The sequence below is a fragment of the Ursus americanus genome, chromosome 20 (genome assembly GCF_024610735.1).
Source record: "Ursus americanus isolate L20-20 chromosome 20, mUrsAme1.1.p, whole genome shotgun sequence".
Lineage (NCBI taxonomy): Eukaryota > Metazoa > Chordata > Mammalia > Carnivora > Ursidae > Ursus > Ursus americanus.
In genome coordinates this window covers 2,815,964-3,104,321 of record NC_142146.1, presented here as the reverse complement: position 1 = coordinate 3,104,321, position 288,358 = coordinate 2,815,964, and the positions used below count along the sequence as shown (strand labels likewise).

Here is a 288,358-nt window from a genome sequence, read left to right as displayed (position 1 = left end):
TCATTCAAAGCTCTTGTTTCTTTGTTGATTTTCTGCTTAGATGATCTGTCTATTGCTGAGAACGGAGTGTTGAGGTCCCCTACTATTAACGTATTTTTATCTATATGTCTCTTTATTCTGGTTAAGAGTTGGCTTGTCTATCTAGCTGCTCCCCTCTTGGGGGCATATTTATAATTATCATATGCACTTGTTGGATACATCCTTTAAGAATAATATAATGTTCTTCTGTATCTCTGACTACAGTCTTTAGTTTAAAATCTAATCTGTCTGATATGAGAATTGCTACCCCAGCTTTCTTTTGAGGTTCATTGGCATGAAAAATGGTTTTCCATCCCTTCACTTTCAGTCTGGATGTATCTTTAGGTTCAAAATGAGTCTCTTATAGACAGCAAATGGAAGGGTCATGTCCTTTTATCCAATCTGCAACCCTGTGGCATTTATGGGAACATTTAGGCCATTCACATTGAGAGTGATTATTGAGAGATATGATTTTAATGATGTCATGTTGTCTGTGAAGTCTATTTCTATAGATTGTAAATTTCTGTTCTGTATTACTCTTGGGGCCTTTTTACTTTTATAGAACGCCCTTTAATATCTTATGTAGAGCTGGCTTGGTGGTTACAAATTCCTTCAGTTCCTGCCGATCCTGGAATGTCCTTATCTCTCCATCAATTCTGAATGACAGCCTTGCTGGATAAAGGATCCTTGGCTGCATGTTCTTCTCAGTTAGAGCTTTGAAAATACCTTGCCAACCCTTCCTGGCCTGCCAAGTCTCTGTAGACAGGTCTGACGTTATTCTGATATTTTTCCCTCTGTACGTAAGGATTTTCTTCCCCCTGGCTGCTTTCAATACTATATCCTTGGATCTAATATTTGCGAATTGCACTATGATGTGACGTGGTGTTGGTCTGTTCTCATGGATCTTGGGAGGGGTCCTCTCTGCCTCTTGGACACAAATGCTTATTTCCTTTGCCAGATTAGGGAAGTTCTCAGCTACAATTTGTTCAAATATCTCTTCTAGACCTCTGTCTTTCTCCACCCCCTCAGGGATGCTGATGATTTTTACATTAGAACATTTCATTGAGTTAGTAATCTCCCATAATCTATATTCTTGAGTTTTGATTTTTTGAGCCAAGTTTCCGTTTTTACTTTCTCTTCTTCCATCACATCTTCCAATTCACTAATTCGTTCTTCTGCCTCATTTACCCTGGCCATCAGAATGTCTAGTTTAGACTGCATTTGATTTATAGCATTTTTAATTTCTGCCAGATTCGCTCTTATTTCCACCCTTAGAGATTCTATATTCTCGTTACTATTTTCTTTAATATTTTTTTTCAAGCCTACACATCATCTTGACCATTGTTACTCTGAACTCCATTTCTGACAATTTGGTTATATCCATATCCATCTGTTCTGTGGCAGAGGCCACAGTCTCTGTGTTCTTTCTTTGCTGAGGGTTTCTTCTTCTCGTCATTCTGATGAGGAGAGGTTGCAGGGATGCTCAGAGCCCAAATTATTGATCAGGACCCTGGAAGTGTGCACTTGTTTTATAGGGACCTTAGGGATGTGGGCTTCTTGATTTTTCAGCCTGCCTTCTAGGGGAGGGGCCTGCCACGCTGATACTCAGGCAACCCTGTTGGGGTAGAGTTGCCCCATCCCCTGCGAGAGGGTTGGGGATGTGCGCAACGTGAACTGGTATTTCCGGGCTTTTGTTCTTTGTGGCTTTCCATGGCGGTTTTCTGTGACTCTTCTGAGAGTCAGAGCAGCAGTGGCCATATCCTAGCCTCTGTCAGAACAGGGAGATCGCAGTCCACTCTCCACTGAGCTCTCTTGGCCACCTTAACTCTGTTTCTGTTGGTGCTGTCAAAAACCCCACAGCATCCCGGGATGTGTGCCCCACAGCCACTGTCTCAGCCCTCGCTTTCAGGGCTGGCACATCTCTGTCCTTTGTGCTTCTAACACTGCCAGCCACCCAGGTTTTCCTCTGCGCTCTGGAGCTCCCTGTTTCAGTGTGGTTTGAGCGTGCTCCGGAGCTCTGATTTTCAGTCTGGTCGCGCGCATTCCCAGGCTCACGGTCTCAGTCTGCTTTCTCGGGGGTGCCAATTCTTGAGTCCGGCCTGCTCCCCAGTGCAGGTGGCTACTGCTTCCCGGTGCCTGAGCACGGTGGCTCCCCCCCTTCCGTTTATCTTCCTGTATCTGTGTGCAGATTCACGACTTCCCGCTTTGTACCTCGATACTCAGTGCCAGAGATGTTCGTTTGTAGAGATGCAGATGTATCTTCCTGCGTCTCAGGCTGATTTTATGGGTGTTCAGGATGCTCTGGTAGATATCCAGGTCGATTCAGGGGACCAGCTGAATAAAGAGGTCCCCTACTCCTCTACCATCTTTTTCCCAGTTCCTTATCTCACGTAATTTATCTCTGCCTGAAGAGCTACACTTAACATATTTTTGTAATGCAAGTTTGCTGGTGACAAATTATCTTCTTTGTTTTCGTTGTCTGAAAAAGTCTGTTTTGCATTAATTTTTGAAAGATTGTGGGGTATAAAATTCTAGGTTGATGGATTTTTTTCCTTTCAGCACTTTAATGAGATCACTATTGTTTTTTTGTTTGCATAGCTTCTGAGCTTAAGTTTGTGAGAGTCATAGCTTTGTTCTTCCCTATGTAATGCGTATTTTTTCTTTCGTTTATTTTAAGATTTTTATTTTAATCATGGGTTTTCAGAAATTTGAATGTAATGTGTCTTGATGTGGTTTTCTTTGTATTTATCCTGCTTGGCATTTATTGAATTTCTGGATTTTTGGGTTTATAATATTAATCAAATTTGAAAAATTTTTGTTGTTTTTCAAATATTTTTTTCCGTCCATCCCATCTCTTTCTGGAACTCCCATACACATATGTTAGATTGTTTGATATTGTCCTAGAAGCCACAGTTCTATTTTTTTATTTTTATTTTTTCCTTTTGTGCTTCATCTTGGATAGCTTCCATCCCTATGTCTTCAGGATCAGTGGACATTTTTCTTCAATGTCTAATCTACTAATAATCCTTTCTGGTGAATTTTTCATTTTAGATATTTTATTTTTGATCTCTACAAGTTTTGTATGATTAATTTTTATCTTTTATTTCTATGCTTATTGAGTTTCTGCCTTCCTTTGAAACTTTGAAAACATTTATGATGGTTGTTTTAAAGATCTTGTTTGTTAATTCCATCATCTCTATCTGTTAATTTCCCATACCTGTTTCAACTGTCTGAAATTTTTTCAGGCTTTGGGTCCATGTCTTGTTTCTTCATATATCTCATAAGTTTTGATACGATGCTATACATGGTGCTGGCTTTTGTGTACCTTTAAAGGGTGTTGGACTTTTTTATGGCAGGCAGTTAAGTGACTTGCAGATAAGCTTGACCCTTCTGAGGTTTGTTTTCAAGCTTTTAAATTTTCTTAGGGTGGTCCTGAGTAGGTTTTACTCTAAGACTAGATTAAGCTCTACTGCTAAGATGTGACTCACCTGGATCTCCATCGAAGGCCTGAGCATCTGAGGAGTCTCTATTCCATTTGATGAGATTTGATTTCCTCTCAGCCTTATGTGAGATCTGTGAATTGTTTTGTTGAGAGCTCCCTGGTTTTTCTTAGCTTCATGGATCTTCACCCTATGCTTATTTACTAATCAGACTCAGGGGATCCCTGTGCACTCTTTTGGAGCCATTTACTTAAACAGCTTTTCCCTCTCTAGTGCTATGCTTCAAAAAATTCACTCCTTCATTTTTTTTTCTGAATGACAACCTGCCTCTTCAACGCAGAAAGAGCAATGCTCTGCTTGGATCCCCTTCCTTGCAGAAAGCACCTTCCAACAGAAAGCCAAGGTTACAGTATGCTCATCATATTTGATCTTTTTCTCAGAAAGCAGGGTTGCCCAATGTCTGACAACTGTTGCTTTGTATATTTTGTTCATTTTGTAGATCTTAACAGTGAGAAGAGAAGTCTGGTCCCAGTTATTCCATTATGGCTAAAAATAGAACTTCCTAATATCTTTTAACACGCATGTCAATTAACATAATTCTAGCTCCACACAGTTACAAGTTTCAAATAAAAAATTAAAACATTAATTTACTGAATAATTACTCATAAAAATTGCATGCATTTGTGCTTCCCTGACATTGTACTAGGCACCATGGAAGTCTACAGTTTATGGAATAATCTATTTCTAAGAATTCTGTCTCATTAAAATTTAAGATAGTTTAAAATGTATTCATAAGAAGCACAAAATAAGATTAACTGTGCATAAAAGTGTGGTTTGGAATGCATTTAAAACAAGTCACACTTTCACAGGCATTTAAGTAAGTCTGGTTAATGTCCCACAGGGGGTGAGAGAAAGGGATGGAAGCAAGTCATGGTGGCATAGGCAAAAGTGTAGTCAAGAACTATTGCTCATTTCCATAGATGGTCACCTAGGGGAATTTGGAAGAAAACTGATCCAGAAAAAGTCAATCTACTGTATGAAATATTTCTTCACAGATTCTTTCAAGGCGTAGCTTTATCTGCTCAGAGAGAACTACCAAGAATACTGCATTAGCTGCTTCACAAAGGAAATTTGTTCACATGTTCTTGGAACATTTGGAAAGTTTTTAGTTTTTGCTTTGTCTAAAAGTAAACAGATACTATGTGAGTTTTTTTTTTTTTAAACCGTTTCAAAACCTCTTTTCTATTGAAGGTAATTGGCCATGAATTTTTCCTTCTCTGAAACCCCAAACAACTTCTTAATATCACCTGTCCCAACCACATCTCCACTTTCAGCTTGCTACACTCTTCCTCTCATTCTATGTACAGGCTGGCTGCAGTGCCTTTGCACATGCCTAGAAAGTTCTTTCTCTCCTGGCCACTTCCTGCTGCTTAGACAGCTTCTTGTCCTCCTTTATGTTTCAACCTAACAGCCTCAAAGAGGCTTTTAAACTGGATAATCATCCAGTTTAATAACACTATTCCTTTAATTCCCCCTCATAAGTCTGTTCTTTTCCTTTAGAAAGTGAGTGCTGCTTCTTCCTGGCCCGTTTGCTCTCAAATCTATCTCCCTATCCTTACCCAGTTCACTTTGTACCTCTCGGGGACTGACTCCTGTGGACTGTGTTTCCTAGATGACTTTGCTTCCTGACTTCTGCAGAGGCTCAACTGTTGGCAGGTACTGATGGGTGTCACGAAAGCAGGAAGAGGGGACAAGGTGGTGTTTTCTGCCTTCTCTTTTGCCTTCTATTTTACCTGCACAAAAGCTGAGGTTCTCTTGCATCTTCCATTCATACTAGACATCTATTCATTCCACCGTCCCAATTCTCCTTGGGCAGTTTCTATCTTGGTTCCTATCTCCCAGATGGCCTCAGGTCCTGGACTCTGATAACATCACCTCCTCTCTTTGTCCCTTTGTTGAGAAGCTTCCTGCTGCTAACAATCTTTGAGTTACTTCATTGTCCCAGACTGTGTTAACGGCATGTAAGTAACAGATCCCCTGCATTCCATTCTCTCTGCGAGATATACTCAGAGTAGTTCTAGCTTCCTGGTTGGATCCTGACTGTTATAGCACATATTTCAAATTGTAGACATAAATTTATCATCTGCTATGATTCTTAATCTAATATCTGAAAACCTCCCTCTTCTCTCAACACTCCATGACAAAAGAACAACTATTTTCTTCACTACAGAATCTTTAACACCCAGCACACTGCTTGGCTTTCGGGAGTTGCCCAACTGGTATTTGTAGAATAGTGCTTGAAAGGGAAGGTGGCAGTGATGAGATCAGATTTACTCTTGATCCCAGGCGGCCCAAATGTTCTCCTGCCTCAGCTGGAGTTCTATAAACTGCAGAGAGCAAACCCACGTACACTGTCCTGCATGGTTATGCAGAGAAAAGGCTTTACTGTGGGGAGACCAGAATGCTAAGCTTTGCTGCTATTACTGCTTTCCCTTTTCTTTTTCTTTTGTTCCAGACTCCACTGTAGTGGAGAGAAAACTTCCTCATTTCCCATTTCAGCTTGCTGAATTATTCATCAAAAATGTTCTGCTGGTATTTCCTCCTCGGTCAGAGTTCTGCAGTTCCAGAAACACTGCCCTGGAGTCGTAATCAGAGCAATTAGCAGCCCCTTATGGGACCCAGCCCGTCCAAGCCCTCAGGTTCCCAGCCCGGGGCTGCAAGGATGAGAGCCAGCCGTAGCCAGGGTGATTTTTCTGCAGGGGCGGGGCCAGCCTAAATCTGTAACCCCACCGAACCCCTGCGGGCTTTCCTTCCTCCTTTACCTGGACCAGCTGATCAAGGAACTATTATACTAAGAGCTCAGTAGTTCTGCTCACCCCACCCCTTGTCTGACTGGCTGATTCCTTCCTGAGATCTAGAATGGGAAGGACAGTGCTCCCGGCTGCTTTGCAGTGTCCTTGTGGCTCTATGGGGCCCACCTTGGCCTCAAGCAATGTCTGCTGCTGGGATTCCAATGGGCTTTGTCAATTGGTGGAAGTTTCTTCAGAAATTAATTTGCCTCAAAGGATGATTTCTCTCTAGAAGGCGTTCTGTTCTGTTACAAGTTTATTCCTGTTGCGTGACCTCTGTCTCCTGACGGGAGGATGAATTCTGCATCCCCCCCCCCCCCGCCCCGCCCCGCTGTTTCTCTTTCGCATCTGTCCTCAAACCCATCCTTGGGGACCCATATCTGAGTTCTGGTCAGAGCAGCGAAAGATGAGAACCACCCAGCAGCTCTTTGCACAAAATAGGAGAAAGCATGCTTATAGATCTCTCTGGGCTTTGTCGCCTTGGGAGTCCTGCATGGTGCTGTCAGCAAGCCCACACCTGGACTGCCAGCGTGAAGCCAGGCTTCCGTGATGCTGGGCCCCCCATTGCTCATTTACCAGCGTACATGTTAGATTCACCGCCAGGGGGCGCCCGAGAGACTACAAGGCTGGAGGACGAAGCGGCTCCTCTCCCTCTGCCTTCTGCTCCTGTGAGCACCTCACAGAGCTTCCCCCCCCACCCCCCCACAGCAGCTCCTTCGGAAAGCAGCCACTGGATCCACGTTGCATTTTTTCCAGTTTCCATTCTGCAGAATTAGCTGTACTGCCCACTCTTCGGCCAGAGACACTGCATCCCCGCCTCAGAGTCTGGATCTCAGCCCCAGGGCCATCCTCCGAGCTCAGAGACCCCAGCACCGGCTGGCTACCTCCTCCACCTCACCTCTAGATTTGCAGGTCCCAGCTATGCCAGGTCTCTGGCCAGCTCTCCCAGCTCTCCAAGCTTCTAAGCGTTTCCGTAATTCGTCTCTTCCCTTAGTGCTCCCAGCGCAACGGGAGGTGGCTGCTTCCCATAGTTGCTACCTGGGATAACTTAGAATACTCTTTACCGTCTCATTTTCAGTTAACACTTCTTCAATACAATGTTATGTGTCAATTATAGCTCAATAAAAATTTTTATTGGGAAAAATAAAGATTTCCATTAAGTCAAAAAATTCTTCATGTTAAATTCTCTCTGTTCAAATACCTGGGGGTTACTGTCTCCTTATGGGACCCTAACTGATCCAGAAATGGGAGCCAGGAGTGGAGGCAGGGATGGTGGGCGTCAGGAGGTGAGGGAGGCCAGCAGAGCCCGTGCTGCACCGCAGGTGCGGGTCAGGGTGGGAGAGCAACTGCAGACTGCCAGGCAGCTGTGCGTGAGCCCTGACTGAGACCCCTTTAGGGACTTCCAGAAGCACCTGCATGCACTGACTCTTCAGGGAGTCTGGGTCTTGAAAGCAGAGCACCAGCTTGGGGGCTAGGCTCAGAGAGCCGGTCATACTTGGCCAAAGGGGCTCTGTACCCAGGAAGCCCTTCACAGAGCAGTCTGAGCAAGCGAGGAGGCAAATGAATGAGTCTTCTGCTAGCTGGCCTGTGGAGAGAAGAGACTTTCCCTGAGGGGGCCCTGGTTGGACCAGTGTCTCCCACGACCTTCGACGTACTGTATCGGCTTCCAGTCCCAGAGTTGGGCAGGACAGATGGTCTGGTGATACACTGTGGCCCGACCATAAGCTCATGATTCTTTCGAGGTCAAGCTTAGGGGCTGCTGCATCCATAGGGCTTCTGTCATAAAACCCACCTCACAATCATTTCTCCTCTCTCAGCATTTATAGCGGTGATGGTCAGTTCCACTCACGGGGTCTTGGGAAGAGGTCCTGGGGGAATACACATGTTCCCTGCCCTCAATGGGGTGTCACTGGGGAAAAAAGGAAACTCAGTAGCGGCTATCTATCTTTCCATCTATCATCATCATCTATCTACCTCATCAATCTATCTAAAGTAACAGTACCGAGCAGGTGTTTGGTAAGTAATTACTGAGTGGATGGTGGGCTTGATGGATGGATGGATGTCTCCCCTAAGATGGTGAGACTGGCAGACTGGAGCAAGGCCATCTCCTGCTGATTCCTCCTTGCATTCGTCTGACGTATCCTTGGGGGAGTTTGTGGCCTGGTTATGACAGTAAGGAAGGGTATGGAGAAGGAAAAGCTAGAACACATACATACATGATCAGGAGATGTGAATCCCAAACCAGCACGGCTTCTCTGCTTCCCAGTCCCCAGGCCTGGTGTCTGCCGTTCTGTCCTGGAACACGTTCCCGTGGTTCGGCACCACAGACTCTCTGGCCCCGCTTCACCAGGAGCTGTGACATGTAGGCAGCTTCTGGACCAAGCAGTTGGTCCAGAGTTTTCTCCCCTGGTGGGAGGAACCTCGGACCAGGAAAGTTCTGAGGCTCCTGAAGGTCAGAAAACAGAGGAGGACGTGGGGTTGATGAAGAAGACAGTCTACCTTGGGCCACCTTTGCCTGGTCAGGGCCCCACCAGGTAGGGCTGATCTCCTTAACCTCCCAGCAGCACTTGGAATGCAAATCACCGTGGAGACAGGCCTTGTTACAGAAATCCCAGTGCTGTCGTCTAGAGGCAGCGGCAGCCCGCACAGGCAAGGCTCAGCACAGACGCCCTGGAAGCACGCCCTGCCAGACTGCTGTTAGGGTGTGCACCTGGGCTTGACACCTGTGGAGGGAGCGGCAGGAAGCAGGGCACTGCTCCCTCTACTTTTCGGGGCTCTGGAGTTGGGGTGGCCCTGGAGAAAGTTCCACGCTGGGGGGAGTTGAATGCCTGTGTTGCTCAGTCATGGGATGACTGTCCCTTACTAGCTGCATGGACCTGGGATGGGGCAGTTTTCTTCATCAGAGACGTCTCTGGGAAGGCTGACACCTGAGGGCATCTCCAGACAGCACTTCTAGGGACAGGGGAGTAAGTCATCATGTCTGGAGGGGAATTTGGGGACCGCCTTGTGGAAATGCTCATTACATTTCCGAAGCATGCTGACCTGTGCTCCCTGCTATGATACCTCAGGCCTGTGGGGAAGCCTCCCTTTCCTCTCCCGCCCCAGGGTAGTCCTCCCCTGGCTTCCCAGCCAGTCTCCTTCCCAGGGCCCCCGCCCGCCTGCAGCCCTGCATTGCATTAGCCGCTGGCCGCTGCTGTCAGTCTCCGGGAAGAGAATCTGGCCGGCAAAGTGCGTGCGAATGACTAAATCAATAAACACTGCTAACCTCTCGATTCACTGCCTCTGTGCAAAGATCGCCTCAGCTCTGCAGCTTCGTGCTGAATATGGGAGAAGCAGAATGTGCTTCATGGGCAGGACTCACAGGCCGGAAGGGAGGGGGCAGCCGCACTCCCCAGGACCCCTCCTCCACCTTTGTCTTCCAAGTTTTTGCATTGACTGATGTTAAGCAGTAAGAAAGCACAGGTCCTTCCTGCTGTGTGCTCTAGGCTCACCTTCAAAACTTCAGCGCAACCCAGAGGTCACCTCAGAAGGCCTGTGCAAAAATCTTCCGATGTGATGTCTTTTCCTCACCAGTTCAAGGGAGAGGGTACAGACTTTCATTTGTTTGAGGCAGGAAGTTTTGTCTGCTCATCCAAAACCATTTTAAAGAGGAAGAAAGCGATTTAAAACACACAAAGTCAAAATTAAAAGAGCCTACTTATTTTAATGATTAATACTAACGACCATTAGAACTGACGCGGGGCTGTTGCATATCCCACGCAGAGCATGGTTCCGGTGCTCTGCAGATGTTAGCCCAATACAACTGCCCTACAGAGTGGTGGTTATTACTGTTATCCGTGCGGCCGTCCTCGTTTTACAGCTGCTACAGTGGCACAGGGAGCTCAGATAGCCAGCCCGCGTTCACAGCCAGAACGCGGGAGAGCGGGGACGTGACCCCAGGGCCCGTGCTCTAATAGGTCACTTCAGTTCAACACACATTTGTGTCAGGATAACTTAGAGGTCTGAGTTTTTTCCTCCATCTCCCTTGGCCCCCGTCCCCCACTTCGAGAAGGCAACAGAGCACTTGGTATTTCCTCTCCTGGGCTTTTTCCAGTGCAGAAAGAAGGTGTTGCCCCAGGAGAACCATTGCTGCAGCTTTCTGTGCTAGCTGCATTCCCCGGGAAACTGAAGCCATGCTTTCTCACTGCTTACCTCTGTGAATGCTAAGCCTTGGACAACAAAAGGTGGAGGAGGGGTGTCCTTAAGTGTGGGGATCCCAGTGAGTTCAGCTCTGCAGCCGGCATCTGTGTCTCCTCTGCCCCGACACCCAGCTTCGCCAGTGCCTGGGAACCCCTAGAAGTGCCCCCTGGGGCAGCTCTTGACCAAAGACTGATACTGGGTTCCAGAACCTTGTCTCTGCTGGGGACACTCCAGGAGTGACTGCTCACCCAGCCCATTCAGCCCTCACACCCCTGCCGGGCTGCCTCCCCTTCCTGGCCCCATTTACCCCTCCCCTCCTAGATTTTCCAGGGAACACTTGCTAATAAAGCTCATTCACACAAATCCCCATCTCTCCCTCCTCTTTCAGGGAATGCTGCCTCAGACATCACCTTCCAGGCTATGGGCCAGAGAGGGAAGAGCGTTTTGAGTGCCCTGGGAGCTGGGGCTTGGGGAGCGGCTGCCAGGGCAGGCAGGGAGGTGAGGAAGCCCCCGTCTCTCTTCTCCTGCACCAGGTCTCCTGCTGTGGGCAAGGGTTCACGTCGCCCACATGGCCAAAGCGAGTCACAAGGCCCATCCAGAGTGCAGGAGTGGGGAAACAGACTGCAGGGACAGGGCAAAGCTGGGACATTTTTCTGATCTATCACACTAGCCATGCCAATGTACTCCCTTGGAAAGGCTTTCTGTTCCCCAGTTTTGAGATTTCTGAGTTAACCAGCATAAGCCACCCAAGAACACCTGGCTAGTGAGTGGGATACTGGGAAATGGATGCCAAGCCATCTGGCTCCGTGGGGTTGTGAAGCCATCTCTCACTGCTGTTTTTCGGGCCTGGAGCATGTAGCGTGCAATAAAGGTGCGGTGCTCTTAAATCTGCCACCCCAGAGACGCAAGAAACACCTATTTCTTCTTTGTAAGGAAGACATGAAACCAGACTTTGCACTCCCATGGAGATGAAGGGACATTCGAGTCCCTCCCAAAAGGCATGACAAGATCCTGATAGTGAGAGTGCAGCTTTCTGGGAGGACGCTTTCCATCTTCGCTCATGCTAGTCCCTGCTGAGATGCCCAGTGAACAAGCCTGCTGGGCTGCCGGGGCCTGGCCTGGGGCTTCCCAACCTTGTGGGTGGGACACCCCTCCCTGCACACCCCAAAGTTCTCCCTCCAGAGAACTGGGGGTCCCGAACCCCACACGCCCACCAGCCCCCAGCCCCTTTCCAGATTGTGGGCTCTCTTTCTTTCTTTGCAAACATTTTGCAATATAGGACCTAAAAACAACGGAATTTACATATTTATTTTGTATACTCTCTGATTTTATAACATTATTCTTCCCAGACTTGGAGGCATTTGTTAGGATATCTTGGGGGAGGGCATATGTTAATATGGGAAAGGGACAGAGAACATATACCCCTCAAAGCCATGCTTAGGTCCCTTCCCAGTGACCTGGATAAAGGGGGTGGGTAAGAAGAAACATGTCGTCTTGCCTAACGTCTGACCCTCTCATCCCTGCCTCCTGTTGTTCACTGGAGAATTGCCTAGTAGATAAATGCCTGTTGTTTGTCAACTGGTTAAGGAGGTTAAGGGGGTTAAGGGTTAACTGGCTCTCCTTTACAAAGGGACAATTCCTGAGGAGGGGGCAGACTCACACTAAGTTTAGCCTTTCCTGGACTCCAGCAGAACCACACACCCCCTTCCTCCTCACCTGCAGTGATCCAAATTGGGACAAATGTCAGGTGTCCTGGGGCCAAGAGCTCTGCTTCTCCTTTCTGCAGCCTATGTGGCCTGGGACCAGCCGCACTACCCTGTGAGCCTCAGTTTCTCTCCAAGTCTCTCTCACGGATGTAGTCCACAGGAGAGGTGACCTGATGGGTTCTAAGGAAACATTTCCAGGTGCCACAGGATGGATTGGACAGGACCAGGCCAGACAGGCCCGCAGGGGACCGGCAGAGTCCAGCAGCAGGACTCAGACGTTGGGGACTTCCTCAGGGCAGGCACTGAGCACTGGTTGAAGATGCGATGGGTGTTGGGCATCGCAGCAGGGGTGAAGGGTCTTGGGGGGCCACAGTTCAGTATGAATGGATCCCAACCCCCCCCCCCCCCGCCACCGCCACTCTGTCAGCTGACGGCCATGCCCGGAGGTGAACACTACGGCAGCTGCAGGTACAAGGGCTTGGTGGCTCAATGGAAACAATCCCAGAGAGGGCAACCTTTAAGCAGAGCCTTTTCACTTTGAGCTGAGAAGCTGGGGAGGCCATTCCAGGCAGATGGACTGTGTTGAAAAGCCCAGGGGGCAGGGAGGGTGTATGTGTGTGTGTGTACGTGTGTGTGTGTGTGTGTGTGTGTGTGTGTGTGTGTGTGTGTGTAAAGCAGCACAACAGATTACAAGAAGGCAGGCCATTCAGAGAGGCTGGAATATTGGTGGTGCTGGGTGGGTGGGAGGAACGACATTGGGGTTGCACCGTCTCTTAGGTTGGATTCCCCAAAATTGAGCCTGAGACTTGGACCTTTGAGCATATGATTTATTGAGGGAGTGCTCTCTGGTGAAGGGCAGCCAGGGAAGCAGGAGGCGTGGGGTGGAGGGGAACCAGGATGTGGCCTCAGCCAGGGTCTAGCATGAGCTGCATCCCACCAGGAACTCTGGGGCATAAGGTGGTCTGGACTTGAGGCAAAGCTCTGTGAGCTGCAGGGTCCACGGGGTAGGCAAAATGCCCAGGTCAGGTGATTCCTGTCCAGCCCGAGGCAATTCTCCGGGCCCCTGTGCAGCAGCCACACTCCCAGCACCTAGCTTTGCACTGCGGAGCAAAGGGTCTGGGCTGGGCGTGGGCGGCCTTTGCCCTCTGCCTGTCTCACTGGGTCCTCCCACGTTCCCTCTGGAGCTCTCCCAAGGGAACAGGGCTAGTCTGATCTTCCAGTCTGTAGGGCCCAGGCTCCTGAAGCCCCTGTGAGCATTCTAGACAGTCAAGAGATGCTCTTCTCAGACTGGGGCTGTTGCAAGAGGTAAGTGTGGCCCACAGGGAGGAAGGTGAGGGGAGATTGTCTCAGACACACCTGTCAGCACAGCCCTCTTGGGAAGTATAAGAAGTCTGGTGTAGGCCAGTTGTAAGCACACGCTGACCACAGGCTTTCTGGATGACCTGGATGCCCCTGCCCATCCTGGTGGGGTACCGGGCTGCCTGTCCTCCCTCTGCCTTCTTGGAAAGTTGACACTCCATGATATTAGGTAACATGTTGGGGAAGAGGCACAAAGCAGGACTCCTTGCATTTGGCCTCTGACCTGACATTACCTTGAAATCACAAATGCTTAGACTGGAAGTCAGCGCAGTTCACCTAGGAAGAAGCAGAAGGAACCTCTCCACCCCTACGCCCTGTCACCTTCACGTATCAGCTCGACAGCATCCCCCACTGGGCTCCCAGGAGAGCGTCCGGGCCAGTCAGGAGATGGCTGAGAGGAAAGAGCTGGGGTGCTGAAGTTCACAGGGCTGGGATTCACACCCGGGGGGTGCCCTTGTACAGGCACTGTTCTCGTTTACAGACTGGGTCTGGTCATGGCCTTTGTGGAGCACTTGCCATGGTCCCAGGACTTTCTGCGAATCCTTAGGGCATCCACATGTACCACATCATAGATGAAGAGACTTGGCCCTGAGAGAGCCGAATCATCCAACTAAAGAGTGATGGTTCTGGGATTGGGACCCAAGTGGAGTTGTGAGTCACTGCCCTCACCCAGCTGGCTCTGTGGGCTCCGGGGCTGGTTGGAGCATTGAACAGAATGTCATGTTTGGAATGTCCTTAGTCTAAGCGCACAGCACTGTGCATGGGTTCTTATCTCTACCCTTTCATGCATCTGTGCACCTTTGATCACTCCCTGCTACAGAGCCTTCAACGCTATCGCTTCCCACGTAAAACCAGCAGCTGCAGGCCCTGGCTCTTGCTTATCTGTCCAGCACCATTTCTCACCATTCCTGACTTCCCTCCCTGCTCTCCAGACCCAGCCGTGGTCTCTCAGGCCTCCAGGCTTTTGCTCACGTGGAACATCCCTTGCGATGCCGCCAGTCCCTGCTTGGCTGACTACCTTCCACTGAGAGTTCCTATTCAGAGCCCAACCCCCTCCCTGCTCTCTAGAGTATCTTGGGTTAACTTTTGACAACACAGCTCTCTTAATGATGCCATTCCTAAGCTTTCCTTGTTGACATCTGAGCTTTGCAGAAGTGCTTTTTAAAGAGATTTTTGTTGCTTGGTGGTTTTTTAAAGGTATTTTTTGTCCCTGTCAGTGCATCTGGAGAATTTTGGTCAAGACTTTGCAAGAATAAAATTGTTTTGGAAAGAAGGGGGTGGGGAGTGGGATGAGGAAGGGAGAGGTGGGTAAGGGGGGAGAGGGAGAGGAGAGGGAGAAGGAGGTGAGGAAGCTGGAGGAGGGGGAATGGAAGAGGTAAGAGAAGAGGAGAAAGAAAGGGAGAGAAAGAAAGGGGGAGGGAAGAGTGAAGGCGGGGAGGGACAGGGGAAGAGTCATAAACTGCCGGATCTTCAAGGCTTTAAGAAATTGTCCAGTCTTTTATTTTTATTGGGTCTTTTTTGCGGGTTTTTTTGGGGAGGATGCAAATGAAAAACTGAGGTCCCCACACAGGAAAAACTGAGTTTCCCCCAATGAGCTAGTGACACAGACAAAGCTCCAGCCCAGTCCTTAGGATACACGGGTTGCTATACCAGCCAGCCAGATGCTTGGGGTGGTGACAGCGGGCAGGTTAGAGTCAGCGACCTTCGAATCCATCCCTCCCTCTGGGGTTTGCTGCAGGTGAGGGCAGGAGGCACAGTCATCAGGTGTCCCCCACCCAATAACTAGGTGAGAGTCAACAGTGCTTCACACAAGTATGCAGTGAAATCTTGTTCTTTTCTCTCTGTCCTGCCTCCCAACTTTACGAGTGTCCCCCCATCACAAAGAAGGGCCCACCCTGTGGCACTGAGCCTAAAAGGTTAAGACAGAGAGCTCTCGAATTTCAGCCAAGGTGTGGGCTGTAATGAGAGCTGTCTTTTGCCAGGAGGTAATGACTGTAAATCAGACTGTGCTGGATGGAAATTCTGCTACGTTTTGAAGTCCATTTGGTCTTATTGCTTGTTCAGCTTCTTAATGCATTAATGATAAAACATCAGGGTGAATATGTATTCCAAAAAAAAATTACAATTAATCAATACTGCACTTATTCCATTTGGCTGCGACTAATGGTAAACAGGAGTTAGGCAGGGTCCACGAGCATGAGGCCTTTCCCAGCAGAGGCAGGGTCTGAGGGGCGTCAGTTCCCAGGAAGGAAGCAGCCAGCCGCAGGCCCTGTGGCCAAGTGGCCAGGCGCACACTCAGCTCCTCCAGGGAGAACAAGCACTGTGGCTGGCACTGCCTCAACCCTGTGCCCTCTACGTCCTCCAGCCTTAGTGAATGCCCTCCCCCACCTCCAATTCTCTCGCCTGTGGAATGGGGGTATGACACTAGCCTCACACCCCCGATGGAGGTGTCCACAAACACTCTGCAGTTCGGCACGTGGTTGATTAATATGGGTGTCGCTGTGAGAATTAGGCGGGTTAATGGGTGTGCAGTACTCACGCCGTACTGACTATGGTGCATGGTCCATGCACGTGAATGCTGGTGGTTGTTATTTTCATTCTACCCACCCCCCAGCCTCTTGGGCTCCCAAAGCATTGTCCTCAGCAAACGTGGCTTGCCTGGCTTCAGCAAGGGCTTCTAGTCCAAACCTTAGCTAGTCCTTTTACAGATAAGGAAAATTAAAGCCCGGAGAGGGTAAGTGACTTGCTCAGAGTCACACAGCTGGCTAGAGGCAGAGTTCGGGCTTGTCACCACTGAACTCTACCATCTGACCATGCCTGACCTAAGGGATCTGGGGTGGCAAAGAGTGCGATCTCCATGAATAGGATAGTCTGTAAATATTTGTTCCACATTGATTCAGGGGAGGGGCTGAGCTCTGTGGCGGGGAAGGAGTCCGTAGCAGGAACCCAGGTGGCACAGCCCACTCACCTGACGGAGAGCCCTTCATTTCAGGAGGCCCACCCCGCCTTGAGAGGCAGTCGTGAGACCCTTTGGTGTTTCTCAAGCATTTCTTCAACAAATTCTTAAGAGTGACGACTGGTGTCAGCCACCAGGGCATTGCTCCATGTCCTTCCAGAGCATTCCTTTCTTCCATGCCGCTTATCCAAAGGTCCCTTTCAAACATGTGCTGCTTGGAGTCTTTGCTCCCCGAAAATCCTATAAATACCATTTACTCCGTTCCTTCCACAGCCTGGCTCCTGGTGCTGGCATGAGTGGCCTCTTTGCCTGGCTTGACCCCCAGGCACCTGCTCCCTGCTGTACAAACAAAAGTGTGTTGTACAAAGACACTTTCATTGGCCAGGCTGTTCCCAGGTCAATACTAGGTGTTCTGGAAAATTCAGTGAGGTCAGCAGCCCCAGGGAGTGTGCCGATTGCAGTGGTAGACACTTGATAGCTGCTCAATAAAACCCTCTGCTAAATGTCCTTCAAACCGTGAAGGCTGGAGCCACATCTTCTCCAGGCCAGGTGATCCTTGTTTCTTCTCATTTCATCCTCCCTTCTTCACATGATGCACTGTATTAAGTTAGTTCTCTTTTCAGGACAATTCACAGTTGGTCCATCTCCAAGCAAGAGGCCTGTGTCTCCATCCCTACTGTTGTCCACAATGGGGGTGGGGGTGGGAGGGTGTACAGCATCAAATTCCCCAGTGCCAGCAGCCAAGGGCCAGAGGAGGGATGGGTGGGCCACCAGTCACATTGGTGGGCATGCCACACCAAGTGCTGCTGGGCCCACTGTATTGGCTTCTTCCCTGTGTGCCTACCAAGACCTGGCTCCTCACAGGGCCTGATGGGATGGACCTGAGGCACAGCCAAGAGGGGGATTGGGTCCCCGCCATCCCAGAGCTGGTCGCGAAACCAGGATGGAGTTTAATTGCCCACGGGCCTCTTAAGAAAAGTCAGTGCTCAGTGCCTGGGTGCTGCCAGCAGGCCTCAGCAGAGTTTTCTCGTCCTGGGTGTGGCCGTCCCCCAACAAAAGCAAGCCACACAGCTCAGCAGCAGGGCCCACGCTGCAGGGCCCAGCGTGAGGCAGCCAAGTCCATTTGCAGAGGCGGGGCTGTCAGATCCCTGTTTGTCTTCGTGCCGCCACACAGCATCCTGCATTACAGCCTTGGCACATTTCCAGCAGACTTTTGCTTTTAACTTTATTATGGTGGTTGGGCAACTTGGGACATCTGAATTCCACCGACACATTTACGACCCTCTTGTCTTCAGCCCATGGAGAAAAATCTACCTCATAGACACAGGGTCCTTCTGAGCTCTAGGTTCTACAAAGGCAAAGACTGCATCTTGTTGGATGGGGTCTGTAAGGCTCACTGGGCAAAATGGTGCTGATGGTGAGTGCCTTTGTCTTTGGGCTTCTTTCTCCTTGGCTTCTTACTGAGACAGTGACTCCAGAGGGCAGGCCCTGCGGTTGCTCTTTGGGACACTTTGTTCCCTTCAGTCACCACCGTCAGACCCATTTTCTCCACAGGGCCCATGAGCTTTCCAAGGGCTGCAAAAATGTTCCAAGGTCTGGAAAAAAAATGTTGGCTACACAATGCCAAAAATGAAAATTTTATTTGAAATTAAAATTAAACAGCTACAAAATTTTACAGTTTGTTGGCAGGTCAACCGCAACTCAACTTGTGTGATATTTTCACATGTGAAATCTATTTCTGTGAGGTGTGGACATGGTGTGGGATGAGACCCTAAAGGTCAGGAGGCTGTATTAGCCAGTGTCTGTGGAGGAAACAGAACCCAGGCCAAGAAGTTGAAGTGAGGGGATGGATATGAGGAGACGCTACTTACAAAGGCCATAAGCACCGCAAGGGAACTGGGAAAGGGTCAGGCAACCCAGAGACCAGCCGCAGCTAAAACCCACCACCATCCCTCGGACTGGAGAATCCCAGAACTGGAACCACCTGAGAGGGGCCTGAAACGGTAGGAGGGCCCATAGCAGGGTGGGCCTGGAACCATGAAGGAGCCACAGCCGTTTTCTGGGACACCACCCAAAACAAGGGCGGTGGGAAGAAATGCCCTGGCTTCTGCCTTCCTCTCCTCCTCCAGTCTCTCCCCCAGGGCCTTCCACTTAGCTATACCTCGCTGGAAGCCAAAGAGGAAGAGCTCCCAGCTGTTTGCAAGGATCTTCCTCCTATGGCCCAGAGAAGAATGGGCAAAGCAGGGACTGGAGAGCAAATAGGCAAATGGCCCTGCTGTTATTTCAGAAGGACATTGACAAGCAGCAGTATGCTTGCTTACAGTGATGAAGGTCATGGGGTGCTAATCATATAGGGATGTGCCGATCTACAAAGGGAGAGGGAAGGAACTATGGATGTTAGCTGAACACAGATCCTCAGGGCTCGACCTAAGGAAGACCTCCTTCGAGAATGTTCATCGGGGGAGTGGGCTGCCCTCAGAGGCAGTGACAGATGGAGACTGGAGGGCCAGACTGGATGATCCCACAGCTGCACTCCCGTTCTGAGATCATGACCCTGCACTCTCCCAACACAATGCTGAGAGCAGGGCCATGCAGCACTGGCCAGGCTAGAACTCTGTCAATGCAACAGTGAGAGCCTTCTGCTGGGATCACAGTACATAACAGAGAGCCCCAACAGCTCTGTGGCTTATTACAACAACCACTGAGTTTGTGCCCACAGTGTGCTGGTTGGCTGCAATTGGGCTGATCTTGGCTGGGCTCAGCTGCATCTGGACGAATCGGCCTGAATGTGAGGCTGCAGGTTGGGATCAGGTCTTTTCCTCCACAGGCCTTTATGCTGAGGCTCAAGCTGAGAGTCAATGGCTTCATGGCAGAGAGCGGAAATTCCAGGAGGGCTTGCGGAAATGTGCCATGCCGCCTATGGCCTCGGCTCAGGGTTGCACACTTCCACCTCCATCCTCATTCCACTGGCCAGAGCAAGTCACATGGCCAAGGCCGAAGTCAAGGGTAGAAGATCTGCCTGTAGAAAAGTCCTATCAAGGGAAGGGGAGGAAGGAAGGAACTTCAGGACAAATAGTATAATCTACCATAGACAATGAGACTCTTCTCACAGTAATGTGACGGCATAGCAGAGTAGCTCAAGACACAAGCCGATAAGGGTTTGAGTCCCACCGCTGCTATGTCTCGGCAAAATGATCCTGGGCAACCTGTCCAGGCCTCAGTTTCCACACCCAGAAAATGGAAACATTAACACGCAGACCTTCCAGTGTGGTTGTGAGGGTGAGTTGAGAAGACAGACGTAAACTGCTGAGCTGGGTGCCTGACATCTAGTAAGAACCTAATAGATGCTGGCCGGTGTGTTGTTAGGAAGAATCTATTGAAAATTGTGCCTTCTGGGGACAAGGCATGCAGCAAGGTGAGGGGAGAAACATTTCAGGGAAATAATTTGAAAATCCCTGCCTGGTAGGCTCGTGAAAAAAGGAAATAGCTCAGTAACTGAGTCATTCACTGAGCTCTGGGAACAGAAAGCCTGCAGGCTGGCACTGTTCTCCACTGCAGGGCTGACAGCTTGTTGGAGGAGGGATGGCACAAGGTGGGGGTGGGGGGCGAGTTCCTCTCCCGATCGCTTGCTCTGGCTCACCCACAGCCATGTGCACACAAGGGTCCAATTTCTGGAACAGCCTCACTGGCTTGTAGGAGTGCTGGGTCCCGGGAACTGCCATTCTGCAATTTGAGGAGCTAAATATATGTAGATGTTTTGTCTATACTTTTAAAGAAAGATACAGATCCCTCCCAAAATGTATCGTCCTACATCATTTGCTGCCCAAATCCAGCCCTAAGCTGATGGAAGGGAGAACATAAATAATAAGAAAAGGGAAACCAGCAATACCCAGATGACCAGTTCGGAAGTTACACCAGTTATGGGGATCCCCAGTGGGGAGCTGAGATGGCAGTTGTGGGCGTGCAGGTGTCCATGCCACATGGTGGTTAGGGCGTATCTTTTAGAGTCACATTGCCGAGTTCAAATCCCATCTCTCCGTGTCCCAGATATGTGACCGTGAGTAAACAAGGCCCTGATGATTCAGAATCCTTACCAGTTGAAAGGGGTGATGATAACTCACAGGTTATTGCAAGATTTGCATGAAATACTGTGGCTTTGAAGCCCTCGCTGTGCTGTAGCCACATGCATTGTTTTTCTTTGTGGCTGCTCAACACAGTCGATCAGGACTCCATTAGCCAAGGTCAAGAGTTTTATCCCCGTGTGGAAAACAGTGTTTGCTTTGCAGGGGGACCAGGAGGGTTAAGGCGGCATGCAGAACCAAACCCCAGTGCAGGCCACATTCAGCCCAGTGGCCCCAGCCTGCCGGTTCGCAGCACTGTGGGCTCAGCACCCCAATTCGTTCCTTTATCTGTCTTAGGTCGTGCCCCCCAAAAGCAGACCCTGAGATGAGGATTCATGTGGAAGCGATTTATGAGGGAAGGAGTTTTTAGCACATGCCTCCTGGAGACACTGATGGGCGAGTGCAGAGGTGAGATGGAGCAGCAAATGCGAGACACCAAGCCGAGAGGGTAAGTTTGGCTCCATCCTGCCACAGACGGTGCGCGTCACATCAGAGCATCTCCGTTGGGGACAAAGTTGTGGAGGCTTCAGCAGTCCTTGGTCAAGGCTGGCCCCAAGAGGAGGCAAATTTCCAGGCATTTCCAGCTCTTCCTGCACACAGGCAAAGTGGGTTTGGCAACCCCAGACACGCCCTCAGGTGCCAGCTGCTGGGGAGAAGGCATGAGGGGTGCCAGTGCGCACGGACAGGCCGAGGGCTACCGAGGGGTGGAGCCCCAGCAGCAGCTGGTACAACATCCAAAGGTGACTGGGTGCCAGCAGCTGGATCCACGTGAAGCAAACTCCCAACAGATGGCACTTCTCCAGGGAAAACCAGAACCAGCAGGCACAGGTTCCAGTGCCCAAGGATCAACCCATGCTCTCCAGGGAGGAGGGCCTGTCATACACAGACCACAGGGTGAGGGCGCACTCAGCCGGAGGGCTGGCTGGATTTTGCCACGTCCGAGGCCCAGAGCTCCCATGGTGGTCAGGCGAGGAGGGGGTGTTTATGGGTCAGGATCCCACCTGGTTTTGACAGTGCAGCAAACAAGCTCTCCTGGCCTTGCCTGCAGGAGTGGGGGGCTGTAAGAAGCCTTCTGTACTCCCAAGTCAGAAGCCACGTTCAAATCCCAACTCTTTACACACCAGCTATGCAACCCTGGGCAAAGTTCCTGGCCTCTCGGAGCCTCACCACCTAAGATCTGGCTGGAATGATGGTCATCCTAGTCCCTGCAGGGTGGTTTCAGAACCAGTGTCCCAGACCACCTCCTTAGAGAGCTAAGGGACTACTGCTTGATCCACAGGGACTGTCCCTCAGAAAAGAATGCGTGACAAGCATTATGGCCTGTGTCTTCCCCAGGGCTAGCCTCCCCTGTTTTGAGGCTCATGTTCCCCTTCTTTCTGAGGAAAGGGGGTTTTTCTCAAGCCACTCCTAAACGAGTGCTCCTTAAAGCCTCTCCCCATTGCCCCCAGCCAGGCCACTGCCCCCTCTCCTCGGCCAACCCGCTCTCTCGAAGCTGCCAGCATTCTGCCTTCCTTTCCCCAAGTGCCACCAACAGGGTGCTGCTGTGGGACATGACATTTTACTCAAGGGAATGGACAGGGATTATGATGCAGCACGTAACAGGAAACAACGCTCAATGCAGTGCTGGGGATCCCCTGTTTGAAAGCCACCGGCCCTTCCCACCTGGGGAGTTCTGGCTGACCCTGGATCTCCCCAGGTTTCTCCTCAACCTCCTGCTGAGCCTCTCTTCTGAGCACTACCCTCTCTCTGCTGCCACCTCACAGGCCGTCCTAGGGCAGGTCTCAGGGCCTGGGACCCCCCATCCTGTCACCATGCAGCTCCCTGCTGCACTGTCTTCACCTCTGTCCTGCTGGTCCAGGCACAGGGGCGTCATGTTTCTCAACCATAAGTAAGCAAAAATTGAAATCTCCTCCAATTTTTCATTTTGTTTGAGTTTTGTTTTTAAACAAAGATGCAGCATAGCCCAAGGGGCTAACAGGGACTTTTTCCCAAGAAGACTGGCTCAAATGGCACCTTGGTTGTAGGAAGAGCATTCCTTCCTGTCCCCTGATAGCTGCCACTATTCCCGCCTGCTCCATGGCCCCCTCTTCTCAAGTCCCCAGGGCTCTCCCTGCCCTCTCTCGCCTTCCTCGAGTTCTTCAGATTCTCCAATCAAATCAAGTGTGGGCTGGAGCCCTCCTGCCTCTTTAAGGTGACTTGGCATTTCTCTGTGTGGATCCATTTTGCTGGCTTTATGGTTTAACTGGCAGAGGGACGCCTCACTTCCTTATTTCTGAATTCTTCCAGGCACGGCTCTATGGCCTCTCCTCCACCTCACCCCTGCCCCCACGGGTGCCCACAGAGCTTAGCCACGGTGATCAGCCCCCATGCACCCCACTCCCACTGCCCTCCTGTTTTCAGATGCAGCCTCTGCGCTTTACCCCATCACCTGCAAATCTCTGGGATGCTCTGAGGTATTCTAAAATATTTTTATTACAATAAGAATGCATGTTCATTGCAGAAGAAAAAGGAAATACAGATAAGCAAATCTAAAAGTCAGTCTTAATCCGCCATGAGAAAAAGCCTCTGCTAACATTGTTTCCCAGGTTTTATTTTCCACGAACACTCATGCACCTTAGTCAGGACTCTCTAGTTTGCAGGCGACAGAAACTCAACCTGAACCCTTGGTAGGAGCTGGATTGTGTCTCTAATGGCGCCCGACCCCCACCTCCCCCAGTGCAAATGTTGGAGTTCTAGCCCCCAGGACCTGAGAACATGCCTCATGTGGAGATAGGGCCATTAAAGAGGTAATTAAGGTTAAACGATGTGATTGGAGTGGGCCCTAATCTGAGATGGTTGGTGTCCTTCTAAGAAGAGGTGAGGCCATGGAAAGGAGAGAGCAGAGAGGGCTCAGAAGAGACCAGCCCTGCTGACGCCTTGTCCTCAGACTTCTGGCCCCTGCAACAGTGGGAAAGTACATTTCTGTTGTATAAGCCACTCGGCCTGTGGCGCTTTGTTGTGGCGGCCCGAGTAGACTAATGCACCCCTCAAAGTGGCTGCAGCCCAGAGGGGAAGTCTGCAGGGAGAGCAGGGTGAAGCTGGGCCACAGGTGGCCCACAGGGGACAACTGAGTCAGGGACTTGAAAACCACCCAGAGCCCACATTCTATCTTCTCCCGCTGCTTCTCTCTGGCTTTGTGCTCCCAGAACCAGCTTTCCGGACCCGGGAAGAAACAGCTTCCCCACCAAAGAGGGATGGGCCTTTCGTCTCCCTGTTTGCTGGCTTACAGAATGTCAAGGATGGCTTTTGACTGGCCTGGCTTAGGTCACTGCCCACTCCAAGCCCAATAGCAGGGACACAGCAGCTAATTTGTTGAGCAAGAATTCTGCCTCGGGTGCTCTGCTAAACTCCTCATTCATTCCACCCTTTAACTTGCTATACTTATGGGCTTACTACTATTATTACTGCTTTCAGTTGAGGACCCTTCGTCAGGGAGCAGTCAGGGAACTTGACGGTCACTGCCACGTTGCTGGGTCTGGGGTGGGGGTGGTCAGTGAGGATAGCTAGAAGGCCCTGTCTAAGCCAAGTGAGCCCCTGCAGCCCCCTCCCCCCGTCCCTGTATCTGGCCCTTCAAGCATTGTTCACCGTGCCCCCACCGCGCCCAGCAAAGTGTGCCTTCCAAGGTCCTGAGGAAAGGTCACAATGAATTCTGTCTGGGCTGCTCCACCATGCTTTTTACTCAAAGGTTGCGGAGGCCACCACAAACCGAGGCCAGCAGGGTGGCACCCAGCCCTAAATAGAGAACGTGGGAACTCCAACAGGAGCCCAATCCCCCGCCATCCTGGGCTGGCCTGCCGTGAGCTGCCGCATAGCTGGGGCCTTGAGTCCCCCTTGGGCTTTCCAGGCAGGAGTCTACAGGGCACGTGGTGGGCTTGTTTTCGACCTCTCCTTGCTCCTCTTCTTTCTTCTGCTGCAGCTCTGGAACGGGGCACAGGCGCAGAGGCAGCTGCCTGTTCTCACCAAGCCGAAGACGTTGGCGCCCTCTGGGGCCGCTCAGCACTGGCACTGCCTAGAAGGCCACCCGGGCTTCCTTTGTTGGGCTGGCTGGGTGGAGCAAGGGGCATGGGTCTAGCCATGGAAAACTGCACAGTGACCCAGCATCTCAGGGATTAACCTCTAGGATGGCGCCCAGTGAAAATGGCTATGTTCATGTTTTCTTAACAGCATCCAGCTTGAGCCCAAGGGCTTTTGACAGCCATTCAAGGCTGTACAGGAGAGCAGGACCATCTTCCCAGCATGTCTACGCCACTGCCTGGTCCTGCTGGTGCAAATCTGTCCTGGTGCTGAGGAGTCAGGCTGAGACTAGGGTGAGGCAAGTGAGGCATTCACCTTAAGTGTAAAATTTGTGAGGTGCCAAAAAAAAACTCAGAAACCAAGAGAAATAATATTCTCATGCAATATTTAAAAAAATCAAATCAGCAAAGTATGGCCTCAAGGCTCTTTGCCTGATTTAATAAATACAGTTTTATTAGGACACTGTGGGCTCACCCATCCTGCAGTACTTTGCTGCTATCATATTAGAGTCTGCCAAAGAGTGAACATCCCTGAGACACCTCTGACTTTGGTACCATATAAATCAGGATTCTGCAGGGAAAAAGAACCAATAGGATGTATGGAGAGAGAGAGAAGAGGTTTTTTGTAAATAATTGGCTCACACAATCATGGGGGCTTGACAAGTCCAGAATCTGCAAGGTAGGCTGGCAGGCTGGAGGCTCAGGGGAGAGTTGCAGTTCAAGTCCAAAGGTGGTCTGCTGGGAGAACTCCCCTTTCTTCTGGGGAAGTCAGCCTTTTTCTAGCAAGGCCTTCAGCTGATCGGGTGAGGCCCACCCACATTCTAGAGGGTGGTGTGCTTAACACAAGGTCCACTAATTTAAATGTTAATTTCATCTGCACCTAGAATAATGTTTCACCAAATATCTGGGTACTATGATCTTGCCAAATTGACACATACCGTTAACAATTACAGTTGCCTTTTATTATTATTGAATCCATGATGGTCACTTTATTTTCTCTATGCATACTTTCTTTTTCTCCACAGCAAGGGATGAAAAACCTCCGTTTGCAGAGAAGCAACTGTGTTTTATATCTCTTTGCATGTTCTGGCATTTTCTAGGATACTACTTTGCACAAAGTAGCACACGTTTGTTATTTGACAAGTGGCTATTAATTTGGCTACTTTTTGGCCTCAATTCAATTTTTCCCCCTATGGTCAAAACTTTGCAGGACCTTAGGAAGAAACTGGTTACTTTTCAAAATCCAAGTATAAAATAGTCCAGGTACAAATATCTGAAAAATATTCCTTTCAAGAATAGGTTCACCTGTTCGTCCAGCTCATGACTTAAAATCTGTTTCTAGCGCTTGGCCTTTGAGAAAACTCTGTCCACAGGGAATCGAAGGCCCAGGCAGTCTTCTCTGTGGAATGCAAGAACTATTCCTCTTACAATTTCTTTCTCAAAATCTTAATCCTAATAATACTGAAAATGATTTATCAGATGAAGACAAATTAATCCTGCCTAAACAACTTGATGTTATCATATTTAATTTCGAATTTAATTATTTTGGTATTTAATTACAAAACAGTTAATTACTTTATTGTAATTATGTGTCTTTTTAAAGTAGAAAGAGGCCAAAAATCCCTGATAAGGGGCTACCCTCCAGCGTGGCCATTTGCTGGTTTATCTCGAACACGCATCAGCCCTGCTTCTTGATTTTCCTATTGCTCAAGCTTCTCCGTCATGGCCTTTAAATTTCTCAATTCCTATCTGTTCTTGGTCTCTTCTTACACTTCTAGAACCAACATCCAAAGCCACCTTCTGCCGCTCCATTGATTTCTACAAGCAGGCCTTTCAGAGCCTTGTTGTTGGACAAGATCACTTGAAACAGCACTACTCCCCCACCTCAGAGCCAGGAGCCTGTGTGGTGCTTTGAAGTCAGGGGTTGTAAGCCTCGGGATCGTAAGTGTCACCGTGTCGTAAGCACCTAATGCCGGAACAGGGCAGGCATCATCTGGTCAAGGTGGGTGCTGGTCCCACTCTGCTGCCAGGCTGGGGGTTTGCAACTTCATCCCTTTGGAATGAGGGGTTCTTGGGAAGATACCAACACGGCTGGTGTGGTGAGGGTTGTCTGGGGGCTTAAGGAACCGGCCATTTGCCTACTGGCACAGAAGCATTTTGATGTTTTTCACAACTTGTTCGATGTTAGCAGTACATCGGGGCTCAGTCTCCTCCCTGACCCCTAGGACAAGGAGGGTAAAAGAGTGCATGAAGCAGGCTGAGTGTCACACGTGTACCAGGGATAGCAGGGAACTGAAGAACTATGTCCCACATTAAGGAAGCAGCCTGGTAATGATCACAGAGGGCAGTTTTTTCCAATAGAAGCCCAAAGCCAGATTTTTATGAGAAAATGTCAGATTTGAAAATGTTGGAAGCAACCTCAAGTTTTTTTGTTTTTGTTTTTTTCAAATGCCTGTGGGTCAACTACAAAATAATTGAAGGCTGGAGCTGACCCATGGGAGGCCCCCTCCTCTGCCTGAAGTCATTGCCTCTCCATCCAACATGGGGTTCTATTTTCCATCTTCTGTTTAAAAGTGAGGCTGGACTTCTGGTGTCCACGTAAGATATAGAAAGCTGGGGAAACATCACTCCCACCCTTACAAGAAAAACAAACTGAACATTGTACAAATTAACAACTTTTCCAGAGCCCCTAGGAGAGCTGAGGTCACCAGCTAAACAACTAAGACAGGCACCCCCAAGGAGCTTGCTAGACATCACCAGATGCCACACTAGTGAGTAAGAAAAAGCCCTCCAACTTGTAATGATTTGCTAAAGACCAAGCGTGGGTGGTGTGAGAACATGGAGCCCCTGAGAGCCACAGACACGGGGACTTTGGCCCACCTGCAGGCTCCCCTGCACGGACCCAGGAGGCACCCATAAGAAGATTAGGAGCACAGCAAGAGTCCTGAGCTGCTGCAGGAAAGGCAAGCAGTCCTTCTGCCCTATGGAACAGCATTAAGCTGATGTGGCAAGAGCCACACACTCCTCCGCCTTCAGAGCATCCTCTGCAGCTGGGAGGAGAGCAGAAAACATCTCCACCCTTGAAGACGAGGCAGAAGTGCACCCTGGGCCCAGACTATGAAAGGTCTCCTCCAGCTGGGGGCGGTCTGGAGCACTGAGAAGGCCTCCCTCCTTGGCACAGGGACACCACGCCTGCCCAAGACTGAGTCTGAATCAGAACAAAGCCATGCCCTGGACAACAAGTGGCAGCGGCCATCGCTAGAGAGGGGCCAGTGCACTGAGAGAGTCTTCTCGGACGGGCAACTGCCAGGGGGACCCCTGAAGCTGAGGGTGGAGCAGACACAGGACAAAAACCTCCGGAAACAGCTCGAAGGTCCAAGTGGGGGAGGGATAAACCAAATGTGGTACACCATATAATAGGCTGCTGAACACCGCAAAGGGCTGGAGGCAGGCTTACCGGTACCCTCTGTACCGATGAATCTCGCAGGTGCTGTGCTAATCCCTAGGCACCGAAGCATTCCACTCATAGGATGTTCCTGCAGAGGCAGACATCCAGGGTCAGAAGTCAGACTGGCGGCTCCCAGAAGCTGGTGGTAGGCTGGAGATTAAATAAGGGAGAACAGGACAATTCTGGGGGTGGGGGGGCAACAGGACTGGTCTTTATTTTCACCTGTGCCAGTGGTTCCATGACCCTACTCTTCTCAAGACTTGCAAGACTATGCACTAAAAAGGGAGACTTTTACCCTGTGTAAAATATGGCTTAATAAAATAAATGGGAAAAAAATGAGGAACACGATATTATCAGATCAAGCATCTATCCATTTCTTTTGACCATCTTTTTTTTTCTATTTAAGTTTTTATTTTAATCCCAGTGAGTTAACATACAGTGTTATATTAGTTTCAGGCGTATAATTTAGTGATTCAGCACTTCCATACATCACCCTGTGCTCATCACAAAGCACGCTCCTTAATCCCCGTCACCCGTTTACCCATCCCCCACCCACCTCCCCTCTGGTCACCATCAGTTTGTTCTCTATAGTTAAGAGTCTTTTTCTTGGTTTGTTCCCCCCCCCCGCCCTTGCTCATTTGTTTTGTTTCTTAAACTCCACATATGCGTGAAATCATATGGTATTTGTCTTTCTTTGACTTACTTCACTTAGCGTTATATTCTCTAGCACCATCTTTTATTTTAAGTTGGCCATGCTGTCTTAAGAAAAGTAAAACTTAGTAGTAAAGGACAAGCCCATCAATGGGTCAGGCTGCTTTTCTACTCAATCTAGCTGGGATCTGAGGGGTCATTTGATGAGGGGACTGCGTCTCTCTCAGACCGGCAGCCTGGGTGCAGGGGCTCACTTCTGTCCCTCATCTCCCTCTCTCCCTGAGTACATTCTCTCTCACTGCACGCTGACATCTGAACATGGCTGGCAGTAGCTCCCAGCCTTACATTTTACAACTTTACGAACAAAGAGGACCTACATCCCTTATTCTAATTCCAGTTCAAAAGACCCCAGGAAGCACTCTGATTGGCCCCCCTGAGGACAGCCAACAGTGGCCAAGGGAAAGACATCCTGTGATTGTTACCTTCCATTCCACATGGTTGGAGTGGAGAACAGATGCTCCCCCCAGAAGGTAGAATGCAAGCAGACAAAATACTGTCTCTTGCAACTCCTTATCATCTTACGCACTGAATTTTCTTTTTTGTTCTCCAACAGAGGTTGGAGTTCCCCTTCCGGCTTTAGTTCATTTCAGTTTTGTGAGCCTGCTCTCGGCCGAGAGGTCAAGCAATGATGATGAGTAAGGAAGGTCCTTCCCCTCAAAAACCCGCACCCCAGTCTTGTGGGGGAGACAGACACATAAACGGCTCATTACAAAATCCAGCTAGCACAATGGCAGGGAGCCACCTAACCAAGCCCAGGGGCTCAGACAAGGTTTCCATAAGAAGTGATTCCAGGACAATTTGAAGGTCATGTAAGAAGGGGAAGGGCATTTCAAATAGAAGTGTAAGACCCCGATGAGTTCAAAGGAATTACTCTCACAACTGATGGATTGTGAATCCCTCAATGGGAGATGTCAGGTCTTTTATTATAAAGATGCAATTCTTAGCTTTTTAAAAAAGCGCTTTATAGTTTTCAGAGCACTTACAAATCCTTCCCCCCGGCCCTCTGCTGCAGCCTTATCTAACAGAAACAGTACCAAAAATAGGGAAATAAGAACAAAACAAACTCCGGAGAAAAGGATGGGTAGATGTGCTTCCACAGTGCTCAGTTCCACATACCCCCTCTCACCCCAGGCCCAGGTATGGGATTGGCCTGCAGATAGATTGATTGCTCCAATGTTGGGGGTTTGCAAGATGGGTGTGGCAGAAACAGAAAGTGGCCAGGACCTTCCAAGTTGCTAAGTAATGCCTTGTGGGGTCTAGACTGGGCGGGGAAGGTGGATGAGGAACTGTAGTAAAGTGGGTGCGGGGGGACAAAGAATTAGAGTCCTAATGAAGTTGAAGAAGCAGAACACTGGGAATAAGGGCACAAAGGGTTAGGAGGGAGAGAGTGAAGTCCGCGATTAAAAGATTTCTGAGATCGCGTCATTGTAGGAGGGGGTGTGCTCCACAGTCTGCGGCCCTGTCAGTGGTTTGCCGAAGGGCGGAGGTGGCGAAGTCATTATTGGAGTGATTGGAAGAGGTCAAGGATGAACTGGAAAGCTGAAGCCACGAGCTGTATGGAGGAGCTTGCAGTGGAGAAGAAAAACAAGCAGTAGGTGCCAAAATTTTTAGGGCAAGGGAGGAAGTGATCAGAAGGCTGGTGGAAGGTGGCCACTGGCAGGGGAGAGGGAGGTAGAGATCCATGACAGGAATTTCAAGGCAGAGGTGTCTGCTTGGGAAGGGAAGAGGAGTATCCACGAGCAGCTGCAGAGTCAGTGGGAGACAGGGGTTGCTCCACCAGCTGCAAGGCAAGACAGGAAGCTGGAGACGAGATGAGCAGCGCACACTGAGGAAGTACACGGCACAGCCAAGGCTGGGACTGGAGAAGCCAGAGAGCACTTACTGAACACCAGATCCTGCCCGAACATGCAGACCAGCTCCGTGTCCATCCAGGCATAGCCCTGTACCACTTTCCATAGTTGGGACGGCGTCAGGTAGTCCACGATGATCATTTTCTCGATTTCGGACTAACATGCTCATTCTAACATGTATTACGAATATGTGTATAACTCGCATATCATCCTGCAGAATTCACAGATATTTTTGCTTAGAGTAAGGCTAAAGTTTAAAATGGAGTCAATTTGAAGAAAGATATCAACTAAATATGGTACACAGGTAAGGGGCAAAGTGTGAAGGTAGTACAGATGCCCCAAATGTGGGAAAGCCTGGATTATGTCATGCACTCTGTACAACTCCATGAGTTAGACATAACTGTCATTCCCACCTGTGTATCACGACAGCCCTGGTGTCTAAGCACTGGGGCACACCGCAGCTCCAACTCCCAATCCGGAAAGCCATCCCGGGTCTCGGCGCTGCAAAGGGTTACCACGGTTCTTGGGCACAGGTGTCTCCACAGCCTGGAATGGAGCAGACAGACCCTGGGCATGCTAAGGGAAGCTTCTTCCCCAAATTACCCATCATGTATCTTTTATATTGAGACATTTCAGATGTCATTTTAGCCTGATTGCAGCCCAATTTCTTTTAGAAAATGTAAAAAAGAAAAATCTCCCTCACTGTATCAGACACCCCATGTGCTGCCTTGTTTTCTGAAGTGACCAGCACCATGCCCGGCCTCTGCCGCGATGGCCTCCAGGAAGCACCTAAGTTCTACCCACCTGAGGCCTCTGTGCAAATCTCTGGCCGCTCCCATGACTTTAAAACTCACGTGATCTGCCACATGCTGGGTATTTCCTGGAATCTGGCTTCTCCAGTGGCTCCTGAAGGACTCAGGCCATACAGCCCAGAAGCACAGGGAACTTAACTCCCTGTGGGGATAACTTGACCAGTGAGGGGCACGAGGTGGGAGATGAGCCAGAAGACCAATTCCTTCTCCATTCCGCCATAATGGACTCTTTCAAGGCACAGTGTTTCTGAAAAATCTGTTCAAAGACATCCCACGTGGGGGCGCCTGGGTGGCACAGCGGTTAAGCGTCTGCCTTCGGCTCAGGGCGTGATCCCGGTGTTATGGGATCGAGCCCCACATCAGGCTCCTCCGCTATGAGCCTGCTTCTTCCTCTCCCACTCCCCCTGCTTGTGTTCCCTCTCTTGCTGGCTGTCTCTATCTCTGTTGAATAAATAAATAAAATCTTTAAAAAAAAAAATGACATCCCACGTGGCAAAATGACAAGTTGTGTCTCTTCTTGAAACAGGGCCTGCTTGGCAAAGCCCCACCTTGTTTGTTCTCCCCATTTCTGCCTGTGCCACTTCCTTCCCCCTCCCCCTTGCTGCCCCGGGATTGCAACTTCTGATAAAGCACTAGCCAAAGCACTCATGCCATCTATTTAAGGGAGCTCAGGCTATCTGAAACCAAATAGGGATTGTTTCCCCCAATTCTCATCCATAACAATTTAAAAAGTCAGTTTCAAAAGTATAGTGGGCTACTCTCCTCACCTTAAAAGACGGGCCAGAGGAAAAGAGTGATTTGCCGTCAGAAGCTGGGGGTGGACAGCCTGCTTGGATAAAGGGAGTAGTAGCAGCCACACGCTTCTGCAGATTTTCAGCGCTTGGGTGGAAAGAGGCCACCCGCTAGATAGCCCAGAGCCATCAAATGTGCACAGAGATGGCAGCTGAACGAGATGGAGCCCAGGTGAGAACAGCAGCTGTGAATGCCAAGGCTTTGCCACAGCTGCATTCTGGCTGGCCTGTCCCTGCTCGCCAGGCTGTGGGCTTGCCGGAAGTCCCTGAGATACTCCCATCCGGTGGAGGAGGGCAGCACCTTTCAGAATGAGAACTTTGAACTGGACTGTGATTGAATTCTTGGATTAGACTAACATTTTTATTGGATTAGACTGGCCTTTGCTGGAGTGGACTGAATTTAGCGTTCCTGCTGCCAAGTGGGAATGAGAGCTCATTAAAGAAAGTACATGCAATTATTATTATTTTTTAAGTGCATTTGTACTCTCCCAGGCCCCACTTTAATTTGGCCAGGAGCCGTGTCCTTGAGTGTGAGCCCTAAGGAGAGCCAGCCAGACTCCGGCACTTGGACAAATAGGGTTTATGTTTCTGTGGCTGGAATAACAAGGCCTGGGGTAAATTACCAAGATGGGGCAATGGTTGAGTGGCAGCGCCTGTCTACAGGAGAGGCCAGCTGTATGCTCCTGGCCACAGAGGTCCTGGGAAGGAAAGAAACGTCAGCCCTTTGACTATGTTTTTCATATGCTTTACTATGTATAGCCACTGTGAACACGGTCGCAGTATCCCAGCTTGCTGGTTGCTGTTGTAGAAGTGGTGTGTGTGTGTGTGTGTGTGTGTGTGTGTGTGTGTGTTTGTGTACGTGTGTGCAGAAAGGGATGGCGAAGAGCTCAGGCTCTATGATGGGACAGATCTGGATTGAGACCCAGTGTTATCCTCTACAGAGTGAAGACCCACTCACCAGCAGCGTAAGCTTGGGAATTCTTAACCTTTCTAAGGCATGGCTTTCTTGTCTGGAAAGTGAGGGCGATCCCAGCAACCTCACTGGACTGCTGTGAGAACCCAAACTGAGGCCAGGACGCATCCCCGTCATGATTCCTGCCGCACTGCAACCCGCCCCATGCTAGTTGTTCTCTGCTTCCACGCTACCCATCCTACACCCAGCCTCTGCCCAGACCCACGCCCCGGGGAGGCTGACCCTGGGGGCTGCTGCCAGGCTCCCTCCCCAGGGAAGGCTGTGGCCGGAGAAGAGAGCTCCAGGGCATAAAGGCCTGGGTGTCACTTCCTGTTCCTCCTCCCTTCAGTGCCTTGACTCTATCTGTAGCTGGCCCCTTGCTGCCTCAGCTCCCTTCTTTAACCTTTTGGGCCTCAGTGGTAACAGCTGCTCCTGGGGCTACTCTGGGGGGCTTCAGCATTTTTTAGGGCTCCATTTACCCTGTTCTGGAGATCTGCGAGTGGTCCCTCATCAAGTCTTGCCATGGGGACCATCAGGGAGGATTCTTTTTCCTACCTAACGCAGGATGATACACTCCTGGATTGTTTAACTGGTGTTTTCTTAAACAAACACATTTTAAAAATCTAAATTATTTGTTTTATGGGAACTTTATGTCTCCATGTCATTGTGGATCTGATATGCTGGTTTTAACCTTTCTGATACACATTAAAATAAAACACTTTTAAAATAAAAGTGCTCGCCATGTGCCACCTAAAATCGCCTCTGGTGCCTCTGTGGCCTGTCACGCCCCCTTTGGGAAGGGCTGAGTTGCTCTGTGGTGAAGCTCTCAGCTCAGAACACACACTTCTTGTCTGAATGCCGTCCTTAAAATTAGGACCCACGCTGTCACATGGCGGCCACTCCAGACATGTGGCCAATGCACACCGTGCAGGAACATGTTTCTTCTGAAACTATCTATACTTTTCTCATAAAATATGGCATATTATCCTGTTGCTAATAAAGAATGAATGCCCCCTGTTGTGACCGCTCTCTTCATAGAGACATCTTCTCTCCCCTGCAGAAAGGGCAAGGAGTTCATTTCGAAAAAGAAATTATCTGCACTCCCCCCCAGTGCAAACATAAAGTCTTTCTGAAGTCCATCTTCAAATTACAAGTATTTTAAAAATAAATTTGGTGGAATCTTGCTGGGATTTTCATACCAAGAAGCTGAATAGTTAAGACGGAATGTATCACTCTTTGTTAAAAAAACAGAATATGACCCGAGAGCTGGGTTCAACCTCTTAAGCACCCTTTCTGTTCCTTCTGTTCCAGCTCTACCCACTATACCTTCCAGCCACACACACACAGCCCTGCACACTCACACATGTGGACGCACACACGCATGCGCGCTGGCACCCCCACACCCCAGGCCCCACCTGTGGCTCCCAGCAGCAGCGGCCGGGTGGCGGTCCAGCTCCCTGCCCTCTAGCATGGGGGAACTCGCTGCTTTCTGTACAAATTGCCTCCGGAACAAAGCAAGTTGGCCTGTGAGGGGATTTTGCCACATCTGCTGGACTGTGCTGCTCAGGATCAAGCAAGACTGATGATAAAACTTACTTTTTAAAAATTCTTTTTGCTTTTTCAGTCGCTGCAGACGAGGAGCTCAACTGAGATGTGTAGAGGGGTGCGCTGTTGGGTGCCCTATAACTTCAGCTTGGTTGTGGGAACGGAGGGAGAGAAAATGACTTTAAGAAACACACTCTGGAGGCGCCTGGGTGGCACAGCGGTTAAGCATCTGCCTCCGGCTCAGGGCATGATCCCGGCGTTACCGGATCGAGCCCCACGTCAGGCTCCTCCGCTATGAGCCTGCTTCTTCCTCTCCCACTCCCCCTGCCTGTGTTCCCTCTCTCGCTGGCTGTCTCTATCTCAGTCAAATAAATAAATAAAATCTAAAAAAAAAAAAAAAAAAAAAAAAGAAACACACTCTGGTCATTGAGAGGTGTTTTTTTGTTTTTTGTTTTTTTTGGAGGCAAGCCTGTCTTGTGTCCCAGTGCCAGTACGTCCTATTCTCTGCAGAGGTGAAGACCGCCGTGTGGATGTGTTAAAGTAACAGAGAACCACGGGAAACTCCTATCAGCCCCATGTCAGAAGGGTTCCCCTGGCCCTGCCAGATGGTGGTATGAGGACTGCAGACCCACAAGTCCACATTGAGAAGCCAGGTCCTATGTCCTCCACAGATCTCTGCAAATTCTCAGCACTTACTACCAGACCGTCTGCCTGCCCCCAGACTCCTCTGTCTCTGGAATCCAAGGGGGTGCTCCATTCACCCCTAGGCAGCCCAGATGAAAAATATCAGCCCATTCACTGATTTCCATAACATAATCCACTCCTACAGGTGCAACTCTCCACCACATAACACCCTCAGCGCACACTCCTCTTCCCTCCAACGGGCCAGCATAAGGTAGAGGTATTTTGCAGAAAGGCCCCAACTACTTATTTCAATGCGGAACCTTTAATCTGTCCACGCCAATGCTCCAGAAGACATACTGAGTTTTCACACACATAAAATCCTCATATGTAAGAGAAATCCCCAGTTATACATAAGGTGAAAAGTATAGATTTCTTATTTAAAACACCAGTCATTTATTCCAATAACTAAAGCAGCACCAAAAGCACTCTCAAAGGTTCCTGCACACTGAGTTTCTCCAGCAAAGAACAGTGAGGGCAAAACGAAGCAAAAGAGCAAAAATAAACCGGCACAACAACAACGCCACGGACCGAATGTCTGTGTCCTCCTAAATTCGTACGTTGAAGCCCAAATGTGAACGTATTGGGAGTATTGGGAGGTAACGAGGTTGTGAGGGTGGGGCCCTCAGGATGGGGGAAGTGTTCTTATGAGACGGGGAAGAAGGCTTGCCTGCTGGCTCTCCACCATGTGGGGACATACCGCGGACTGGGAAGCGGTTCCTCACCAAGGACCAGAACAGCCGGCACCTTGATCCTGGACTTAGAATCCAGAAGCGTGAGAAATAAATGTTTGTTGCTTACACCCCTCGGCCTACTTGTTAGAGTTGCGTAAGCTGCTAAGACAAGCAGCAACAAAACTGGATGCTACAGCAGGGTCTTTCGAATGTGAGAGTGAGCGATGAAGTTACAGAAACCAGAGTGGCCATCTTTTGTAACCCACCCCTCAGGGTTGCTGAGAAAAGTCAAGGGGCTGGAGACAAAAATGGGAAGAGGAGCTTCCCCACACTGCCCAACACTTACTGTGGGCCAGGCATGGGGCTCAGCCTCGTTTTAAAATTTAATTCTATTTCTACCAAAGATTACTTAACATATTAACATACATATGTTTTTAAAAGCCAAATAGCACTATAACGGTAGTGAGAAAAAGAGCTTTTCCCTTTCCATGCTTCCTACCCCAAGATGCAACTCTTTGGCAAATAGATTTTGTATTTACTTCCATTTGTCTGAGCAAAAGGCTTATACTATTGTGTTGATTTTTCCATTTTAGATATAATCCCCTACCTTCCTGCTTTGGGGGATGAGGGTTTTAGCACATACACCTTCCCTCCTACGTCCTCCCCATGCAATCATATCACAGTTTTTGTTAAATAAATATTCCATGAATATGTTATTTTTACTAAGTAAACATTGGTCAAGCTGCTCCAAGAAAGTATTACATTTCCTTTCACATATGACTTTTTGTTTTCCCTGGACTTAATAATTGGCTTTTTTCCCACTAGCATAATTTCAGGTATCCATCACTAATTCTCCCCACAAGCTCCCCAGAAGAGATGTAAAATTCTCCTCAGTATATTCAGATGCATTGGTTCCATCTGTATTTTGAAGCTGTCCTTCCTCCTGTTCCAGTCTGGTCGGGTGGCTTCCATCCTTGCACCCTGGTGGTCATCCTCGGGCTTCACATACCAAACCTTGAATTCCCTCTGCCTTTCTTCTGTGTTGAATCCATTTTCTGGATCCTAGGCTTCCTCTTTCTTTGCTAATTCCCTTATTTTGGTGTCTGTCTTCTGCTATCCAGAGACTACCCATGGTTGCTTGACTGGGTACAGCGGTCTCCCTCTATCCACAGTTTTGCCTTCTGTGGTTGCAGTTACCCACGGTCAACTGCAGCCCAGAAGCAGATGACCCTCCTGACGTATTCTCAGGTCCACAGAAGCCTGATGCTAGATGACCGTGCCTACGTCAGTCACGTCCCCTCATCTCACCACGTAGGCATTTGTTTTATCATCTCACATCATTACAAGAAGAAGGGTGAGTAAAATACAATAAGATATTTTGAGAGAGAGAGACCACTTTCACATAACTTTTATTACAATAGGTTGTTATAATTGTCCTATTTTATTATTGTTGTTGTCATTCTCTTACTGTCAGAGCCTCCTCATAGGGATGTTTGTATCGGAAAAAAACAGCACATATAGGGTTGGTGTGTATTATCCACAATTTCAGGCATCCACTGGGGGGGGGGTCTTAGAATGCACCCCCTGTGGATCAGGGGGAACTACCGTGTAGAGTTCTAGACCAGAACTATGTTTCCCTCAACATTTTGTAAGTCTTGTTTCCTTACCTGCTAGAGTCCAACGTTGCTGAAATGATTGATGCCACTCTGACCCCTAAACCTTTGCATGTGATCTGTTTTACTTGCCCCGACTGTGCCCTGACTGTCCCAGAGGGGTTTTTTAGGATCTGCTCTTAATCCCTGAAATATTTAAATTTCATGAAAACGTAGTTTAGCTGGGCCCCTTTTCCCCTTCTAAAAAAATTCAGTGTTCTGGGCACTTTCTGGGCCTGTTCAGTGTGAAAAGTCATATTCGTTAGTTCTGGATATTTTAAAATATTGTTTCTCCTGATAATTTTCTCTTTTTTTGTGGGTTTTTGTTGTTGTTATTGTTGCTCTCCATGGAATACCTTTTATTTTCTATTGGACCTCTTATTTTACCTAGTATTCTTTATCATACTTTCTGAGAGATGACCTTGGCCTTAGCCCCATCCTCTTTATTTCATTTTATTTGTGGTGTGTTTTTTTCAATACCCCTATTGTCGTCTGAACACTTTGGTCTTATCAATGGTGTGACTTCTCTTGCCTCCAGAGTGGGGCATTATCTCCCTTTATTCCGTTCCTTCTCTTGTTTATTTTGATATCTACTTTCCATGTTGACGGTATTTCTTGTGATCTTTGCCTATTCCTTTAGGACGGTGACATCAAAGGTTGGCTGGAAACTCTTTAAGTGGGGATGGGCTTGGCACCTGGGGCTCCACTGGTGAGCAAGCAGCCCTGCTGTTCGTTTAGAGATTATCCCCAATTCAGCATTTTTGTTTTGTCCTCTGGTTTCTGGCGGGGGAATGTATGCTGGCAACCAGCATTCTGGGAGCCTACTTGGGATAGAGGACCGAAGCAGGGGTAAGAGCTCACAATTTCACTCCCTCTCATTTCTGTCCGGGCCTCACCTCCTCCCCAGCTGTGCCTGGCCTCTCTGAACCGGGAGCTGCCCTGGGTCGGTTTCTCCAGAGGGAAAACTCCAGGCTTCTGCTGGGGCAGGGAAGGGACCAGGCTCAGGCTGTGTGGGGCAGGGACTGTACAGCCCTTCAGACAGATGTATCGATTCTCTTCCTCAACCTTACCACTTACCCTTACTTTCAGAGATATCTACTCCTTCGATTCCTGAGTTTTCCTAGGTGTCTGCGGCATGAATGGGCATGTTGCTGGTTGGCATCCCCCTGTGCATGCTTTTAACAGCAGAGAAAGCTGAGCACTAATTAGGTTTTCCTTCTCTTAGTCATGCTGGGTGTATGTCCTATTTATTGCTTGAATGGGAGTCCTGGTACCTGGTTTCTGTGCATTATCTCTCAGACCCATCCTCACTATCCTGTGAGCTAGGTACCACTACCAACACCACTTAGAGAGGGGAATGCAGTCTTTGAGCGGGTAGGTGATCTGTTAGGGCCCACGGCTGTGGTGTGGACCCAGGCCATCTGACCCCAGAGCCCTTGCCCTGAGCCACCACATTAGGCAGCCTTGTGGTGGGGGGGAGGCAGAAGCAGAAGATGGGGGACAAGGTGTGAGAGAAGAGTGACCCTGTAATGGGGTCCCAGCTCCTTCTGGTTCCTGCATGATGGGCCAGTAAGTCGAGAGGCAAGATGCTGGGACAAGGAAAGCGACTTTATTTAGAAAGCAAGCAAGCCCAGGAGATGGCAGACTGCTGTCCCGGTGGTCGATCTTCCCTGCTTGAGGTTTGAGCTTCTTCTATGTTAGCAAGAGGGGGCAACGGGGCAGGGGAGGGGATGGGAAGTCAAAGGGTGATTGCCATCTGTAGACATCCCAGGAAGGTCTCGTAACCTCTTTGTGCTTAGTCAGTTGATCTTTGTGTATAGGGATCTGGTCATGTGGTTCCTGTAAATCCTAAACATGGTACAGTCATTTCTGTATGTGCTTCCTTATCTCCTCAGGTGAGGTAGGTTTCAGGTAGAAAGCAGTTTCTGCAAATCTTAGCTGTAACATGCCTACGTGCCGGGCTAAGCAGGAGTTTCTCATCTATAGGTCACAGCAGCAAGAGTGATGGAAGCAATATGGAGTCAGACACGTGAAGTTTCTCCCTGTTACAATCCCGGAAACTCCTCTGAATGTCTGCCATTAGCTAGTGTTCCACTGAGTCTTGTGGTAAGGATCTATTACACAGAAGTTTTAGATGGTGGGAGCAGTGCCTCTGGGGAAGAGCTGTGGTTGGTGAAGGCAGCAAACTTTGTGTCCAGCCCAGGCACTTCACAAGGTGTCAGGGTTTAAACATGATTTGAAAAAGGAAGTGTTCTGGGGCGCCTGGGTGGCACAGCTGTTAAGCACCTGCCTTCGGCTCAGGGCGCGATCCCGGCGTTATGGGATCGAGCCCCACGTCAGGCTCTTCTGCTATGAGCCTGCTTCTTCCTCTCCCACTCCCCCTGCTTGTGTTCCCTCTCTCGCTGGCTATCTCTGTCAAATAAATTAAAAAAAAAAAAAAAGTCTAGAACTAACTGAGGATTACAGGTCTGCCTATTTAGAGTGTAAAAAAAAAAAAGAAAGAAAAAGAAAAAAGAAAAAGGAAGCGTTCTGAGATTGCTTTGTTCTGAGGGGTTTTCAAACATTCTTTTAATCAAACAGCATTATTATCATCTGAGAGACTTTAAAAATCCAGAGACTCGGGGTCCTCTGTCCCCAGAGCAATTAAATCAGAATCCCTAGGAGTGTGACTCAGGACTGTAGTGTGTGAAGGTCTCCAGGGATTCCAATGTGCAGTGAGTTTAGAACCAGTGTTGTAGACCAGAGCTTCGCAAACTGTAAAGTGCACCTGAATCACCCGGGGATCTTGTTAAAAAGCCGATTCTGATTCCCTAGGTCTCTCCAGCTCCCATGGCATGCTGCTGGTCCTGGGACCACAGTGCATGTGTTGAGGTCCTTGATGATGCCCAGCAGGAAGTACTAGCCTGGGAGGCAGCATCTAAGGTTGGCATTAAGGTATAAATTTCAACTTAATGATTAACTTCTTTTTCATAATTACCATAAAAACTTATGGGGGCACTTGGGTGGCTCAGTTGGTCAAATGTCCAACTCTTAATTTTGGCTCAGGTCACCATCTCAGGGTTGTGATATCCAGCCCCGCATCGGGCTCATTGGGCTCTGCGTTGGGCCTGGAGCCTGTTTAAGATTCTCTCTCTCCCTGTCCTTCTGCCCCTCCTCCCTCTCTAAAAAGACTTATGCATTGCAGAAAGGGATATGAATTCTGAAACACAGTCCTAAACAATGTAAGGAGAGTATTGATTAGCAAAGGCTTTTATGCTTTTAGAAAGTGCAGATGTTACTGAAGACGTCATCTTTATGAGGGGAGGCAGTTTACATGTCACATTAGGTGTGTCACCCAAACAACCAGTTGAGCACCCAGGTCTCCCCGATCTCAGAACACCCAGGGGTTACCCACACCTCTCTGTGACTTCATGTTCATTCAACTCCTCCCGCAGTTTTCCTGCTGACTCTCCTTCAAGATTAACACAAAAATCCCTCCCCTTGAATGAAAAAGAATAATCTACTCTCTCCCCTGACAGCACCTACCTGAATGCTTCAAACACAGATGTTCCCAAAGACGGTACTGCTTCTTATACGAGTTTTGATGTGTTAAATATTCCTACTTTATTAGACTATGAGGAGACATCTAGATTTATAAAATAATTATGTTTTTGTGCATTTTCATATGATAGTTAAAAAATTTCAAATGCTCCCCAAGGGGTCCAAGCATTCTGGGAATTTCTGAGGTGCTAAAATGGCCTTTATTTACTTGTACCTCCTTCCTCCCATCCCCACCTGGCCTCTCATAGTCTCTCTGCTTTTCTCCACCAGCAGACATGGGTATCACATATCAAAGAGAAAGAATAGTTCAAGAGGAAATCTGTACTGTCCTTATTTTATAAATCAGGTTTAATAATTCATCTAAAAGAGAATTTTTAGCAACAAGGTTTGCATATAAAAAGGGAACATGCCCTCCCTAAATAGGCATCTGTTACTTTTGCCGCAATGCTGAGTGGGGAGGAAAAAGACCAGTCAGGTCCAAGTGCCTCTCTCAAATTTGCTAAGGACACATGGTCTCCAGCCCATCAGGAAGAAGTGATTTGAGAGCAAGCTTTGCAAGGAAAGGCATTTAAACCAAACCCTAAAAGCCTCCTCTTTGTCACTGTAGAAATCCACCTAGAGGTCATTGCAACAAACACGTATATTCCAAAAACGTCTGCAGACTGTAGACGTTCATTTCCTGGTCATAAAACACCACCTGCCCAGACCCCCACTATTGCTTCAAATACCAAACCCATGGCGTCTTGTAAGTCAGATGGTGTCGGGTTTGAGGGTCTGCAGGTCTCCACACGGACACGCAAAGCTGTTCAGAATGTCAAGAAAATCAGTCATTCACACAGCTGTGCTGCTCATGCGTGACAAGCTGACTTTAAATATTTGTCACTCCAACTTGCTGATATGGGGGGAGGAGAGCTGCTAGAATGAAAGGGGAGGAAAATGAACAGAAACCTCTAATTGCCCAGGTTTGCTGCCTTGAATAGTTCTGCAGCAGCTCTGCGGCAGGCAGCACCTTCAATGTTTCCAGACCTGACAATGCGTAAGTTGCCAGGGAGCGAAGGCCCAGCAACAGAAGCAATTAATACTTCCTTTTTCAGTTTATGGACAGCATCTGTCTCCCTGCCTTGGAAAAATTGTTTGAGAATTAACTTTCCTAGTTTCTTTTTCTAAAATATCCCTATCTTACCATATCCTTTGCAGAGACCCATTCAGTCAGGGGAGCATCTGAATAAACTTAATTTCCCAAATGTTTAAAAAATCTGCAATAGGGGCCCCTGGGGGGCTCAGTTGTAAAGCGTCTGCCTTCGGCTCAGGGCCTGATCCCAGGGTCCTGGGATCGAGCCCCGCATCGGGCTCCCCGCCCGCTGGGAGCCCGCTTCTTCCTCTCCCACTCCCCCCGCTTGTGTTCCCTCTCTCCCTGGCTCTCTCTCTCTCTGCCAAGTAAATAAATAAAATCTTGAAAAAAAAAATCTGCAATAATATAAATTCTTTTCTTGAAACCCAGCATATTCCAACAACATCACATAAATATTTTTTTAAGGATGTCATTTGTTTGTTAATAAAGATTCTCTTGAGCAACGACACCCAGAATGGGATTAAAAATGGACACATTCATTCTACCTAGAGGTGTAGGTAGAGTGGGAGTCCACCTTTCCGGCAAGCATGTGACCCCTTTGGAAACTTGATGTTCTTTGACCTGGCAACTTCATTGCTGGCCATTTGTCCTAAGGGAATAGTCAAGGTGTTCAAAGAGTACTGCACTCTGATGTTCACCATTTATCATAGCAAAACTAAATGTCAAAAAAATAAGGCTAGCAATTAAATTATGACAAAAATCATACAATGAAAAACTGTGCAGTCATTAACACGAGTTGTAGAAGAATATTTGATGGGGAAATGTTCATGATGTATTATTAAATTTTAAAACGTATAAAACAGAATGCACATTATGATACTCTTTTAAACTTTTTAATATATCAATTTTAATTTATTATAACATATATACATAGAAAAATGTAAGGATTTTCAACAATATATGGTATAAGGGGCGCTGAGATCATGGGGGACTTTTTGTTTCTTCTTTGTGTTTTCCTTTATTTTCCCGATATAGTGCATCACTAAGAGGAAAATAATAAATCAAGAACCGAGAATCAAACGTGTTAAACCATACGTATTATTACAATTAGAATAAAAGATGCTACCAATTGGTATAAAATGATGGTGACCTTTACTGATAAAGTGTTGAGAGATTCCACTTTGCCAAGCCAAAGCCAATTACTTCGAAGCTTTCTGTGCCTTAGTGCGCAGCCCCTGGGTTTTAGATGAACTGAAATGGTGTTTTACATGGAGGGAAGTGAAAAGGGTCCCCTACCCTATGACTTTCCAACAGAAGTCTAAGGGCTCCTGCGGTTAAGAAGGAAGGATTAGTGGTTAAGATGAAGATTCCGAAGCCACGCTGAGTTCACAGCTCGTTGGCTTAACCTCTTTGTGGCTCCCTTCCTCCTCTGGAAACTGAAGGTGACAAGAGCACCTATTTTCCCGGGTCGCCGCTGAGGATAACCTGAGTGGATCCGAGCGAAGGGCGAGAGCGGCGCCCTGACACCGAGGAAGCACTCGGGGAACGTTAGCCGAAAACCACGCCTTCCGTCTGGCAGCGCCCCCCAGAAACCCCGCGCGCTTTGCGAGCCAAGGCACCCACACCCTAACAAAGGCAACCCTGCTTGCACCCACATGTCCGCTGGGGCCCCGTCTGAAGCGGAGACAATGCGCGCGCGCACGCACGCACCCGCTCCCCGAGCGCGACCGCCCTCACGACGGCGCGTGCCCGCCCCCGCGCGCGTGCGCGCAGCTCTGGCCCGGCCGCCCCCGCGACCTGCTCGGCGGACCTGCGCGGGCTCCTCGCCCGGCTTTAGTACTTCTCGCTGTCACCAAACGGCCGGCAGCGGGTAGAATGAAGAGGGAAAAATAAATTAACCGTAAGGAAGTAACACAGACCTTTCCACATTCTGCCGCCTCAAACGGCTCTCTCAGGGTCACCGCCGGGCCTGGAAGAAAGCCGGAAAAGATGGATAAGAGCAAGGTGCGCAACGAGCCGGATGCGTTAACGAAGGGGGAGGGGAGACGAAAGCGTCCTCCTCGAATTGCCCACCCCCCCGGCCCCGCGGGAGGCCCGCAGAACCAGCCAGGCCGGTGCGGGGCGGTCCCTGCGCGGCCAAGGTCAGGGCGTCCGGCTGGGGCTTGCACTAGGGCGACACACCGGCCCGCGACCTGCCGGAGCCACTGTCTCTACGGACAAGGCTCCGCTCCCTTTAGCGGTACCCCGGGGCTCCACCTCCTGCCTCGCGGGGCGGCAGAGTCAGCCCAGGGGCCACATCCTCGGGCCAGGTCCCTCCCACGTGATTCAGGAAGGCATTTTTGAAAGAAAACCGAATTCACTTTCGAGAACACTTACATGGCTAACTGATAATCATTTTGTTTTTATAAGGCACAAAAATCACAAAAATTCTATATGGGCTCAGGATTGCCTTCTCTCAGCAACCCAGAGCTCTTCAACGTGAAAATAAACTAATCTCTAAAGTTTTCTCTCATATATCCTGTGGAATGTATATTAAAATCCTGAATGCAAAAATTCCATTGGAATTTTTAATTGTCAGGTGAACTTGACCAACTGGACAAACTTCGAAGGACATAAAGACAAAAGTAAAATGATCAAATAAGAATATTTTGTAGCTATTGGTCCTGTATTTGAAATCAATTTTTTACCCTTTTTTTTCTTTTTCTTCTTTTTTTTTAATCTGTACATTATTGTTTTACAGATAGTGTGGTCTCCCTTTGGAGCCGATTTGACCCAACTCGCCTTTTGGCAAAGCTTTTATTTGCATTTCCGTTGTGCACCCAACAGGTCTGTATATTAACAACATGCTTCATTTTTGGCACAACAGCCTCGTTAATTATGTCAGCAGAGAGCTGGCATCAGGACTCCTGATAATTCCCCTTTCCTCACTGCTGGCATTGTTGCTTCTGAACCACCAGCCTACCATCAGCAGTCTTCATTTTCCCTCTGCCTTCCCACCCCACTCCCCACTCCCCACTCCTGTGTTCCAGTCTGCCCACCTCCCAATTCTACAAAGAACAGAACATGAGGTCCTGGAAGAATGAACTCTATCTAATAGTTTGGTCATTATTTGGCTTGAAAGAGATTTTCTGGGCCCACATCCCAGATCCTTCTGGCCTCTTGGATAAACTGTTGATGATGATGATGATGGTGATGATGATGATGGTGGTGGTGGTGCTGCTGATAACAGTGGTTACCACTTATTGAGTACTTACTATGTATCCAGTGCTTTTTTTAAAAAAAGGTAACTTATGTCATTTAATTCCTAAAATACCCTAGAGGCAGCTATCATAATTAATACCCATTTAACAAATGAGAAAGTTGAGGCTCACTGAGGTAAGGTCACAGGGCCAGGACTGGCAGGGCCAAGGCTAGACTTTGATATGTCTGCTGTTGCCATGCCATGAGGCAGTCCCCTCTCTCACAACACACAACAATGTTGGCAAAATGTAGCTGGGGGCTCATTGGTGTGAAAATCGGAAAATCACTTCAAAAAGTTGAATAGAAGATAACGCGGCCTAACAAAAGGTCAGGAAAGCCATCTCTCAGAGTGTGGATTTGGCTGATAGAGCCCAGCAAACACCATTGTCAAAAACACAAAACTCTGTTGTTGTTGTTGTTTTTTTGGGGGGGGTTGTTCTGTTTTTTGTGTTTTTTTTGTTTGTTTGTTTGTTTGTTTGTTTTTAGTTTCTGAAATTTCCATAGATGTCTGAGATTCTGGCCAGTAATTTCCCCTTGAAGCCTTGCCCAGTGACTGGGTAAGTAGGGTATAAGCGGTTATTTTCATAGATATTACTCCTGATTTTAGTATTATACCATTCAGGCCATTACATTCCCTTTCCAACCACATCTGTCATCTTGGTTGACATCCCAGGTAAAGTCCGTAGAGGATTGATGGTTTGTATCCCCCATTCCCAGGCCCTGCAGTGGCTGCTGCCTTATTAAAACAACTCCGTGGTCATGAGGAGTTCCTTGAATATGAGGGTTCAGCAATTTTTCAAAAATATTTATAAAGGATCAACTTTATACCAGGCACTAGGCTGAGGCACTGCAGATAAGTAAGTGTGGTCTCTGTTCTAATTTCACTTAAAATTAGGGTTTTAAATAAATAGAACAGTTGACTCACGGGGCAGGTAGAAACCAGGGCTGAGGGACAGTTCACATTATGTTGGAGAAGGCAGACAGCAGGAAGGGTCCAAATGCATTCCTGAAAGAGAAGGAGGCTCTAAGGATTGGCTTTGTCATCAGTTACCAGAGATGACGAGACCCTCTCAAGAGTAGATAGGACAGATGTCTGGTCCATACCACAGGGTAAGGCAAATGGCTTATCATAAACTACATTATTTTTTAAAGTTATCAAAATATGATATGCTTGATATGAAAACTTCCAACTATAGAAATAAAATACCTTGGCATTGCCCTTTCACTGTCCTCTGCCTTACGAGCTCACTCTCTAGAGATAAGTACTATAAACAGTTCAGTGTTGAATCAAAGGAACCTAGTGCTTCTTTCCGGAATGTGACAGAGAAAAGGATTGCACAAAACATGGCCCAAAGGAAAACAGACCACAGAGCTTATGGAGTCCCAGCTTGCTGGGTTACAAGATCCTTCTGTGGGGTGACTCATTTATGCCTTATCCTTGACTTCCTCTAACTGCTTTGGAAGAAAAGCCTAAGATAGGTAATATTTGTCTGTCACATGGAATCTAGGACTCAGTGGCAGTCATCAGGCAAATGACCATTCCATCCTGTGGATGAGGCGTTAACAGGTTCTGGTTAAGCGCCAAATGGGTCCATCTGGTTGCTGCCGCAGTTAAGCCTTAGCCAACATTAATGTCTGTATGTTAAATTAACTTACCACATTATTAGCGCACAGAGCCTTGGGGAATGGAACAGGTGTTTTAAGGCAAGGAGGAGAAACTTGGGTTGGTGAATCAGTGCCTGGGGTGGGGCATTGTAATAGGGGCTCTGGGCAGCTGGAACTCTGGAGGGAATTTGAAAGGGAAAGAAGGAGCTGTGGCTCCAGGGGTGGGCTACGTCCAGGGGATAAGCTTTATACACTTTACAATTTTGCCTTGGAGCAGACAGTAAACTGTATAGTATAAAGTTAGATTTGGGTTGATTTTGATTCATTTATACCAGCACAGACTTATCAAAGGACTCTACCTCTATACACCCTGTTCCGAACCTTGGCCTCGAAGGAAGTTGAACAGATCTTGAAGGCTGGGTAAGGAGGAATAGCCACACAGCCAGCAGGCCGCCTAATACCCATTCTTTCTTGCATGGCCCATCACAGAAGACTGCCTGGCCCAGCCTCCCTTGTTCAGGGAGGCCATGTGACTCGATTCTGCTCCAGGGTGATGAGTGGGAGTGGCATGTGCAGTGTCTCCGCAGTGCCCTCTGTTTTAGGCTGGCTTCCTCGGAAATACATGCTGACCACAAGGTTTCAGAGCACATTGTTTATTTGAGAAGGTGATTCTAGGAAGCATAAACAGGGGAGTGGGGGAAGTGTGTCAATCTGGATTTTCTGAGAAAAAGTTGCCAAGGTTGGATGAAACATACAAGATTTTATTAGGGGAAACATGTATGTGAGGGACAATGGGGACGGAGCCAGATGAGGCCAGGAGGGCTGGCAGACCACCCGGCAAAGGTGAATCCGACCCTAAGTGAAGAAGAGAGGGAAAGCCTTCAACTGCCTCCCAGTCTAAGGAAGGGTAGCAAAGCCAGCATCAGGAGAGTCCCAGTTCTCCTGGGAATGACCTGTTTTGGAGTCCTTGTAACAGTCATTGACCAGAGCAGCCCCTGGGAAGCAGGCTTTGCACAAACACAGCTGGTGGCTTCACAGCACAGCAGCCAGCCTTAATAACCATACCGTCTGGTTGGAGGCAAATCAGCTAGATGTATTCTCCTGCCACCGCAGGAAATGAGGCAGGGAGGGAAGGGGCGTTAAGAGTGCACTGGTGAGGGCGCCTGGGTGGCTCAGTCCTTAAGCATCTGCCTTTGGCTCAGGTCATGATCACATTACGGGATCGGGATCAGGATCGGAACCCCGCATCCGGGCTCCCTTCTCAGCGGGAAGCCTGCTTCTCTCTCTCCCACTCTCCCTGCTTGTGTTCCCTCTCTCACTGCCTCTCTCTCTCTCTCTGTCAAATAAATAAATAAAATCTTAAAAAAAAAAAAAGAGAGAGAGTGCACTGGTGAGCAACTGGGGCCAACTGAAGCACAACCTTCTGGCACCCCCTGGGAGGCTAGGTAGCCACCCCCCAACCTGAGGGGCATGGAGTAGGAATAAGCCACCAGCCTCTTGCAGCTGCTGATTGGCTGGCCCTCACTGCAGGAGCAAACTAGCATGGCAACCAGCACAGGTCCAACACCAAGCATGAATGTGCTGGAGACACTTTTTAAACTTCACTTTGAGAAAGCATTTCCATTTGCTCCTGCATGGAATCTTTCCACTAGAGTTGCTAACAAACTGAACATATAACTGATTGGGGTTATGCTTCTTCTTTTTTCACACTCCTCACCTCCCTCCCCACTCATTTCTGCTGGAGAATTAGAAAAGTGTGAAATGCCCCCAGAGTGAGGAACACAGGGGATTCTGGGAAAAACCAGATAGAACAATCCACCCCTCCCCACCCCTCCACACTACCTACCAAGTTCCTGATTATAACCATTTCTCTTCTTTACAACTCTGTGTGGAAACTTATGGTCAAGAAAACAAAACAAAAAAGACTGGAAAGAAATATACTGTACTAAGCTGGTGGAATTATGGATATTTTTCTTTTATTCCACAATGAAATGTGATTTTACCTCTTTAATTTAAAAGTTTATAGTAGGCTATTTTTCAACTTTTCTGTGTGCTTAAATGCTTCCATAATAGAAATTATACCTTAAATTTCAAAACAATTATTCCTCTTACCCTTCCCATTTTTCCTACCTTAATATCTTCTGCTTCCTAGTCTTCCCTTCACTGCCCCACTTTCCCTGCCATCAAAAAACAAAAGATACCATTAGTTCCAGATCCTTGGTGGTTCATTAGGGCCCATGTGATCTTGGGTGGGTGGCAAGCTTTCATTATACGTGGCTGAGAAGTTCACTGAATCTTAGGGATGATGGTGGTGGGGTCTCACCTGAGGGGGAGGTGGCAGATGAAATTTGGTCTGAGTTTACAGTCAGTCTTCTGAAGAAATGTCATCTCCTGCAGCAAAGCCAACTAGCTAGTCATCGAATCTGTGTCCTCTTCTCCCTGTGAAAAATAGCGGGACTATATTTCCCAGATTCCCTTGCAGTTCATAAATATCCGTGTGAGGGCTGCAGCCCATGGAACAGGCATAGAAGTGATGGCACCATTTCCAGAGCTCAAGATGGTAGGACCTTGGGTCCCTCCCTAATCACCACTTGGAGGGGAGCTTCCCACCTACCAAGGATACACATTCCGGACTTCACTTGGCAGAGAAATAACTGTCAACTGTATTAAGCCATGGAAATGTTTGTTTGTTGTAGCAGTGAGCCTACCACAACTAATACACTGTTAATCTCTCATGTCTGCCAAGCTGGCTCTAAATCCACAGTCCAAGGTGAATTTGACTGCAGAGAGCAGTGGAGCTCCACTTTTCTAAAGACCTGCAACCTGGACTCTTTTGCAGTCACAATACAATAGGGAGGTAGTACCTTTTTTGTCCCCAATCTCACGATGTCCTCTAGATTACAGTAACTTTCCCCAGTGGAAAGTTTCCCCTAGGTATTTCCCTAGTAAATATCAAATTTAAACACAGGCGATCTAATTCCAGGGCCAGAAACGAAATTCTTGGGATTCCAAAATGCTGAGATTTGCACCAGAATGAAATCTTCTGTGACTGCAGTGCTTTAGATACTGGCCTTGTGATGGCCTGTACTTGGTCATTCCCTCCTCCCCCTCACTGTGCTCCCATCCTGCTGTTGACATCCAAACTCCTCCTATGATGGCTCCAGCTCTGGAAATGTACAGCCTTGCAAGGGGCGACATGATCTCCCTCTTCCTTGATCTGCTTAATCTGATTAGACACAAATTATAATATGCCTTGATTCGGGGAACTTCCCTTTGCCAAATTAAGTCCCCTGAGATCTCTCACACAGAGACCTTGATTTATGAACACCAGACTCTTTCAGTCCTCTGTGATTTTCTTTATTGAAACCATGCAATGCCAGCTCTCAAGCAAAAGAGAGCTGGTGATAAAATCTTGGTTTCCTATGAATTCAGAGAATTCAGGGAACATCAGAGGTCATGTGTTTCAAATACAGAGTAAATCACTCTGACCCTACTCACCAGGATAACAATTAGAATAACAACCAGACAAACCCTGGGCTTTGATAGGACACTTGGTTCAATACTGAACTACTAATAAAATGATCTGTTATGACTATTTTCAGTAATTCAACATTTCTCTTAAAAAATGCCTCATATACTCTGAATTTCTCCAGCTGCAGTACACGGTGCACCTTCCTGGACCATAATGAGGATAAAAACATATACCATTTATTAAGCACCCACTATGTACAAACATCATCTGCTTACCGTTTCATCCCCATTTTAGAGATAAGGAAACTGACACTCAGAGAGGTTACCTTATCTGGCCAAGGTGTGGCAGGCAGAATAAGGGGTACCCAAGGATCTTCATGTCCTAATCCCCAGAACCTGTGAATGGTTACCCTGCAAGGCAAAAGGGACATGGCAGGTATGATTCAGTTAAGGACCTTGAGATGGGGAGTTTATCCTGGATTATCGCAAGAGTCCTTATGAAGAAGAGAGTTAGGCAGGTGAGTCAGAAAAGGAGGTGTGACAAGTGAAGCAGAGGCCAGAGTGATGTAGGGCCATGAGTCAAGGAGTATGGGCAGCCTTTCGAAGCTAGAAAGGCAAGAAAATGGATTCTTCCCTAGAGCCTCCAGGAGGAACACCGCCCTGTCAACCAGTTTTAGATTTATGACCTCCAGGACTGTAAGATAATAAATTTGTGTTGCTTTAAACTACTACGTTTGTGGTGATTTGTTACAGCTGCGATAGGAAACTGCCGAACAATGTCCCAGGGATGTCGAGTGGGAGAGACGAGATTTGAACCGTGGTTGTATGACTGCAGAGACCGCGCTCTTTATTTATAAGTTAAATGGCCTTACCACTTAAATATGGCCTTTAAAATATGATTTTTATGTTACAGAAAATATTATATTAAGAAACAGAATATGCAACTCCAAGGATTTTTTTAAAGTTAAAATATGGGAGGTCAAAAAAATAAAATAGACCAGGGCGCCTGGGTGGCACAGCGGTTAAGCGTGTGCCTTCGGCTCAGGGCGTGATCCCGGCGTTCTGGGTTCGAGCCCCCATCAGGCTCCTTGGCTGGTAGCCTGCTTCTTCCTCTCCCACTCCCCCTGCTTGTGTTCCCTCTCTCGCTGGCTGTCCCTATCTCTGTCAAATAAATAAAATATTAAAAAAATATTAAAAAAAGAATAAAAAAATAAAATAAAATAAAATAGACCAAAAGAACAAATAGAGGGCATACAACTGGAGTCATCTTTTTTTTTTTAACACTTGATTTATTTGAGAGAGAGAGACCATGAGCAGGGGAGAGGCAGAGAGAGAGGGAGAAGCAGACTCCCCGCCGAGCAGGGAGCTAGACACGGGGCTCAATCTCAAGACCCTAAGATCATGACTCGAGCCAAAGGCAGACACTTAAATGACTGAGCCACCTCGGTGCCCCTAGGGTCATCGTTACATGGTAAATTGGTACAACGATGAAGGTGCTATCACAAAGCCATGGTGTAAGGATGGATTGTTTAGTTGATTGTGATAAGAAACTGCAGTTTAAAAACCAGTAATAAAGTATGTGCAATGCAGTCAGACCTCAGCCTTTCCTCATACCCTGAAAGGGAAGACTCCAGACTTATTAAAGTTTTAAATGCAAAAGGAAGGAGGATAAAACTAATAGAGGAAAATGTATGAGAATATCATAACCAAGAGATGGGCAACTGTAAGGGAAACAACAATAGATCTGATTGTGTTAAGTGAAAAGATTTCTGTTTGATAAACAAATATAAACAGGTATCAATCTGGAAAAAATGTAGTCACAATGACTGAAAAAGGGAAAGAATTAATTTTTATATTCTATAAAGAACTCCTGCAAATTAACAAGAAAAACACAGGAAACTTAATAGAGAACGGGCAAAGGATATGTGTCATCTATTCACAGGTGGGATTCTCAAACTCATATTAATGCAATCAGATAAATGCAATTAAAACAGTGGACACAACAACATATTACGCCCATAAGAACAGAGGAAAAATAGAAAGGTAATTAACATGAGGGTTGATGATGTTGTGAGGAAATGGGAAATTGTGTGCACTGCTGGTGGAAGGGGAGACTGAGACAGTCATGCGGGAAACCTATCTGGCATATGCCCTAGGACCTATGGCTCCTCTCCCAGATAATATCCTAAAGACCTGCTCATATGGGATTGCAAGTGGGCATTGATAAGGGTATTCCCATCTGTGTTATTGGGCGGCAAAGAGTTGGAGGCAATCCAGGGGCCTGTCCTTGGACACACAATGGATAACGTGGTGCAGACACGCCACAGGGCACGCTCTGCAGCAGTGAGCAGCACACTAGCTGGACAGCCATGTGGACATATCTGAAAAGACAGTGTTGAGTGAAGAAAGAAAGAACCAGAGCAAGTTCCAATGCCATATACACAAATTAAAACACAAAATAACACTATGTTCTACAAGGAAATGTAACTTATCCAAGGGCTTTTATCAAGCACATTGAAGTGGATGCCTAGGGGAAGAAGGGAATAGAAGGAGAGATCAGGGATAAAAAGGAAAATAAATCAAGAGAACAGGAGTGATGATTCCTACAGAGCAATGATACTAATATGCTGTAACTTCAGATCTTTCTACACCTAAAATATTAGAAATAATAGTTCAAGGAGGAGGAGGGGCTCTTCTCTCTAAGCCACGCCGTACTACAGAAGCAAGTCCCCAAGGGAAGCCACTTTTCCTGTCATGTTGGTTAGAAAACGTGAAGTGTTGACAGGTACCTAATGTCATCTGATTCTGTAAAACACTCAGAGTTAGAAAGAACAGAAGCAGGGTAACCTGCATCTTGAAAAGGCCTCTTAAAGTAAATCCACTTAAAATGGGAGCCAAAATGTCATTTCAAGTACTGAAAAAAAATTAGAACAGCTTCTTTTTAAGCTTCAAAAGTGAAACAAAATGTTTCAAAGATATGTTTTATCTCATGCTTTACAAAATCGTATTTTTAATGTCACACTGGTCCGCTGTATTGCCCGGAGCTGGCAACCACGCAATAAATATTTGTTGGATGAGCGAATGAACAAATGATGACCAGCTCTTAGAGAGAACAAAGGATGAATCAAGTGTTACTTTTTTTCTCCAGAGCTTGCCATCATTCATTCTCTCAATTTTTAACTGGTTTAATTGACTCTGCAAGATGTTTTGGTTTTGCTGAGCTTGCCTGTGACTCTAGCGATTCCCCAACTTCACATTTATCAACTCCGTAAAAACCTGCATATTCACAGGTAGCGTGCTTTCTCTTTGCAGTTGATCTGCATTGTATTTGCATTGGAACCACTTTCATAACTGATTATTGAGAAGTGATTTGTTGATCCTTATGTTCACTTCTGCTCACCATGCAACCCTGTCCCTTTGAGAACTCAACGAATGCTCAGGTTACAGAGACACTCTCTATAAGCTCCACTTTGCAGGTGAGAAAACTGAGGCTCATAGACGTTAGATGCTTGCCCCAAGTCTCATGGCTTGAAAGTGGCAAACCACAGAAACACAGTGGGAGGCAGCCTATTCACTCGTATGACCCTCAAGTAACTCTATCGGGGGTGCGGGGGAGGTCTCTGTCATTGGTCCCACTTTACAGACGCGGTGCAATTGAGGCTCAGAGAGATTAACTGCCCATGAGGAATCTTAGTAAGTAGAATGCAATTTGAACCCAGGCCAATTTGGGATTTTCACTTCTTCTGCCTCCTCTGGTTTCTCAACCCTTAATTTTTTTCCTTTTTTTTTTTTGTTATGGCAAAATAAACACAACATAAACTTTGCCATCTTAATAATTCAAAAGTTACAAGTTCAGTAGTATTAAATATTGTTGTGTAACCACCACCACATCCTTCTCCATAACTTTTTTCGTCTTATGAAATCGAAACTCTGTACCCATTAACCAATAACTCCCCATTCCCCTCCCCTCCCAGCCCCTTGCAACCACCGTTCTGTTTTCTGTCTCTGTGATTTTGACTACTCTAAGCACTTTATAAAATGGAACCATATATATTTGTCTTCTTATGACTGGCTTATTTCACTTAGCCTAATGTCCTTAAGCTTCATCCATATTGTAGCATATTCTCTTTTTAGAATATGGAATAATATTCCATTGTATGTATATACCACATTTTGCTTATTTGTTCTTCCATCAGTGGACATTGGGTTGTTTCTACCTTTTGGCTGTTGTGAATAATGCTGCTATGAACATGGGTATACGAGTATCTCTTTGAGACCCTGCTTTCAATTTTTTTGGTTACATGCCCAAAAGTGGGATTGTTGGGTCATAGGGTAGTTCTATTTTGAATTTTCCACAACAGCTGTGCCATTACCTTCCCCCCAGCAGTGTCTAAGGATCCCCTTTTCTCCACATCCTGGCCAACACTTGTTGTTCTCTAATATCTTGATAGTAGCCGTCCTGATGGTGTCAGGGGGTATCTCATTATAGTTTTGATTGGCATTTCCCTAATGATCAGTAATGTTGAGGATCTTTTCATGTACTTGATGGCCATTCATACAACTTCTTTAGAGAACTGACTGAATAAGTCCTTTGCTCACCTTTAATTGGTTTCTTTGGTTTTGTTGTTGTTAAGTTTGAGGAATTCTCTCTATATTCGGGATATTACTCCTTTATCAGATGTATGATTGACAAGTATCTCTGCCCATTCTGTGCATTGCCTTTTTGCTTTGTTGAACATGTCTTCGGTGCACACAATTTAAAAATATTCATGAACTCCAATTTGTCTTCAACTTTTACTTTTTAAAAAAGATTTTATTTATTTGAGGGAGAGAGAACACGAGCAGGGGGAAGGGGCAGAGCAGGGACCCCAATGCGGGGCTTAATCCCACAACCCTGGGATCATGACCTGAGCTGAAGGTGGACACTTAATTGACTGAGCCACCCTGGAGCCCCTCAACTTTTGATTCTTGTTCACAATCTCATTCCTGCCTTCTTCTCACCACCATTTCCTTTTTAGCCTTTTGGAAAGTTTGGAGAAACAGCATGATTGATAATCATCTCTCGGATAACAGATCCCAGCTTGGCATTTTCACAAAGTCATACACTGTAAGCACCATTATTGCTAAATCTTTATTGACATCATCCTGCACATGCATTATACCTTGTCCTCCCCACTCCAAAAGTGGACTCTGAAATGAGGACTTGGGTGCAGTTGATTTATCTGAGAGGTGACTCCAAAAAGTAGGAATGAGGGCAGTGGGACAGGGTAAAAGGAAAAGCCACTAGAAAATTGTCATTTTGAAGTCATCACTACGAGCAACTAGAGTTAAAGACCCGAGTAGACACTCTTGGCAGTTTATGATGCTTCTCAGAACTGTCTCCTGTGGGTCTCTACTTACCCATTAGTTCCTACCCTCCATGGATTGACACTCTCCTGAATGTTTGGGCTGTGCATGGTGGGTGCTAAGGTGACCTTGGATTCCCCTGCAGAGAGGAAAACTTATTCCCCTGGCCCTGATAATGCTGCCTAAAGATGGCCATCAGCTATCAGCCTTCCTGGGGATGACTCAGGGGCGGAAAACTGCCTCATCCAAGGACACGTTTCCTTCCAGGGGAGCCCACAGTCTGTCAATGCTGGGATATAGAGGCCTGAGCCAGCCTCCTAAGTTGGGCAATTCTGCAAGGCCATCACAGCTCCAGAGCATGCTGAAGGCTCAGCTCAAGGTCTCCTTGGGACTGCATCATAGCTGACTTCTTCCTCTGCCCAAACCTGCCTTCATAACCTTCCTTCCTCAGGGGTTGATGCCCAGAACACTCCCCAGCAAGCCAGACCTGGCACAGCCTGTCTCTACACCACGTGTGGGAGCTCCTCTTGGGGCAAGGGAGGCTCCAGAGAAGGAAGTAGAGAGCACACAGCTTATGGAGGGATGCCGCAGGCCAAAGGGGTAAGGAGACTCACAGCTCACCATGGCTATACTGCACATGAGGCAGGGCCCAAGGGGCATCTACTACCACATGAGTCAGAGCTGATTCCCAAACTGTCAAACAAACCTGAATCTTGCCCTACTGAAGTTTAATGATACTAATAATTCATTGCCATTATTTTTGAGCACATCAATGTGTCCAGGTAAAATGATGTTAATGGGAAGGAGAAGTGGAAAGTTATGACATCAAGAATAGTCATGATAAGAACAGACAAAGGCTAAGAACATATGGCCACCAAACCAAAAGCAAAAGTCCTGTTCCTCTCCTAAGCCCAGCAGTTGACTTCCAGTCTAGTGCCTTCAGCCTTGCAAGCCAGCCCCCTGCAGTGATGCTGGTAGGAGCTGGAATCATCACCATTCCACTGCTACCTTCCAAGCGCTGCATGGAGAGGGCCTCATCACCAAGGAGAGCCTGCATCCAGCTCTTTTCCACCCATGTCCCTGAGAGGAGCTGAGACCCATAATCAGAGGAATAAAAATGCTTCTGTCCATACTGTCAAGGGAATCCTAGAGGATGCAAAGTGGTCCCAGAAGGAAGGTTGTGGGGAGCTGAGACATGAGCAAGGAAGAAGGGCTAACAGCATTACTGATCTCAATTATGTGCTCGCCTGGACCTTTGCCTATCCACAATGCTCTGTTTTGTTCTGTTTTAATTCTGTTTTCAGGGTATTCAACAATTCATTTAAAGGAACTCTCCAAAAGGGAAACCAGAAGGGAAGAAGACAGCAGGGTTGAAACTCTAATAGAGGATATAGGGATTTTCTTTTATTTTCCTAAGAACAAAATACAAGAAAAGATCAGAATAGTGAAGAAAATAATTGCAGCAAAGATGGTGGAAACACTGGCTGGACTGAAAAGATGCTGAAGGAACTTCAGAATAACTGAATTGTACTCAAGGTACTTAGTCCCCTGACTGGGGCTGGTGGCTCCTTCCTAATGAATAGTTATGAAGTCTGGGGGTCTGAGAGTCCAGAGATGTTCCAAATTACATCTGGGGAAAGAGGGAGTCACTTAATAAGACAACAAAGGTGAATAATTGTGGAAGGGCATGCAAAATATCTAGTGGCATCTCTAGTCCCGTTCTTTTGGCATAGAGCCAAGCAGAGTGGCATGTTCAACCTTTTCTTCGCTCCCAAATGGAAATTAACATAACAGTATTCAGGAGAAGGAATTTATGCCAACCCCTGAGTATCTGACTTGGCAAAAGTGAGACTCAGAATTTCCCACAGCAAAGTGAGTGGTGATGGAAACTTCTGGCAGGGTAGGTGCTGGGTTTGACAAAGTCAGTTACCCACGGCTAAGGAAAGCATCGTTGAGAATTCTCTAGATCTTCCAGAAGAAAAAGTCAAAATTATGTGGTTGTCATGTCACTGCCAATTACCTTTAACCTATTCTCCTAATTTACCCAACTGGGAGAGGCTTTGATTGGATTAGTCAGACAATATCATCACTACCAGATTCTTCTTCATTGAAGTCAATTAATCTGCCACGAATTCCTGTGAGACTGTGAGTTTCTGGAGGGCGAGGACTATGTCCTCTTCTCTTGTGGCTATGCTGTGCTTAGCATATAACATATGCTCAGGGTCTGTTGGCTGAATGGGTAAAGCGAGTTATTAGAGGTTGCTGATGTGCATACCCAACCTTCATAATTCTCCCTCTTGGCCATCTGTCCTTCCTACTCCCTACCCATAAATGACTCAGGGGCTTGTTTCTTAAGACTATATTAGCTACCCTTGGGATTTGCTTTTGGCCTGGATTTTCCAGATAATCATATCCAAGAGATCTCCAAAATAAGAGGTTAGTGGGAACTAAAGAACAGAAATGAATGGCACTGATATTCCAACAGAAGAATCCTAAGCAATTAGAATAAAAATGCAGGAGGCAAGGCAGGGGGAGTGTGGAGCAGAGGGGGATCCAGTAACACTGGTTTTGTAAAATTTAATAAAACGTATAATTGACCCTCATTAGATTTATTCACATTACAAAGAGAAAGCTGTTTGCTAATGAGAAAAGCTTTATTCCCCAAATTTCAGATCACGAATTCATTTCCCCTTTTCCTTGCTGGTTTGGCACATTTTTAAATGGCTTGGTTAAAACAATTATTAATCCTAAATTAAATATCCATGACAATTAATCCCCCAAGAGCCAAGGGAAGTTGCTATTACTTCCTACCTCATTTTCTCTGTGACCAAGTTGTTACTTGCTCTCTCTAATGCTACTTGTGAGCTTTATTAAAGCAGAAGAAATATACTCTAGGTTAAAGGGGAGAAAATAAATAAAAATAAAATAGAGACAGTGAAAATATTTGTTAATTAGGCCACAGGCGGGCATTTTTAGCTTTGTATTACTGTGTACTTCTTATTAAGGATTACATTGAAAATTGAAAGGGCAAAATGTTTATTATTAGCTGTATACCTCATCTTAAAATACGAATAATAATTGTACCTCATAAACTGTTGAGAGGTTTTAATGAGTTAACCCACGTAAATTGCTTAGAACTGTGCAGAGCGTCCCACAAGGGTTGGTCCATGCCAGTTGTTATCATTATTCCTCCCTGTGTGTTCTTTCCAGGCACTTTGGCTATTATTTTGGCATTATCTCAAATAGTATTTTTAAAAATATCCATTCAACATTTAATTTGGAGAGACTCTGAAAAACTAATTTTCTATCTCTCTATCTCTTTAAGATTTACTTGGACGTAGTGAAGAGAAGGGCCATATGCACCCCAATGTTCATAGTAACATTGTCCACAATAGCTAAATTGAGGAAGGAGCCGAGATACCCTTCAACAGATGACTGGATTAAGAAGATGTAGGCCATATATACAATGGAATATTACTCAGCCATCAAAAAGAGTGATTTCACAATATTTGCAGCAACATGGATGGGACTGGAGGAGATAATGCTAAGCGAAATAAGTCAAGCAGAGAAAGACAATTATCATATGGTTTCACTCACTTATGGAACATAAGAAGTAGGAAGATCAGTAGGAGAAGAAAGGGAAGAAGGAAGGGGGGGTAAACAGAAGGGGGAATGAACCATGAGAGACTATGGACTCTGAGAAACAAACTGAGGTCTTCAGAGGGGAGGGGGGTGGGGGATTGGGATAGGCCAGTGATGGGTATTAAGGAGGGCACATACTGCATGGTGCACTGGGTATATGCAAGTAATGAATCATGGAACTTTACATCAAAAACTAGGGATGTACTGTATGGTGACTAATATAACATAATAAAAAATTATTATAAAAAATAGAAAAAGAGAGAGAGACTGAGTGAGCCGGAGGAGGGGCAGAGGGAGAGGAAGAGAGAGAATCCTCAAGTGGACTCCCCACTGAGCATGGAGCCCAATGCAGGGCTCAATCCCAGGACCCTGAGATCATGACCTGAGCCAAAATGAAGAGTTGGCTATTCAACCAGCTGAGCCACCCAGGTGCCCAAAACTAATTTTCTCTTAAAAAACATATTTTCTTCTGTTTGAAATAAAAGTAATTACAGACTTACTTACAAGGGGGTTACATCCCAGTAAACTGATCATAAGTTAAAAATATCATTAGGTTGAAAATGCATTTAATACCCCAAAGCTACCAAACATCATAGCTTAGCCTAACTCACCTTAAATGGGCTCAGAATACTTACATTAGCTATGGTTGTGGAAAATCATCTAACACAAAGCCTGTTTTATAATAAAGTGTTGACTATCTCATGTAATTTACTGAATACTGTACTGAAAGTGACAAACCGAATGGCTGTAACTGTGATATATTGAAAGAATTTCATCCTAAAGCAACAGATACACATTCTTCTCTATTGCCCATGGAACATTCTCCAGAATAGATCACATACTGGGTCACAAATCAGGTCTCAACTGGTAACAAAAGATTGGGATCATTCCCTGCATATTTTTGGACCACAATGCTTTGAAACTAGAACTCAATCACAAGAGGAAATTTGGAAAAAACTCAAATACATGGAGGCTAAAGAACATCCTACTAAAGAATGCATGGGTCAACTAGGAAATTAAAGAAGAATTTTTAAAAATTCATGGAAACAAATGAAAATGAAAACACAACTGTTCAAAACATTTGGGATGCAAAAAAGTGGTCCTAAGAGGGAAGTATATAGCAATACAAGCCTTTCTCAAGAAACAAGAAAGGTCTCAAATAAACAACCTAACCTTGCATCAAAAGGAGCTAGAGAAAGAACAGCAAAGAAAGCCTAAACCCAGCAGGAGAAGAGAATTAATAAACATTAGAGCAGAAATCAATGAAATAGAAACCAAAAGAACAATAGAACAGATCAACGAAACTAGGAGCTGGTTCTTTGAAAGAATTAATAATGTTGATAAACCCCTGGCCAGACTTATCAAAAGAGAAGAACCCAAATAAATAAAATCATGAATGAAAGAGGAGAGATCACAACCAACACTGAAGAAATACAATTATAAGACATATTATGAACAACAGTATGCCAACAATTTAGGCAATCTGGAAGAAATGGATGCATTCCTAGAAACATATAAACTACCAAAACTGAACCAGGAAGAAATAAAAAACCTGAATAGACCCATACCCAACAAAGAAATTGAATCAGTAATCAAAAATCTCCCAACAAGCAACAGTCCAGGGCTGGATGGCTTCCCAGGGGAATTCTACCAAATATTTAAAGAAGTATTAATACCTATTTGTCTGAAGCTGTTTCAAAAAACAGAAATGGAAGGAAAACTTCCAAACTCTTTCTATGAGGCCTGCATTACTTTGATCCCAAAACCAGACAAAGACCCCACCAAAAAGGAGAATTGCAGACCAATATCCATGATGAACATGGATGCCAAAGTCTCACCAAGATCCTAGCCAATGAGATCCAACAATACATTCAAAGGATTATTCACCATGACCAAGTGGGATTTATTCCCAGTCTACAGGGGTGGTTCAACATCCACTAATCAATCAATGTGATACACTGCATTAATAAAAGAAAGGACAAGAATCATATGATCCTCTCAATAAATGCAGAAAAATCATTTGACAGGGGCGCCTGGGTGGCACAGCGGTTAGGCGTCTGTCTTTGGCTCAGGGCGTGATCCCGGTGTTATGGGATCGAGCCCCACATCAGGCTCCTCCGCTATGAGCCTGCTTCTTCCTTTCCCACTCCCCCTGCTTGTGTTCCCTCACTCGCTGGCTGTCTCTATCTCTATCGAATAAATAAATAAAATCTTTAAAAAAAAAAAAGAAAAATCATTTGACAAAATACAGCATCCTTTCTTGATTAAAACTCTTCACAGTGTAGGGGTAGAGGGACATACCTCAATATCATAAAAGCCATCTATGAAAAGCCCATGGCAAATATGATTCTCAATGGGGGAAAACTGAGAGCTTTTCCCCTGAGGTCAGGAACACACAAGTGTTGTCCACTATCACCACTGTTGTTCAACATAGTACTAGAAGTCCTAGCCTCAGCAATCAGACAACCAAAAGAAACAAAAGGCATCCCAGCAAAGAAGAAGTCAAGCTCTCACTCTTTGCAGATGACATGATACTCTATGTGGAAAACCCTAAAGACTCCACCTCTAAATTGCTAGAACTCATACAGGAATTCAACAAAGTGGCAGGATATAAAATCAATGCACAGAAATCAGTTGCATTTCTATATACTAATAATGAGACAGAAGAAAGAGAAATCCCATTTACAATTGCACCAAAAACCATAAGAGACCTTTGTCTAAAGAGGCAAAGGACCTGTACTCAGAAAACTATAGAACCCTCATGAAAGAAGTTTGAGGAAGATGCAAAGAAATGGAAAAACGTTCCATGCTCATGGATTGGAAGAACAAATATTGCTAAAATGTCAATGCTACATCTGAAACTAATGGTGTACTATGTGTTGGCTAGTTCAATTTAAATTTAAAAAATATGGTACCTAGAGCAATCTATACATTCAATGTAATCCTTATCAAAATACCATCAACTTTTTTCACAGAGCTGGAACAAATAATCCTAAAATTTGTATGGAACCAGAAAAGACCCTGAATAGCCAAAGTAATGCTGAATAAGAAAACCAAAGCTGGTGGCATCAGAATGCCAGACTTCAAGCTCTATTACAAAACTGTAATCATAAAGTCAGTAAGTATGGTATTGGCACAAAAACAGACACATAGATCAATGGAGCAGAAGAGAGAACCCAGGAATGGACCCTCAACTCTTCGGTCAACTAATCTTCAATAAAGCAGGAAAGAATATCCAATGGAAAAAGACAGTCTCTTCAACAAACGGTGTTGGGAAAATTGGACAGCCACATGTCGAAGAATGAAACTGGACCATTTCTTTGACACCATACACAAAAATAGACTCAAAATGGACGAAAGACATAAATGTGAGACAGGAATCCATCAAAATCCTAGAGGAGAACACAGGCAACAACCTCTTCAACCTGAGCTGCAGCAACTTCTTGCTAGACACATCTCCAAAGTCAAGGGAAACAAAGGCAAAAATGAACTATTGGGGCTTCAAGATAAAAAACTTTTGCACAGTGAAGGAAATAGTCAACAAAACCAAAAGACAACCGACAGAATGGGAGAAGATATTTGCAAATGACTTATCAGATAAAGGGCTAGTATCCAAAACCTATACAGAACTATCAACACTCAAGGAACAAATCATCCAATTAAGAAATGGGCAGAAAGGTGAATCCGAGCAAAATTAAAGAAAACGTTGTTCTAAAAAAAAAAAAAAAAGAAATGGGCAGAAGACATAAACAGACATCTCTGCAAAGAAGACATCCAGATGGCCAACAGACACATGAAAAAATGCTCAACATCACTCAGCATCAGGGAAATGCAAATCAAAACCACAATGTGATACCCCCTCACACCAGTCAGAATGGCTAAAATTAACAAGTCAGGAAACGACAGATGTTGGTGAGGATGCAGGGAAAGGGGAACCCTCCTACACTGTTGGTAGGAATGCAAGCTGGTGCAGCCACTCTGGAAAAGAGTATGGAGGTTCCTCAAAAAGTTGAAAATAGAGCTACCCTACAACCCAGCTATTGCACTACTGGGTATTTACCCCAAAGTATAAATGTACTGATCTGAAGGGGCACCTACACCCCAATGGTTACAGCAGCAATGTCCACAATAGCCAAACATGGAAAGAGCCCTGATGTCCATAGGCAGATGAATGGATAAAGAAGATGTGATATATATGCCACATCTTTGTGTGTGTGTGTGTGTGTATATATATATATACACACACACACACACACACACATATACATACACACACAATGGAATATTACTCATCCAAAAAATGAAATCTTGCCATTTGTAATGATGTGGATGGAACTAGAGGGTATTATGCTAAGTGAAATAAGTCAATCAGAGAAAGTCAATTATCATATGATCTCACTCATATGTGGAATTTAAGAAACAAAACAGAGGATCATAGGGGAAGAGAGGAAAAAATAAAACAAGACAAAACCAGAGAGGGAGACAAACCATAAGAGACTCTTAATCATAGGAAGCAAACTGAGGGTTGCTGGCGGGGAGAGGGGTGGAAGGATGGGATAACTGGATGATGGACATTAAGGAGGGCACGTGTGATGTAGTGAGCATTCGGTGTTATATAAGACTGATGAATAACTGACCTGTACCTCTGAAATCAATATTATATTATATGTTAATTAATTGAATTTAAATTTAAAAAAAAAGAATGGTTGTCAGCGTATGGGTTGTTGACCCTCCTGACGGTGTGGGTGACTCCAGAGCTGCGCTCACTGCTGCTGTTCAGCATCACGCGAGAGGATCATGCATATCACTAACCTGTGGATAGGTCCAAGTTCAAAATTCAGAGTACAGTTTCTTTGGAATGCATATCACTTTCACAGCATCATAAAGTTGAAAAATTGTAAGTTGAACCATCATAAATCAGAGGCTGTGGTACACGTATTTGTCATATGCAATTTTCTGGACCAGAAAAACTGGGCAGCATTTTAAATGTTTTAACTATTCAGATCATAAACCATTCCTTCTATTATACATTTTTCTGTTTCAAAATTTCAGCAACATTAGCTGCTAAATTCAGCGATGGCCAGCTGACTAGGCTTGCCCCTGTTGTGTCCACCTCTCACAAGTCAATGACAGAGATACACAACAGAGTACAGCCGGTCTTGGTCAGGTTTTTCTCTCCAGGTCCAACCCTCCTTGGTAGGAATGGGGCCAAATCCTCGTTGATTGTAACAAACCTCGACAGAGTTAGACTGGAGTTAAGGTATCTTATTTCCATTTGAGGACATCTATCTTTTCCCTCAGAAGGAAGCCTAATTTGCATTTTTGTAGTCACACACAGGATGCCGTGTGGAGAAGCCTGAGTTAATGGACAGCACACTCTCTAGGGTGCATTTAAGCACTCCTTACCAACTGCACCTCTGATCGGGTGCCCTCACAGACCACACTTTAACCTCAGATGACCCCCAAACCAATTCCTACCTCATTCACACTTTTCCAAGTTCTCCCTCTAGTTGTCTTATTATTTCAGAACCCTCAAGTTATTTCAATGTAGGGCCAGTGCAGCCTGTGGGAAAGCAAGGAGAGGAAGTGAGAGGTTCAGAGGGCCTGCAAGTAGGAGATCAGGGTTTCCCAATGCAGATTTTACTCTGATCTGGAAATGAGTTGCCCTTTGGGTTCCTGTACAATCTGTGCCATTTATCTGCCAGTCTCTCAAAGGTAAACTAGAACATGTCCCTGCAGGTAGTCTCCTTAAGAGTGAAACGGGCAATTACTATCCTTGTCCCATTTTTGTCTTCACAGCCACTTTGTGAGGTAGGTATCTGTACAGCTCAAAGACACCCAAGCAGAGTGGTTTTGCCAAATAAGGTTTTATTTCCCTCATGTGACATGAAGTCCAGACAAGTAGCAGCCCAAGGCTGGTACAGCTGCTTGAGGAGTTAATTGTCAGGAACCCAAGACCCTGCTCCACCACTGTTCCTGAGCATGTGCCTTCCATCCTCATTGTCACAAGATGTCTGCCTCTCCTTTGAGAACAGCATTTGTGTCTCAGGCAAGAAGAAAGGGAAGGGCAGAGAGTAAAAGTCATGTACCAGCTGAGTCTGGCCCTATTTATAAGGAAAGCAGTAGTTCTTCTTGAAGCCACCCCAGCAGGCTTCTGGCCACCTCTCATTGGCAGGGACTGGCCATTTGGTTACCACTGGGTGAAGGGAGCCTGGGCAGAGGAGCACTTATCTGGGACATTGCCTCCCCAAATAAGACCAGGGTTCCATTGGTAAGAATGGAGAGAGAATGGAAGTAGAGGAGAGCAGTGTCTGCCTTAGTACTATGATTCCCGTTTTACTGATGAGGAAACAGCTTTGGAGAAGCTACAAGACCTACTCAAGGCCATGCACCTGGTCAGTGAAAGAGCCAGACCTCCCCTCCAGATCCTCCATCTGTGCACAGGCCTGTGTGTGGTGGTACCCTGACCAGGAGCACAGGAGAACCAGGTCAGTGTGCCTCCTGCACCATGATATAGACAGTTGGAATTCAGATGTAAGACATGATTTATTTTTTGTGTTCCTGGGTAATATCTTTCATTTATTTGCCAGTGATGTGGTATAATTTGTGCTTCACCTGTTTTACTGACAGGAAAAAGTTCAAGCGACTTAATCCAGCTACTTACTTAGTCAGTGGTGGAACTGGGAACAGTGCCAGATTCATGATGAGCTGAAGGGAGATGAGCATTCCACCCTGTTGGATACACTACCCTGCTCTAGGAAAGAAATCCTAGAAAAACCAAAGAGATAGAATACCTCTGGGATTGATAAACAACATCTCCATCATGCTTCTTTAATGAGGTTAACTCGAGAATTAAAAATTTCGGGGCGGGGGCGCCTGGGTGGCACAGCGGTTAAGCGTCTGCCTTCGGCTCAGGGCGTGATCCCGGCGTTATGGGATCGAGCCCCACATCAGGCTCTTCAGCTATGAGCCTGCTTCTTCCTCTCCCGTTCCCCTTGCTTGTGTTCCCTCTCTCGCTGGCTGTCTCTATCTCTGTCAAATAAATAAATAAAATCTTTAAAAAAAAATAATTTAAAAAAAAAATTTCGGGGCGCCTGGGTGGTGCAGTCGTTAAGCATCTGCCTTCGGCTCAGGGCGTGATCCCGGCGTTATGGGATCAAGCCCCACATCAGGCTCCTCCACTGGGAGCCTGCTTCTTCCTCTCCCACTCCCTCTGCCTGTATTCCCTCTCTCCCTGGCTGTCTCTCTCTCTCTGTCAAATAAATAAATAAAATCTTTAAAAAAAATAAAAATAAATTAAAAAAAAAAAGAATTTTAAATTTCTTCCAGGGCTGCTGGACGTGGGTCTGTGACCATTCAGAAAACTGAGAGATGCCCTGGCAGACGGGCAGGAGTATTATCTGGTTCTCTCTTCAGGGGCATTGTACAATACACTGGCTGGAATGAGGTTGCTGCCAGCCTTGTGAGCCATCTATACTTACCAGTTCATTGCAGTGTCTCCTTCGCTGTGTACTATGTATATGAATAACCTTGGATGCTACTTAGGTCAGAAGAGTCATAAAATTCAAATGCAAACCTACATAGATTAGTATGTAAAGGTGGACCCATGGCCAAAAATACTGTTCTACTCTAACTTAGTCACTCCTACTGCATGCCTCAGTCCCTGGGTATCTCAGCCACCTCTAGGCCTTTGCCTGGGTAAGCCTTCCACTGGACCTGACCCTTCTCCTTACCTCCACCGCCCCCAGAGTAGCCCTTTCACAGCCTTCCAGCCCCAGGTTAGCCATCCCTTGTCCTATAGGACAGGATTAGGATTCCTTCCAAAGGGCTCCCATAGTCCAAAGTCAGAAACAGCCAGGAGATAAGTAGGGTGATCATATTATTTACCACCTAAACTAGAACCCTTAGGAAGGAATGGCAGCACTGCTGGTAATTACACAAGAACAACCAGCATAGACAAGGCCATGTGCTCAACCCCACTGATTTCAGAGATGTTAAATATGAACATAAAAGGATACATCTTTATTTTTTTAATGTTTTTTATTATATTATGTTATTCACCATACAGTACATCCCTGGTTTCTGATGTAAAGTTCGATGATTCATTAGTTGCATATAACACCCAGTGCACCATGCAATATGTGCCTTCCTTACTACCCATCACCAGCCTATCCCAGTCCCCCACCCCCCCTCCCCTTTGAAGCCCTCAGTTTGTTTCTCAGAGTCCATAGTCTCTCATTGTTCATTCCCCCTTCTGATTACCCCCCCTTTCTTTACCCCCTTCTTCCCCTACTGATCTTCCTAGTTCTTAGTTCCATAGATGAGAGAAATCATATGATAATTGTCTTTCTCTGCTTGACTTATTTCACTTAGCATTATCTCCTCCAGTGCCATCCATGTTGCAGCAAATGTTGAGAACTCATTCTTTCTGATAGCTGAGTAATATTCCTTTGTATATATGGACCACAACTTCTTAATCCAGTCATCTGTTGAAGGGCATCTCGGCTCCTTCCACGATTTGGCTATTGTGGACAATGCTGCTATGAACATTGGGGTGCCTATGGCCCTTCTCTTCACTACGTCTGTATCTTTGGGGTAAATACCCAGTAGTGCAATGGCTGGGTCATAGGGTAGCTCAATTTTTAACTTTTTAAGGGACCTCCACACTGTTTTCCAGAGTGGCTGTGCCAACTTGCATTCCCACCAATGATGTAGGAGGGATCCCCTTTCTCCACATCCTCTCCAGCAATTGTTTCTTGCCTTGTCAATTTTTGCCATTCTAACTGGTGTAAGGTGGTATCTTAGTGTGGTTTTGATTTAAATTTCCCTGATTGATAATGATTTTGAACATTTTTTCATGTGTCTGTTAGCCATTTGTATGTCATCATTGGAAAAGTGTCTATTCATATCTTCTGCCCATTTTATGATTCGTTTATTTGTTTCTCGTGTATTGAGTTTGAGAAGTTCTTTGTAGATCTTGGATACCAGTCTTTTATCTGTAGCATCATTTGCAAATATCTTCTCCCATTCCATGGGCTGCTCTTAGTTTTTTTGACTGTTTCCTTGGCTGTGCAGAAGCTTTTTATTTTGATGAAGTCCCACAAGTTCATTTTATCTTTTGTTTCTCTTGCCTTTGGAGATGTGTCATGAAAAAGGGTGCTGTGGCCAATGTTGTAGAGGTTGCTGCCTATATTCCCCTCTAGGATTTTGATGGATTCCTGTCTCACATCGAGGTCTTTCATCCATTTGGAGTTTATCTTTGTGTATGGTGTGAGAGAGAGGTCAAGTTTCATTCTTTTGCATGTAGCTGTCCAATTTTCCCAGCACCATTTATTGAAGAGATTGTCTTTTTTCCACCAGATGTTTTTTCCTGCTTTCTCAAAGATTAGTTGCCCAAAGAGCCGAGGGTCCATTTCTGGGGTCTCCGTTCTGTTCCATTGATGTATGTGTCTGTTTTTGTGCCAGTACCATGCTGTCTTTGTGATCACAGCTTTGTAGTGCAGCTCAAAATCCAGCATTGTGATGCCCCCAGCTTTGTTTTTCCAAAAAGGATACATCTTTAAATCAGTGAAATATAGAATTTAACTTTTCAGATTGTGAACACCATGTCTTCCATAGCCTTTGTGCATATTCTATTGTTATTGGCTGTTTGTTTTGCTTTTTTTCTTAAGTGATAGAACCTCACATAGGGTGAGTGCTTGAGGAAGCAACTACTTTTGGCATTGCCTGTAGGAGTGGAACTTGGTCAACATATGTGGAAGATTCCTGACACCATGTGTCAAATGCCTTAAAATCATTCATACCCTTTGACTCAGCATTTCTATCTCTGGGAATCTATCCTATAAAAATATTCAACATTTTGCAAAAAAAATTGCTCATATTCATCATAGCATTAGTAAAATCAGGAAATAATTTAAATATTCAGCCTACAAAGTAGGTTAAGTAATTTATGGTACGAATTGATAGAAGTTGTAGATAGACTACATGAGCCATTGAAAATTGTTGTAGAAGTTGATTTAATGACATTTTGTTAAGCAGAAAAAGATTTACAAAATAATTCAGGCAATTTATTTTAATTTGTAAAATATTTGTAAAAAGAGACCTATAGATGTTTTTTCTATGTCAGAAAAAGATGGAAGTATATCCTTCCACCAAAAATTGTTTATGGTAACTTGTTTTTCCCTGTATGCTTTTTAATATTTTCCAGATGTAAATATAAACACAACTATAAAAAATGGACCAAATGTGTACTTTTAAAAAAAAATTTTAGGTAGTGTTTCTGTGTTTCTGTACTTCATCAGACTCTAGGAAAAGAGACATATTTTTGAAACACATTCTCCCCAAAACTGGAAGCTGGTTTGGGGTAACAAAGCCAAGCATCTTGTCTGGCTAAACATATTTTCTTTTTGGCATACAAAGAGCCAATTTTGTGCATAAGATCATACTTTTATACTGTTCTTCTAAAGAATGTTTTTAAAGAGAGAATGCTACATCAAAAACTAATGATGTAATGTATGGTGAGTAACATAACATAATACAAAATAAATAAACAAATAAATAAAAATTTAAAAAATAAAGCAAAAAATATAAAGAGAAAGAATAGGTTTTCTATTCTTTTTCATGCAGCTGTACTGAACTAGACTCAAAGAGACATTGGCTGGAGATCAGGTAGGAGGAAGAAGACAGAAGCTGTCTGCTCTGGTTCCTGTACAGGTGACATAATATCAATTGGAAAGGATGACTCTAGATTCAGCAGTGAAGGCCTCAACAGCCCTTTTCTGCAGTTCCAGCCCTGGCCTAGGGATGCTCAGCATCTTCCCAGCACAGCAGCCGGTGCAAGCTCATGGGCTCTGGCCCAAAGGCACAAGTGGTTTCTGATCTCAGGGTATTACTCCTTTCCCCCTTGTTCTTCTAGCCCTTCCGATGCTTCTGCAACCAATTTTCCTTAAAAACAACAACAACAACAACAACAACAACAACAACAAAACTTTAGTTAACATTTGTCCCCACACTTGGTTACAAAGAAGAGATCTACTCTCTTAGTAACTTTCAAATGTGCAATACAATAGTATTAACTGTAGTCACCATGCTGCACATTGCATCACCATGACTTATTTATTTTACAACTGAAATTTTGTACCTTTTGACGCTCTTTTTTTTTTAAAGATTTTATTTGTCTATTTGACAGAGAGAGGCAGTGAGAGAGGGAACACAAGCAGGAGGAGTGGGAGAGGGAGAAGCAGGCTTCCCGCCGAGCAGGGAGCCCGATGCGGGGCTCGATGCAGGGCTTGATTCCAGAACGCTGGGATCATGACCTGAGCAGAAGGCAGACGCCCAATGACTAAGCCACCCAGGCACCCCACCTTTTGACCCTCTTAACCCATTTCACCCCCCCCCCCCACAACCTCCCCATCTCTGGCAAAGATCTTGGTTCTCTGGATCTATGATCTTGGTTTTTGTTTGTTTGTTTTAGATTCCACATATAAATTAAATCATATTATATTTGTCTTTCTCTGACTTATTTCACTTAGTATAATCCCCATCCATGTTGTCTTCAATGGCAAAATTTTATTCTTTTTTATGGCTGAATAGTATTCTATTTCTACCTTCTTTATCCATTCATCCATCAATGTACACTTAGGTTGTTTCCATATCTTGGCTATTGTAAATACTGATTCCATAAACATGCAGGTACAGATATCTTGTCAAATTAGTTTTCATTTACTTTGGATAAATACCTAGAAGTGGAATTGCTGGAGCATATGACATTTCTATTTTTAATTTTTTGAGGAACTTCCATACCATTTTCCATCTTGGCTCCTACCAGCAGTGTATAAGTGTTCCCTTTTATCCACATTCTCATCAACACTTATTATTCCCTGTCTTTTTGATAATAGCCATTCTAACAGGTACGAGATGATATTTCATTGTGGTTTCGCTTTGCATTTCCTTGATGGTTAGTGATGTTGAACACCTTTTCATGTACCTCTTGGCCATCTGTATGTCTTCTTTGGAAAAATGTCTATTCAGATCTTCTGCACATTTTTAATTGAATTTTTTTGCCATTGTATGAGTTGTATGAGTTCTTTATATATTTTGGTTATAAACTCCTTATCAGATATATGATTTGTAAATATTCTCTCGTATCAGTAGGTTGCCTTTTCATTTTGTTGATGATTACCTTTGCTGTGCAAATTTTCTGTACTAAGTTTTTCATATTCTTGATTGGATCACGAATAATATACCATTAAAGCTCAGATGACCAGATGGGAAACTGATACGTCAGCACCTTCTAAGAAATTGGAAAGCCTACTCGGAAAATCTCCCACCTCCCCCATGTTTTAAATGCTCTTTGCCTTTGAGATGGGAGCAAAACCTTGCTGTGGCAACTGTTGGTTGCATAAGGGTCCACAAGGCATAAAGGGTCTGATTAGCTATGACCAGACTGCAACTATCCATAGTTACCCATCACTTCCTCCCTAAGACCCAGGGAAAAAAAAACCCAGAAAAAAACACCCATCACTGATATCCAAATGAAATATGCTCAAGGATAGCTGGGAGCCACCACTGAAATTTTTTTATTGGTTGGGGAGGGTGGCAAGTCCTCGGAAAGAGGGAGAGGAAGGGCTTACAGAGGAAAATTTGGAAGCTGAGGAGGTTTGAGCAGTGAAAATGGGAAATGAGGGAGAACCCCTTTGGGACACTCTGGAGTCCTAGTCCCCCTAACAAGGAGAGTTAGCTAATAAATCCTCTGAGTTTACATGATTTGGGGACTTTGATTAAGATTCCTCCTAAAGGCATTGTTAAAACACCACCAGAGGTCAATTTACATTTAGGATACAGAAAGCTAACAAAGCAGTATTTTCAAAAGGGTAACTTCCCTTGCCCCCAACACACACACACACACACACACACACACACACACACACACACTGTGTTGACTTCTGGTGGACTTTATCCAATTTCCCTCAGACTGCAGAAGAAACCTCAAGTTGGAGTCCCTTCCTTTTTTGCCCTGCCCAGGGGGCAGCGTGGGGCACACCCAGTCCTGTCGGATAGAAAGGAGGGGCCTGGAACAAGAGTTATGTTCCAATATTGGGGTAACTGAGGGCCAGTTCCTAGGCTTAGTCATTTCTACATCCCAGCAGAACAGCATATAGTCGGCACTCAATAAATATTTATTGACTCAAATTCGGTCTGCACTTCTGCGTATGCCACCCCCTTTGCATCTTCTCTGCAAGTCTACCAACTGGAAAACACTTTGCAATTCTGTTTCTGAGCCAATACACACCATCATTTCTTTTACAAACCTTCTGGGACTTGGATTAGTTTTGAGAAATCCACTAGCATTAGGGAGTCCTATGAAAGGGTGTGAGGATAAAGAAAAACAGCCACTGATCAATATATTTTTGCTGACTGGTGTGCAGCTTGGATGTTAACTCACACCAAGTGAGCAGGTCTCATCAGATGTGTAATGGCAACGAAGTGGCTCACTTCTTGGGTGAGACTAACTTGAAATTTCTTTAGAAGAGAGAGCGTATGAGATGAGCTTTCCCTTCTGAGAAGTAAATTGGCAGGGTTTACTAATTAAAGTTAAAAGCAACTGTCTGAGTCACACTTCCTGGCTTTCTGGCTCCTTCCCTTTGGTCTCCCACTTACTTCTAACACACGTGCTGCCCCGCAGGAAAATGCTGTGGATAACACATTTGACACTAATGCAGACACTAATGATTTCAAGTTTTTCCAACCAAATCTGAGAGTTTGTCTGTGATACAAATAAATATGTGCTTTGGGCTGTGATTCTTCCAGTTAAGTTCTTCAGAATTCTGCACACTTGTTTTCCCCTATTTCCTCTAGAGCATAAAGATTTTCACAAGTGCAGGAAGTATGCACTGGGGGAGAGCATGGTGGGGGAATTTGCTGAACTCCAGGTTGATAAAATCCCGGGGGACTTTGTGAGTGACTGCTGCCACTTTTCTCGAAGGTGTGTGGCGTGGAAACTTCCAATTCTTGCTTTCAGAGCACACCCTTCTTACAATTTTGTAACTGATATTCAATTTTTTAAAAGTGAAATAATACCGCAAGTATGGCGATAAAAAGCATTAGTTTCTTCCTTCCTCGTTACCAATCCACTTAATTCAGTTGTTTGTCCCAGTACTCACCCCCTATTTTTAAATAAAATGTTATGCTGAAATTTCTTGATTTACCAAAGTTCAAAATGATTTATTGACTGCCTATTAGGTTAGATAAGAATTTAGCACTCTTTCGGATCACTACCTTCCCTTTCCATTTTACTCATTCTCCTAATATGCTGTTTCAGGAATTGAAACAGTTGCCAGTGTTTACATTATTACGAGTATGTAAATATTCGTCACTGCTAAAGCAGGGTGGCCCTTTCATCTTTCCATCTCTTGTACAAGGTTTTGTTTTACCTGGAGTTAACCATAGCCTCCATTTTTTTCCATTTACTTCATTTTCTATGTATCCATGTCTATTTTTTCCCCATAACTTCCAATGGATCTGTCAAGTATATACAAATAACATTTTCTAAATGACCAAGTATATCAGGTGCTTTATTAGTTCTCTTGATTTCCTAAAGACCTCTCCTCCACAACTCTCTATCCTTCCCCTTTATCCTGAACTGGGTGTAGACTATATCCCAGGTTTCCCTTCATGATCCTTCTGTGTTGTTTCCCTGGTTCAATGGATCTAAAGTTTTCCTCTTTTCTTTCCTTTCTGCTTTCTCCCTTCTTTGCTTAAGCATATCCTTCAGTAGCTTTCCAATACCGTTGCTTGAGAAGCAAACTTCTTTTTCTTTCTTTCTTTCTTTTTTTAAAATTTAAATTCAATTAATTAACATATAATGTATTATTGGTTTCAGAGGTAGAGGTCAGTGATTCATCAGTCTTATATAACACCCACTGTTACATATAACATTCCATCAAGTGCCCTCCTTAATGTCCATTACCCAGTTACCCCTTCCCCCTACCCACCTCCCCTCTAGCACCCTTCAGTTTGTTTCCTATGATTAAGAGTCTCTTATGGTTTGTCTCCCTCTATGGTTTTACCTCTCTTCCCCTATGATGCTCTGTTTTGTTTCTTAAATTCCACATATGAGTGAGATCATATGATAATTATCTTTCTCTGATTGACTTATTTTGGAGATGCAGATTTCTTGAGGTTGTATCCATCTAAAAATTTTTGCTTTCAAATTTGATTGGTAGTTTGGAAATATAGATTCTTTGATTCAAAATGATTCCTTTTCATACTTTTAAATTCATTGCTTCCATTTGCGATCGGGAAGATCAGTGTCAAAATGCAGCCCGTCTTTTGTGTAGTATCTATTTCTTCTCTTCCTTGGAAGCTTTCAGAATTTTTCTTTATTCCTGATGTGCCTTGGTGTGGATCTTTTTTCCACTTCCTGAACTGGATGATTACTGTGCCCTTTCAAGTTCTGGAATTTTTTTTCTTGTAGTGTTTCTTTAATAATTCCCTTTTTCCCTCTTTCTCTTAATTCTCTTTTTGGAATTCTGGGTCATTTATGTAATTTTCTTAAATTCTGTGCCCTATCTTTCATATTTTTGACTTTTTGTTCTATTCTCTGAGAGAGTTCCTATACTTTATCTTCTAGTTTTGCTATTTAATTTTTTATAATTTTAGTTACATTTTAAAGTTTCCAGGCTGCTTTCATATTCTGTGTTGCTCCTTTTCCATGGTATTCTGTCTTTTTTCCCCCTCTTTTGGCTGAACTATGCTTTCTTCTCTTTTTTAAGAGGATTAATTTAGTGAGTAGGTACATTCATGTGATGGGACACAGGGTCCAGAGGTGCCTTTCTCTACTTTGAGGATAGGCAGGGCTTGTAGATTGGTCAGTGTTAGGTTGCATTCAGACCCAGCCTTGCCCCCAGTGCCAGGATCCAGATGCTTTCCTTCAAGGTCTGCAGATTCTCTAGAGAAGACTCTTTCAGTTTTCTGCCTGGAGAAGAGGTGCCCACATGCTCACATTTGGAAACAAGATAAGGCAACAACAAAGGGAGCTGCTCAGGATGCAGACTTTCATTCTACCTGCCACTGTGAGCCCCACGCCTCTCTGGCACCTCCCATGTGTTCGTGTCACTGAATCTGAAATATCTGAAAGGAATCTTCTTTTCTAGAAAAGAAATCCCTCATCTCCTGTGGGTGACGGTGAGACCTAGGATCCATCCACTCTGTATATAGACAAAGCTAGTGTTTCACCCCCTGCTTGCCCTCCAGCTTCTGTAGTTTAGTGTTTTAGGGCCCTGGACTTTTTCAGAATTTTGCAGAGTGGGCTCATTCTTTCTCAGCCCTTGGGCTATGACCGCCTCCATGTGCTAAGTCAGCGATCATGCCTCCAAACGCTGTTTGCTCCCAAAGATTTTTAGAAATCTCTTGTCTACATCTTTTTGCCGCTTGTTCTATCTAAAATGAATCTAATTTTATTTCTTTGCTGTCATTTTAGAGGAGTTTCAGCAGAGAGCAAAGATAAAGTCTTCTGTAAAATATTTGCAAATCATGTATCTGATAAGGGTCCAGTCTGTTACAACTCAACAATAAGATGATAAACAAGCCAATTTAAAAATAAGCCAAGGATTTGAATGGACATTCCTGCAAAGAAGGTATACAAATAGCCAATAAGCACATAAGAAGATGCCTATGATTATTCATCAGGGAAATGCAAATTAAAGTCACAGTGAAATACCATTTCACATCCACTAGGATGGAGATAAAGTAGCAGGTGTTGGCCGGATATAGAGAAATTGGAACCCTCATACATTACAGGTGCTGGTAGGAATGTAAAATGGGGCAGAATTTTCCTTAAACAGAAAAAAAGAGGTTTTGACAATTGATCAGTAGTCCATCCACCTAGTCATCTCTTCAGTTTTCAAAAGGCATTTATTGAGCACCTACTCTTTGCCACACAGTGTTTTAGATACTAATACGATTCAGTTGTGAGCAAAAAGAGAACCAGCCCCTGTGCTCATGAGGTTTTCAGTGAAGATGATACTTATTAAAAGTGCACAAATACTCAATTATAACTGTGATAAGTGCTGCAAAGGAAAACCACTGTTCTTCTATGAGAGAGTATAATAGAAGGGTCCACCGGGACTGTGTGAGGACAGGGAAAGTGCCCCTAAGAAAGCAACTCTGAACTGAAATGTGAAGTTCAAGTAGGAGTTCATGAAGATGAAGGAGAGTGCTCTAGACAGGTGTGAAGACCCTGAAGAAAGAGTACACAGGGAATGTTTGAGGAACTTCGTGTGAACACAGTGTCTGTTTCTTGGAAAGCACAGCTCAGAAAGGAGTGGGTTGAAGCTGAAGCAATGATCCAGGGCCAGATAGATGCTTAAGGCCATGGCCACAATTTCAGTCATTATTTGGAAGGTAATAACAGGTCATAGAATGGTTTTAAGCAAAGGAGAGAAATGATTCAATTTTTATTTCTTTGGAAAACTACCTCGGGCTTCCAAATACAGAAAAAAATGGGGGGGGGGGGAGCAAGCATCAATGAGAAGTAAATGTTAGATTGGTCTGGTTAGGAAAGTCAGCAGGTGGGCAAAGGCTTGGGATGGAGACGGAAGGAAGTGATATTTAGGTGGTGTTAATGGGCTTTGGCAATGGATAGCATATAAGATGTAACGGTAAGGGATGTGTCCAGAGGAAGTGTTGGTGCCATCTGGGGAAATGGAAGGTTGGTGGGGGAGGGTGAGCAGACCACGAGTTTAGTCCTTGATTTGTTGTATATGAGGTATTTGAGCCATAGAAGTAGGAGCTGGGGATAGAGGGGTAGCTGGATATGGGGGCAGACATGGGGCAAAGTGGGCTGGAGGTGTATATTTGGATGTCATGGGTATGCCAAATATTAACATTTGCTTCTTGTGCAGCTGTCACGTGCCTTACAAGGGCGAGGTGACAATAGTTTAAGCAGCAGGCAAAGACCTCAACCAAAATCTACTTTCCTCAAATGAAGTCAGTAAACATGCTGACAGCTCATGGTGTGCAAGCCTCCATCCTGGAGGCTGAGAGGGAGTTAAAGAGTATAAGATTGACAATCTAGCTGGAAAACAAGTAAGAGCCAACCCAAATACGAATACAGATGCCAAAAAGCAGACCAGCACAAGATGCCCTAAACAGCATGCAGTGACTGCTGAGCAAGGAGTAGAAACATGAGCCTCCTGGTTTTTCTGACCAGGAAATTATAATACCGCAGTGTCCACCCTCCTGCCTCATCAGGAGCTCTGCTGCCATGTTTCCATTATGTCTCCTCTTGCTGTACAAAATAGCAAATGCCATAGTCCTTCTTCCACTCCAATGCACCTTCCTTCCTGCATGCCTCTTTTCACTCCTTCCCTTTCTTGTGCTCTGTCCTTCCTCATCACCAGGCATCTAGAAGCAGAGATCTCCACTTTCTGTGTCTAGGAGGAGCATGGACTCACAGAATGTGAAAATCAAACTGTGCCTAAAGAGCACCAAACCCAGCTTTTGTTAAAGTGAGTAAAGGAGGACCCCCAGGATGGGGAATCAAAGGCCTCACTCAGCACATGCACACAATTCTGGGGATCTGGACACTCGTGGAGCCCTCTGCAACTTCGCTCTGAGGTCACTTCTCTTTGAGGTACCCTTGGAGGCTCCATGATGATGGGTTTTCCTGCTTATCCTCCCACTTCCCTGACTTCTCTGTTATGTTCAAGACTAGCCAAATACTGCTGGCCTTGGCCCCTTCTCTGTTCTCACAGGAGCCTTTCCTGGGCAATGAATGTACTACAGTGAGTATAATGTGACTGTCCTAGTCCAGTGACCTTCTTCTCTTCAGGCAAAGTCTCCATTTCTTTCCTGAGCTCCCAGGGTTGGACTAAGGATTAAATTAGATAGCATGTGTTGGCAGGTACTGATAAAAGAGACAATAAATTAAACATCTCTTATATTAAACTAGTTATCTTTTCTTCACCTCCAGATATAAATGGAACTAACAAACTTTAGTAATTCCAGACTTTATGTCCCTTGGAAATGTCTCTCAGAGTTACGCTCTTATCAATTAGGAGTGTTTTCAGAATACATAATAAAAACCTCGTTTTACAGGGGATTTATTAGATACAATTAATTTTTTCTTATGTAACAAGATGAGAGGTAGGTGGTTGTAATAATCAGTTCAACCTGACCAATTGAGACCTAGGTTCTGTCTTTCTGTGTGATGGCCTTTTCTCCTTAGGTGGCAAAGGGTTTCCCTCATGGACACAAGATGTTTGCCACAGCTCCAGGCATCCCATCTGCACCCAAGACAAGGTAGAGGAAGGAAGAGGCAGTGCAAACAGCATCTATTCCTTCAGTTAAAATCACAATTCTTCCCAATAGCCTCCCAAGAGGCTCCTACTTACATTCCGTTGACCAGAACTATGTCACGTGGCCCTCTATAGTTAAAAGATATTCAGATTCTACCACCTCTGTACTGGAGACTGGTATTGGAAAAGAGGATTGGGATTGGTGTTGTGTTATCCAACCAGCAGAGTCTGATCTTGACCCTTCTTTGTCTCTGTAACGTAGAAGTCATACCTATAAGTAGATGATAGATTGATCCAATCAATCATCGTGTGTGTGTGTGTGTGTGTGTGTGTGTGTGTGTATAATATATATTATACTATATATAATGTTTATCTTTACATATATATACATATAAATATATATTACATATATAGACATACACATAAATATATACACATATAATAAGGTCAGGTGAGTTGAAGTTTCCACTTTACATTTATTTATTAAAAAAAAAGAAAATTTCACCTTAAGAAAAAAACAAAAATAGTTTTATTTTTAAGAAAAAAAATTATTTTTCTTTTTTTACTGAGAGTCTGTGTGGTCCAGGATTTTGTGGACAACCTTGAATCCTTAAGAACTAGCAATGCAGATGTTATTGTCCGCACTTCATAGCTGGGGACTAACAAAACAATTATTTTTCTTTTTTAACTGAGAGCGTATGTGTTCCAGGATTTTGTGGACAATCTTGAATCCTTAACACTAGCAATGCAGACATTATTATCCTAATTTCATAGCTGGGGACTATTGATATACTATTGCTTAGCTGGGTAGAGGTGGGTTTGGCCTTGTATCTCTCTGATTTCAAAGCCAGAGGAACACAGAATCCGGGACAAGAAATCCCCAGGGGAAAACGTACAACCATGGAAAGAACATCTGAAACTGCTCCCTCCCAGGTGGAGGGAAATGCTGTGAAGTCAAGTTGGACATTGGTGAATTGCAAACTATGGTGTCACTGAGTGGGCACCAGAGCAAGAAGCCTCCTCCCTAGGGTCTCTGAACTGGCCTCTCTCTGTAGAATTATCTAAAGCCCTTAAAGTTCTGAGTCCTGGAGCAGATGGTACTTCTTATCTCAGGCACATTGGAAACTTTTTTCTCTGGTGGGAAATAACGGCTCCCCTGCCAATCAGAGCCAATGAGCAGAGGCCTGAATCCACACTAAATCCCATGTAACTCAAGTACCAACCAAAAGGCTTGGAACTTGCCGTCTAAGTGCCAGGTGTGTTGCTGGATTGGATCTTACATTGTGGGAAAATAAACGTTGCTATAAAAAATGGCGTTAGGGCCATTAGCAGTCGTAGCAATGTTAATTTCCCCAAATTTAATCTTGAACTGTGGTTATATAAGAGAATGTTCTTTTTTTTTAAGAGATACATGTGAAGTATTTAGGGGTCTAGGGTCTTGGTCTCTGCAATTTACTCTCAAATAGTTAGCAAAAATAAGAAAGGAATGAATAATGTATATATTTCATATGGTTCAACCTTATAAATGAAAAGAGAGAAAAAAAGTGATAAACCAAAGTGGCAAAATGTGAGCAACAGGTGAACAAAATGTAAGCTCTATGCCAAAGATATGTTGGAGTCCACTGAAATATTTGTAACTTTTCGGTAGGTCTGAGAATTTTTTCCTAAACAAAAGGTTGGTTTTTAAAGGCTCTAAGATGGAGTAGCATGCTGTTATGTACTGGGCATACTACAATGCTCCATAGTAGGACGGTGAAGTGATAGCAGTAATTTGCAAGTTCTGCATAGGTGTTGCCTCCATTTCTCCACAAAGTATTCTCCAAGCCGGCACTTGAATCCTGCCCAGATCATTTCAAAATCTCCCACAAGGTTCTCAAAACCTGCATGTCTCAGAAGTGTTGCTAATGGGCTCAGCTGCTAGAAGTTACCTTGACATTTTACTTATGACTTTCCCTCTTTCTCAGTTTGCTGTGAAAGACTAAGTGGTTTTCCAAACTTGGCAGAGTCCAATGGGCCTTTCAAAGCAGAGTCTTTAGCTAGAGTTCCATGGCTGTGCACTTTGCATCTGAAAGTTCCATTATGTTTTCCCAAGCTTCCTTCCTAGGAGTTGCTCCACCTACGACTACCATTAATATTACATGTCTTGGCAAAGGACCTCAGAGTAAGTGCTTCTAGAAATTGGCCCATCAGGTGAATCTTCCCTGAGGCCTTCCTCAGAGTACATCTTTCTGAGCTTGCTGAAGTGGCAACAATGAGAAGGGGTTCACTCAGCTAAAGTGCTAAGACCCATCATCCACTTGGGGAAAAACCACAATTCCCAGAAGTTATCATCACCCTTATTGCATGGAGGGGTTTGGAGGTGTGAGGTCTCCAGAACCCAGAAGGAGGGAATTGTAGAGAGCAAGCTGCTTTGAGAGGAGCTGTGACTTTTGGGAACGGTCTAGGCCAGCCAGAAGCACCCTCACTGAGAGGGAGTCTTGACCTCATGCACCCCACCCTCTCACCTCCTGTAGGGACTCCCCTGCCAAACCCAAGCAGAAGCCAGAGGGCGAAGACCATATAGAGGCATATTCCCTGAGCACAGAGTGTGAGTCTGTAGGGGCAGTTGGAATATATCTAGTATATTCCACTTCCTCACCTGTAAAATGGAAATAATAAAAATAATAATAAATGAGACAATGTAAGTAGATGGCCAGTTTGGTGCCTGTTTTATTATATTCCAGGAAGGAAGCCTTTATGGCAGGGTTCTTCCAGGAGGGAGCTTTGTGTTTTTTGCTTTGTTTTGCCAGGAAGGAGAGGTCAAGAAAATCCCACTAGTATTGCTAATGTTGCTAATTAAGATAATTTCTGATTTCAAAATTTACTATAAAGCTACAGTAATCAAAACAGTGTGATATTGGCAGAAGGACAAACATAGTTCATTGGAGAGCTATGAGTCAAGAAATACACCCTTACATTATTTTAGTCAACCTATTTTTGACAAAGGTGCCAAAACAATTCAACTGGGGAAAATCTTTTCAACAACTTGATATCCACATGAAAAAGAATGAATTGGGAATCTTACCTCATACTAGACACAAAAATTAGCCCAATATGAATCTAAGAACTGAAACTATAAACTCTGAGAAGAAAACATAGGTGTAAATCTTCATCACCTTGGTTTAGGCAATGGTTCCTTAGAACACTTAAGGCACAAGCTATCAAAGAAAAAATGAATAATTTGACCACATCAAAATTTTAAACTTTTGTCCTTCAAAGAATACCATTAAGAAGCTGAAGACAAGCCTAGAAGGGTATAGTATATATTGCAAATCATATATCAAAATAGGGACTAATATCCTGCATATATAAAGAATTCCTACAACTCAACAGTCAAAAGACAAATAATCCACTTTAAAAATGATCAAAGGATTTGAGTAGACATTTCTACAAAGAAGATATAAAATAAATATATAAAAAACACATAAGATGTTCAACATCATTAGTTACTAGGGAAATGTAAGTCAAAACCACAGTGACATACCACTGCTCACTGCTAGGATAGCTATAGTAAAAAAGATGTACGATGTCAAGTGTTGGCAATGATGTGGAGAAATTGGAATCCTTATAAATTGCTGGTGGAAATATAAAATGGTACAGCTTCTGTGGAAAATCATTCAGCAGTTCCTCACCAAGTTTAATATAGAGTTACCATATGACCCAGCAATTTACTCCTGGGTATATACCCAAGAGAATGGAAACATGTCCACAGAAAAACGTGTACACAAAAAGTCATAGCATTATTATTCATAACAGCCAAAATGTGGAAACAAACCAAATGTCCACTGGCTGATAAACTGATACACTAAATGTGGTCTATCCATACAATGGGTTATCATTGAGCGCCCCCCACACAAAAATGAAGTGTTAACACATGCTACAACATGGATGAGCCTTGAAAACATAATGCCAAGTGAAAGGAGCCAGACACAGGAAGCCATATGTTACATGATTCCATGTATATGAAATGTCAAAAATAGGCAAATTTATAGAAGCAGAAAATAAATCAGTGGTTTCCAAAGGATAGAGGTAGGAGTAAATGGGGAGTGACTACTAATGGTTACAGGGTTTTGTGGGTTTTTTTTTTTAGATTTTATTTATTTACTTGAGAGAGAGAAAGAACAAGTAGGGGGAGGGGCAGAGGCAGAGGGAGAAACAGACTCCCTGCTGAGCAGGGAGCCTGACCCGGGACTCAATCCCAGGACCCTGAGATCATGACCTGAGCCGAAGGCAGACGTTTAACTCACTGAGCTACCCAGGTGCCCCCGGTTTCGTTTTTGAGGTGATGAAAATATCTGGAAGTAGATCATGATGATAGTTGTGCAAGCTTGTAAATATGCTAAAAACCTCCAATTTTACACTTTAAAATGGCAAATTTTATGGTATGTAAATTATATCTCAATAGGACATTTTTAAAGAAATCAACGGACAAGTTGATATAAGGGAAAAGAGAATTAATGAACAAAAAGAGTTGAGATAACCACCCAGAAATTACACAGAGAAAAAGTGATGGAAAATATTAAAGAAAAATTTAGAGATATGAACAGAAGCATGAGTAGTGCCAACATAACTTCAAGGAGAATATAGAGAGAATGGAGAAGAATCAGGTTCAAAGACATAAAGAATTAAAGTTCTTAGACTGAACTTTATATCTCAGATTAAATAAAAATAAAGTCCCGTTTTGTTATAATGTAATGAACCTGCAGTGCATCGAATACAAAGAGATTGTCCTCAAAGCGGCTAGAGGTAAAAGAAAGATTGCTGTCAGTGTGCTGGCTGTCCCTCTGGACGTAGGCTTCTTAGGAGAATTACGGTTGCCCAAAGATAAAGGGATACCCTTTAAAATGCCGAAGGAGAAGAACTCTCCAACCAGACTTCTGGTTGCTTTATGCGAGCTAAACTAGGACTCAAGAAGGCCAACAGAGGCATAGATGCAGGCTGGAAGAAAAGCTAAAGCCTACCCTTCGGCAGGAGAAGAAAAGTGAACCTGGAACAGTGGAACGGAAGAACCATTAAGGGCAAAGAATCGGTCAAACATCAGCAAATCCAGAAAAATGTTCCTCCTGTGACCTGTATGTGATCCTTTGGGGGCGATGGGCTGCTCTATCCGCTCACACTGGCAGTAAGAAGTTGAGTGTGGTTTTCATTGGTTTTACTTGTGGCCCATATATGATAGGAAGCCTACATTGTTGCAAACAATATTAGTGTTTTCTCCCTCAGTCTTGGGCAAAGTATCTCCCCAAAGACCCTAAGCTCCACGAGAATGGAAATTGTGCCCACCTTTCTCATCTGTGCCTCCCCTATTCCGGAATGGGGAACTTGGTATGTGTGCCATGAACTTTTGTTGAACAAATACATGAACTTGATCAATGCATACAGTCTTGAGTTTGTTGTCTGCCTTTTATCTCTTTCACCTTGCTGGCTCTGCCACTGTACAGACACCCTCCTCCCCTTAAGTCAGGAGCCCCTCCAGCAGAACACCTTCCTCACTGAGTTCTGACTCACCACGCCTGGCTGTCCCTGTGTGGATATTCCATCACCCCACACCAGCCCTCCTGACGGCTCCCCCAGGTGGATGCCCTCGCACCGGCCTGGGCTCTGGTGCTCTTCTGAGCTGCCATGGCTTCCTCAGGCATGGCCGCCTTCTTGATTTGCCCCATCTAATGGCTGCGCGGTGGTTGTGTTTTGAGAAAGGAAGGGAAGAACAGGAAGAGAAGGGAAGATGGGGGAAGTGAATGTCTTCAACCAATCCTATCTCCTTCACAAAAACTATTTTTTGGCTTGAATGAATCTTTTTTATTCCTGTGGTTCCCTCTACCCATGCAATCCCTCTGGAATTGCCCCTACTCTAGCCTTCCGAAATTCTAGTCATTCTTTAACACAGAGGACAAATGTCTCTCTGGGGCCTCCTCTGCTCTCACAAGCACACACCCACACGTACACACACGTACACACATACCTGCATACCTGCACACATATGCACAGGCACACAAACAGAACTGTTCACGAGATCACCTGAGTTTCTATAGCACTGTGCACAGCATCTGTCATAACACTTAAGAAATTATACGATGGTTGATTGTTCATAATCAGTCAGCCCCCACTAACCTGAGAGTTCTTTATTTTATTTTATTTTATTTTTTTTAAAGATTATTTATTTATTTGACAGAGAGACAGCCAGTGAGAGAGGGAACACAGCAGGGGGAGTGGGAGAGGGAGAAGCAGGCTCCTAGCGGAGGAGCCTGATGTGGGGCTCGATCCCAGAACGCCGGGATCACGCCCTGAGCCGAAGGCAGACGCTTAACGACTGTGCCACCCAGGCGCCCCAACCTGAGAGTTCTTTAAAGTCAGAAGTCCTTGGGGCGCCTCGGTGGCTCAGTTGCTTAAGATCTGCCTTTGGCTCAGGTCATGATCCCAGGGTCCTGGGATCCAGCCCCAGGTCTTCAGGCTCCTTGCTCAGCGGGGAGTCTACTTCTCCCTCTGCCCCTCCCCCACCATACTTGCACTCTCTGTCTCTCTCTCTCTGAAATAAATAAATAAAATCTTTTAAAAAAAAGTCAGAAGTCCTCCTGTGCTGGCACTTGGCACAGGCTGGCACGAGCGAGTGCCGTGTGAACTGTCCAGCTGCTTCGGCACATTCGGGCCATCTTCAAGTTGGAGAGCTTGCGGGGTTTCTGGTACTGCTTGGGTAGTAGCAGTTTTTCTCTTTTCAATTTATTTAAATATTTCTAGGCAGCTTACAGATAGCAACCATTTTATTCTAGACTCAGATATGTTCTATAGCACAGTAGGGGGCTGATTCAACACAATCCGAAGGCGACTACTAGCAACTACCAGAAATTCACCCACAGCGTTCTCACAAGAGCTCCGGCACTCAGCAACAAATCAATTACTGTGGCTCATCAGCAAAAATCTATGCATTTTCAGCCTCTGTTAGATTATAAATAAATTAACATGACAAGGCTTTCAATTCAGAAAACAATGCTAAAATATAAAGAATCACATAAAGCAACCCAAGTGCAATTAGAAAGGAAGAATCCAATACACCCAACAGGAATCTCTCTAACCCTGAATTCCTGCAGAGGGAAGATACCCAAGTGTTCATCATTGGAGCTAATTTAGACGTCTATCCTGTAATTTTAAATTCAGAAACTCAGGTTGCCCTGGTATTCCTTGCTTAGCAGGCTCAGAGAACTTGTCATCTTCCATCACTTGTGTTTAGTTTCACAGGTAAATATACACACCAGAAGCAACCCTCACCCTCTTTTATTTCCTTCTTTTCCTTTCCTTCTCTCTCCTCAGAAAGCACTGGGTTGGGTGGGCCTGGCTCTGTTCCAAGTTTCACTGAACATCTGGAACAATTTTTCTATTGTTCTTTATCTGAGTTTGAAACACCACAAATGACTTTACTAAGCACCATTTTCCCTTAATTTTTAAGCCTACCCAGATTTCAGATGTATTTCTTTTTCATGCTTCTGATACATGTATTGGGCAATCTTTGCAGTCTTTGTCAGCATCTTGTGACCATTTTTGTCTTCCAGGAAAGCGGATTATTGACAGAATAAAGGAATAGACATCAGGAACCCACAGTGCTCACACCCCCTCCCTGTAACACCACCCGAGAAAAGCTGATGGTCAGTCCAGATCCTGAAACCATGTGGTAAATGAATGTGTCTGCTTGGCAAAGAGGCCTTGCTAGACACAAAAGAGAGGGTTTTTAGTGCTTGGTCATAATGTATGTAGAGAAACTAGAAGGATTCAATGAAAGAATTTTTGTACACATGGTGAAAGTATACACTGCAAACACACTAACTGAATGGCTTAAAAAATTTTTTGTAGCGGTAGAACGTGCATAACATGAAATTTACCGTTTTCACCATTTTCAAGTGTGTAAGTCTGTAGCATCAAGTGCCCATCACCACTATCCATCTCCAGAAATTCTCATCATCCCCACCTGAAACTCCGTACCCATCAAACACCAAGTCTTCAGTCCTCCCACCCCCCAGCCCCTGGGAACCACCATTCTACTTTCTGTCTCTATGAATTTGACTATTCTAGGTACTTCATATGACTGGAATAATATAATATTTGTTCCTTTGTGTCCGGCTTGTTTTACTTAGCATAATACATTCAAGTTTCAACCATGTTTTAGAACTTCATTCCTTTGTAAGGCTGAATAATATTCCATTGTATTTTTGTTTATCAGTTCATTCATCAATGGACATTTGGGTTGTTTCCACCCTTTAACTATCGTGTGAATAATGTTTATTCAAGTCTCTGCTCTCAATTCTTTGGGGTATAAACCTAGGAGTAGAATTGCTGGATCCTATGATAATTCTATTTTTGATGTTTTGAGGAACTACCATACTATTTTCCATAGCAGCTGCACCATTTTACGTTCTTACTAGCAATGTTAAATGATGTTTTTTTTAACCACCTACATTACTGATGCCAATGCAACCCAACCAACAGGAATATGAGGGACAATCTGTTTCATCAGGAGAAGGGACAGGGGCCACGGTGGCTATCGCATTGCCCTTGTATTCAGGATGTCAGTCATTAAAGAAATAGCCCTATAAGTGAGAATAAAATTTGAGGTTTCAGAAAGCTTTAGTGAAACTAAGGAACCTATTAAATTTTCTGCGAGTATGAATTTATGGCCACCCAGAACCTTCTTCTAACATACTGTTGTCAAATGTTCACAGCCAAACACAGAGGTGTTCTGGCTAGATTGCATTGCATTTTGATTGTACTTGTATATCCAGTACTCACATCCCAGCTACATTTCCCTGCTTGTGTACTCTGTTCCCTGCCAACTAAGCCACCTGGTAAACTTTTGTGTCCAGTTAGGGAGCGTCCCATTCCTCAAATAGCAAGTAACGTATGGCCTCACACCCAGGCTGTCCTCCAGATATCTCCTTGCTTCTCCCCTGCAGAAAGGGCAGTGCTAATGTCCTGTCCTCTGGGAGCCCCCAGGCTGCCCACACAGTCTCTGTCTCTGACAGGGACCCTCCTCAGTGGGACCAGATGACAAATGGGAAGAGCAAAATGAACTCCCAGTCAAGCTTCAAATGGGTTTTCAGAGCAAGCTGATCTCTACATCTGGCTCTGCGTGATGGCTTTCCCCGTCATCACCACTGATACCTTATCATACCTCGCCTCCCGCCAGATTCTCATGGCTAGGAACAGACTCCTGTATGATTAGGGGCAGAGAGGGTATGGAAAGTGTCCTATGACAGAGAGGGCACCTGAGAGGGACCCCATGCAGCCAAGCAGTGTTTGAATCAAGGACAGGTCCAAGTCCCCACATATGACATCCAGGTGTCCCCAATCTGTACACTGTTGTCTGTACTGGAGACCCTCCCAGCGCCTACTGAAACTACGATCAACTCCGCTCCTCAGGAATGTGGAGTTCTAGTTCTGATTAGTTTTTCTTGTGAGGGGCTGGGGGAAGGAGTGTTATGTAACTGCAGACAGATGAGCCTCGAAGACTGTAAACTGGGCCAGGGTGGCCCATTTCAAAGGCATTGAAGAGGGAGCCAAGAAAACAAAGAGGCAATTTCCTCTGGCCACATCACAAAATTGCTGGGCAGGTTGCATCTAAACCATTGCAAAGAGCTTGGAAAACTCCAGGCCACAGGCAAACCACAGCCACAAATAATTACACCCCCACAGTATAAGGGTGAGGAGGGTTTCCCACGGTCTCAGGGTGGGAGCTCCCAGCTCAGCGTGTGGTCCCCAAGCAAGGCCAGAAAGTCAGGGTGGGAGTGACTGGAAACTAGATAGGACCCTGGGAGAAAGGGGACAGTTGGTCAGACACTGAATAGCATCACGAGTTTCAGCAGAGGCTGGGAACAGGCAACAGGCAGAAATGCCAGGGAGATCCGGTGAGGGCCACGCATGGAATGTAGGAAAGAACATCACTTTGGGGTCTGCCAGACACGAGTTTGCATTCCAGCTCTGCTGTCTTCTTTTGAGATCCCTCCCCACCACCCACATGCATAGACTCTGAAAGGAGGAGTTCGATTCAGGTAGTTGATTTGGGAGATAAGTCCAAGAAACATCAGTTGGGGTGGGGAAGTGAGGGAAAGTGAAAGATGTGGAGGGAGTTATCCAGCAGTTAGCACTGTGGGAAAGGAGGCGCAGAGCTGTTCCCAGCAAGAGGCAAGGGGCCTGGAGTATGCGTCCACCAACACCCTTCCATCATCAGTTGAGGCTGTTAACTCTCTGGCATGTCAATTTCTCCCCTGTGCCTTGGGATTAAATGGGGCACATAGATAGGAAGTTCAGAGGGTTGCCACAGGCAGTTTTCAGTGTGGAAAAGTGTTGAGGGGATACGGGTAGGGTTCCAGTAGCATCTGCTGCAGCCACTTACTGCCCTCTGGGACTTTGGGCAACCCATATCACATCTCTAAGCTCTGGTCTCAACAGGCATAATGCAGACAAATCCACCTCCTTCCAAAGAATGTGGGTCCTGTTCAATGGGAGGCCCTTTGTTCTGCCAACAATCTCATGGGCTTGGTTTGGCTTCTTGGGTGTGGAGGCAACAGTGTCCGGCTATACTACCCTGCAGTGCAAAGGGAGGAGAGCTGAGGGCTCCTGGGTGATTGGGAAGAAGGGGGTATGGGAGGAGAGGTGATAGGATGAAAGAGGGGAGGCCAGAGAGAGGGCAAAGGCATGTGATTCCTGCAGCCCAGAGTCTGCAGCGAAGTCTGCAGAACTTGGGAAGAGTCCGGTATGGGTGGATCTGTCAGGCACCCATGAGGGGCTGGTTCCATCACTAGACTGGTGCGAGGACAAGTACAGACAGCAGGTCTGAATGGGTGAGCCAGGAACAGAAACCAGAGCGCCTAGGGACTGGTGGTGATTCTAGGAAGGGCTTTGGATCTCTCCAGACTGTGGAGTCGGTTGTGTCCACGTCCCTTCAAATCAGCCTCTGAAATAAGGACTCAGGTGCATGTGGCTTGCTCGGGGAGATGCTCCAGAGATGGGAGTGTGTTAATGGGTGGGTCTCTGCTGAGGTCCAATGGGGGGTCCACCCTGCCAGGAATTCACTGAGGAGCTATGTACAACTGTGTACAACAACCTCAGGGTTGTCCCAGGAAGAATAGAAAGCTACCTTATTAAGAGACCCCCAGTTCAGGTGAGAGGTGCCCCTTGGGTGTGAAACCTCCCCCCATTTGCCAGCTGCCGTGGCTGGGCTGAGCCAGTTCCTGTGCTGCCAGGAAAGGCCTCAGTGAGGAAGCAGGAGGGTGCAGACACAGGGAGTGGCAGCTGTCATGTGGTGGGGCTCCTCTCCACGGCGTGCGAACCCTGCAGTGGCCGGTGGGAGCCTCTATCTTCTGTTACATGTGCCTAGAGCTGTGAGGGCAAGAGCATGTGGGGCCAAAGATCAGTGAAGGCGTCTGGAGGCCAGTGGCTATCAATGATGGGTGAAGCCAGAGCCACAAAACATTCAGGTATTCTGGCAGACAGGCAGTCAGGGGCTGCACGGCTGTCTGGCCATACATGGGAAGAGGACTGCAACTCCCAAACAGAGCAGGGGAAACCAGCAAAGATTCCTGATCCTTTCCCCAGTAATTTTTTGTCTTTAATCCATTTAGAGTTTATTTTTGTGAGTGGTATCAGTTTTGTTCTTTTGTATGTGGACATCCAGTGGACATCCATTGACTAAAGAGATCATTCTTTGCCCATTGTATATTCTTGGCACCCCTATGAAAGATAAGTTGATTGTACATGCATAGGTTTATTTCTGGGCTCTCTCTTCCTAGGAATCTTGTTCTATATATCTGTTTTTATGCCAGTGCCACGTGGTTTTGATCATTATAGCTTTGTAATGTTGAATTCAGAAAATACGATGCCTCCAGCTTTGTTCTCCTCCCTCAAGATTACTTTAGCTAATCAGGGCTTTCATGGTTCCACAAGAATTGTAGGATTAAAAGAAATTCTGTGAAAAATGGCATTGCAATTTTGATAGAGATTGTATTGAGTCTGGAGATCACTTTGGATAGTATGGACATTTTAACAATATTAATTCTTTCAATCCAAAAATATGAAATATCTTTTAAATTGTTTCTGTCTTTCTCACTTGGGTTCATCAACGTCTTACCAATGTACGGTCTTTCACGTCCTTCGTTATGTATTTTATTGTTTGTGATACTATTATAAATGGGAATGCTTTCCTAATTTTTCTTTCAGAGAGTTTGTTGTTAGTGTATAGAAACAAAACTAACTTTTGAACATTAATTTTTTTATCCTGCAAATTTACCGAATTCATTTATTACTTCTAACAGCTCTTTAGTGGAATCTTTGGGGTTATATACATATGATAAGGTCATCTACAGACAGAAATAATTTTATGTCTTCCTTCCCAATTTGGATGCTTTTTTTTTTCTTTTTCTTGCCTAATCGCTGTGGTAGTAGTTCCAGTACTATGTTGAATAAAAGTGGCAAGAGTAACCATTCATATCTCATTCCTGATGTTCCTTGTTCCTCTTTTAACTGTTGAATATGATGACAGCTGTGGACTAGTCGTATATGGCCATTGTGTTCTATGCACAACTTGTTGAGAGTTTTTATCATGAAAAGATGTTAACTTTTATCAAATGTTTTTTCTGTGTGTATTAAGATCATATGAATTTTATCCCTCATTCTGTTAAGGTATCCTTCATTCTGTTGACTGGTTTGTGAGTGTTGAACCATTCTTACATCCCAGGAATAAATCCCACTAAATCATAGTGTATGATCCTTTTAATGTGCTCTAAATTTGGCTTGTTATTTTTTCGTTGAGGATTCTTGTATCTGTGTTCATCAAGGATACTGGCCTAGAATTTTCTTTTCTTGTAGTGTCCTTATCTGGCTTTGGTATCAAGGTAATACTGGCCTCATAAAATGAGTTTGGAAGTGTTCCTTCCTTTTTTATTTTTATTTTTTAGAAAAGTTTGAGAAGGATTGATATTACCATAGGACCAGTGAAACCATCTAGTTCTGTGCTTTTATTTTTCAGGAGATTTTTAATTACTCATTCCATCTCCTTCCTTGCTATTGGTTTGTCCATCCTTTGTTATTTCTAAAGAAAATAAACACTGAATTCAGGGGAAAAAATAGAACTGTGAGCAACTATATCCATCAGGATTAAATTAGTCTGTAACAAGAGACTCAAAGCAACATGGCTTAGATAAGATAAAAGGTTATTTCTCCCTCAGGTAAAAGGCTGAAGCTTTTTAGTTGGGAGCTTATGTGGTGAGCTCTCCTACAAAGTCTACAGGGTCCTTCCAGCTCCCTGCAGTGCCACTCCAGTGTGGTCCAAGCAGGTGACCCTCACACCCCATTCCAGGCACAAGATGGAAGAAGTGACCAAGAGAAAAGGGAGAATGACATGCATGCACAAGCTATTTGAAGGAAGGCTCCCAGTAATGGCCATAGCCCCAGTTTTGTTACATCCCGTTAGTCCAGTCTGAATCCTATGACCATGCCCACCTCAGGAGAAGCTGGAAACATAGTTTGTTTTTTGTGTGACCATGTGCCCAGCTAGAAATCCTCTCTCTGAGGAAGAAGGAGAAAATGGATGCAGCCCATCTGGGCTGCAGCAAACTTTGCTGGTCACCTTTCAATTGCAGATGCTTAGCCAAAGGTGGTTAAGTGCACATGGAGAACACAAAATGTATCTCATCCGTGTTCTGAGCAAAAGCTACCACCCACTCCTGTGTCCTCCTGTCTCACACGACAGGCTCATCCTTGCAGCAGGTGTGACTGGTGCCCCACCCCTTCCCTTCTGCCCTGCTGAGTTCCTCTGCAGCTGTGGGGGACTGTTCCTGCATGATAGCTGCCACCTCTGATGGACTCGTGACTCCTTCTCCCTACCTGAGACTTTCTCCAGCACACAAGAACTTGCTCCACCACAGGCAGGCACGAGTGACATTTAGAGGCATTAAGATGCTTGGAGCGACCCTCAAAAGAGGGACCTAAGAGTCAGTGGGTTCATGCCCCAAGCTCCCCAGCCCACAGCGGGAGAATTCCAGGGTGTTCATTGTGGTTTCTCAGACATGCCCCAGCAGAACTGATGCCAGCCAGGTGGTCAGTAGTTATCACCCCCATTACTGCTATTTTCTCCCCTGTGCTTCATTCTCCCCACGATGTTACCCAAATAAATTCCCTGCACCCAGGGCCTTATCTTAGGGTCAGCTTTTGGACGAACCCAAACGAAGACACCTTTGCATGCCTTCCTGTGGTCACCTAGATAGTGGCTAAATCAGAATTCAAACATAGACCTCTAGACTTTTGGGCCAAGTGTTTTTTCCACAGTACCAGAGCAAGAACATGGGAACATTTAAAACTACTACTCTGTCAACAAATTGCAATTCTGAAATTGTTGACCTGACTTCTGAATCAAATCCTAGGCCCACAAAGAGTGAATGGAGTAGATGAACACGCCATGAAGACTCAGTCTACGAATTAAGGATAATAACCAGGACTGGTTTTGCTCATGAATGGAGCCTGCACTCCTGCTGCCCGGTAACTCTGAGGACAGCTGTTAGATCTGATTCATTGTGTTTCTCTTTATTAGGATGCTGTGCACAGTGGCAGGAGCTGCTGTGCTGAGAGGGAGGAGCTCTGCCCTGGTAAACCCCGGAGACTGTGCACCCTAAGGCCAGGACAGAAAGAGACACTTTGGGGAACTGCCAAGGGTCATCCATGACCTTAACAGACCCTGTGGCACAGGAGGTGGGCACAGCCATCCTCCCACAGCCAAATGCTGCCATCCATTCCCTGTCAAACACATATGCAAGTAAACTGAGGCAAATGACTGAGAACTTGCCAGGATTCTGGGGTTGGAGTCCTGCAGAGCAAAGGAACAGGTAAAGAGGGTGACAATCAGATGGGGGCGATGTACAGCCTGCTGACATGGCCCTGAGACCCTGCCCCTGTCCTGTCCTGGCATCTCCTCAGCTCCTGCGTCCCTGTCTCTGGATGATGGCTCATGAGCTGCGGCTTATACATTTGCCCCAATCAGATTGGGTACCTCCAGTGTAATAATAATAATAATAAGAAAAATAATAATAATAATTTTACTATAAGCATGATAATATTGACAGCATCAACTACTTCTGCTTTCTTTGGCTGAATGTTTATATGACAATGACTTTACTTTTAATACTCCCTGACAACAATCCCATTTTACAGATGAGTAAACTGAGCCTGAGCAAGGCTAAGTTACTTTGCCTTGCTAATAGTCCCAGCTAATAGTCTTGCTAATAGTCCCAGCTAATAGTCCCAGCCTGTCTGCACCCAAGGCCATGTTTTTGACACCTGTCACATGGCCTTCTGGTAGGCTTTACTGGGCCATCAGGTGTTACAGTGCTAAGACCCCAACAAGACTGTCACCAAGGAGGACCAGACAACCTGATTCTCTGCCTGCCTTGCCAAGTTAGGAGGCTGAGAACACAGGCCTGAGGTGGGTGAGGGGAGCCAGGCTCCCTTTATCCTTCGGCCTTCCAGTGAAGCCTGTTCTCCCTTCCCGATGTACCTTGGACAAAACCTTAGGAAGCCCTGCCTGGGACCACAGAGGTGGTCTGAAGGGACTGAGGACCTCCCACAGGCAAGGTGAGCTTCACACCCGGGCAGCTGCAACTGTCCAGGCCATGGAGTGGGCCCAGCAATACCTACGCCCACCTCAGGTTTTCTTCAGAACCTGTTCCCAAAATGAACCTCCGCAGAGAAATGAGGGTTATGAGAGGGGAGAAAGAACCAAAGTGGGGGCAGAAGTATTAACAAATCATCTGTGATTTATTTTATCAGAACAGCCGACTCCTTAGATTTTTATACATGACAGCTCGGTGATGAAGTGCTGCTGGTGCCAGAGGCTTCCGGGAACGCCGGGGCATTGGGGGCAGGAGGGAGGGCCATCCCGCCCAGCCCGCAAGCCCACTTCCACAGGGTCTGAACCTCAAGGACATGACCATGCTGCTTGGGGCTCGCCCCTGCATTCCAAGCCATCAGCCATAGGTCTTCAGGCCCTGCCTACTTTCTATTTAAGGTGTGTGTGGAGGGGGCGGGATGGCTAGTGCACTGCATCTGACTGTTTATTAATAGGCTGGTGAGTATTCATGATACTGAGGACCAGAGCATGGCTGGAGCCAGTGCTTCCCAAGGCTATTAAAAGGCCAGTGAGCCGAGGGCTGTGTGCTGGCAGCCTCCTGAAGATGAACACAGGAGCTGAGAAGACTGTGATGGAGGGGGGCTGGTGCACTAACAACTATGCAGAAGGGGGTACTCAGGGCAAGAACAACAGGTCTGTGCTTCCCAGACCACAGCCTGGAACGAGCAAGAGGAAGTTTTCTTTGTTTCTTTGTGATAGAACTGAGCAAGGCTCTCAACAGGGATGATATGCGTTTGAGCTTTTATGCACCAATTACAAGAGGCCAAGCCCCGAAGTCTGTGGCGCATTTGCCAACATCTCATTGGTCAAAGTGCTGTGTGAGCCCTGTTAATAGAATTACTGGGTTGAGACATTTTCTATTGTTTTGTTTTTCTTTTGCATTTTAGGAGACAACAGAGGAGGGTTGAAAGTGTTACTCAGGCGCCTGGATGGCTCAGTCGTTAGGCGTCTGCCTTCAGCTCAGGGCCTGATCCTGGGATCGAGCCCCATATCGGTCTCTTCCGCTGGGAGCCTGCTTCTTCCTCTCCCACTCCTCCTGCTTGTGTTCCCTCTCTCGCTGGCTGTCTCTCTAACAAATAAATAAATAAAATCTTTTTTAAAAAAAAATGTTACTCAAAAAGGATTTCTTTTCAGCTCAGAAAAAATCCAGTGTCGTTTTGACTTTGTATTGTTCTTGTTAGTAACTGGAAACATCTACTCACCCGGAGGCTCTTAGACAGGGATATTCAGACATTGCATGGGAGTTCAGCAGAGCACTCTGGACCGGAGAGGACTTCCTTCAGAAGACAGTAGGCATCTGAGCTAAAAAGTCCTTGGGAGGAAGCAGAACCCCCCCAAGGGTTCTTGTTTGGGAGAGCTCTCAGGGGGACAGAGAGGGCAGGGGGAGGAGCAGAGCAAGGGTGCCGTTAGCTCAGCCTGTTCCAGTGGGAGCTCCAGACCATGAGTTGCCCTGGAGTTGTCTCACCGTGAGGGACATCACGTACTCATTGGTCAGATTTTGGGGGTTCCAGGTGACTTGTAACCTTGAGGGATGTTGGGGTGGGGGTGGCTCCTGTTCTTTTGGCAGGGGAAGCTGTGTGCCATCAGCAGCCCTCACTCACAGAAGCTGAGCACAGGTGCACGTGCTCCGTAAAGGGATCAGCGTCGGCCACCAACAACGTCTGCTGCCGAAGGAAACACCACATTTCAGCCGCATGAATGACTGACACCAATAAACACAGTCAAATCACTGTAAAGTGAGATTTATTGTGTGATCTTGACATTAATGCTACTGGTTCCCAGCTTATCATAAAAGATAGGTTCCATAACTGCTTTATCTCCGTTTCCTGTGGGTAAAATAAGATCCTCTACACACTTCCCATCCATTCGATTCTGATATTTTAATTATTCTCACCAATAACTAGGCTATTTGGCTCTATTGAGCTGTCCATTTTGAAATGTGTGTTTCTGAGCTGCTGCTTATATGTGCCTGGGTCTTCGCGGTAACCCAACTGAGAGAATCAAACCCAGGGGGAAAAAAGGTAATTTGCTAAATCCAAACAGAACCAAATCCAAATTCTTCTAACTGGAGCATGAATCAGAAACGTAAATGAGAAGCAGATTTACATACTTTCCAAAACTACTGAAACGAAGAAAAGCCTGCATGTTGAAATAGCTCAAAATTTTGGTGCAATTTCATTTGGTTTGAGTCACTTGTGGACATTTGTCACCAATAAGCAGCTGATCTGGTTCTGTCAGGTGTTCTTTTCTCAGTTCTATTTCTTCACTATTCACTCAAAATCTTGCTTACCTTTTCAAGTTGCCCCTTGAAGGTGGAGGAGGCAGGGAGGGGAGGGGGCGAGTTTTAGAGTCTGCTGAGTATGCTGATGGGAAAAAAATTGGTGGGAAGTAAGAGCTCTTGTTTAGCTGCAAACTTTTCTGGTGGTTTCTCTTGCATATTAACAAAATTCACTCCTTCCTGCCTCTCTTGTCCTCATCCTTTGCTTCTGGAAGTAAACCACAGTGAAATCATTTTGTCATTGCTATACACACAAGACATTATAGGCCTCGTCCTGGAAGACTGCAGCAGCATAGAGCACAGTCATCTCTGCAGCTCCGGCAGCACGGCCCCAGGACCCATGCGCATCATTCATTTCCAAGGGCACCAAGACCGCTTCGCTTTCCTGAGGACTTCCAGGCTGCACTGAGACTGCAACTGGCAGTTGGTAGCGTCTCCCTGGGCTACAAAGGGACACGGGGCCTGCTGTTCATTCTGGCAGGATCTCATCAATTAGTTCATAATGCTGCCTCAAGATGACTTCCCCCTCTTTTCTTTGAAATATTTGCTTACATACGTTTTCTCACTTTTCTTTCTGCCTTCCCACCCTTCCCACATACACACTCAAAAATAGCTCACTTCTCCAGAGCGGCAGGCTGGGACTCCAAGCTCTCCCGGCGGGGCTGTGGAAGCCTATGGTCGCAACTTGGAGCTGGCAAGCAGCCAGGGAGGGAGACGGGGCTCTGGCCTCGAACCAAGGACGTAATTACTGACATGCTTAGCATCCATCGACTCTTCTCCTGTGAGGGCGCTGCTAATGAGATAATCCACCACACAGGACCTTTGCTGGGTTCATGTTGCAAAGACAAAGAGAGCAAGAGAGAGAATTGGGACCCAAAGATTCAAAGCTCCAGGAATGAGCTCACATGGCCCTTGGGAACCTTCATGAAAAGTGTAAGCAAAGCCTAAGGCCCTTGACCAAGCAGGAGTCCAGGCTTAAGTGCCTATACTCATAGCACACACTTATAGCACAAAAATCCCTCTTAGTACATAGTAAATAAATAAATAAATAAATAAATAAATAAATAATAAATATTTGACTCTAAAAATAAGCAAACTCATGCTCAGAGATGAGGATATGCCAGATGACATCTGAGGTCCAAAAACTCCGTGGGAGATGTTCGGGGACACCACGTATACTCATGGTGCATAACGTGTAAGTACAAATGGTCATGATCCAGTGAGTGATGAGGGCTGGGTGGGGACCACGGTGAGTGAAGAACACGTGTCCCGTAAGGGAGGCACCCACTACATTGCTCCAGGTAGGTTTGGCCGCATGGAGGAAAATGGCCAGGGTTGTCAAAAACTGGCACTCTTTTCAAGAGCCAGAAATTCAAAATTTTATATGAGAGCTCTGATTTTTAAATACTGTGTCTAAATATTTGTACAGGCCAAATAACATAGCAGTTACGGGTTGAATCTGGCCTGAAGCCTTTGAGACAAGTCCATGAGTAGAAGTTTCAAAGCAAAAGTTTTAATGTCCATGAACTTTGCACACCTTCACAGAGACTGTCCACACCATCCAGGGAGATGCTGGAGACCTTCCTGACATTACCTGCCATCAGGAGTCTCCAGGGATACTGCTGGACTCACAGACCCTAAAGGAAGCCAGACCTGCCATGCGAGGTGGTATTTCTCGGTCAGGCCAGGATGACTCAGGAGGCCTGCCGAGGCTGAGCCCAAAACGTTGCGGACTAACGAGCTCGCTCAGGCAACTGTTGGACACGTGTGCCAGGGGCGCAGGGGACAGTCCTCCACCTACAGCCACCCACGGCTCAGAGTTTGCTCAGAGAGCAGTGTGACCCTCTCGTCTGCAGAGTCCATAAGAAACCCCAATATCAAACAGACACGTGATAGGCCTGAGGAGCAGAGGGGCCCCAGTGAGCCCTTCCCACTGTCCCGTAGACACAGTCTGCAGCACCAGAACCTCACCCAATATGCAGCCAGCAAACTTGCCTCAGCTCCCCCAACTCTTTAGAAGCCTGCAGCCCTCCCCTGTGATTTCTATGAATTCTGGAGCCCGGCGTTGCCAGTGCCCCTCAGGGCTGCCTCTGTCTGGCTCCACCTCTACAGCTGCTGGATGTTTTAATAGATTCTCCCGAAGACACAAAAGAATGTGGTCATCGCCTTCTTTCACCTCCCAGGCATCCTCCTTCCCCTGCCATCAGAAGCGTCGCAAATCCCACCCATGTGGCATGAATAGCGGCATGGCAAGCATCGTGACTTGGGGTGCTTACATCTGCCCTTGAGGCCTTTCCTGTTCCCGCCAGCTACTTATCTAAGGGCTATTTCACAGCTATGAGACCCATGCAGCTGCTCGGGACCCCACCCTAAAAGGGTCTTGCACTTGGTTTAAGTCTCTGCTGTTTCCATCTAGAAATTCTTAATGATTTTTGGATAAAGGGCTCCACATTTTCTTTGCATCAGGCCTGACCAATTATGTCTTGGCTGTACTTCTTTCAACCACACAGTGCCCTAAGAGGAAGGTAGAGCTTGACAGTGGTCTCTATCCTCAAACATCTCACTGAGCCTCAGTCTCTTCACCTGTGTAATGGTGTCAGGGAGCAAGAATTCCTGTCCCCTTCAAGGTCCTTCTAGCCAGACTAAGAAACAAATTGACATGAGACGGATTAACAAGAGAACATTTTTAAATAGCATACACAGGAAATCCACACAGACATGGAGATTCCAAAGACAGGCACAATGAGGTCGATATCCCTTCCTGAGCTAAGGAGAAGGGGTAGAGGTCTGGCTCTTTAAAGGGAAGGAATACAATTCATAGGAAGATAAAAAAGAGTAAATGTTTGGTAAACAAATGTTTGTTGGGCCACTCAGAAACAATGGGACATAGAGGACTGATCAAACAGTCCTTAAAAAAACAAAGAGCAGGCCTTGCCAGGGTCCTCCCTGTCCACCACCCTAGCTCACATCTTAATGTAGCTACCTATGGCGATAGCACTCTTCCCCAGCAGGTCTTCCATCCGAGTCCGAATTCTTTTAGGTGATTGTGGGGGGAGGTAAAGAGTTTTTCCAGAATCCACTGGGTTTTGATTGCTTTTTAACTCGAAGTAATCTTCTTGCCAAAAAGCGGCTTTTCCCGGGGCACCTGCCTTTGGTCCCCAATATGGCAATACGAACCCCAAAGGACGCTTGCAGGGATTGACCTTGAGTAGGAGGGTTGGCATGGGGCCAGGCTCAGAGCAGGAGCTCGTCATTGCCAGTTCCCTCTGCCCTGCGGGCAAAACAGAAAGGAGACATGATAGAGAAGCTGTGGGTGTACCAGCCACGTGCAGGTGGCCTACTCCACAGAGGAGGAGCCTTGAACTACAGAACCCATGAGGAGGTTCCCTAGTAATAATAAAAATACCATTTACTGGAAACACTTTTCATTTACCATCACTCATCCATACAGCTTTCTGAAAAATACGCACTATGTGATGTTCCCATTTTATAGTTGGGAAACTGAGTCACCGAGGGCAATTGACTCAGGTCCATAGAGCTGAGCGGCTGAATCAGAATCCAGACCTCGTTCTATCTGAATGCAAACCCCCTATTCTTTCTGCTCTGCTGTGCATGGGGAATGAAAGTACAGCGTCATCGCCCCTTCGCTGAGCCTGAGAAACCACGCTGTGAACCCTGTGGAGAGCTGGCTCAGCAGACCTACAGCAAACATCTGACCAATGAATGACAAGAAGGCTCAGAATGGAGAGCAGTGGGGTGACCACACTATTTGACATCCAAACCAAGACACTTCGGAGATTGGGTATAAGGACCAACAAGAACTGAACCATGTACACCGGGGCATCTGGTTACCCTGGAGAGAACTGAGCTAATTGACATTCTCATTATTCCCAGGAGATTTATTTTTTCATTGTTTAAATATTCTAAGAAGATATCCAACACATTTTATTAGGAACCAGGCGGTTCCTGCATTTTTTTTTTGTTTTTTTTTCCCATTGGACAGGCTCTGTGTCTAGTTGGCCTTCACCCAGCCCACGCACACAGCATCTCCACCACAAGCAGGAAGGGCCATGCTGGGCATGGTGGCTTGCCATTGGGATGTTTCAGGGTTGGATGGTACCCCTTGTGTCTCCTAGACTAAACTTCCAGGCTATACAAGCTGATGTGTCGCTCCAGGGTAAAGCACTCAGGCAGTCTTCCATAGAAGGCGAAGAATTCACTTGTCTTGTATTCGCTACCGGCCAGGAGATGATGGCAGCCTGTTTCTAGGCCCATTACAGGAGGCCAGAGACAGTGATTCTCAAAGAAGTTTCCAGTTTCTTGATAGTTTTTCTTCCTGCAAATTTAATTTTTTAAAATCTCAAGTATAGAGAAAAGTTGCAAGACTAGGACAAGGAACACCCATATACCCTTTATTTAGATGCAGGGGCTTCAACTTTGTTCCTCCACCACATCCATTTGTACAGGTGCACTTGGGGCTTACTGAGAGGTGACCCCTGTGAACAGTAAGAGAAGGAGAAGGATTGAGAAGCAAGACCATCTACTCGTTGTGCAAGTGGACAACGTCCTGGGCAACACAGAGGAGGGTCCTGTGCTAGGCCAGTTAGTCCCTAGGGAGCTCTCCCTGTGCAGTCATCAGCTGGGCTGGCAAGTGTGCCAACGTAAGTGTTAAGAGCTGGGGGGCTTGGGCTCACTGCATCTTCGCAGCTTAGGACAAGACTTTTCTTGAGGGAAGATCCGAGTGCAACTTCATGGCCGCCAAAAGGCCCCACCGCAGGCTCAGCAAGCGCAGAACTACACACAACTGTACCAGAGTCTTGAAAACACCTGCCGCATTTCCTATTTGCATACAGCCCCAAATGACCTTGACACAGGGAGCAGATGTACTTGGTGCCGGCCCATAGGGCACAGCTCTCACTGATACATGAAAGCTGCCCAGTGAACACTTGCAACTCTGCCTGAGGGCTTTTTGGGGCATGGGGGCATGTCCTGTGTATAGACGGGAAGGCCAGAAATGCTGGCAAGTTGCTGGCCCTGGAAGCAGCCCTCTACAGAAGACCAATGGGACTTGGTGGATTACTGTCCCAGCTTCTGTTGCCAGCTTGGGTGGGACCTCGCTGAGGTGCATTCTGCACGGTCTGTCAGAGACCCCCATGGGACCAGGTGTCAGAGTCCCTCCACAGAGACCTGAAGAGAAAAGCATCCTGCATGGACCTCCTTTCCCACCTGGACTCACTTCCCTGCTCCCTTCAAGGGCTTTCCTAGGATCTCCCCCCAAAGTAACCACGTGCACTTGAATTTGTTGTCTCAGGGTCTGATCCTGGGGCGGGGGGTCAGGCAACACAAAGCAATGCCCAGGCATTTGCCATTTTGTTGCTGTGCAGGAGTGAATTGTGGCAAAGGAGGCCAGGCAGAGGCTAATCCCGAAGCTAATGCCTGGGGCCCGCAGACCACGGGGCTCCTCATCCCACCCAGGCCTGGTCATTTTATGTGTGGTCTGAGGGGAGCACTGACACTAGTCAGTTTTACTCTGTGACCTCTAATAGATGTCAGATCACTAACACCCAACAAGTGATTCTTAGCCAGTGAAGAAGGGGAGTTTGTAGAAAACAGCTCAGAATCACCCTACTGAAGGGCTAGAGTGATAAGTGCTGGGGTGTTTAGCCCTCACTCTCATAGGTCCCCGGCAGGATTTGCCTGGTGCAACTCGGGCTCTGTTTGGGCCTCTTTCCCTGTTTATTCTCCTTACTCCTTCTTCCTGGGAGCGTATTCCAAAATGAACTGCTTCGGCCTAAATCTTTGTCTCTGGGTCTGCTTTGGGGAAAACACAAACTAAGACATCCCCACTTTTCAGATGAGGAAGCTGGCGGACTGAGGCATTGAGGAACCTAGTCAAGGTTGAACAGCTATGATTGTAACCCCAGGGAAGTCTGAGTTCTTAATCTCTAGTATAGGGGTTCTCAAGCTGGGTCAAACGTTAGAATCATGCAGAAAGTATGCTAAACCCAAATTGCTGGACCCCACCCTTCACGCCCAGAGTTTCTAGGGTCCGGGTGAGGCCCTGGACTTTTCATTTCTAACCAGTTTCTAGTACTGTTACTGCTGCTCCCACCCCACACTATGAGAACCACTGCTGTAGGACTCAGGCCTCAGTAATTAGGGCTCCTGTCATCCTGCTGATGAAGATGCTTGTTAAAACGGACCCATCTTATCAAGATAGTAGAGCCCGTCCCTACGCAAGTTGCATGCCCCAGGGGAACTGAGCCCTGGCGTGGTACACCGCAGGGTGTGCTCACACACATTCCTGCTACACTCCCTTGTGCGCTCACATATACTGTACGTGCCCTCCAGCCTGTGTTTCCTGAGTCCCCACTATGACAGGCATTGTGCAAGATACTGCAGGGATACAGAAACCTGTAAGAACAATGTCTACTCTAGAGAATGTGGGTCCAACCTAGGGTGAAACATTCAAGACCCAGTCCAAACCATGGTACCAGGCAGTTGATTTTGAAAACCACTAGTGGAGACTCTGATGCCTCCATTACTATCTCAAAACAGAGAGGCCAAAGACCAGAAATTCCCCAGATCAGTCATCAGAGGAAGTCAAGCTCTGGCGTGGTGGCCCCAGGGCAGCGGTGAACTGTGGACACTGTTTTCGACGGTGTGATTCCTGTTTTATCTGCAGTTAATTCAGAAAGCTTGTGGGGCTGCATCAGAATGAGACGCCATCAGAACGCCCAAGTCTGTTGCAGTTTTGATTCTGACATTGGAACTTGTTACTCTACAGTCTTCATTGTGCTGGCGAAAGGAGATTAATTCATGGGATGAAAAGAAACCATATTAATGGAAGGGACAATATAAATTTGTATTCAGCGAGGCAAATCAGCAGTGCTCTGCAACTACCAGAGTGGGAGGCAAAGAATGGCATGCTAAATTACGCCTGTCTTGGGCTGTCAGTTTAAAACACCTTTTGTGCATTCTTTTCTTTGACCAAATACATGTGCATTTCATGCACAGTGTGAAGGCAATACCCGCTAACCTGCAGGGCTAGCCCCTCCCCCAAATATAAAGGGTTCGATAGCAAAGGCTTGTAAGTTTAACTAGAGTTGCTTTTATTGGAAGCATTTTCCGCATATAAATATAAGGTAGCTATTAATGTGTGTTGTGTGCATGTGTGCGTGACTTTGTTGCAATTAAAAAAAAAAATAAAGACTGCGGTGGTTTGAATCATAATGATTTACAGCTAAAAATCCATTAGCCCTGTCTATGGATGATGCTAAATATACCGAATGTCAGGATGTGGTGGACTGGAAGGACAGCCTTAAAATAGTGCCTTTGAAAATAGCCCCTCCGGATGGTTTTTCTCCACAGATCTATCTCCTTGACACATATTCCTGGGGAAATAAAGCCAATGATCAGGGAACAGGGCAAAGTCTACAGAGGGAAGAACAGACATGATTCTTTCACAGTGTGAGACCTTGGGGATCCCCGGCCAGAGGTCCCCACACCTGGGGTTGCCCTCCAAGACCTGGTGGCAGAACACCGGGATCACTACTCTTCTTAGCCTGGTCACTGTCGGGAGCAGATCTGTTGCAGTTCAGCCCTGAAGTTGTTCATATGCAGCATCTAATGTGCATATAGTGTCAAGGAAGAATAAACAGGCTTCGGGTGCTGGGCTGAAGGACGCTCCTCTTAAAGGAGCCACTTGAAATTGCTGGAGGTTGTGGCCAGACTTCCAGCTCCTACCAAGCACCTTGCTTTTCCTGCGGGCTCTCTCTTGCTGCTTCCTGCCCACTCTGCTGACTTCATTGCAAGCTCTGAGTGCCAGGGAATTCGCTCCCCTAGGAGCAACCCTCACCTAAGGAATTGTGCAAATAGCCCAGCAATTTTGCTAAGTGAAGTAAGTCAAGCAGAGAAAGACAGTTATCATATGGTTTCACTCATTTGTGGAACTTAAGGAGTAGCAGGGAGATCGTAGGAGAAGGAAAGGAAAAATGAAGGGGGGCGATTCAGAGTGGGAGGCGAACCATGAGAGACTACGGACTCCGGGGAAACAAACTGAGGGTTTCAGAGGGGAGGGGTGTGGGGGGATTGCTTAGCCCGGTGATGCGTATTAAGGACGGCATGTATTGCATGGAGCACTGGGTGTTATACGCAAACAACGAATCATGGAACACTACATCAAAAACTAATGATGTACTGTATGGTGACTAACATAACATAATAAAAAAAAAATAGCCCAGCAATTTTGTCCTCAAGTGAGAAAGCTGAGATGTATGTTTCACCTTTATTCTTAGAGTTACTCAAAAGGATTACATTTCAGGGTCATCCAGTGGTAACCTGGTTACTCCACATCCTTTATTAAGTGCCTTCACTCCCTCACCTTCCCTCACCGATGCCCTCCTGGAATTTCCTGACGTCACTGCCAAAATAAGTTATATGTACCTGATTCTCCTCTCAGGGTCTGCTTCTGGGGAACCCAAAGTAAGACAAATGTATGATTTCTATTACAGCTATTCTGAGTCCTTATTTATGTATTTTAACAGAATACAAATGAAAGGGAAAGGGCCAGATATTTGAATTTTTATATGCTTCAATTATATATTATGCATACGATAATTATGGATATAATTAGGTACCATGACCCAATGGTAAAAGCTGGGAATTAGATTGATGGAGAAGAAAGATGTTTAGCAGACGAAGAACAGTGTCTGCCTCCAAACAGCATCTTCATGTTTTCTTTAGGTCACAGGGTTGCTTTGGGTCTTATTCTGTATCTAGGGAACTTTAGTAGGTCAAACCAACCCTCTAAGAAGGTTTTTATATGAAGAATTCTTGCCAGGGATTTAGGAGATGGAGACTTTGGGACTATTGGTCTGGTTGAAGAACCAGGCTTGGAAAGGACTGGGGTTGCCCATTTACCCTCCCTGTTGTACTGGCCCCATCCCAAAGACGACACTTGGCTCATGGGTTAGCAGCCATCAGTGTCACCTGGGAACTTGCTGGAAATGCAGATTCTCAGCCCCACCTGTTGACCTACGAATCATGATTTGCATTTCAGGAGATCCCAGGACCTCCGTGCGCCCATCTGCCTCTGGGAAGGGGATGCAGGTGGAACTGGAAGGTGGGAAGGACTGGGCTATTGCTTTTAACTGGGTGGACATATGACTTTGATAAAAGTGTAAAAACCACTATAAAAGAGGAAATAGATGTTGGAGAGCATTATTTAAAGACATAAAGTATAAAAACAAAAGAACTAAAAGTTTTAAAGGACACAATAGGTGTGCAGGCAGGGTGAGGGCCAAGGAATAGAATACATTGGCCAAATGCTGGAACTTCCATATAGAGGAGCCAAAATAGAAAGTCAAGAAATAGGTATAAATCTGTGACTTAGAAGAAATGCGGGTAACTACTGGGAAAAAATAGAAGCAGAATCATTTTAAAGCTATTGGTTCCAGGGAGCAGTATTAGTGGAGGTGATGGGCATGAAGGAAGGCTTTGATTTTTGTTTTGGGTTTTCTATACCGTTTGGATTTTTAGTGGCACATGCATACATCATTTCCTCTGTTATTTGTAACATTAAGTTTTAAAAAAGAAGAGAGCTAAATTAAAGCTAAACAAGGGTACAAGAGCAAGAGGGTTCTTTAGAATATAAAAGATTTGGACATATTTATAGGTAGAGGATAAGAGAAAAATTACAAGATACTAAAGATGGAAGAAAAGAAGTGGCAGATAGACCTTGGTCCTTTAGTTTTGTCTGTGCCTGAACTTCCAAAGAATCTTGATCGGAACTTACTTTTTCTGAATCCCAGAACATCACCACCCAGCTTTTCTTTGTTGAAATTTATTCTTTGCTTTCAATTGCAGAAGCCGACCCCCAGTCCTCCTTCTTCCTCAAAGATAATCAATGTCGTTAGTTGGTCACGTTTTGTTTCTCTATCGGTTAACTACTGCTACAAAACACCATTTTGGTGGCACACAGCAATAGACGTTGGTTGCTTCACATCCAGTGGGGTCAGTTTGGCAGCCCTGCTCATTTCCACTGGGTTTGCCCACAAGTCAGGGGGTCACCTGACTATCAGCCAATGGAGGGTGGCCTCCTCTGGGACCACTGTGGAGACAGGAGCTCTCTTCCCCCAGCAGACTAGCATGGGTACGTTCTCTGAGTAATGGAAGAGGCATGAGAGCAAGCTAGCCCCTTTGCACCAGTCTCTCTCAAGCTTCCACTTGCTTCAAAATTATCGACATCCCATTGATTCAAAGCAAATCACATACCTGAAGCCAGGAAGAGATGGGGAAATAAAGATACATAGCGAAGGGTAGAGACATGGGAAGGCATGAAGGATCAGGGCCTTCGCTATAATCAATCACACTACTAGATCAAGAGCTGGAAAGTTATGGACCACAGGCTGAATCTGGCCCACTGCCTGATTTTGTATATAAAGTTTTATTGGAAAACACCCATACTCATTCATTTATGCATTGTCCACGGCTAGTTTTACACTATGATGTCAAAGTTAAGTAGTTGCAACAGAAATAATATTGACAAAAGTATTTACTACCAGGCCCTTCATAGAAAAATATGCTGACTCTTGTTCTAGACCTTTCTAAACATTTATAAATATGTGTGTGTGTGCGCACACGTGTGTATACACACATATATACGTGTGTCATATTAACTGCTTTTTAAAATTTTACAGAAAGGGGAACACATCATTCATATCATTCTATAATTTCTTTTTCTGCTTCCTTGAAGATCTTTTTATGTCAGTACCCCATTCTTTTTTAAACTGTTGCATAGTTTTCTGTTGTGTGAATATACCATAGTATATTTAACCATGAACATTCACACGCCGGCCCCCTCCTGCATTTTATTTTTTTATTTTCTGCTATTACAAACAATACTGCAATGACTAGCCTTACATATGCCTCTTGGCATACATGTAGCGTGTATTTCTCTAGGATAAATAACTAGACATAAATGGAGTGGGTCAATGGTGTATCTATTTTTTTCCAATACTTAAGTATGAAACTTTCAAACAAACAGCAAAGATGAAATAAATTTGAGTACCAACATATCACTATCATCATTCTACCACTAACATTCTTGTATCCTTGTTTTATCACACATCTACCAATTCCTCTATCAATCCATTAATCCGTCTAAGTTTCTGATGCATTTCCAAGTAAATTTGAGAAATTACTACCCTTTCCCCTAAATGCTTCAACTTGCATAGAGTTGACTACTATGAAATATTTTTTAGAGTTTTAATTTCTTTTTATGTAAAATTCATGTACAGTAAACTATTAAGATACTAAATGAAAATTCATGGAGTTTTGACAAACGTTATGCCTGTGTCACACTGAAATCCATCAAAATCTAGAACATGAACATTCCCAAGCGTTTCCTCATTCTACTTCCTGGCTACTTCCCATCCCCACACAAAGAAGCAACTACTTTTCTGATTGTTTTTCATCTTTTTGTCTGTCAAACCTCATTTAAATGGAATAATACATCCTCACCAGCATTGACTAGAGTCACTCTTTTTAATCTGAGCCCACGTGGGAGGCGTGTAGTATCTTACTATGGTTTTAAATTGTATTTGTCTAATGACAAGTGACACCAAATGTTTTCAAGTGCTTATGGGATAGTCATACATTTTCTTTTGTAAGGTATCTGTTCAAATCTTTTGCACATTTTTCTCCAGGATTTGTCTTTTAGTTGTTGTCGACTTTTCCCCCCTCCTTTTTTTTTTTTTTTTTACCATATTCTATCTGTGTCCTAAGGGAATTCGTTTGTTTGTTTGTTTGTTTTGAGTATAGTTGACATGTAATGTTACATTTGTTTCAGGTATACAGCACAGTGATTCAACAAGTTTATGCATCATGCTGTGCTCACCACAAGTGCAGCTACCACCTGCCCTGATACATTGCTGTTACATTATCACTCACTATATTCTTTATGCTGTGCTTTTATTCTCATGACTTATTCATTCTATCACAAGCCTGTACTGCTCACTCCCCTTCACACATTTTGCCCATCCCTCTGCCCCTTTCTCCTCTGGCAAACTTCAGTTTCTTCTCTGTATTTATAGGTCTGATTCTGCTTTTTGTTTGTGTATTCATTTGTTTTTGTTTTATTCACAGTTCTTTATATATGCTGAATCTCAGACCTTTGTTAGATATATGTTTTGCAAGTATTTTCTTTAGTCTGTGGCTTGCCTATTTACTTCCTTCCTTGATGAGATGTTTTTAATTTTGGTAAAATTAAATTTTTCAATTTTTAAAAGGTTATTGTTTTCTGTAACCTAAGAAACATATTCCTACCCCAATTCATAAAGATAGTCTTCCATTTTTTTCCCAAAACAATTCATGGTTTTAGCTTTTATGTTTAGGTTTAGGAGACATCTTGAATTAATTTTGGAGTGAAAAGTGCGTTAGAACAAAATTTTATATTTTTTTCATATGAATAACCTGCTCCATTTGTTGAAAAAATATTTCCTCTCTACATTGGATTATTTCAGCATCTTTGTTAAAAATCAATCGACCGCATAAGCTTGAACGTATTTCTGGGCTCATTGTTCTGTCATTGACCTAATTGCTGACCTTTATCCCAATATGACTCTATCTTGATTATAAGTTTTCTGACTTTGTTGTGTCTTTCAGGATTGTTTTGGATATTCAAGGTTACTTGCGTTTCCATATAAATTTTAAAATCTAGTTGTTAATTTTTTTCAAAAAACGTCTGCTGGGATTAAGATTGAAATGGAAAGAAATCTGAAGATCAAGTTGGGATATTTAGCATTTAAACAATATTGGATTTTCCAATTAATTGACATGATATATTTTTCCATTTACTTAGGTCTTTTAAAATTTATCTCAGCATATTTTCTAGTTTTCAGTCTAAGGGTCTTGTTTAACTTTTGTTAAAATTTATCCTAATTTTTTTCTTTTATATTTTTTAAAACAATGGAATTCATTTTCTAAAAACTCATTTCCAATTATTTGCTGCTGGCACATAAAAATGTAATTCATTTTGGTATGTTAACCTGTATCCCATGACCTTACTAAATTAACTTCTGAGTTCAAAAGTTATTTTATAGACTGCATAGAATTTTCTCAAATTTATGTCACTTGCAAATAGAGACAGTTTTATTACTTTCTTTCCAAATATGTCATTTATTTATTTGTTCTTCCTTACTGCAATGGCATCTCTAATACAATGTCGAATAGAAGTGATGAAGGTGGGCATCATTACCAGTCTTAGGGGGGAAATGTTCAAAATTTTACCATTAAGCATGATGTTAGCTATAGGTTTTCTCTAATAGATTTGTTTTATCAGATTGAGGAATATCCTTCTATTTCTGGTTTTCTGTGAATGGTTATTATGGATAGATGTTGACTATTGTCAAATACTTTATCTGTATCTATTCAGATGATCATATGGGCTTTCTCTTTATTTTGTTAATATTATGAATTACATTGATTTTCTTTAATGTTAAACCAACCTGGTGCTCCTCAGATAAACGTTACTTGGTCATGATATACTATTCTTTTAATATAATGTTGGACTCCATTTGCTAATATTTTATTAAGGAACTATGTATCTATATTCATGAGGGATACTGGTCTGTAAAATTTTTTTGGTAATACCTGTGTGAGATTTTGGTATTAGGGTTGTATTAGCCTCACAAAATAATTTGGGAAGTGTTACCTCCTCCTCCATTTTTTGAAAGAGTTTGTATAAGATTGATGTTATTTCTTATATGTTGGATACAATTCATGAGTGAAACTATCTGGGCCTAGAACTTTGTGTGCCAGAAAGTTTTTTTTAATGATGAATTCAATTTCTTTATAGTTATAGGATTATTCAAATTTTCTCCTTTATCTTATGTCCACTTTGGTAATTAGAATTTGTCAAGAAATTGAAGGAATTTATCCATTTTATCTGGTTTTTCAGATACATTGGCATAAAATTGTTTCTATTCTTTTATTATCCTTTTAATGCCTATAGGAACTATAGCAAGAGTCTTTCTTTCGTTCCAAATATTGGTAACTTGTATTTTCTCTCTCTCTCTCTTTTTTTTTTTATCTGTTTGATCCTTTCAGAAAACCAAATTTTAGCTTTGTTAATTTATTCTATTCTTTGTCAGTTTCTTTTTCATTGATTTCATTGATTTCTGCTCTTTTATATTTTAAAATATACCACTGAATAGATTTTCAAAAGGCTACCAATATTCACTCCTAACAACAATCTACAAGAGTGTTCAATTCTCCCTTACCTTCTTCAATTTAGGATATTTATCAATATATAACAATTAAATAATTGGATTGGTTAAGACTGATACTTCATTTAATTTTTTTACCCAATTACAGCTGAGATTGAATGTTGTCACATGTTTATTGGCTATTTATTTTTCCTTTTCTGTGAGCTGTTTATTCATATTATTCCCATTTTTAATTGGGCTCTATTGATTTTTTTTCTTGGGTTGGTAAATTTTATATACCTCTATATCAATTCATTGTTTTGCATTGTTATTGTATTTTTTAGGTCAATAGCATGCAATTTAATTTTCTTTGTTGCATTTTTATCACACTATAGTTTTTTAATATGGACAATTTTTCTTTTTCTATGAGCTGGGTTTTTTTTTCTTTTTAAGTTTCCACATATAAGTGAGATCATAAAGTATTTGTCTTTCTCTAACTCACTTCCGTTAGCATAATGCCTTCAAGATCCATCCCTGCTATCACAAATGGTAGAATTTCCTCATTTTTTATGGCTGAATAATATTCCACTATATATGTATATACCAATGGAATATGTATGTATGTGTCCATATGTACACAATGGAATATATCACAACTTCTTTAACCATTCATCCATTGATAAATATTTAGGTTGTTTCCATGTCTTGGCTATTGTAAATAATGCTGCTATAAACATGACAACAAAGATATCTTTTTGACAATGTTTTTATTTCCTTTGGTTATGTTCCCAGAATTGGAATTGCAAATTTAGAAGGAGCACATTCACACAACGCCATCTTCCCTTCTGACACCAATTGCGTTTGGGGGTCCCCAAAGCCACCCTCAGTTACAATAATTCACCAGAAGGACTCACAGAGTTTACTGATGCCATTATACTCATGGTTACAATTTACAATGGAGAAAAGAAACAGATTAAAATCAGCCAAGTAAAGAGATGCATAGGACAGAGTCCAGTAGGGGTCCAAATGTACGGCTTCTATATAATAGTTCTATTTTTAATTTTTTGAGGAATCTCCATACTCTTTTCCATAGTGGAAATCCCAATTTACAGTGCACAAGTGTTCCCTTTTCTCTATATCCACACCAGCACTTGTTATCACTTATGTTTTTTATCATGGCTATTCTAACAGGTGTGAGGTGACCTCTTATTGTGGTTTGAATTTGCAATTCCCTAATGACTAGAGATGTTGAACATCTTTTCACGAACCTATTGGCTTTTAGTATATCTAAATATCTGCTCAGGTCCTCTGCCCATTTTTTGATTGGGTTACCTGGTTTTTTGCTATTGAGTTGTATATTAATTCTATTCTACCTCTTTACTGCCAACTTTCCCACGTCATTTTGTTTTAAGTGTATCTCTTATAAACAGTATCTATTTGGTTTTGATTTTTATGTTAAACTATTAATCTTTAAACAGGTGATTTTAAGCCATTCACAATTGTTTTGATTACTGATATGTTTGGATTCATTTCATCTTATTTTGTGTTTTCACTTTATCACATTTTTTGTTGTTCCTGTTTCCCTTTTCTTTTATTGACCTAATTGCATTCTTTTTGTTCCATCTTTTCTAATAGTCTGGTAGATATATTCTTTTTTCCTACTTATTATTCTGAAATTGTAACACACACACTTCAACTTGTATTTACCTAATAATTTTTAGATTCACTATCTATATCCTTGCCCTAAGAAGATAAAAGCCTTGGCATAATTTTACTTTCTTAGCATCATTGTCATCTTCTGGTTTACTTCCTCTATTGAATTTGTTTATAACCAATCATTATTTAGATCTAATAGCAATGCTAAATGAAATAAGTCAAGCAGAGAAAGACAATTATCATATGGTTTCACTTATATGTGGAACATAAGGAACAGCATGGAGGACATTAGGAGAAGGAAGGGAAAAATGAAGGGGCGGGAATCAGAGGGGGAGAAGAAGCATGAGAGACTGTGGACTCCGGGAAACCAGCTGAGGGCTTCAGAGGGGAGGAAATGGGGAATGGGCTAGCCTGGTGATGGGTAGTAAGGAGGGCACATATTGCATGGAGCACTGGGTGTTATACACAAACAGTGAATCATGGAACACTACATCAAAAACTAGGGATGTACTGTATGGTGACTAATATAATAAAATTTTTAAAAATCTAATAATAAATTTTATGAGGGAATTTTACTCAACAATGCTTTTATGTATCGTACGTCTTTCTCGTAGGTTCATTTTTTTTTTCCTCATGTAAAGGTACAGTTTTCAGTACTTCTTTCAGGTAAAGCAAGTGCTTGCCTCCCTGAAAATATTCCAAACCCACACTTACTTGTGAGTTTGGCATTCTGTGCTTAAAAATTCAAAGATGTTACTTCATCATCTTCTTGTAACCCTGGTGGCCTGTAAGAGATTTGATGTCAATATCATCGTTATTCCTTAGTAGGTAACATCACTGGTAGATTTAGGGTTTGATTTCTCCTTTGGTGCTCTGAAAATTCACTACAACTTGTCTAAATTTGTATGCAAGTATGCATGTATATTTCAGTAATCCTGCTTTATATTTGGTGGGCCCTTTTTATCATATTAAAATACAACCTTTTTATAATTTATATAAAGCAATACTTTCCTTTTAGGTTTTATTTTCTCTTTCTAGAAACCCTATTTATTAGATGAACATTGAAAAATTTGAATATATCTTCCACATTTTATCTTTTTCATACTTTCTTTTTTATTTTTATTTTTTAAAAAAGATTTTATTTATTTATTTATTTTAGAGAGAGAGCACTAGAGAGAGAGAGCAAGCACGAGTGGGGGTCAGGGGAGAGGGAGAAGCAGACTCCCCACTGAGCAAGGAGGCTGATGTGGAACTCAATCCCAGGACCCTGGGACCATGACCTGAGCCAAATAATTGACTGAGCCACTCAGGTGTCCCGTTTTTCATACTGTCAACTCTTAATCCTTTTATATTGTGTTCAGGAAGAATTTTTTGACACCATCTTTCAACTCAATTCATTGACTATGTTCATTCTGTTATTCTGGCTAGCTACTGATACTTTTTTAAAAAAGAAAATACAACAATTGATATATTTTATTTCTAAGATTCCACTTGTTTCTGTTTTATGGGTATAACAACCTTAAAAAATTTACTCTGTTTTCTCTATTAACTCCATTTCCTTGGATATACATTTCTTAAATGGTTGAACTTTTAGGATATCTTTCTTTCTTTGATCCTCTCTCATTTGCCTTTTACATTTTGGGGATTCCTCACAGTTTCTGACTCACCAAGAATGTTCCTTGTTTTTACCCAATGTAGTTATGGGTTTATTAGTCTTTATTTCCATTTTCTTTCCTACTTAATTATTTGGGGGCAGGAAGAAGAGGGTAGAACAGAAGCTCAGTCTGCGGCCATGCTGAGGAGTTTGGATTTTATGCTGCTAACAATCCAGTGTCAATTGACCTTCCCAGCTCCTCTCTCATGTCATCATTCAATGTCTGCACTGGAACTATGGGAAAGCATTGGGGTTTCCTCATTTTTCCATGTATGTGCAGGCCCTCATGTCTTTACTGTTCGATACCCTCATTATTAAAATCTCTTCCCTCCCGTGTGCTGATTTCCTACTACTCATCTTTGAAGATCTAGAACAGACATAATCTCCTCATTGATGCATTCATGGACTTCCCCATCAGGGCAGTGAGACCTTGCTTGCTCTAGTTTATATCTCTATCAGGACACTTAGCTCATGGCTACAGGGTCCAATTATAAAATTTACTGATGCACTTTTTTTTTCCCTTGCCAATCTTTGTCTTAGGGCAGGGATTGGCAATTTTTCTGTAAAAAGCCAGATGGTAAATATTTTAGGCTTTAGTAACCATACTGTGTGTGCTGTTACCTATTCAACTCTGGCATTGTAGCATAAAGCAGCCACAGATAATGCATAAGTAAATGAGTGTTCACATTTATTCCAATAAATGTTTATTTCTAATAAACATGCGTGTTCCAATAAAACTATTTACAAAAATAAGCAGTAGGCTGGATTTGGCTTATGAGCCATAATCTGCTGACCCCTGTCCTAGGGGCCATACACTATCCACATTGTGGGGAAGCAATTAGAAATGATCAGCAGGTGCTGCCAGCGACTCACTCATGTCCCCTTACTCTTTATTCTTAGTACTTGCTGCTAATTTCAAATGCCCGACCTGGGCATTTCTGTGCCTGGGGCTTGCTCAGACCTAGAGCCCACTTTGCTAACTATGTACCAGACTGGCAGTGCCAGGGAGTTAATGCCCCCTAGAATCAGGTTTCAGCCAATGTGTATCACTCACCTCTTGAATGGATTGACTCTGAGTTGCATGTTTACCAGAGTTAGAACCAACTGCAAATTTAGATGGAGCACATTCACACAACAACATCCTCGCTTCTGACACCAATCGTGTTTGGGGGTCCCCAAAGCCACCCTCAGTTACAATAATTCACCAGAAGGATTCACAGAGTTTACTGAATGCCATTATACTCATGGTTACAATTTACAACAGAGAAAAGAAACATTAAAATCAGCCAAGTAAAGAGATGCATAGGGCAGAGTCCAGGAGGGGTCCAAACATACGGCTTCCAGTTGTCCTCTCTCAGTGGAATCAGAAAGTGTTAACTTCTCCCAGCTACATTATGCAATGATATACATGGAATATTGTCAAACAGAGAGGACCACAGAGCCTCAGTGCCCAGAGTTTTTGTTGGGACTCAATCGCATACTGCCCTAAGCCTGATCTTTAGTCTCCAGTCCCCCTAGAGGCCACCATGTGACCCAAAGGCCCCACCATGAATTACATTGTTATAGTGTTTGGTGGTCAAAACTGCCAGGCAAAAAAGGACACTCCTTCAGGCAGTACGTTCCAGGGGCCTAGAGATCACCTCTCACTAGCCAAGGGCAAAGGCCAGACCTCTCTTTGGGTGACGTTAATTCTTCACCACACACTATTCTACACAGGCGCTTTGAGTTCCCAGAACAGCTAAGCTCCAGGTGCCGAGGATAGTAACTTCTTGATTATATTCTCTTTATTGCCTTCCTTCATTTCTCAACACATGTACATTCTTCACTCCCATGTTGGTGTTTCCTGGGATTATTTCCCAAATAAAGTAAGCACACCTGAATCATTATCTCATGGTCTTCTTCTGGGGAACCACACAGGGGCAAAATGTTACAAAAAGAACACAAAAAGATCAAGAATTGAATTTTGTTCCAAAACAATGTTCTGGCCTGGCTATTGCCTGAGAGACTAATTTTTCCAATTACTTTAGTTCTTATTTATATTATCATTCTCCTTGTCCTGAGGGTCAATGATCATAGGGTTTTCTGCTAGTGCAGGCAGGATACTTATGTCAGCCATTAAGACTTAGAAGAAATCATAAAGGGGGATAAGACATCCAAACAGAAAAAGAAAGGAAAAAGTCTACCCATCTCAGGTTCCAGGAGTTTGTGGGAAGAAGAGGGTGAGAGAAAAACAGATGAGACCAGCAGGTACCATCACACGATGTAAGAGAAGCTAATACCAGAGGACAGCTTCTACCCACTCCCTTTTTTATGGTTAGGCTTGTAAATCTGTGGTTCTGAAATCTGTGCATCAAAATCAGAACCATGTGGGAAGAAAAATTAGACTGGTGACTCTGTTGCCTCTGAGAGTGGGGTCTCAGAATTTGTGCATCTCTCAAGAGCTACTTGGCTGATTCCAGTGTAGCCTGTTATGGTTTGAAAGGCCATGGATGGATGACCTGTGAACTCCTATACCACACCACCTCACCTCAGCTGACTACAATCCTGAATTTAAGTGGTATTTGTTGTTATTCTTCACAGTGTGTTTCCTGAAAACAGCTCCCATTGTCACATCAGTGTTGATCCCATTGAAGGCTCTGGCTCCTATTGTCTTCCTTTCCTTAGGAAAATACTTTTCATTCAAGTAGGAAATGGATTGTGAACATTTGTAAAGAATGCTGACATCCTCCCACCCTTCCTACCTCTTCCTTCCACCTGCATATCCTCAGGGCTGAAAGGAAGAAGAGGAGCCATTGTGTGTCTAAATGGGCTCCCATTTGTACAGCCACAAAACTGTGTGCTTAAGCCTGAGTTTTCACATCAAGCAAATTAGGGGTAATTTTTTGCTGTATAAAAATTATTCTTTGTTGTACAAAAGGATTCAATGCAGGTTTTCTTTTAATATCCAAGTTCTTTAGTGCATTTCAAATATAATTCAGTTTCCAACAATTCAGTTGACTTTTTTTTTTTTTAAGGAATACATCGACTGTGTAAAACCGGGTATGCCAGAAAGTTCCTCACTATTGGTTTTTATGTCTTTGAAGTTAGAGAATGAAATTCTATAATTTTATAGTAGATATTGGAGGACCTGGTTATGGTTTCTAGAAATGGACTCTCCCACTGAGTTGTTCAGATAAAAGAAAGCTAAGAAAAAAAAAATCACAAGCTACACTGAGACCCTGTAATCTACACTCATTCTCTACTTTTGATGATATCATTTTTTAGCTGATATCATCATTAAAATTTTGCAAGACAATAACTATAACTGGTATTTCAACCTGAATTTCTGGAGTCATCATACTTCCTAAAGGTTTTTAGGTGAGCAACTCTTTAGTTCCCATCTAACAGCCCAGAGAACCATGGTATCAAAGATTAACTGAAAGGCCCAGGGTGACAGATTTATCAGTATACTATGGAACACTTCGCACAGGCTTAAGTTCATTCGTTGGTGCTCAACAGATATTAAATGAAGAATCTAAGTCTTTCATCTGGCCTTACTTGTGGGCTTTTCCCTTCATTGTGCAGCCTCTCCTCAGGGACTAATGACAACAACTGCTCCTGATGTACTAACTACACAGCAGGTTGGAAGATTTGCCTTTTGTTTGTGTACTTTGTGTGCAAAAATGCAACCCACACACATAACTTCTCAATGTGCTTAGAGTGTTTGCCAGGAGTAGGCAGTGGTCAGGTGGTGACTTTTTCATATGGACCAACAGCATGTGACCTGTGCAGTCATGCTCAGAAGAGCCTTGTACTTGGCTTGATGCTCTTTCATCTGCATTGAAATTCTTAATAATTTTTGAGAAAGGTGCCTGCATTTTCATTTTGCATTGAGGCTTAAATATGAAGCCATTCCTGTGGACAGAGAATAATAAAAAAAATAGATCTCTAAAACGTTAAGATTTTTGATATGAGTGATAGTTAAATTGGTACGGTTTTCAAATGTCATATAAAAAATACCTTCATTACAAAATATGATAAAATATTCTCTGTGGTAAGAGGGAAGAGTTGTTGCCAACTGGATCATATTACAGAGAGAGGTGGCTTGACAAGCCCATGCCCACACAGCTAGTTAAAGGTAAACCCCAGGACTCCTAGGTTCTAATGCTGCTCATACTACCTCATGGTCTCAGTATTAGAAAGTAGTAGGTCAACAAATAAGGTATCTGTCTTTTTGACAGTCTAGACATAAACATATAAAATTCTTTTCAATAGTTGCATTTTATGTTTGCGATGATACAGCCGTAATAACAGTGAAAGCCAAAAATAGTCTCAGAGAACCAAGAAAAACTTGAAGGAAAAATAAGAATTCAGGTAATTTTTCCTTGATCCATATATTTGTCTTTGAAGAGGCAAGTCAATGGGACTGGGAAGGTGACTATTTGCCAAGTTCAGTATTGTCTTCAGTGATCACGTCAGCAGGGAGATGAGGAGAAGGTACTTCCTGAGCCAGAAGCATTGATAGGCCTTGGCTATGTGGTGAAAGAAAATACCCTCTAACTGATGCAACAACAGATCTGAGTGAAGCAGATTAAGGTCACCAAAAGTAAATCAAAACAAAATTGCAGTGGGGATGGGAGTGAGGGAGGGACTCCTGACAGTAAGCTTTTGCAAGCTATATGAAAACACCTTCATATCGTAGGGTGAATATTTCTGAAAAATGAAACCATAAGTTATTTTTGCATAATTTATTGTAGTATAATATTCATAACATCAAATTTGCCATTTTATCAGCTGTACAGACCAGTTTCATTAAGTATGCTCCCACTGTTGTACAAACGTCACCACTATCTATTTTCAGGATTTTTTCATCTCAAACAGAAGCTCACTTTTTTTTGTTTTCTCCAGTTACATCTAGATATTTTTTTAAAATTTAATTTACTGAAGCGTAATTGACATTTAATGCTACATTGGTTTTCGACGTATGACATATTCATTCAACCACTCTGTAGACTATGTGTGCTCACCACAAGTGAAGCTCCCTTCTGTCACCTTACAGCACTATAACAATATCATTGGCTGTATTCTCCACCCTGTAGCTTTCATCCCCGTGACTCATTCATTCCGTAGCTGGAAGCCTGTGCCTCCCACTCCCCTTCACCCATCTTGCCCATTCCCCCAACCCCCTTTCTTCTGGCAATCATCAGTTTGTTCTCTGTATTTATGGGTTTGTTTCTGCTTTATGTGTTTATTTGCTCATTTGCTTTGTTTTTTAGATTCCACATATAAGTGAATCATATAGTATTGGTCTTTCTCTGTCTGACTTACTTCACCTAGCATAATACCCTCTAGGTCCATCCATGTTGTTGCAAATGGCAAGATTGCATTCTTTTTATGGCCGAGTAACATTCCATTGTGTGTGGAATATTATGTGTTTAATATAACATGGAATATTGTCATATCTTCCTTTTTTAAAAGATCTTATTTATTTGAGAGAGAGAGAGCATGAGCAGGGGTAGGGGCAGAGGCAGAGGGAGGAGCAGGCTCCCTGCTGAGCAGGGAGCTCGATGTGGGGCTCCATCCCAGGACCCTGGGATCATGACCTGAGCCGAAGGCAGATGCTTAGCCGACTGAGGCTCCCAGGGGCCCTTGTCATATCTTCCTTACCCATTCACTTATTGACAGACACTTAAGTTGCTTCCATATCATGACTATTATAAATAATGCTGCAATAAACATGGGGGTGCATATATCTTTTTGAATTAGTGCTTTTGTTTTATTTGGGTAAATACCCAATAGTGGAATTACTGGGTTGTGTGGTCTTTCTTTCTTTCTTTCTTTCTTTCTTTCTTTCTTTCTTTTTTAACTTTAAACAAATTTTTGTTACACAGAGGTTGTCACATACTTGGGTATTTCTGTACTTTTCTTCCCCCTCTACTTTGTACACAATTATTCTTACTCTCCACAAAATGGCTGCTTCTGAGCTTCTCATCTGGTGATGGCAAGCACTAAAATCCTGATTTTAACAGAATAGTAGTAAAAATGCCTCAGTGATTTAAGTTGAAAGCAGTACATTGGTACATGGTTCTTGTACTCAGATACCAGGAATGTATAAATATCTTTTTATTCAAAAGTACAAAATACATTATCTGTAGGCATGGACAATAACAGCAGCAAACGTTATATGTTGTCAGCTATAACTGATGGTTACGGTGATTTTCTTAAACATCAGCCAGGCTTTTCTTCAGTCATTTCCTTCAGCTGACTTCTCTGAAATTATTGTTGAGGAGCTCTGCCTTAAGCTTCCTCTCACAGTTCGTTAGTAATGGTTCAGCACTATTCTAGGAATTAGAATATGCCACTGCCCATACCACATTCCATTCCAGGGTCCTTCTCTTCTTTGGGAATTCTGGTGAGTACAACTTCCACAGTAGTTAATAGAGAGGCCACTCCAGCAGCATCCAAGAAAGCACTTCTTACAACATTAGTTGGATTTCTTCCATTATATTCACACAATCTTCAAGCATAGCACCATAACCAACTTCTGAGGAAATTTGGCATAATTTTCTCAACTGCGATCCTTCTACAGCCTGCATTCTTAGCAGTGGTCACTGCAGATGTTTTGAGTGTTCACCTAACAATTTCTATACCGAGTTTTTGACCTCCATTAGCTGGAGTTATTGAGTCCAAGTCTGGAATACACACTGAAGCAGGGCACAACCCCCTCCCAGAACAATGCCTTCTTCCGTAGCAGCTCATGTAGCATTGAGGGCATCTGTAACTCTCTTTCTTTTCATTCACATCAACACCACTTGTTCCAGCAACCTTCAGCAGAGCTACTCCTTCTGAGAGTTTTGCCACGTATTTATTCAATTTTTCTTTTTCATATTCACTAGTTGTGACATCTAACTGCTCTGTGATTTCTTGAGTACATTTTTCAATTTGAGCCTTGTCATCTTCCCTTTCAAGAGCATGGCATCATCTCTGGTCACAAAGACCTCTCCAACTTTTCCTAAGTCATGAAGCTGAACATCTGCAAGATTTAGTCAATCCTTCTCCAAACACTGCACCACCAGTAGCAATAGCCATGTCTTTAAGCTGGTTCTTTCTATTGTTGCCAAAACCTGGAGCTTTGCTACAATCTGAACACTAACTTTTAGCCTATTCAAAACCAGTGTGCTTACAGCTTCTCCATCAACATCTTTAGCAGTTATGACTGAGGACTTACACTGAGCATAGGCAATTGCAAGAGCAGGTATAATGGATAGGACACTAGACATTGTCTTTTCACTCAGGAGAACATGGGTATCTTGGAATCCATATTTCTGATTTTTTGATGTATTAATGAAGTATGGAGAAATATAACCTCAATCAAACATCATGTCTTCGATAATTTCTAATTCATCATTTAGTGTTTTTCTATCCTTTACTGTGATGACGCCCTCTCTTCCAACCATTTTCATTGTTTCAGAAATTACATTGCCAATTTCTTTGTCTCCATTTGCAGAAATTGTAGCAACCTGAGCAATTTCTTCAGGAGTTGTCATAGTTTTAGACTACTTCTTGGGTTCAGCAATTGCAGCATCAACAGCTACCATTTCCACAGGACTAGCACACTTGCTGATCTTCTTGAAGCCCTCCTTAGCAATGGAGCATGCTAGTACAGTAGCAGTAGTCATGCCACCCCCAGTCTCTTCATTTGTATTACTGGCAACATCTTGAACAAGTTTAGCACCGATATTTTTATCTTCATCTTTTAAGTCAGTGAACTTTGCAATGGTCACACCATCTTTTGTTACTTTAGGAATCCCAATTCTGTTTGATAATCGCTGTTCATCCCTTTGGCCCCATAGTAACGGCTACAGCTGGCTAAAAGGCTAAAGGTCAGAACTTTGGCTAAAAGGTCTGCACTTTGATGCATTAAGGCTCAAATTTTGGCATGAGCCCAAGTGAGATAAGGAGCCAGTGCCCTGGACACTGTCCTAATTTGGCAAAAGACTGTGGGCAGTAAAAGCAATTCTGTGGGGCAGCAGCAGGGCGTGCTGGTGGTGAGACAGGGAATAGGAGGTGAATGAGGGATAGAATGCATGGTATATATGGTTAGAATTATATTGGCTTTTCTATTTTTAATTATTTGAGGTACTCCCATACTGTTTTCCACCGTAGCTGCACCGATTTACATTCCCACCAACAGAGCATGAGGATTCCTTTCTCTCCACATCCTCATCAACACTTGTTATTTCTTTTGGATACTAGTCATTCTGACAGGTGTAAGGGGATACCCCATTGTAGTTTTGATTTGCATTTCCCTAATGATTACTGATGTTGCACATCTTTTCATATGTCTGTTGGCCATCTATATGACCTCTTTGGAAAAATGTCTCTGTTCAGGTTCTCTGTTCATTTTTAGTCAGATTATTTGTGTGTTTTTTTGGTGTTGAGTTACATAAGTTCTTTATATATTTTGGATATTAACCCCTTATCAGATAAATCACTTGCAAATCTCTTTTCCCATTCTGTAGGTTGCTTTTTCGCTTCATTGATGGTTTTCTTTACTGTGCAATATCTTATTATTTTGGCATGCTCCCAATAGTTTATTTTTGAAGGGCAAATCTCTTACCCCTTAAACAATAATTCCCTATTCCTTCCTCTCTCCAGCCCATAGTAACCTTTATTATACTTTCTGTCTCTGTTAATTTGTCTATTCTAGTTATCTCATATAAATGTAATATATTTTCCCTTTTGACTCTGACTTTAAGGCTGAGTAATATTTCATTTATGTATATACCATATTTTGTTTATCATGCATCATATGATGCACATTTGAGTTTTTCCATCTTTTGGCTGTTGTGAATAATGCTGATATAAACTGGCATACAAGTATCTGTTTGAGTTCCTTCCTTCAATTCTTTGGGGTATACACCTATATACTTAGAGGTATATACCTATATCGTGTGGTAAACCTATGTTTAACATTTTGAGGAACCACCAAAATATTTTCCACAGAAGCTGTACCATTTTACATCCCCACCAGCAATGCATAGGGTCCAATTTTTCCATATCCTAAAAAACCACTTGTTATTTCCTTTTTTTGTTTGTTTATAATAGGTGTGTTCATTTATAATAGGTGTGAAGTGGTATGTCATTATGATTCTGATTTCCATTTCTCTAGTAACTAAGGATGTTGAACATCTTTTTATGTGCTTATTGGTCATTTGTATGTCTTTTTTTTTTCTTTCAAGGATTTTATTTATTTATTTGAGAGACAGTGAGTGAGAGAGAGGGAGAGAGCACAAGTTGGGGCAGGGGGAGAGGCAGAGGGAGAAGCAGACTCCCCACTGAGCAGGGAGCCCAATGTGGGGGCACAATCTCAGGACCTTGAGACCATGACCTGAGCAGAAGGCAGACGCTTAACGAACTGAGCCACTCAGGCACCCCTGTATGTCTTCCTTAAAGAAATGTCTATTTAAGTCCTTTACCAATTTCTGAATTGGGTCATTTGTTTTTATGTTGTTGAGTTGTAGGAGTTCTTTATATAATCCCTTATCACATATATGATTTACAAATATATGCTTCTACTCTGTAGGTTGTCTTTCCACTCTCTTGATAGTGTCCTATAATGAGCAAAAGTTTTTAATTTTGGTTAATTTACCTATCTTTCTTTTGTTACCTATGCTTTTGGTGTTATAAACAAAAAATCATTGTCAAATCCAATGTTATGAAACCATATGCTTTTTATTAGAAAAAATGACTTTTAGAATCTTATCAATTGCCAACAACAACAACAATAACAAACTTTAAAATATGCATGAATGTTCCAATTTTGTGATATAGGAAGGTTGAAATTTAAGAATGGAAAAAAGATATATCATTCAAGTATTAATTTTTTAAAAGGCAAGAGTAGCTATATTAATAACAGACAAAATGAACTTCAGAGCAAAGAAAATTACTGGAGACAAAGAGAGACATTATGTGACAACAAAAAGATCAAGCTACAGGAAGACACAACAATCCTATATGTGTATGCACCAAACCACAGGGTCTCAAAATATATGAAATAAAAGTTGATAGAGTTTAAAGGAGAAATAGACAAATCTGCAATTATAGTTGGAGACTTCAATATCCCTTTCTCAGTAATGGATAGAATTACTAGACAGAAATTCATTAGAGACATAGAAGAATTTAACAACATCATCAACCTGTGGGATCTAATTGACATTTATAGAACACTCCACTCAACAATAGCAGAATACACATTTTTTCAAAAGCCCATAGAACATTCACCAAGTTAGGCCATATCTTGGTTCATAATATGAACTTCAACAAACTTAAAAAAATGGAATCATACAGAGTTTATTCTCTGGCCATAATAGAAACAAATAGAAATCAATAACAGGAAGAAAAGGGAAAAATCTCCAAACACTTGGAAATTAAACAGCATGCTTCTAAATAAGTCATGGATCAGAGGAATTCTCAAAAAAAAATTAATATCATAGAACTAAAAGAGAATGAAAATACAACATGTCAGACATTGTGAGACATAGTTAAAGCAATACCAAGAGGGAAATTAATAGCAGTAAATGCTTGAGGAACCACCAAAACATTTTCCACAGAAGCTGCACCCAATAGGAAAGGTTTCAAACCAATAATGTAATTTCCTATCTCAGAAAGCTAGAAAATTAAAGTGAAATAAATTCAAAGCAAGTATAAGGAAAGGAAAAATTAAGATAGGAATAAAAATGAAAATAAAATTGAAAATAAGAACACAATTGAGAAAGATCAATGAAACAGAAAGTTGATTCTTCAACAAAATCAATAAAATTGATAACCTCAAACAAAACCAACAAAAATTAAAATGGAGAAGATACAAATCACCTATATCATGAATGAAATTAGGTATATCACTATAAATATCACAGTCATTTAAAAAAAGAAGAGAATACTATGAACACCTTCATGCTCAATTTTCCAGAAGAAATTTGAGAGCTTAGAAAAAATGAATCAAGTTTCTGAAAACCAAAAACTGCCAAAATGCAGCCAAGATCATCTGAGTTGTCATATAACCATTAAAGAAATTAAATTCATCAACAAAAACTTATTTAAAAACTTCCAGGCCCAAATGGTTTCACTAAAGAATTCTACAAAATATTGAAAGAAGAATTAACACCAATTTTGTACAATCTCTTCTAAAAAATAGAAGAGAAAAGAGCAATTCTCAATTCATTTTATGAGGTTAATACCAAAAACCAAACAAAGGCAGTACAAAAAAAGAAAAGTTTATGTCAATATCTCACATGAACTTAGATGCAAAAATATTCAACAAAATGTTAGCAAACTGAATTTCAGTATGTATAAAAAGAATTAAGCATCATGATCAAGTGGGATTTATTCCACATGTGCAAATCTGGTACAGCATTCTAAAACCAATCAGTGATATCAATTCATCATATTATATAATCATATCAATTGGTGCAGAAAAGGCATTTGACATAATCCAATACACATTAATTATGAAAACTCTAAGAAAGTTAGGAATAGAGGAGAATTACCTCAACTTGATAAAAAGCCTCTGCAAAACCTTACAGCTAATAACACACCTAAAGATGGAAGACTGAACGCTTTCCTCCTAACAGCAGGAATAAAACAAGGATTCTGTTCTCACCACTCTAATCCAATAGAGCGCTAGACATTCTAGCCATTGAAATAAAAGAAGAAAGAAGAAGAAGAAGAAGAAGAAGAAGGAGAAGGAGAAGGAGGAGAAGGAGAAGAAGAAGGAGAAGGAGGAGAAGGAGAAGGAGAAGGAGAAGGAGAAGGAGAAGAAGAAGAAGAAGACACACAGATTGGAAAGGAAGAAATAAAACTGGCCCTCCTTGCAAATAACATGATTGTTTATATAGAAAATTCCTAGACCACCAAAAAATTGCTGGAACTGATACAGGAATTCAGCAAAGTTGCAGGATGTAAAATCAATGCACAGAAGTCAGTGGTATTTCTATATACTAACAATGAGACAGAAGAAAGAAAATCAATGAATTGATCCCATTTACAATTGTACCAAAACCCATAAGATACCTAGGAATAAACCTAACCAAAGAAGTAAAGGATCTGTACTCTGAAAACTAAAGAACACTTACGAAAGAAATTGAGGAACACAAAGAAATGGAAAAACATTCCATGCTCATAGATTAGAAGAACAAATATCGTTAACATGTCTATGCTACCCAAAGCAATCTACACATTCAATGCAATCCCTATCAAAATACCATCAACTTATTTCACAGAGCTGGAACAAACAATCTTAAAATTTGTATGGAACCAGATAAGACCCCACATAGCCAAAGGAATGTTGAAAAAGGAAACCAAAGCTGGAGGCTTCACAATTCCAGACCTCAAGCTCTATTACAAAGCTGTAATCATCAAGACAATATGGTACTGTCACAAAAACAGACTCACTGGCACAAAAACAGATCAATGGAACAGAATAGAGAACCCAGAAATAGACCCTCAACTCTATGGTCAACTAATCTTCGACAAAGCAGGAAAGAATATTCAATGGAAAAAGACAGTCTCTTCAACAAATGGTGTTGGGAAAATTGGACAGCCACATGCCGAAGAATGAAACTGGACCATTTCTTTGACACCATACACAAAAATAGACTCAAAATGGATGAAAGACATAAATGTGAGACAGGAATCCATCAAAATCCTAGAGGAGAACACAGGCAACAACCTCTTCAACCTGGGCTGCAGCAACTTCTTGCTAGACACGTCTCCAAAGGCAAGGGAAACAAAGGCAATGAACTATTGGGACTTCATCAAGATAAAAAGCTTTTGCACAGCAAAGGAAACAGTCAACAAAACTAAAAGGCAGTACATACGGAATGGGAGAAGGTATTTGCAAATGACATATCTGATAAGGGGCTAGTCTAAAAATCTATTATGAACCTATCAAACTCAACACCCAAAAAACAAATTATCCAGCTAAAAAATGGACTGAAGACATTAATGGACAATTTTCCAAAGATATCCGGATGGCTAACAGACACATGAAAAGATGTTCAACATCACACAGCATCAGGGAAATACAAATTAAAACTATGATGAGATACTACTTCACACCTGTCAGATTGGCTAAAATCAACAACACAGTAAACAACAGATATTGGTGAGGATAGAGAGAAAGGGGAACCCTTTTACACTGTTGCTGGGAATGCAACTTGTGCAGCCACTCTGGAAAACACCATTGTAGGTTCTTCAAAAAGCTAAAATTAGTACCAGTACTATGATCCAGCCATTGCAATACTAGGTATTTACCCAAAGGATACAAGAATACTGATTCAAAGGACCCCAATGTTTATAGCAGCATTATCAAAAATAGCCAAATCATGGAAAGAGTCCAAATGTCCATTGACTGATGAATGGATAAATGTGGTATATATAATGGAATATTACTCAGCTATCAGAAAGAATGTAATCTTGCCATTTGCAAGGGTGTGAATGGAGCTGGAGTGTATTATGCTAAGCAAAATAAGTCAGTCAGAGAAAGACAAATACCGTATGATATTACTCTTGTGGAATTTAAGAAAGAAAACAGATGAACGTAGTGGAAGAGGAAAAAAAGAGAGAGAGGCAAACCATAAGAGATTCTTAATGGTAGTGTAGAAACTGGGGGTTCAACTGAGGGTTGATGGAGAGAAGGTGGGTAGGGGATGGCCTAAATGCGTGATGGGTATATAGGAGGGCACTTGTTGTGATGAGCACTGGGTGTTATATGTAAGTGATGAATCACTAAATTCACCTGAAATCAATATTCCACTATATGTTAATTAGCTAGAAATTAAATAAAAACTTGAAACAAAAATAAATAAATAAATAAATAAATAAATAAATAAATAAACAAAAAATTTTAAATGGAGGAGAGATAAAGCCTTTCCCAGATTAATAAAACTGAAAGAATTCATCACTAGGTAAGTTGAAATAACAGAATGCTAAACAACAACATGAAAGCATATGAAAATATAAATTTCATTGGTAAAGATAAATATATGCAAAAATATAGAGTAATGTGATAATGATGGTGCATAAGTCACTTTTAATCTTAGTATGGAAGTTAAAAGACGAAAGCCTTAAGAACAACTATAACCACAAAAATTTATAAATGAATATACAATGAAAAATAAATAAATTCTGATATAAGTAAAATAAAGGAGGGATTAGTAAAAGCATCGGTTTTTAATGCAGTTGAATTTAAGTTGTTATTAGCTTAAATAGGCTGGTATAATAAGAAATTTTATTCAGTCCTCATGGCAATTGCCATTAATTCCCCTAGGAAAAACCTAGGGGAATTAAAAAAATTAAGAGGAAAGAATCAAAGTATGTCACTACAAAACAACAACAACAACAACATACACACAAAAAACAAAAGACAAAAACCCTAAACATATGTCAAATCACAAAGAGAGCAAGAAAGGAAGAGAGGAACAATGGATTACAAAACAGACCAAAAAAAGAACAAAATGACAATAATAAGTCTCTACCTATAAATAATTGTGTTAAGTGTAAATGGATTAAACTCACTAATCAAAAGATATAGAATGGCTGAATGGATAAAACACAAAATCCAACTATATGCTGTTTATAAAAGATTTGCCTTAGATTTGAGGACATACATAGGCTGAAAGTGAAGTTATGGAAAACAATATTCTGTGCAAATGATAACCAAAAGAGAGCAAGGGTGTCTATACTTAGATAGGAAAAGACTTTATGTCAAAAACTGTCATAAGAGACAAGGAAGTTCATTACATAATGATACAAGGATAAATTCTACAGGAATATATAACAATTATAAGTATATATGCACCCAACATCAGAGCACTTTAAATATATAAATCAAATATTGGCAGATCCGAAGGAATAATTAGACAACAATATAACAATGTTAGGAAACTTAAATTTCTCACTTTCTTTTTTTTTTTTTAAAGATTTTATTTATTTATTTGACAGAGATAGAGACAGCCAGTGAGAGAGGGAACACAAGCAGGGGGAGTGGGAGAGGAAGAAGCAGGCTCATAGCAGAGGAGCCTGATGTGGGGCTCGATCCCATAACGCTGGGATCACGCCCTGAGCCGAAGGCAGACGCTTAACCGCTGTGCCACCCAGGTGCCCCAAATTTCTCACTTTCAATAATGAGTAAGTTATCCAGACAGAAAATCAATAAGGAAACAGCGACTTGGTCAAAATATAGACCAAATGAATGTAACGTCTATCTACTAAACATTCTTCCCAATAGCAGCAGAATATACATTCATTTCAAGTGCACATAGAACATTCTCCAGGATAGGTCACATGGTAGGCCATAAAAGAAGTCTTAACAAATTTAAGAAAATTGAAATCACTAAGTACTGTTTCTGACACAATGGAATAAAACTAGAAATCAATAACAAACACACATACACATATACACACACACACACATATATATATATACAAACACGTATATAAATACAATGGTTTTTATATACATATATGTATATGTATGTATGTAGGTTATGTATGTATATATAGACAGATGACTATATGTATGTGTGTGTACACACATAATGGAATATTATTCAGCCTTAAAGAAGGAAACCCTGGCATTTGTGACAATATGGATGAACCTGAAAAACATTAGGCTGAATGAGATAAGCCAGACACAGAATGACAAATACCACCTGGCACCACTTACCGAATCAAACTCATAGAAGTGGAGCATGTAATGATAGTTGTTAGGGTCCGGAGGGAGAGGGAAATGGGGAGGTATTGGTCAAAGGATATAAAGTCTCACTTCTGCAAGATGAATAAGTCCTAGAGACCTACTGTACGGAATATCACCTATAGTTAACAATACTGCATTTTATACTTAAAATTTTGCCAAGAGGGTAGATTCGATGTTCAGCGTTTTTATTGCCCATGATAAAAATAATAAAGAGGGTAGGAGGAAACTTTAGAGGTGATGGATATATTTATGGCACAGGTTGTGATGATAGTTTCACAAATATATACTTATCTTCAAACTTATTAAGTTATGTACATTAAATATGTCCCATTTTATATGTCGATCATACCTCAATAAAGTGTTTTTTAAAAAAACTCTCAAAGTTCAAAAGTAAAAGTCAAAACAACCTCTATTTAGAAAATGGGCAAAATATGTGAAGAAACATTTCACAAAAAGGGTATAAAAATGGCAAATCAGCACATGGAAAGATATTCAATATCATTAGCCATCAAGGAAATAAAAATTAAAACCACAATGAGATATTGCTATACTTATCAAAATCACGAAATAAAAGATAGTGACAAGACCAAATGCTGTGGAGGAGAGGAGAAACTGGATGTAAAATGGTCCAGGCACTTCGGGAAAGAGAATGGCAGAAAACTAAAAATACACTTACTATACGACCCAGCAATTGCCCTCTTTAGGCATTTATTCCAGAGAAATGAAAAGTTACATTGTAACGAATGTTCATAGCAGCCTTATTTGTAACAGCCAAAATCAAGAAACAACCCAGATGTCCTTCAACCAGTGAATGGTGAGACAAACTATTTACATAGTATGGCACCACAGCTAGCAACAAAAGGAATGAACTATTGATACACACAAGGACTTGGATGAACTTCAAAGGAATTTTGCTGAGTGAGTAAAGCCAGTCCAGGGCTGCCTGGGTGGCTGGGACGATTAAATGAATGACTTCAGCTCAGGTCATGATGATCCCAGGGTCCTGGGATTGAGACCCAGGTAGGGCTCCTAGCTCAGCAGGGAGGGTGCTTCTCCCTCTCCCTCTCTCTCTGCCCCTCCCACCTGCTCATGCTCTTTCTCTCAAACTCTTTTTAAAAAACAAAAAACAAAAAAAAAAAAATTAAAGCCTGTTTGAAGAGACATTACTTTATAATTCCACTCATATAACATTCTTGAAATGACAAAATTATAGAAAAACAGGTTAACGGTAGTCAGCCCGCCCCTCTCCCCCCACCAAGTATGTGGGGGTTATAAAAGGCAACAAGAGGAATTCTGTGGTGATGGAACAGTTCTGTATCTTGAGGGTGGTGATGGATACCTACAGATTTGATAAAATTCTATAGAACTAAATACACACGCACAAATGAGTACAAGTGAAACTGGGGAAATCTAAATAATATTGTTGGATCAATGTCAATACCCTGGTTGCGATATTGCACTACAGTGTGGGGAACTGTTACCATTAATGCAAAACTGAGTAAAGGGTGGACAAGATCTCTCTGCATTGTTTCTGAACAATTATGTGAACCTACGACCATCTCAACATACTTTAATATTATTTTAAACGTGCGTCTCTGCAGCAGCACCCACTATTAGGGTTATTATTATTATTTTTTTTTTTACGTACAATCCTTTTAAAATGCATTGTCCAAGGCCAGAAAGCTATTTCATAAATTTTAAGAAACCACCTAGCTCATAGTGACACTCCCTCACCTTGCTGCCAGCTAGGTGATGTGCGCTGCATAGTGTTGGAATTAGGAGCTCCCGTGGCCTCGCAGTGCTCAGGTGTGTGTGTGTGTGTGTGTGTGTAGGTGGACACTGGTATGAACGTGAGACAGAAAGGAGACAGCTATGCCTCTGTTACTGTCAAGGAAGGTGGCCGGCTGATGAAGGTAATGCTGAAAGCCAGGGAAGGGTTTAAGAAGGGTGCTGGCGCCTCAGGAACGCCCTCCTGCTGCACCCTCTGGGAGGCCGTGGGCGGCGGCTGAGCAGCGGGCGGCAGTGACTGAACCCCACCGTCCACAGGAAAAGGTGAGCGCGGGACGGGGGCGGGAGGTGCGGCCTCTGCGCAGCGGCCCGCAGGCTTGCTGAGCAGCCTGGCTCGCAGTGGCGGCGCCTGGTCTTTGGATGCTGCCGCGGAGACGCCAAGGAGACTCTGAACGCCAGGAGCGCAGCGTTGAGGCCGGGGAGGGTGGGGCCGCCCGGAAATCCCGGTGGCGCCAGCTGGGTAGCGTCTGCAGGCCGGGGGCGCGCACACGAGGGGCACGTGGGTGTGGATGAACCGGTGCCGCGGGGCCTCCTGCTTGCAGCGCCACCGCGGCCGGGTGTCCGCTCTAGAGGAACGGCGGGTGGGGTGCCTGCCCCACACAGGCGGCATCCGCAACCCCAGCCCCGCACCCTGCGGGCAGGCAAGGGGTGGGGACAGCACCCAGGCCCCGCGCCTGGAGGCGCTGTCCGCACGGGTCTCCTCTCCGGTGCCTGGGCCCCCTCTCGACTCCGGTGCGGAAAGCCCGGCGGCTTTGTCCGGGGATGGCCAAGGGTGCGGGCGGAGGACCAAGGGGCTTCCAAACCCAGGCGTGGGGGAAAGACTGGGATGGACAGAGATCAGTGGGAGTGCCGCGGAGCTTCGAGGGAACTGCACCCGTAGCCGAGCTCCGGAGACTGGCGCCGGGGACTGGCGGGGCCGGCGGGTTCCACGTGGGTGGACCCCGAGCTGGGGGCATTGGCGCGGTCGCAGGTCGCCGTCGTGTGCGCTCCCTTAGGCCGGCACACGAACGCAGGCACACGGTCCGGGCTTCCACCTGCCCCTGGCTGGGTTGGCGCCGGGAGCGCGCGGTTGTGGGAAGGCGGCCCTGCGGGGAGAGGGGGTGGTACGCGACTGTGGTGTGGCTGCGGGGGAGGAGGTGGGAGGCACTGGAAGGCTGTGGCCCCGCTGCCGCAGCAGCCCCGCAGTGGGCGCCCCGCTCAGAGGAGGCAGCGGGGGGCGGCGAGGCGCGCGCCGGTCGCACTGCGGTCCTTGCCCGCGTTAACGTGTTCTCAGGATGAAAGGGAAAGGAAGAAGGTCCATTTAAAGGAGCAAGGGCGGGCAGAGACTTTTGCTGGTTCCAACCCTCGCGGAGGGCTTTGGTCGCGGGGACGTGGGAGTTGCAGGGCAATGCCAAGTGTCATAATGCGGGAAGATGACCGCAAGTGCAGCGGCGCCTCCACTTGGGTTGAGCTCCCCAAGAGCGCAGCCGGAGAGCGGGCGATCCTTTAAATTGGGCATTTCCCGTAGTGATCCTAAACCTAGTATTAACCTCTTCCCAACTTCTACCCGCCCCCCCACTCAAACGCCTCCAAATTCCTAGTAGTCTTTTAAGCGATCAGGTCAGTTCTACCAGCTTCATGTTATGTTTAAAAAAAAAAAAAGACAAAATTTTCACTTCGTTCACCTCTCCGACCCCAAGTCCCCACAAGGTAGCTTTTCACAGTCCTAAGACGTGGTTACTCCAAACCCACCGCAAGTTGCTCCGCTTTTGCTCCGCAAACCCCGGACGGTGCCACCGGAGGACGCTGAAGGCAAAGTCTCGGCTGCCGCCCGGGTTTAGGAAGCGGCGGCTGCCCGGCGCCCTCGAGACTGCCACGAGCGGAGTGTGGACAAGCTTCGCGTCCTCCTCCCAAGGCAGGCGGGTCGGCCCTGCACCGACACTCGGTGGGTGCCTCTGTTTCCCTCTCGGGTAGCGGGCATTTTCTCAACAGAGCGTGACCCGGTAGACGACGCACTCGAAATCCCAAGAACCCTCCTGCTCGTGTGCAGTGTCTTCCTCCCAACACTTCAACGCTTGCCTGCGGCCGGCGCTGTGTGTGCGCCTGGACACCCCCGCGCCTCCGTCCTCAGCTCCCCACTCCCCACCTCCAAGCAGCTGAAGGAGGGCTTTTCAGAGTTACCCCAGGGCAGCAGCTACATCGAGGCCATCCCCCTCGTTCTGCTTCTCAAGGGCAGAGCCCATGAGAGTCCGAGGCACCTGTGCCCCACACCTCCCCCCACGTGGGGCGACCCGTGTGTGTGTGTGTGTGTGTGTGTGTGTGAGAGAGAGAGAGAGAGAGAGAGAGAGACCCATCTAACACACAGTAATTCCCGGAAGACAAAGCATTGGACTGTCCAAAGATGGTCCAGAGGGAAGAAAAAATCTCCTCGAGGTGAAAAGTGAAAAAAAAAAAATCTCGAGGCACTGACTCAGTGCTCGCCGCCCGCCTCGGCTTCTGGAGCGTCTGCATCGCGGAGAAGGGATTGTAACTGAATCTCCTCCAGATCCGCTCGGCAATTACCTCCTCAGGCAGTGCCGCAACAAGTGGCCGCGCGGTCTACCCCGGACTACACCCTCCTGGTCCCCAGTCCTTGCTGGAGTGGCTGACTGGCGTGTGTGCGAGGGGTGAGGGGGAAGCTATTTTTAATTGTGAAAATTCTGTCTGAGTCCTGTGTGCTGGTATTCTCTTGTCACAATCAACCCCCATTTTTAACGCGGCGGCACCATCAAGATTAACACCTGGAAATGGAAAACTTACCCACTTTCCTATTAAAGAGGTGCTGTTTTTTTTTTTTTTTAACCGAGCATTTTTCCTCCCGATGGATTTAACACTTTACTGATAAGACTTCACCAACCTTTGCGGTCTGGAGTAGTTGGAGGCGGGGACCTAGGGGGTACACGTCGTTTCTTTTTATATCTGAGGCTTCTCCCCCTCCCCCCACCCAGTTGACATTGGTCAGATTCTCAGCTTCCTCAGAGGTTCTCTATATAGCGTTTGTGCCAGAAGCTTTACGGCTAAATCGCCTTTTCGGGTAAACCTGCTCGATACTTGTCCCGCGCTCAGCGAAACCCAGGTACCAATGGGTCAAGGTCCCCTGACTTCCATACTGAGAGCCACATTCCGGTTGGAAAGGCCCTCAGCGTTGCCCGGCTGATCGAAGTAGACAACTGGGGCTAGAGCATCCAGGAACCTGGGGCCTCCGTCTTCCTCCCCGAGGTCCCCTTGACTCAGCTGAGTTCCGCGGCGACCTCGCCCGCATCCCCGCCCAAACCGAGTACGAAACTACCTTGGACAAAAGTTTAAAAGAATCCAGTGTAGAAGCCGACTTTTCCTTTAAATCTGGTTATAATAAATAATCATATAAGTATACCCACATAGCCACCCAAGTGGAGAGCAGATGCCCAGATTTGCGGTCCCCACGTGTTGCTGGAGCTGGCGCAGACGCGTCCGCGGGCACAGTGGTGAACGTGACACCGCATTTTCTCCGAATTCCTGCCTTCTAGGGTGGTGCAGGGCCACGGGGAGGTGGGGGAAGAGGCTGCGGAATCCATCCGTTCTGAGGAACCACAACTGGGGCGGGGGGTGGTCTCCTAGGTCCAATTCTTCCACGTGAGGAAAGCAATGCTCGTTATGGATGATTAATAGCCGGGCTTTCCACGACCAGGAGGCGCGTCCCTGCCGGCACCACTAGCTTAGTAGTTTTAATTTGACCTTTATCATCAGCAACATGCTCCCGGAGGCTGGGAACAGGATTCGCACCCCGATGGCTGCCGTTTCCCTCCTCCACCCAGCTTCCAGGGGAGCGTTGGAAACTTGCAGCTCCCGCGGCGCCCCCTCCTTCTCCGGAGGGGCAGGTTCTCTGCGACCTAACCCCGGAGCTGTCAGACATCCCCGGGCGTGGTCGGGGCTCTCCCGGGCCTCGGAGTTGGGCGGGGTCTGCAGGGCATCGTCTTGGGTTATCTCTGGCACAATGTGCGGGTGTGCAAAGAGAAAAACAAAACAAAACAAAAACCAAAAACACACTCCTAAAGTGCCACTAGCATCTATGGAGTGGCAGTGGTCTACACCGAGTGCCTGTGCCTGGAGATGTGGGGGGAGGGTACTGCGGCCAAGGGCAGGGCAGGAGGACAGTGAAGGCCCGCTGGCCGCCCGGGAGCCCTTCCTCTTCGGGTTCAGAGGCCGGGAGCACCCCGAGCTGTGGCTAAAGGGGCTGGTAGGCTCTCCTGCACCCCATGAGCTCCCCCGCCTTCGCTGTGTCCCCCGGCTTTTCCAGGAGGAAGATGGGGTGCCCAGCGGGGGTGGGGCGCGCCGGGCCGCGGGGCCGGGCTGTCACGTGCCCCCCTCCCCCGCCACTGCGGCGGGAGTTCCAATCAGAGCGCGCCAGGGGGCTCCTCCTGGGCAGGAACCACCCGGCTCGGCGGCGGAGGGTGGGCCGCCGTCACCTGACCGCCCGCCCCCGCCCCCCGCGAGTAAGGGGCGGTGGTAGCGTCTGCTCGGTTACAAATGGCCCCTCCCGCCCCGCTCGCCCGCTCGCTTGGGCTCGGCGCGGACCCGCCCGGGCGCGCTCCTCCCGCCGGCTCCCGGCGTCCCGCCGCCGAGCCCGGAGCCGGCCAGCGGTCCCCGCCACCCTTGTGGGCGCTGCCGACACCCAGTGCGGAGGCTTGCCGGCGGAGGTCGCTACGGGAGGCTAGACCGCGGTGGCGCGCGGCTCTCCTACCGGCAGGTGAGTGTGCAGTACGGGCGTGGGATGCTGCGGGTCAGTGCGGGGGGACTTGCGGGTCCTCGGATGCAGACGCGGATCCATGCGATGCGCAGGTTAAGTTTGCAGAGCGAGTCCGAGGTTTCTCTCCATCTGGCCTCCTCTTGCTGCTCCAGCGGTTGGGGTCTCCTGCAAAAGCCTGGATTTGGGGGAAGGGCCTTGGGAAATTCTTGTCTTGAGATACTTGACAAAGGTTGAAAAGACACATCAGGTGGAGCGTGTAGCTGCAGCTGACGGGGGTGGGGGGGGGTTAGACAGGTGCGTTCGAGTTTGCCTGCTTGTGTGTGTGGGGGGGTGCTCCTAGGAAGATGAGCCAGAGATAATGCGAAGTCTGGGCGGTGGGTCATTTCATCCCCAGAAGCCACTTACATCCTACAGAGGGAAATTGCGCTCCTCTGAGGTGGTCACTGGAGAGATGATAGGGCAGCAAACATTGCCTCTCCCCACCCCACACCGGATTTCTGATATGCCCCTATAGTAGCAGGAGTGCAGGTGCTTATAAAGACTGTGTGAGGTTTTAAGGCACCCAGAAAATATTCCTTTTACATTTTAACTTCTTGGCAGAAATTAGTATTAAAAGTGCTGAATCATGCAAAAAGATGTGAAAAACAACGTACTTCATTTTTTTGGTAAAGTTTTTCAAAGCGACTAACACCTGCATTTCTGGATGAATGCTTTAAATTTAAGGTGTAGGCACTGGGTACTTAAAAATCACATTTTGAGACTGTGCCCTTGGCTGTATGAGTATCAGCTGCTTTTCTTTCTTTAGTGTGAGTTGTATCCATTCATTATCTCCTACCACCCTCCCCCCTCAAAAAAAAAAAAAAAGCCAAGACTTTTTTTTTTTTTTTTTTTTGGTGTGTCCGTGATTGTGAAAGGAGTAGAGGAAACAGTCCTCGGAAATAGAAAACATCCTCCTTTGATGAGTGCAATGATGGCCAATTTGATTTGTCATATGGCACTGAAGGGAATGTCAAGCTGATAACATGCAGACTGGAGAGAAAAAGACACAGGAGTTGCCCAAGGAGGGAGAAATGAGCTCTAATGCAATTGTGCTCATCAGTAAAAGAGCTGAAGGAGAGTGCTTCCACATTGGAGCCTGAATCTTTGGTGGAGATGGAAGGGTGTAGTTTTTGATGCGAGTTCTGAGTTCAGACACCAAGTAGCATAAAGATGTTTTTTTAAAAGATCAGTCAGGATTAGTAAAATGGGTGTGTCCAAAGACAGCCCTTGTCCATTTACTCTGGGCTGCACTGGCTGAACTGCTCAGTGGCCTGCTGACTCATAAGGGAACCAGAATGGCTTAGCAGGCTTGGATTTTACTTGTAGACTCTAAAAGAACTACACCTGCAACCACCGCCCCCCCAAACCACCACCCCATAATAATAATAAAAGAAAGAAAGCTCCAGCAGAGGCATCAATAAACAGAGAAGCTCATCTCCTCTTCCCTTCTCTTCTTCAGGGAGGTTTTCCCTATTCCTTGACTTGTCACCTTCATTTCAATACCTGTCATCCATGCTTGTGCACAGAATATTTGGTTTGACACAAAGATTTTAATCTAAATCTTAACATGAGAAATAGTGGCACTCCTAAACATGATTATTTCAAAGGTATTTGTGAAGGATACTGAAAAACATGAATATGAACAATTAATTGAGTTTTCTTTGCAGCACAGACTCCCTTAACATTGCATGCAAGACTAGGGAGCCCCACCCTGTTTCTGAGCATCTGCATGAAAGGCCAGGAAAGGAATTCGAGAATTGCAGTGGTGCAGAGAGAGGCAGTTCTAGGCTTGGGTATTACATTTACTTAAATGATCACTAAAATTGTGGAGGGTGGATAGCCTTTAATCGTAGGTAGGTCTTGAAAACCACAGTGTTACTCGGTTTTACCTGACAGCTTGTTAAATATCTATTTAACTTTCACAGATTGATTTTGATAGAAAAGCGATATGAAGTGAGAGCTGCTTCCAAATTTTAAGATCCTGAGGCTAAAAGACGTGATAAGAAGGACAAATATCCAAGCATATAGTAAAGCCAAAAAGAGTTATTTTTGCTCTGGTATTTTTAATACAATTTATTTATTAAAGTAAGTTTTTTAGAAAGAGGGGGCTCATTTTCAGGCAATAAACCTGCTTGCAGAATAGACAAGCACCTGGCATCTCAGAACAGACATGCATAATTGGAGGAAGAAACAGGTGAATGAGCTTACCTTCTACTGCTTGGTCCTTCAATCAGAACCCAGTCATGTCACGTCAGATTAGGAGAAGGCAAGCCATTTCTGCAACAACGCAAGGAGATTTCAAATCTTTTTTCAAATCTATGGGAAAGAAAATGTTTTGAGTTGCTCTGAAGAAAGAGGCAGTCTTCATAAATTCACAAATCATTATGATCATAGCCATACTTACCCGCATTGTCTACTGCAGACAACGGGTCTGACCATGACGAAGAGAGGTACCAAGACTTTTTTCTTTCCTTTTTTTTAAAAAAAAAAACAAACAATTCAAAAGGATGCCTGCTTGATGTTGCCATCCATTTATTAAGACAAGTAAATTATTTAAAGAAGACAAAAGTGATACTCCCCCCTTCATGGCTAGAGTGAATTAATGCACTACTGAGTCTGGAAGCGGAGACCAGTTAGCAGTATCTTAACAGTTATTTCTGATTAACGTGAGACTTCAGGTAAAATTATGTTCTGTCGAGACTCAATGTAGGTTCAAAGCTGCTAAAGCCACCTTCTGCTTTTTTTCCTTCTTTCTTACGCTATCTTTCTTCTCTTTAAAATCCACAAACCACGCCTACAAATCCTAGCCCCTAGAAGGCTTTGAGATTTCACTAGGAACACACAGTCAGATACACTGCCTGTGATTGTGGGTCATTCTGAAATCACAATAGATCTCAGCTTCAGCCTCAAGAATCAAACTTGTAGGATGTCTCCAGGGCTTTGCTCAGACACCGGTACTCTGGCAGCTTGCTTTCAACGAGGGTCTTTTCCTAAGATTTGCAGTGATCATTTTGTGGAAGTTAGCATTGCCCACTTGCACAGTTAATTGCATTGTGAGAAGGTTCCAGAACAGTACTTCCTTGAGTTCTGACAGTAAATATGTACACAGCATTGTCTGAGGAGCATCCAGAACACCCACCTCCTGGTGAAGTGAATGTGCTGGCTGAATAAACACCTGGGCTGCTTTAGCCTGCCAACAAATCTCATTTTTTTACCATAGGAGATGCTGCTTCATCTGAGCTTTTTCAGGCCCCTAGAGAGCCTTGCAGGATGGAGAGGAGCATCTGATGTCTGGTTTCTTTTAGAATTGGCCTCCAAGAATTTACCTTTTTCCATTTGAGGATGTCAGGTTACATGTATTTTGCAAGGAGATTGAAGAAAACTCATGTTGCTAATCGACTTATTCTAGTGAGCTGTAAGATTAGTAATATCAGTGCATTTATGTATTTAAAAGTTAATTATAATTTTTGGGTGTGTGAGTATTGGGTTGGGTTAAGTGTAAGTAGGAAGATGCCTTTAAAAAACCGTGGGGGGGTGTGCCTGAGTGGCTCAGTCAGTTAAGCATCTGCCTTTGGCTCTGGTCATGATCCCAGGATCCTGGGATGGAGCCTGTGACAGGCTCTCTGCTCAGCGGGGAGTCTGCTGCTCCCTCTCCTTCTGTGATCTCTCTTGCTCTCATTCTCTTTCAAATAAATAAAAATCTTTTCAAAAAAATTAAAATAGGGGCGCCTGGGTGGCTCAGTCGTTAAGCGTCTGCCTTTGGCTCAGGGCGTGATCCCCGAGTCCTGGGATCGAGCCCCACACAGGCTCATCTGCTGGGAGCCTGCTTCTTCCTCTCCCACTCCCCCTGCTTGTGTTCCCTCTCTCACTGGCTGTCTCTCTCTCTGTCAAATAAATAAATAAAATCTTTAAAAAAATTAAAATAAAAAACCAATTGGAAATTGCTGCTTCTTAAAAATCATGTGACATTACATACTTGCCATATATATCTCTGCAAAATCAAGAATGCACTTTGGTGTGCACATTTTGCCACCTGTGCATGCATCCTACCCAAATCAGAATTGCTATTTAGGATTATTTAGTTATTTATTTTGAGTAGACCCAGGGTAATGGAGAGGGTCTTTTCTGGCGGATGTTGGGTTCTGCTCCTGTGCTTGGAAACACAATAGTTCATATTATAAGTAAAATATTTTTTGCAATATGTTTTCTTTTAGGTTGCCAACTTAAAAGTACTCATGCTCTAGGTTTTAGAACTAAAAATAGCATGAGGAATAGCTTTTGTCCCGATGTAGCTCAGGATGCATCTCTTCTGGTCAAATTCCTGTAAATCTTCTTTACTACTTACGGAATTTGGAAACTATCCAGAATGCTATTGATCTAAATATTTTCATCTTACAGGTCTTCCTTTGATAAAGTGGATGGCGACTCTGCTCTTCTGCCTGAGAGTAGTTCAAAATGTAAGTTCAACAAACCAAATAATGAAATATCGATAATTCTGGAGCTCCATGCAGAAGACTTTGTCTTATTTTTGTTCCTTTTACTCAGGACTGTAGCCTCATAAGTAAGCTACCTCCACCTTGGGTTGGGGGAGGGGTGCCAGCTTAGAGCAGCGTTTATTCACCACACAACAAGGTAATGTTTCACAGCCCTGGAGCGGCAGTGTTCTCTACCCTCCCCACCTCATCGTTTTTCTGATGATAGAGTATGAATCTTTGGTGTCTGCGTGATGCTTGAATTGACACTTCCCCAGATGTCACATCTTTCTGGGTGGCCCTGCCTATTCTAATCTTCTCCCAGCTCAAGCGGACAGATTCCAATGTGGGGACCCATCTAGTCTCAGGACTAGAGTTCTTTTGTGCCAGATGAAATCCTGTGGCGGCTGTCAAGCTCCCTGTACATTCACCCAAGTGCGTCCTTAGCTCAGCTGCTGCGGTCATACTACAGCGATCTGGTACACTTCATTTATAAAACGGGAAGAGTCGAAATCTGTAGGAGGCCATTGCTGTTTCACACAAAGACGTGGACGGTGCAGGATTTTGCAGATTTCCCAGGGTCAGTCCACCTTCTCTGCTTTGAGGTTATCAAGTACAGCTCTTCGTGAAGGAAGCTATACGTTCTCGGAGAGGGGTTCAGTGCTGGTTTAGACCCCTCCCTGCTTCTCTAGAGATCTCAGCATGAATTTAAGATATTTTTGCAAAATTCTTAGGCATTGAATGCATTTCATCAGTGGTCGGGCTCTAGAAAGCTGATTTTTATTAGGAAAACTGTCTGTCGTACCTTCTATTTCCCTTGCTTTTCTGCCTTCCTGCCCCCTTGCCCAGAACATGGATTTCCATGTAATTCCGTTCACTAAATATCTCTCCGTTTTTGTTTCACTGCAGAGTTTATTGCTAGAGCTGCTAATAGACTTTCAGCACAAATAGTATATTGATCACTTGAAATCTTGTTTGAGCTTGACTGAATATACATAATGGGGTGTCAATCGGGGAAAAAATCTCATAATAAATGGCAGGCGACTTATATTCATGAGAAAAAATGTCCTGGGCAGCACACAAAACACCATGTTTACTGTAGCATGACAGACTGGGTGTACGGCTCTCCGTCGCATTCATCGGGTAGATTTTTAATAGCAGAGGCAGGGTTAGAATACCAAGATCTTGGAAGCTTGCTTTCTTTGTTTACGTGGGGAAGCATCTTTGCACACTCTGTAGAGCATAAACATCTTCTAGAACCCCAGCCAGCAAGAAAGATCTTTTCTACCTGAGGAATTCAGAAATTGCAAACAAATCTGTTTAAGTTGGTGTGTATTTAAAATCAGCAACTGATTTATGCAGTCCATATTTTTTAAGTTTTTACCATGTGTGTATCAGTGCATACACTCACTGTATGCAAATATCATTTTCAATGTGTACATGGGAGAGCACAGTATATTTAGAGAAAAGCCTGCTTTACATAAATTATTTTTAAGAACAACCGAGGAGCAGAGAAAAATACTCATGCGTTAGGAAAGCTAGATCTTTTTTTTTCTTTTAAAGTTTCCCAGTGAATGATAAGTAAAGGAATATCAATTTTATTAAGTTTTATGTGCAATTCATTAAAATACATTTTCCCGATAGAGCAGTGATTATGATGGTACATACTTCTGGGAAAGTGATGTTTTTGACATAGAGCTAACTCCCGGACTGCTGGTTGTCTGTAGAATCCGGCCACAGAGGGGACATGCAGTGTTGTAGTAGCTGTAATCCTACTTTATCCCAGGACAGTGGGATACATTTATAGGCTTCCAGCCCACTGGGTGGGGTGCAACCTAGCTTCCATCAGGAATTCTTTGTCTCCTGTAAGTGAATGAAGCCAGTGGGCTCTTTGCTAATCAGGTTTTAATTGTTGATTTCTTTTTTTTTTTTTAATGGCAAAAATTAAATCACACTGTAGACAAATGACTCTTCCAGTTCCTGGGCAGTGTTCAAGACTTTTAAAAGTACGGCAGAGTTTTTACTTGTTAAATCTCAGGTCATATCTGATAACCGGAAGAACCTATGACTTATCACAAAGAATGGGTAAAGTAGGGCAAGTGAGGCTATCAAGGTATAAAAGACATGACATCAGGCCCTGATCATGTCTGTTCTTCCATAGGGTTCCAAGAACTTTTGCTTGGTCTCATCTACTTCATTAAAGTGCTTCTGATTTATTTCTAAAGATTTCTGATTAGCAGTAAGAGAATGCAAATTTTGCTGAGAAAATGGGATTATCTGAGACCTAGCCAGTTGCAGAGGCTTAACGGTATATGATTATAGGAGAGCGACATAGTTCAGTAGTATCTTTTATAAATAAAATCTTTTATCTATATATTCCTTTATGTATGTATACAGCTTTGTAACAATTAGAAATTATTTGTCATACGTGGTTTTTTGCACAAAGAGAGGCAATCAAATTTGATAGTTTAAGGTTGGGGAATTATGCGTTGAGATTTTTAGCAAAAGCGAGGTTATATGAAAACCTTAAACTTGGGAATTAGCTATTTGCATAAACTTCATTACTTTTAACCTACGGAGAAATGTATGTCTGCAAATGTCAAAACTGGGACTTATTGGATGTCACCAAATTAAATCCTGGGGAAAAGAAAATTGGAAAGAAAACATTTCCCGGAGAAATTTGAGTTTGAAAACTGCATTTATAGGCCTTGCTGTAGCTTAAGTTTTGGACAGTTTTACTAATTTCTTTTAATTAAATAAAGGCAGAAAAATTAATAGGACCTAAGGTAGAAGTTATATGAACTATTTTCTGATTGAAGAATATTAAAGATTGTGTGTTGATACTATAATACCTGGTTTGATAATATAATACCCGCTTTAATAGATTGCTTTCTAACCAGTCCTTAACATCCTACAGTGAGAATATTTAAAGGCAGAACAAATGTAAGCATATATAGACCTCTTTTTTTTTTTTAAGATTTTATTTATTTATTCGACAGAGATAGAGACAGCCAGCGAGAGAGGGAACACAAGCAGGGGGAGTGGGAGAGGAAGAAGCAGGCTCCTAGTGGAGGAGCCTGACGTGGGGCTCGATCCCATAACACCGGGATCACGCCCTGAGCCGAAGGCATACGCTTAACCGCTGTGCCACCCAGGCGCCCCCATATAGACCTGTTCAGTAGAATTAAAAATAACTTCAATATACTCACCTGGTCCTTGGTAAAGCTTTTGAATTGTTTTAAAAGAATCTTTATTCACTCTAAATTTCAAAAACAAGGTCACATTTGCAGCTATTTCAGAGAAATGGACATTATGATTTCTGAGGTGATTTTTATATATGTTAAATGGAGATTTGGAAGTAGCTGGGACTCCTGTATTTTTTTCTTATAACTGCTCTATTTTCAGAAACCAGAGTCCGAGCTCTTTTCCCTTAGGTGCAGCATGAAGTTACATTCATCTAATAGAAGCGGTGGGACTACTTTTCTTCCGGCAACGGTTCCAGTAATAGCTATTGATGTAAGGGATTGAGGGTAATATGCTTTTTAAAAATTGGTGTTTTTTTCCACTTTAATAAAAACACATTCAGGCGAAATAAAGAAAGATTACAAATGTACTAATTCAATGATCAGTGAAGTAGTTCGGCATATACTACTTTAAATAGATCTAGCTTCACATTTAATAAAAAGTTTATTTTCAGGTGTAATCGCTCATGCCAACAGAAAATCAACAGGCAGTTTGCTTAGGGCATGTACCCTCCAAGCTTTATATAAGTTAGTATCACTAAGAGAAACCCTGTGACACAGAGGAAACCTTTATTAAACCCCCATGTGCCTCTTAAGAATCCATATTCCCCATGTAAGAGGGGATTAGCTGGGGGCCACAGTTAGCCAATGACTTCTTATATTATTGATAGATTAATATATGTGCATTGTATGAATATATAACATACCTATGAGCATACTGTTACATTTATTAATAGTTAAATGCTTATGTCCCACTCCAAGGGAGCCTAAACCATTCCAGTTTAATTCAAAACCTAACACCGAAAAATAGGCATAACCAAATGTCCTATAAGCCTATTAAAGAAAATAGGCTCGACTGTTTCCCCAGCTTAGTTTTTGTTTAAGATACATGCTGACACAAAAGTTATTTTCTTATTGATAGGCAGACCCCACCATGGTTATGTAGAAATTTGGTGAAAGAGTAATGTGTGGTAGAGTTTTTGGTTTGCTTTGGCTTTGGTGTGTGTCTGTGTGTGTGTGTGTGTGTGTGTGTGTGTGTGTGTATGTGTTGGTGATGGGGGCTTTAAGTTTCACTTTAAAAAATAAAAAAAATCAAGTGAAACCCGTTCTACTTTTAGGTTAAATCTCTTCATCTTTCTGTGACCTTGCACCCTGATGACCATGCTTCGGTGAGCATGCAAACCCATTACCTGATGGGCTGGATTTGGTCTCAGCCAAGCAGAGGGGGTACCCAGTCTATGAACTGTGTGCCTACATCAACAATTTGAAAACCTAGTGTCTTAGCCAATGTTACTGTGCAGCAAGGTGGCCATACCCTCTTCAGAATCCTCATTTTGTTGCTGTGCTCTTTCACAGACCCCTGCAAACACTTCTATCTTCCCATGGATCATTTTTCTCCCTTCTCATTAAAATAAAAGATCAGCATTCAAGAGAAGACTTTAAAAATGAAATCTACTATAGACCCACGTTGTTAGGCCCTTCCATCTCTGGAAATAATTTGGGGGAGTATGAATTTTCAGCCCAGACAAAGTTCTAACTGAGGCCTTCATGAACACTCTTTGGAGATGTGTCTTAGCAGGTATTTGTGGAGCTGGGATGCTGCTTACAGCGGGCAGGCAGACAGACTCTCTCTAGGCAAGGATTTAAATTGGCAGAATCATGGAACTTTGCATCAAAAACTTGGGATGTACTGTATGGTGACTAACATAATAAAAATATTATTATAAAAAATAAATGGACAGTTAAATAAAAATTGAAACAGCACAAGGTGAACATTTATAGAGATGACAACTTCTGCCGTTTCTTTGGAGGTGTTAGTAAATGTAGGAAAACTGGCCAAATTCCAGGTTTTCTTCTTCTTCTTCTCCTTCTCCTTCTCCTCCTTCTCCTCCTTCTTCCTCTTCTTCTTTTCTTCTTTTCTTTTCTTCTTTTCATTGTATAATAGTGTAGGGATGCTGCTGGTGGTGGCCACGATGACTAAACGACCTTAAGTTTTCTACATCTAAACATGAGGCTGACCGGGTTCCTTGTAGAGCCTATTTCTTGGGCAGCATTGTCCAGGGGGACTTTCTGTGATGACAGAAATTCCCTGTATCTGCACTGCCTGGAACCACTAGCCACATGCAGCAACTGAGCCCTTGAAATGTGGCCAGTGTGACTGAAAAGCTGAATTTCTGAAATCTTATTTCCTTTTCGTTAAAATTAACATTTAAAAAAACACATGGAGCTAGTGAGTCCGTGCTGGACGGCACTGTCTCAGAGAATCTGGGAAGGGGTCAGGCTTGCCGTGAAGTCCCCTGCGTGGACGACGTGAGCTAAAGTCAGTACACGCTGCAGAAACTGCCAGTCAGCACTGAGCACGGTGCTCTCTAGGTGGTGAGCCCTGCACAGCTACCATGCACGTCGTGGTGGCTCCCGTTGCATTCTTGTTCTTAGGTTTTTAAATAGAACCCAATGCTTTCCATCAGGACACGGCGCATGATATTGTCACTGTTCTTTTTTTCTTTTTTTTTAAATCATGGTAGGAACATTTAGAATGAGGTCTACCCTCTTAAACAGATTTTTAAGTACACAACACAGTATTGTTATCTATAGTCATAATGTTGTACAGCACATCTCTAGAATGTATTCATCTTGCATAACTGAAATTTTATACCCGTTGATTAGCAACTCTCCATCCCCCCTCCCCCAGCCCCTGGCAACCACCATTCTATTCTTTGCTTCCATGAGTTCGACTGTTGTTGCTGCTCTGAGACTCTGTCCCTAACTGGGCGGTTAGTCTCAGTTACCCCAGAACCTACCCAGGTCCTGGCTCATTTGTTTGGCTTTGAGTCCATGTGAGGTGCTCTCAGAGGGAATTCTGGCTTTGGAAGAGGGCGTTAGGGAAAAAATCTGGATTTGCCCTTCCAGAAGGCCCTTCTAACACTTCCTCTTTGTGGTCATTCTACCCTGTTGCACATGGGTAGGGCTTCAACATCTAATTTCCATGTGGACTCCTGCGTCTGAAGGAATTTACCTCAAGTGTGCTTTAAAAGGAAGCATAGACCCCTTCATTCAAGGCAGGACTGATTGAGAAGTTAGGACAACTCATTCATCCCACAGGCACAGGCCTCTTACTAAAACCAGCTAAAGCTTTCCCCATAAATATAGAGGGTCTTCTGACTGCATTGACTTTGACATTCTCAAAATCTGTTCCGGGACACCAGAGTCACTGGGCTAGTGGACTTATTCCTGGTGGAGCTTGGGGTCTTTGGCTCCCACCACCCTAAGACTTTACAAATAGATATGTGGGGAGGAAGGAGGGGTAAAGGATGCTTTGCAGTTGTGACCATCCTCTTTGTGTCTGCCCAGGGTGACCCCATGTAGCCCAGTATCCCCAGGAACCTCAGCAGCTCCTCCTCCTGTATCCAGTGCAGTCCCCAAGCCCTGCTACCTCCGCTGCTATCGTGGTCCCCTGCAATGCCCTGTCTCTCTAGCCACTCTGATGCTGACCTCATTCAGGCCTGTAGCAGCTCATGCCCAGCTGAATGTAAATGTTCCGCCTTGGTCTCTGGCTCCTTGGATTGCTCCTCTCTCCAGTCGTCCTTCCAGTCAGGGTTCCTAGGAGGACAGGACTGGTCACATCTCCATCACCTGCCCAACCCTGCCTTCACTGTCCCCTGCCCCTCAGGACTGCTGGCAGGGCTCCCCCACCTTGTAGCTCCTGCACACTGTCTGCTCTTCTGTCTTCCCCTGTGTTTGCTGATCTAATCTCCCTCAAGGCCTGCTTCACAGGGTGCCTGCAAGCTGCTTCTCTTGATGCCTGTGGCCAAATCCCTCATTCCTAAGGCCCCCCATCTTCCCCCACACCTCTAGTCCTTGGCTCTCTTTCCTCATCTGCCCTGGCTTATATCCATAGGGCCCCATAGGGCCTGCTTCCACCCCCTAGCTGCATCCTGCAGCTAGGAGCCACGGTCCTTCCTTACCCGCCCTTCAGTTCCCAGGTCAGGGCCTATGCAGGGGCTCTAATCTGTATCACACACTCCTACTGAGGTGCCTGGGATATCATTTTTTAATGCCCTTGACTGGATGTTCTTGGCAGTGACCCAGGCTCTTGCTTTTCCCCTGTGTGTGGATGTGCTAGGCATTCACCTTAGGCCTCCCAGCCTGCAGCTTCTACTCTCCTCACTGCTTCTGCCCAACATGCATGCATACACACGCACACATGTATGCACACATGCACACAAGTGCACACATGTACACACACGTGCACATGTGCACTATCCCCCCCCCCCCCCGCCACCAGGTGAACTCTGGTCCTTCCTGATGCTACTTCGCCCTTCCCCTCCTCCTGGTCAAACTGCTCACCCACACCTGTCTTCGCAGAGCTGCCTCCCAGCACTTTGGTGGTACTTTTGGAAATTCCTCCACCTCCTTCTTCTTTGAAGGAACAAGAATTTTGAGGCATAGCAGGCAAGTATTTGTAGTGTGTATGTAGGGGGTAAGGATGCCACTAACCCTCCTGCTGTTGCCCTCTCACTGTGTCCCGCAGTATCCAGCTTAGTGGACCTACCAGGACAAGTTGTGAAGGGTGGTTCAGTAAGCACAGCCTCTCTGTTTTGTGCAGTTCCTGGCTGTACCCAGGAAGCCCCTTTCTGGGGCTGCTGCTTTGTGGGTAGCCTCAAAGAGTGGAGCCTTCCTCTCCTGGAGATCCCTCTGAATGTGGGGATAGCTGGGCCCCTCCCTTGGACAGGTGCATGTTGATGAAGGGTGTTGGCTCTGCCCCCCCCCCCCCCATTCCCATAGGAAGAAAGGCTAGGAGCACACCAGGGGAGAGAGAAACTGGGAGGGAGCTGATCCAGGGTGCAGAGGGCCTCACCCGTGGGAGAAGCTTCCAGAACTCAGTCTTAATGGAGGAGGAAGAAGGTGTGAGTCTGAGGGACCCTCTGTGGACATGTGCAGAGGCAGAGGGGCTGAGGGAGCAGGGCTTACTGCAGGAACTCCGAGTGTGGGGGATTCTAGTGTGGGGTAGGAGAGGAGGTGGGAGAGGCAGAGGCAAGCACCTGCCTGCTTGCACAGACTCTAGGTTCTGTTATCAGGACGGCAGGAGTGGCTGGTCAGTGAGGCACTGCAAATCTCCAAGAGGGCCATCACTGTCTGCTTTCCTCATTTCACCGTGTCTGTGAGTTTTCCCATCTCAGCACTGCCATACTGATGCTGGGCTGGTGGAGCAGGGGCACAGTCCCCCTGGCTGTGTCATCGTCCCATGCCTGAGCCATGCTGCCCAGCATGTGGAGAACCGTGGCTGCAGCGCCCACAGTCAGGTGGGAGGGCTGATGTCCACACTTTCTCCCCCTGCTGTAGACCGTGGCTGACATACCAACAGCCTCTTGTAGGAAAGAAGAACTAATCCCAGAAGGGAAATGGCTGCAGAGCCCCAGTGGACTGTGGCCCTGAAGATGGCTGTAACATTCCAGACTTGTCCCTCAGCTAAGAGGACCTTTGGCAACTTCTGGGGAAAAGCATGGTCAGTCTCCTTTGTCCTACTAAGGTCTCCCTGTCACAGCCCTACCCAGTGCCAGGAGCACGCCAGGCTCTGGACTGTGGCACGCCGCCCTCCGATGCCCTGTCCCTCGGCCGCCCCATGGGCTCTGCGCCCTGAAACATGTGGATGGCTCTGGGAGGTCCCCCTGTGAGCACCTCCCACCAGCATGGCCAGCACCTTCTCCACTCTGCTCTCAAATATCTGGCTGACAATTAAGCCACTGAGAAAGGACAATTCACAACAAGCCTACAGAAAAATCCTTTTATGTACAAGAATGGCCCAATCCTCCAGATTAGCACCATTCGTATCTTTCTTTATAGGAGTTACCGTACTTGAGAATGGTCAAACGTCATTGCTTGAAGAAGGTGGTTGGGTCGTTTGACTGAAAGCACACTGAGAGGGCTCATTGTCCCAGGCAGGACTGTGGCCCAGGCCAGCAGCTGAGGTTTGATCAGCATCTGCTGAGTGGGTGGCAGAGTGCTTGCTGACACAGAGGCAGGGTCTCGCTGGCAGAGCCTTTGTCTCAGAGTCTGTGGGCTGGAGGTGGGGAAGCTGCCTCAGGGATGCAGGCCCGGCCCAGTGGAGAGCCCCCTGCAGAGGAACACAGCAGCTCATGTGGGCAGTGGGGAGCTGTTCTCTTGGACTCCCACCAATTGAGAGAAGCTTGGGTTCATCAATTATTTAAAGTTACAGTATTGGGGACTAATCTCGTGTGGGAAGACAATGGTTATTTCTAACTCTCTCTGGTTGTCAGCACGAATGCCCCATTAACTAGTAACGACATCCCACAGACACCTTCCGACTTTGTCTCACAGATAGGTTGGCGCGACGAGTTGTCTTGACAGAGGCTGAGTGCAGGTGTGGCGATAGTCCACTGTCAGGATCCAGAGTGCCTGGGGAGACTTCCTTGGTCCCATCACCACCCATCCCTCCAGTCAGGCTGCCTCTTGGTAGTCTCCCAGCGCCTGCTCTGCCCCGAGGGCCAGGGGTGGTCAGGATCACACAGTGCCCTGGACTCGAGCTCTGAGGGCATCATTTGTTTCAGGAATAGCGAGGTATGTGTTCTCCCTCCCTCAGGGCTGGACTTAAATGGGCCACCTGGGCCCTGAGCAGCATGACCTAGGGCCTAGAGGACGTTGCCTCCTCACCCCCGTGACTTATTATTACTGCCCTTGTGAACTATCCCTCTGTAGCGTTTCCTCAGCACTTGGTGTGGGTATTTTCATAACCACACGTGTAGTAGGCACCGTCTGCAAAAGAAGACAGTGGCTTAGAGAGGGCAGGCCGGTGGCTCAAGGTCACACAGCGAGAAGAGGTGCAGGCCAGCCATGTTGTTGTCCTTCCTCTCCAAGGCCCAGACACTGAGTTGCCTCCGGCCGGGCTTCTAGACCAGCTCATCACCTACCCCAGGTGTTTGAATCGTGAGCTACGCAAGATGAAAAAGAAGGAACAAATCAGAAGCTTACATATGCTCCAGGGGCCTCATTTCCCAGCCTCCTCTCCCCAGCTGGGCCTCAAGGCCTCTGTGATCCATCCACGTGGCTCCCCAGGCCCCTTTTCCCTTGCCTCCATGCATATCAGTGAGTCACTTACTCGAGTTTTTTTTTTTTTCTTAGAGTTTTACTCTTATTAGAAGAAAAAGTTTTCTTCACGGTGATTTGCGTCTGCCTCTGCAGATCATTGGTTGAAGTGTTCCAAAGGCTTTCGAAACTATTTTCTGTTTGAATATTAGGTTTCTGTCTCTGCAAAGTGTACGGCCATATGCTATCAACTCTGGATATCGGCTTCAGTGCAGTGTCCACCCTGAAATTTTTTTTTGTCCCAGATACTAGTCAAATGTTCTGCCTCACGGAAACCTGAACCTTAGTTGGGGAAATGCTGAGAGAAGGGGGATAGGTTCATGTTCAGTGGTACCTGTCATCCCCAATTCCCCCCTGTATCCATGTCAGCAGGAAGAGAAACCAAGGCAGACGCAGCCGGCTTCACGGCAGAGGGAGAAGGCGGCAGGAAGACAAGCCGTCAGCACAGGGCTAGGCGCCTGGGTTTATGAGAGTGATAGAGCACAGGCTGGGATTCAGACGGCCTGGGTTCACATCCTGGCCGTACTACTTGCTCGCTGCTGTATGCCTTTGAGCAAGTTCCTTAACCTCTCCTTGCATCAGCTTCTAAATATGTATGATAATGGTACTCTCTCAAAGGGTAGTTATCAGCACCAATGAATGTGTGCGTGTAAGCACCCGGAGAAGGTTCCTTGCGCACAGGAGTGCTCTGTGTTAGCAACAAGAAGAGACTTGTTTCTGCAAAGCACTATGCAGAACGATGGCTGTGGATATTGCCACCCAACAAAACCCAGTAATAATTCCTGTTTTATATGGGCAGAATGGTTGACAGCTCTAGGGAGGCACCCACTTAAAATCGGAAGAGGCCCTGCCAGCCACATTATAGGATTCAGGGAGATTATGTGATTTACTGTTTGTTTAATTTATTTAGGCCATGATGAGTTCCACACAGGGTCTGAGCTGTCTTCCGTCTGCTTTCTGTCCATGTGCTGTTGCTTCTTGGTGATTGGGATTAGGCCTAGAATTGGCCCAAGTCCTGCTCAAGCCCCAGTTGCATTGTCATCCGGGGCACCTTCATTTCCCTCATGCCCGCATCTAGCCCATCCCCAGAGTCACCACCCAAGCAAAGGTCACCTCCTCTCTCTTTGAGCCCACACCCTGGCCTCCATCTGACCCACCTGCATCTGTTCTACCTGTCTCCAGCCTCTGCTCCCTGTCCCTGGCCATACAGCATCTAGAGTGGTCCTTAGAAACAAATCTGATGACATTATGCTTCCCATTCCCCTTTTCCTGCCATGGGCTGTTGCTGCTTCTGTGTTTCATAACACTCTGCAGTTTCACATTGTACTTGGGGGCATCTGCTTTGTTCCTTTGGCCCCCATTAGATGGTAAGGGCCCCGAGGGCGGGACTGTGTCTCTGTTGCTCCCCTCTGTACCCCAGCACTTAGCATGGCCTCACAGTCATTGCTTGGTGGCAGAAAAAGAGAGAGAGAAGTCTGAGAGCATCTGAAGACAGAAATGTTTGGGAGCCCACCTGCTGAGAAGCCAGAAGGACCCACCTGCCGTCTCTGCCTCTGAGAGCCGGGCAGGGCTTCCCTTGAGGGGCTGGGAGGACGGCTTCCCTTCCCAGGGTTGAGGTGGCAGCCATGGACTAGCTCTTGGGGGATGCAATACTGGGTGGGTGAGAGAAGACTGGGAAAGATCTGTTGAGTACTTTTGGTGCCATCTTTCTCACACATTGTCTCCATTCACCTCTACCAGAGCTTTGTGGAGTTAGTTCTGTACTTCCCAGGTTAGATAAGGAAATGGACGGTCAGGGAAGCTACATGCCATCCTCTCCTCTTCACTCCTGGTCATTGAGCCAAGCCTGAGCTAAACAAAGCTACCACAAAGCAGCAAGGTCTCAAACACCCATCTGCCTTAATATGATCAAATCGCTTGATCCCCAGGTCACAGCCAACATGAGATCTCACAGTGAGGAACGTTCAGGTATGATGATGATCTGTAAAGCGAGGTGGAAGTTTTTACCTGAAGAACCTGGGAACTGTCTGGATCCATCCAGGAAAGGGTTGCTTAGCTTTAGCAGTGTGTAACTGGCATAACTCTCCTCGTCTGGAGGTCTGACAATAAGGTCAGGTGTTGTCAGTCTCCAGGCGGAGCACTGACACGGCAGGAAGACAGCTAGCAGTGGAGGTGGGTGGAGAGCAGGATCAAGCCTCCCCCTCTGGGTATGGCCCTGCCTGTGTCTCTATCAGCAGCTGAGGCATTTGAGAGGAGAGCTTAACAGATGAGAATAAATGCATGAAATAGGTTTTGGTAACCAAGCCATGACAGAAAGATTGGGTGATGGTGGTACAGGCAAAAGAGGCAAAAGAAGAACTCTGAGAACAGCAATTAGTGGTGGTTCCTGACCTTTTCCTTGGCAGAGGACGCCAGTCACACCCTCCCGTCTCAGCCCTTGCTCATGAGCATGCCCCACTTCTAGGTGCTTGGTCAGACAGACTCGAGCCCCATGCTCTGTGCACAGATGGGATCCCAGGGGGTGGATGGCATCACACAGAGTCCCCTTAATCTGCTCTTAGGTAAAAGAGTCTCAAACTGCAACACCCCTCATGTTGACGGTGCTAGCCCAAGCAAGGAATGGTAGTGGCCTTTAGGATGAGGGCAGGTAGGGATTAGGTTTCAAAGATGTGGGGGAATAACAAGAGGCCCTACGAAGGACCCAGCCATGCCTTCCAAAAGGAACCACAAGACAATCCCATCCCCATATCAGCTAACTTTAGGAGATCCAGACCCCGAGGGAGAATACCCTGAAATCAGTAGACTCAATCCTGGACTGGGACATTAGCTTGCTGTGTCACCTCGTTCCTGCCACTTCGCTGCTTCTGCAAAAGGGCAGAGCCGTTGCACACCGTAGGACTGCAGATACCAGGTTTGTGTAAACGCAAACCGCATTCGGGTCTACCGTATTTTCCTTTCAAACACTGATCCTTTAGTGGCTTAAGCCACTCTGACCCTGTAACTTTATAGGGTAGTGTTGGTTTTTATAATTACTATCTTGCGATTCCTCATGAGTAGTTCACAAAGCACTTGTGCTCCACCTGGACCACCTCCATGAAAAGAGGATGATTGCACACAGCCGGTAATGCTTAGTGCCAAGGCCAGGAAAGGACTCCAAGGGAACCTAGATCAGGAGGAAAGCACAGGGCATTGGCAGTAAGAGGAACTGTCCCGAGTGGTCCACACTTCTTCAGGGATGCCCCTGGTGATACATAGTCCCTGGCCTCACTGCATGTGGTCAACTGCTCTCGCTCTTAATCCTGACATAACTGAGCCATAAAGCAAGTCCGCCGGCTCTTCTCTGGGCTGGGGTGGTCCTGCCTTAGTCCATTTGTTTTAGGGGTATGGACCAATGCTCTAATAACTTGATACCTGGCATTGTTGGGTAAAAAATAAAGAGGGGAACTCAGGCTCGGGGACCATTAGCAGGCCCAAGAAGGAAAATGGAGCTTGTCTTGCAATCAGGTAAACAAACAGTGATTTTGGTTCGAGTAGACCCTAATGCAGTTGAGACAAAAAGCTCAAAATGTTTAAACAGCTGTAAATCCTATGAGCAATGGAAATGTCCGTAACATCGTAAGAGGTTTTGTTGTTTTTAAAGAACACTAATCATTACAATAAACATTTTTCTGTGGAAGATAAAAAATTCTAAACTGAACATTAGAGTCTATAGTCTGTGATGGCTGTGAGAATAGTGAGTTTATTTCCCCGTAGAATTGGGGGGAAATTGCTTGACATTCAGTTAAAAATTTTTTTTTCAATATCAGAGAGGAAATTATTTATAATCAATATGTGTTCTCCAAATGAAAAATAATTTAATATAAATTACTTTTTTTTCTTCTAAAACAATTTGTTAATGTGAGGTGTGGTGAGGTGTCTTTCTTTCCTCCTGTTTTAAATGGCCTCTGACGACAGTTGGGCAGTGGCTTTTTATACTGGAAAGGGGTGACCCCGTTGTCTCCCCTTGTTACATTTATACCCTGTTCAAAACTCTATTAATTCTTCCATTAATATTTCATTCCGTGGAATACTTGAGGTGCTGCAGTGGTGTCTGAGAAGAAGCTCAAGATAGACTTTAAACAAACCAGTTCCTTCCTCAATAATGAATTTATTGGGTCTCTTCTCTTAAACGATCTACGTTTGCAGCCCATGCTGCAATACAGATGCAAACATTTCATTACAGAAATTTGATTAATGTATTACAAATCCTAAGTGAAAGGCAGTACAGTTGACCCTTGAACAGCATGGGCTTGAAGGGTGCAGGTCCGCTTATACACAGATTTTTTTTCAACAAATATAGGGGAAATTTTTTTGGAGATTTGCAACAATTTGAGAAAAACTCACAGATGAACTGCATAGCTTAGAAATCCTGAAAAAATTAGAAAAAGGTATTATTGTAAGAATACAATATATAATACACATAAAAAAACAGAATATGTGTTAATCGACTGTTTATGTTATTGGTAAGACTTCCGGTCAACGGGATTGTTAGTAGTTAAGTTTGAGGGGGGTAAAGAGTTATAGGGGATTTTGGAGTGCACGGGAGTCCGTGCTCTTAACCCCCACGTTGTTAAAGGGTCAACTGTAGTTTGCTTCAGTGTTGAATGCAAGAATAAAATTCCACTGCTTCCCGAGCTCAAGTTAGAATGTCAGTTGCCCCCCGAAAGAATGATTTTTGAAAAGGGAAATCTGTTTTTAAAAATCAGCAAGCTAATCAACCACAGTAGATTTTGAATTTCAGTCCTGACCGGGAAGCAGGAAAAAGAATCCTCAAATGTACTATTAAGAGATGGCTGTATATGTAGAGAATACAAATGGATTTTAATGTTAGAATAAACACAGCATAAATTTGAAATGCCAATCAAAACACATATATTGTCTCCCCTAAGCTATCATATGTTTGTTGGATGAACGCTGTCATTGCGCCTTCTGAAGGGTGTAGGTAAATGAGCAGTGGTGATGCGTGTGCCAGGCCCTCACGTTCATGTTCACGACAGATCCTCGCTGGCAGCCATGTTCGTCTGTGAGTGGTGAAAAATAAAGGAATCTGAAGGTGATTCGTCCCATCATGGGCCTGATAAATTAAAAATTTGTGTGTGTGTGATGATAGTTCTATAGTCCTAGGAAAGCAAAGAAGAAAGTGGAAAGCATTAAAATTAAATGTTGCTTCTAACAAAGCTTTTAGAAATAGACAAATATAAATGATATTGATTGATTTAAATTGATTTTTTTTTTTTACCTTTTATTCTGGGGAGTCAAGAGAGAGTGACCCAGAGCTTTGGAGGAGCGCGTGAGCTGACAGAGTGCTAGTGGCTTTCTGTTTTTATAAGAGCCTGAGCAAATTAGAACGTAAATGTTGCCTGAACATTTTCTGTTTTCAGACCTGCAAGAGAAAACAGCACCCGTAAGTGGGAACAATGCAGCAATCTGCTTTGTCTGCATATAGGGACTTTGAATGGACGCTCCAGCTATGAAATACTAGACAATCTCAGCATGCCCCCTTTCCTCATTTCACAAAATTAATTTTAAGAACGGTGTCTTCAAGGGGCTCAATCTTTGTGCGTTTCGGCACCACAGATATGCTCTTCTTACCTAATTTTCTTAAACTGACCAATACTTTGGTGGGAATGAATGAGGAAAATGGTGTGGCGCTGGGTTTTTATTTTGTGACACTGCCCACAAGGGCGCACTGGCCTGTAGGCTGGATGCCAGCCACAAGCCCATCATTTCTCAGTGAAAAGAACCTTTCAGCTCGGTTACCTCCTGGAGAGAGCTGATTTTCCAGCAGTCAGGCTTGATCTGGGTAAATAATTAGAGAGCTGGAGAGCGAAGACATCACCCTAGTGCAGTCTGTGATTCTGCTAATACAGCCAGACCCTGTGATTCCATCACTGCAACAATCTTACCGCTGCCTTTCTCTAAAGCAGCACAGAGAGAGGAGGGAGGGAGGGAGGGAGGGAGGGAGGAAAGGCAACAAAGCCAGTTGCTTGCATTTGTCTTGAAAGAATTAATGACATTTTTCATTCTTTTGGTGGAACCAAGAAAACAGCTGCAGCTCTTTATCTGCCTGTAAGAAGGTAACTCTGTACTTTCCTATCCCCAACACCCTCACCTATCAGGACATGCATGTCCAGCGCGATGACCTTGGCATATTGATTTATTTTTAAACCCGCATTGCCCCTAGTTTACTGGAATTTGCGGGGCTCTGGGTTGTGCAGGCAGATCACATTTCTCATCAAGCAGACCCTGAAGTGGTTAATAGCTTGTTGTTGAACTTTTGCAGCTGCTCATTAAAAGCCAACTTAACAAAAGAAACACTGGCTGTGGTAAAGCACATGTGTCTCTCAACAAATATCCAGTACTCTGAAACTTTGTCACATTCGTCCTGTCCTTCTGTGTGGTGGATGGAGGAGAACAAGAGTTAGGAATTGGAAAGATGATTCTAGGGTTGTAGTGAAATTCCCAATTTCTCTCTCACTTGCGGCTTCAGTTGCAACATCCAGAATTTTTCTGCTGTTACTTCTTGTTCAATGAGAATCATGGTAAGAAGGCCGATCCGATTTATTGAAAAATACTAATTGTACATATGGAGTTTTATGACTTTCGGGAAGATAAATAGTTATGAATGAATACTAAGAAAGAGAAAAAGGTGACTTAATTAAAATAGTTGAAATTCACAACAGGCATCATGATTTGTTAACTACAGAGTTCCCTTAAACATTCTGGACCAAGAACTGGAAGACCCATTGAAGACACAGAGGCTGTTAGTTTAGGTGCTCCCCCAGCCCCGCCCGCCAACACGCAAGTGTGGAGGATCCTGAATATCAAGAAAGTTGGAAGTCAGCTATTCCCCCACTCAGGGCCCACCTGCACAGATTTATTTATTGCAGATTTCAAAATTAGTGCATTCTTAATAGAGTTGAACTACATACTTTTCCAGCAAATACTAGCTGAATTGTAACACGGGTGGTTTCAGTCACGGACATGGACATGGCGGGCCTTGCTGGTGTGCGACAAACCAACATCCTCTGGCCCATCTAAGGGGTTAAGTAAGCCAGCCAGAGGGCACTATAGAGGAGCACTTTGTTTTTCTTCTGCCAAAGGGCATTCAGACCAAATCTCCGGACCTGACTTTAGTTTTTTTTTTTTTAATTTTCCACCCATTTAGTAAAACAGTTTGTCTTGGAATTCAGAGCATCAATAGTTGATTGATATTAACCATGGTATCTCTTAATGGATTAAACGTAATCTCTCCTTCCCTTCCTTCCCTCCCTTCCTCCCACCCCAAACGAAAGGGGCTTTTGAGGGCTTATTCTGTGGCAAGACTGAGGAAGGTCTTTGGGACTGGACCCCAATAGGGTGGGTGTGTCAGGTGTTTTCTGGTCTTGCACAAAGGGCATTGGGAATGTCTTTTAGAGAATCTTGGGACATGATTGTCCCGCCGTCGTGGGACAGTGTCAGGACTTCAATATTTTAGGGTGTCATAAAAGAACCCTCTGGAGAAAAACAACGTATAGGACCCCTTTCTGTAATGCCACTTGCAGGTTACCGCTCTCAACGCAAAGCCAGACTCCGGCCCTGCCCCGGTGAAGTCTTTGTCTGCCTGCGCACAAGATCGCTCCCAGCTCCGGATTGATTTTTGGCCCCTGCTGCAGCAAGTTGGGGGCTGGCGCGGAGTGTGGAGGCGGCTGGGGGCGGAGTGTGAACTCACATCCACTGCACCAGGGAGCCCACTGCTGCTTCAGGATTTTTTTTTAACTTGGAATTTCCATATGACAAAAAAGAAAGGCTTCTCCTCGATCTAACGGAGCCATTAGCATCTATTAATAACGCGGCCGGGGTAAGTAGCGGAGCGGTGCTGCGCGGGCGGGCTCCGTGGTACCCGGGCTCGGGCAGCGGCGCCCCTGCGCTCGGGACCGTGCGCACCGGGGCAGGCGCGGACCCGGACCCTCCCCGCCCGCTCCTCCCCTTCTTCAAGGTGAGGGGTCGTCCTCACTCTCACCAGAGCTCCTGCGGGCCCAGCTCAGCCCCCTCTCCCGACTCCTGTGCGGGGCATTTTCTCTTGCCCGGTAAATTGCATGCCTTTTCTACGGGGCATTGCCTGCCGCCTTCCTGGAACCATCCTTTCAGATTTTGTGATCTTGCCCAGGCACAGAAGCTCTCCTAGGAGGTGGTGCTTATGCATATTCATTCTGTCTAGTAACCGGCTGCCCATCTTGCCACTGCAGGCTGATTTATTGATTTATGTATAAAGTGTGTTTTATTTTAGTAATGAGGCAATGCTGAATTCGTGGAGCCGTCTGCACTTCCCAGGCTTGTTCATTGGTAGGGTTGAAAGACAAAGGTTGTCGTGGCACCGCCACCCCCCTTTACATTTTCTACCTAGTGACCACAGACTTTGTTGTTTTATGGAAAGCTAGTTAGGAATGGCTTTTTTCCTCCAGAGGAATCACTGAATTAAATATTAGTGTTTACAAATAAAGGGCACAGTTATTTTGTAAAGCCCAGCATCTGACAAGTAACTACTTCTGGGGGGGTGTTGTAAGGATTGGACAGGATGGTATGTTGTTCGGTTTGGGGATGATTCTAGGATTGATGTTACTTCTGTGAAACAGTCACTGGCATGTTCTTATCAAGGCACATGCAAATAAATGTTGCCTTTCATTACAAAGATGGTGCAGTGAAAAGGGAGACATGACTTCAACTGTATTTTCTGTGTCCTTATTTTATTCTCAAGTTTGGTTTTCATCTTTCCATGTTCCCACCCCTCTACTCATCCATCCATCCACATCCCCATTGTTTAAAAAAAAATTATCTCCACAGGCACGCTTACATTTTTCAGGAACTCTATTATGCCTATAAACTTGACCTGGATTGTGTTACTAATTTGGTGGGTTATTCTGTCATACAGGAAATCACAGAGTATGGGTCGATATGTCCATATGAACCCCTCAGCTAAATTAGCTAAATTGTTTTTAAAAGATATTTTTAGGCCAGTGAACACTTAGCAAAAATGTGTTTACAGATCTTGATAGACCTATTTTTAGATTCAGTACTTTAAAAGCCTGCTCAACCCAACCAGTTCTCGGTTCTAATCAATGTAAAATGTGCTTCTAACAAAAGATGTTTATATTGTTAATGATTAAATCATTATAAATTTCCTTTATGGAAATAGCTGATCTAACAACAATAGAAACTTCACCACTTAAAGTATTACTCTGATTTTAAACTCAAGAAAAAAGTATGCATTTCTTCCGTTGTAGGGGAAGGAGCCATATAAGAATGAGTAAAGTACAGTAACATTTGTTTTGGGTTCATTTTTGTTTTGGGTTTATGTTTTCTCTAAACTCGTATATTCTATCTGATATGCCTCTTTTACTTCTTAAAAATGATACAAATTTTCAATATACTGCCAATTTATATTATATGTAAAACAGATGAGCATGCTACATGTATGTACATATATGATTTAATCCACGGGTAGAAATGACAGCCGCTAGGGTGGGAATAAAGAAGCATCTGCCTCTATGAGAAAGAGCAAGAGAGAAAACCATCCTAGATCAATAACTCACAAGTAACTAGCACGAAAGCGGGCCCAGAAGCTTTCTTTTTCTTTTTTCTTCAGTTCTTAAATAGGCTTTTTTTCTGGTGGCATCATATTCATATCGAAGTGGTTAAGCAAAAAGAAGAAAAAAGGACACTTACCAGACAAGATGTTGTTTTTATTTAATATATTAACTACAAAAATTTTTGAAATGCCTTTATTGTCTACTGAAAAGTGATCCTAGGATTGATGTTCTGCAGACGCCGTGAGGACAGGTTTTTCCGAGTAAGAGCAGGGAGGAGCTGGGATGTGATTAGGCTGACGGGCAAGACTCTGGCGTGTAGATGCCCAGTGTGTTTGGTGTGTCTTTGTGCCTGTTTCATAGGAGACACGTTAGCGTTGTCTGTGAACCACAGCACCGTGTACCACACGCAGAATGAACGGAAGGACTTAACACAGCAGTAATACATTTAGCGTGGTGAGCAGTACATCGATCTTTCTAAGGTCTTGGGGATAGCAGAAACTTACCACAGAGGATGTAAGGAAGGAAAGAATTAGAGTGAGTGGGGCTGATTCCCCTGAGCAGAGAGGTATTATGCCTGGAAATGTAGGTATTTGAGTAAGCAGACAGTGAAACTCCCCCACCCTCCTTAGTGGCACTGTCTCTGCGTGGCCTTTGTTTATTGTAGGTGGAGTTGGCACCAAATCCCCGGGAGGCTTATGGTGTACATCATCTTTTACTGATGGTCTGAATTCTCTTGTGCTCCTACAAACACGCAGATAAACGGTTATCAGATAGTAACCTGTGCGAACATGTGTTTGTGCAGTCTTCTTTACATCCAGTTAAAAGACTATAAGGGCATTTTTAAAAACTCCACTCCAAACCATTGCCCTGCAGATTACTACTTGTGTTTTTTTTTTTTAACCTAGAAAGCAACCTTTTCTCTACCGGAAACTCTTGATCATTAAAAGCAAAAGGTGGGGGCGGGAGGGGGGGATTGCTTGTTTGATTGTTTAGGCTTCTGTTCTAAGAAAGAATAACAACTGGAATATTCTTCAGTATCAGAAACATTTGAGACAAATATCCTATTTGATTGGTTCAAGGATTCACTAAAAATATATATATTTTCTTCATTTTGATAAATAATTGAAAGGGAATGGTTTGATGTAAAAGCCTGTACCAAAGCAACGTGATACTGTATCATGGTCTGTTGTGGCTGAATCCAGAAGCAAGGGGGATCGCTTTCACTTTGGAGACATTATTGATCATCCCTTGTTTATCAAGGCTTATGTTGGGAATGAAATTACTGGGAAATATTAGAGATTATTTGTGTAGATATTTACTGGTGCAAAATGTATTCTTTTTTGAATTTTTAAGTGCAACTCAGAGTCGGATGGAATTCTTTGAGCGGCTGTCAGTGTAGGCTGCAGCGCACTGGGGACTGGGGGCATTCCAGTTACCCCACCAGGGTGTCTTGAATCCCCCTGAGAAATTAGATGGAATGCAAAACCCCACTCATGCCGCCGGCCTCCCTTGGTATCAGTATTTGACTTCTGGCCACCTTTTAGGCAAAACTGTCTCTAGGCTCACTTAATACTGTCATTTGGGGATCAGGATGATTTCTCCACCCAAAAACTGCATCTTCTGTGTACTTGAAAAAGACTTGATTTTGGTGTAGTTTTGCAGAACTCAGTTCCAAGGAGATAGTAAAATACCTTAGAGGTTTCATCTTTATGTAATTTACATATTTTAAGCTCTTTATTTCAGGTCAATGGCCTATTTTTCTACTTTAGATGATTGACCAGCATTAACAAACCCAACATATCCTAGAAAGAATAAATTAGGAATGACTGAGCAGCCCCAAAGGCCCTCAGTAACTAGTTTGTAATAGATTCAAAGAGAAAATCTCTTGCCCTTTCTTCAAACTTTATCCCAAATACAGTGCTCCACTGGCTGATAATCAATAATGATTCATGTGGGGTTTGATTTCCAATGAAATTTCATTGTCTGTGCCCCTTAGGATTTCTCTGTAACAGTCTCCAGGTGGCAGAGGGGTTAAACAGGCGTTTCCCCTCTGTGCTTCAAGGATTAACACCATGAAAATCAAAGTGTACGATAGCATCAAGGTACTGTTTAATTATTAGGCAGCTTATGGTTTTTGAAATCAAGAATGGTAATAGTATCCTCATGAAATATCTAAAAATGCATGGCAAATACTGGATCCTGGATATGGTTACACAGCCCAAAGATAAATTTTTATGCCGTATTCTCACATTTTCCAAAGCATAACCTTCACACCGTTGTGGAACTGAGTGTCATAATCGCCTAAGTAAAAACGTGGTTGGATAGAAAAGTAGGAACGTGTGGTAATCTGGTCCGAGTGCTAATTTGGGCTTGGCAGTTCACCAGTCAGCATTGTGCTTAACCATGAAATCCTTAAGACGGGAACCCGTCAAGGTGCAGATGGAGTCTTGTCGCTATATAGAACCAGTAATGCTGACCAGATGTTGTGGCCACCTCTTGCACAGACCCCTCTCTCCCTTCTGAAGAATTTCCCTTCTACCAAGGAAGTGAGAGGCAGTAGGGGAAACACAAGCAAGGGAGCAAGACAGTCACAGAGGGCCTCCTTTCAGTGCACGTGTCTGCGATAAAGCAGATGAAGTGTGTAGTCAGGGGCATGGGTGGGGAGTCGGCTCTGTGTTGGCAGAGCACGAGTAACCCAACACCCAGGAGGATGGTGAAGGGAAGCGCTAATGGAGAAGTCGTTTCCCGTATGCTGTGTGGGTGCAGAGACACGGAGAGACCCCACTGCTGTGCTGCCACTACCGGCCACCTGAGAGGCTCCTCCTAGTTCGGCAGCTCTCTCTTGGAATATGCCATGGTGCTTGCACGGCCTTACTAAAGCATTGCTCTTGTTCCCAGTGACTGTCTAATAGGGCAGGGATCAGGTTGAACCACAGGAAACTGCCAGTGTTCGGCCATTTCTGACCTACAAAAACAGCAGTTCCTCATTCCCTATTTCTAATCTTGCTCTACTTCTCACAGCAACCAGATCACGTAATTCCCCTGACTAAAAATGTTCCACCGGCTTCTCAGTGCACTCAGAATAAAATCCAGGCTCTTCACCTTGGCCTCCTCTGAGGTCCTTCAGGACCTGGCCCCTGACTGCCCTTCCCCCTGTCTCCCTGCTTTCCTGCAGCTTACGCGGTTCCTCCTGAGCTGGCCTCCCGGCTGCTCCTAGAACTCGCCTCAGGATCTTTGCATTTGCCCCTCGCATTCTATGTCTGGCTTCTTCTTGTAATTCAAGCCTCAGCTGAAGTTTCACCTCCTCAGACAGGCCATTCCTCGTCCTTATGTCTGAAGGAGGCCTTCCTCCTGACCCCATTAGCTCATTTTATTTTCTTCCAAGTACTTTATCTGTAATTTCCATTTTTACCTCTTAATTGTTCTCTCCTTCACAACAGTGGAAGAGGGAGCAAGCACCTTGCCTGTCTTGTTCTCTGCAGTGTCCTCACTGCCTGGCACACAGCAGGTGCTTGGCACGGATTTGTTGAGTGAACGTATCGGACGCCCGTGAGCCACCAGGAATCCTCTCAGCTTGCCGCCCCTGCGGAGCCCGATTACAAGCAGGGTGGGGCGGCTTCCTCTGGGTGCCTCCGTTCCACCCGCTGCGGGCCATCGCCCTCCAGCACCCCCTCCCGTGGGGGAGCACCTGCGCTAGTACCACCTCCAGCCAACCCAGCGGGGCAGCCCCTACTTCCCTGACAGCCTCCTCCATCTCACCTTCCTGTCTCCACGCCTGCACTCAGCCTAACGAAGGTGCGGTATGTTTTGTGATCCTGTTCTTTAAAAAATCTCACCCAGTAAGTCGCTCTACTACTCAGTTGATTTGGTAATAGCTAATAAATAGTTAATAAGGATGTACAGTTTTAAGGCTGAAAGTTTAATCCTCACGGGAGCCCTAGGAGGTATTTTCCCCACTGAACAGATGAGGAAATTGAGGTACAGTGACACTGAATAACTGGCTGAAGGTCACAGGCCGTCAGCTGCAGGGCTAAGTGCAGCTGAATCACAGCCGGGACTGGTTCTCTCAGCCTCCCCTTATGCCCACTGTCTCCTGGCTCTTGACTCAGGCCTTTGCCACTAGCCTCAGTCCCTCCTTTTGAGTCCCCCTGTCCCTGCATTATTTCTCTCTGTGAATTCCTCTCCCAAGGGTACTGGGAGAGTATGATTAGGTGTCAGCAGTTCATTCGCCTGGCTGACCATGGGTGTTACCCTGTGTGGGGTGAGCAGGGGCTCGCCCAAAACTGGCCCTTACCATTTACGCCTGCCTGTGGGCTTGCTTCCATCCTTGGGATTCCATCTCTGTGCTTCAGCGCGTGGTGGTTGGACCTTCTGCAACCCCCCCACACCCCATCCAGCCCTCGGAGCTGGACAAGTGCTGCTGCCCCTCCCCAGCCCTGTTTCTTCCTCTGTCACCACAGTGCCCACCTCCCAGGTTATTCTAAGGAGTAAACAACATAGCATCTATAAAGTGCTGAGAATACCCAGCTCCCAATTAGCACTATAAAAACTGCTATAGAGGGTGTTGGGAAATAAGGACAGGACCTGAGGAGAGGCAAATCGGGGGGAGGGCCCACCGTCTCTGTTGCACATCGCAACAAAGGAAAATGCCATTTTGTCTTCTTTCTGCCTCTGTCAAGTCAGAGAAGATGGGTGCACAGGAAGGAGTGAGACCCATTGCCCTGCCTAGGCCCGCCGTGGACACATGTCCTTTTAGTCTGGGCATCTAGAACCCTAGGCACGAGCCCATTGCACACTGCAGAACAAGTGGCCTTGGGGGTGGGGGGAAGCACGGATGCCATCTGTCGTGAGGCCCCTTGGGCAGCTGTGGGCCTGCTGGTGTGGCCAGTGCATCATTCCATGTCCCTGAAGGCAGTCTCAGAAGCACTTCCAGGGTACATTGCCAGCCTCTTGGAGGAAGGGAAGAGGTAGGCTGGGGTCCGATTCCCCATCTCCAAGCCACTGGATTCTTCCCCTGGGACCCCCACCCACCACGGGCAACGTCAGGCTCACCTCCCTGGTCTGTGAAGCTACGAAAATCCGCACACTTACCTGTCCCTCTCTCCGTGCACGTGGGTGCTGGACGTCTTTCCTGCACACTTCCTGATTGGAAGTGATACAGTATTAGAGTTTTTCATTGGTTTTTAGCTGAGGGTGTTGCCCATGCAGGGACATATTAGGAACCAGAGGGTACATGTTAGCTTTGAGAAATGTTGAAGCGGCTACCCTTGCCTTAGGCACCCTAAGGAGCAGGGGAGCAACCTAGAGCCAGTGGTTATGACACATTGGCATGCCTCGGACTTCCCGTTTCAGCATTCATGGGTGGGATCTGGCAGAGTCCTTCAGTGCATAGGACTCGTGACTTGATAGATGATGCTTTTCCTGTCCAAGCACAGGGCCCCGATGCATCTGAGTAAAGAACATTTCAGATGTAGCTTTAAATTATATGTTGTTGATGGTACTTACAAAACCAAGGAATAAAACATCAGGCAAAACCACTGATACTGCAAAAAAAAAAAAAAAATTCTTTTCTTACCAGTCAGGTCCTTCCTATGGAAAAAGTAGAACCTTTGAATATTAGGCAAGGGATCAAATCATTTTGGTATCTCTTGTTACTTGGTATTTCTGATGCAAAACAGAGTCGCACTTTGAGAAACTAATCTTCCAGTGTTCATTCTTAACTCTGATGGAAGGTACCAGGGTCTTTATTGACTGTAAGTGACCAGAACAGCCATTTCCTTCTTCTAAATAGACCAGCATGCCCAGGAAAGAGTATTGTAAGGTTAACATTCTATTTTGCCACTGGGGCCTCTTGAAATCCGATAGATCTAACCAGCCCATTGCTCAGTATCATAGAAGAATTTGTTGACTGTTTTCAGAGGGTTTTGTTTTTTTTTTAATATGTAATACTATCTTTAAGTTCTTGCTTGCAATCGTGTTATTCTCTTATTAGCACATGTAGTCACGTTTTTCAAAAGCAAGCTTGCTTTTAATTGAAGTAGAGTTGACACATAACGTCGAAAGCAAGTCTTCCTCTTCCTCTTCCTTCTGCTCAGGTACGCACACCATTTACAGGGCTGTGTGTGTTTCGGCCAACAAGGAGGAAAAATCTGCATGTAGGCTAAAGGCCTTTGTAGATCAGACCAACTCCTTATGTTTTCTGGACTTCATAGTTCCAGTTTATGATTCCATCCTCCGTCTTAGCTGAGGAAATGTCCCTTTGTTTTCACGTCCCACAAGAGAACTCTGTTAAATGTTTTAATCCTTTGCTTTGTTTTTTTAAACCATATTTTCATATTTCTGGAAATGTGTGAGTGAGAAGGAGGAGCAGGAATGTGGAAAGGTGAAACCATTAACTGGTCATCAGATTAGAAGCGCAAAATCACCAGTAACAACACATAAGTGCAAATATATAGAACTGTCACTACCATACAGAATTTATTCACATGCTTTCTTCATTATTCCCTGTTCACTTTCAACAGAAGGAGGTAGGTTGGCCCTGTGCACTGCTGAGAGGCACTTTGCATGTCAAATGCTTGATTTCCTTGCCCCTCTTCTGTTTGATTCTTTGTCCACACATAGTACCATTCTAAAATCCATCAGTTGCTCTCGGATATGATTTTATAATTCATACTGATATCAGTGTAATGCGAATGGAATACCTTACACATTTGCATTACAATGGGAAGATATGAAGTAGTCTGGCTTAGGTTGCCCCTTACAGCCTCCATGAATATACCTGCTGGCTTGGTTCCCAGGATGGTGGTTTAAATTTGGGCCAGGTAAGTTACCAGTTGAGAGTAGTTCATGGCCAATCAAGGGACAGAGCACTGTGAGGCAAATGAAGAGACACAAGGGGAGAGTATGGGGGGGGGCGCCCAGCATTGTGACCACCCAGGGACCTAGTGGCTCCTAAGTGGGGATGATTATTGAAAACAATCACTTGGGGGTGATTAAATAATTATGGAATCCCCAGGCCACCCCCCTCCCCAAATCTGAGTTCTGATCCGGTAGGTCTGAAGCTGGGGTTTGGGATTCTGCTTTTTTAACAACCCCTCTAGAGCCTGTGACGAGCAGCCTAGTTTGGGTACTTCTCCTAGCTTCAGTTTCCACATCCCTAAAAGAGGATAATATCTGTTTCACAGAGTTGTTGGCAGGAACTGAAACAATGTGTGGGAAAGGGCCCTGGGAACCGTGAAATGAGACAGACGAGGACCTGCTGATTTAGTGGGTTTAACTCTCAGCCTCCTTGTAAAGGAGTTTCTGCTCTCTACTCCAGATTGAGGTTGGCCCTGGATACTGGAAAATACTCTGTTTCAGGTAGAATCCCATCCTGGGTCTTCATCTTCCCACCTTAAAATGCCCAGAAAAGCCTTCTAGCCCCCTAACTCCTTCACTCTTCAACTATATATACTGGATACCCATTGTTCTAGGTACTGGGGCCACCTCTCAGGCTCGGTTTCCCATCTTCTTCGACCCAGATGAGTAGGGACACACTGTGATTTGCTCCACTGCGAGAATAACGTCTGTGTGATTTCTGCCACTTTTCAAATAACCCTTAAGATGGTATTGGTCAGAAATGTCTACAGTTACTCTTGCAAACACTTCCTAAGAGATAACTGGTGGCTCCAAGCCCATCTAATCCAGCAAGTAGCAGGGATGGGTTTTTCATGGTCACATTATATAGCACTGGCTTGTGTTGGCTCTCGTATGGCCCCAAGAGATACTGCTGCCATGTGCTGCCCATAACTGAGCCCAGAGGTGGAGATTTCCCCATACCTTCCTTGTCCAGAGTGCCAGAAAACTTTAAGACCACCACTAGTCCCTGGAAAAAAATCCCAAATTATTTTCACTTCTTAGAGTTAACTAGGGTAGGATAACAGTTCCATTTTCAATTTGTGGACTAGAATAGGATAACAAGAAATACGAACTAAAGATATGTTTTAATTGAAGTAGCTTCTCAACCATTGTGGAAGACAAGACTCTGGTTCAAGCTCACATGACATCATTATTATTATTATTATTTATTATATAATATAGTAGTAGACGCTCAGTAAATAGAAGAAAAGGTATGCTAGGCTCCTTTGATGAATTATCTCATAGGATGTGTTGGAAGAAGTCATGGAAGTGAGTGTTGAAGGAGTGGAGACATACATGTTAAGTAGCTTCGAGCACCTGGGTGGGTCAGATGGTGAAGCGTCTGCCTTTGGCTCAGGTCACGATCTTCAGGTCCTGGGATCAAGCCCCATGTCAGGCCCCGGCTCAGCGGGGAGTCTGCTTCTCCCTCTTCCCCTCCCCCTGCTAGTGTGCTCTCTCTGTCTCTCTCTCAAATGAATAATAAAATCTTGGGGGAAAAAAAGGTTAAGTAGCTTGCTTGAGGTAGTGTAGCTTGAGGATGGCAAGAGTTGGGATTTCAGCCCAAGTGTATGTGACCATTAGGCTGTTCTGCCCCCTGAAAGATGGATGGTGGAACTTCAGATAAAGCAGGTTCAGCCTGAGATCCCCTGACTGAGGGATATAGTTACTGAAATAACAAAAGTTTGTTGAAATACAGCCAGTAGTTCTTAGTCCCTTGAAAGTATTAAGCCCTAAGGCATCCACCATGTAAAGAATTAACTATTCTGTGGTTTATCTATGAGGATACCAGTTATGAACCATCCTTGGGTGAATTGGAAAAACAAAGCTTTCCATTACCTTTAAAAGGAAGACCAAAGTCCCTTACACTGCCCTCAGGGCCTTGCACCACTGCACCCCTGCCCCTTTTCTTGCATTTCCTTTAAATGCACCATGCTTTCCCCCAACTTGGAGCTGAAATCCCCCTTTCCCTGTTCTCATTCATCAGATCTCAGCTTAAAAGACACTTCTCTTGTTTCATTCTTCCAGCTTTGAGATATTATTGACATGACAATGTAAGTTTATGGTGTACAATATGATGATTTCATACACATATATATTGTGAAAAAATGATCACAATAATAAGTTAATACTTCCATCACTTCACAAGATTACCATTTTTTGATGTGGTGATAATGTTTAAGATTGACTGTCATAACTTTCAAGTACATAATACAGTATTGTTAATTAGTCACCATGCTGTACATTAGATCCCCAGAACATCCGTTTTCTAACTGGGAGTTTGTACCCTTGACCAACATTTCTGCATTTGCCACCCCCCCCGCCCCCGTCTGTGTCAACCAGCATCTTAGTCTCTATTTCTAGGAGTTCAGCTTTTTTTATATTCCACATGTAAGTGAGAACATATGCTATTTGTCTTTTTTTGTCTGACTTATTTCACTTAGCATTATCCCCTCAGAGTCTCTCCATGTTGTCACAAATGGCAAGATTTCCTTCTTTTTTATAGCTGGATAATATTCCACCATGTATATACACCACATCTTCTTAGTGCATTCATCCATCATTGGACGTTTAGAGTGCTTCCATGTGTTGGCAATTGTGCATAATACTGCAATGAACATGGAGGTACAGATACCTCTTTGAGATAGTGATTTCATTACCAGTGGGATTGCTGGATCATATGGTAGCTCTGTTTTTTATTTTTTGGGAAACTCCACACTGTTTTCCATACTGGTTGTACCACTTTAGATTCCCACCAACAGTGTACAAGTGTTCTCTTTTCTGTACATCCTTGCCAATACTTGCTATCTCATCTTTTTGATAATAGAAGAAGGCACTTCCTCAGGGAGCCTTCTTTGTGACATTATTTTAAAAAGTCCAGTGAGAGAGCCAAAGTTCTGTGAGGGCCAAGATGTTGTCTTTTCACTCTTGGATCCCCCTCACCCTGTCAGTGTTTGGCACACACTAATATACACTACATGCTCAATATGTGATGGATGGATGGTTGGGTTGATGGATGGACAGATACAAGGAAGGATAAGAAGGATGGATGGAAGTGCAGAAGGAAGGGTAAACACAGCTGGGAGCCCTGGCAAGATTTAGATGAGCTTATGTGACTTATCCCAAATAATTCCAGAATAAGGGGACAGGGAGGCTCAACCCTGTAATTTCATCTTGTGTCTCCCATTAAAGCTTTAGCCATTCTAGTGCTGAACTCATTACTTTCTTGTCAGGTCCAGTCCTCCTGGCTTCCCTATCTCTGTTAACAGCACAGATAGTCATCAGACTATCCAAGTCATAACTCTTGTCATCTTTGTCCTTGACTTTTCCCTCTGCCTCACTGCCCAAGGCCCATCCATTCTGTTTCTGTCCCTTCTCCAGCGTCTCCTGCTCGGGCCATGCCCACAGCCCTGCCTGTGGTCAGCCTGTCATCCTATGCCTCATTTCCACTTGCCTGGTCTCCTTGCCTGCAGCCTCAGATCTGATGATCTTCACCACCCTTCACCCTACATCCTTCCAGTGCAATTCTTAGAGGTGGGGGGAAGGCAGAAAGCTGGTTTTCAAGAATTGTAGATGACCCAGGTGGGTTTAGTTTGAAGTAGAATTTTTAATATTGCCATTTTGTATGTGGAAATGGGAAAAGAACAGAGAGGAGGTGGCAAGACAAATCTTGGCTGGTGGGCTTGTGCCACATATGCCCAAGGACACCTCCCCAACTCCCTTGTGGTGTATGGGGGTAGAAGGGACATTTCAGAATCTCTCAGGGGGTGGAGTATGAAGTTTTCTTGGTTACTCAAAGGGCATGAATAAAAATGTCTGAACAGTGCCACATTAATGACTTTATGTTGCCCCAGCAAAGGTTTGCCACTCCGGGGAGGGATGATGTGTGTGGCACAGCCCTCATACCTGGAGTCCAGCCCTCCTTGGCTGCACCCCAAGAGCCAGCTACTGCCGTTGGGCATGCAGCTTGGAGGCCCAGTCTCTAGTCAGCAAAGCCAAAATACTGCCCTCCAGTGTTCTAGGGCATAGTGGCCCAGCTCTGTAACATGGAGTTCCTAACGGAAGATAGTGGGCCCCTCGCCTGTCTTTGTTGTCAAATTCCCCTTCACTCACAGACCTTCAGCCATTCCAGACTTCTCACCCCTCTTAAAGACTGTTTCATTGAAGATGGGGTTTGTCAGGGGTGTGAAGGAGGTCACTGAGTCAAGAAATCTGCTGGCCTTCCCAGCCCTCACCTTCTGGCCAGGATCCTCAGATCCTCATTATTTGTGACTTCTTCCCCTGGATGTCACTGAGCCTTGCAACTCTTCATCCTAGGATGTCTTGTGTTGTGGGTCATTTCTGTTACACATCCCTGTCTTCCCCAACTCAAATCTCCTATGCTTACAGATCAGAATCCTGGCCGATCCAGCTGTGTCTTTAGCACCCAGCACAATGAATGGTACATAAGTAACAACTGGGTGGATGGACAGATAGATGGATAGATGGTGGATGGATGGATGATGGGTAGGTGGGTGGATGGATGGATAGACAGATGAATAGATGAATCTGGATGGGTGGAAGCATTCTTGGCTGTCATAAGGTGAACAAATGAAAGCATTTGCATTTTTCTTGAAAGACAGGGGCCAGGTATAGTCCTATCCTGAAAAACTCCTTATGAATATAAACGTAACTTCCATGGTCCAGATTGCTAATTATGGAAAGATCAAAAGTCTTTGCCTGAAACTCACATTCTGTTACCCGCACAGGTACTCTGGGGATATCAGCTCGCACAGCTGACACTTTTTACCTGGTACACCTTTCTTGCCCTGTCCCTGGACTTTCAAGGTGCCCCTCTTACCTTTTGCCTAGTTGCTCTCGCTTTCCTACCCTCATCTTGAGATCCCTGCCCTTGTTCCTAGGGGTGTATGAAGTCTACTCTCAGAGCCCATGGTGGCTCCCGGCCAGGCTTCAGTCTGAGCTGATGCCTGAGTGGAGACAGAGCCCTTGAAGGACAGCTGGTGGTAAGCCTTGTCCCCCAGGGTGACGAGGTTTGGGGGCTCTGGGGTGCTTTCCTGGCAGTAGCTGCGGTTCTAATCTCAACCCACTCTCCCCAAACGTCTCTGCCCTCGGCAATAGGGCCTCTCCTTGCCAGTGTCCTATGGCACAGTTGCTGGGATAAGAGGAAATTCTCTTTCTGGCCTTTTTAATGTTATCCCTTCAGGAACATTAGACATTTTGAGATAAAGACCAAAAATCAAAGATGATATTCTATTTCAGATCTTTTTTTTTTTTTTAAAGAAGGATGTGAGTGTAAAATCCCACACAAAGTATTCATTGCTGTGGCTATTTAATATTCTCTTTCTTTGGAGATGAACTCCGATTTCGCATTTAAATTCAGAAATCTACGGCGGCCATCCTCACGTCTTAGAAAACTCCCTGTTTCACAAAGTGATGTTATGTTAATAGTGATAATGACAATAAAACGACAGACGATCCCTGAACTAGTCTCTAGCTGTATGTCTCTGAAATCATTGTTTAGAAACAAGGTCTTTCTCACTGAGAAACTTCTCTTATCTCTCTAGGATTGAAATTCTAAAATAATTCTGAAGGCTTTTTTCCTCTTTCCCTGTTGGTCCTCATTTCCCAGAGCGCTCAAGGGATCCCTTAGATTTTTAGTCCATGATTTTCATAGTCTTAAAGCCCAGTTTCCAGATTTTCTGTCTCGGGGTTGGGCAAAGGTTTATTTTCCCTGGTGATGAGAGGCACGATGCTTTTCTGTCCTACAACAACCCACATGCCCATTTGGGGGTGTAGCACCTTAGCGTATGCCTTACCTCCACAGTATCAGCGGTTCTTATGAGTACTATACGACATGCATTTATTTACTGTGTTTTTCTCTGATTCTAGAAGAATACATGTTCATTTGAGACAATTTAGAAAATACAGGAAAGTATAAAGGAAAATAAATGCCACCCACAGTCATACCCCCAGGGATGACAACTGATTAGACCATTTTCTGATTCCTTTATTCTTTGTGCAGATATGAGCCATAAATTGGAACTCTGCTCTACACACGGTTTCATATCCTGTTTTCTCCCCGCTTTTCATTTTCTTCTGAGCATGTTCTCATGGCATTAAACGTTCTCTGAAAACAATTTTAATAGATAAACAATAGTCTACCTGGTGGAAATTACCTGAATTTATTCCATTGTTCACCTACTGCTGAATGTTTACATTGTTTCTCCTTTTTTGCTGGAATGAATAGTGTTTCTCTAGACGTCATTATTAAACCTTCAGGGGTGTTTCTGGCCCTGCACTTCTTAAAATGAGGTATACTGTACATAAAATAAAACACACAGATCTTTAGCATACATTTTTACATATGTATACACCTGTGTGTCATGCCACCTTTAAAGCTCCTTTTTATATTTCTCTCAAAATTGTTTGCTTTAGGTTGTTTGTTTCAAGTATTCAAGCACCAACAGTTACCAGGGACTTTACCTATAGGATTTTATGTAATGCTCTTGGGCACCCAGCAGTTCTGACTTTCTGGTTGAAGAAATGGGGACTCCATGTGCTAAGTAGATTGCCCTAGTTGTACAGTGACTAAGGATGGAGGCAGAATCGGATCCCAGTCTCGCCTGCACCCAGAGCTTTAGCTCTGCGTGATATTCTCTCTGAGATAATTAAAAGTAAAAGGTGCCAACAGCCCTTGATAGAACAAGAAACCGCTAGGTTTTGTTTTGTTTGTTTTTTCCTATTAAACTAAGGTTGTGGGTCAGCAATTAACCGCACTGACTTGCCTGATTATAGCTTGCATTTAAAATCAGTAGAGAACTGTCACTTCCACTTTCTGGTTTGGGTAGTATTTTGCTCCCGTGTTGCTCAGGACTAGAAAGTGGTATCAGCTGTCCTCGACGTACAAGTCACAACTCACCCACTCACGCCCCTTCCACAGACTTAGGCTTTCCCCATTTGTGTTCCCAAGGAAAGGAGCAATTCTGAGGACAGCAGCTTATGAAAACCAGTTAACAAGTTGTCTCAGCTTAGTTGGCAAAGCGTGTAGAGACAAGGCCGCAGTTTAGGTACACAATTTAGATTTGGGACATGAGAGAAACTTCCAGGCTTTCTGGTCCAACCTGCCCAATTAACTAAGATGACACTGAGCCCAGAACCATCTGCCTGGGGAGCCAGCCTGTTGGGGGGAGGCCTGAGACTGGAACCAAGGACACCTGCTTCAAGCACAGGGTGTGTCCCATCAGGTCAGTGGACAAAGTGCAGAGTGAATGGCCTGGGGTTGAGGTGGGCAGAGTTCCTCTTGAGGATGCAGTCAGATTAGAGGCAGTCAGGTTGGACACAGCCCAAGTGCATTTCCACCATGGAGAAGTCTAACACGATGGAGAAAATTGTCTTTCCTGGAGTTTCTCAGTGTACGTGGTTAAAAGGAATTCCAGGATAAGCCATTTGGGATAAGATGGGGTGAGGACCCCCAGCTCCCTCAAAGAGCAAGCTAATAGATAATGAGCTGCCATCCAAAGTGTGTGAGCCCAGTTAATTCCAGGACTTTGGTTTGCTGTGAGGGGTGTGCAAATTTGGGGCCAGAACTGCATGGTGATGGGACCATCTACGCCTAGTAATTCAGGCAGAGTAGCTGGGTTTCAGTCGTGGGTGTAAGTCTGGGTGAGTTGCCTGTACCTCACAGGCCTCACTCGACAGCAGAGTGGGAACGATACTAGGACTTGCATCCGAGGTCGACCAGCAGGCAGATGTGAAATGAAATGCTTAGAACAGCCCTTCGTGTGGCGGAAAGCCCTGCCCGTCCAGGGCTCCTTGTCACTGCTGCTGGAGTGGATGATCAAGTTGAAGATGGTTCCCTGCTCCCTGGCACCCGGGAGGGCACAGTGAGGTCAGTCACCACTACCCTCTGCTCGGTTCCCTCGGGGCAGTGGGAGATACCTTGCCTCAAAGAAGTGCTGGGGAGTATTTAAAGCCTTGATTTAAATAGGTGGCAAATTATCAAGTTGTCCATGACCCCCGCATGCCTTAGTCTACAACTAGATGTTTCTCTCTCTCTAGGCCAGGGCCCTCAGCCCAGCCCAGAGCCCTGTGTGTCTCTGGGAGGATGTTGTTTTCCTAAGATTCTTTCTGGGGAAGTAGACCTGGGGGTTAAGAGGCTGGTCACTGAACCCCTTGTGCCTCTCAGCTGGGTCCTGTCCCCAAAAGAGGACATAATCACAATACCACCTCAGAGAGGCTGTGAGAACTACGGAAGTAAATGGATGCAAAGCATTGACACTGATTCCACCGAGGGGGTGGAAACTATTGCATTTTATTTTCCTCTTCCTGTTTCAAACCCTTAATTCTTCTATATTCCATTCATTCCTTTTTTCTTGCTCCCTGACGTCTCCCACAGTGTCAGACTTCTATGCCGATGTTCTTGACAGAAGACTTCAACTGTGCTGCTCTGTGAACGTTGTACTGACTTATTTAGAGATAAGCTCTTTCTTTTGTGTGTGTGTGGTTTTCTGTAACATTCTACATTTTTTCTGGTATAGGACTTAAAGCCTTGGTTTAAATATTGGAGTCTCTCAGCAGACTGTCCACTCCTGGAGGGCAGGGACGGTCAGATCCCCAGTGCTTAGCCAAGACTGTGGCCCAGAGCAAATGCTAGCAAACGTTCGCTGAGTCAGTAATTTTCCTTACAGAGAAGCCATAGAGAAGGTGGCCGATGGATGGCCTCAGGTAACCCACAGAGACGCTTGTTGGCAGCATCATATTCTTGTCAGAGCATCAACCCCTGCCTTCTTTTACCTGTCTTGCCTTACTTCTAAAGTCCTTGTCTTAGAACAAGTGGCTTTCTGTTGGGGCAGATGAAAAAAATAACGTTCTTTTATGTTGTTCTTCTTCCATCCCCTCTGTTCCTTTGCTGTAAAAGCGAGGAGAGGAGAAGTTGCCAGGAGCAAAACACTCCATTGAGGACATCTGTTTTCTGTTTCCTGCCTGGGGCTTGGAGGTGGTGAGCAAGCAGCTCAGCTTTTCCTTTTTGGTTTGTGGCATCTCTGAGAGGTGGACATAATGCCAACATTTCTTACTTGTTGAACTGGCTGCATTCTAGAATAAAAGGTCTGGGCTGCTATAGTGTCAGCGGGGAGCGGGCCCACCTCAGCCGCTCACAGCCCAGACCATCTCCTCTTCAGGGTGGGAGCAGCGTAGCCGGCAAACACCGTTACCGTAGCAGAGCTGAGTTGGGTTTCAGTTCAGGGAGGGTAGGTGCTGCCATGCAAGTGACATTTTCAGACAAAATCAAGTAAAGGGGTCTTTCTGGGGTCTCTTTTGTAAAAACGTACCATGGAAGTAATTTTTAAACTTTTTCTCTTCGTATAAGTAATATTTATCATAAAAATCTCTGGCTCTGCAGAAGAGTACAAGGTAATTTATATGAAAAGGGATTATATATATGCTGGGTTATTTTTCGGGGACATATATTTTTCTTAACCCTTCTCCTCTCCCCCATCTCCACCATTCCCACTAAGGCAGCCAGTATTCATAGCCTGCTACTTTCTTCCATACTTTTCTCCATGGGCATAAGTTCACATACGTATACCATAAGTAAAATGTGATTTGGTCATTCTTTTACACAAGTGAGATCATATTCTGTGTGCTTCTCTGCGTTTTACTTTTGTCAATAAATGGGGCCAATCCCTACAGTCAGCTGTTGGAGCCAGCCCTGATTCATCCTTGTTGGTGGCAGCGGAGTCCACAGGATGGGTGCAGCACAGTGCGACTGTGTGTTTCACTGGGGGCCTTCTCTCTGTTTCTGAAGCAGGCTCTGCCATAGGAGACATGCACGTGCATATTAGCAATGCCCACCTGCATTTATCTCAGTGGGCTCGTGCCAGCTAGAACCCTTTTTGCTGTAAGAGAAGACCAGACTCACATTGGCTGAAACAGGCACTTAAACACAATAAAAGTGATACACAAATCCCTAATAATATATGACTAAAATGAATCCAGCAACTCATTACTAAAGAATACATCAATACGAGGAAATGCAAGGATGGCTTTACATCCAAAAATCTATTAGTAGAATTGACCATAATCACAGATTAAAGGAGAAAAAGTGTTCAGTCATTGCACTAAATGCATGAGTAGCTTTTGATGAAAATTTGATTTTCATTCCCATTTTTTTAAATGTGTTTGACCAATGTGAATCAAGGGCCGGATAAAGGGCGTCTACCAAAAAGCCTATAATGAACACCAAGCCTTAATGGCCAAGTGTTACATGTGCAGATAAGCAGAGATGCCTAGTTCTACCCCTTTAACATGTTACTGGGCATAAGGATTGAAAAGAGAAGAGAGTTATCATTTTTTTTGTAACCCTTATGGTAATCTGTGTCGAAAATTCAAAATAATCTATGTGCTCAGAACTGTTCAGTGAATTTAGAAAGTTTGCTGGATAAAAGTTCATTTGTAAGTACTTGTAACTTCTAAGAAGGAAGTGAAATATAAAAGATTCTGTTAACTACAAGAAACTTAGAAATAATTCTTATAACAGCAGTGTGAGGTGTATATGGAAGTAATTTTAAACCCTTACTGAAGGACAAGAGAATACATGGAGACATAAACTAGTAGTTTCCCCAAATTAATGTATTAGTTCAGTACAAATTCAATAAAAGCGTCAATAACAATTCCCACAAAATTTAATGAGCTGATCCTAAAATTCGTGTAGAAAAGAGAAAGGTCCAAGAAAACCCAAGAGAAAGAAGAAAGGAGGTAGCCTTCACCATGAGAGAGGTTTTTCATAAAGACATAGTTATTAAAATATTGCAGTATTTGAAGAGATGTAATATTTGGGTTCTCTAGTCTGTCCCTTTGGTCTTAGTGTTTATCAGAGTTATACTTCACAGGTGGCATTATTAATCAGTGGAAAAAGGGAGCCAAGTCAATATACTGTGCTAGCATGACTGATTTTTTCATACAGGGAAATATAAACTTAGATAGCTTTCTCACATCTCCACAAAAATAAATTCCAGATGGTTCTAAGACCTAAATGTGAAAGACAAAGTTTTTAAATGTTTAGAAGAAAAACAGGCAAATATCTTTATGACCTCAGGAAGGGAATGATTTCTTTTTTTTTTTTTTCTTCCTATTTCCTCAATAACAACTGAGAACCAACTCTAGTAAAATGTAACAAAGTATTATCCTTAAAGGATGAACCCATGGGCCTCGAAACTAGATGAATCTTGGAGTCAACCTCATTCCGCATTCTTTTTTTTTAAATTGAGATATAATTGACTTACAACCTTATATTAGTTTCAGGTGTACAGTGTAATGATTCAGTATGTGTATCTGTTGTGAAGTGATTGCCGCAGTAAGGCTAATTAACATCAGTCATCATACATAGTTACAAAATTTCTTTTTCTTGTGATGAGGACTTTAAGATCTACTTTCTCATCAACTTTCAAATATGCAGTACAGTATTAACTGTGGTTACCATGCTGTACATTATATCCACATGATTTATTTATTTTACCATTGGAAATTTGTACCTTTTGGCCCCCTTCACCCATTTCTCCCAACTTCCACCCCTGCTTCTGGCGACAACTATTCTGTTCTCTGTATCTATAAATGCAATTTTTTTGTTTTGTTTTGTTTTTTAGATTCTACATACAAAATAAATCATACAATATTTATCTGTCTGACTATTTCACTTAGCATAATGCTCTTATTATCCATACATGTTGTAATATGTAAATGTATAGACCTTTTTTTTTGTCCACTCATCTGTGATGAACACTTAGGTTGTTTCCCTGTCTTGGCTAGTGTAAATAATGCTGCAGTGAACATGGGAGTGCAGATACTTTTTCAGGTTAGTATTTTCATTCTTTTGGGTAAACACCCAGAAGTGGAATCACTAGATCATACAGTAGTAATATTTTTAATTTTTTGAGGAACCACCATATTGTTTTCCATAGTGGTTACACCCACAGTGTGCCAGTGTTCTCTTTTTTCCACAATATCACCAACACTTGTTATTTCTTGTCTTTTTGATAATAAGCCATTTTAATGGCTGTGAGAGTATATCTAATTGTGGTTTTGCTTTGCTTTTTGCTGATGATTAGTGCTGTTGAGTACCATTTCATGTACCTGTTGGACATCTGTATGTCTTCTTTGGAAAAATGTCTATATAGATCCTCCACCCATTTTTAATTGAACCTTTTGTTTGTCTTTGTTTTATTTTTATTTTATTTTATTTTTTGCTATTGAGTTAAGTTCTTTATATATATTGGATATTAATCCCTTATCAGTTATATGATTAGTAGTTATTTTTTTCCCATTTTGGAAGTTGTCTTTTCATTCTGTTGATGGTTTCCTTTGTTGTGCATAAGCCTTTTAGTTTGATGTAGTCCCACTTATTTATCTTTACTTTTGTTGCCTTTGCTTTTGGTGATCCAAAAAAATAATTGCCAGATCAATATCAAGAAGTTTATTGCCTGTCTTTTCTTCTAAGAGTTTTATGACTTCAGATCTTATATTTAATCCATTTTGAGTTAATTTTTGTGTATGGTGTAATATAGTGGTCCAGTTTTAGTCTATTGCATGGGGCTGTCTCATTTTCCCAACATCGTTTAGTGAAGACACTGTCCTTTCTCCATCGTATATTCTTCATTCCTTTGTTGTAAATTAATTGACCTTATATACATGGGTTTATTTCTGGATTCTCTACATTGTTACATTGATCTGTGTTTCTGTTGTTATACTAATACTGCAGTGTTTTATTTACTATAGTTTTGTAATGTTTGAAATCAGGGAGCACATATGTCCAGCTTTGTTGTTGTTTCTCAAGATTACTTCATGGTTCTTTTTTGGTTACATAAAAATTTTAGGATTGTTTGTCCCATTTCTATGAAAAGTGCCATTGGAATTTTTTTTCATCATGATACATATACTCTTTAATCCCCATCATCTGTTTCACCAGTCCCCCTACCCACCTCCTCTCTAGTAACCACCGGTTTGTTCTTGGGACACCTAGGTGGCTCAGTTGGTTAAACGTCTGCCTTCTGCTCAGGTCATGATCCCAGGATCCTGGGATTCAGTCCTGCATCAGGCTTCTCAGGTCAGCAGGGAGCCTGCTTCTCCCTCTGTCTGCCACTCCCCCTGCTTGTGTTCTCTCTCTCTCTCTCTGACAAATAAATAAATAAAATCTTTTAAAAGTATATAAAAAGAGTTTGTTCTTGTTCATGGTTTGTCTCTTTTTCTTTCCTTTGTTCATTTGTTTCTTAAATTCCACATATAAGCAAGATCGTATGGTATTTGTCTTTCTTTGACCAACTTATTTCATTTAGCTTTATACTCTCCAGCTCCATCCACATTGTTGCAAATGGCAAGATTTCTATCCTTTTTATCGCTGAGTAATATTCCATTGCATATATATATACCCATCTTCTTTATCCATTCATCAATTGATGGACATTTGTGCTGCTTCCATATCTTGGCTATTGTAAATAATGCTGCTATAAACATAGGGGTGCATGTATCCCTTTGAATTAGTGTTTTTGTATTTTGGGGGTAAATACCTACTAGTGTGATTGCTGGATTGTAAGGTAGTTCTATTTTTAATTTTTTGAGGATCTTCCATACTGTTTTTCACAGTGGCTGCACCAGTTTGCATTCCCACCAATAGTACAAGAGTGTTTCCTTTTTCTCCACATCCTTGCCAATGCTATTGTTTCTTGTGTTTTTGATTTTAGATTTCCAACAGGTGTGAAGTGATATCTCGTAGTTTTGATTTGCATTTCCCTGAAGCTGAGTGATGTGGAGCATCATTTCATGTGTCTGTTGGCCATCTGCATGTCTTCTTTGGAGAAATGTCTTCATGTCTTCTCATTTTTTAATTGGATTGTTTTTTGGGTGTTGAATTGTATAAGTGCTTTGTATATTTTGGATACTAACCCTTTATTGGATATGTCATTTGCTAATATCTTCTCCCTTTCGATAGGTTGCCTTTTAGTTTTGTTGATTGTTTCCTTCACTGTGCAGATTTATTTTGATGTAGTCCCAATAGCTTATTTGATGTGATATATCACATTAATTGTTTTGTGAATATTGAACAACCCTTGCATCCTGGAAATAGGTCCCACTTGATCATGGTATGATTTTTTTTAATGTATTCTTGGATTTGGTTTGCTAAGGATTTATGCATCTATATTTATGAGAGATATGGGCCTGTAGTTCTCTCTCTCTCTCTCTCTCTTTCTCTCCCTCCCTTTCCTTTTCTTTTTTTTTTTGGTGGTGTCTTTATCTGGTTTTGGTATCAGGGTAATACTGACCTCATAGAATGAATTTGGAAGTTTTCCTTCCTCTTCAATTTTTTTGGAGTAGTTTGAAGAAAGGTATTAACTCTTCTTTAAATGTTTGGTAGAATTTGCCAGTGAAGCTGTCTTGTCCCAGACTTTTGTTTTTTGGAGCCATTGGAATTTTGATAGGAATTGATTGAATCTTTAGATTGCTTTGGGTAGTATGGACTTTTTCACAATATTAATTCTTCCAATCCATAGCACAGAATATCTTTCCATTTAATCTTCCATTTATTTGTCTTCTTCTACTTCTTTCACTAATGTCTTATAGTTTTCAGTGCAGGTCTTTCACCTCCTTGATTAAACTTATTCCTAGGTATTTTATTCTTTTTGAAGCATTTGTAGATGAGATCATTTTCTTAATTTGTCTCTCTGATAGTTCATTACTTATAAATAGGAATGCAATAGTTTTTTTGTATGTTGAGTTTGTAACCTCCAACTTGAATGAATTTGTTTATTCTAACAGTTTTTGGTGGAATTCTAGAGTTTTCTGTATATAATATCATACCATCTGCAAATAGTGACAGCTTTACTTCTTCTTTTCCAATTTGGTTGCCTTTTATTTTTTCTTGCCTAATTGCTGTAGCTGGGACTTCCAATAAAAGTGGTGAGAGTGGGAATCCTTGTCTCATTTCTGATCTTAGGGGAAGAGCTTTCAGCTTTTCACCATCAAGTATGATGTTAGCTGTGGGCTTGTCATATTTGGCCTTTATTATGTTGAAGGGAAGGGAAGGATTTCATAAATAAGACAAAAAACACAAGCAATAAAAGGAAAAGACTCATAAATTTTGCAACATAAGAATTCAAGCTTATGAATGACAGTCGAAGACATTTTTAGAATGTGGACAAATAAGACCCTCACTAGGAGATATCTGAAACATGTAACAAAGAACTAATTCAGACTACCTAGAGAATTATTAGCATTCAATGAGAAAACCACTAACAAGCCATTAGAGAGATAGAGTATAGGGGAGAAGTCTTTTGCACAAGGGGAAAACTGATAGTTCATAAACATGGAAAGATGCTCAATTAATAATGAGGGAAATGCACATTAAACCTCAAAAGGCAACCATTCCACAGCCAACAGATTAGCTAAAATGTTGAAGTCTGACAAAAATGGGCCGGGTAGGAGAGGAAGCATTGAGGTAGAACTTGTCATACTGGCTGCTGGGATTATAAATGCAGACAGCACCTAGTAAATCTCAAGATCCAGCCTCTCCCCAGCAACTGCACTTTGGTGTTCCACTCTAGAGACCTCTTCCATGAGCTCTAGGAGATGCAGGACCTGTGACAGAATGGAAAACAAGTTAAACACCCATCTGTAGGAGATGAAAAAATACTCTTGGCACACCCAATCAGTGCAGTTCTGAGTGGCAGCTAAAATGACAGGGATCAATGTGGATAAACCTCAAAAGTGTATTGGTGACTAGAGTCGTTAAATTGTATATACAGTGATGCCATTTATGAAAAAATTGTAGTGTATATATATATTAGGTTGGACTATACAAAATAGATATGTAAATAGGTAAAATATGTAGGTTAAAAATGGTTGCTATTGACCAATTCATATAGTCCATTCTAACACACATGTAATATAAATATTAAAAGGTGAAGGGATAGATACTTGCTAACTCCGGGGTAGTGATTGTTTTCAGAGAGGGTGACAGAGTTACTGAGTTAGGAAAACCTACAAGGGAGCTTCAGATGTGTCTGTAAAATTTGGTTTAACATGCCAAACTGGAAGATACGGCATAATGTGAACATTTGTGAAACCTGAATTATGGGCACTTGGATATTTTCTACCTTATTCTCTGTACCTTTCTCTGTGTTTAAAATACTTCATAGATTACAAAGAAAACCTTTCATTGGCAAGAAAGGTCAGTGGCAGATGTGGTTCAAGCAGGCCCCTGTCCTCCTGCATGTTTGTGCTTTATTCTCAGACTGAAAGCAAGATGGCTGCTATCATCTGTGGCCTGGCCGCTGCATTCAGCAACATCCAAAGGGAGAGCGAGGCTTCTGGTGTGTCTCCTCAGAGTGAGGAACTGTCTTTCTCAGAAGCCCCTGGGAAACTTCTGCTTCAGTCTCATGGGTCCAGAACAGGTTACATGTCTAGTCCTGAACCAAACCATGGAGCCAGGAGAATGCCAGGAGTTGATTGGCTTAGTCACGAGCAAGGGAGATGAGATTACTCTTAGACCTGCTAGGTCCTTTAAAGGCGCTGTGGGTGCAGGTCAGGTGAGTTGTGGAGGCACAGAGGTGGATACCTGAGGAAACCTGGCATTCTGTTACAAAGAGGAAGGGGAAAATGAATGCTAAGTAGGAAACCAACCCAACAGCGTCTACCACAGAAAAGATTGCCAGGAGTAAGATTTAAGTATGAGGGAATGTGCCCTTTAAGTTGGAATCTATGTTGTCAGATTGCTTTCTAAAAAGATTGAATTAATTTACATTTCCACCAGTGATGTTGAGCCATACCCTGCCTGACCCTCCAGCAGTGGGATTTCTCACCTTTCAGATTGGTAAAAATTAAGGAGTAATAAGTGATAGCTGCTGATTGTTGGTGTGATTTGCGGTTTCCTCACAACTCCTCAGTTTGGGCATCTTTCCTTTGTTTATTGGCCATTTGAATGTGCTCTTCTATGAACCATCTATTCATATTGCTTGCCAAAATAAGAGTTCTTGTCATCAAGCTTTTAGACTGCATGAGATTTGAATATGTTTTAAAAACATTCTCTGGGCTCAGAGCAGAAAAGAAGTGATTATGCATTTCTGGAAGCTGCTTGGTGGGTTGGTAATAGGAATTACTCAATAAGCAGGATACCCAAGACTCTTGTCCCCACTACTCTACTCCAGTTGTGTCTTTGTGGTGCCATATTAGGGACATTGAGACCTAGAGAAGGAGGCAACTTAACCTGCATATAAAATTGAAGGTTGCATGGTTGTTTGTGAGGAGCTTTCCAGTTGTGGTACTTTGTGCTGCTTTTATGGACAGAGTTGGAGAAACTCGGTCTGCCCTTGACTCTCCAGAAATCCAGGTGTCCACCTCCTACCTCATACTGACCTCTCACTGGATAAGATGATCTCTGGGGCTAGAGTCCACCTTTCTGAGCAGGTCAGGATCCTCAATTCAGTCAATAGCATTTGGCTGGGTTTTGTCCCTTCCTGGATTCCTCTGCCGGGAGACAAAGCCTTTGCCTATTTCAACCTTCCCTCCCTGCTCTTGCTCTGTATAGGACACAGGTGTGAGCTTCTGGTTCTGGAGATCGATCAGAACTTTCTTTTCAAAGCAGCCCTATAGAACAAAGCCCCACATCAGTGCCAATGTTTGCTGGTAAAACAGCTAGGCACCAGTTACACATATCACAAGTGGGAGAGGTTGAAGAAGGCCAGCAGATGTCAACCAAGAAGAAATTAAGAGGTTGTTCTCAGTCATGTGTCTCTCTGCTCATTCAGACCAAAATTGTTTATCCACAGATCACCTTTTACCAATGAACACAGTCACAGAACACTAATGACAGTGTTGTGATCCAAGCCAAATGGAGAAAGCTCTTCTGCAGTTATGGGTCTGCCTTAGAACCTTTGAGTGGTCCCAAGATGCATGCAATGAAGAGGGGCTGGGGAGTGTTGGGCTATGTGTCCTTCCGGCCTGCCCTGGGCAGTGCCAGGGTGCTCCTCTGGTGAGCAAAGAATGGGGTACAGTGATCATCTGGCCTTGCCAAGCTGGCTTCTCAGTCATGTATAGAGAGGCACCACTCTGCACTCCACAAATGCCACCACCATCTCTCATTCAGTGGTATCAGCATAAGCTTTATTCTCGTGGCTGAGAGAGTTGGACAACCTCTCAAAATGGTACTAGTTTTGTATAAAAGAGAAGTGGGTCAACAGTTCATCAGAGCATACATGTCTGTACCTGTACTTCCGCGATGCACTTCAGGATATCAAGTGATCATCCATCCATCCATCCATTCCTTCATTCTTGAGCCCAAGTCTTGCTTTTCTGCTTTCTGCTAATTCTTGGATGTTATGTGAGGTGCTGGAAGTGCTAGACTCTGCAGGCCCTCCACCTGGCAAAGATGGAATTCAGGTTAACAAATACGTTACAAAACTTTATTTTGGGTTCACATAGTTCAGGGTTGATTTTTTTTTTAACTTTTAATCTCCATCACTCCCCAGATTTAAACTTGAAAGAGTTCTCCCATGGCACTCCAAACTTGTTTAGAAGAAATAGAAAACCATGCAGATTCTCAGCATTTGTTATCGACTATTTTAGGGACAGATCTGGATGCAGTGCTGTACCAAGGTGTCTTAACTTTTCTTAATGCCCTAATTGACATCAGATTTTTATAAAAAAAAATTCAGAAGCGTTTGATGTTACTATTCTGACAGCTGTCTGTATTTATAGATTTCCAAGTAGAAAAAGAATCACTAAAGCTTTTCTATTTAATCATCTCCTAGAAAGCCATCTGAAAAAAAAATAGGGAAGTGCTTCATTCTTGGACGTTTTTTGGACCTCAGCCAGCTGCGCCAAAGCCCCCAGTCTTAGCTGCTATGAGTCTCAATGTGGGAAGGGACTTTCAGCCCAGGGAAAAATGAGTTCCTGCTGGTGACCTGCCAGGTGCCATTGGTCGAGGCCACTCCGCTCATCTGGTTGGGGGTTTCCAGGGTGTGGCTGGCAGATCCCCACTGCATGTGAGAGGGGTGACTAGTGGCAGTGTCTGGAGCCTCTGTGCTGGGGGCAGGAAATTAATATCAGCCATGACCGACCACTTTCTTCTCTCAGTTGTCCAAACCTGAGATCTCCAAAGTGGGGAGTACCACCAGAGAACGCACTATGGTGTGAGAAAAATGCAGATTAGACTAGAAAAATTCTATTCTCTTCCATTTGAAAATGGACCTAATATGTTAGTATGCACCTACTTTATAAATAAATATGCATATAGCAGCTGGCATGACCACAGTTTTTCTTTTACTAATGGGGTCACGTGCTTAGAAAAGTTTGGAGGCTACTGTGTTAGCTGATTGCCGTTAATCTAGAACAGAGAGGGTCAATTTTCCGTTGAATGGTTGAAAATGCTAACAGACTTCAAACTAAGCCTCAATTGTGTAGATCAAGTGTGGTAATTTTCCTCACAGCGTCATATGGTATGTTGGTGTGTACTTAATAGCACTTGGGTTATTTCCTGCAGAAATCTAAAAGTGTGAGATTTCGTATTTTACATATAGTGTTAGCCTCTCTATGTGCATAATAGAATGAAGAGCTTTCTGGGGGGGCACAGCACAGTCAAGATTGTCATCCTGTGTGATAGAAAAACTGCAGAGGTAGGTGGTAGAGGGGAGCGCTACTACTATTTTGCTGTATATTTTAGCATTTTTTCTGTAAATATATGCATACATTTTTGGTTAACCAAATTATGATTATGTTGAACACTGTTTTATAACCCCAAGTTTTTCATGTAATATGTATTTTTTTTCTTGTCAAAACGTAAGAACAGATTAGGGGGACAGGGTAACAATCGTGAAGGTCATTTGTAATGATTTGGCTTCTTGGTTTTAAGACTCAGACCTTGGAAGACCTGTCCTTGTTGCTAACACTTCCTTTGTAAATCCAAAAACTCATCAAGGGCTTTGCAGTGAGAATACAGCTCCGTGCACACCATGATTTAGGCAGACCAGACGCGGTGAGAGTACAGCTCCGTGCACACCATGATTTAGGCAGACCAGACGCGGTGAGAGTACAGCTCCGTGCACACCATGATTTAGGCAGACCAGACGCGGTGAGAGTACAGCTCCGTGCACACCATGATTTAGGCAGACCAGACGCGGTGAGAGTACAGCTCCGTGCACACCATGATTTAGGCAGACCAGACCAGGGAGTGCCTTCTCTTCTCGCACTGAAAATACCTTAGAGAACTGTATTGAGGTGAGGAGCCTTTGAAAGATGCATAGACTTGACCTAAACCTGGAATTCCTCCCAGCAAGGTGAGATCTGAGACTCCCTTGTCTGTGCTCTAACCAGCTGCTCCTTCTCCCAGTTCCCAGTTCTCTATCACAAGATTTCTGACTGCTTCTCAGAAAATTTTCATCCTTCCCCCCACCCCAAACATGGGCATTAAGTAATAGTGACACATAAGATATACTTCCAGGGGTGTCCTTACTTAGATTCCAGCAAAACTCACAGCAACGCCATCTTGGGCGGGGCGTAAAGCACAAAGGTGCTTAGTAACTGCCATCACTCTAGACAGGATGAGATTCATGGGTCCTCACTGAGGGCAGTGGCACAGACAAAGCAGGCTGACAGCTATGAGCAGTTCCCCGGCAGTTGCCAAAAGTCACCCCCACTCCCACTCCAGCAGCTCATCTGAATGCAAGGTATGTGATTATATGGATAGACCTGACAATGCTATCTTTAAAAGCAGATCTTATTCTTAAATTTTTAACACTTTATTAACTCTTGGTTTTGAGTTACTGCACAGGACAGTACCAGGCCTCAGGCATTTGCCTGGTCCTTCCAGGTCACCAGGCCTGGCTCCTGATTATCTCGAACCAGCAATACCTCCCCCTCCACGGGGAGGGCATGGGAACTGCAGGAACCTCCTCGGATGTTTGTTATCTGGTCTTTAGCATCCACATTTCTTGTACACCATTAAGTTAATACCACAGGCATGTTTGTAGAAGGCTCTTGATTCCTATCCCTCTGTTGGACATCAGGTTCCCAGGACTAAGGGGCAGGAGTGTTTTCTGCAAATTTCAGAGTGGTCTCTGGGTTCCTCCTTTATGAACCAGCAGAGGCTAGTGATGGAGGTTGAGCAGGTGATCCAAACAACACAGAAGTGGTGTTACAGCCTGTGTGGCTTCCTTTGTTATCTTTGGAATGAAGTTTGAGGGAAGGTTCTGGCTTGCAGATAATTCATGTCCTCTCTAGGGGCCTGCCCTCCATTGCTAATCAGTTCAGAGCAACCCTGAGAGGTCTTTGGTGAATGGTCATTTCAGTTCTTTGTAAAGACTTCTGAATTGGGACATTTCTCTGTGAACAGCCCAGATAAACAAAGGGCCAAGTGTATTGGGTTTAGTTGGTATTTTGACCAAGTTGGTTGAGCCAGCCTTCTTCATACCAGTCCATTCTTGGAATTCTAAACATGACTGCGGTAGACATCTGAATGCTATCTTTAAGCACAAAGCTTTTGCAATCCATTTCCCTAGTAGTGTCCCTAGGCTTCTGGTCTAAAAACTATAGATGAGGAAATGCTTTGTGTGTTTGGAAGAGGGGATTTCCTTGTTATAGTGGGGGGACTGCGGTTAGTGTTAGGAGGTGTGAAGTTGCATGTGATTAATTAGTAATGTCTTCCATGGGCAGTGACAGAGAATGATAACCTGCTGTCAGTCTGTCACCCCAGAGCTAACCAGCAGCATGAGATCCTTCCCAGCCAACACTTGAAGCCAGCCATTGGGGGTTTTACTACACCTGCGTGAGGGGTCCTATTTGTAAAGGACTGACGTGGGATCACCAGGAGTCAGCCTCTGAACTCTGAGCTTTGTCTGACCAGAGCATTTCTTCTGTCCTACATGGAAGGTGACTTTTCCACTGTTCATCTGTTTTCAAAGTCTTCCCAGCAGTGCAAAGACTCTGGTTCTGCAGAGTATCTTGCAGATACAGACACGAGTTTATTGCTATCCTGTAGGCAGGACTGTCCAGTTTGATCAGGCTTCCCCCACAAACCTATCAGATATAACGACTTCTAATCCAGATGAAGCCCCATACCACCAAACTCCAGGAGACTGTCTGGGTTTGGCACTTATGCCAGGACATGATAGCCTAAAAATATTGAGTGGGCCTTAGCAGTGTTAAACAGAGATCTTCTGGTAACCGTTTTTATAAGAAGATTTGATTTGGGGATAACATTTCATTTATGATTTTGGTCCATTAATGCCTTTGCATTAAAATTCTGAAAAAACCTAGAGTAAATAAGTAGATATTTTTATTTTACTTCTTTGCTGTGGGTATTTTTAAACATCATTGTATAAAAGCCCTTTTGGCTCATGGCAGAAAGATTTTTCCTACTTTTAAGGGAATTTTATCTACAGACTCATTAGATACCATTTTGCAGTCTTCACGTTTAAAGGGTGATTTAACTCTCAAGTGTTGGAATGCTTAATCCAATTTCAAAAATCAACTTTCCTTCCATTGAAATCAACATATCTATCATTAAACTGCTGAGATTCACGTGTGACAGAGAGCAGATGGAAAGGGTGCCACACAGTGCGTTCTGCGGCCCCTGCTAGGTGGAGATCCAGGAGCGTAGGGAAGGAAGCGCTTGGTGGAGATGTCGGCACCCTCTGGGTGTCTTTGTATTTCTGTGACATCCACACTGTGCCCTGCAGAAGAGTAGTCAGTCACCTTACAATGCTGCGGAACAGACCATCCCAAGGAGAAAACAAAAGTGTGTCCCCTTGTTCCTCGGTGACTCTCAGCATCCACAGCTCCCCCGACTCAGAGTGAGTTGTGCAAGGACAATGGGAGCAAAGATCCCCACTGTTCAGTTGGTGCAGCGCGATGCCAGGGGCTCGGCTGACTGAGACACTGGTGAGCTGCAGCCTTGACACCACTGTCTGTCTTCTGTCCCTCTCGGCCGGCCTCTCCCGAGCTGAGCACAGTGCCTTGCACCTGTTGGGACCTCAATACATCCTTGTTGAATTGAAATGGGTCCTTCATGGCTGGTCCTTATATCCTTCCCCTTGGGGATGGGCCCATCACAAAGGGCTTTCCATGGAGCCATTGACGGCTCTGAATCAGTCCTTAGCACATCCTCAGACATCTCCAGCATTGACGAGGCTGCTCTCCGCCCCTTGCCAGTGAGCACATCTGCACTTGTCCCTGGCACAAAGGACAGAGCTGGGTGGGAGGGGGCGGAGGCCTGGGTGAGTCTGATATAACTGTCCCCAACAAACCTCCACTGTCTGTGCGGGGCTGCTGGTGCGACAAGCCCTGTGCGTCCACTGAAAAGTGCTTAGCCCTGAGCTTCAGGTCACTTTCATATATATATACTTTCATAAGCCTCTGTAGTGTATGGTGTGTGAAATCAGTTTTAGAACTCCGGGGTATCTTATAGACTTGCTTGGATCTTACTTCACAGGGAGGCAAACAGAAGCATGATCCTAAATGAAATTAGATTTTTTTAAAGGGTAAAAAACTGTGATTTCTGAGTTTCAAAGGAACCACGCAAACACAACCTGGTGTCCTCGATAACACACTCACTCTAAAACTGTTTCCTTGCACTGCGGATTAAGACGGGGAGGGGAAGCCTTCAGGTTTTGGGGGGATGCCAGACTGTGTGGAGGAAGCTGAGTGTGTTGGGTCTCCAGCACAGGTCCCAGAAGAGTGCTTGTGGAGTGAAGACCGCAGGAGAGGCAGAAGCCGGAGAGAAGACAGCACAGGAAAATGGCACAGCCTCCCCTTCCCCCGGACTTAGCTCTGCATTCTCCTGGTGGGAACCCTGGGGGTTCATTTGTCAGTGGGTTCCTAATCCCCCCAGGGAGAGCAGAGGAAATGGTGACCACAGAACACCCACAGAGGGAGAAATTGGAGACCTCTGTTTATCCAAAAGAGTTTGGTCTGTGATGAAATACTCACAAAATGTTTGTATTTGTGGTTCAGGGGGCCTGGGGCCCAGGGAGCGCTCCCTGCATCGGGTGGGTTCCAAATGGTTGCCCTTCTCCCCCACCCCCACTGCCCCTTGAGCCATCATTCCTCCATCCAGAGCAGCATCTGCTGGGCCAGAAAGTACATTCTCCAGGCCCAGAGGTTCCGAGACCAAACAGAGTAACTGCCCTGCCCACCCCTCCGGCTGCCAGCCTGGGGGAAAACCAAGACCCATTTCCTCTAATACCACCTCCCTGGCCCACTTGACCAGCTTCCCCAGTGGTGAATCTCTGTGCCACCAGGGGTGTATTTAGATGTTTTGCAGACCCTTCCTGGGCCTGGTACTGATTCTCTGCCCTGACTCCTGCCTCGCAAGGGTTCCTGCCTGTCTCCAGCTCATCTCCCTGCAGACACAGGACTACCAGCCTCCCTAGCACTGGGGCTGCTGCCACTGTGTGGGTCAGGGAGCCGGGCTCTGCCTCTCTTTCCACTCAGACCCCATTCTCCGAGCACAGTGGAAGTCTGCCTCCCACATTTAAACCCAGGCCAGCAGTACAGCAACTTGTGACAGAGCAAAGAAGTGCCCACTGGAGAGGCCTGTCCTTCCACAGGCACCACCCACTGAGCACCTCTCCCAGCTCGCACACTCCCAAGAGGTGGAGAATGAGTGTCTGCCTTTCCCCCCCATCTGCAGAAAGGACCAGCCTCTGGAGACACTAGCCTCCCCGAGCCCAAGGGCCCACTCTTCTGTCCTTCATTTTGCATCCCATTCTGGCAGTGAGAAGTTCCACTCCCCTCCAGGGAACACCCCGTTATTCACACCGGGCTGGCCTTGTCCTCTTTCCCTCTGCAGGACAGTGCTACCAACACACAGCCTATTGCTGTACGAAGGACCTTCTAGCACAAGAATGCTCCCACCAGCTTCATTGACTGTTCCCTTCCAGTCCTCCCCTTGTCAGGATGACTTAGCTCACAGGTGGCCTGTGAATTCCCACAATCCAGGTCATTTGGTTGAGGAGAAGAGCAGATGTGCTGCAGGGGTCCAGGCCTTCTGGGAGGGACCTCAGCCAGCACAGGCCTTGGTTCATCTTCCTTCCCAGGGCCCTTAGGGTATCCGCAGTTCAGGACAACTGCCTGAACATGGGGACACACCTTTAGGAAATGAAACGGAAACACAAGTCCACTTACAACATAGATCTTAAGTTGTAACTAAAGCCACCAGTGGTGATATGCTGTTATTTTTATCACATAGATACAAATACTCCTGATGCCGGTGGCTTTTTCTTTGAACTTTTTCTTTACGACCTTGTTCTAGAGGTGGGCTTGGGGCTCTTCCTCATCACATCTACTCTAGAGGGGAGTTTTCCTCTCCTGATTTACTCCTGAGAGACATTCTCATCATGAGCTTCTCATCAACGTGAATAGGAGACAAGGTCAAGATTGAATCCAGGACACTGATCCCAGTCCCTGCTGTGAAACCATAGACTCCTTCCACAGCTGTGCAGGTGTTTTCCTGAATAAGAAAATCTTCCTGAAGATCCTTCCACTAACACCTAACTTTGGGACCATGTAGAAGTTAAGAGGGGGCCTGGTGAGGTGGAAAGAGAAGCCTGAGGTCTAACCAAGCTGGATGTGCGGCCTGACTCCACGTCATTCCGGCTGTGGGACTGTGGGCCTGTGGGCAAGGTTTTCCACTCTTCTGAGCCCACTTTCTGATCTGTTCCTTATCTCCAAATGTGGGACAATAATGCCTCCATTCAGGGTCATGACAGTTAGAGAAAATGGACAAAAGAACCCTGGTAGCACGGGGTACATAGTAGGTACGGTGGTAGCTCTCGCTCCCAAACCCAGACTTTAATATTAGGACTTCTAAGAATATTTTAATTCAACTGAATCCGTATTTTTATGTGGGCAAAAGAATACAAAGCTGATAGTCAAGGTTAAGAGATTCTGCATGGGGGGGGGGCGGTGCACCTGGCTGGCTCAGTCAGTTGAGCGTCTGCCTTTGGCTCAGGTCATGATCTCAGGGTCATTGGATTGAGTCCCGCTTAAGTTCCCTGCTCAGCCGGGAGCCTGCTTCTCCCTCTGCTGCTCCCCCTGCTTGTGCTCTCTCTCTCTCTCTCTCTCTCTCTCTCTCTCTCTGTCTGTCAAATAAATAAATAAAATCTTTAAGAAAAAAAAAAAGGGAGATTCTGCATAGCCGCCCTGGGGGCAGCAGCTCCCAGAATTCAGCCTCCAGCTCCCAGGCTTCTCCCTCAGTGTCGGGGAAAAGCCCCACATCCCCTCCAACTGCAGAGCCCTTCCCCTCAGGGCCTGTTCAAGTCCTTGAGAGACCTACTGCTCTCCCCCATCTGGCTTTTCCCCCTTTTGATTTAAAAAAACTAGTCCTCAAAAAGCTCTTTCTTCAGATGCCAAAGAAGCCTCCGACCTTCTGCTTTTCAGCTTTCTCCCATGAGAGGAGAATAAGAAACTCCTGTCATGCTTTTGTGATCTCTCAGCTGGCAAGACAAAGTGGCTGTGTTCATGTTTTAGCCTGGTCTTCCTGCCACACAGGTCTCATCTGCCCCATGAGATCATAATCCTCCCAAGGGCAGGGACAGGATCTTCTTTTCTTTCCTTCATATCGACCGAACACACCTCCTAACAGGTCTCTCACAGCATCGTTGCCTGACAGCTCCCATGTCTGCATCCACCGCATGCACAGGAAACTTCAAGTGTGTCCCTATAAGAACCACGCTCCCAATTGCTTGGCAAGTCCTTCCCATTCCTTAGAGAAAGGTAGACAGTGGCAGCAGACAGGGAGTGACTTCATAGGTGGTGATAGCCCAAGGGTCCAGTGGGAGCCGTCCGGCTCCCCCAAACCCTAGCTCATGAAGCAGATCCTCTGTGCTGAGGACCAATCTTGGGGTGTACTATAAGAATTCTAAAGGCAAACTGGAATATTTGTAGGTTGAGGAAAACGACCCAGTGTTTCTCACTGTAACTTCTAGCAGGCAAGGTGTGTGATGATGTAGCGAGATCCACTTGGAGGACAGTTCCAGGCACTGGGTAGGAGCAAAGAGCAACCATAAAGAACTGGATTATCAGACGTGGCTCTGTTCAAATAGGACGAGGCAGAATACACACACATACAAATCACCATAGGAAAGAAGAAGGGATTTAAAAATAGCTTGACATTAAAACTAGAGAAATAACCCTGTAATCTGTGTTGGGTTTTTTTTTTTTAATTTTTAGTAAAAGTGTTGCTTTTAAAAATCTGGACCTAACACAGAGAAGGCAAATAGATCCTTCTCTACATAGCACTTAGGGTGGCTACTGCCAATTGATTGGGCAGTAACTGAGAGGAAATCTGAGACCTAATCAACACTCAGCAACAGTCCTGTAACTGATGATTAATGTCTGCCAAGGGCATACGAAGGAGGACTGGCTCAGGTGTTGTGAATTTGTCATCTTTCCTGACCAGTTCTTTCCAAATCCTCCTATGAATTGCCTCCAACCCCAACTGGAGAAGACTTTCATTAATGTAAAAAAAAAAAAAAAAGAAAAAGAAAAGGGAAAGCACAGCTGATCCTATTAAAGCTGCAGTAAAGTAAGGGCCATTCATCCAATTGTTCGTTGTTCATTCAAAAAGTTACTGCATGTACAAAGGCACCAGGCAGTTATGTTGGAGAATACTAGAAAGTCTCAGTTGCTGCTTCAAATACCTTACCATCTAATTCCAGAAACAGACTCCGAGATACAATTGATGAGAATGCAAGTCATCACTAATTATAATACCAGACAAAGTAAAACAAGCAGGGCATGAGATTCTCGGCGTTGGAGATAACTTGTTCAGTGCCTGATGAGCACTTTTTAAGTGTTGTTTGCTTTTGCATTTTGTTTTGTAAGCAGCTAGACTTCTTCCCTCAAAAAGCACAAAAGTAACATTTTGGTAAGGGAAGAATGTAGACAAAAGTCCCTGATGGGTCACCAAATTAAACTAAATCTATAGACCTTGGACGAAGGTTTCCAGTAGACCCGGAGAATACGTGGGCTGTTTTTTCTGAAACCGCAGCATTGTTCTGAGGCATCAATCTTCTGTAAACTGTAACTTTGGGGATAGAATCTCAGCACCCTTTGCTATTCATTTCCTTTCTTAAAACAAACGGTGTTTACCTAATTGCAGTAACCTAAGACAGAACACCCTGCAGTTGTGGAGTTGATGAGATGGGCTAAAGTTTCCACTGAAAAGTTCGTGTTTATATGAGAAAACCAAGTCTCTTTATGAAGTGAAATTGTGGTCTTTCCTCACTTTTCCTCCCCTTCCCTCTATGGAGAAGAAGACAAGAAGAGTGAGTCAGCCCAAAGTTCGGCCAGTGCCCGGAAGAGCATGTTTGGAATAGTTCTTGTATTTTCCCCCCTTTGAAGTGCGATTTGTAATGTGAGGTAAAAAGGCTGGTCATTTTATTTTGTGTAATTACCTAATGCCATGGCCCTGGGGTTCCTTTGAGAAGGTTGTGTGCCTTGGGGCATACCATGGGGGTTCCTGGGACTCCTGGGGGGGCAGGGAGAGGGGGGACCAAGCCTCGAGGCCAGGGTGGCCATCCAGAACCCCTGCAGGATGCCTCCTGGAGCTGCAGCTTTAAAATGGGGGAGTGAGTTGGCCATCTGGAGGTCTTCTCTGGAAAAATGTCTATTCAGGTCCTCTGCCCGTTTTTTAATTGGATTATTTTCTGTGTGTCCAGTTGTATAAGCTCTTAAATACTTTGGGTACTAACCCTTTGTTGGACATGTCATCAGCAAATATCTTCCCCCGTTGTGTAAGTTGTTTCATGATGGTTCCCTTTGCTGTGCAGAAGTGTTTTATTTTGGTGTAGTACCAGTAGTTTGATTTCATTTTTGTTTCCTTTGCCTTACGAGACATATCTAGAGAAATGTTTCTGCAGCCTGAAACTAATATAACACTGTATGTTCATTATACTTGAATTAAAAAACTGAAAAATAAATTTTGAAAAGACTTTTTTAAATAAAATAAAATAAAATGGAGGAGTGAGGACCGTGTGTGAGAGGTAGCAAGGGTGAAAGTTTTGTGGCTGAAGTGACGGGACAGGCGGCGAACGAGCCTGCTTCTGCAGCCCCTTCCTGCCGGGAAGCCAGTGCTAGCAATAGCATCGGCACAGTCGTCTAAAAATAAGGCCTGGGAAGTGCCTGATAACTTCCTGCACACAGACCCTATTTCCTTCATCCTCCCTGGTCTTTCCAGAAGCAGAGCAGCGTAGCAGCTCTTCTTGCCCAAGCCGACCGGGGCACCAGCCTTGCTAGACCCCTAAGCTGTCCTTCCACCTGTGCTGGCAAAATGCCAGCCTTTGGAGTTGGGAGGCAGACAGGGTTCTTGGCTTTCTTTGGCTTTTAGGGCTGTTTCTTGTGCCTCCATTTCCTTTTTGACCCCACATGGGTTCTTTTTTCAAGCTTACTTTTGGCCTTTATTTTTCTACCCACAGCACTGGATGCTGCTATGTTTGTCAGGGCTGGATGTCAGCTTCTCCCTTGCGCGACCCGAGCCTCCCGTCAATGCTGAGGTGAGCAGGGCACTGGGAAGAAGCCACTGCCTGCTCCTGGGGGCCCAGAAAGAGGAAGGCACCATTCTGCAGCAAGATGCTTCTCTTTCTTCTGTGTGGCTCCTGCCCTGTTTCCACCCCGCTCCTCCCCCCCAGTCCGTGGTACCCTGGATTCCAGCCACCTACCCTTGACCTCTTGCTGGCAGACACACCTTTCTGCCTCCTTCATTTGAGCCCCTCTCATGAATTCTGCCTTCAAAATGTTTCTCTGCTCTGGCCGTTCCCTTCTACCCCACTGCTCTCACCCTAGTCGTGCCCTGACTGCCCCCCAGTCAACCCCCCCACAGCAGAGCCAGTCACCTCCTGGCAGGAAGCACCTGATGACCAGCTCCTTCAGGGGGGTCCTTAGGGAAGCACTGTGGCCGCCAGCTCCCTTCCCAGCCTCATGTGTCCTCCCAGGCCTGCCCTTGGGCCTCCATTGGCAGCCCCACATGTCTGGATGCCGTCCACCACAGCCCACCCCCTTCCTGTGGCCCCCGCTGCTCTGTGAGACCACCCCGTGGCTGGCTCCTCTTCTGTGTCCTGCAGCGTTTGCTGGGCCCCTCTCACACATCTGTCACCTGCTTCTGCGTCTCACGCACTTCCTCTGCCATCAGCTTCACTGGGGCAGCGCCGTTCCTTTCTTCGCTGGCTGTTTGTGGAGTGAGCTGAACCCCTTCATAGGCGTTGGATCCCTACCTCTCTGTGGGAAGGGGGATGACTTCACAGAGTATTTTAAATGGGACTTGAAGATTTGGGAAAGGACCTTCCATTAGCAATTGTTGAGGGAAAGGTAGAGAAGAGAGTGCTGTTTACTAATTACACTTTCACTAGCTTTCTGTCCCTTTCGCTTTGCCATTTCTGAAGAGAGTGCCAGTTGCCAGCCCTCCCACCTCCCACCCGTGGCCCTGCGTCAGGCGCATCCCTGATTCCCCGGGCTGTGGGGTGGCCGGCGTCGGCAACTCCAGCATGCCTGCTGCCCCGGCCTGATTTCTGCCCACTCCACCCGGCGGGATGCGGGCCTGGGTCTAAGGGGCTGTTTCCCTTCCAGCAGAAGCTTTGTCCATGTAGAGCTACTGAACTGGGAGCTTGGAAGTCAGAGGCAGGCCGTTTATTCCCAGAGAAGTACTTTGAGGCAGGCAGGTATGTTGTTTTGTTTGTTTTTAAGCGAGACAAATGTGCTTTTCAAAAGACAGTGTGTGTGTGCTCACACCCCTGAGTCTGCTTGAACATCTAACTCCTACCAGCTCCCTGACAGGAACATTTGTGGCAGATAAAAGGCATTAAGAAGTCCTGAGAGTGAAAGTGGATGAGTCACGGGGAGAGCGAGCTTGCCAGCTTTTGAGAGCAGCGGGTTGCAAAGCTCCCCTCCCGGTTCCTCATTTGCTCACACCTCATGCGAAGCGGGGGCTTGTGGGTGGCTGCCATCATCCCCTCCCTCAGTCCCACCACCTCCCACGTGCCTCCCCGCCTAGGCAGCAACCCCCGGCCCACTGTGTGCCCAGCTGGGCTCCTCTCACTCCTGGCGGGTCTCTTTGCCAGTGGGGCTGCAGGAACCACCCAGCGGCTGCTTTTGCCCCAGACACTGAGACCTGAGTTGAGTGACTGTCACTCTGTGCATGTTGCAGCACAGGGAAGCAGCAGGACGGGGTGGCCCGGACTGGCAAGGCCGGAGAGATTCAAAAAGTCCCTGCAAAATAGCCGAGAATATTTGCAACTGAGGATGACAGGGAAAGAGGGCTCACGGTGCCAGCCCATTGGCAGTGCCAATTATCATTATTGGACACACGCAGCCCCTTAGGGTCCCTGGCTCCAGGAGGCACCCTGTCCTGCCACTTCCCCCTGTTTTCAGTGTTGGATGTCCCCTTGCACCTGGAGGCATGTTGAGGGGACTTACACGCAGTCCTTTGTGGAACTGGGGGCTCCAGGGGACATCACTGTGGCAACAGCCAAGGTGTTCTGCAGGGCCTGCCACTTTTTGAGAACTTTCAGTAATGCTCAGAGTTGATTTAGGAAATATGGAGTTTGGTGGTGAGATTGGAATGAGAAGGGGGGTTGTCACCTGTGGGAGGGGAGAATGCCTAGATATTGGGTGGGAGGTGTGTTTGGGGGGTAATGAAAACAAGTGACTTGACAGAACCCCGGGGGTGGAGCCCCTAGAGAGAGTTCTTGGAAACCACACCCCCCCGTCCCCCCGCCAGGGGGGCCTGGGAGAGCCGCTGGCCAGGCCTGTTGTCTGTGTGTCCATGTCTCTTTAGAACCCATCACCAGTTCTTCGGGGGCTTACTTGAAAGGGGATTCTGAGTCACAGGCGTGCCTTTCCCCAGGGGCTGATGAGAGGCTGTGGTCACAGTCACACAGACACACCTGAGGCTCTCCAGAGGTCTGGGAAGATGGCACTGGTGTGAGTAGGACGGAAACTTCACAGACCTTCCTCTCAGCATGCCCCACTTCTATTGCTGAAGCCATAGCTGTTGAACAAAGGTGAGAGGACCCGCCAATGCCTTAATAGGAAATTGTTTTTGAGGTGCCAGGTGCCAGTTGCAGCCATGCTCCACACGCTATTTTGTATTCTAAGGTCCAACTCATCTAGAGAACCAACTGATACCTTTGGCCAGGTTTTAGGATATTCAGTCATGGGGAGATGGTGGTGACCTCCTGTGGTTATGGGAACTCTAGGGCTCTAAGCCAGCCTGGCAGGAATCGGTCAGTGGTTTGGGGAGTCAATCAAATATGGTTAAGCCGGTCCCTTTACCCCTCTGAGTCACAGTGTGACTCGTAAAGAACTGTGCAAAGAAAAAATGTGTTTTCATTTTTGCTTATGCAGAAACAGGGGACGGCAAATTTTTAAGCACAACTTTAATCAGACCTGTAAGAAAACTGTTTGACTTGAACAAGTAGTTGGAGCCTTGCCTCTGTCTTTTTGTTTCTGCATAGGTCTGTTCCTCTATAATTACTGGACTCACTAACAGAACGCAGCACGGGTAGTCAGGGCCTACAGTGCCCATTGTGTGTTAGGCCATAATGGCCCCACTGGAAATTCAGAAATGGAGCTTGTTTTATTAGAACACTTGAAAGAAGGTATCAAAAAGGGAGGAAAAGAAAGAAAAGCAAAGAAACTAGCCACAAATCGGCCTCATCAAACAGCCAATCAGCGTATCCGGCAGCATAAAAACAGCACATTCCCTTAGCCAGCTGGCAGCAGAGGGGGAAAGCAAACGCTCCTCTACCTTGCTCATTTGACAGGAGCCTCGGGAGCCGCATTCATCATTTTGGTCTTGAACAAGGGATGTCGTTTATGGAACGGGTTTTCTTTTTTAACCACTTTTCTCCGTGTGGTGTTTTTAGCCGCCATACTGCAATTTACCCAGGAAGTTAATTGCCTTCTTCTTTTACATTGACCAAGAGACTGTTCTCATATCTGAGAAAAGTGACATTAAGGCTTAGGTTTTCTAATTTAGAAACAAAGGAAGTTGAGGGTGTGCATGTGAACCTGGTTCACGCTTTGGGGAAAAGTGCTCAGGTTAAATTATCCACGCCCAGAACGGGGAGTGAAGAGAGCGCTATTAGACACATGCATCAAATGTACTGAATGGGGCAGCAGGGCCAACAGTGGAGTCCCTTTGTGAATACAGCGATGGCTCGCACTTCACTCTGGAAAACGTGTGCGGGTTGAAACAGGTGAATGCACAGCAGCCGAAGGTCTGTGCTCACTTAAATTCTGACTTCCCCAGCAGGAACAAAGAGTACCAGCAACACACCCTTTGCTACAGTTTCGTAGGAGGCTGGTTTAGAAGAGGGGGACACCTTCTCCAAGAGACACTAGTGGAAAAGCTGGCCCTTTGGTGGAATAGCACTGTGAAATGAATTACTAGAAAGAAAAGAGAAGAATACCAAAAAGTGGGGGCCTGGGGAGCTGAAACTTACCTGAACCCATCATCGCCCTACTTGACATTTTTGAAGGACGGCCAGTTTTGTGAAGTGAAGGGGCTCATTCCTACTGAATCCCACTCACCCCAGTCCAGGACGGGGACTGCTAACTCGTGAGCCAGAGCAGGCTTCTGGAACACATTTTGGTGAGGCTTTGGGTTGCCTTCTCTCTCAGTGGGAGGAATCCGAGTTCTTAGCTGACAGAGAAAGCCACACTTAAAATGCAGTCATTTTGGAATGGTAATGATGGAGGGGCTAGGGCAAAATGTAGCTGTCACCTTGTCCTCCTCTAGGGAATATGTGATGTCTTAGTCTCCTCAAAGCAGGATGAAAGCAAAGGCGAGGGCAGGCATGGGGCAGGTGGCACCCTTACCCCTTAGGCACGGTGAGGCCCGTGTAGCAACCTGGGAAGCACAGCAGACTTGGAAATCACTGGTCTCCTGCACATTAGGATCTGGGTTTTGTGCACTTGAAATAAAAATTAGAATAGTTAGAAATGAATCCTATTTTGGAGAATTTTAATTCTGTTTAAGAAGAAAATGCTTGCTTTACCCTTTTTCCTGGAAAGCACCACAAATGGCTATTCACTTTCAGACTCTCTCCTAGATTCTAGTTCATCTTCTAACCATTAAAGCAGGAATATAGTTACAGTCATCTGACTCTTGAAAGTTTAATTCACTGGTTTAAACTTTTTTCGTTTGTATCATCATCATCCTCATTGCCAGCATCCGTCGTTCATCGATTGGGGTGTAGGAAGCAAAATTGATGAAAATTAGTATTCCTCTCCATATCCAGTACCTACCCTCTCTATTCACCGGTTCCATCAGCTTAAGCACTCTAGGTAGCTCTTGTGTGGTTTTGTTTCAGTCCTTTCAAACTGCTGGTCCCTGCCCAGTAACTCCCAAGCTAGCTCTCAGGTTGCTTGTTTGCCCAAGTGTGCTGAGTGCATCCCTGAAAATTGATGGTGTGTTAAGAACTGCCAAGGGGCTCTGCTGTATCAGGTCATCACAGTCTGCGTCAGTGCAGGCTGCCACCTGGACAGGCAGCCCTGCACTGCTCATGGAGTCCTGTCTGTTTGGATGAGACGAGCACAGAGGTCTGACACAGGGCAAGTGTGCAGAGGAGGCAGGAAGAGAGTTCGAAGGAACAGAGGAGGGACACCAAGGGAAGTGTGAGCTGTGGGGACAGGGTCCCTGACACAGAGGACATGAATGGAATTGTAGAAACCAGAAGCAACCAGCCAGAAAAATGGTTGATAGGATGCTGACAAACAGGAATGCTTTTAAAAGCCTATTTCCCAAATGTGAACATAGAGGAAGGAGAAGTAGGGCTAGCAGACACAGTCTGACTGCAGAGGCCTAGAAAGGTTGACAGACACATGTGAGGCAGTCACCGTCATCTGAGAGAGGGGGGCAGTTCTGGGAGGCGCAGGAGCTCAGAGGGAAGAGGTGAGCAGAGCAGACCTAGAGTGATGGCTCAGAGAGGGCTTAGCCAGATCTCCCTTGCCAGCTGACCCGTATGGCACTGGCAGCCCAACTTCTGAGGGGGGTTACCCTGCCCCTTGTCTTGGGCCCCGTGTGAGGGTGGCATGGCCTACCTCAGAGCTGCCAGGGGCTCGCTTAGTTAGGAAGGAGGTGCTGCCTCACTGTAAGGGGTGGGGTGCTTCAGGGCTGCAGCCTTTGACGTAGAGGACATGCCGTTCTGGCCGAAACCCCTTCCAGAGGGGAGAGGGAGCTTCAGTGTGAGCCCTCAGGCCGGACGGACAAACCTGGGCCGTCCGTGCTTGTCAAGAACTGGAAGAGGGTACACCAGGGAGGCCGTAGAATCTCAGAATGTAGAAAATTCAGAGGTGGGTACGAGCCCATCTTTCCTGAACGATGTAGTCTGGTTTAAAGAAACAAACATCAACTGATTTTGGTGTGTCCTGGGCATATCATACCTTCCCTCACCAAGACGGAATTGAGAGGAATCATGGAACGGTTTTGTTCTAGTAGCTCTTGGGCTGGGACTGTTTGGCTCCCACCACTGCCTCCGCTGGAGTTGCTCACAGAGGTCTGTGCATCCGACTAGGCTCCAGTGGGCACTGGCAATGGCCCCTCAGGCAAACCACCAGTTTCTCTTGCAGTCACTTCCTTTAGCTCTAAAATAGGGGTTGTCCAGTCCCAGGTCATGGTAGGATAAAATGAAAGCACCATGAAAAGTGGAAGGCCCTTGTGAGCATGTGGGAACTCCAGGAATTGGTGCAGCCTTGGGACGTGGCTCAGAGGAGCCCAGCCAATATGAGTCATCGTTGTCCATTCTGCCACACCTCCACAGTGACCAGAGGGGCCAAGTGCCCACATGCCAGGCACTGTCTCATGCTTCCAATTAGTTAACCCACCCCAGCTTCACGGTGCTGTCAGAAATCTGAAGGCATATTTTCATGGCTGCCACCAAAGAGGAAGAATGAAGGGTGGGGTGGAAGGATGCAAAGAAGGAGAGATGGTTGGATGGATGGATGAATGGATGGATGGTTGGATGGATGGATGGGAGGGAGAAAAATGCATCCACAGTTCAACTTCTAGTTGAGTCTTTGCTCCTCCTCCCATAGCAATATAGAGAATCGGTAAGACATTGTTATTTTTTTTTTAATTTAACAAAAACTTGTTGAGCACCTATTACATCCCTGGTCCATACTCTTACCCTCTGGGAGCTTGCTGCTAAAAGGGGGCAGTGAGAATAGTCCATTGATTACTTGAATGCTCAGCAGGAATGGTCAGGGCCCCCCACACAGGGGGCATATAAAGGAGGCTGGAACTCCTGAGGAAGGTTCCATGACTGTCCTTAAAGGATGGGGAAGAACTGATGGTACAGATAGCTCTTCATTGAAATGGCGCCCTCTTGTAGAAAAGTCCAAATGGTTCCTCTGGTTTGGTTAGTTTCCTTGGAAATGGAGGGGGGGACCCGTGGAAAATAAAGCACAGAATAGGTTGGGATCTTCCTGTGAACAGCCCTAAATATCAAACAGGGAGTAATTGTATCCACATTTTGGAGTATTATGCCATGTTTAGCATATATACCAACATGAGTCAAATTCCAAGACCTGTCATTTAATGGAAATGTGAGGCGTGAAAAAATATGCCCAGTGTGATGTTACCAGTGGAAGAATACTACACAAAACTATTCTGTGTGTTTGTGTTCTCTGCAGGTCAGAGATAGCCCACCCCAGACTTTGAGGGGAAGAAAAAAAAATTAGGGTTTGGGGGTGTGCGAAGTATTGAAGGCAGACAGTCAGCATTTTTGGTAATCTTTCAGCTTTGTTTTAACAAGGAAAATGTTATCTTGCCATTAAAATATAATTTTAAAATTCAAAAGATAACAGAGCCATTGACTTATTTCCTACCTCTTAAATTTTCAATTAGAGCTTGCACATTCTGAGCATTGGGAAGACAAAGTCCAGGGGTTAAAAAAAGAAAAGAAACTCCCATGGCCTCCAAGCCTGCAGAGACAAGGGGCTCTTCAGGCCACCTTCATCACAGGCTTGAGCAGAGTCATTCGTTTGGGTCCTCGATGATCAGTTTCAGGCAGTAAAGGAGGCACTTGACCCACACTGACCTAGCAGAAGTATTCCCTTTCCTGCCCGTGACTGGATCCCCTCCCGTGGTGGTGGCTGGCTCCGGGCAGCACTGGTGAATATGTTTTTCTCTTTCCTGGCACCAGGATCATTTTCTTGGAGAGTCTCTGTGGACGTTGGCAAATAGTTTTGGCCTTCTTCCAAGAGATTGGGTTTATACCAGTCTAAATGAGGCAGGCATTTAATCAGTCACCCAGGGAACATGCTCGAGGCCCTCTGGTGTCTTCTTTATAATTAATTTTTAACATTTGTTTTCAGTATAAAATTTGGGCCTTTATCCTCTTTGAAATAAAAACGTAGCATGTATATTAGACTGTATTGGCACTAAACTTCACACACCATTCTTTTATTCCCTTCCAACTATTAACTCCTATTAAGCAAGACAGAGAGATAATAAGATCCCCCTGCACTCCCCCGACTCGCTGGCTTGCGCAGTGTCTCACCCTCTGTAATTGCCTTCAGTGGCCAAGCTCTTTCCTGTCATTAGTGGGCCTCAGAGGCCACTTGTCAGAGACCCAGCCACCTCCCAAGCTGCCCCCTCTGCCATGCGCCCGTTCTGTGCCCCGGCCTCTCCCTGCCCCAACCGCGCTGGGAGGCCCTGCGCACTGAAGCCGTTGTTAACAAGACACAGGGGGTATTTCTGGATTTTTAACCCTGGGATTTGAACTTGAACTGCTGTGGATTATTTCCTGTTTGTTTGTTCGACCTGCTCTTGCCTCTCAGGAGCCCAAGCCTGAGCCAAGGAGACCAGAAACATCCCAGTGGTTCTTGAACTTTGGTGTGGACAAACATCCAGGACATTGACTGAAAGTAGATTCCAAGGCCTCTCCCCAGATATACTGAGTCAAAAAAAAAAAAAAAGCTAAGCAATTATTTGCAAGTAAGTTAAGTGATGGGTTTTCACTTTCTTTCAGAGAAATTTCAACACAAACATATTTTTAATTTTCAGTGTGCTGGGCCATTAGGCCCACCATATACCCCGTGTGCAGATTACAAACAGGGACCCTTCTTTTTGGGCAGCTACAAGCCACAGAGGAGACAAGGATTGGACTTCAGACCCATTTGCCTCCTCGGCTGGAGTCTTTGTGCAGTTAACAACATGTACATTCACACACAACCATCCTCCTTCCTCTGTGCTCTGATAAAGAAAATAGCTACCCTTGAGTACCTGTGCATGTAAGCATAAGCCGGAGTTGGTTCTTACACACTTATTGTCTGGAACCCTGACGGCAGCTCTTCAGGTTTGACCTTGAGGAAGCTGAGGCTCGGAAAAGTTGATTTCCCTAAGATAACAACAGTCAGCAAGAAGCTGAACCAGATTAAGACCCAAGTCAGGCACTGGTGTGGCGAGCAGTTGCGTTGATAGAAATTATTTACAGTCAGTGCCTAGCTTCTCCAACAAGGCCAGGGGTAATTCCTTTTCCTCCTTCCCTCTGAGAATCCTATTAACTCAGGAGCCTGGGAGAAGTCCCCCAGGCCAGGAGTTAGCTGCCTGTCTTCGCTCTGGGAGTGAGCAGAAGCCTCAGGCCTCCTCATGATGAATGAGGAAGTGTTCATGAAGTACCAGGAGACCTGAGCGAAAGGCACGTGGTGCGGTGGAGGGTTAACTATTGCACGTTTATTATTAGCAAAAGTGTCACTTTCTGCAGCCAACCACCATGATTAAAAGTCTGGATTCTGTTTTCATTATGTGTAGGAATGAGAGCAAAGGTCTGAAATTCAGAAGGGATCACAAGATTGGAGTCAGTGATGACCGGTTTGTCCTCTCAGTTAGTGGCTCAGCAGTCTGTGTTCTGGAGTAACCAGTTGGCCTGAGCAGAGTGCCAGCCTGGCACCGAGAGCGTACTCGTGGTCCATCTCCTCTGCTCCTGCCCGTTCGGAGACCGCTGTGCCGTGAAGCACCCCAAAACTCAGGGACTTCAGCAACAATTAAGTGTTACCCCCCTCCATAGGGCTGCCTCTGTGCTCTGGGTGGGGGTCACTGGTGGCTGTGCCCCTGGTGTGGCTCATTGTCCCTGGAGCAGCGAGGTGGCAGGCCCTCTGTTCCTGGTGAGGGCAGAGGGCAAGGGAGCCTGTGAAAATGCACCGGCTCCCTGGTGATCTGGCCAAATTGAGTTACACAGCCAATGGGGCAGAGAAGCACTCTCCCTTCCCCTCCCCTCCCCTCCCCTCCCCTCCCCTCCCCTCCCCTCCCCTCCCCTCCCCTCCCCTCCCCTCTTCAGTGGGAGGAATTGCAAATCCCTGTGGCAAACAAAAGGGAAGGAGGCTCGGGATCTGGGCCAGCAGTGCCCCTACCACAGCCCCACATTCCTGAGAGGCTCATTTAGAGGAACCTTCTTTCTGTGTGCTCTCTTCCTTACAGGCAGTAGGAAAGCTTGGAGCCTGACTTCCCGACTTCCCTTCCCGGATATGCCATCCTCGTAGCCATGCTCTCGCCACAGCACAGAGAACCACCTGGCAGGCCACTCACATTTTCAGAGGAAAACTGTCCCATATTAGATGTTTTTCATTTAATTCTTCAAAGCTCTTCAAAGGAATGTTTGTTCTAGAAATGCCTCCCTCTACACTGAGATCACAGCCTCAGTTTTGCTTACTCTGATAGATCCTGAGACATCCACGTCACCTTCCTCACAATGATGCTAGCTCATTGGTGGCCCTTCCTCATCTTCAGTGGCTTTGGTTCTCTTCAAAGAGAGATGGAGGCTGGGGTCCCCAGCCACTCTCGTAACCACTTTGTCACCTCTGGGAAGCGGCCCTGGCTTCAGCCTCCCACAGTGCACCCTTGTTCCCCTTGTCTTCAGGCGGCAGGGCGAGCACCTGCTCTCCCTCCGTGTCGTAGGTGGCTGCACCATCCTCGGCTGGAAGGCAGTTTGAGGGGCGTCTCATCTGTTGGTCTCTAGAACTGCTTGAGCATTAGAATCAGCTGGGGAATGGAATCTCCAATTTCAGATTCCTGGCAGGCCTGGATGACTAAGGGCGGAGCTGGTGGGAAAGCTCCCGGTGGGGAACCACTAGCCAGGAATCACAGACCTAGCCTTTAGACTCCTTTCTTGCTCTGACCTTCCTTCCCCAAGTTACTCCCTCATTCTGGACCTCAGTGTCTTCATCTGAAAATGAGATGGTTGAATTAGGTTATCTAGAACCTTGCCATGTGAAGTGTGCTCCACGGGGGCTTGTTATAAACAGAATTTGAGACTCCACCCCAGACTTGCTGAATCAGAATCTGCGGGTAATTCACGTACGCATTAAATTTTGAGAAGGCACCTTCGAGGGCAAAGCCGAAGCAGGACCTTCACTTACCCCAAAAAGCTGGGGACACGAGGGGCTTGCTCTGCTCTTCCTTTCCTGGAGAGGGGAGCTCTTTCCGGTTTGGAAGTTCCCTTGTGCTGAGCAATGCCAGCTTGACAAATGGGGTGGTGCAGGCGAAATGAAACTCTTCCTTCTCTTCTTGTGCAGGTTTTCTCAGGTTTTTTCCGCTGTGTTGCTAAAATTTCTGAAGTGGACTCCAGCACTCTCCCAGAGCTGTCTTGTTTGTAGATAGCAGTCTAACTGGTAATCTTTATTGGGGGACAGAGAGGCTGGTGTCTCTCACCTTGCCATTTTTTATAGATTTTCTTAAGGTAGCTTCTAGAAGCCCTGAATTCAGTCCCTTTGAAACCATTCTTATTCCACTGTACCTTCCCTGTTATTCTCCCCCAGTTCCTTTTGTGAAAGCCTGTCTCAAGGATGATTCCGGTACCTGGTCCCACCATAGTCAATGTGGTAGCTCATTCATAGTGCCATGGTCTAGGTTCTCTCTTGCCAAGGACCAAGGGCCAGGAAAACTGAAGATACTTAAGATCCATGAAAAGTCAAGAAGAGAACTGTAGTTAAAATTCTAAGCAAGCCTCACACAAGTCTGGGTCACTAGACTTGTCAGGATCACAAAATAAATTAAATGTTATCAGAACAGAGAGGAGCAGAAAGCAAGTTAGAGAACCACCAGCAAGGAGGATAGAAGCATGCAGGAGCCCTGCTTGTCACAAACATAGGCTGGCATATGCCCAGGAAAAGAGATTATGAATTGCCCTTGCTCCTTTCCTTGGCTGTTTTGAAGGGGAATTTGTGGTGGATTTTGAGCTGTAGTGATTGGCAATTTATTTGTGAATCGTTTTCTGAAACGGGGGCTTCTCTTCCTGGTTCTCCACAGTTCACTCTAATTAACTGTCAGTTTGGGGGAAATTCCCTTTTCCCTCAAGCCAAGCTCCTGCACCCCGTTCCGTCCCACCATAGCTCCTGCAAAGGATATGACCATTTAAATAGCAGGCCCTTAAAAGTAAAGAATGGAAGATATACTTTCCTGTGCCCTCCTGGAGCCTGCTGAATTTCCCCTGCCTCTTTGGGCTAGCATGTTGGCTATTATGTAGTCTCCTACATTATTCTGTGAGGAAACATGGGCAGTTTGTGCATAAAAACCAAAGGATCATCTTTTATTCATGCTTCAAGGCCTGATCCAGGAGGCAAGGACCCTGTAGAACCCTGAGACATTGGATTGGGGGCACTTGCCAATCTTCTTGAGACCACAGTGACATAGTCATGGTAGGAAACAAGCCAAGGGCCGACGCTGTCTGTGAACCGTTTTAGTAGCTGTTGGTTGAACAGGTCTGAGTGGGCTACGCTCTCCGTAGTGAGGGTTACGTGAGTTAGTGAAGTCGCTGTTCAACAGGTAAGGAGACACGTGAAGTGATAAACGGCTCAAGGTCCCAGGCAAGCAAGAAGGGGTAAGAGCCCAAATCTCGGCTCCCTGGCTCTACGGCTCGCACCCCCAGCGCGTCTCCACATTTCTGACCAGGAAATGCCTCTTAACTCCTCACACCATGGTCTTGCTCACTTTTTTTAGAACTGTAAATGGTGCTCAAGACTCAGCTCTAAAGTCTCCTCTTCTGGGAAGCCTTCCCTGACTCCCAGTTGCCCCACCCCACTCCTGGCACCATAAGGGATGTGTGGACTCTGTGTGTGGAGACAATCCAGATGCGAGGTGTGCGGGTGTCTGCATGCCTGCACGCATGCATGTTTCTCTATGCACGAGCCATAGTCCATTGCTGTCGTCGCACCTTGAAGTATCTGTAACTCGGCAGAGCAGAAGGGCTGAGGCGGTTTCGGTGACTCATGAAAGCAGGATGGCAAGGCTTCATCAGGGGCTGTCCTCTGCGGCAGGGGAAACCTCTGTCACAACTCAGAGCCCTCGCCACCCTGATGAACACTTCATAAGATGTCGTGGTTTGTTTCTTTCCATCAAAACCCTGACTTTAGCCATTATTCATGCAAAACTGCTCTGCACAACGGTCAGCAGAGCTTGGCGTGTTCAGAAAGGTGAGTGGACATTCGTTTTCCTTGTGGATTCCCTGTGATAGTGCGACAGCCCTGCTCTGAGGCTCAGAAAGAGAGACAGCTGACCTAGTGCCTATGGGAAATGCAAAGATCACTCCCTTCTGGGCTTCTGGGGAGTTTGTGTGGCATAGTAGTTAAGAGTGCAGGTGCTGGGGCGCCTGGTGGCTCAGGTGGTTAAGCATCTGCCTTCGGCTCAGGTCATGATCCCAGGGTGCTGAGATCGAGCCCTGTGTGGGGTTCCCTGCTCAGTGGGGAGTCTGCTTCTCCCTCTCTCCTTACTCCTCCCCCCACTCATGCACGCTCTCACTCTCTCTCTCTCAAACAAATAAATAAAATCTTTAAAAAAAAAGTGTGGGTGCTGGGGCCTCCTATCTGGGTGGGATCCTGTCTTGCTGTGTGATAGCCAGGTGACTTTGGACGAATTGAGGCAGTGGGGTTCTGTTATTTCCTCACTCTGTGACGTGCAGATGATAATAATACCGTCCTCAAAGGGCTGCTGAAAGATCAAACAGTTAATGGACATGAGGCACTGGAATAGTGGCAGAAGTGCTCATTGTTGGGGTGTGGCTAGTCCGCCCAGCCCCCTAGACTGGAGGCTTTCGGAGGGCAGGCACCTCCCTGTCTCGGGCTTTTTTGCGTGATCACAGACCCCAGCTCAACAAGTCAGAGAGAGAGAAGCAGTAGTCAGTATTTGTTGAATAAACGGGTATTACTCCTGGCCTTGGTGGGCAGGTTGGAATACATTATGAGCAGAGAAAGAACTAGCAGTCGGCCTTGTGGAATTTAGTGAGCTCCATTTTATAATCAGTGGCTCTTTCTTTAAGATTTTATTATTTGAGAGAGAGAGAGAGAGAGAGAGGAGAGAGCAAGAGAGCACAAGTAGAGAGGAGGAAAGAGGGAGAGGGAGAAGCAGGATCCCCACTGAGCAAGAAGTCCAAGGCGGGACTAAATCCCAGGGCCCTGGGATCATGACCTGAGCCGAAGGCCAAAGCTTAGCCCACTGAGCCACCCAGGTGCCCCTCAGTGGCTCCTCCTTAAACAACAGTTCAGAGCCCTGCAACCACAGCAGGTCCAATCCAGCTGACGATTTTCAGCTGAATTGCTGAAAAGCAGTCATCCTCTGGTCACCAGACACCGAATCAGGGTGGGGGGTAACATGGCCCGTGACCTCATTAACAACATGAAGTCCGCTTAAATGACACAGTGACAGCAGATGGTGTGGAGGATGTCTGCTCCTGTAAACGTCCCACACTCTGGCTCTCGCCTCTCTAATGTTACCAGAGCTGTGCGGCTAAGTCATGGAATCTTCTGCAATTTGCAGGAAAGGGTCAGCTTGGCAGAACAAGCCTTGCAACAGAAGAGATGGGAGGGTAGCTGGGAGGCTTCGGTGACTCCAAGAAACACTTGGTCCTCTGTCCCATGGTGGGGGTGGCAGGTGCCCACGTGGCCTGGCTGACTGGGTGTTCAGTCTGGACACATATCCTCTCTAGGTTTGCCTCGACCCTGGCTGCCCAAACACAGTGAGACATGATGCAACTGTGCATTTGCACTGAGGGGCTGACAGAGCCCCCAAAAGCAGGAAGGCGCATGTCTGCAGGAGTGAGGTTTGCATAGGACCTGACTGCCCTGAGGTCTCTGCCTGAGGCATTGGCCTTGAAATAGTTGTGGCATCACCATGTATGGGGAGACACTGCTTGGTACGATGAGTGGGAGAGGCTAGCTGCATTCCAGAAGGGTGACTTGGCCTGTCTTAGCAGGAGCCTACAGCTGCCACCATGAGCCTGAAGCAGTCAGAAAATATCCTCCTCGTTCATTTTCCAAGAGCCTTTACAGGCCAGTTTAGGGCAGGATCCCCTACTGAGGTAGCCGCCCCGCATCCCACTGGACTGCAGTGGATCGTTGCCGCTTTGAGTGAATAATGGGGTTCTCAGTCAGCAGAGTGCACATGTGTCTCTCTCCTCCTCCAGCATTGCGTCTGTGCATGAGTGAGCTTGGTGCAGGCCTTAGTTTGGATTCCCCCGGAAGCCCACGCTGAGAGAGGATTCAGGTGCAAATAGTATATCTGGAGGTGAGCCCATGTACAGTGGTTAGGGGAGAGGGGAAGGAAGCCAGAATAGCAGGCAGTCATTCGAGAGTAGGTGAGTACAGCCACTGAGGGGTGAGTGAAACATTCACCCACCAGCTCTCATGATCACCGGTTGAGGGCTGCTCCTGGGCCTGTTAATGTACTGGTACTTCCAGCCTGCCCTCTGCAGCTTCAGACAGAGAATCCAAGCTTGGGGCAAGACACCTTGGGTGGCACCAGCAGGTCCCCAGGCATGTGGGTGGGCATGCAGGTGGGCATGCTGCAGGTGTCTGGGGAGAGGTGGTTTGGTTTGTCTTGTCAGGCAGACTAAAAGTAATGTACTTTTACAAGAAGGAAGGCCAAAAGGTAGAAGCAACCCAAGTGTCCATGGACAGATGGAAAGATGGACAGATAAGCAAAATGGGGTCTGTCTGTATAACGGAATATTACTCAGCCTTAAAAAAGGAAGGACATTCTGACACATGCTATAATATGTATGAACTTTAAGGATACAATGCTAAGTGAAATAAGCCAGTGACACAAAGGCAAATACTGTATGATTCCTCTTCTGTTAAATTCCTAGAGTAGCCAAAATCATAAAAACCATATGGTGGTTACCAGGGCTCCTAGTAGGGGGCGTTAGAGTTTAATGGGTATAGAGTTTTATACTTTGGGAAGATGAGAATGTTCTGGGGGTAGACGGTGGTGCTGGTTGCACAACAGTGTGAATTCACTTAATACCACGGAACTATGCACTTAAAAATGATTAGTGAATGTTACGTATATCTTACTACAATAAAAAATAAAGAAGGAAAACCAAAGGCCAACATCTGCGTAACTACTCCCAGACTCCGCAGTGGTCAGCTGTCTCGATGAGGCCAGTGCAGAGCCTGAGACACATCTGCTGCCACCACAGGCGCGGGGACCCCGCTAGCCCCCCGCTAGCCTGTCACCTCCTCACTAACCCAGGATTCCACAGCAGGGCAGAGCACGCTGCTCTGGGTATTACAGCCCAGATTAATTTGAGACGAGAATGACACTTTTGGGGGTGTCAGGGAGTAACTCCTTGGAATGACTGGCATCTCAGAATCCCACGCTCTCGCAGTTTTATCTGGCAGAAAGTGAAACTGACATTTTGAGGACCTACTATGCACAGAATCTACCAGATGCAGAAGGCATCAGACCAAACTTACTGCCTCTTAATTTATGTCTTATGGGCAAGAGGGAGAGTGAACAGGTATTAAGTGACATTCAGGCACAAAGCCGAAGGATGGGTTAATGAGGAGGCTGGGGGGGGGGCCGGGAAGGGGGGGATGAGTAGGAGTTGGGGGAGGGGTTAAGCCCTCCTGCTGGGCAACAGCGACAGCAGGCAGGCATGACCTTGGGGAACTGGCAGGTCAGGGTGGCAGAGAATGACATCAGCTTTGCTAATTTTTTCATTCTCTCTTTTTTTTTAAATGTTTTTTTATTATGTTAGTCACCATACAGTACATCCCCGGTTTCTGATGTAAAGTTCGATGATTCATTAGTTGTGTATAACACCCCATGCACCATGCAATACGTGCCCTCCTTACTACCCATCACCAGACTTGCCGTTGTGGGGAGAGTGGATTAGACAGGATGAGGGTAAGGAGCAGTGGCTTGTATCTGAGCAGGGGTGAGGAGTAAGGAGCAGTGGCTTGTACCTGAGCAGGGTGGGGTTAGCAGGGGCGAGGGTCTTACATGAGGGTCAGGATGTAGAAACATTTCAGCATCTTTGGAGAAAAATATCTGTAAGTCGTAACCTATATTAAAGTAGAATTTGCGATATATGTAATCAGTTGTAATGAGACCAGACCTACATGGCAGACAGAAACCAGAAATTGGAAATCTCATTTTAGGCAGCTTGGAGCACAACAGTGATTGGAATGACTGTCCCTGCACTTTCTCTGGCTCACAGGGCACTCAAAGAACCCGAAACAGCCTTTGTCATCTTTTATTCATACATCCCTTGACATAAAACGGAGGGTTATACTGTCTTCCCAGCACCTTCTGTTTGCATTGCACTTTGCTAGATGCTAGGAGAGATGTCGAGATATGCAAATAGTCACATCTGCAGAGTGGTTCAGGTCTGGTTGGGACAGTTAGGCAAGTGCCGCTCAAGAGTTAAATGTGTGTCTTTTGTAGCAGATCAAGGCAGCCAGAAGTAGGACGTGTTTAATTGTTTAATGATAAATGGGACAGAAAATAAGGGACCGTAGGAAATGAGAGAGAAGGGAGAACCCCTTAGGGTTTCCTGAGCCAGATCTGAACTCTGGAAGGATGCCTGGGCTGGGGCAGGTCCTCAGCCTGAGAACAGTGTGAACAAGAGCAAGCGGTAGAAAGGGTGTGGCAGCTGGGCAGCCATGTGCATTGCACTGCAGCCGGGGTGGAGGATTGATTTCCGCAGGTGAGAGAAGGCTGCAGGCTGTCCTCGGGCTGGAAGGGTGCTAAGACACCTAATTGCATGCTGGGGTACGGGACTTGTGTAGTCCTGGAGCAAGGAGACGGCAGGGTGGAAGCCTGGGGGGCGGGGGGAGGAAGTGGTGCTGCTCCTGGAAGAGGGTGGGTGAGCAGATTTGGAGAGAGAAAAGAGTTATTTCAGACATTCTGAATGTGATGTGTTTGGGGAACTGTCTATCAGATGCAGTGGAAAGAGGCTGAAGGTGAAAGGAACCGCCACTGAGTTTATCTTTCACAAGGCTGTGGGGATGTTCAGGAATGCGAGGTGAGGGGGGTAGCAGAGCTGTGCGTCGGTGGTCAGGGGCTGGGAGGAGACAGATGGCCCACTCAGGTTGGGTCATTTGAGCAGAGTTTAAGGGATGGTGTACAGAAATGTGGGCAGAGTGTCGGGGAGCCACGGACTGGTAGCAGTGGCAGCCAGCCTGCAGGGGACTAGAGGCGGGGCTGTAACCTGAGAGAGAGGCAGTGTGGAGATGGAGCTGGCAGAAGGTGAGCCCAGGACAGCAGTATCCCAGCCTCACTTGTCTCCCCCCATCCCCAGGAGAGATGGGCACCATTGAAGAAGTTCCTGCCATGTGTCACCTGCCTCCCCATCCCAGAGCTGGGTGATAAAGGGAGGAGAGGGGAGCTGGAGGGGCAAGAAAAAGACATAGGATATCCACAGCCAAGCTGCAGGGCAAGGGAGACCAGAAATGATGCAGACACAGTGGCAGAGTGATGGAGCTGCTGGGCACTGGGCAGCCTGAACAGGTGATGGGCGTCTGGGAGCCCAGCCGGGCATGCCTCCATCAGGAGAGGACATGGGAGATTACCAGGAGGAACCAAGGTGGGAAGGAGTGGGTTTGAGTCCAATAACCAGACACAGGTATACATCTCTGGTCAGTCCTCCCTCCAGAAAAAGTATAATAATAATAATAAAAGAAGAAATATCTTTGTAACCCGTGAAAACTGAGTAATGATGATGAATACAGAGTGAACTCCCAGCAATTGATGAGCCTTTCTATCCTATGATTTGCTTTTACAAGATTAGCAGAAATCAGAATTTCCAAACTCTACCTCCCCTTGATTTTTGTCCTCGGAAAATCTGACCTAACTGGTGCTTGAGAATAATGTTCTTGACTAGTAGCCTGGAAAAAATCAGCCCTTTCCCTTCCGTTTCAATTTACCAGAATCTGCATGTTCGCACAGTTTGCCCGAGAGCAGGGCTCCTTCACCTGGTTGGGTGCAGGCTCCCATCCAGCAGGCCCAGGATGGGCCTGAGGGTCTGCATTTCTGCCAGCTCCCCAGCGACGTGCTGATGGTCAGCGGAGCCACCGTGGACGGTGAGGCCCTGGGAGGCCCTTTCTGATGATGGGGGCGGGGGGGGGGGGCGGGGAGAAACAGCAGCTTGGTGATCACAGGTGTAAGAAGTGGATGATAAACATCTATACAAACAAAAAAAAAAAGGAAAGAAAGAAAAGAACAGAAAAAGAAAATGCAGCTTAAAGCAGTGAGCTCACTTCTACCTCCGTCCATCACTCTCTGCTAGGCTTCTGAATACACCTTCCAGAGATGTTCTCTGCTGGTACACACAGTGTGCTGCTTACAAACAGCTTCTGGATGCAAAACTTCTCATGCACGTTGTAAATTAACTTAATATCAGCGTACCATAAATAGACTAGCCCTGCAGCTTGCTGATCTTCTTCCTGAAATGGTTCTCTGGTTCTTATGCTCAATGTTTTCACCTCCACTCCTCTCTCCCTGTCCCCCTGCACACACTAAAAGTGGTTTCCTTCAACTTCTTGGGGATGATTTGAGTCATGGATGAAGGCAGATAGTTCACAAGCCCCTTTAAATGCCCCCATAGCCCCGCTGCCTGCAAGGCTGGCTTCCCTACCCCTCTGACTGGACCAGAATATTTCAGGTCCCCAGTGTCCCTTTCACTCATTACCTGAGGAGGGATGTTAGAATTCTCTGGATTTGAAAAGCATGGGGTGTTTGAGGATGGTGATTTCTCAGACCCTAAGGCCCTCCCTGGTTAAGAGTAAGCCGATACAAGGATAAGCAGTGTCCTGGCTTCTCCACCCCCAAGGGTTCTCAGCTGGGACCCACCTTTCCCTTGTTACCTGTTATCATGTAGTTCTAATCTTTGGGTGGCGAGCTGAGAGCTAGGGATGTAGTTATTGTCGTGAGACAGCTTATTTTGAAAATGAAGGTCGAGGAGGTGGAAAAACCCGTTCAGCTTACTCCAGCCCCATCCGCCCCATTCCACTGCCTCTTCTTAAACTTGCTTTAAAAAGCAGAGTGTAACATTTGGCAGCATATATGGTCCAGATATACCTGGGTCTGGTCATTTTCTTTTCTCTTTCTGGATTGTTTTCTGGAAAATTCAAGCTCACCAAGCAATACAGTTTCACCCATAATCCCTGTCTCACTGTGGGGCCTTGACTCACTCCATGTGGAATCACAGCCTCGCCTCAGAGAGGTCCCAGTGCATGTGCAGCTGCGTTCCAGTGATAGTGAGCATTACTGAGCGCTTCCTGTGTGCCACGGACCACACCAAGACTTGACGTGCAATAGCTCGTTGCTGTGCCAACATCTGTGAGGTGGCGTGCAGTCATATTCCCACTCCAGAGAGGAGACCGGGACATACATGGGTGAGGGACATACTTTTGATGAGGGGCACGCTGTTGGGAACGGTGGGGTCAGCTGCCGCACCCAGTTCCTAACTCTGCCATCTAGTGTGAGAGCCAGCTCGAGCTGTTTCCACCCTAACCCGATAAGCTCAGCAGCAGTTCAGAGGACCCACATATCAAACAGTCTCTAAATTAGAACATTGCAGACTGACAACGTCAATGTGACAGTGTAGGACTGGGTATCGTGCGCCCTCCCCCGTCCAGATCCAGGGTTTTTGTCGAGACACGTTCCTGCAATGACAAGTGCCACCATGGGCCTTTTCAGGCACGCTGAGGGCTTCTCAGTCGGGCACCCTTCCCCAGTGCCCTCAGCAGCAGGGCTTGTCTCAGATTCTGGGAGGGTCTGCATCTGGTGTGCTCATTAATGTCTCATTGAGTTGGGAACCTAATCCATAAACCTGCCAGATCCTGACTTGGGATCACTGAAAGCTGGGTTATTAATTCGATTCAGCCAGAGGGTGTTGTGACCCTACTAAGTGCAAGCCGCGGACAGGGTGGAGAGGCCAGAGAGGGATAAGTAAGACACAACCCCTGTGTCTAGGGCCTGAAGGGCTTTATCACGTACAATGGAAGGCCCAGGAAGCAGAGAGAGCTGGCCAGCAGAGAGGTGGAGAGGCCTTATGAAAGGGGCGCCATTTGACAAGACAGAAATGAGGCAGTAGGATTCGGACAGGGCAGAGGCTTCAGGGGAGGGTACTGCAGGTGGGAGGCAGGGAGGCCCCTGTAGGACTTTGAAGACAATCAGTCAGGCCAGGGAGGCACCTGGGAGCCTGGAGCTGTGTTGCCATGTGGACTGGCCAGACGTCTTAATTCTCTAATAACAGAGCCAACATTTCCTAAACCACCCAGTGCTTTATTCATCTGAGTTAATCCTGCCCCTCACCTGTGGAAGTAGGTTTTCTCATCTCCATTTTGCAGATGGAGAAACTGAGGTCCAGAGAACCTAAGGGACTTGCTCAGTTAAAGTGAGGCGAGAAACCACAGTAAGTTCTCATGGTAGTTGACCCCCATCATGGGGAATCAAAACTGGTCTCAAAACCAGAGGTTGGAAGCCCTAAGAGCTGCCCCTCACTATGCATGGTTGAGGTGTCTTCAGGCTGGGTCAGGCTCTGAGTGTGCACCCTGCACGGCCATGGAGATGGAGGTGCCTCTGGGACCTACACAGGCCCCAGCTGGGTGGCACAGACCTCCGAGGTAGGACAGCCCCTTCTCTCCCTGCTGGCCACCTGCGTGAATGTGCAGAGCCCCTGAGCAGACGGAGACAAGGCACAGCAAATTAAAACAATTGAAGTCGCATCACTTGTGCCTCTTTGAGGCAAGCCATAAATACATAAATACTTGAACCTGCTATTCTGACTCCAGCTAATATGTTTTAACCGCAGTCTGTGGGCTCTGGAAAGCAGCTGTGAGGAGCGGGGCAATAAATTGGATTGTGAAAGCGCAGGATAGAAACATGATTGCAGCATTTTTACAATTACCTGGTTTGCCTCGGTCTACAGAGGAAAGTGCTTTCTCTTTGCGCTGCTGTGGTAGAAATGTATCCAGCCTAAGTCCGTTTCATTATTATATCATCATAATCCAGCGTGTATTGATTGCTCACCACTCACCAGGACTCACACCTGCCCTGCCCACAGGCTCACTGGGCCCTTCTGCTTTGCAGAAGAGTCGCCTGGGGCACTGAGGCCAGGCTGTGTTCCAAGCCGAGGGGCTGGTCCCCGGGGAGCCAGCACTGCCACGCTGGGTGTCCAACTCCAGAGCCCACTCCTCTCAAACTCACAAGTTTTACTCCTCCGCTAAACTTACAGCAAGAGGAAGGGAAATAGGTCAAGTTTCTCTTTTCAAACTGCATGTTCTTTTCACTCCTAAGACACTGGAACAGTCTCTGGGCCTCTGAAACTGTGACTGGAGTGGCTAGGTCCCCTCAGTGTCCAAGCATTTTGCTCTTTCTCTGTCTCCCCGCACATTCTCAAGAATCTCACAAAAGTGAACTTAGATCCATTGTACCAAGTACAAGCTGCTTTCTATTTTTTGCTCTCCTACTTAAATTTTCAAAGAATCTAAAATAGCAGTTGCCATTTTTTACCATGTTCTCTTCTGAAATATTTAATTCTTCCTCGGGTGGTTTAACATCGCGTTGCCCAAGGATTAACTTCCATTTTTGAAGAGAGTCTATTAGCCGAGAGAGGCGGAAAATGCATTTCAGCGAGTGGCAGGGACGGGGGCTGGGAGCGCGCACAAAGAGGAGCACGGAGGCCCACGGCTTTGTCTTTATGTAGCTGCTTGTCCATCAGCAGAGCCCGGACCAACTCCCTTTATTAAACACATACTGATTTTTAAAAAGCAAAGTTTCCCTGCAAAGACCAATTTTAAGGGGATTAATGCTCAATGAATAATGTATCACGGAAAGAATGACAACAGAAATGCTTAATTGGAAGAGGTCGGACCAACGGCGGTGACGAGGAGCAAGTCACCTTCTAGATGCCAGGCAAGTTCTGGAGGGCTCTGCGCATCGCAGACCGACCTGATGTCGGGGCCACTCCCACATCACCAGCCAGGATGTGGATGGCCAGGGTCTCCGGCTGCCACTGTTTCTCTAATTGTCTGTTTTTTGTAATGACTGCCAGACAAGACAGGAGGGAGAGAAGCATGGGAGAGATTTCTGCCTTTGTATCAAAGGTCCTCATCAACAGTTTCTTTCTCCGTCTTAGATAATTAAGTCAGGTGGAGCGGATCCCGGGCAACTCCGGACCTTGTGCCTGCATTGCTCCCTGACCTTCATTGGCTTCCCTTGGGCCAGGCCTAAAAAGTTTGAAGGTGATCCACCCCCAGAGGCAGGCTTTTCCAGCAGCCATGGAGGAGAGCTGTTCCGCTTTTACCACCGTCCTCCATGTCTTCCTTTCCTTCTGCTCTCTTCAGCAAACCCTACCTCATTTAGTTTTCGGGGTGTGTAGGTTTTTGCATCTTTGACCAAAGGTGTCTGAATTCATTCACCATGTGGTAACAGGAGAAAGGGATGGTTTCCTCCCTTAATCCAAATTCACGTGGTTTTTATAAGAAAGGTGTCTAAGCCCTGAGATGTTCTCTCCAGGTCAACATGGGAAAATGTAGTTCTTGGCCAAGTAACTGTAAGGCTGATTTCCGCAAATCCAGATTGGGTAGCGATAAGCTGCTAACACTTGTCAACTGTCATTTTCTTGCTTTTTTCCTTGATAAAGAAAATGAAACGGGCCATCAAATTAATAAGAGACCATAAGGATCCCATTTTTAGCACGTTTGGCCCCCTTGAGACACAATTGGCCTCCTGTTTTCCCCTTTGCCTCAGGCCTGAGTTAGAACCCAGAGGCACAAGAGGCGTGATGAACCCCTGGGGCGTGGCAGGTCTGCAGGGCCCCCCACCATGCTGCCTGCCACGTCTCACTCGGCCTGGGAAGGCCGGCCCTCTGGCTCCTGTGGCCTCCCCTTTCCACAGTCACCCGGCACAGGATGGAAGGGCTGTGGATGACCCCTGCAAGCTCTGGGAGAGCTCAGACCCTGCTGCGAGTCAGAATGATCCAGGTGGGAGAGCTTTTAGAGACCTCTTCTCAAACGAGTCCCACGTCAATTCAATTGAGTCTCTGGGGGAGAGACGCGGGCATTGGTGCTTTTCCCTAAACAGCGCACAGGAATCCATTGCATGGTCAAGGTTGAGAGCCACGGATCTCAGAGCTCTTCCCAAGACAGCTTTGGGGAAGGTTTTGTTCAGAATAATACCTGCCCGCATCCTAGGCCCCGCTTACTTCGTAGACACTTCAGATTTTCTGTACTTTTCCCATTGATTTTTTTTTTTTGACACATTTCATTTTGCAGCTCCGTTTCTCCTCCACAGCTGGTACAACCTTTGATCGTCTTGTTTCTCACCAAAAAAATGACTTAAAGCTTTGAGCAGTATGTGACGTTACACCCTCCAGCTTGGTAAATCTGCTGGCTTTTAACAGTAACAGAGACCTCGCAATTCCAGCGCAGTTATCTTGCTGTACTCCAGATTTTTTTTTTTAATGAAAGGAAGGATGTGTTTTGGCTTTGCTTTGTAAAATATTATAATTATTGTTCTTTTAATTAAGGGTATCTTTGGGACCAGAAGATTCCTTTATTCTAGAATTCTCCCAGTAGAATTTCTTTAGAAAGTTAGTTCAGCTCTTCCACAACCAGAATGTTGGGTCTCTAAATTATAATAGGTCTTAATAAATATCTGCCAGTATTTTAAATTTACATTTAAGGAGAACATGTGTAGTTGAGCTATTATGTGAGGCGGGAAGAACAAGGTGAAACAGCCATCATTGGCTTTCTTTTTATAAGACTGTAACAAATAGTGTGTTTATTTCCCCACAAGTATGCCTTCCAGAATACATAAAAGCACGGTATAATGGGAGGCAGAAATCTTTGGCTCAATTTCTGACGCATCCACTGTCTACACGTGAAATGTAAGGTATCATATTTCATTTCTTGGATTGTTTTTACCCTGCCTACCTCACAGGGCTATGATGTGCTTTGAAGGAGGTCTAGGTGGAGCTGCCCTGAAGAGCCTAAGGCACTATGTGATACAATGTAAACTAAAGTGTTATTAATTAAGGTTTCACTGGCTGCCGTGCACTTTTTGTACCTGGGTAGGATGGCTGCACTGAAATAGGCACATTCCAGCCATGATCTAGCAGAAGATCAGGAGTTAAAAGAGAAATTAATAATAAAATGGATAACTTTGCAGTGCCTCTTCCCTGTCATGGCAAGGGGAATTTACATCACCGCCTGCAGAGGGCAATTAATTGGTCGAAACACCACTATCGTTCAAAACAGTGTGTTTTGTTTTGTTTTGTTTTTGTTTTCATCTTTGAAATCCAATTTATCAGGTTAGGGTTTGTTTGTTTGTTTGTTTTTTTGGTTTTTGTTTTTAATTTAAATTCAATTAGCCACCATATAGTACATCATAAGTTTTTGACGTAATGTTCAATGATTCATCAGTTGTGTATAACACCCAGTGCTCATCACAACAGGTCTTGCACTGTGCTTCTCGACAGGCAACAGAAGTTGGGAAAAGAAGGATTCTCAAATAAGGTAGGTAGTGCTTACACAGTATCACTTTATAAGCTTTTTTTAAGAGTTTAAGAATTTTGGAAGCCACCTGGACTTACTTCATATGTAACATGCATTTTCCACCCTGCGGTTGATCAGCGGGTCTGTTCAGAGGCACCCTGGCGATCGCCATGGCATGACTGTGGGCTGTGGCCGTTCTAACTTTCTCACTGCCGTGTGTTTATGCTATGAGCCACCTCCACTCTCTGTCTTCCAGGGTAGCAGAATCAAGACATGGGGGGGGTTCCCTTATCGATGTGTATTATTTGCTTTTTTCTTAAGATTAAGCATGTGTCATAGTTTTTAAAATTTATTAAGATGAGGAATATCCAAGAGGATCTTCCTTTTGGAATGATGGAGGAGGAAATGAATGAAAAACTTAGTTTATTCTGTGTATTTCTGCATTGTTCATAAGACCTCCCTTTTCTCACCTCGTCTCAACTTTGTCTCTTCCCATCTCTGTCCCATCTCTAGAAATAACCACCATTCACCGTGTGGTGTTTATGTTTCCAGACGTTCACCATTTATAATCATGGTGCTTGGAGAACAGACACAGGACTTTATTACAGTATTCATTCAGTTCCCCAATATTTTTTTTAAGATTTTATTTATTTATTTGACAGAGAGAGAGAGAGACAGCCAGCGAGAGAGGGAACACAAGCAGGGGAAGTGCGAGAGGAAGAAGCAGGCTCCCAGCAGAGGAGCCTGATGGGGGGCTCGATCCCAGGACGCTGGGATCATGCCCTGAGCTGAAGGCAGATGCTTAATGACTGAGCCACCCAGGCGCCACCAGTTCCCAAATGTTAATCGAGCACCTGCTATGGATCAGTCACTGTTTAGGTGCTAAGGATAAAATGCCCAGATATCAGTAAGGTCCCTGATCTCAGGTAGTTTGTATTCTAACCTTTAGTAACTTAAAAAACAACAACAACTTTCTATTAAGGAATAATTATAAATTCACTGAAAGTTACGAAGATAATACAGAGAGGTCCTGTGCATCCTTTTCTCAGTTTCCCCCCATGGTTTCATCGTACATACCCATAGTACATTATCAAGACCAGCCATACAAAATCACATATGTAGATTTGTGTAACCATCACCACGGTCAAGATCAGGAGCTGGGTGTCACCCCAAGGATCTCCTTCATACTACCCCTTTGTAGTCACACACATCCCAAGCCCCCTTAACCGTCTTTAACCCCTGACAACCACTAACCTGTTTTCCACCTCTGTAATTTTGTCACTTTGAGAATGTTATGTAAATGGTATCATCCATTATGTGAGCTTTCTAATTGCTTTTTTACTTAGTATAATGCCCTTGAGATCCATCCACATTGTTGTATCAGTAGCTTGTTCTTTTCACTGCTGAGCAGGACAGATGTCCTACAGTTTGCTTCACCATTTTGGAGGGACATTTTGCTTGTTTCCAGTTGAGGCTATCACAAGGAAGACTGCTATAACAATTTTGTACAGGTTTTTGTGTGAACATAAGTTTTAATTTTTCTGGGACAAATGCCCAGGAGTACAACTGCTGGGTCATATAGCAAATACGTGTTTATTTTTTGAAGAAACTGCCAGGCTGTTTTCCAGAGTGGCCATACCGTTGGTACATTCTCATAGGTAATGTATGAACGATTTCTCTACATCCTCTCCAGCATTTTGTGCTGTCACTATTCCTATTTTATCTGCACTAAGAGGTATATACTGTCTCTCGTCGTGGTCTCAGTGTGAATTTCCCTTAATGAATAATTGTTTTGAACATTTTTTCATGTGCTTATTTGCTCTCAGTATATCCTCTTCAGTGAAATGTCTATTCTTTTGCCCATTTTTTACTTTGATTGCTTATTTTAATATTGAGTTTAGAGAGTGCCTGTATAGTCCAGATTATAATCCTTTGTAGGATGCATGGCTTCCAAATATTTTCTCTCAGCCTGTATAACAGAAGGATTTAATTTTGTTAAAGTCCAATTATCAACTTGTTTTCTTTTATGGTATCATGCCACATCTAAGGATTCTTTGCCTAACCCCAGATCCCAAAGGTTTTCTCTTAGGGTTTTTTTCTGAGTTTTATGAAAATTTTACATTTTATAATTAAGTCCATCATCCATTTTGAGTTAATTTTTGTATACGGTATGACGTTTAAGTTGAGGTTCATTTTGTTTTTGTCTATTGTTGTTCAATTACACCTGCACAATGTACTAAAAAGGCGATCCTTCCTCCACTGATTTACTCTTGCACCCTTGTCAAAAATCAGCTGAGCAATAATACAGAATTAGTTGAGTTCTCCATTCTTTCCCTCCACCAATACCACACCGTGTTGGGTTACTGTGGCTCTATGCCAAGTCTTGAAACAGGCAGACTGGTTTTTCTCATTTGATTCTTTTTCAGAACTGTTTTAGCCATTTTAATACCTTTGCCTTAACAGAAGTATGTTAGAATAACTTTGTCTATATCCACAAAATACAGGGATTTTTGTTAAGAACTGCATTAAACTTCTATCATCTGGGGCATAATTGCATCTTCACTATGTTGAGTTTTCAAATCCATGAGCACAGTATATCTCTTATTTATTTAGATATTTGATTTCTTTTATTAGCATTTTAAGGTTTTTGGCATCCAATTTCTATACACGTTTTTTTTTTAATGATTTTTTATTATATTATGTTAGTCACCGTACAGTACATCCCCGGTTTCCGATGTAAGACTCGATGATTCATTAGTTGTGTATAACACCCAGTGCACCATGCAATACGTGCCCTCCTTACTACCCATTTAGATTTACATGTAAAACTCTTTTTTTGAGTAATTGTAAATTGTACTGTATTTTAAATTTAGCACTCACTAATGTTCGTTGCTAGTGTACCAAAAAATACATTTGATTTTTGAATGTTTATTATATTTATCTAGTATTCAGTGACCTTGCTGAACTTCCTTACAAGTTCTAGTTTTTGTTCACTTTTGTTTCTGTTTTTAGATTTGTTGGGATTTTCTATGCAATCATATGTTATCTAGAAATAGAGACAGTTTTATTTCTTTTTGTTATTTATAAATTTCTTTTTTCTTGCCTTATTGCACTGGCTAGAACTTCTAATACTACCTTGAACAGGAGTGGTGAAAGCAGCCATCCTTGCCTTTTCCCATTTTATGGGCAAAGCATTCAGTCTTTCACCATGAAGTATAATATTACCTGTACAGAGTTTGTAGATGCTTTTTATCGAGTTAAGGTAGTTCCCCTCTATTCCTATTTTTCTGAGTGTTTATGTCATGAATGAGTATTGAATGTTGTCATATGCTTTTTACATATTGACATGGTCATGTAATTTTCTTCTTTAGCCTGTTAATACGGTGAACTACATTGACTGATATTTTAATATTGACCAGCTTGACCCCTAGAATAAACCCTATTTGGTCATTGTGTATAATTCCTTTTATATTTTGCTGAATTCTATTTGCTAATGTTTGTTAAGGAGCTTTGCATCTGTTTTTATGAAGGATGTTATTGTCTAGTTTTCTTTTTTGTACTTTTTTGTTATTACGATAATGTTGGCTTCGTAAGATAAATTAAGAAGTGTTTCCTCCTCTTCTGCTTACTGGAAGAGAAAGTATACAATTGGTGTTAATAATTCTTCGGTAGACTTCTAAGAAATCACGTGGGCCAGGAAATTCCTTTTGTGGGAGATTTAAAATTACAAATTCAATATCCTTAATACTTATGGGGCTATCCAAATTGTCTATTTCATATTGGGTGAGTCTGTGGTAGTTGGTGTTTTTTGAGGAATTGGTCCATTGTGTCTGAGTTGTCAAATTTATGTGTATAGAGTTATTCATAGTAATCCCTTATTATCCTTTTGATGTTTTCAGGTGATATAGTAATATCCTTTGTTTTAATTCATGATATTGGTAATTTTGGGGGTTTTTTTGCTTTTTTGCTTTGTCAGTCTTGCTAAGAGATTTGTCCATTTTCCTGATCTTTTTAAAGAACCAGGCTTTTTGTTTCTTATTTCCTTTATTTTTCTATTTTCAATTTTACTGGTTTCTGTTCTTTATTGTATCTTTTCTTCTGCTTGCTTTGGTTTACTTTGTTCCTCTTTTCTTCAGTTCTTGAGGTAGGAGCTTAGATTATTATTATTTAGGACTTTTCCTCTTTTCTAAAACAAGGATTTTTAGTGTTATAAATTTCCCTCCTAGCACTGCATTAGCTGTGTCTCACAGATTTTGATATGTTTTTTCATTTTAATTCAGCTCAGCCTGTTTTGTTTTATTTCCCTTGAGACTTCCTCTTTCAACCATGTGTCACTTGGGAGCCTTTTCTTTAGTTACAAGTATTTAGAGTTATCTTTATGTTGTCTGTTTCTGGTTTTGTGTGTGTGTGTGTGTGTGTGTGTGTGTGTGTGTGTGTGTGTTGTGAGGTTTGGCTCTAGGTATTGTTTCTCTTTGAATATATTCCACAGGCATTTGAAAAGAGTGTGTGTTCTGCTATTGTCAGGTGGAGTGTACTGTAAATGTTGATTCAATCCTGTTGGGGGATGGTGTTGAGGTCCCTTTCCCCTTGCTGCTTTTCTGCCTATTTTTTCTATCAACTTTTGAAACAGGGATGTTTTAAGTATCCAACTGTAATTACGGATCTCTCTGTTTCTCCTTGTGGTTCTGTCAGCTTTTGGTTCTTGTATTTGCAGCTGTGTTGGTGGATGCATACACATTCAGGGTATGGCGTATTTTCTTGGTAGATTGACCCTTTATCATTATGTAATATTCATCTCTTTGCTATGGTATGGTAATTTTGGTATGGTAATATAGCAGAGCATATGCTATGCTATGATTTTCTTTGCTATGAAGCCTACTTCATCTGATATCAATATAGCCATTCCTGCTAGCTTTTGATTGACTGCATGATAGGTCTTTTTCTATCCTTGTACTTTAATCTATCTTTATTATTATGTTTGAAGCGAATTTCCTGTAGACAGTATATGGTTGGGTCATGCTTCTTTATTCACTCAGCCAATTTCTTTTAAATGGTATATTTAATTTAAGTATTGATATGTTAGGGCTTAACTTGGCCATTTTATTTTTCTTTTCTGTTTGTACTCTCTCTCTTTTTTTGTCTCCCTGTTTTCTTTTTCCTGTCTTCCTCTGGGTTACTTAAATATTTTTTAGAATTACATTCTGATTTGTTATTTATCTGTAGTGTTTTTGAAGTGGTTTGTCTAGATATTACATTACAAGTATGTATGTATGTGTACATATGTGTATGTGTACATATATGTAATTTATCACGGTCTGTTGGTATCAACATTTCACCAGTTTGAGTGAAGTATAAAAACCTTACTTCTCTTTGCACCCTTTTACCCTCCCCTGTTTATAACTGTCTTAAATATTTCCTCTACCTACACTTACAACCATATAAGACAGTGTTAGAATTTTGTTTCAACCATTAAACATAACTTAGAAAATTCAAGAATTCCAGAGAGGTTATATATTGTATTTACTTGGTTGTCTGTCTTCTCTCCACTTCTCATATCTATATCTCTATGATGTGGAGGGTACAGAACAGATAAAAAGATATATCTAGGCACTTTACTGACCAATTTTAGAAGCTTTAGCCATTTTTAAATTGAGTTTTGGATTTTTGGATGACAACAGCCACATACTTTGAAAAGAACTGTTTTCTCTTCCTTTCCAGTGTTTGTACCTCATTTTATTTTCCAGTCGCTGCCTTGCCCAAGGTGTAATGTGGAAGAGCAGTGATGATGGTGGGCAAGCATCCCTCTCTTGCTTCTAATCATTCAATGTTAATAGATGGTTTTGTAGTTTCTGTTTATATCCTTTATCAATATTTTCTCTGAACTTAGCTTATTAAGAATTTTTATTAGGGGGCGCCTGGGTGGCACAGCGGTTAAGCGTCTGCCTTCGGCTCAGGGCGTGATCCCGGCGTTCTGAGATCGAGCCCCACATCAGGCTCCTCTGCTATGAGCCTGCTTCTTCCTCTCCCACTCCCCCTGCTTGTGTTCCCTTTCTCGCTGGCTGTCTCTGTCTCTGTCGAATAAATAAATAAAATCTTTAAAAAAAAATAATTTTTATTAGGAATGGGCATATAGTTCTATTAAGTGCTTTCATTGAGTTTATCAAGACAATCATGTGTTTTTTCTCCTCTGATATATTGAGTTGAATTATAATAATAAATATTTCTGGCATTGAGTCTTCATTGCAGTCGTTGGATAAACCTTCCTCCTAGATAATTGTGTTACTCTTTTAAGAAATTACTAATTTTGGGTTTTTTTACATTTATAATCTTTGCTTATGTATGGATTAATAAGATTGTGCTTCTAATCCCTGCTGTGCACCAAACTGATGACCTCTTTTAGATGGAATATATATCCCCCACACTGCCTTGGACCACTCCCTGTGGTCACTATATCAAATTATTACAAAATTTCCTATTAAATATTAAATTTCTTACTAATAAATGTCTTGGTTTTAATAGGCATTTTGAGTTATTGAACTCTCATCTGCACTTTGCTATTTTAGTGTCGTCTTACCCATTTTGCAGTATCTAGGTTATGCTAGTTTTATAGAATAAATTGAGAATCCTTACATATTTTCTATGTTCTACAGAAATCTAGCACAGGAATTAATAGGTACTTTAACTTTTAAAGGTTGTTAAAAGTTTTTTTAAAAAAAGTAAGTAGTAAATACATCTGGGCCTGGGACCTGTTTGCTAGGGGTTAGAGATAGGGGATCTTTGATTACATTTCCAATATTCTTTTCCAATAGATACTGGTCTTTTCAGGTTTTATGCCTCTTGTTGAGTCATTTCACTAGTGTTCCTAGAACACATTTAATATGTTCCTAGAAAATTATTTCTACTTTCAATTTTGTTTCAAAATTTTTTCAAATTTATTGGAATTTTTGTATATATTCTCTAATAATTTTGAAATAAAATCCATGTCTATAGTTACATTCCCTATTATTCCTAATTTTGTTCTGTTTCCTTTTTTTTTTTTTTTATCAGCCTGGTCTCTTTTTTTGGTCTTTAAATATCTTTTGGTTTTAATAATCAAACTGACTTGTTTTTTATTTCATCAGTTCCTGTTTTTGTCTTTATTGATTCCCTTTATTCTACTTCGTTTACCTCTTTTTTTAAATTTACTAAGATGATTGTTTAGTGCATTTTCAATCTTTGATTTCCAAATGCATTTTAAACTTCGAGTCCCTCTTTGATGCACCCCATAGATTTTGAGCTGAGTGCTCTGATTATGATTCATTGCTATATGCTAATTTCAGCTTTGATTTTCTTTTATAAATTACTCTTGGGTTAGAGTTCCCAGAGACCTATAGTGTTTATCTTTTGAAGGATTTATTGAGATTTTATTTCTGGCCAAATACTTGGTCAGATTTTTTAAGTTTTCCATGGAAATTTAAACATGTTTTCTGTTAGTTGAGAACTAAGTTTAAATATGAAGTTCGTCTAGTCTGATGATTGTGTATTCAAATCATCAATACCCTTACCTATATTTTTGTCTACTCGACCTATCAATTTTTGAGGAAGATGTGTGAAAGTTTCCCAGTATGATCATGAATTTAATAGTTTCTTCTTGCATTTCTAACACTTGTTACATAGATCCATGCCATGTTGTTGAGTAAAAAAAGGTTTATGACTATTATTATCTTCTGGTTTGTATCTTTAATGCATAGAAAATATTCCCTTGCTTTTGGCCTTGTATTCTATTTTTGTCTGATATTAATACTGAAATTTTTGCTTTTTTATTATTGAGGAATAATTGACACACAGTGTTATATTAGTTAGGGATGTCCAACATAGTGATTCAACAGTGCATAAAGGTTCCTTTTTCTCCACATCCTCACCAACGCTTGTCGTTTCTTGTCTTTTTGGTACTAGCCATACTGACAGGTGTGAAGTGATATCTCGTTGTGGTTTTGGTTTGCATTTTCTTTTGCTTTGTTTTTGGTAACACTTACTACGTTTCTCTCCAGTCCTTCTATTTTATGCCATTTAAAAATTTTTTTAACTAACACACAGCTCAGTTCTACATATTTCTCATCTGAAAGTATATCTTTTAAAAGAATTTAACTGCTTATATTTGTTATTAATACCTATATATTTAGGCTTATCCCTGTCATTTATTTTCATTGTCTACTTCACATGCTTCTCATTGTTTCTCTCCCTATCTCCTTTTTCTTTATTGTTAGTAACATTTTCTTTCTTCCTTTTGGTGCTTTGGAAGTTCTAAATCCTATCCTTAGTTGTTTAAAGCAGAGCATTTGATTCTCATCATTGACAGGGAAATATAATTTTTTTTAAAGATTTTATTTACTTATTCGACAGAGATAGAGACAGCCAGTGAGAGAGGGAACACGAGCAGGGGGAGTGGGAGAGGGAGAAGCAGGCTCATAGCAGAGGAGCCTGATGTGGGGCTCAATCCCAGAACGCCGGGATCACGCCCTGAGCCGAAGGCAGATGCTTAACAACTGTGCCACCCAGGCGCCCCTGTAATTTTAATCCTAATTTGTAACCTCCCCTCCCCACAGGACAAAATCTGTAGCACATTTTTACCTGTTTGTAACTTCCAAGGACTCTCTCTTGCTCTCTGATTGCTCCATTCTCAGGGTAGCCTGTTCTTGAGTCATCAGTGCAACATCTCTGGTATTAGCCACAGTGTGTGCGTGTGTGTGTGTGTGCACTGGAGTCCAGCTGAGGTTATTTTTATCTTTCTCTGTTGTGCAAATGGCTTCCTCAAAGGTCTTATAATTCTTGCTTGTCTGTTCACATTTTAAATGCAGAAATATGTGGATTGGTGTTTCCTCAGCAATCATATGCCTTGGTTTCTACTATAGATCTCTCCTCGGAAGGAAAAGATGGCTGAGAAGCACATGTCCATTAGTGAATGGCGTGACGGCAGATTTACCTTCAGGGTGCCTGGGAAGAGGGCAGCCAGGCCAGCTGGGGCCCCACATGGGGCTGCACAGGGAAGCTCTGCCCTGAGGTGGAGCAGTTTCCCATAGCCCACATCTGGGCAAAGTTGTGTTTCTCTTTTCCTCTCCTTACCCCCACCTCTTGTCTGTTGAGGTGCCTGTGCTGTCCTCTGGCTAATGTTCTAGACTCAGTATCTGACAGAGCAGCCCCTCCCCCATCCTAGACCAATTTCCAGCGTTCCTTAGGAGTCGCTTCCATAGCAAACCACATCTAGCCTTCTACATACTGGGGGTAAGATTGATCTGAGTGTGTGGAGACTATCTTGTAAGTAATTTCCCTCATAAGTGCCCCCAACAGTCTGCTCTCTCTCCAAATTTGGATTTTTTTCCAGCTCACCATTGGGAATGCTGTCTTACCTCTGCCAAGCCTACCGCTATGCTTATTTTGGGTAGCAGCTTTCACTATTCATTTTTTCTATCAACCTACCCCACCTGTCAATATATCTGGGGCACTGATGGTGCCCTTTCAACGCTATTAAGGATTAATTTTCCTTCTTGGCGGTGGGAAGAAGACCTATGTGCTTGGTCTGCCATCGAGAACCACAAGTTTAAAGAGGGTTTAGGATGCCACAAACAGGTAGCATTTGGAGTGAGGAAAACAAATAACTAAAATATTTTTAATATAAATAATTCCAAAAGAGACCTCCCCTTTTCTGGTACATGAAAGTCAAATAAACAAAACGTAAGAGCGTTAGTAGTGTTTGCCTACAACAAGAGTGAAGTATAAGCCCTGCTGCCCCACAGAGGGTGGTTGTGGGCTGGGCTTGTATCGGCAGCGTCGGTCATGTATGCTAGCTGCCTCTATTAACATGGAACTATTAGCAAATGAAATTAAATACCTCAGTTGCCTAGTAACTAATCCAATCTGAGTATGAAGCAAAAATAGAATAGATAAATTTAGAACTTTTAGGCCACGTGCCAAGCAAAATATTCTTGCTTGTATCCTTTTGATTGTCTGCCATTTGAATGGAAGGAAGCATATTTTAGTGTCAAATAGGCAACATTCATGTTGACCTTGCTTGCTAAAAGTGAATACCCCTTGATAACTGAACATATATGAGAGATAGACAGGCTTCCCAAGGACCTCTACCCACACTAGCCCCCAAAATTGCCAAGGAGGGGCAGGAGCAGGAAAAAGCTCTGATTAACTACTAGGAATTTATTTTTTTCTAACTTAGTTAAAAAGCCAAAGGGCATTATGTGATTTAAGCCACATTATTCTATTAGAAGGAAAGTATAAACCATCTGTTTTACTCATTTCCATATAAAACAAAAATATCATTTTTCCTCCCTCTTTTGAGCAAGACATGGCAAATTAAGAAACAGTTTAAGATTATGTTGTACATGGGATCATATAATTATGCAGTTTAAAGACTTACCATGACAAATAAATTGACACTAAGTGTGATGTCAGTTATTTCAAATTTGACTTTTTTCTTCTGCTTCAAAAAAAAAAAGATAAAAAACCCCCTAACAATTGCATATATTTACAGATGACATATTTCAGCATAGAAAGTAAAACAAAGAAAATGAAAAGTTATTTCTTCCAAAATAAAATAATTTAAAGCTTAAAGCAGAGTTGTAAGAATAGTTCAATGAAATCCTCTTGGACTCTGGACCCAGCCTGATTGCTTTACCCCTTCTCTCCCCCTTCTTCTCTCATATACACACACACTCATATATACATATATGCTTGCACATTTTTCCCCAAAACATTTGAGAGTTAGTTTATCTTTAAATAGTTTAACTTGTATTTCCTGAAAACATAACCAAATACAGTTACCCAATTCAGGAGATTTAACATTGATATAATAACATGGTATTGACACAAGTGTAGTAGTATTGTGTTGATACGGGTCACAATCCATATTCAAATTGTGCCCTTTGTCTCTGTAATATCCTTTCAGGCAGTGTCTTTTCCCTCATCCAGGACCCAGTCCAGTAGTGCTCGTTGTGTCTGGCTGTTAGGTCTCTTTGATCTTCTGTAATCTGAAACATTCCTCAGCCTAGCTCGTCTTTCTTGGCATTGGCATTTTTAAGAGAACAGAGAAGATCCCTCCTTTGGGGGTATTTCTGATATTTTGTCATGATTAGAATGAAAACACATCTTTCGATCAATAATTGCAATCTTCTTTTGGACAACCTAAGTCCTTAAGAGGATCGTCCAGTAGTTGACAGCTGGCAGACCTTGTAGCCCTGGCCACACAGGCAGTGTGTACCAAGGGCTCTGGCCTCCGCTGTCTAGTGTCACCACTTAGCACACAGTAGGCATTTTCTAACACAGTATCCAGGGGCTCATTCCAAAATAGGCAAGCAGCCATTTCAGCTTGAAACCTATTTTTTCCCTCCTCTTTATAAGTGTTTCAGCGATGAAAAAGCTCGTGAAACAAGAAGGCCACATACATTAGCAAAACACTAGGTGTTCTTTCTGCCACTGATAGCAAGTCACATTTTTAAACTGAAAGGTTAGCTGAAAAATTGAAGGTCTGAGAATTATGAGTGAACATCACTGGTCTCTTTTGGAATTATTTACATTAAAAATATTTTAGTTATTTGTCAACAAGACTTAGAGAGACGTTCACCTCCAGGCCAGTGAACCAGCATGTAGGCTACCCGTCTTCAGGTCGGGGCTTGCCGCAGGTTGCCGAGGCACAACCAGGTTGCCGGTGATGGGTTAGGTCAGGAGAAGCTTTTGTGGGAAGTGTGGCATACCTGTGTCAGGGTTTATGTTTACACGTGTTTGGATCCGGAGGAAGAAATAGTCCAAGAACTGTGTCTTGTCCTTGACACCAAAGAGGTCTGTGTCTGTCTTCCAGGGCTGCGTGACATCCAGGCCCACAGACACATTATAGATTCTGAATGGGATCCCACAGCTTTTCTCAGCCTCTCTCTGTGCTCTTCTGCTCTGTGCTCTGTCCCTCTTTTCTTCTCTTCCTCTCCTTCCTGTCCTTCTGCAGTTATTTCCGGTCTTAAAAATGCAGCCCCAGGACATCATCATAGAGCAGTTGTCTCTAGGCTGTGATGCCAGTGTCTTGGGGCTTCTAACCATGATACTTAGTGAATCCTTCTGATGTATAACCCGTGTCTTAGCCTTACTTCTGAGCTTAGGTTCTCACCTGCTCTTTTTCAGCTTTAATGAGAATCTCCTAAATTGCTTCCTCACGCCTGCTCTGTGCAAAGCCAGGGGTACTGCAGAGCTCAAGGGGAGAGTAGACAGCTCTATGGATTGTTGCTTCCCGTTCATTCATTCATTCAACAAGCATGTCTTGAGTATGTTATATGCCAGGCACTGTTCTTAGAGCTAGAGACACAGAGGTGAAGCGCTCAGACCTGAGTCCCTCCTCACAGAGCTATGTCCAGTGGAGGGTCATGCATCATACTAGTAATTAAAGCCAGGAGAACATGGCTACTGCTGGTGACAAGTGCTGTAATGAAAATCAAGCAGGCGAATGTGAAAGAGAGTGGGAAATGGTTAGGGCACTCACCCAGCTCCTCCCCAGGGATGTTCTCTCTGGCGGTGGCTTGCGCCCTGGTGCTTCTCTTCCTTGACTGCCTGCCTGCTCCATCTTCTCCCTTGGGCTGGATCCAGGAGGAGTGTATGGGGAGATGCCAGCAGGGCCCCAAGAGCTCCTGGCTGATGATCTATGGGACATGCTAAGTCATTTGGAGTTTCTAGGAGACAGACCAGGGTTGTGTACATCTTACAGGCAGAACGGGGTCAAGGAACAGAGAAAGAGTTCATTTGATAATCTAACCAATCACTTCCTGAAGAAAAAGACTATTAGTTTGTTCAAGGGGAAGCTAATAGGGCATTATTATTTGTTTAACCTAATTTTATATGAAAAAGAACTGAACTATGTACAACAAATTCAGAATAGGTATTTGTCTTGCTTATGCTTTCTAGCCGTGATGTGACTATACCATGGAGTTAATTCAAATGATGTTCTGCAATTCTTAGCAGGTACTTACCATTCTGTTCACATCTGCCCCTAAAATTGGACCATATGCAAGTCTCTCTTGCAGTCTTTATCTTTCAAATCAAAAGGTAACAGACTGAAATTATGACTGGAAACCAGGTACGTGTTATTTTTGTCACATCTCGTGAACAGGATCGTGCCTTTGGGCTACTAAGGTGTGAATTTTTAAAGTGCGTCAGGGTAGCCTGGACTGGGAGTGAGAGGCGGGAAGGGCTGCATCTGTTCAAGGGCCTGGTTGGTAACGAGCCTCCAGGCCAGCGTGATGGATTCTTCTCTGGTGTCAGCCTGAGTTCATCGTGTCACAGAGATAGCTGTGAGCAATGTTAGAGCATGTGTTACAGCAAAACACATGAACCCTTCCTCACGCCTCCTCTGTGCAAAGCCAGGGTATTGCAGAGATCACGGGGAGAGCGGGCAGCTCTGTAGAACAAAGATGTTGCTTCCCATTCATTCATTGATACATCTTTCGTTCCACAAGCATGTCTTCAGTATCTGTGCTTTCATCAAGCTTAGCCTCAGCCACTCATTTGGTAATTTGGTTGGGGGTTGGGGGGTTTGAGAAAGCAAGGTGGGTCTGATGCCTGTGGTGGGACAGATGGCACAGAACAACCACAGCCAGCAAGGCCACCAGCCGACCAGCCCACATGCTTTCGCCGAAGGTGGAGGCTTCCCCATTTCCCCCAGTGTGAACCTCTGGATTTCTGTGGCCCTGCCTTGTCATGAATGCTGTGGGCTGCTGCAGCCCAGGCCGGAGAGCTCAGAACATTCAGGCTGAGGTTCAGTTCCCCTCGGGGAAACACCAGCTGAGGACAGGAAGGGAGGACGTGAAGTGTTTCTCTCCTTTCTTTTCCTCTGCCCTCAACTCCTGATTATAAAGTCCTGGAAATGGCAGAGGTCAATGGAAGGGCTGAAGTGAACCCCAGCCAAGGTGGGGGACAACAGAGGCCTCCCTAGAGACATTGTGGTCCACCTAACCCTCACCGGGGTCAGCAAAGCCAAGCCAGATGGTCAAACTTGGAAACAGAAAGTTCATCAAGAAGCAGAACTCTGGAACGGCCCGGTACACAGGTTTAATCACAGGAACACACGACGTAACACGTAGATGGGAGTCCCCCACCCTGCCTCCACTCAGACAGCCCACTTTGCAGCCTCAGATTTCTGAACAAAGCCGTGTCCGCGTGATTCCCTGCTGACCTGGATCTCTCCTCAACCCCCAGCCTTCATCTCATAGGTCTGCCAGTGTTTATCTCTCCTTCTCCTGGATCCCAGTGCATAACCTGGGCCAGCTACGGCGTGGACAGTGTGGACCACTCACGTCGTGCTCACCCGGGAGCAGCCTCCTGACTAATCCAGAGAGAGAGGACAACCCCCTCCCTCGGAAAGAAGAAAAAATAAATGATCTTCTATCTCTGAGAGCCTTATTTTGTTTTTTGGGTTTTTTTGATACAATGTGGAAATCTCCCGAGAGATGCAAGTGTACACCAGAGGCTCCAAAGAGCATGAGCCATGGTGGTGGCAAGCACTGTCCAAGCACGGTTGCACTGGCGCCTGTCAGAATCCAGCAGGGAGAAGCATTGTCCCTTGGGAATTATACGCAGCCATTAGCGTGGCATCCGTTCTTTGTCAGAAGCCTTTGGTGACAGTCTCTCTCCCGAGAAACACACAGCTCATGTGGCCTGCACTTAGTTCGATGGCCACAACGTACCTCCCCGAGGGAGATGCCGCCGATAACACCGTATTAAAGGCAGAGTTGCTTGGGTTTTGTTGGTGGTTTTTTGTTGTTGTTCATCTCAAATGCTGGCACAGAGGCACAGAGTGTTTATTATAATTTTATAGATGCGGCTAACAAAAGCTTCACTCACGAAGGAAAATTAAATGTTAAGGTTTCATGGATGGTGGGGGCGGGGTGGGGGCTGGTAGGCTGCAGAAGGTTGGGAAGGATAGGGGAAGTGTCATTTCCTTTCCTTTAGGAAAGAAAAATATGGGGTAAGCCATAAACATAGCTTCATTCCCAAGCCGGCAATTCTTACACTTAATATGTTTTGTCAGGCAAGTCTTCAATACAGATTAAAATGAAATGCCAAGTAATTTCCACCTCTCGGCCGCTCACGTCTGTGAACAATGAAGAGTGTTTTGATGAATGTCAGTTAATGGCAGTTGTATGCTTATAGATTTAGTCACAGCAGCAAGGACTAAGGATTGGGGGGACAGGGTTGGGGGCTGTCGTGTGTGTGGAGAGGAGGGATGGGGAAGATTGTTCCATAATCCCTTTCTGACTGCTTTGGTTCATGACAACCCAAATTGAAAGTGAACCAAAAACAAAATCAGGCCAAGATAAGGTGACCCTCTGTTGTTAATGAGGCTCAAAGCATCATGGATGATTTCCAAGAGCTGAGTCTGCTCAGAGGAGGAGTTCTGTGCATTGAGGATGCTTTGTCAGGCAGATTCTATTTCCGTGGAAAGAAAGGGGGCAGCTGCTTGCTGGGGCCAAGCCTCTGGTTCCACCAGCGTCTTCACCACAAATGTCAGCGGTTGCACCTGAGTCTGTCCCCTTCCTCCTTGGTTCCATCCTGACAGAAACCAGGCACTGCAAAACCCACAGGCTGAGTCATATTATCTCCTTCCCCCCTCCCCACATCACTGCCCTTGCAACTTTTCATCCTGAATCCCCCATGTGGGGTGAATTTGAAGAGCAGGAGAAAAAGGAGCGCCAGCAGAATTCTGTCACCCGAGGATTTAAATAAACCCTGCCTTCTCGTGACTGGCGCGTGCAGTGTGCCTATTTCTCCCCTCCTGTTCTTCAGTGGGGTCGGAAGGGTGCGGTTTTCACTTACCCCTTACTGTTCAGAATGGGAGCTTTAACTGGAGGCTGAGGACTGATTTGACGGTCGTGTAACAGTGACGCGGCAGTCATTGTGAAGGGAGTCTCTGTGCTCCTCGTCTACTAGGTTAAACTAGTTTTCCCTTCAAAGGAAGAGTCTAGCAAAGGCCAGCCGGTTAACTCAACTTGGGTGCTTCCATGTTCTGGGCTTCTTTTTTGAATCACTGGTTACCAAATCTGGTAGTGTCCAACGCAGTTTTCTCAGAATCAGAAAGGAACTCTTGCAGGAATGCTTGGGACATGCAGAAACGTTCTCTTCCTGTGACCTGAGGGAGTCCCAAGGGCCAGGAGAATGAAAACAGATGTGTCAGGCTCAGCTGTTCTCACTGTGAGTTGATGGCGTTTACACTACACCATGTGCTCATCTGGATCAGTCCCCACAGCGAACCTCTGAGGGGCCCACCATCCCATTTTGCCCTGAGGACACTGAGCCCACATGGCTTTCACCAGAACCCACAGAGAGAGGAATCAAGCCTCTGGGTCTGTCTGACCCCAGATCGCAGTTCTCCACTAAAGCCTTATTTTTAAGAAAGTTTTCCGCTATAACTCAGAATTAAGCTTACTTGCTTGAAAAAAATTGTTAGGGAAAGAAGTAGCTCTCATTATGCTTATGTAGTGGTGCTGAATTGTTCTAAAGGTTTGACCTTGTTTCCTTTGGGTCAATGTCAGGAACGGTGTCTGCAACCTGAGTCTGTTGGACAGAGGATTGTTCTGCCTGTAGGAAGCCTGTACTTTCTCAAACGCATCTCAGAAGCGGTGTCAGTATTTACATTCTTAGATAAGCCAAAAGGCCTATTTTACTGCCAGTTCTGGGCTTTTCGAAACTCAAGTTTAAGGAGGTGCGTCTAAAGCAGGAGTAAAGGGAATGGCTTGAGTTGGTCTCCCTTCTGCATCCAGAGAATTTGGAAAAGCAGTGGGGAGTACGCAGACTGCCAACCTTCGAGAAAAGGAAGGGCAGTGTCTCCTGACAGCACTGGGGGGCTGGAGGACTGTGCCCCGAGCCTAGGCTCTCCCCCGTGACTGATCCAGAGCCCCTTCTTCCTCCTCCCCCACTCCCCTCTGAGATCCAGAGGCATGCATTGCTTTCTCATCATCTGGGGAGTAAAAATCTCTCTGTCACCAGGGACATATATGGATGTGCGGGGAGCACAGGCATGAGGCCTCATCTCCATTTCCTCACACATAAAACAGGGGCAATGATACCTCCCTCCCTGGGAGTCTTGGAGAGGTGTGGAGGGCACCTGGACGACCCAGCACAGTCCGGCTTGGGACAGGTGGCATTCCAAAAGCTGCCAGCTTGTCCAGACATCGCTATCCCTTCTCAGCAAACCCGAAATCAGTCTGTCTTTGATAACCATTCAAGATCTTTTGACATTTGGAGGGAATAGAGAGGTGGGAGGATATGGTGCTGGGAGGTGAATATCGGGACCCAGCCTGCAAAGCAGTTTGAGAGGCAATTCTGAAAAGCAGTGCTATCGGGTCAGAGAACTCCAGAGCATTTCTTGGGCTCATTCCTCTGGGACCCTTTTCATGATCAGAAGGACTCTTTAATTTCAAAATCAAAATCCCCGGCAAAACACCAAAATAAAACTGAGCACCTCAGTCAGCAAATTGCTTCCTAAGGAACTGTCTCCACAAGTGGAAACACGGATGGTAACTAAGGGAGCAGAAGGAGCTGGGACCCAGGAGCCCTGCCTCCACCAAGGCCCCAACCCCATGGGGTGGGCAGAGTGAAGTCTGGTCCCCAGGGCACAGGAGTGGGGAGAGCCCAGGAGGGACATTCCTCCAAAAGGATTGCAACATCTTGCTAAATTGTATTGATGAAAGGCTGAGAAATGTCCAGGAATGGATTCTAAGGGTGTTTGACTAAGGAGGATGAAATGGATTCTGAACTTACATGTTAGCTCAAGCAGTTGGAAGTGGCTCTAAAAGATTGCTTTGTTGATTGGCCATAAGTTGGACTCAATGGTTCTACATTCAGAAAGGTTCTAGAACTTCCCTGGCATAATGCAGAAGGAGGGACAGAAAGGCTTAGGAAGGCTGGGAGGTTGGAGTAGATTTATCATGTGTGCTGTGCACACCCACTTCCTCACCATCCCCAGAGTAGGCACAGAGGACACCGTGCTAAGGCCCTGAGAAATATGTTAGTGAGGCGGCACCCACAGAGGTGAAGACCTCTGTGGGGGCCGAGCTCTGTAGGCTGGGCATGCTGGGGGGGATGCTGGGATCACTGCATGGCAGAAGCCAAGGGCAGAACTTAACTTCCAGAGACAAGGTCACAGTAACCTAATGGACATCAGAAAGTTTTCTTGAATTGCTGTCCAGCTCTTCTACCAACATTCATTGAATAATGTTTCCTTTCTCCATTACTTTTCTGTGATTTCACTATAGAAACACCTGAACACTGTGTCGCCCACGTTGGCTGTGAGTCAACTGGATCCCTGTACTTTGCTCCTTTTTAATTTTTAATCCTAATGTTTGATATTGGAGAAAAACACTTCCAAAAACATAATGGGTTCGACCAACAAGTTACCATTTATCATAATGAACTCTGAGCCCAGCGGCATTATTTGGAAGGAATGTTCCAAAGTGTACACCACTCCTCCAGGGATCACCAAGACAGAGCTCTATAGGACCTCCCCACTGTGGCATTTGGGTTTTTTCTGCAATGAGCTGCCAGTGGCAATGATGATAATGATGATGATGATGGTGATGATGGTGGCTGTGAATATTTATTGAACCTGTGGATTATCTCTTTTATTCCCTCTGACAGCCAAGGAGAAGTGTTGTGATAGTCCTTCTTTTACAGATCAGGAACTGTCAGCTAACCATTGGCAGTCTGTCTCACTGACCTTTACCCTCTACCCTTCCACCCCAGGTACCACCCAGGCTCTCTGGGGGAGTCCCCTCTGAACTCCAGCCACACTGCCCTCTACTTGAAGAGAACCAGGTGGTCAGACACTCAGAAGCAACCACAAAAGGTGGGCAGTGTTTTACAGTTAAATGTGCTGAGGCATTGGTGGGGAGAGGGTGGATTTCATAAATGGCAAAACCTCATGTGGACATATTGTCTTGTTCAATTATAATAATCTGGTTCCCTGTTCTGTGTGATGCAGCTGAGGCTTAGCATAGATGAGTGAGGGCCTCGGGTCGTTCAGGGGTGAGTGATGGTAACTCTCACCTTCTGACTCCAGGGATCCCCCAGAAGAAGCGAGGTCATAATCTCATATACCTCCATAAGTTCTCCATGGTCCTATTAACAAGTGATTCAAACTGGAAGAGGCAATAGAAGTTGCTTTTGGAAATGTCTGTGGGTGCTGTGGGTCCTACTGTCCTTCTGGCGGTCAGCCTGCTCACCTGAACTTCCCGCCCATTCAGTCTGAGTCAGTGTTGTTGACAAGCTGCCTCATTCTTTATTACTGTTTCCTTGCTGGTCTGAACCCATTGTGGAAGTAAAGAAAATAAAAAGCATTAACTATAAAGCTAGCCCCCAGCAAATTTTTATAAAGATTAATAGGCTGCTCCCCAGAAAAGTTTGCTTTAAGACCCAGTGCCTCAGTTTACCCATCTACAAAATGAGGACAACACTGTGATCCTTTTTGGTGCCTCTTGAGGACAAGGGGAATGGAAGTCAGGTGTATCCTCAGTTGACTACCCTCTGCAAAGCTTGTCTTCTCTTTCCAGCCCTTTCTTTTCAGCTTCCTTCGAAAGCCTCCCCCCACTTCTTCTGAGCCCCCAGCTCTGCAGCTGTTGCCTCTGAGCGTGAGAGGACAAAAGAATAACATCAGCTAGGTTGTGGGCTTGGTGGTTTGTCTAAAGAGTATTGTATCACCATCCTACCTGGTTTTTGTTTTATTTTCTTTCTAAGAATGAGGAATGGGGGTGAGGGGAGGATGGAAGGAACAAAGCACCTGGACCCTGAAACAGGAAGCTCTTCATCCTCTTGCCATCTGTGCTTCAAAGACCCATGAAAGCATGTCTCTAGAAGCATTGCATCAAACAAGAGCTAAGAGGCACTTAAAGGTTCTGTGATAAAGTTAGCTGTGCCCTGTCAGTATGGCTTAAAAATACACAAGTGCAGGAGAGAATTCCCTTCTGATCACGCCCACCACCCCTCCCAAATCTTTTCAGCCCAGACTTAAAACATCAGGTCAGTGATAAGGTGGGCCTCCTTTGGTGTAGAGAAAGCAAGCCCCCGTGATATTCAGCTGAGTCCCAAGTTTGCTTTTTCTGAGTCCAATGTTGAGTGACTATGAGGATGACCAGTTTCTGGAATTTTCTGTAGAATGAAGGAGGCTGGACATCCTGTGTTGTGTCCAGAACAAGGATGGAGAAACTCTGCGGTACCCACGGGTCAGTAGGGTTTTGTTTTGTGCCTTATGACAAGGTGTTCCTAGCTGGCTGCAGCCTGGCCATGGGCAAGACACATGATATCTGATTTTGAGTCTTGTGACTGTTATTATTCCCATCTTAGCAGTAAGGAAACTGAGGCACAGGGTGACCTGAAGCATGTGGACATATTATAAGGCTGTTGAATGCAGCAAAGTGAGATGGGGCTACATCTTCATAGCCATGCTGATGTCTACCTCCCACTGCATTGGCATCCATGGGCAAGGGATCCTCGATCTTTCTATGTCCTGGATGGACGTCTTCTCATAATACTGTCTTTAAATACTTACATTAAGATACCTAGGCTTTTTTAAAAAGCTTAATTTGAAGTTTCAGGGATATTTGTCTAAGTATTCCTTGTTCTATTTCATCCATTAATAATTACAAAGAATTTTTTAAAATAGTGTTACCAAGGAAGTTGCATGGACCCCCTGATTTCTACCCTCTGCCTTGGTCCGTCCCATCTTCCTGTTCCACTGAATAACCCCCCACCTCTGGCATGTGAGCCCATTCACTTGCAGGAAAGCTACCCCTGCCCCCAGGACTTAGAGCCATTTTTGGGGTATGGTGCAAAGGGCCAGAGTCCCAGAGAAATTCACTAGCTTTAGCTGATCTCGGGCTCCTTTAGGAGCTCACAGAAGTGGGTCCTTGAGCTACTCCAATGATGACATTCTGCAAAAGTAATGTCAGTGATGTCCCTAGGTCTAGAGTCTGGGGACTGGACCTTCCGGGAGGCAACTGTTCCCAGCCCCCAGAAGCTGTCAGAAAGATTTAGACTTGTGATTTGTCCGTCAGTTTTGCTAGTGATCTCTAAATAATGGCTGGGTGATCTCCTAACAGACTGTGAACGTGACAATTGCAGTGAGCCATCACAGGTGGGCGAGCACAGGTGTGAGTGTGTGCACCAGTATTTCCCTCATCTCAGGGCTGCGAGTGCGGGAGAGATGGTGACTCACCATTCTCAGAAGCCTGTTCCTGTTATCTTCTGTGGAGTGTTTTGTGCTGTTGCAGAGGTAGCTGATTCTGTTCAACAGAACCTCCCCTTGCTCCTGTGTTAAACCATATTTCATTAAAACATTGTCTTTCTCCAAGACTATATTGGTTGCTGCATTTTGTAAGAGATCATTTCTTGAGAGAAGTCCTGGAAAGAAGAGAATGCACACCTGGTGTGATAGAGGCCAGGAATTGTGGGAAGGAGCAGGACTTCCAAAAACAAAAACAGAAAACAGGTCTATGCTGAGAACCAGAACTGCCCAGCAAGGCCTTTGAAGTCTCTATGCCAGTCAAGGTTTTCAAACAACTTCTGTTCTTCCTTGAGAAAAGCTGCTTGGTCAAGCCTCTCCAATATATATTTTGGGTGACAAGAAACGTTTTGTCTTCTGCAATGGAAATGCCAGGAGTCAAGACAGGAGGGGCACACAGAGCAGAGTACATACCACCTGACTAGGGTGGCGGGGCTGGCCCTCAGCCTGGCCACTGCTATCTGGGCCAGGGATGCTCAGGCATGGCGGGAGGCCTCTCCCCAGTCCGGGGCAGGCAGCAGGAAAGGAGAAGAAAGGTCAGCAGCCCCGTTGATGCCTCAGCTCCAGTCATTGGGCGATGGAGCTTTGTGTTTGAGAGAAAATGGAGACAGGACTGGCTTGTTCATTTATTAATAGGCATTTGTCACAGGCCAGGTTAGGAAATAATCCCCCTATTGTCATTATTTCTTAATCCTCCTGTTGTCAATATGTCTTCTGAGGCTTGCAGGGGAGGGAGGCGCTTTTCAGAGAGAAATGTGGACGGGCTTCTCCTTAGACCATGGGGCATGGCCCTAAAACAAAATGTGTCTCAAACGTTGATATTTAAGGTATGGAGGAAACTTCCTATTTAGTGGAGTTCTAGATCTCTTGAAGAAGTCATTCCTTAGGTGGTTTTTGTATCAATAGAGGCTTCTGTGTATTCTTTTTTAAAGCAAATTTTTTCTGTATTTTGCTTGGATCCTAAAATATTAATAAGCAGTATCATTTAGGAAAGGCAAGAAGCTGACAAACCTTTTGGAAGCTTTTAGTGCCTCAAGCAAGTCTTACCCATGTCTGATAAATGCATGTGGGACTTCCATGTCCCTGGATCATACACTCCCACACCCCTCTGAGACAAACCTAGTCACAGAGATGACCCCAGTTTTTAAAAAATGCAACAGCCTTCGAGCATTGTCAAACTCAATGAAGAATTACAAAAGCAGAGTCCCAAGAGCAAAGTCAGAAACAGGCCTCTTTCCATCCTATGATTGTCAGTTAACTCTTTTAGAGTAGAGAAACCTAAGCACTTTCTATCCCTCTGACAGGACATGAATGCTGAGTACCTCTAGAACGACTGAAGGGACAGGAGGTAGCCAACTTTCATTTAGCTAAAAAGAAACAGGAGAAAGAAAAAAAAACACAACTAACTAAGGCACCAAATTCACCGTAGAAAAGAAGAAATCCATGATGGTAGGTAGCATTCGTGGCAAAAATGAATTTTCTGGAAGTGAATCAACCACTAAAAAAAGCAGCCTGCAGGACATGGCCCAGAGCAGCCTTCTCAAAGGTGTTGTGTGCTTATTATCCTGCTCCCAGCCTTTATTTCCACCCCCCACCCCAAGGCTGCACCCAGATACGGCAATTCAGTGCAAGGAGGAGCTTCGCCTCTCTGAGATTCATCACCAGCAGGGGCCACACGTGTCTGGCTGGGATGTGTGATTGATCCTGCCGGAGGAAATGCAATGGGAAGCTAATGCTGCCTCTTAGTCAGTAAGCAAAGTTCAGAGATGTTTGCATTCTGCTAGGTAAGCATGACTCTCTCAAGACCCAAGCTAGATGGACTGCCCACTCAGCAGGAATTCTTGCCAAGGCAACACACAGTTGTGCCTCAGTGGACTTGCCTGAGCCATGGAGTCCAGAGAGTCAGAAGTGCTCATTTTGCAAATAGCATGATTCTATCATGTTTTAATTACACGAAGTATTACAAACCCATTCTATTCAAGAAATTGGCAAATGAAAACTGGATTAAGATCTGTGCAGTAGACTTGAGGTATATAGGATTTTTCTAATCACTGGAGGGTGCTGGATGCTGGAATTTCCCAATTTTTGCAGAAAAAGAGTCTTGGGGTTTTATAGGGATTTTTGTCATATTCTCCCTTCCCCACCCCCCTTAAAACTCAAGTATAGGATTTATGAACAACTAAAATGAAAAGAAAAATATTGCATTTGGCATAACTGTAACTTGGACAAATGCTAAAGACAGTTGGTAATTCAAGAGGTCTACCTTGACTCAGATATTAGCAGAGCAAGTGGTATCAAGCCAAAGATGGATTTTGTAGCCTCGGGGCCTGGAGAGCCTGCAGCACTGGGCTCAAATCATGGCTGTGTGGCCACTTTCTGGTGACAACTTTGCGTAAGTTAGTTGTCATTTCCAAGTCTCCGTTTTATTTGTTTTTTTAAATTATTTATTTAGTCCTTCTATTTCTCCATTTTCTTAAAGTGGGAAATTGGCAGAATAGTAGTATCTCACCTCAGTCCGAATTCGGCCAGATAATGAATGTGAAGCATCCAGTCTGGTGATGAGCACACAGTAAGTGCTCCACTAATGACTGGACTCAATTCATTAGAAGACCCAGCAGGATCCAGAAGTAAGTGGTGATTGGTGCCTGGGTTGCCAAGGGAGGCATATAGCTCTTCCCAGTAGCCAAATACTCTTCTTGCATCAAGAGCAAAATCCTGTCTTGAGACATCTAGTACCAACAGGTTTAATCCTCTGCCCTCCAAGTTATCATAAAAGGGCCCAAGTGCTAACACCAGAATGCACAGTCAGCGCTGTCCAAACACAGGGGCAGTTTGAAACCTGCACTCGAAACCCACTCATTCCCATATACAGGATGGTCCGTACACGTATAACTGCTTTTTCCCCACTCACTATGACATACACATCCTTTCATTATTTTAAATTGCCACATTGTTATTTAACCAGTAACTTCTGGACATTTAGATTATTTCTCTTTTTTTTTTCTCTATCAGTAACTCTGCAGTTAACATCCTTAAACAAACATCTTCGCAAACTTTTTCTTGGAAAAAAATCCTACGAGGGGAATTATCAAGTCAATTATATTTGTTTTAAGAACTTTTGTTCATTTTGCTAAATTATTTGCAAAAAAAAAGAGGTCAATTAACTCTCTACAAACACTAAGTGAAAATGCCAGTCTCCTCATATGCACACAGACTGAACTTAATAAATTTTTAATCTTTCAATAGCATTTTGAACACCCTATAGCAGTTGAATTTGGACCATTAGATAAAGCAAAACACCTGAGGACATTTCTGTATTTTCTATAATGGTCTTAAACTATTTAGGGGAATTCTTTTTTTTTTTTTCTCTCTCTCCCCTCCTCCCTTCTTTCCTTCCTGCTTGTCTGCCTGCCTTTCCTTCTGAATCATAGCTGCATTGACATATTTTTCATAAATTTGGATAAGAAATTCAAATGGCACTACTGAGAATAAAAGCCTGGTGCTATCTGAGAAAGTTAAACATTCACAAGCCTATGAACGAGGCATCCATGCTGGAAACACTTGCACAAGAGTACGAGAGAGTACCCAAGAGTGCACACAACAGCCCTATCCACCAAGCTAAGGAGCCAATCTCACTGTACATCTTCAGAAAAACGGATGAGTAAACGGTGCCACATTCCCACAGTGGACTGTCATGCGGCAGCAGAATGCATGGGAAATGCATGAACAACCACTAAATGCAACCACGTGGACGAATCTTGGAAACAGCTTTGAATGAAAATAGCAAGTTGCAGAACATTAAGTCCAGTATGATACAATTTGTATAAAGCTCAAAAGCAAACAAACTTAAATAACATATTGCTTAGGGGGACATACATATGTGATAAAAACATTTTTTCATCAGATAAATAAAAAACTAAAGAAAGGGGCGCCTGGGTGGCTCAGTCAGTTAAGCATCTGCCTTCGGCTCAGGCCATGATCCCAGGGTCCTGGGATCGAGCCCCGCCCACATCATGGTTCTCCCTCTCCCTCTCCCTCTGCCACTCCTCCTGCTTGTGCTCTCTCTCTGTCAAATAAATAAATGAAATTTAAAAAAAGAAACTAAAGAAAATCCACTCATAAGTCTTAGCAGGGCTCAGACTAGAGGTCAAAGCTCACACTGATGCAGTAGGGACTCTGTGAGGCTGAGGGGGTTTGGAGTGAGAAATGAGCCAGACTGGTCTATGACTTCATAGCAGTGAATAGAGCTTCATGCCCCGAGCTCATATTGAGCAGCATACCAGCTGCCTCACCTGTGCTTTTGCACATAACACTCACAATCACCCTGCAATGTAAAACCAAGTCCCCCATGTCTAATGTCAGGACTGTGAGAGTCTCAAACGTTGAGTACCTTGTCCAGGGTCACGTGGTAGCAAAGCCAGGACTCAGTCCCCGGGAATCTCACCGCAGACTATCCCCCCGGAATGCCTCTTCACACCCACTGGAGCTGCCGGGGATAACACAGACAGCACTGGTAGGCATGCTAGAAAGGTCTCCTTAGAGCCAGATTTCTGTAATTAGCAGGCGAGAGAATGGAGTTTACATCTGAAGACCCTAAAAGACATGCCCACGTGGAATTCTACCACGTACTTTGCATATGTGCTATAGTAAGCTGTAAATGACAGTAAGTTTTGACAAATTCCACAATCTATACTACAGTTAATTTGTACTTACCCAGTTCCTGCTATGTGTGTGCCAGCTTCATTCAGAGTGATTAACATGTGTTAACTCACTGAATCCTCACAGCAATTCTATTCATTGGGTGCTGTGGTTATGCCCATTTTACAGATGAGGAAAGTGAGTCCAGAGGTAAAGCAATGTGCCTCAGTCATTGCAGAGGTAGAAAATGGTCTGGCTGGGATTGGTACCTGGAGGAGCAGTACCCTCTGGGGCCTGGAGGCACTTTCCCCTTGTTGGGTGTATGCCAGACAAAGGTGCTTGCAGGAAGGCGTGCACCTCTTCTAATAATTCATGTTAGTGATTCCACTAAGCTGTAAAGAGGTTGGCATCAAAAATAATGGGTGATATGTATTCGCTCCATTCAGCCACCTTCAGGCCTCAGAGAGCCTAGAAAAAAGACGTCCTTAGCAGATTTTCCTGTCTAACCCTTGCCATTATCCCATTGAGCTGGCAGCTGGGTGAGGCTACTGGAAAGAGTCTGGAGGCCCGCTGAGAGCCTTGACATTCTTGTCTGAACGACATTGGCAATGGCAGCTGTCCAAACACTGTGGTTGACTTTCAAACCATTTAATTGAAACCATTTTTAAAATTAAAAAAAAGAAGAAGAGGAAGAAGAAGGGGTGGGTGCCGCATAGGTGGAAGATCTTGGGTGGGTGCCGCATAGGTGGAAGATCTTGGGTGGGTGCCGCATAGGTGGAAGATCTTGGGTGGGTGCCGCATAGGTGGAAGATCTTGGCAAAAAACCTCATCTGCACTTTTCCCACCGTTGCATTGAGCAGACAGGGCCACAAAGCTGGTACAGCACGATTAGCACAATCGCATTGTTGGACATAGGCACAGCGTGACATGTGCTACAGCAAAGGCATTTGGCAGGGTTAACCTGCCAAGGATAAAGATGTAGCAGACAAGGGGCTGAATTAATGGACTGGCATGACGGAAGCGGGGAAATCTATTTGCATGCGATATTAACTGTGCTAATAAACTCCGGTCCGTGCTCGGCAGTCCAGGCAGTCCTTGAACTGGGAGTTTTTATTTTGAAGCCCACCTGGAAGGCATCAGCCAAGATGGGCTAAAAAAAGCAGAATTCACAGCTCGAGTTGGGTTAATCGTTACTGTCGTCCCGGAGTAGACATGCTGTCTGGAAAGCCTGTAACAGTATTTGTGACTACTGGCTGTACAGGATGGTCCTAGCACCCCAGAGCTTTGGTGCCAAAGGGTCCTCCATTTAGAGGGTTATTGTCTATGAAAAAGCAATGAAGAAACTGTAAGTATAACACACTCTAGAAGATACCTAACTGGAGTCGGTTGTTTTGCCCGATTTGTGTATTCTGATTCCCTGAACATCAGGATGGGAACAAGATGAGCAAATGAGACTGCCCAGGATGCAAAATTTTAGGAGGTACTCATGGTCAGCATCTGAGAGCAGGTGACTCACTCCCCTCCTGTTGGCCCTGCCCTGCTGAAAGTGACCACAGGAACAATGTGAGATACACCTCTTCAAAACATGGGTGCACTTAAATATACTTAACATGGACACCAATGCAGCTGTGTTTGGGGAGGTGAGAGGGGGAGGGGGCCAAAAATGCTTGTGTTGTCCACCAGGTTACTGCTGTGAGCAGGTGGTGACCTCCGCTCCTTGTGGGGCAAGAGAGCAAGGTATTGCCCACCAACTCCATTGTGTCACTGGCAGGGGCTGCTTGAGGGTGCTAACTCCCTGACATCTAGCTGACACATGCCTGCTCCTGATCCGAGGAAGCCCCCAGGCCTACCACATCCTGTACATGGGAACGGTGGCACCGGACACCAATCTATTAAATTTGCCTCTGAAGATGCTGAAGCTGTATCAGATTCCCTCTGCTCTGAGGATCATTAGGAATGTCAGTTTTTAACAGAGCCCTAGATTGAAAGCCACTGTCCCCAAATCTGGTTTATGGGAGTCCCTGGGATTGGGGGAGGGGTAGATACTTGAGCTTTACTCCCAAACCAACTGAAGCAGGATCTGGAGTGGGGGTGGAACGCTGCGCCAGCCAGACTGGGGCTGATGTCAAAGGCTGAGTGGGTCTGTGTTGACCATTGTTCAACCTGGGGAGGTGGTTGATGAGGAACACCCTGAGTTTCTGTTGCTGTCGTCTTTTTGCAGAAGTAACAGGCAGAAAAATGGTTTGTTGATTTGAGACCTCTGATGTTATAAAGCTTAGATAAATGCCGTGTACTTGGGATTGCCAACACAAGTAATCATTATATGACTAAAAACAAAACAAAACAGAATTAGCTGACTTGACCCTACCAAGTGTGTAGTGAAGGACTAACATCAGCAGGCCAGAGTAGAAAAAATGAGATTAAAGGCCTTGGTTAAAATTGGTGCAGAATTTTGGAACACCAGAACGCTTACATTCCCTTAAAGTGCCCCTGGAGTCTTCAGGAAGGCAGAAGCAGGTAAGAAGGCCCTGCAGTGGGAGAGGACTGGGTGCACTACTCCTCGTGGCTGAATGACACAAGAGCCCCCAGCCCAGGGGCAAGTGGGGGTTGCAGTCAAGCCCAAGGCCACTCACCAGGTCACATGCCCTGTTAGAAGTTTCCATCTGCCCAGGGAAAGGGGTGCCTTCGCAAGCTGACAAAAGGTTCCATCCACAGGAAAGGCCTGATTGTTTACATTTCAGAAGGCACCCTCTGGTCTAGCCCTGTGTTCCAAGATCTGAAAGAAAGGGAGTGCAGCTAAGTCCACAGGGAGAGGAGGTGACGGTGGACAGGTAAGGGGCGGGGGGGCTGAGCCACCAGGACCTGTGGGATTGCACAAGGAATTTGGATTTTGTTCTGGGTGTGATGGGAAGGGAAGAAGGGTTTGAAGTAGCAAAGTGACATGCTCTGATTAGTGTTTTAAAAGGATCACTCAGGCTGCAGAGTGAAGAATGACTCACAGAGGGACAAGTTGGATGTGCCATCCTGGTGAGAGGATGGCAGTCTGTTGGGGGTGCAGGGTGGCTGTGGAGATGAAGAAATGTAATTTAATGGCAAAATATTGGGATTTCTGGACACTTGTTATTCATAGGGAACAGGAAGGACAAATCATTACCCACTGGTGTCCACAGCTTCCCAGCTTTGCAAGACTTCCTCACTGAGTGACAGCTCATCGAAGCTGAGAGCCCCGTGTTCCAGATGCTGTGTGGTTCCCGGCTACCAGGTGACTCCACAATGGCCTCTGTCCTTGGGATCACTGTCTCTTAAGACAGGACTGAAGCCTGGAACAGTAATGGACACAAAAGGTACAAGAGTCATAGATGCCTGGCCAAGAGCTGAAGCTGAGCAAGGGTCCAGGAGGACCTTCTCGAGGGCCGACCCTGGAGCCCAACTGCAGGAAGAGGAGTATGCTGGGTAGAAAGAGTCAGGGGCATTCAATCCACAGGAGCATGCACATGTGGTGTCTTGTAGGCATTCCTGCTCTGTTGGGGGGGAGGGGGGAGGGCAGGTGGGGAAGTGAGGAGCCAAAGGACCTGAGACTCCATCCTGGGCACAAAATGAGCCATGGAGAAGTTAAGCCAGATTAGACTGACCCTCTGGAAGAATCCCTCTGACTCCCTGGTATCAGTGTGGGGTCAGCCTAGAGGCAGGGAGCTGAATTAGGAGTTCCAGCAGTCAGTCTCTTAATATAAAATTATTCATTACAAGATAGTACTGTGTACGCCCATAAGATTCTTAGTGCCATTTTGATTTGTCTGAGGGATTCATCTAACTGCTTGGAAAAGAGTCATTGGACCATGAGAGAATTAGTTTAAATCATACGTTCACCCAACCAGTATTTATCAGGTATCCCCGAAGTGGCCAATGCTGAGGACCCAATGGCAAGCTTAGAACTGAGTGGAAGAGACGTCGTGCATGCTGTGTAACAAGTGCTTTGAAGGAAGAGTACCAGATAGCTGGGGAGCATGTCATAGAGGAGTCCAGTCTGGTCTGGAAGATGGAAGTCAGTGCAGGAAGTGACTTTGGAGTTGAAGTTTGAAGGAGGAGTTGCTATTAAACTATACAAAATAGGGAGAGAGGCTTCCAAGTGATGGAAAAGGCTTGTGCAAAGGCCCTGTGGTGGGAATGAATATAGCATATTTGAGAAGTTAGAAGAGCACAGGGAGAGCAGAAGAGGGCAGTGGAGGATAAGGGGAAAGAAAGAGGGCCAGGCTGCCTCTGCACGGTGCCAACTCCTTGCAGGGTCTTGAAGTTAAAGCATGAAGGTCACTTGTGGCTTTTGAGACAACCATTTCTTCATCTCGCTTTGACATCCTGAGCACTGGTCGGTTCTAGACAGAACCAAGAAGAGGTAGCTGTGGATAGCTGCGTTCACGGCCCCAGTTTCTCACTTATTCCCAAGGCACCTTTTGCCCCTTGGATGCAGGAAATGAGATCGTGCCAGTCCCCGGATTCCTGGTGTTTTGACTTCACAAGAGTCTATGCCAGGTTCACTTGGCACGAATACAACCTTCCCACGTACACGGTCTTAGCCAAAAAAGCACATTAACTTTGCCGAAGGCTCTGACCGCTCAGCAGTAGCAATTAATTGTCCCCCTGCTTTATTTTACAAGGAGCTAATCTCACTTTCTAGAACTTGCTCATTCTCAGAGCAGGTGACTGTTAGTCCTCAAGACAATCTACTGGACAGTCCAGCACCACTGGAAAGAAAAATTTTGAGATCTCTCCCTACCCAAACTCAGAAAGCCACCCACATAACTCAGTACCTATCCTCATCGAATATACATGTATATCAAGCATTTGCTGTATGCAAGGTTTTCTAATCTTATTACACTGTTTTGCAGATACCAAAACCGAGGCCCAGAAAGTTCTGCTACTGGCCCTAGGGACACAGAAAGGGACAGAGTCTGAATGCATCCCCTGGGGCCTGGCACAGGCAACCCTCATGTGGTAGACACCTCAGCTTAGCAGTGCTGTGGACCACCAGTGTAGAAATTATGACCTAATGTCCCAGCAGGGATTCTTTGATTATAGACATAAAAATCCAGGTGTTTCTGAGCTCCAAGGCCACAGTGATTTACATGGCACAGTTAGGGTTGATCACTTCCTCAAACTTTCTGCCTCCCCCAATTCTGGTTAAGAACTTTGGTCGAACTTCTATGCCACATCCAGCGCTAGGAACTTGCCAACTTTGTGACCCTAAAATAAAGCAGGTTCCTAGATAGACGTCAAAAAGTGGAAAATATTTTTCTTGATTGGGTAGCAGGCAGGAGCCATTTTTGGCCAAAGAAGCTATTCATTTAAAAGTGTTTATCGACACCTGGAAGTAGGGATTCAACTTCAAATGCTATTTTCATGTCAGTTTCTCTTACAGAATTTCTTAATGGTGATAAAACCCAGGCAAATACCAAAATGAGAGTTCCAAAGTCATTTTACTGCTAAGACACTCCATATCTGCCAGCTGAGCCTGAGCGAGGAAGGGCCTGGCAGGTCACCTGCTGATGGAAAGGCAAAGCACCGCGATGGCTAATGGTTTTCACATTGACCACCTGATTTCTCTTCTCTCAGTCTCGACTTTTGTTGGTTTGCATGACAGCTCCAGATCCTCAGTGATCACCTTTATTTTGTGCTTGGAATGTGTTTCTACCCTTTTGAGGATGAGTCAAGAAATACTCTCCATCCTTGGAGGATTCCATTTGGACTCTGGTTATCCTCAGTAGATGTGGGAACTACTCCATGCAGCCTTCAGGGTCTGGGGACTGACAGATCGAAAGGGAGGGGGTAGGGGGTCTCGGCAGAGTTACTACTCAGAACATGAAGTGAGGATGGTCTCTGGTTTCTGCGTTTGGCAGTGGAGTGAGAAGAGTCCCTGCATTTCTGCCATGTACATTTTCGTGAGGAAAACTCTTTACTCAAAACTTTGCCTTAGAAATGTTTGTTTCCCATTCCACCTCCCAGGGCAGAGATATGCATGCTGTGTGTGTGCGGGGGGTGGGGGGGGAGTTTCCCTTTGAGGATTCGTGGAAGGCAGTAGAGCCCCTTCCCAGAAAGGCACCAGTGCATAGATCAGCTTGTGTCCAGGGACCTGGGCTCCTTGGAACCACCGATACCGCCCTTGATTCTGGGGGATAGGGAGCCTGGCAAAGGACACGACAAACAAGAAAAGTCTATGGAAGGAGGATAGAGAGGGAGAGGACATGTTGACTGTGCTTGCATTCAGTTCTAACCCACAGCTGCCTCTGTCCCCTCTCCACACGCCAGCAGCAGCACCGAAGAGGTGACCACTCGACCGCCAGCCACCCCAGAAACCGCCAGGCATGGTGTGGTGGGGCAGCTGGTGTTGTGAATCAGGCCGTTGCCAATCAGAGAACGGCTACTTCACAACACCAGGGTCACACCTCACCAAGGGCACCGGCTGCCATCCAGACTCCACAGCGGCTCGGCTCGGGGACCCATCCAAGCCCTTCGGAACCCCAGCACACACGCAGCTGCGGCTCGTCCTGCATGTGGTGTGGACTCCACTGCACAGGCGCCTGGGGCTGTGTCCCTCCCCCCGCCCCAGCACAAACAGCTCCACTCTTAAAGGAAAGTACTCGGGCAGCATCAGCACCCGCAGAGGAAACGGTCTTCGAGCTTTCCACCGTGGCGTGGAGTTTTGGCCCCTCAGAAGTGTTAAGGGCCACTAAACAGAACATTTCCTCTTGGTTGCTAGGAACACGCAGGGTGAACTTGGGTCTTGGTTTTGAGATGTGGCAGTGGGAGCTTTGAAAAGGGCAAAGTGGTGGGAAGGGAAGCCCTAATTACGGATGGTGGCTTCAGGGGACACTGCTGGAGAAACGAGTGCCTTTGGTAGTCACACAGATGGGGAGCACATCTATTTCCTAGATGGTCCCAGGTTCCCTGGAGAGTAAATGCCTTTTCTTGTGTGTGAGAGGGCCACCCACGGCTGTCCTTCAGGCATGTGTCCCCAGCTTGGCTGGATGAGAGCCAGGCACACGAGGACCCTTCCTAGGGTATTGACTTGTCCGACACTCCCATCCTGGTAGTGTGGCCTGTCACCTGTGCTGACAGGTGGGCTTGCTTTCCACGGGACCTCACAGCCAGGGACCTGGCAGAGCTGGAAACAAATGGAGGTCTCCAGAGTTCATGTCTTTTTATGCCCGACTTAAATCTTACACATGGCACTGTATTTCAGAGCCAAGTGGGGAGTTTAGAGATCGAGTGGCTGTGTTGGCCAGCGTCCTTTCTGAAGCACTAAGGAAAGGGAAGAGGTCTGCCACCGGCTGTCTGTGGGACAGAGAGAGCCATGGAGCCCCTCTGATTAACCCAGGCTCTATGTCACCTCGGTGCTCTGCCACCATCCCAGTGGAAACACTGCACAGAACAAGGTTACCTGGACCCTGAGTTAAGCAGAACAGCCTTGGGTTTCTGTCCCCTTGGAGTTCTGGGAGGTGAGGCTACTGCTTCTGTGACGTCTACCCCTCACCCCATCCCTAAATTACTGTGGCATCTCTGAAATTTAAACTAAGTTATGCTTGGGACAAGTGTCTTGGAGTTAAGAGTTCCAGTTTTTCAGAAAGATCTTCCTGCCTTCTCCTTAAAATGTACAGCCTGCATGTCTCTGAGAACCCATCCACTTACCAGTTCCCCTACCACCAACAGAGCCCAAGATCGGTGGCTCAGTCGGTTAGGCATCTGCCTTCAGCTCCGGTCATGATCTCAGGGACCTGGGATCGAGCCCTGCATCGGGCTCCCTGCTCCACAGGGAGTCTGCTTCTCCCTCTGCCCCTCCCCCCCTTCATTCCCTCAATCTCTCTCTCTCTCTCTCAAATGAATAAAATCTTAAAAAAAAAAAAAAAGAGTCTAAGCTAGTGACACTCACAGCATGGTCCATAGTGGCAGCTTCAGCATGTCGCACAGGTGGAATCCTGGGCCCACTGCACACCCTACTGCATCACAGTCTCGGCGGGGGGCCAGGCAGGGCTCACGGTCAGTGCATGAACAGGTCCTCCAGGGGATTCTTCAGAATCCCAACCACCCCCTTTGTTTCCCCACATCCTCTCCAGCTTCCATTCCAACCCTGTGTCTTCTGCATGTGACAGTCAGAACAATCTCTTCAAGATGCATGTGAATCCCTCCACCCCTGCCTTAACACTCCTTAAAGAGTTGGCCTCACTCTAACTGTAGTTAGACCCCACCAGAGGCATGCACTCCACAAACACCTCTCACCCCACCCCTTCCTCCCTCTGCCACACCTGACACAAGACCCGTCCCTAGGTCTTCACAGTCCCCAAGCACCCTCAGGTCCCAGGCCTTCGTGTGGCTCAGCTCTGTCTGGAATGCTCCTAGCCCTCACCATCCTCCCCATGATTGATGCATACTTGTCCTGCTGTTTTCAGACAGAGCCCAGCTTCCTGTGAGCCAGCTCCCCAGCCTGGGAGGCCAGGTGAGGTAACTGACGTTCAGCACACTCAGCAAGCTGAATTCTACCTTTTCAAACACTCCTTTCACTTGGCCGTTATGCATCCATTCATGGACCTCTCCTCTGACTGGGCATCTTCCCCCGGCCATGTGCTCCTTGAAGGCAGCAACATTCAGCTTCGTCCCCTGCTGCACCCCCAGCCCAGCTCCATGTCCAGCATTGAGTAGTAGTTTGATGATATATCGTTCAATACAAGAATGAGCGCGGCCTGAGCTGGGAGCGTCCTTCAAGGTCATGCTCTAGCTCTCTTGTGCATTGGAGTTCCAGGTCTTTTATCTTTTCAGTGACATAATAACAGCAGCAGGCACTTACAGCATAGAGACAAAAGGGCAGGCACTGCTCTGAGCATTTTGTGTCCATTTAGCCACTTCCTCATTGCCTCAGTTTTCCCATAATGGGCAGGTCATGTGACCATCCTAGTTACCGAGACCATACCATCCATACTTTGGTAATGAGTAGCACTGCTATTCAAACCCAGGTAGTCTGGCTCCACAGTCCACACCCTGAGCCACGGTTTCACGCTGCCGAGAAGCCAGAATGCAAGGGACAAAGCTGAACGCGGGAGTCCCGGGGCTTGCTCCCAGGACCGAGCAAAGTCTTCTCTGTTCTCGGAGACTTCCCCTCTGGTTTCCTTAGCTAGATAGACCAGACGGTATTCTGTTTGTGCCTTACAAAAGGTTAGAGTCTAACCTTGTTAAAAGCACTTCATAGTGGAACCTGATTAAAAACCTAATAAAATTAAAAAAATGGGGTCAAGTCCGGAGAGAGAGAACTGTTTAAGAAGCAGAGGAAGCTCTACTTAATTTTGTGGTTAAGCTGCTGAAGTCCTTCGAGGTTTGCACAGTTACCTTCAGAGGTCGCAGGCTGCAGAGGCAAATGTGTGCACTCGGAGATCTGGGTGATTCTGAGAGCCAGCCTAGGAGGTCCAAGCCTGTGCCTGTCTAGCCAGTTCTTAGTCCCAGGCAATGCCCTGTGCCTGGTCTACCTTCCTCCACCCACAGTATGGTTTCTTTTCCAAAATGCATCCTGCCACACTAAGAACAGCCTGCCCTCCTTTGGAATATCCCAGACCCTCCACTTAGGTAAACTTGATGCCACCCGAGCAGAAACTTGAGTGCCCATCCCCCCACCTGCTTCTGAAACCTTGGTTTCACGATCTGTACCATCTAAAGCTGTAAGTTCAGAATCTTTGTGACTACCTGGGGATCCTACATTCTCAGCTACCACATTTCCAAGTATGGGATTCTGTCAAGGGGACCCACTGCAGACAGCCAAAAGCCTTGGTGCTGCAGGGAGCTTGTCAGATACACGCTTTTCCATTCGCCATCTTGTCCTTTCAAGCTGCTCACCTCCTGCTGACCCTAGTCAGTGCTTCTGGGGAAGCTAGGTTTAGAAAGGACAATTTCTGAGTCAATACTTAATATCAAGAAGAGCAGTGGATTTCAAAGTGTGAGCACCGTCAGCTTCTCCTGGGAACTTGTCGTGCAAATCCTCCATGCATCCCCCAGCCTTGCTGAATCAGAAATTCTGGGCTGAGGCCCAGCAATCTGTGTGTGAACCAGCCCTCCAGGAGATTCTGAAGTGCCCATTCCAATGCCAAATGATAAAAAGGGCACAGTAATGGAGAGCCCATGCCTGCTGTCCGCAGCGGTGTGAAAAATGGGCATTTACTATATGTTGAATAATGTTTTTTAAACTCACATTTCTGATTTTTGTTTTTGTTTTTTTAAAGATTTTATTTGTCAGAGAGAGCGCACAAGCAGGGGGAGCAGCAGGCAGAGGGAGACGCAGGCTCCCTGCTGAGCAAGGAACCCAATGTGGGCTCCATCCCAGGACCCCGGGATCATGACCTGATCCAAAGGCAGATGCTTAACCGACTGAGCCACCCAGGCAGCCCTACTTTCCTAATTTTTAAAAATAAGTCCTCAGGTGTTCTGGACTATGGGAACCTGACCCTTCCCTTCTTAGCCTGAAGAAACACGCCCAGAACACCCTTTTCTCTCTCACCACAGGGACACTGGAAGGTGAGTTATTTTCTACCAATTTAAAGGGTTAAGGTTTTTTCCCACAATTACTGAGAATGTATTGAATTCTTAACACAGTATATGACATATTTTAAAGGTTTTACGTTTTAATCTGCACTCACAACCACCCCATCCTGGAACTAGAGGCAAGAGAGGTGAGGCGACCTGTTCCCACCCCAGGAGAGAGGGTCATATGCACGCTTGAACAGAGCCAGAGCAGAGGCCGGAGCCCCACGGTGTCCCCAGACCCACACTCAGACCTGCTTTTGATCTGCTGCCTCCATAAGGCACAGCTGGGGACCAGAAAAGCTGGCCGTGCCCGGTCAGGGCACCCTGTGTCGGTGTGGGCAGTTAATAGCCATGTATGACCGGCAGCCAACTTGGGGTACCCTGACTCCAAAGTGCAATGCCGTAAAGACAGAACACGCCACCATTTCCAATACATTTGTTATTCTTTTACCTTGAGGTGGGTTTGCTGTTGCTTGTTATCGGATGAGTGGATTTTCTTGTTTTGCTTGTAGTGATTACTAGATGTTTGCCTTAGGCCCGTGGATGGTCTTTTCCACAGTCCTTGTGCAAGCCGCTCAGCCAAGGACACTTTCAGCTCCATGCATCTGTTTCCTGGTAGGTACTGGCCCCAGGGAAGTGGCTTAAAAAAAATAAAAATAATTTGCGAGTTTCTGTTCATCATGTCACAAAGTTCCCACATGCTGCAGGGAGATGGTCTGCAGGAAAGCTGTGCACAGACGCTGAAATTTCAGGAAAAGTCCATAGGCCTCCCAGACAGAGTCGAAGTGGAAGGTGTTCACCATCATGGCTCCATTTTTTATAGTTGGAAAAGTGGAGTTTCAGGAAGATCAAGTAACCTGCATTAGGCCACATAGCCTAACCCTGTATTTCCAGAGCCACGGGGCTTTCTGCTCCAGAGCAGAGACAGTGACCCAGCTCCCCTGCTGGTGCCGGCTGCCTGCAGCCACTGGCTGCGTCATCTCATGGAGACACCTGGAAGCTCTGGAAGGGGAAGCAGTGTTGTCATTCCTGTTCTTCAGGTGAGGAACAGGCTCAGAAAGGTCAAGAAACTTGCTCAAGGACTCCCAGCTGGTGAGCGGACTGTCAGGCTCCAAAGATGTCTTCTTCTGACCCTGCTGATGGGCTCCATCCTCCTTCTTCTCCCTGGGCAGCTGTCCCCCTACCCCACCAACAGGCCGCACCATGGGACTGCCTGCCTTCTAAATGTTCCAGCTGTCTTCGGCTTGAAACACTGGAGCTCGGGGAGGAAAGCACTGGAAGGGAAATGGGGGGAGTCATGCCCTCCCATAATGAACCTCTAAGCTTGTTCCCTCAGGCCTGACTCAAGTGGAAGAGCGTGTGTGTGTAATTGACTTTTTGACTGAAACTCACTTAATTCTCTTCTGTCTTTGCCTGTACCATTTCTTCTTGTACACTGCCTGGAGGAATACCCTTCAATGTTCAGAGGCACAAAACAAATAGAAAAAACAAAACGCTGACCAGCACCAAACCATTCAAAATCAAAAGTATTATGGATAGGATAGAATGTGAAAGTCCCTATAACCCTATCCCCAGAGATTATCACTTATTTTTTAATGACTTTTTTATGATTGCAAAAGCCATACACATTGAACACATCAGAATGAATTAAAAGTAAATACATGCTTCATTGCTCAGACTTCTTGGCAGGGAAGTGAGACCGCATCCATGCATACAGCTTGCCACATGGGTTACCAGCTCTCCCCACCACTGTCCCCCTTGATTTTTGACTCAGGGTACATAGAATAGGCAAGGCTGACCTTCAGTCCTTTTGAAACAAATCAGTCATGAGGCTCTGACCTTTACTGGTCAGGCCACCTGGGATCGCCACCCCCCCCCCCCGCCCCCGCCGCCCCCACCACACCACCTTCCTGCTGGTCCTCAGACTGCCTGCCCCTAAGGCCTTTTCACACACACTTCCCTGCAAAGGCTTCTCTTCCCCAGGTCTCTGTTTGACTCCCACCCTCCCCTGAGAGCCACCCTGAACTTATCCATTGAATGTGTGCCACTGGCCACAGCCACAGCCACCCCTTCCTTCCAGTCTCCCTACCTTGCTCAGCCTTGTCTCCAAGGCTTTATCACCTTTAGACTCTGAGGTAATTGCCCTGTGATCTGGTCTCCTCCCACTAGGCTGTAACCCCCTGAGGGCAGGGATTATTGTCAGCTTTGTTCATTGATAATAGCCCCAGCACTGTGCATGGCACACACTAGGTGTTCAGTACATGTTTGTTGGATGAGCAAATGTGGGACCCATCTTCGCCAAGGTTGAGGAGTAAACAGCCGTTCTGGCCCCCAGCTTCTCCACCCCAGCCCCTCTACAGTTCTCCCATAAGTGGCTTCCTCTCAGCTGCCTTCACATGGCATTTAAGCTCTGGGAAGCTCAAGGTTCATCAAGTCCAGTGCCCTCATTTTATTGATAAGGATGATAAAGCCCACAGGTGAGGGCTTTTGGCAAAGGGAAGAATGAGTTCAACGGGGCGTTGTGACCAGAGGCCATCATAGACAAGCCCAGGAATTTTGGGTGCATCTTGTCAACCTTAAGGACACACAAAATAGCTTCCAAGCTGCCTTCCTGAGCTCCAGACCAGGTCAATTTCCTCCATTATTCACATGGCATCCTGTACTTTAAAACCCTTTACACTCATAATTAAGCAAAGAATCTACTGTGATTGCAATATCCTCTTTCTCCTCCAAGCAGTAAGCTTCAGAAGCCCAGGGTCAGTGTCTGTTTCACTCTTTGGCCTCCCTGGGACCTGGCACAATACCTGGCACATAGTAGGTGTTTTGAGGGACAGCTGACTGTCTCCTGTAGTGCTTTGCTCTGTTCTGGCACACAGGGATGCTTGACACTTTCCCCATTCTGCAAAAGATGATCCAGTACCCCTCTCCTCCCAGAGCCATGAAACAAATTCAGAGACTACCACCAAATGGATGGCACTACCAGCTTAGGAAGAGAGTGTCTCAGTGAAGATGCCTCTATTTCTCTCCCTGGAGTGGTAGAAGTGACCTAGGAACTAGAGAGACCTAAACTCTGTTACTTGCAGCCAAAAGCATTCATAACTAGTCTAACCAGAACAGTTATATCAGAATTACCACCCATAATAAGAAGCCTGGAGGTAGGGAGTCCAGGGTTGATGCAGTGACTCAAGAATGCCATAAAAAATCCAGGCTTTACCATTCTGTTCCAACCACCTCATGGTCACAAGAGGGCTGCTACTGTTCAAGGCATCACATCCACATTCCAGGAGGAAGAAAGAGGAGGCAGAAGGGCCAAAAATATCTCTCCATTCATCAGGACACATAGTTTCCCCAGAAACCTCCACACAGCTGACTTCCACCTATATCTCAGTGGCTAGAACTCCATCATGTGGCCACACAGAGCACCTAGAAAGGCGAGGATTCACCTGCTGAGAGTGGACAAGCTGAAGCAGTGAGGGAGGAGTTCATATAATAGCTGTAGAATTCTGCCAAAGCTAGAAAAGTTATTTTTTATAGAACTGTTTTTGTGGGCTTTCTTATTAAAAAGCGATGAGTACACATTGTTACTTTAGAGAATAAAGATTTAAAAATCTCTACAATCCCATCACACAGAAGTAAGCACTATTTATTCCTGGTTCATTATCCTCCCAGTTGGTTGAATTTTTTTTTTTAACATGGATAAAACCACACTATGGGTTGCTCTGTAATTAGCCTTTTCACTTGATATGGTGAAAAATCTTTCCAAATCATTAAATATTCTTTACAGAATCACATTTCCTGTCTCTGTATTCCACTGAATTAGTTACCATGATTTGTTTACCCAGCCCCTTTGTGTTGGGCCTTGTGAGGTTTATAATGGGTACAGTGCGACAAACCAACCCTGGTGACTCTCCTCAGAGCTAAATCTTTGCTCAGCACTTCCCCTTCTCAGAAGGGATCATCAGGGAATAATCTTGGACATGCACAGTCTTAAGAGCTTTGAGATGCCCTACCAAATAGCCTTCCTGGACAGACTGTTCCAATATACTGCACCCCAGCAGATACCAGTGCCCCTTTCTCCCCCAAGTTTTCACCAGCACTGACGAAAAGATAGACTGGGGCAACAGGGGCAGTAGCCTGACCCCGTCCCCTCTTTTCTCAGCTGATGGGACAGAGGAAGCACTTGCACTAGGGTCTCACGGCTCAGCTAGCTCTGGAACCCAGGCCTCGGCACTGTACCCGGCCACCTCCTGGAGCACCCATGGGGTAGAGAGAAGCACCGGCATACAGGAGGGTCTGAGGGGCCTTGGGAGGCAGGACGAGGGTCCAAGCATTCTCAAGAGAGGGCCAAGCCCATGAGGCCTTGGGGACACAATGCCCAGTAGGTGGAGGGTATGGGCAGTTCTGGGTCAGGGAGTCACCCTGGCAAGGTAGATTAGCTTCCGACTCAGCACCACAATGCTACTCAAGCTGGGAACCCTAAGCTGCTCACTTCCTTGTCTCTGGGGCCAGTAAAATGGGGAAGTAGGGCTCAGATCCAGGTCCTCTTGCCAGCCATTCATGCCTGTTGTGTTGAAGCCCTAACCTCCAGTGCCTTAGAATGTGACTGTATGTGGAGAAAGTTCCTTTAAGGAGGTAACTGCAGTTAAATGAGGTCATAAGGGTGGGGCCTTGATCTGCGAGGACTAGTGTCCTGATAAGAGGAAGAGATACCGGATCTCTCTCTCCCGGAGTACGGGCAGGAGAAAGGTGGTGTGAGGACACAGCAAGAAGTTGGCCATCTATAAGTCAAGTAAAAAGGCCCCAGAAGAAAACAAACCTGCCATCCTCTTGATTTGGGGCTTCCAGGCTCCAGAACTGCAAGAAATAGAATTCTGTGGTTTAAGGCACCCAGTGCTGGCCCTTTGCTCTCACAGCCCAAGCTGCCTAACCTGATGCCCCCACAGCTGTGGGGATTGTTGTTGCTTCTCTGGCATTCTGAGCCTCAGGTATCAGATACCCAGAGACTGGAGGCAGATTCTCTCCAAGGCTTGAATACTTGGCGTAGCTGATGCTGTGGACACCCACACGCTCTCCAGGTGGACTCTGGTTCCCGTGGCCTGCAGTTCCCTGCATGCTGACTGCATCCCCCCTCAAGTTCTGTACCTGAGGCTCTTCCCGGTGCCTGGAGCCTGCTCAGCCTCTATGCAGGGAGGCCAGGACGGGCAGGGAGCCAGTGCCCCCGGGGCTATCTTCCACCAATAAGGAAGAGAAGTCAAAATGGTCCCAATATTCTGCACAGTTCCTCAGAGAGTCCCCAGCAGGTTTGGGCACATGTTGACCCTCTCACTTATGCTCCTTTATTGGCTCATACTCCTCCTCTCTGTAACTCCTCCCATCAGCTCCTGCTTCCTGGAATCTCCTCTCAAATAAACCCCTTGTCTTAGCATCTGCCTTCCAGGGGACTCAAACTAGGCACATAGGATAGACAGTTGTGTTTTGAACCCAAGACAGACTTAGGTGTCTAAATGTACACACTACCCAGATAGTGTATTCTCTGGGGACAATGAGCAGCCACTGAAGCTGCAAAGCCCAAGGTCTTATCACAGGGACGATGGCAGCTGAAGAAGTGACCACTCCCACAGAACATGGAACCAGGAGTGTTCAACCATGCAGACCTGGGTTCAAATCCCAGCTCTGTCTGCCTCTCACTAGCAGGGCCATCTCAGGGTAAATAACTGGCTAGGTGTCCATGTCATCAACTGTGGGAGTGGAAATAACACCAACCTCACAGGAGTGGTGAAAGACCCGAGGAGGATAACGTGGGAAAAGCGCCTGGCCCACAGTGTGTGCTCAGCAGAAGGCAGCCGGCTTTTCTCTTTCTTTTTCTTTCTTTCTTTTTCTTTCTTTCTTTCTTTCTTTCTTTCTTTCTTTCTTTCTTTCTTTCTTTCTTTCTTTTTTTTTTCTTTCTTTCTTTCTTTCTTTCTTCTTTTTCTTTCTTTCTTTCTTTCTTTCTTTCTTTCTTTCTTTCTTTCTTCTTTCTTTCTTTCTTTCTTCTTTCTTCTTTCTTTCTTTCCTTTCTTCTTCTTTCTTTCTTTCTTTCTTTCTTTTATAATAATATTTTTTTATTATATTATGTTAGTCACCATACAGTACATCCCTGGTTTCTGATGTAGAGTTCGATGATTCATTAGTTGCATATAACACCCAGTGCACCATGCAATACATGCCCTCTTCATACCCATCACCAGTCTATCCCATTCCCCCACCCCCTCCACTCTGAAGCCCTCAGTTTGTGGAGACGTAGTGCTCAGCTCTGGCTTCCAGGAAGAACTTGCTGCTCTGTGGCAAGGAGTGCAGCGAGCTGACAGCACCCAGCTGCATCGCCTTCAGCCGTGCCTCAGTCTCTGAGCAAACCTCTGCTCAGGCAGCCCCCAGCCCATGAATGAGCACAGCAGAGTCCCGAGGCCAGCACTTTCCTTGCGACATGGAACTTCTCTGAGGGAAATCTTTGCTCAGGAGCTCCCCACTAAACCAGGGGAGACTCCATCAAACCTATACGGCAGTTGGAAGTTCTCCTGCCCAATTCTGTTTCCTCCCCTTTTTACCCTTCACCAACATTGCCCCTCCACTCCCCCCACCTACCCCCCTAAACCTCTCTCATTCCTACTTCCCTCTCGGGTGGGTCCTCTCAAAAGACGATGCTAAGGCACCTTTCCCTTCCTCTCTTATTTCTGAATAGACCTATTACACAAAATAGCAGCAACAGAGACAGGTTTTCATAGGGTTCCATCTGAGGGTCTCTAGTCTTTTAATCGCAGTGTGATCCCTCCAAAAAAATTAGGATCACTCAGGGCTCTTCCATTGCAAGCAATAGAAACAGACCTCAGTTAATTTAATAGGAAAAGGAACAAGAATTTATTGGAATGCTATGGAATACTCAGTTATTTACAGAAAAGCTATAAAGAACCAGGCTCCCAAAGGAGTGGGACCCAGTAGCTCACAATCTCCTAGAATTATGAGCTTTTTTTTAATCTTTTTTTTTTTCAGGACACCACTGTTCACATCGATAAGCTCCAGTCAAATTTTAGTCCTTGTAACATCCTATTTAGGGTTCGAATTCCAGGAAAATGTGTCTAATTGGCCCAGGAGGTGGTGGAGCACCTTGCAAAGCAACTCTTTTTTTTTTTTTTTTTTTTTTTTTTACTGATGGACAGAACCACAGACATTACATCCAAAGCAAGACCAAGGTGTCATCAGGAGGTGAATGGGTCTTCCAGATGGCTGGTAGCTTTAATAGAACCAAATAGAAGAAGCAATGCCCACACTACCCCAAATCATGCCAAGAGCTCATTGCCAATATATCTCCACCTGTTCACTCCTGCCCAAACACCATCCATTCCTTCCCTAAGTGTTTTGAGAAATCTTAACGTTTTCATCTCCCCAAAGTATCAGATATGCAGTCAAGAGGGACCGACGCAAACTATTTCAAAACACCTGCTTGGGATACATTAAACTGCCTCCCTTGCCTCCAAAAGAAAACCAGCCCTTCCCCATGCAACTTCTCCCTCCACTCTTCACTGATGAAAGACAGTCTTGATAGCACCAATGGCATCCTCAGGCTCTCTGGAATTTTGGCAAACTTTCTAAGGTCTCAGGATTTATTGAGATCTTTAAAGGCTATTTTACCGTGCTCTAACTTTTCAGATTAAGCTCCTTATCCCAACCTTAAAGCATTTTTGAGAGTTGAGGAAATTCATTAACATTCAAGAAGGTTGACAGCTGGCCAGGAGGCCCACAGCAGGTGAGGTGGTACCCTGTCCATATTCTTTAGGTAGGGATTCACCTTCAAATGCTGAAGGCTGCTGCCTGCTAAAACCTGTGATTCTCTGCCCAAGGACTTGTGGGGTTTGTTTGTTTTTGTTCTGACTGCTCACAGGTCAAGCTGAGAGTGTAGAGTTAATGTCTCTGGGAGGACCACTCACCCAAAGACGGAGGAGAATTTGCTAGACAAATCCACCATTGTCTTTGCCCCTTGGAAGGGTAACGAGGTCTCCCAAAGTTCCTCAGGGAACAAGCTCTTGTCCTGAGCTCCCCTTGTCCATAGCAGTCATTTCTGAAACCTCACCTTTACCAGCTGCCTCCCCTTCCCTACCTCACTTCCCCATTCTACTGGTGATTCCTTAGATCACCTCCGCCAAAATTACTTGCACATAAATCCTTGTCTCAGTTTATATTCCCCTAGAAGTAGACCTCAAGACAAAGCCTGTCTTTGAATCTGTTAGCTTCTCTCCAGAAAGACTTCAAGAACAGCAGCACCCCTCTGCTGCTGGCAGAGGTGTGGGAAGGAAGCACCAGGCAGAGCCCCCGGCCAGCTGGGGAAATCCAAGTGCGAAATCTACCGCCTTCTCCCCTAAACCACCCAGGAGACCCGCCTCTGTGTACAGAGCTTCAGGTTCTGCCCTCTGGGCCTGGGGGGAGCCAGGAGGCTGCTTCTGGGAATAGAAGGGATGCAGATGCCAACAGCCTTTCACTGCCTATAGGCGTATTTCACACTGACAGACTACCGGGGGTGTAGGACTATTTTTATTTAAAACACCGGTTGCCATGGTAACATCCACATGACCCAATACTTATTCTAAGTCACACAGAAAATACCCTTGGGAAGGGAGAGAGAGAAGCCCCATGAGAATGCAGTGCAGCTCTGGGACTCAAACAGCAAGCGACAAAAGAGAAGGCCACCCCAGCCCGTGGGTCTGCGCCCCTGCTCCTACACCTGAGCCCTCCAGGACTTTGACTTTGCAATCAGTGAGGAGGTTTGAAGACGTGTGAGGAGTGCTACGTTCTGCCGACCTGCTATAGCTCTTCCTGGAAGGTCAGAAGTTTCCTCTGAAGTGACCTATTTCACCAGTCAAGATGGGCGCTAAGAATGGTCCCTGCGCACAGGGTGGGGACTCTGGCAAGGGGATCTTCACCCAGCCCCACTCAGCTTTCCAGAGTCTGCTTGGGCCGCAGGGCCACACACAGGCTCTGTGGCAGCAGAATGGAGGCTGGGAAGGCAGGGCCACTGTGCTACCTGGAGAGCACCCCCAAGGAGAAAAGGAAACCAAGGGAGAGGAGCTGGCTTTTAAGAACCAGAGGGAGAGCTCATCCTCCAGCAGCCTCCACCTGCATGCCTCCCTGACCCTGGTGCATTTCAGCTTCTGCACACATTTAGTGGTTTCTTTACCTCCCCGTTAGCATAAATCCCGGCTGGCAATGTTAACATTCTCAGAGACATGGAGGACCCAGGTGTCCTGGCCAGAGCTGCCAGGGACTGGTCAGAGGCCATCCAGCTGTGGTGGTTCAGTGCAGTACTTAGTGTAATTCGTAATTTTTTACATTAGTGTTGGGGAGGGTGGATGTGGGCCATCCTTGAGGAGTGCCAACTGGACAAAGGACACCATGCCTTTCCCCTCCCCCAGGCAATTCAATAGTAATTACAATAATAACAGCAGCTCACACTGATTGAACACTTACTATCTGAGGGTGTCTGGCTCATTTGACCTTCACAGTGACCTGCGACGGACCACTGTAACATAGAGTCTGCAGATGACAAACTGCAGTTCCCCATCACTGAGCTTAAGTAACTGCTCAAACGGCTGCTATGACATGGAGCCTCATGGATTTGTCTGACTCCTCAAGAAGTGCTTTTTTTATCCACGAGTTGAAAAGGTACTGTTGTGTTTTGAGGCGGGTGAGACATTTGTCCTGGATCAGAAGTGTGGAGATGCTGAAGTCAATGCCCTTCTAGGCTCCAGCCCTGTGGGGGCAGGTGGGGGCTCTCGTGGGATGGCTCCTGCTGGTGGGTGCTGCCACCAGGAATGCCGCAGAGGTATAAGAAGGTTTGGGACTACAGCAGGATCATGAGTTCCTTGAAGTCTCTGTTTTCCCATCTTTTCAGTGGATGTTGTGTGTACCTGTAGCAGATGCTCAATGTCCCACTCATAGACACTAGGCTTCCTCAGGAAGCTGCCTAGGGATGATTTCACAAAGTCTATAGCTTTCTACCTGACAGTGTCCTCCAGCCATAGCAGCGAGCTCAACTGAACACTTGGGGCAGGCCACAAGCGCCCAAGAGTTAAGGCTCCAAAAGCAGCCTCAAGCAGTGAGGATACGGACGCCAGGGATTCTTTCAAAGGGTCCCCACAGGGCTAGAGCCCCAGATGCCCACTCTGTAATCTGCACATTCATGCCCACCCATGTCCATTTTCCTCCTTTCTGTCTCACTTCCCCACACTATCACCATGCTTCCTGGGACCACTCCCCAAATAAAGCACCCAAGTTTTAGTCTCAGGGTCTGCTTTGGAGAGAACCCAATGTAAGGCGCCACCTCATATGTTTCAGGGAATATTGAGTGAGGTTGCGTGCCAAGCTCTGAGCACAGGGAACACTTTAATGACATCGAATATCTCTTGTTATTTATAGTACATATTTGGGGATGGAGTGGTGTGTAGCTGTGGGTTTACTTTGTACATCTTGGGGCTGTACATTCCCTAAACTAGAAAGCCCCTAATCTGGGATTCAGCTTGGCTATGGTGACCATCCACCAAATTCTCGATCGTCACGTGGGTCACTGAGAAGATTCTACCTTCTGTATCAGTTTTTCTAATAGAATTCCCCTATAGCCCAAAGGAGAAGTTGCGGGGAGTAGATAAGGCATCAGACAAAGCCTGCAGTTGGTGATCTCTTGTGTCACCCTGCAGGCTCATGGCGCCTTCTTGCTGCCCAGGGAGAAGCCTGCCGCCACACAAGAGAGCCTCTGGGCTTCCTCAATCTAACTTACCTCAGCTACCAAAAATAAAGCTGCACGGTGAACAAACTTGTACTGCTGTTCTCCATCGCAGCAGGCACCTCAGATTGAGGAGCAGAGCAGGCGTGCGGCCGGCTGTCCAGGGGAGAGCTGGAAGCAGGCCGTTCCTTCCCCGCGCACTTTCACCAGCCTTCAAGTTTCTTTTGACTATCCTGCTTTCAGCTGCAACTTTCATATGCTTTTTAAATTCTACTCCATAATGTTTCCATGTCTTAGAAAAATAGAATTGAGGCCACACCCCTGCCAACATGTTGAATAGGAGTCACATTTCCTGACCTCTAATATAAAACCCCTTGATTTTATTTAAGCTGTTGGCTTTTGTGTCCTCTAATTCCACAGGCTGCTTTGTGTTTTCAGAAAAGAAAAAAAAAAAGAAAGAAAGAAATCAGAACACATGTGACAGGATATTTGAATCAGAAAATTAAAAAGAGGTTTTCTCGTCCACCCACAGCACCCTTTCCTATTTAGAGCAGAGAGCCTCAAACTTTCGTTTAGATGAGAGCCACGGGGAAGGGAGGAGCTTTTTAAATGCAGCTCCTTAGTCCCACTCCAGGAGGCTGATTTTAGGCTTTGAGATTCTTTTTTAAGCTGGGATGCTGGTCATTCCAATAAAGGTCATATTTAGACTCTCACTTTGTTCCTTTAAATCATAGTTTCTCAAAGAGAGGTGTCCCTAGAACACCCCTATGCCCACCTCTGCCCTAAGCTCCCAGAGACGTTCAGAGGATCACAGAGTGCGGCCTCTTTGCCTGTCAAAGGCAAACAAACAGCTTTAAAATCTGATGCTTCACAAAGAATGATGTACCTCAAGGATTAAAAGCCCACAAATGAACCTGTTTGTTCATTTCTATTCTATTCTACTGCGTGAATATGATTTTTTAAAATCCGTGATTATTTATAGATATCCTAGGACTATGAGCTACCTATCATGCACATTCCCTAAAGATTACATTTATTACATCAAATAGTAACAGAAAAAACACACAGGCTGCCCCTTGGAAATGTTTGGCATAGACACAGCAGGTATATATCCTGCAGAGGGAAGTCCTTGGGAGTTTCCTGACATCAGAAGGGGAACATCTACACCTCCATCCAAGATTCTTTGTTAATTCTGCTCAGAAATATTCCACCTGCACATTTCCCAGGCTTCTTGTTTGACACGCAATTGTCTCCATTTGGATCAAGACTTAGGGAAATAAAAAAATATATATCAGCATCAAAATAGCTAATAATGAAAGAAATTTTTCAAAAATTTCAGACAGACTCATAACGATACAGTGATCACCTTTCAGATGACCCAGCTTGGCCTAACACCAGCCAGAGAGGCTAATCTATTAGTTCCCTACAGATACCTAAGCAAAAGCTTGCTCCTTCACACTGGATCTCAGGAAAGACATTAGTGGACAAGAGTGTATGCCTGTTTTAGACTATGTTGCAGATTTAACTAATAGGAAGGGAAGGAAGTTAGGAAACCCTGAAATTCTAGTTAGAAAGAGATCTCTGATATATTCTGTCCTCATCAACCAACTCTGTCACAGATATGGAGGGAGCCATAGACCCACACAAAGACACAGAGGATGACCTCTCTTTAGGCCTGCTCAGTCCCAAAGGAGGCATAGGTCCAGCCCATTTCTAGGAAGGAGTTGTTCTTCTTATTAGAAGATTTGAGCACATTACTTTTACTTTTCCACCGTATCTCTATCAGTTCCCATGAGACGGGTGTCCAGGAACACTGCATCACTGTTTCCACTGGCTAAAGGAATGAAGAAGTAGGACATGAAAGTGTTCTTTATTGAGCTAGTTTACCCCTGGAGGCCACCAGAGCTTAATGCCACCCCCAGAGACACTCTGGGAGCTGGTATAGAACAAACACTTGAAAGAGCTGGAGTATTTGTTACTTGAATCCGACTCCCAGGGGTTGTTAATTCCCTGGAGCCTCAGGCCTGCCCAGGGTTAGGGAAAATGTCTTCTGCCATCAGACTAAGTCCTCAGGTGACAAAATGTAGATGCAGGCAGCTGGAAGGCTGATGGCAGGGTGATAAGAGCAAGTGAACCTGGGCACCAGCAGAGAGCTACAGATTCTCAGGCTAATAGAATTATTTGCTTCTTTACTGTCTTGTCAAAGACTGCTTCCTATTGGCAGTTTGACCAAGGGAAGGAAGGAAGGGGATGACAGGGAGAAAATCCACTCTTGTCACCATATTTCTATGTAGCAATTCTCAAGATGAACAAAGTGAAGAATGATCTCCTGGGGGAAGACAACTGGTGTGGAAACATTGTGATATAATTTCACATGAAGCTAGAGCATCCTGCTTTTTTAGAATAGAAATAGAATAGAAAGAAAAGTTAAGGAAAATATGTTTGCCATACCTAGGAAACAGAGTAGTGATCCCCAGATTGATGAGTCTTAAGTAAACGGACTGTTGGGACAGGTGGCAGATCCTGAGAAGTTTGGTTGTTCGTAAATAGCTGCATGGGTTTTAGAAGGTTGGAAAACACTGCCAGTGTGAGTAAGGACAAGAGGCTAACCATTATGTAGAAGGGGCCTGGAGGAATAGATGAGACACTTTAAATAGAGTGTGTTGGGCAACCCAGCCTCCCTTATGAAAAATCTGACACCATCTGTGCTTTACCCTGGAAGGAATTTTAACCCTGTACCCTGGAGTGTCACTCCCTCTTAGGGTGCTCTTACTCTGACCCCAAAGAAGTGCTGACTCCCAAGAGCACTCAGCTTCTCAGATGTGTTCTTCTGAGCTCCCCAAAAAGCAGATTCTGAGGTAAGGTCTGTTTGAGAATAGTTTATTTGTAGAGTGATATGAAGTGGGAGTGAGGTAGTAGGAAACAGAAAAGAAAATAAAGAGTGCATTAATGAGCAGGTCACAATGGTGGAAGACTGGTCTCAGTCCTGCTGGGTACCTCCAGGGGAACCATATGGAATCTGCCTTAGATGAAAAGCTGCACAATTATTCCTAGGTCCCTGTCCTCCAGAGGCATGAGCTCCCTTTCACTTCTGGGCTGACAGAAAGTAAAAATCCCATGGACCTCATCAGGTTTGGAGAAAGCTCAAGGGCACAAAAGCAAAAAGAAGCGGTGGGGACCATTCATGGCATACATACAAGTTCACTGCTCAGATACCCTTCAGTGAACCTGATGCGAGGCATCTCCTGCTATTGCACCCTCGGATCTGCCACAACACTCTCCCCAAAGCCATGCTTTCCCTGGTTCCTTCCATCTAACAAAAGTACAACAGGGGCACTGGAACCAGGTCATTCCTACCCCAGTGGAGGACTCCTCTAAATGGCAATCTCTGCACATGGACTCCCTATTGCCCTGGCCAAGATTGTCCCAGAACTACACTGTGGTCTGAGGAACTCCCTGCTTACTTTTGCTTCCTCCGCTTTATGCTTCACAGAAGTTTCCCCTTATAAACCTTTTGTTCATCTAACCCTGCTTTGGCATCAGCCTCTAGGAGTACCTCAAGTGGCACAAAGCTTTCAGAACACTATTAGTTGGTGTGGAGCTGTCCACCGCCTGGTACTGAAATCAGAAGTAGGCCAAGGAGATGTAATACAGGAACAAAATATATCTGTGTTCTCCCTTCCTAGCTGTGAAACCATTAAATGGTGTAACATATTCCCTTGGTTCTCCTTCGCCAGGGGGAAGTAGCTGGTACTTTCAAAAGACTTCTTTAAATGCCATGAGGTACAAAATGAGATTACCACAAGACCACATAGAATAGTTTCCATGGGTGCTGCTCCTAGGAACATGAATGCTGCTGAAATCTGCAAGTCACTCTCAGTTGTTCACAACTCCAAAACCAGAAGTAGGGTGGCTTCTACCCCTTCTGATTTCCAGCTTCCTACAAATGTCTTACATCAGCAAAGCCTGACAGGAACCCAACTGGCAAGATTAACTAGAAATGAAGCTCCGTATTTTCAGCCTTCAAAGTGCAAACTGGAAAGGAGAGCGCTGGGGAATGTGAATAAGGCTGAAGTCCCACATGGAGGCAACCTTTTAATGTCATTAGATGTCACAGTCTCATGTGGGGTCAGGTGTCTTTGCCTCACAGAGGTGGTGAGGTAAAAAAGGGAGAGCACTAAGCTTGGATTCTGTCAATAAGACTTAAGTCTCACCCCTGCTGGAGACTGGCTATGTGACCTTGGGCAAGTAATATGGTCTCTCTGAGTTCCAGCAACCTAATTTGTAAAGGAGAGGTGGGGCTGGACCAGAGATTCTCAAACAGTGTTCCAAGGAACCCTATGGTGCCACAGACCCTTTAGAGATTACTGAGAAGTTTGAAAGGGGAGAGAAGGCCAGGACCACCTGAACTACAGTAACCTCACCTTTATCTGATTCTCATTCTAGGGTTTTCCAGCATTTTCTCTGAAACTTAAAATAAAAATTTGAAAAGCTTATACCCAGATGATCTTTAAGGCCTTTTCTATCTTTATCTTTCAAAAGGCTATGGGACTTGAACAAAATCAGATTCCTGCCTCACAGAAGTATATGAACTTTGGAAGCTACCTAACATCTCCGACTTGCTCTTATCTGTAAAATAATGACATCATCACTAAATAAATACCAGTGATGATATTTTCAGGTGATTTTCACACACCAATGCCACGCCCAGCCCTCTAGGAGAGTTGCCATCAGTATCCCCATTTTATTTTATTATTTTTTTTATTTTTTTAATAATGATTTTTTATTATATTATATTAGTAACCATACAGTACATCCCCGGTTTTCGATGTAAGTATCCCCATTTTAGAGTTGAGGAAGCTGAGGCTCAGAGAGCGTGAGTAACAAATCCCATTATTTAGCAAGCAAATAGCTCAATATCCATCAGGCTCCAACATCTATGTTTTCTCAACTCTACTGCCTATATGTTTTGGAGTGATATGAGGAAGAAATAAAATTATAAATGCCATAATGTTTTAAAAATCATGATATAAGCATAAAGAACTACTATTCTATGGATAAAAAAATAAGACTCGTCTATATACTTCTTAGAAGAGACTCATTTGAGATGTAAGGACACACGCAGACTGAAAATGAAGGGATGGGAAAAAATATTCCATGAAAATGGAAACAAACAGAAAATTGGAGTGGCTATACTTATTTCAGACAAAATAGAATTTAAAACAAAGACTGTAATAAGACAAATAAGGGTATTACAAATAAGACAAAGAAGGGTATTACAAAATGATAAAGGGGTCAATCCAACAAGAGGACATAAAATTTATAAATATTTATGCACCCAATATATAAAGCAAATATTAACCGAACTAAAGGAAAAAATAGCATCACAATATTAAAGGGGATTTTAATACCCCACTTACATCAACGGATAGATCATTCAGGGAGAAAATCAATAAGGAAATACTGGCCTTAAATGACACATTAGACAAGATGGACTTAACAGATATATGCAGAACATCCCATTCAAACAGCAATAGAACACACATTCTTCTCAAGTGCACATAAAACATTCTCTAAGATAGGCCATATGTTAAGCCACAAAACAACTCTTTTTTTCCTTTTTTTAATATTAATTTTTTATTATGGTATGTTAGTCACCATACAGTACATCCTTAGTTTTTGATGTAGTGTTCCATGATTCATTATTTGCATATAACACCCAGTACTCCATGCAATACGTGCCCTCCTTAATACCCATCACTGGCCTATTCCAATCCCCCATCCCCTCCCCTCTGAAGCCCTCAGTTTGTTGCCCAGAGACCATAGTCTCTCATGGTTCATTCTCCCTTCTGTTTACCCCCCTTCATTCTTCCCTTCCTTCTCCTATCAATCTCCCTGCTATTTCTTATGATCCATAAATAAGTGAAACCATATGATAATTGTCTTTCTCTGCTTCCCTTATTTCACTTAGCACAATCTCCTCCAGTACTGTTCATGTTGCTGCAAATGTTGGGTAACCGTTCTTTCTGATGGCTGAGTAATACTCCATTGTATATACGGACCACATCTTCTTAATCCAGTCATCTGTTGAAGGGCAGCTTGGCTCTTTCCACAATTTAGCTATTGAGGCAAAAAACAACTCTCAATAAAATTAAGAAGATTGAAATTCCATCAAGCATCATTTCAACCATGAAGTATGAAACTAGAAATCAGTTATAAGAAGAAAACTGAAAAATTCACAAATATGTGGAGATTAAACATCTTTGTGAACAAACAATAAATCAAAGAAATCAAAAGAAAAATTAAAAAATATCTCAAGACAAATGAAAATCGAAACACAATATAACAAAACTCATACAGCAAAAGAAGTTCTAAGACAGAAGTTCATAGTGATAAATACCTCCCTCAAGAAACAAGTAAAATCTCAAGTAAACAACCTAACTTTACACCTTAAGGAACTGGAAAAAGAAGAAAAAACAAAGCCCAAACTTAGTAGAAGGAAGGAAACAAATGTTGGAGTGGATATAAATGAAATAGAGATTAAAAAAATAGGAAAGATCAATGAAACTAAGAGTTGATTCTTTGAAAAGATAGATAAAACAGAAAAAATCTTTAGCTAGATTGACCAAGAAAAAGAAAGAAGAGTCAAATAAACAAAATCAACAATGAAAAAGGAGACATTTTAACTGATACCACAAAAATACAAAGGATCAGAAGAGACTACTATGAAAAATTGTACACCAAAATTTGACAATCTAGAAGTAGATAAATTCCTAGAAACAATCTTCCCAGACTGAATCGTGAAGAAATAGCAAATATGAACAGATGGATTATTAGTAAGGAAATTGAATCAATAATCAAAAACCTCCAAACAAACAGAAATGTAGGACCAGACAGCTTCCCTGGAGAATTCTACCAAACATTAAAGAATTAATAACAAATATTTCCAAACTTCCCCCCCAAATAGAAGAAACACTTCCAAACTCATTTTATGAGACCAGAATTACCTTGACACCAAAATAGAAAAGGACACCACAAGAAAACTACAAATCAATATTCCTAATGAACATAGATGCAGAAATCCTCAACAAAATATTAGCAAAATGAATTCAACAATACATTAAAAGGATCATAAACCATGATTATGTGATATTATTCCATGCAAGGATGCAAGGATGATTCAACATCTGTAAATCAGTCAATGTGATACACTAACAAAATGAAACATAAAAATCATGTGATCATCTTAATAAATGCAAAAAAGCATTTGACAAAATTCAACATCCATTTACGATGAAAACTCTCAACAAAGTACTTACAGAGAGAATGTACCTCAGCAATAATAACAGCCATTATGACAAGGTCAAAACTAACAACATATTCAATAGTGAAAAACAGAAAGCTTCATCTCGAAGGTCAGGAACAAGACAAAGATGCCCACTCCTGCCACTTTTATTCAACATAGTATTGAAAGTTTTAGCCAGAACAATTAGGCAAGAAAAAGAAATAAAAAGCATCCAAATTAGAAAGGAAGAAGTAAAACTGTCACTATTTGCAGATGACATTATATATAGAAAACCCTAAAGACTCCACCAAAAAACGGTTAGAACTAATCAACAAATTCGGTAAAGTTGCAGGACACAAAATCAATAGGCAAAAATTTGTTGTGTTTCTATAGACTAATAATGAACCTAGCAGAAAGAGATATTAAGAAAACAATCCAGTATGGTGACTAACATAATATAATAAAAAAATATTAGTATTAAAAAAACAATCCTATTTACAAATGCATCAAAAAGAATACAATAACTAAAAATAAATTTAACCAAGGGGGTAAAAGACCTTTACACCAAAAACTATAAGACACTGATGGAAGAAATTGAAGAAGACATATATCAATAGAAAGAATTTCCATGCTCATGGATTGGATGAATAAATATTGTGAAAATGTATTCATTACTCAAAGCAATCTACAGATTGAATACAACCCCTATCAAAATTCCAATAACATTTTTCAAAGAAATAGAACAAACAATCCTAAAATTTGTATGGAACCTCAAGAAACCCTGAACAGCTAAAGCAATCTTAAGAAAGAGTAACAAAGCTGGAAATATCACTGATTTCAAACTATATTACAAAGCTATAGTAATCAGAATAGTATGCTATTGGCATAAAAACAAACACATAAATCAATGGAAAAAAACAGAAGGCCCAGAAATAAACCCATACATATAAGGTCAATTAATTTACAACAAAGAAGTCAAGAACATACAATGGAGAAAGGGCAGTCTCTTCAATAAATGGTGTTTGGAAAACTGGACAGCCACATGCAAAAGAATGAAACTGAACTACTATTGGGGCACCTGGGTGGCTCAGTTGGTTAAGCATCTGCCTTCAGCTCAGGTCATGATTCCAGGCTCCTGGAATTGAGCCCCACATCAGTCTCCCTGCTCAGAGGAAAGCCTCCTTCTCCCTCTCTCTCTGCCTGCTGCTGCCCCTGCTTATACTCTCTCTCTGTCAAATAAATAAATAAAATCTGAAAGAAAGAAGAAAGAAAGAAAGAAAGAAAGAAAGAAAGAAAGAAAGAAAGAAAGAAAAGAAAGAAAGAAACTGAACTACTATCTTATACCACACACAAAAATGAACTGAAAATGGATTAAAGACTTAAATGTAAGACCTGAAATCAGTAAGCTCCTTGACAAGGTCTTGTCAATGATTTTTTTGGATTTGACGTTAAAAGCAAAGGCAACACAAGCAAAAAGAAAAAAGTGGGACTACATCAAGCTAAAAAAACTTTTACACACCAAAGGAAACCATCATTTTGTTAAATGAAAAGCAACCTACTGGGGTGCCTGGGTGGTTCAGTCAGTTAAGCGTTTGCCTTCAGCTCAGTTCATGATCCCAGGGTCATGATCCCGGGTCCTGGGATCAAGCCCCACATCAGGCTCCCTGTTTAGCAGGGAGCCTGCTGCTCCCTCTCCTCCCCACTCTTGCTCTGTCTCACTATCTCTGTTGCTATTTATGTGTGTGTGTGTCTCTCTCAAATACATAAAAAATCTTTAAAAAAAAGCAACCTACCAAAAATGGGATAAAATATCAAATCATGTATCTGATAAGAGGTTAATACCTAAAATATAATAAGAACTCATACAATACAATAGGAAAAACATAAATAATCCAATTAAATAATGGACAGTAGATCTAAATAGACATTTTCCCCAAGAAACCATCCAGATGGCCAACAGACACATAAAAAGATGCTCAACATCATTAATCATCAGGAAGTTGCAAATAAAAATGAGATTATCACTTCACACCTATTAAAATGCCTAATGTCAAAAAAAGAAGAAATAACAAATATTGATGAGGACATGGAGAAAAGGAAACCCCGGTGCTCTGTTGGTAGGAATGTAAATTGCACAGCCATAATGGAAAACAGTATGAAAGTTTCTTAAAAAATTCAAAATAGAACTACCATACGATCCAGTGATTCTACTTCTGGGTATTTATCTGAAGGAAACAAACACATTAACTCAAAAAAAAATATGCACCCCATGTTCATGATAGAATTATTTACAATACTCAAGATATGAAAGCAACCTAAGTGTCCACTGACAAATGGATAAAGAAAATGTGGTACATATATACAACGAAATATTATTCAGCCACAAAAAAGAAGGAAATCTTGTCATATGCAATAACATGGATGGAATTCTAGGGTATTATGCTAAGTAAATCAGACAGGTAAAGACTTATATGTGGAATCTAAACAAACAAACAAAATGAGCTTATGGGTACAAAGAACAGACCGGTGGTTGCCAGAGGTGGGGGATGGGCGAAATGGGTTATGAAGGTCAAAGGTACAAAAAAGAAAGAGGAAGAAGAAAGAAAGAAAGAAGAAAGAAAGAAAGAAAGAAAGAAAGAAAGAAAGAAAGAAAGAAAGAAAAAGAAAGAATTGCTATTCTGTTTTAGAGTCAGAATTACTTTCATACAAGTGAACCTAATTCCTTTCCACAGTACAGTATCATGTTAAAAATCTCTCTGGTTTATAAGTCACTTTCAACAGAATTTTACAATACCTGCCCATCATTTATTCTGGACTCAGTTCATGACCCACTGCTGACAAGCTGGGCCCTGCCTCCCCCTTCTACCATGTACCTCCCCCACTTTCTTTGTACAAGTGTCAAACGGTGGTTAAGGACTAGTTTGGCTCTGGAGCCCGATGGCCTCGGTTTTAAGTGGCTCCTGCATTTACAAGCCTTGTGGCCTAGAGTAAGTTACTTATCTTCTTTGCCTCAGTTTTCTCACCTGGCAAATGGGGATGCAATGAGTGTAACTAGCTGTTCAATTTGAGGGAGCAATCCTCTTCACAAGACTTCCCTCACTTCTGACTCCAATTGCAAGCTGGAGAGGTTCCCAAAACACCCACAGTTCAATAGTTTGCTGGTAAGACTCGCAGAACTCACTGAAAGCTATTATACTCACAGTTTATTACAGTGAAAAAATACAGGTTAAAATTAGCCTAAGGAAGAGACTCAAAGGACTGAGTCTGGGAGGGGTCCAAATGCAGATCTTCCTCTCGGTGGAGTCCTGAATGGCATTACTTTTTTTTAGCCACGGTGTGTAACAATACACACAGAGTATTGCCAGCCAGGGAAGGTCACCCAAACCTTTGATGTCTGACTATCTACTGGGGCTTGACCAAATACTGCTTATGTGGCTAACCTTTAGTTCTCAGCCTCTCCTAGAGGTTGGGCTAATACCTTCAGTCCCCAGTTCTTCCAGAAGTCAGAACTGATTAAGCATGGCCAAAGTCCCTATCATAAATCATATTGTTGGACTGTCTGGTGGCCAAAGCCCCCAGGCAAACAAAGTCACTCCCATCAGGCAAGACATTCCAGGGGCCTAAATATCGACCAGACCTTGGATCAGGTTCATTCTTCAATACACAGGGGATAATAACATTTCCTATTTCATGGGCTCATTGTGAGGATTAAATGAGTTAACACAAGTCTACCCAATGCAATTCCAAAATCCTAAATACTCTGAAAACTGGAATTTTCTCATAAGTCATTTAGTGGCAAAACTTACATCCCAATTAGTGGGAATTTTCATTTTCCCACAGAAATGTCCCACATTTTCCTACAGAAATATCACTTGTGTGAGATTTAGGAGATAGTGCCACAGACCCCCCTGGGATGTAACAGTATAATCAGCAGCTACCACACATTACCTTTCTAAAACCCAAAAAGTACACCTGGGCCCAGGGACCTGGATAAGGAGTTGTGGGCTATAAATGTACGTATTAATAAGTTTCTAGCATATAGTAACCATTCAATAAATGCAAACTATTATTATTTTCAACTAAGATCAATAAAAATATAATAAAAGAAGAAAATACCCCCAGAAGGGATCAAGACCACTGACTGAATATCTCTCTGGCAAAATTTTACCCTAACAAATTTTCACAAGAAAATTCCAGGAGAATATATGGTGAAAATGAATTTTGTAGAAGATTAATCTTCTTAGGGTTAGTATCATAAGTATTTTATATTATGTATTTTGACATAATAAGTAAAAATTAAACATTACCATAGCAAAGTTAAGCAGGGATTGATGAGGATTGGGGGAGCAGAGATGGCATCATGGGAGTTTGGAGGGTTTGCCACAGGCTTTCAGCCCTTTGTGTTTATTGACAAACTTGCTGTATATTTAGTGCTGAACTTCCTGAAACTTGCACCTAGAGAATTTCTGAGCACTTCCTACCAATTTTTAGACAATTCCATTTGTTGCTTCATGAGGCTACTAATTAAGGGCTTACATTATTGTTTTCCCCTCTCTAGAAAAAAATTTTTTTAAAACCATGTCCTCATCTGTTTGTATCAAAAGAGTAGAGTCATGCCTGAAATTAGACCACTGGGAAAGGCAAATTAGGATTAAAAATGTCAAAGAAGAAAGGAAAATTCAAAAGAGCCCACTCACATCACAAGCAGGGAGAAAAACAGAACCACCTAGGAGCCAGCCTTTCCACACGCATCACTAAACTGCTTTCGGTTCTTCTGGAACCAGCAGGAAATGGGTGGATGGACACAGAGATTGTCTGATCAGAAGACAACAACCTCTGGTTCCCAATCCCCAAATTACAAAGAGCTCTGAAAACAGAAAGATTTATTTGTAACTTAGTTACAAACTTTCCCTGGACTGATGGGAGGCTATTTTTAGTCTTTATGCTACTCAGTGTGAATATTCATAGTTTTGGCTGCAGAAATATTAATGTCTTTGATTACAGGGTGCTTCCCCAGATTCCACTGGGGATATTAAATAATATATGTGCTGAATTATCTTTCTAAAAATTCCCAAAATTCTGAATTGGAAATGCATCAAGGTTTTTGGATAAGGGATTACAGACTTAAAATTGCATGAAATCCCAAGGAATGGATGTTATCTTTTATCTTAAGGATAATAGAACAGATTTAGAGATGTTAAGTAACTTGCCCAAGGTCACACAATAAGCAGCAAAATATTATAAACTTTGATAGAACAACTATGTCAGTTGTGACTTCCAATGAACAAGACTTTACATGACATAATCAGGAAGCTGATGGCACCTGAGGGTACACTGAAAATTATGAAGAGGGCTTTTGCCGCTGGCAAAGTTATACTGTTGAGATTTCCAACCAGGTTCCAGAGCGGCCTTTCATCTCCAGATTCAAGGAAATCATGCCCTCTAACTTTAAGAAAATACACTTCTTCTCATCCCTTAAAAGTGGAGGAATTTGATAAAGAAGTTGTCTGGCAAAGAAAAAAAAAACACCAGACTGAAATCAAAACAAATCATTTTTTGCATATTAATCGGGCTCTTGATTGAAGCTGTGCTGGCTGCTTCGAGAGAGGAATATTAACAGTAAAGCACTGCTAATTTAAGCACAACCAATTTAAAAAGATGTACCTAGACACGGCCACATGGGAGAATCACTTAAGCTGCATCAACCACCCGCTTCGTTTGGTGGGATATGCCTGGGTTGGGAGCTCCAATGTCATGACATTTGCTTTGTCCCTAAGGAAGAGAATGAAGTAATCCATCCCCTGTAACCTGCAGATCTCTGTTTTTCAAGAATCCATCCTAATTTACTCCTTCTAAGTAAGCAAGAAAGGTCCAGAGGCAAGAGCCTGATCTGGGGCTAAAAAGACTATCGAGGCACTGCCACAAAGCTTGAGGCCCATCCCCATGATGCTAGAAGGCCACTCCTTCCAAGAAGGCAGTACCATAAGAGCAGCTACTAGGCTCAGGGATAAACTTCACCTGTAGCAGACACTGTTAGAGCTCTTACCAGATCCCCTCAGATCCCTTTCACTGGTTCTGTTTGCCCCTCCATGAGCTTCTCAATGCTTGTACCTATATAACTCTCTTGGAAAGACTGTTGGAGCTACTGGTGCAGCTTTGCCTGCAGGCACCAGGCTTTCATCCCTGAGGTAACTGTAGCCAAAACCTGAGTAATGCAAGAGTATGGAAGCTTGGCTCCCTTGCCTCCAGTCCAAGCATAACTTAGGTCCCAGAGCTCCTCTGTGGGATCAAGTCAAGGCTATGACTTTGTCTGAAATTGCCTCTTTCTCGACTGTTTCTCCTTTATCACCTCTTTCCCTACACTCCCTCATTGATTTCTCCTAAGAGTTCATCCTTTTAAAAAAATCACCACTTACGTGTTATCCCATCCAAGACCATTATATCCAAGGTTTTGAGATCTCCAAATAGAAGGTACCTATTATACTTTGAAGTGAAACATGAACCTCAAGTAAATTCTCTAGACTTCTGGAAGGGACCTACTTGCTTAAAGGTTAACTATTCCACAGATGAGCTCATCATTTGCAACCTGGGTCTGTATGGCGATGAGGCATAAGAGAATAAGCTAGAACCAGAGCAGAAAACATGACCCAGTCAGGTGCCCATTTTTCCTCTTTCTAGAGCTATGGATAACACAAAAGTATACCCGTGGCAGAGGCTAGTTGCTATCCCAAGGACTGCCCTTCCACTTCCCTCCCAACCATGGAATGACAGTTCTTTTTTTTTAATTTTTAATTAATTAATTAATTATTTTTGATGTAAAGTTCGATGATTCATTAGTTGCGTATAACACCCAATGCACCATGCAATACGTGCCTTCCTTAATACCCATCACCAGCCTATCCCTTCCCCTCCCCCCCTCCCCTCTGAAGCCCTCAGTTTGTTTCTCAGAGTCCATAGTCTCTCATGCTTCACTCCCCCCTCTGATTACCCCCCTTTCTTTATCCCTTTCTTCTCCTACCAATCTTCCTAGTTCTTATGGAATGACAGTTCTAAACTGGACACATACCTACCCAGCCAGCTACCATTCTAGTTAGATGTGGCTATGTAGCTAGATTCTGGCCAATGGGGTATGAACTTCAGCAATTTGCACTTCTGAGGCATAACCATCACCCTATGTGGACATGGTGGGAAGCCATCATAGACCATTTGGATGAAGGATACACTGATGTATGTCAAGTATAATAAAACTAGCACCCCCCCCCCACAAACACTCACAGACCCCTGATAATCTCTTCCTGTTTCTATCAGGCTCACTAGCCGCCAGAACAAGTAGATTCCATTTTAAAAGCTCTAATCATTTTGTTGATAAATATAAATTTTTTTTGTTCCCAGAAAAAACATTCCTTGGCACTACCAGCTATCCACATGCAGAGAGAGTCCAACAGCTTGTGGGCAGGTGCTGGCCATTGGGAGTGAAAGCACACAGTGGGACCACATGCATAAAAATGATACTTGAATCCAAGGGAACATGGGTAGAGTGCTGACAAGGGCTGCTTACAAAGGTCCTTTTTAAAATTTTTGCCCGGGGGTCCCAGGTGATTACTTGTGGCACTTATTCATGTGATCCTTTGCATAGAAAACAAGTGCTACCTTCACCTGGACGTATCTATCAGTTATATCTTACTAATATAGGAATAGCACCAGAGGTTTTTAATGTATGGAATTTTTGTGGCAGCCACAATGAGAGACAAAGTTATATTTCATAGGTCTCTGCAAGTCCCAAGAGAAAGAATAACAAATTTTAGGAGTTCCTGAGAGAGCCCTTTATTCCCCACTCAGAGCTCAAAATATCTAGCAGCAGAAATCATCTACCTGATTCTTGAATATAGAATGACACTGACTATTCCATACCTATTTAAGAAAAAGCACAGGAATTTCATAATATAAGAAGGCACTTAACAATATGGCCTGAGATTGACACATACCACTCAAAACAAACTAGGGCTGAATGATTGATTGCTACACACACACACACACACACACACACACACAGTCGCACAACCTATCCCTCTCTCTTTCTCTCTCTTTTATTTTGTTAATAATAATATTTTTTATTATATTAGTCACCATAGAGTACATCCCAAGTTTTTGATGTAAAGTTCCATGATTCATTACTTGCGTATAACACCTAAGGCACCATGCAATACCTGCCCTCCTTAATACCCATCATCAACCTATCCCATTCCCCCATGCCTGAAGTCCTCAGTTTGTTTCCCAGAGTCCATAGTCTCTCATGGTTCATTCCCCCTTCTGTTTACCCCAACTTTCTTCTTCCCTTTCTTCTCCTACCGATCTTCCTACTTCTTATGTTCCATAAATGAGTGAAACCATATGATAATTGTCTTTCTCTGCTTGACTTATTTTGCTTAGCATTATCTCCTTCAGTCCTGTCCATGTTGCAGCAAATGTTGAGAAATCGTTCCCTTTGATGGCTGAGTAATATTATATTGTATATATGGCCCAAATCTTCGTAAGCCAGTCATCTGTTGAAGGGCATCTCAGCTCCTTCCATGATTTAGCTATTGTGGACAACGCTGCTATGAACATTGGGGTGCATATGGCCCTTCTCTTCACTACATCAATCTTTGGGGTAAATACCCAAGTGTGAAATTGATGGATCAGAGGGTAGCTCCATTTTTAACTTTTTAAGGGACCTCCACACTGTTTTCCAGAGTGGCTGTACCAATTTGCATTACCAACAACAGTGTAAGAGGGATCCCCTTTCTCCACATCCTCTCCAACATTTGTACTTTCCTGCCTTGTCAATTTTTGCCATTCTAACTGGCGTAAGGTGGTATCTCAGTGTGGTTTTTATTTGAATTTCCCTGATGGCTACAAATTTTGAACATTTTTTCATGTGTCTGTTAGCCTTTTGTATGTCTTCATTAGAAAAGTGTCTGTTCATATCTTCTGCCCATTTTATGATTTGTTTATTTGTTTCTTTTGTATTGAGTTTGAGAAATTCTTTGTTGATCTTGGATACCAGTCTTTTATCTGTAGTGTCATTCGCAAAATTCTTCTTCCATTCTGTGGGCTGCCTCTTAGTTTTTTTGACTGTTTCCTTGGCTGTGCAGAAGGTTTTATCTTGATGAAGCCCAACAAGTTCATTTTATCTTTTGTTTCTCTTGCCTTTGGAGATGTGTCATGAAAAAAGTTGCAGTGGCTGATGTCAGAGAGGTTACAGCCTATGTTCTCCTCTATGATTTTGATGGATTCCTGTCTCACATCGAGGTCTTTCATCCATTTGGAGTTTATCTTTGTGTATGGTGTGAGAGAGAGGTCAAGTTTCATTCTTTTGCGTGTAGCTGTCCAATTTTCCCAGCACCGTTTATTGAAGAGACTGTCTTTTTGCACTGGCTGTTTTTTCCTGCTTTATCAAAGATTAGTTACCCAAAGAGCCAAGGGTCCATTTCTGGGTTCTCTATTCTGTTCCATTGGTCTATGTGTCTGTTTTTGTGCCAGTACCATGCTGTCTTGTGATCACAGCTTTGTAGTATAGCTTGAAATCCGGCATTGTGATGCCCCCAGCTTTGTTTTCAACAATTCCTTGGTGATTCAGGGCCTTTTCTGGTTCCATACAAATTTAAGGGCTATTTGTTCCACTTCTTTGAAAAAATGTCATTGGTATTTTGATAGGGATAGCATTTCAAGTGTAGATTGCTCTGGGTAGCATGGACATTTTAACTATGTTAATTCTTCCGATCCATAAGCATGGAATATTTTTCCATCTTTTTGTGTCTTCCTCAATGTCTCTCAGGAGTGATTTGTAGTTTCTAGAATATAGATCCTTTACATCTCTGGTTAAGTTAATTCCATGGTAATGTGTGGTTTTTGGTTCTATTGTAAATGGGATGGATCCCCTAATTTCTCTTTCTTCAGTCTCATTATTCGTGTATAGAAATGCAACTGATTTCTGAGCATTGATTTTGTATCCCGCCACATTACTGAATTGCTCTATAACTTCTAATAGTTTGGGAGTGGATTCTTTTGGGTTTTCTGTATAGAGTATCATGTCATCTGCGAAGAGAGACATTTTGACTTCTTCTTTGCCGATTTGGATATCATTTATCCCTTTTTGTCGTCTGATTGCTGTTGCAAGGACTTCTAGTGCTATGTTGAATAATAGTGGCGAGAGTAGGCATCCTTGTCGTGTTCTTGATCTTAAGGGAAAGGCTTCTAGCTTTTCCCCATTGAGAATGATATTTGCCGTAGGCTTTTTGTACATGGTTTTTATGAGATTGAGGAATGTACCCTCTATCCCTACAGTGTGAGGGTTTTAATCAGGAAAGGATGCTGTATTTTGCCAAATGCTTTTTCTGCATCTATTGAGAGGGTCATATGGTTCTTGTCTCTTCTCTTATTAATGTGTTCTATCACATTGATTGACTTGCGGATGTGGGCACCCTTCCATCCCAGAGATGAATCCCACTTGGTCAAGATGGATAATCCTTTTAATGTAATGTTGGATCCTGTTAGCCAGGATCTTGTTGAGAATTTTGGCGTCCATATTCACCAGGGATATTGGTCTGTAATTCTCCTTTTTGATGGAGCCTTGGCCTAGCTTGGTGATCAAGGTAATACTGGTCTCATAGAATGAGTTTGGTAGTTTTCCTTCTGTTTCCTTTTTTTTGAAACATCTTCAGGAGAATACGTATTATTTCTTCTTTGAATGTTTGGTAGAATTCCCCAGGGAATCCGTCAGGCCCTGGACTCTTGTTTTAGGGAAGGTTTTTATTTGTTTTTTTTTTTTCATAGTAAAATATTTTATTTTTTTATAATAATAATATTTTTTATTGTATTTTGTTAGTCACCATACAGTACATCCCTGGTTTTTTGATGTAAAGTTCGATGATTCATTAGTTGTGTATAACACCAAGTGCACCATGCAATACGA

At 44.7% G+C, this 288,358-nt stretch overlaps 1 long non-coding RNA gene and 1 pseudogene across 3 annotated transcripts; one reads left to right on the top strand and one right to left on the bottom strand.

Annotated features, from left to right (window-relative positions):
* Positions 1 to 120,829: 120,829 nt before the first annotated feature.
* Positions 120,830 to 122,768, bottom strand: LOC123792780 (60 kDa heat shock protein, mitochondrial pseudogene; annotated as a pseudogene).
* A 13,524-nt stretch (positions 122,769 to 136,292) lies between these two features.
* LOC148108357 (uncharacterized) lies at positions 136,293 to 252,362 on the top strand. 3 transcript variants are annotated; one of them, XR_015727823.1, is made up of 5 exons: positions 136,295 to 136,770; positions 141,208 to 141,266; positions 222,843 to 222,903; positions 241,648 to 241,750; positions 251,949 to 252,362. It is a non-coding gene; the product is annotated as an uncharacterized LOC148108357 (long non-coding RNA). The 3 variants fall into 3 exon arrangements; XR_015727821.1 differs by lacking the exon at positions 251,949 to 252,362 and having other exon boundaries at positions 136,293 to 136,770; positions 241,648 to 247,183; XR_015727822.1 differs by lacking the exons at positions 222,843 to 222,903; positions 251,949 to 252,362 and having other exon boundaries at positions 136,303 to 136,770; positions 241,648 to 247,183.
* The last annotated feature ends 35,996 nt before the right edge of the window (positions 252,363 to 288,358 follow it).